The 288,358-nt window shown below is 41.6% G+C and overlaps 2 protein-coding genes and 1 non-coding gene across 18 annotated transcripts; 1 reads left to right on the top strand and 2 right to left on the bottom strand.

The window, feature by feature from the left end:
- The first annotated feature begins 56,371 nt into the window (after positions 1-56,371).
- Positions 56,372-199,127, top strand: ELF2 (E74 like ETS transcription factor 2). Of its 14 annotated transcripts, none has more exons than XM_024245933.3 (10): positions 56,372-56,504; positions 105,999-106,083; positions 107,641-107,878; positions 120,002-120,167; positions 170,956-171,069; positions 172,853-172,990; positions 177,117-177,203; positions 182,892-183,084; positions 184,286-184,636; positions 185,353-199,127. In XM_024245933.3, the coding sequence occupies exons 3-10, from the start codon at positions 107,807-107,809 to the stop codon at positions 185,975-185,977; spliced, it is 1,746 nt and encodes a 581-aa protein (XP_024101701.1). In that variant the 5' UTR covers positions 56,372-56,504; positions 105,999-106,083; positions 107,641-107,806; the 3' UTR covers positions 185,978-199,127. The 14 variants fall into 14 exon arrangements, with proteins under 14 accessions (XP_024101701.1, XP_024101700.1, XP_054409512.1 ...); XM_024245932.3 differs by having other exon boundaries at positions 172,817-172,990; XM_054553531.2 differs by lacking the exon at positions 56,372-56,504 and adding an exon at positions 64,419-65,542.
- On the bottom strand, positions 189,419-189,522 carry LOC112133234 (U6 spliceosomal RNA). Its single transcript, XR_002914914.1, has one exon. It is a non-coding gene; the product is annotated as a U6 spliceosomal RNA (small nuclear RNA).
- On the bottom strand, positions 197,288-229,546 carry NOCT (nocturnin). Of its 3 annotated transcripts, none has more exons than XM_002815154.6 (3): positions 228,676-229,546; positions 201,522-201,791; positions 197,288-200,258 (listed from the first exon to the last, which is right to left on the bottom strand). In XM_002815154.6, exons 1-3 carry the CDS (start codon positions 228,863-228,865, stop codon positions 199,423-199,425), a joined length of 1,296 nt encoding a protein of 431 aa, XP_002815200.1. In that variant the 5' UTR covers positions 228,866-229,546; the 3' UTR covers positions 197,288-199,422. The 3 variants fall into 3 exon arrangements, with proteins under 3 accessions (XP_002815200.1, XP_054409516.1, XP_054409517.1); XM_054553541.2 differs by lacking the exon at positions 228,676-229,546 and adding an exon at positions 228,472-228,637; XM_054553542.2 differs by lacking the exon at positions 228,676-229,546 and adding an exon at positions 212,722-212,773.
- Between the last annotated feature and the right edge of the window lie 58,812 nt (positions 229,547-288,358).

The following is a 288,358-nucleotide window of genomic DNA, read 5'->3' as shown; positions in this document are numbered from 1 at the left end:
TAATCCCAGCACTTTGCGAGGCCAAGGCAGGTGGATCATTAGGTCAGGAGTTCAAGACCAGCCTGATCAACATGGTGAAACCTCATCTCTACTAAAAATACAAAAAAATTAGCTGAGCGTGGTGGCAGGGGCCTGTAGTCCCAGTTACTTGGGAGGCTGAGGCAGGAGAATCACTTGAACCCAGGAGGCAGAGGTTGCAGTGAGCCGAGATCATGCCACTGCACTACAGCCTGGGTGAGAGCAAGATTCCGTCTCAAAAAAAAAAAAAAAAAAAAATTCAAACATATGCCCACATACTATTTATCTATATATGTGTAAAATGTAAACCAAGCTAACAGACTGTTTAATAAAATCTACCCTCTTTCCATGGAAAATATACCTTCAGAGCAATAAAACTGAAATGTATATAAAGCTGTGGGTTTTTTTTTTCTTTTTTGAGACGGAGTTTCGCTCTTGTTGCCCAGTGGAGTGCAATGGCACGATCTCAGTTCACTGCAACCTCTGCCTACTGGGTTCAAGCAATTCTGCCTCAGCCTCCCGAGTAGCTGGGATTACAGGCTAATTTTGTATTTTTAGTAGAGACGGGGTTTCTTCATGTTGGCCAGGCTGGTCTCGAAGCCCTGACCTCAAGTGATCTGCCTGCCTCGGCCTCCCAAAGTGCTGGGATTATAGGCGTGAGCCACTGTGCCTGGCCAAAATTGGCAAATTATTAGATGACTGAATTTAGTTATTATTGCACATTTGCCATCTAATTGTTATTGTCTGGGTAGTCTATTGATAAGTGATATAATGACAATAATAATTCATAAATTTGTATGTATTTATTTCATGAGGTTCATTTAAGCAAATCACCAATTATTTTTTATTATTTTATTTAGAGCCAGGGTCTTGCTCTGTCACCCAGGCTGGAGTGCAGTGGCACAATCACAGCTCACTGACTGTAGCCTCAAACTCCTGTGCTTAAGCAATCCTCCTGCCTCAGCTTCCTGAGAAGCAGAGACTACAGGCACATGCCAACATACCCAGGTAATTTTTTTTTTTTTTTTTTTGAGATGGAATCTCACTCTGTCACACAGGCTGGAGTGCAGTGGCATGATCTTGGCTCACTGCAACCTCCGCCTCCCGTGTTCAAGCGATTCTCCTGCCTCAGCATCTTGAGTAGCTGGGATTACAGGCACGTGCCACCACACCCGGCTAATTTTTTATATTTTTAGTAGAGACAGGGTTTCACCATATTGGCCAGGCTGGTCTCGAACTCCTGACCTCGTGATCTGCCAACCTCGGCCTCCCAAAGTGCTGGGATTACAGGCGTGAGCCACCATGCCCGGCCAATATTTTGTATTTTTTATAGAGATGGGGTCTCTCTGTGTTGCCTAGACTGGTCTTGAACTCCTGGCCTCAAGCGATCCTCCTGCCTTAGCCTTCCAAGGTGTTAGGATTACAGGCACGAGTCACTGTGCCCAGCCAATTATGTTGTTATAATCAAGATTTTAACAAAATTTGTATGTTAATGATAACCGTGATCTAAAAGATTCAAAACTAATGCTGGGCACAGTGGCTCATGCCTGTAATCCCAGCACTTTGGGAGGCTGAGGCGGGCGGATCACCTGAGGTCAGGAGATCGAGACCAGCCTGGCCAATATGGTGAAACTCCATCTCTACTAAAAATACAAAAATAAGCCAGGCATGGTGGCGGGCGCCTGTAATCCCAGCTACTCGGGAGGCTGAGGCATGAAAATCACTCGAACCCGGGAGGCAGAGGTTGCAGTGAGCCAAGATCGTGCCACTGCATTCTACCCTGGGTGACAGAGCAAGACCCTGTTTCTAAAAAAAAAGAAAAAAAAAAGATTCAAAATAAAATGTAACTGCATTCAAAGTACACAAAATTTTTAGTACATTTGAATCAACAATTATAAATTAAATATACAAATAAAACTTGAGGTTGAGTGCATTTGGGTACGGGCAATCTCACGCCTGTAATCATAGCACTTTGGGAGGATGAGGCGGGATGATCACTTGAGCCCAGGAATGATATAATAAAGACAATAATAATTCATATATTTTGTATATTTGTTTTCTGGTGTTCATTTGAGCAAATCATCAATTATTTATTATTATTATTGTTGTTGTTTTAGAGTCAGAGTCTTGATCTGTCACTCAGGCTGGAGTGCAGTGGCACAATCATAGCTCATTGCACCCTCAAACTCCAGGGCTCAAGCAATCCTCCTACCTCAGCCTCTAGAGTGCCAGAGACTATGGTCCATGCACCAGGCCCAGCTAATATTTTGCATTATTGTGTTCAATATCTATTTTCCCATATAAAAAATTGATGTCAGGCCAGGCATGGTGGCGTGCACCTATAGTCTCAGCTACTTGGTAGGCTGAAGATGGAGGATCACTTGAGGCCAGGAATTTGAGGCTGTATGCCTCAAATTTGAGTGCATTATGATTGCACTTGTGAATAGTCACTGCATTCCAGGCTGGGCAATATAGCAAGACCTCATCTCTAAAAAGATTTTTTTTTAATGTTGTCATGGTTAATATTGTATCTAAACCTATGCAATAGCTGCCTATGATGGTTAACACTGAGTGTCAACTTGATTGGATTGAAGGATGCAGAGTATTGCTTCTAGGTGTGTCTGTAAGGATGTTGCCAAAGGAGATTAACATTGAGTCAGTGGACTGGGAGAGGCAGACCTTCCCTCAATCTGGGTGGGCACCATCTAATCAGCTGCCAGCGCAGCTAGGATAAAGCAGGCAAAAGTTGGAAGGACTTGACTTGCTGAGTCTTCCGGACTTCATCTTTCTCCCATGCTGGATGCTTCCTGCCCTTGAACATCAGACTCCAAGTTCTTTAGCTTTTGGACTCTTGGACTTACACCAGTGGTTTTCCAGGGGCCTTTAGCCACAGACTGAAGGCTGCATTGTTGGCTTCCTTACTTTTGAGGTTTCGGGACTCTGACTGACTTCCTTGCTGCTCAGCTTGCAGGTGGCCTATTGTTGAGACTTCATCTTCTGATCATGAGTCAATGATAACTCTTTAATAAACTCCACTTCATATATACATCTATCCTATTAGTTCTGTGCCTGCAGAGAACCCTGACTAATACACCAGCTTCTAAGATGGCTTCCAATTGTCCTTGCCTCCTGGTTTTCATACCATTGTGTAGTCTACTGACACATTGAATCAGGGCTGTTCTGTATGACCAATAGAATATGGTGGAAAAGATGCTGCATGACCTCCAAATCAAGATAATAGAATTCATTGAAGCTTCTCTCTTAATCTGAGATTGCCTGCTCTGGGGGAAGCTGGCAAGCATGAAACGAGAACATTCAAGCAGCTCAAGAAGAGAGGCCCACACGGAGAGGAACTGAGGCTTCCTGCCAACAGCCAGCACCAACTTGCCAGATATGTCAGTGAGCCATTTTGGAAGTAGATTTTCCAGCCTCAGTCAAACTTTCGGATAACTATAGACTTAGTTGACATCTGAGACATCTAAAACCAGAATATTGCAGCCAAACAACTCCTGAATTTCTGATGATCAGAAATGGTGAGAGATGATAAATGATTATCGATGTTTTAAGACACTAAGTTACAGGATGATTTTGTCATGCAGCATTAGATAATGAACATAACTCACACATATTCATATATAAGAGTAAAATGAATTTTTTTCATTTCAAAATGTTTCTCAGCTGCCATTGCAACTACTGCAAATAAAACACCAATTCATGAATAGCTCCAGAGCCACACATTGAAACATGAGTAAAAGCAGGACAAATACATTTTTATTCTATTGTGAACCAATGCTTTTTTAGTGAAAGAATTTACTGCATTCATGCTGTTGAGAAAAAAAATCTGAAAGGTAAATTAATTTGTCTTTTCTTTTACTTAAGAACTTTTGTTACTCAAATCCTCCCCACAGTACAGAGCATCATCTCTCTCCAATGTCAGCAGCAGTACCCCATAAATCTGTCAGGATTCTTTTTTTTTTTTTTTTTTTGAGACGGAGTCTCGCTCTGTTGCTAGGCTAGAGTGCAGTGGCGTGATCTCGGCTCACTGCAGTCTCCACCTCCTGGGTTCAAGTGATTCTCCTGCCTCAGCCTCCCGAGTAGCTGGGACTACAGGTGTGCACCACCATGCCCAGCTAATTTTTGTATTTTTAGTAGAGACAGGGTTTCACCATGTTGGCCAGGATGGTCTCGATCTCCTGATGTCATGACCCACCTGCCTCGGCCTTCCAAAGTGCTGTGATAACAGGCATGAGCCACCGTACCCGGCCAATCTGTCAGCATGTAGAGGCAGTTGTGTTGTTTCAAGCACATGGCACAAGAGATGCAGAATGGGGACAGAATGGGCCCTGGGGCCTGAACACTGTTGGTCAGAAGAATGGATATTTAGGGCCCGGGTTCTAGTGCACTGAACACTGGATCCCAAGTGCCAGAGACACTCATGTGTTCTTTAACAAATACACGTGTCTTTGTGATATGTGTGGCTGTCTAAAGTGCAGGGCCCAGGGCAGAGGCCACCACTCACCTGGGCCTACAGCTGGTACTGCAAGTGGACTTATTGTCCAGGTTCTGAGAAAAAAGGAATAATAGAGTGAAGAAGATAAACAGGATTAGCTGTATTGAGGAAATCAATGTTTTTATATGCCCTGAGCAGCAATTATTAGCCTTGACACTGACTGTTGCATACCATTTGGGCAACAGAGAAATTTCCTTTCCCCTGACTCCATGTCTAATATTCCTGGCCTTTCTCCACCTCCTTCACTTACTGGTCCCTAAAGGAGCAGCAAAGGATTTGAATGGAGAGTTTGGGAGAAAGAGCTGAGCACGCTCAGGTTCTTCCTCCTTTTCTCTTTGAGTATTGCCTGTCTGCAGGGTACCCAATCTGCTCTGCTTTTCCATGTGGTTGTCCACTACTGCCTGCAATGAGGCAGGTAAGTTCGATTCACGGGTGAAATGACAGGTAGCGCACTTGGCTAACACACCTAATCGACATCGTTCGACTGCTTTTCATGGCAGTAGAGGTGATAGTTTTTGTTCTCCTGTTGCCTTACTCTTTCACATCTCTCTCAGTTGGTTCCACATATGGACATGAAACAGGGATATCATTCATTGGGCCCTCTAAATCCTAGCATGCAAGGTGGATGAGGTTCACGAGGGCATATGGTTTGAATATTGTGGCCACGTTTGGGCACAACCTTTAACTAATTCTTCATAACACAATTTAAACCATGGTTTCACTGGAGGCTCAGGGAGGGAGTGGAAAACAGAAAATAACTTGTAACTATGGCTCAAGTCCAGATATTCTCTGGGAGTCTCTGGCCAGGTTAGCTCTCTACCTGGCTCTTGCACCATTGTAATTAGTCTGAAGCAGCTTGCGCTGTCCCAGCAAACCTACTTTGCCATTGCAATCTCTAGCATCTCTGCTTCAGAATCTAGACCCTACCAACCAGCCAGACCATGCTGAGTGCCATGGAGAGGAGGAAGACCATTTCTCCTCTGAGCCACAGCTCACCTCTCCAAATCCTCAATTATTGTCCTGGAACTGACCTCTTTCCAAATTGAGTGACAGTGAGAACATATTTTTCTTTCAGAGAAAAATTCATTGCCATATATAAGTGTGAATTCTGGCCCTATAGTTGTTTTGTTTTTTGTTTGTCTGTTTTTTGTTTGTTTGTTTTTTTGTTTTGTTTCATTTTTTTGAGACGAGGTGTCGCTCTGTCACCCAGGCTGGAGGGCAGTAGCACAATCTCCGCTCACTGCAACCCCCGCCTCTCAGGTTCAAGTGATTCTCCTGCCTCAGTCTTCCGAGTAGCTGGGATTACAGGTACCCACCACCACACCTGGCTAATTTTTGTATTTTTAGTAGAGGCAGGGTTTCACCATGTTGGCCAGGCTGGTCTCGAACTCCTGGCCTCAGGTGATCTACCCATCTTGGCCTCCTAAAGTGATGGGATTACAGGCATGAGCCACCACACCCAGCCTCTGTGGTTCAGCTTACAATGCAGTGTGAAAGTACATTTTTCAAAAGTCTGGGCTATGTAGTGTTAAATAACATCATGGATGAAAAAACATTTGATAATCCACAGGGAACTGTATCAAGCCTCGTCCAGTTCCTTTCTTTCCCTTTCTTTCTGCTTGAAGGCTTTAGGCATAAATGTTTTCTTTTTTTTGTTTTTTTTTTGTTTTTTTTTGAGACGTAGTCTCGCTCTGTCACCCGGGCTGGAGTGCAGTGGCATGATCTCGGCTCACTGCAACCTCCACCACCTGGGTTCAAGCGATTCTCCTGCCTCAGCCTCCTGAGCAGCTGGGATTACAGGCACCCGCCACCACACCTGTCTAATTTTTGTATTTTTAGTAGAGGCAGGGTTTCACCATGTTGGTCAGGCTGGTCTTGAACTCACAACCTCAGGTGATCTGCCTGCCTGGGCATCCCAAAGTACTGAGATTACAGGCGTGAGTCACTGCACTTGGCCTTTTTTTATTTTTTATTTTTATTTTTTCAAAGACAGGATCTTACTCTCTCGCCCGGGCTGAAGTGCAGTGGTGCAATCATGGCTCATTGCAGCCTCAACCTCCTGAGTAGCTGAGACCACAGGCACATGCCACCACACCTGGCTAATTTTTCTTAAAAAGTGTGTTTTTTTTGCCAGGCACGGTGGCTCACGCCTGTAATCCCAGCACAAAATCCCAGCCAAGGCGGGCGGATCAAGAGGTCAGGAGACTGAGACCATCCTGGCTAACATGGTGAAACCCTGCCTCTACTAAAAATACAAAAAATTAGCCGGGTGTGGTGGCACGCACCTATAGTGCCAGCTACTCGGGAGGCTGAGGCAGAAGAATTGCTTGAACCGGGGAGGCAGAGGTTGCAGTGAGCCGAGATCATGCCACTGCACTCCAGCCTGGGCAACAGAGCGAGACTCCATCTCAAAAAAAAGAAAAAAAAAAAAACAAAACCAAAAACACAGTGTTTTTTTTTTTTGTAGAGACAGGGTCTCATTATATTGCTCAGGCTGGTCTCAAGCTCCTGATCTCAAGTGATCCTCCCACCTTAGCCTCCCAAAATGCTGAGATTACAGGTGTGAGCCAGCACCTACCCATAGATGGCTATCTTATTGTATACTCACATGGTGGAGAGCAGAGAAAGAGGATGCTTTCATGTGTCTTCCTCTAAGGGGACTAAGCCCACTCATTAGGGTTATGACCTAATTACTTCTCAAAGTTTCCATCTCCAAATACCATCACGTGAGGGATTAGGGTTTTAACATACAAATTTTGGGGAGACACAAACTTTCAGTCATTAGCAATCAGATATCCTTGACCAGATATTCCTAACCTCATTATTTACCAGGTGTGTAAGCAGGCCTATGGAAATCAGAAAATGAGACAGGAATGAAAGAGGTTTATTGGTAAATTTAGCCTGTGAGAGATAAAAGAGGTAGTAAGCAGGATGGGGCAGAGAGCCTTGGGCCATTGCAGATTTGACAAAGTCTCAGTCGGTTCAGCAGGGAGCTCCACAGCAAAGATTATTAGAAGCGGCCAGCTTTGGGCAGAAATGACCAGTTCTACTTACCCTTGCCATGCACAATTATTGTCTGGGGCTGCCCATGAAGAGCATGGCCTCAAATTGAAAGCTGAGGTGAATAAGCTCCTTGCAGCTGAACAACAAATTTTTCCTTGAAAGGAAAAGGCAAGCATTGAGCTTCAAAGGCTTCCAGAGCAGAGAAGTTCCAATTTACCAGCCACTTTTCTTTTTCTTTCTTTTTTTCTTTTCTTTTCTTTCCTTCCTTCCTTCCTCCCTCCCTCCCTTCCTTCTCTCTGTCTCCTTCTTTCCTTCCTTCCTTTCTTTCTTTTTCTTTCTTTCTCTCCCCTTCCTTCCTTCCTTCCCTCCCTCCCGCCTTCCTTCCTCTCTCTCTCTCTTTCTCTCTCTCTCTTTCTTTCTTTCTTGACACGGAGTTTCACTCTGTTGCATAGGCTGGAGTGCAGTGGCATTATCTTGGCCCGCTGCCATCCCCACCCCCCCACCCCAGGTTCAAGTGAGTCTCGTGCCTCAGCCTACCAAGTAGCTGAGATTCTCCATGTTGCCCAGGCTGGTCTTGAACTCCTGACTTCAAGTGATCTTCCTGCCTTGGCCTCCCAAGGCCTCCCAAGTGGCATGAGTTACTGCGCCGAACCCAGCATCATTCTTAAAATACACACCTAGGCCAAGCGCAGTGGCTCACACCTGTAATCCCAGCACTTTGGGAGGCCGAGGCAGGCAGATCACCCGAGCTCAGGAGTTTGAGACCAGCCTGGCCAACATGGCGAAACACTGTCTCTACTAAAAATACAAAAATTAGCCAGGCATGGTAGTAGGTGCCTATAGACCCAGCTACTCTGGAGGCTGAGGCACAAAAATCACTTGAACCTGGAAAGCGGAGATTGCAGTGAGCCCAGATATAGCCTGGGCGATAGAATGAAACTCCAACTCAGAACAAAAAAAAGATACACATCTAAGCTGTTGACATCATCTTCAAGGACCTGAGGATCACTCCCATCTCCCTCTTCAGCCTAAGTTCATTCCCTTCACTCAACTGTGATCTAACACAGTGGTCTTCCTTCTATTCCTAGAAAACGTTCCTTGTTTCTCCCTTTCACAGGGTTTTGTATATGCATTTGCCTCGGCCTGGGGACTTTTTCGAATCCATTCTATGTCTGAGAAATTCTGCATGACCCAGGTTGGTGTGTGTTTGCTTATTTAACATAGTCTAAATTTCCATCAATTAATGCAATTCTTCTTTTTAAAAATTAAGCAAAATAGCCGGGTGCAGTGGTTCATGCCTGTAATCTCAGCACTTTGGGAGGCCAAGGCAGGCAAATTATGAGGTCAGGAGTTCGAGACCAGCCTGGCCAACATAGTGAAACCTCGTCTCTACTAAAAATACAAAAAAATTAGCCAGGTGTGGTGGCGGGTGCCTGTAATCCCAGCTATTTGGGAGGCTGAGGCAAGGAGAATCGCTTGAACCTGGGGGGCAGAGGTTAAAGTGAGCTGAGATTGCACCACTGCACTCCAGCCGGGGTGACAGTATGAGACTCCATCTAAAAAAAAAAATTAAGCAAAATATAGGTCAAAGGGCAGAACTTTTATTAAAATAAAATTTTAGGCTGGGCGCGGTGGCTCACGCCTGTAATCCCAGCATTTTGGGAGGCTGAGGGCGGATCACGAGGTCAGGAGATCTAGACCATCCTGGCCAACATGGTGAAACCCCGTCTCCACTAAAATACAAAAAATTAGCCAGGTGTGGTGGCATGCACCTGTAATCCCAGCTACTTGGGAGGCCAAGGCAGGAGAATAGCTTGAACCCGGGAGGTGGAGGTTGCAGTAAGCCAAGATAGCTCCATTGCACTCCAGCCTGGCAACAGAGCGAGACTCTGTCTCAAAAAAATAAAAAATTAAAAAAATAAAAATTTAAAACATATACAAAGTATAAATAGACATCTAAAATACTGAAGGAAAATATTATCACACAAGTCACACGTAGAAAAAGTTGGAGACTGGGTGCATTGACTCACTCCTGTAATCCCAGTACTTTGGGAGGCTGAGGTGGGTGAATCACTTGAGGTCAGGGGTTCAAGACCAGCTTGGCCAACATGGTGAAACCCTGCCTCTACTAAAAATACAAAAATTAGCTGGGTGTGGTGGCGGGTGCCTGTAATCTCAGCTACTAGGGAGGCTGAGGCAGGAGAATTGCTTGAACCTGGGAGGCAGAAGATTCAGTGAGCCAAGATTGCGCCACTGCACTCCAGCCTGGATGAAAGAGCAAGATTCCATCTCGAAAAAAATAAAAAATAAAAATAGAAATTTACCTTCTGAGCCTGTTTCATGAAAGAGTTAAAAAAAAAAAAAATATGTCCTCACAGTTCTAGAGCCTGGAAGTCTGAGACCAGGATGGCAGCATGATGGTCAGGCTCTGGTGAGCGCTTCTTCCTGGCTTCCAGTTGGCTGCGTTCTCACTATGTTCACATAGCACAGAGTGAGAAAGAGAGAGATCTCTTTCTCTTCGAAGGCCATTCTTTTCAGATTAGGAACCTACTGTTATGACCTCATTTACCCTTAATTATCTCCTAAAAACCCTATTTCCAGATACAGTCCCATAAGGATTAAGGCTTCTCCATATGAATTTGGGAGGAGACCCAAGTCAGTTCATAGCAGGAACCATGAAAAAAATCATTAATACATAATATTCTGTAAAAAGAAAGCAGAATACAAATTGATAAAATTGGACTCTAATTTCTGGCAGTACAACTAACTGTATATCCTGAAAAACTTTTTACTATAAAACATCTAGAAAATATAATAAATGCGGTGGAGTTTTTTGGGTTTGTTTGTTTGCTTGTTTGTTTTTTGAGAGAAGGTCTTTCTCTGTCATCTAGGCTGGAGTACAGTGGCGTGAACACGGCTGACTGCCGCCTCAATCTACTGGGCTCAAGTGATCCTCTTTCCTCAACCTCCTGAGTAGCTGGGACCAGACATGTACCACCATGTACCACCATGCCTGGCTATTTTTTTTTTTTTTTTGTATTTTTAGTAGAGACGGGGTTTCACTGTGTTAGCCAGGATGGTCTCGATCTCCTGACCTCGTGATCCACCTGCCTCGGCCTCCCAAAGTGCTGGGATCACAGGCATGAGCCACTGCGCCTGGCCGATGCCTGGCTAATGTTTTTAAATTTTTTATAGAGATGGGGTTTTGCCATGTTGCCCAGGTGGTCCTGAACTCCTGGGCTCAAGCAATCCTCCCTCCTTGGCCTCCCAAAGTGTTGGGATTACAGATGTGCGCCACTGCATTCAGCCAAATGTTCTTTTAAATATGTAGCTGAACTTTTGCAAAAGAAAGAAATATCTGTAAGGGAAAGGAGGTGGCAAGAGAAAGAAGAGTGAGAGTATCAGTAATTGAAAATTGTTATTATTGGCTGGGTGCGGTGGCTCATGCCTGTAATCCCAGCATTTTGGGAGGCCAAGGCAGGCAAATCACCTGAGGTCAGGAGTTCAAGACTAGCCTGACCAACATGGAGAAACCCCGTCTCTACTTAGAAATACAAAATTAGGCCAGGCACGGTGGCTCATGCCGGTAATCCCAGCCCTTTGGGAGGCCGAGGCGGGCGGATCACGAGGTCAGGAGATAGAGACCATCTTGGCCAACATGGTGAAACCCCGCCTCTACTAAAAAAATACAAAAAATTACCTGGGTGTGGTGGCGCATGCCTGTAATCCCAGCTACTTGGGAGGCTGAGGCAGGGGAATCACTCGAACCCGGGAGGTGGAGGTTGTGGTGAGCCGAGATCACGCCATTGCACTCCAGCCTGGGCCACAAGAGTGAAACTCTGTCTCAAAAAAAAAAAAGAAAAAGAAAAAGAAAATTGTTATTATTAACAATTTGAATTGTAAATAATAATTGAAAAATTAAATGATGTGTATACAGGTGTTCTTTAAACTATTCTTTCACTTTGCTGTGGGCTTGAAAATTTTCAAATAAAAAAATCAAAGTAAAACAGCAACAAAAATGACAACAATGTAAACCTCAAATTCTGAACACAATATCACATAAGACAGGAGAGAGGATGAAGGGGTGGCCAAGTTAATGAATTTCAAGGCCCTATATTCTGCAAAAGCGGTAGTGATAACTACTTTTTGTAGACAGAAATAGAGAAGCTATACATATTTTCTTTTTAAAAATTTCATGCTTTCATCTGAGATATTTTCAGTTTCTAAGTGTGACTTCATAATTTTTAATGTCTTGTTAGTCCCAAAGACATTAGACATGCTTATACAAATATTTCTAAAAGTGGTAAAAAATATATTCAGAAAGATGTTTATCTCAGCATTGCTTATAGTAGCTTCACAAATTGTAAATGACCTAATTGAGGACTGGCTAAGTGAATTATGATACATATATTTAGAGTTATTCTATGAAATCATGAATAATGATATTCCTTCATATTTATTGACTTAGAAAAATTTCATGCTTATGATTGAGTAAAATAGGTTACAGAATGCATATATGAGCTCTTTATATAAAATCATTTTACTATATCTGTAATTATGACCACGGTTGTCTCTGGGTAATAATACTCCAGGTGATTTTTACTTTGTACTTTATACTTTTCTGTATTTAGATTGGTTTAAATGGGCATGTTTCATTAAAAAAAATTAAAGCTATGCTTAAATATAAATGCTAAAAAAATTCAAGGTTTTTTTGTTTTTTCTATTTCCCCCGGGCTCTATCCATTAGCAAAGACGTCTATGAAATCATTGCACCTGGAAGCGAAGGGCAAGCAAGGAAAGAGCAGACCATGGTTGTACTTTTTCCTCTTTTGTAAGCAGTTGAGCTCCTGCAGTCTGTAGTAGGACTTTAGTACATACGCAAAAAAAATCTATTGTTTTCTTCTTGTCTGGTAGTTTGGAAGATGTGGTCTATTCCTGCCTGACAAGGAGATACACAGAGAAAGGGGTCATCATTTTCCTGGTTGATTTGAGTAAAAAAAAGATTCCCTAGGGCTCAGCTACCACTAGGGATTAGAAAAGCAGCTGTGATCAAATAAGTACCCAAAGGCTATGGAACTTAATATCAAAGAATTCTTCTCAATCCCAGTACTCAAGATGACTTTTCCCTTCACATTTTTTCAACATTCCACCCAATTCATCTACCAGAATACTTTTTAGTTCCTTTCTCAGCAACTCATTTTCATTTTCTCTAAACTTTGCACTAGGGCACTGCTTCCATTAGGTTTTAGCAAACTATGTACGTGCACAGGTAAGCTTTTTCCTAGTTATGAAGCATGGGTACCTCCCAGGCTCAAAGACAAACCAAGGTTCTTAATGTTATGTAACCCACAGGCAAGGAAATGAATCTGAGAGTCTCTAAAGTATTTAATATTGAAATGTTTATCCTGACCCAAGTCACTTTAGCCAAGCCTCCTATTGGTAGAGTTATGAACATTTGTCCTTGGAGGTCCTCAAAATCCATTTTCAAAATAATCTAGATTTTTAAAATGTTAAAATCTTTGTTGAGAGTACAGGATAGCCACTCTCAAACACTGTTAAAGGGAGTATAAATTTGTATAATCTTTCTGAAAGACAACTTGATAAAAGGTATTGCTATGAAATGAATTGTGTCTCCCTACCACCCCTCACAAATTCATATGTTGAAGCTCTAACCCCACTGTGACTATATTTGGAGACAGGGCCTTTAAAGAGGTAAATAAGGTTAGATGAGGTCAGAAGGTGGGGCCCTAATCTGATGGGACTGGTGTCCTTGTAAGAAGAGGAAGAGAAACCTGAGCTCTGCTTCTTCCCATGCACCCAGAGGCAAGGCCGTATGAGGACACGCCAAGCAGGCAGACGTGTAAAAGCCAATAAGAGAGCCTTCACCAGAACCCGGCTTTTGGTTAGAGTGTGCTCTGAATGCAGGACCTTGGTCTGTGTTCACAGTAATGAAGTGGATCTCAGAGTGGCCAACAGCGGCCCATGAGGCAGCCGGACACCCACAGATCCAGGCTCTCTCTAACTCCTAACTATGAGGACTGTTTCTAATGTATTTGTTTCTTCATTTTTTCCATCCCCCAAATAGAAATATCTTGTCAAAAATGATTTTTAAAACAGTATATATGCACAATATAAACAAATAGAATAATGCAAAAGTATGTGAACTAAAAAGACTGTCTGCTCCTGTCTACTCTGTTTCAGTATTCTTACATAAAAATGATATATCCTGGCTGGGTGCAGTGGCTCATGCCTGTAATCCCAGAACTTTGGGAGGCCGAGGCGGGCGAATCACTTGAGGTCAGGAGTTCAAGACCATCCCAGCCAACATGGGGAAACCCCGTCTCTACTGAAAATGCAGAAATTAGCCGGGCGTGTTGGTGGGTGCCTATAATCCCAGCTACTCAGGAGGCTGAGGCAGGAGAATTACTTGAACCCGGGGCGTGGAGGTTGCAGTGAGCCGAGATCACGCCACTGCACTCCCGCCTGGGCAACAGAGTGAAACTCCATCTCAAAAAAAAAAAAAAAAAAAAAGATACAGCTTATCCATAGAGTGGAATAATATGGTTCTTCACTCATTAACATATATTAGATGTCTTTCAATGTCCAACGTGTACTGGGTGTCTAAAAAGTTGGGAAATCTGGGCTAAATTTATTTTATTTAAAAAATTGTGGTAAAATATTCATAACCTAAAGTTTGCCATTTTAGCCATTTTTGGGCAAACAGTTCATTAAGTACATTCATAATGTGCAATCATCACTACTAAGATAAACTTATTTTTAGACAGCAGGTAATTTACATTTTCAAATAATATTCTCAATATATTTTTTCAACCTCCAGATACCTTTTCAGGTAAAGGACCTCTACATTTAAAGCAATGGGTCCAAACGTCAATCGGAACAAACCAAAATAAGTATACTATTTTCCTTGTATTTCCAAGCCTTGTGGACACTGTAGTGCTCGAGGCAGTCAGGAGGTGGAGAGAAGTGAACAGGGTTTCTGTAGTCTTAGCTCAAATACATAATGAATATGAATATGTATACTGAATAATGAATAATGAATATGTAACTTTGGGCAAGTTAACCTCTCTGTGTTCTATTATTTCTTGATTCTTCTTTCACCCTACATTGTAGTGATCTCCAGAGAGCTTTACTCTTTTCTTTACCCTGGTAAACACAGTTTTATAAGTTGTTTAAACAGAGACTTGCCTATGTGATAGAATTTAACAGATGGCAAAGGAACTACCCATGCAAACCAACTTTTGTAATGACCTGCCATGTTGCATGGCATTCCAACTTGACATCACTCCTCTGCAGAACTGGCCTCATGAGTGTGCAACCTGTGTGGTTGCACATGTCCCCATGCTTAGAAAGGCCCTGTACTTGGTTTAGTGTTCTGCTATTGCCATGTACTTGGTTTAGTGTTCTGCTGTTGCCATCTTAAAATTCTGTCACCCAGCATGGAGTGCAGTGGCATGATCTCGGCTCACTGCAACCTCCGCCTCCCGGGTTCAAGTGATTCTCCTGCCTCCGCCTCCTGAGTAGCTGGGACTACAGGCGCATGCCACCACACCCAGCTAATCTTTTTTTTTGGTATTTTTAGTAGAGATGGAGTTTCACCATGTTAGCCAGGATGGTCTTGATCTCCTGACCTTATGATCCGCCCACCTCGGCCTCTCAAAGTGCTGAGATTACAGGCGTGAGCGACTGTGCCCTGCCAACATCTTAAAATTCTTAATAATTTTTGAGTTAGTACACAAGGGGCCCTGCATTTCTTTTTGCCTTAGGTGCCGTAAATTATGTAGCCAGTCTTTTGAGTGAAAGCATTATCTTCAGAAGGGTCTTTTTTTTTTTTTTTTTGAGAAAGAGTCTCGATTTGTCACTCAGGCTGGAGTGCAATGGTGTGATCTTGGCTCACTGCAACCTCCGCCTCCTGGGTTCAAGTGATTCTCCTGCCTCAGCCTCCCAAGTAGCTGGGATTACGGGCGCCTGCCACCACACCTGGCTAATTTTTTTGTATTTTTAGTAGAGACAGAGTTTCGCCATGTTGGCTGGGCTGGTCTGAAACTCCTGACCTCAGGTGATCCACCTGCCTTGGCCTTGCAAAGTGCTGGGATTACAGGCATGAGCCACCGCGCCTGGCCCAGAAGGGCCTTATTTTAAGAGCAAATAATTTACTGGAAAACATACCATATTAATAATATACCAGTTAACACATTTGCATTTTATCACATTATCAGCTCTCTGAAGGATTGAAGCATAGAACCTCTGATTTCTTTTTTTTTTTTTGAGATGGAGTCTTATGCCACCCAGGCTGGAGTGCAGCGGCACGATCTCCGGCTCACTGCAACCTCCGATCCCTGGGTTCAAGCGATTCTCCTGCCTCAGCCTCCCAAGTAGTTGGGATTTACAGGCATGTGCCACCACGCCTGGCTAATTTTTGTGTTTTTGGTAGAGATGGGGTGTCGCCATGTTGGCCAGGTTGGTCTGGAACTCCTGACTTCAGGTGATCCGCCCACCTTGGCCTCTCAAAGTACTGGGATTACAGGCGTGAGCCACCACGCCCCGCCAAACCTCTGATTTTTGATGTGGAAAAACATCTTGACTAGGTTCACAACATGAATACTACCTGCCTCCCAGGGTCTCTGAGAGTATGGGTGGGAGGAGGTAAATGAAGTGCACTGAACACCAGAGGACTTGACATATTTTTGTTCAATGTCAGTACAAATAAAATGGGTGAATAAATGAATAAATAGATAAATGTTAGGTGCCAAGGGGAAGAATGGAGGAAACACAAGACTCAGATTTATATGTGTGTGTGTGTGTATATATATATATATTCTAAAAGGTATAGGCATACAAATTTAGAGCTCCATCCTAAAGTGGAGACTAAATGCTTGCTTCCTATCTGAGCTACTTTGGCTTATGGTATGCACTTTAAGAAAAGCCATGCCCTAGGCTGGGCACGATGGCTCACACCTGTAATCCCAACAATTTGGGAGGCTGAGACGGGTAGATCACTTGAGGTCAGGAGTTTGAGACCAGCCTGTCCAACATGGTGAAACCCCATCTCTAATCAAAAAAAAAAAAAAAAAAAAATTAGCTGGGCGTGGTGGCACATGCATATAATCCCAGCTACTTGGGAGCCTGAGGCAGGAGAATTGCTTGAACCCGGGAGGCGGAGGTTGTGGTGAGTGAGATCATGCCATTGCACTCCGGCCTGGGCAACAGAGTGAAACTCTGTCTCAAAAAAAAAAAAAAAAAAAGAAAGAAAAAAGGAAAACCATCCCCACTCTCCTAGTCATAGCAAATGGGATTAAGGACTGAAGCACAGGCTGAAGGCAGTAGCATAAAGCATGATGAGGGCCAGCTGGCTTTGCAGCACTCTGGCAGGCCCTCTTGTCCAAGGATGATACTCTGCAATAAATGATGACAAGTCCACTCAAATAAAACATCTCGTTTGGGAAATATAAATATTAGATATACCAAAAAGAAGATGAATAGTTTTAGATAAGATTGCTATTATGAATAAAGATCTTGGTTCCTGTAGTACCTTTTGCACAATCTCATGAAATATAATGCAGCAGGATGAGGTGATTTCCAGAGCTACTTGCCTTTCTTGAAAACCCAAATCCTTATATATCCTTGCAATACACTCTGTCATTGATGGTAACCCATGTGTGTCTTCCTTCAATCTTAAACAAGCTAGCTAATTCAGAACATACTAATAATATTGCTGTAATAAAAAATTTTACAGCCAGGCAGGCGCGGTACCTCACGCCTGTAATCCCAGCACTTTGGAAAGCCAGAGGTGGGCAGATTGCTTGAGCTCATGAGTTCGAGACAAGTCTGGGCAACATGGTGAAACTCCATCTTGGCAAAAAATACAAAAACTAGCCGGGTGTGGTGGCGCACGCCTATAGTCCCAGCTACTTGGAGGGCTGAGGCAGAGGGATCACTTGATCCTGGGAGGTTGAGGCTGCAGTGAGCCATGATCATGCCACTGCACTTGAGCCTGGGTGACAGAGCAAGACACTGTCTCAAAAACCAACAACAACAAAAAACCAAAACAACAAAAAACAAATCTTATAGACCAGGTGAAAGCAACTCAAATGTGCATCAATGGATGAATGGATAAATAAAATGTGGTATATATATATACAATGGAATATTATTCAGCCTTCAAAAGGAAGAAAATTATGTTACATGTTACAACATGGATAAGTCTTGAGGACACTATGCTAGGTAAAATAAGCCAGTTACAAAAAGACAATTGGTGTATGATTCCACTTATATGAGGTATCTAGAGTAGTAAAATTCATAGAGGCAGAAAGTAGAGGGTGGCTGCCAGAGGCTGGGGGGGAGGAGGGAATGGGGTGTTACTGTTTAATGGGTATAGAGTTTCAGTTTCGTAAGTTAAATAAGTTCTGAATATCTGTTGTACAACAGTATGAACCTACTTAGCCCTACTGAACTGATTAACACTTAAAAGTGGTTAGGATGGTAAATTTTATATTATCTATTTTTTTTACCACAATTTAAAACATTTAAATTATTTATATTTATATTTATTTTATTTTATTTTTTGAGACTGGGTCTTGCTCTGTTCCCCAGGCTGGAGTGCAGTGATGGGATCACAGCTCACTGCAACCTTGATCTCTTGGGCTCAAACAATCCTTCCACCTCAGCCTCCCAAGTAGCTGGGACCACAAGTTTGAGCCACTGTGCCTGGCTAATTTAAAAAAAATTTTTTTGTAGAGACAGAGTCTCACTGTGTTGCCCAGGCTGGTCTTGAACTACTGGGCTCGAGTGATCTTCCTGCCTCAGCCTTCCAAAGTGCTGGATTTACAGGTGTGAGCCACTATGCCTGACTGCTTTCTTATGAAATTGTGGCTTTTACCAAAATATACACTTTAAGATTGCTAAAATGATGTTAACCATTATGTACTATACTTCTTACTTTCACAGTGGTAGAGCTCTCGACACTTTGGGAGGATGAAGCAGGAAGATTGCTTGAGGACAGGAGTTCAAGACAAGCCTGGGCAACATAGTGGGACCTTGTCTCTACCAAAAGAAAAAAAAAAAAATTAGCCAAGTATGGTGGTGCACCCCTGTAGTCCCAGCTACTTGGGAGGCTGAGGATGGAGGATTGCTTGAGCCCGGAAGGTGGAAGCAAAGCTGCAGTGAGCCCTGATCATGCTACTGTGTGACAAAGTGAGACTCTGTTAAAAAAAAAAAAAGAAAGCAAACTTATCTCTTAACCATGAGAATCCTATTGTGAAAACTGTCAGAATCAAAATGGAGTCACTTTTGTTAAAAGAAAGAAAGAAAGAAAGAAAGAAAAACAACAACCAAAAAAAAAAAACCCAAAAAACCAAACCCTGACAAATAGGGCTTAGGAAAGGCCGTGAAAGAAATGCTTCCTCATGAATAAATGCTGGATGACAGAAACTATTACAAAAGACTCTGCAAAAACCACAATCTTGCACAAAGGCCATCATGCAGATGTTCTGTGAGGACATCTGCTCAGCAACTGCCTGTCCAACCTTGGATTGACGTCACCCTTGTTATTGATCTTTGCAGCCAAGGATAATTATCTCAAAACAATTATGTAATCCTTCTCATGTTTTCTTTAAAAACCTTTGTCTTTCTTTATGTGATGGTTAATATTAGGTGTCAACTTGACTGGATTGAGAGATGCCTAGATGGCTGGTGAAGCATTATTTCTGAAGGGTGTTTTCAGAGGAGATTGACATGTGAGTCAGTGGACTGGGAGAGGGTGATGCACACCCACCCACCCTCAATGTGGGTGGGCACCATCCAATCTGCTGCCAGCGAGGCTAGAGCAAAGCAGGCGGGAGAAGGGATGTTCAGCTTGCTGAGCTCTCTCTCTCTCTCTCTCTCTCTCATTCTCCTTTTGCATGCCAGATACTTGCTTCCTTTCCTCCTGCCCTTGGACATCAGACTCCAGGATCTTCGCCTTTAGACTCTGGGACTTGCACCAGTGGTGTTGCAGGAGCTCTTGGGCCTTTGGCCTCAGGCTGAGAGCTGCACTCTTGGCTTCCCTGGTTTTGAGGCTTTCAGACTTGGACTGAGCCACACCACCAGCTTTTCTCTTTCCCCAGCTTACAGAGGGCTTGTTGTGGCCTATTGTGGGACTTTGCCTTTTAATTGTGTGAGCCAATTCTCCCTAATAAACTCCTGTTTTTACATACATATATCCTATTGGTTCTGCCCCTCTGGAGAACCCTAATACACTTTACTTTCCATGAATATGCATATTGTTTACTATGGCATGCATATTCCCACTGCAATGTCCTATTCCTGAATAAACATCATTTTCTTTTAGAGAGCCTCTCTCTGTTTGTTTATTTAGGTTGACATTATCTATAGGAATTACCACTTTTTGGGTATAAGACATAACCAAGACACCTTGGTTCCACTGTTGACAACATAGTTAAATTTGGTCAAGTGTCAAGGACACTCTACAAACTGAAACCTGTAAAGTGATGGCTAATTTACCTTCACTTCTCACAGTGCAGATTGTCAGTTCTGGGAGTCTGCTTTGTCCATTTGAGTTTGGGTCATGGAGGGCAGAAGTGAAGTCAAGGGCATGCTGAGGAAGGAACTCTGAGTGACCATTCACAGTGTGTCCTTGACAGCACTTCCGTTCTCTATTTTATGAATGTCACTGCTCCACATGCTTCTGAACTAGCATTTTTACCCCTTCCCACCCAGTTATAGTCCAATTAGAAAGAAATATGTTTTCCTCTGTTCCCCTCCACTACTGCAGCAAATAAAGAGAGGAGGCAACGGGATTGTCATCAAAAAGACATGATACAATTTTAAACAAGCATTCTCTTGTCAGAACAACTTTAAAAAATTTCAACATTGGTGTAACAAGATAGGTAGCATACCCTGTCTCAGGAGAAAGCAAGCAAACTTGGTTTTGTTGACCTATAAAAGACTGTTGACAGTCACTAAATCAGAAATATTAGGAATTTAAAAGATATTGGAAAAGGAAAATGAGACAAATCTTTTATTTATTTATTTATTTTTTGAAATGGAGTCTCATTCTGTCACCCAGGGTGGAGTGCAGTGGCGCGATCTTAGCTCACTGCAACCTCCGCCTCCTGAGTTCAAGCAATTCTCCTGCCTCAGCCTCCTGTGTAGCTGGGACTACAGGCACATGCTGCCGTGCCCAGCCAATTTTTTGTATTTTAGTAGAGACAGGGTTTCACCGTGTTGCCCAGGCTGGTCTCGAACTCCTGAGCTCAGGCAATCCGCCCACCTCAGCCTCCCAAAGTGCTAGGATTACAGGTGTGAGCCACCACGCCTAGCTGAGACAAATCTAATTTTCAGACATGCTGTTGTCAGGGTAATACAAATGAAGTCCTTTTGAATTCTACTAGGTTTGTTCCCAACACTTTAAAGCTCTTTCAGGCTACTTGAGAATAACTTGCCTAGGTGTGTACTGAAAAATTTAAACAGAAGAGGGCACCAAGTCAGAGAGCTTCAAACACCATGATCACCAGAGGGAGGGGAGAGGGAGACAGAAGATGGCATGAAGGGGAGGGAGAGGTAGAAAACTGAAGCAGAAGGATAGAGGGACAATTGGTGGATGGGAATTTATAATTAAACCCAATTGCAATTTGTAAAGGAAAACTGCAAGTCAGGAAGGAAGTGAATATTTGTGTGATTTCTCTTTCCATGCTGGAAAGCAACTGGGATTTGGAGCATAAGGTAGAATTTGTGAATGATGTTGCAAAGGAGGGGTGGACTTGAGAGGACTGAAAGAGGTAGACTGCACACTAATATAAGTGCCAAGTGTAAACAAAGGAAATAAGTAATTGAAAAGGTCCTTTCTGTGTTTCTTTTCTTTTCTTCATTTTCTTTTCTTTTTTTTTTTGAGATGGAGTCTTGCTGTGTCACCCAGGCTGGAGTGCAGTGGTGTTATCTCTGCTCAATACAACCTCCACCTCCCAGGTTCAAGCGATTCTCCTGCCTCAGCCTCCTGAGTAGCTGGGATTACAGGCGTGCACCACCACCTCCGGCTAATTTTTGTATTTTTAGTAGAGACGGGGTTTCACTGTGTTGGCCAGGCTGGTCTGGAACTCCTGACCTCAAGTGATCCACCTACCTTGGCCTCCCAAAGTGCTGGGATTACAGGCATGAGCCACTGTGCCCAGCTCTGTGTTTCATTTTCTAGAGAAATGGACAAAAAGGCTGGACTATGAAGAAGCAAATAGTTTTGGTCTTACTGACATTTCCTTCTATTTTAATTTTTTTAACATGAAAGTCTTTCAATAAATTTTATAAAATTCTATTCTAGAAGGAAAAATATCATAGTTTATGCTTTTTTTCTACATTGGAAAATTACTTTTCAAATATTGTAGGTAAATTATTGGCAGGAGGGTCAGGGAATTTAGTTTTTCCTGGTTAAATCAATAAAGTAAACTTCATAATATGATAGAACAAATTTTAGGGTCATACAGTTCAAAACAAATATTTCAATATCCCATTGTAAGAATAATTTCTTGATTTTTGCATCTGAGATTTTCCTTTTCCAGGAGAACTGCCCACACTGTTCCCCACTGCAGGACATTCGAACAACGGCTAAGCTCTTCCTGCTGTAAGAAAGCCTGTTCAGAGCAGCACTGTCCAGCAGAAATGGAGTGCCAACTCTGTGGGTAATTTTTAATGTTTTAGTAGTCACATTTTTAATTAATTTTATTTATTTATTTATTTATTTATTGAGATGGAGTCTCGCACTGTCACCCAGGCTGGAGTGCAACAGCACAATCTCGGCTCACTGCAACCTCCACCTCCCGGGTTCAAGTGATTCTCCTGCCTCAGCCTCCTGAGTAGCTGGGATTACAGGTGCCTGCCACCACGCCCAGTTAATTTTTTGTATTTTTAGTAGAGACGGCGTTTCATTGTGTTGGCCAGGCTGCTCTCTAACTCCTGACCTCGTGATCCGCCCGCCTCAGCCTCCCAAAGTGCTGGGATTACAGGCGTGAACCACTGCACCTGGCCTACATTTTTTAAAAAGTAAAAAGAAAGAGATGAAATTAATTTTTAAAGTATATTTTACTTTACTCAGTCATTCAAAATATTACCTGACATCAAGTCATCAATGAATAGTTGTTAATAATCTATTTTACCTTCTTTTTTTAGTACTCTTTGAAATATGGAGTATTTTACTCTTATAGCACATCTCAATTTGGACAAGCTACATTAAAAGTGCTCAAAAGCCACATATGGCTCAGTTGCTAGTGGACATCATACATCCAGAACATATTTTTTGGTCATGGAAAAATATGCAACCAATCAGTTAAGTGGCAAATTTAATAATGTGTCTAAGATGCACAGCCATCTAATTTAAATAAGCCCAGTTTTATGTTAACTTTTAAAATAATTTATTAACAGTTACTAAAATTACTGAATATCCTTTTCACTCCGAATGTTTACAGATTCCTTCCCCTGCCACCCGCCTTTGGATATAAGAATAAGAAAGGAAAGTTTCAATGTGAAAGTAATTTTATTTTCATTTTCAACAAAATCATTAAACTACTTTTGATATATGTATTTGGGGATCAGGGAAGTCATTGCACACTGTCTTTAATAATTGCAAAGACAATATTCAAAAGCACTAAGGGTAAAAATCTGAGAGGCTGGTGTCTGAGGAATAGCAGTTGGTTTATAGCCTAAAAACAGAAGTACAGGAAAAAAATTTTTAGTGATTTACATTACTTTTGTAAATATTGAAATTATATTTTATAGTGACAATGCTATTATGCACATTTCTCCATACAGATCAACATAATGTTGCAATTTTTCTTTTAACTGCTACACTTTCTCTATTCTAGTAACTTAGTAGCACAGCTTCAAAATGCATTTAAAATTATTTTTTCCTTTCTCTCTAGTCTCAAGATGTAACCTTGAAGCAAACTATGGAAATTTTTTTTCCTTAGTCTTAAAATACACAGCCATGAAGGCTGGGCGCAGTGGCTAATGCCTGCAATCCCAGCACTTTGGGAGGCCGAGTTGGGTGGATCACTTGAGGCCAGGACTTTGAGACCAGCTTGGCCAACATGATGAAACCCCGTCTCTACTAAAAATACAAAAATTAGCCAGATGTGGTGGTGCACGTCTGTAATCCCAGCTACTCCGGAGGCTGAGGCATGAGAATTGTTGAGCCTAGGAGGCCGAGGTTGCAGTAAGCTGAGATCGCGCCACTGCACTCCAGCCTGGGTGATAGAGCAAGACTCTATATCAAAAAAGACAGAAGAAAAAAGCCAGGCACAGTGGCTCATGCCTGTAATCCCAGAACTTTGGGAGGCTAAGGCAGGAGCATCATTCGAGGTCAGGAGTTCAAGACCAGCCTGGCCTACATAAAACCCTGTCTCTACTAAAAATACAAAAATCAGCCAGGCATGGTGGCGCAGTCCTGTAATCCCAGCTACTCAGCAGGCTGAGGCAGGAGAATCACTTGAACCCGGGAAGGGGAGGTTGTATTGAGTGGAGATCACAACACTGCATTCCAGCCTGGGTGACATAACAAGACTCTGTCTCAAAAAAAAAAAAAACAACTCTCTCTCTCTCTCTATATATATAGCCATTAAGTGTACTTTAAGTTCCATGTCTCTCCCTTTGCCAGCATACACTCCCTTGCACTGTGTACACTTATCTAACTGTATGCTTGTTAAGAAATTCCAGGGGCTAATTTTAAAATGAACCCAGCATGGAAGCCCAGCTGCAGAATTTGCTCCCACTTAAAGACTGCCTCAAAATGGGTAATCTACAGCCTGGCCACATGGAGATGGCACCAGCCCATGCTCCAGGTAGACCACAACTCAGGACAGCTGTTAGAACAAGACATACAGATCTGTATCCTGTGTTACTCTTGAATGTTTCCCATATAAAGGCTTGCCTTTTTAATCCCTTCCCTCAGCCTAACACTTGAAATGGTCATTTGGAGGCATCAGCCTTGCCATTTCTCATTTGCTAGCATTTGGATAATAAAGCTGCTTTCCTTTCACTACATCTTTTTTTTTTTTTTTTTTTTTTTGAGACTGAGTTTCACTCTTGTTGCCCTGGAGTGCAATGGCGTGATCTCGGCTCACCGCAACCTCCGCCTCCCAGGTTCAAGCAATTCTCCTGCCTCAGCCTCCCGAGTAGCTGGGATTACAGGCATGCACCACCATGCCTGGCTAATTTTTTTTTTGTATTTTGAGTAGAGATGGGGTTTCTCCATGTTGAGGCTGGTCTTGAACTCCTGACCTCAGGTGATCCGCCCACCTCGGCCTCCCAAAGTGCTGGGATTACAGGTGTGAGCCACCGCGCCTGGCCTCCTTTCACTACATCTTACTTATCATGTATTGACTTACAAGTGGTGAGCAACCAACTTGCATTTGGTTACATTCTTCTCTTCTTAAATAAATAAATACAAATGAGGCTACAATAGTCAGAGTTTTAAAATTTGGCACCAATAATCCAGTTAACCTTTTTTTTAATAAATCTAATTCTATTTTTAATTTTAACTACAATTTTATGCTTAGAATTGAATGAATGATTATTATTTTGTAAGATGGAGTCTCACTCTGTCACCCAGGCTGGAGTGCAGTGCACAATCTCAGCTCACTACAACCTCCGCCTCCTGGATTCCAGTGATTCTCCCACCTCAGCCTCCCGAGTAGCTGGGATTACAGGTGCCCACCACCACGCCCAGCTAATATTTGTGTTTTTAGTAGAGACAGGGTTTTGCCATGTTGGCCAGGCTGGTCTCAAACCCCTGACCTCAGGTGATCTGCCCTGATTACCTCGGCCGCCCACAGTGCTAGGATTACAGGTGTGAGCCAATGTGCCTGGCCAAATTGAATGAATTATATGTGAATAATGTAGTAGTCAACTTTATTTGAAAAACAACATATTTTCTGAGTTGTATAAACTTAATTTTCATAAAATTTTAATATTTTTGAATTGTATCTAATAAGTTTTGCCATCTCATGATGCTCTGTGCAGGTTACTATGATTTATGAGTCCATTGACCCTAAAATTCTAAATAAGAAATTACTCAACATGCTTCTTTCCATTCCCCTCCCTCCACCCTAATCCTTTAGTTTGGACAGCTACTTCTCTAATAGCAGGAATCTCTGGGTTAAATATGGTCCGGCACCCCTTCAGCTGGTTGCTCTGGCTTGAAATGAACTCATTGAACTTAGATCTAAAAACCAAAGGGGTCAATCTAGAAAGAAATAATTGACTGTACTGTTCATCTGCTTGCCTTTGCTGCCACCTTGACATGTCTCTTTTTTTTCAAGATGCTCTTTTGATAATGGCCATTTCATGGATTTGCTTTTTTTTTGGTCAATATTCATACTGACCAACAATTTTTTTAATTTGTTACTTCATAAAAATAAAGAAAGAACACGAAGGAATTTCCTTGATAAAAAGAAGGATTTCCTATTTTTCTTTTAGAAGTTTCTTTAGGCCGGATGCAGTGGCTCATGCTTGTAATCCCAGCGCTTTGCAAGGCTGAGGTGGGAAGATTGTCTGAGCCTGGGGGTTCCAGAGCAGCCTGGGCAACAGACCGAGACTCCATTTGAACAAAGCAAATTTAAAAAATAAATAAATAAATAAATAAAATAGAAGCTTCTTTGCCCTGTACTTCAATCTGCCTAAAATCTTGCATACAATAAAATAATGTGTTGTTAAAAAAGTCAAGTTAAAATGCCCATCATTGTAAAAGATAACAAGTCATTGTTTCCTTTTTTTGGGCCTGTCTTTTCTTCTTCTTTCTTTCCTTCACTTTTTTCCTTTGCTTTTCTAATCTCCATTTAATTTAAATGCCACTGGATTCAGTAATGTCCAAGCAGCCTCTGAAAAATTTGGGGCTCAAAAAGTCACCACACGTAAACTGTGGCAACTGTAACCTATCTATAAATTTTTGATTCTTCCCATTGAACTAGGATATCTGTAGACATTTAGAACCTTAATTGTATCCTCTACAAAACTCTCTCCAAGGTTGAATGGTCTAAGTGAGTCTGCAAAATGCATGCTATCCCTCTCCAGAAAGAAGTGGTCTACACTCTCAGTGTAGTTTTCCATTTTCCCCTTTTGGACATTCCTTTTGAAGTAATGCTTATTTTTTCTCCACCATTGTATATGTTGGTGCATTGAGAATATTCAGATTTATTGTTTATTTGTAGGTTGTAAGGAAGTAAGGAAATTCATCCATCCTGACCATGAATTGACATAACATAAAGATTCTGGAGCTGGGACAAGAATATGGGTGGTCACATAGTGGCTAGACAAGGAAGTTTTGAAACTGTATGTATGGGATAAAGCGTATGTCTATGAGTGTGGATGATGGCCGAGGGGGGCGTGCAGCCAAGGAACAAACTTTATTGAACATTTTTTTCTCTCTCTACATTTTTCTTTTCTTCTAGAAATAGCACTCCTGTTTTTGGTGAGAATTGATCCACTCTCACTCTATCCACAAGGTCCATGTGAGGATGTGGGTCTGAGGACCGTAACATCTCTTTTTAAACTTCAAGACTAGTCAAGTGTAGTAGCGAGAAGGAGGGAGAGAGGAGAACAAGAAGTTCGATCTATAACTGCCTCTGAACAATCAGTTGAGATATTAATAACTCACTACCTTTGGACCAGCCAAGGCTTAACATCTCTTATGTAGCAAGCTAGGTTGAGAGAAGAAACTGAAGCTATCAAGAGAAGCAGAGAACAATGCGGAGGGAGCATCCTGAAAATGAAAGGTTTTATTACAGTTGTCCTTTCCTGTCCCATGGTTTGGTTTGTTTTTTTTCTTTTTAGAGACATGGTCTCAACTCTGTCACCCAGGCTGGAGTACAGTGACATAATAACAGCTCACTGCAAGTTTGGTTCTTTTTTCTGTTCTTTTTGTCTTTCTTTTTTTTTTTTTTTTTTTTGAGATGGAGTCTTACTTTGTCGCCTAGGCTGGAGTGCAGTGGCACAATCTCGGCTCACTGCAACCTCCACCTCCCAAGTTCAAGTGATTCTCGTGCCTCAGCCTCCCGAGTAGCTGGGACTACAGGCGTGTGCCACCACGCCTGGCTAATTTTTTGTATTTTTAGTAGACATGGGGTTTCACCGTGTTAGCCAGGATGGTCTCAATCTCCTGACCTCATGATCTGCCCGCCTCGCCCTCCCAGTGTTGGGATTACAGGCATGAGCCACCGCATCCAGCCTGTTTGGTTCTTTAAAGTAAAAAAAATTCAATGACACTTGTTTTTTATTAATTAATTAATTATTATTATTATTATTATTCTTTAAGTTTTAGGGTACATGTGCACAATGTGCAGGTTAGTTACATATGTATACATGTGACATGCTAACCCACTGCACCCACTAACTCGTCCTGCACCCACTAACTCGTCCTCTAGCATTAGGTATATCTGCCAATGCTATCCCTCCCCCATGCCCCCACCCCTCAACAGTCCCCAGAGTGTGATGTTCCCCTTCCTGTGTCCATGTGTTCCCATTGTTCAATTCCCACCTACGAGTGAGAATATGCGGTGTTTGGTTTTTTGTCCTTGCGATAGTTTACTGAGAATGATGATTTCCAATTTCATCCATGTCCCTACAAAGGACATGAACTCATCATTTTTTATGGCTGCATAGTATTCCATGGTGTATATGTGCCACATTTTCTTAATCCAGTCTATCATTGTTGGACATTTGGGTTGGTTCCAAGTCTTTGCTATTGTGAATAGTGCTGCAATAAACATACGTGTGCATGTGTCTTTATAGCAGCATGATTTATAGTCCTTTGAGTATATACCCAGTAACGGGATGGCTGGGTCAAATGGTATTTCTAGTTCTAGATCTCTGAGGAATCGCCACACTGACTTCCACAATGGTTGAACTAGTTTATAGTCCCACCAACAGTGTAAAAGTGTTCCTGACACTTGTTAAAGGCAGACTTTATTCAGACCATCACCCTACATGTAGGGACTACTGCAATGCGATTTTTCAGTAGGGTACAGAGATTGAATTCAATTTCCAGTACAGCACGGGCAAGTAGAAATTTATAGCCAGGGAGAAGGGTGGGGGTCAGTGGGTTGAAAATTACTAAGAGGAAACATCAAGGGCAAGGTGGATTTTGGCTAAACTGACCTAACAGGATTCTTGCTGAAAACAGACCAGGGTAATCCGACATCTCCTGCAGGATGCTGAAAGATGAGGAACCCAATATGATATAGAAGTATCAGATATCCAGGGTGGGGGGTTCTTGCTAAACAGACTTAGCACAGTTCTTGCTAAAACTGCATTTCATAAGGAAGTACACAGATGAGCCTAGGAGAAGGTCCAGGAGTTTGAGGATTGGTCAAGTAAATAATCTTTGTCAGGTTATGTGAGCCAATAAATTTACAACTTTGACTAAGCTGGCTCAAGCTAATTTTTGTCACATGCCAGTAAGAATCCTGATAATTCAACGGGTAAAGTGAAAAATCTTATTACTTTTTTCTTTTTTTCCCCTAAAAGTGTAAGTGCCCAACAGGTTCTCCTTGCCTGCTGCCCAGATAGAGCCTATTTATTTATTTTGAAATGGAGTCTTGCCCTGTCACCCAGGCTGGAGTGCAATGGCATGATCTTGGCTCACTGCAATCTCTGCCTCCCAGGTTCAAACAATTCTCCTGCCTCAGCCTCCCGAGTAGCTGGGATTACAGGTGCCTGCCACCATGCCCAGCTAATTTTTTTTTTTTTTTTAGTAGAGACAGGGTTTCACCATGTTGACCAGGCTGGTCTCGAACTCTTGACCTCATGATCTGCCCAACTTGGCCTCCTAAAGTGCTGGGATTACAGGCATGAGCCACTGTGCCTGGCTGAGCCAATTTATTAAGACAGGGAAGTTTTAATAGAGAAAGAGTTTCATGTACGCAGAACCCACTAAACAGGAGACCAGAGTTTTATTACTCAGATCAGTTTCCTGCAAAATTTGGAGACTGAGTTTTTAAAGAATAATTTGGTGGGGAGGGGGTTAGGGAGTGGGAAGTGCTGATTGGTTGGGTTGGGGATGAAATCATAGGGGGTCAAAACGGGTTCTTGCTGTCTTCCATTCCTGGGTGGGATCACTGAACTGGTTGAGTCAGATTACTGGTCTGGGTGGCACCAGCTGGTGCATTAAATGATGCAGACTTTGAAAAATATCTCAAACACTAATCTTAGTTCTTTCAATAGTTAGGCAATCCTTAGGAGCAACTGGAGAGGTTAGGAATCTTGTAGCTTCTGGCTGCATGACTCCTAAACCATAATTTCTAATCTTGTGGCTAATTTGTTAGTCTTACAAAGGTGTTCTGGTCCCCAGACAAGATGGGGACTTGGTATGGGAAAGGGTTGTTAGCATCTTTGTTTCAAAGTTAAACTATAAACTAAATTCCTCCTGCAGTTAGCTCAGTCTATGCTCAGGAATGAACAAGGGCAGTCTGGAGTTCTTAAAGGAAAGATGGAGTTGGTTAGATCTCTTTCACTGTCATCGCTTTTTCACTGTTATAATTTTTACAAAGGTGATTTCAAAGGTGCAATCACAGTTCTATTACCTTCATCACTAATTAATTTTCAATATATACTCTTCACACAGGGATACTATTGTGAGTGATCTCTGCATTAGGGAGGCTAGGGATTAATTTACTTTATAATTTTATTTTTCATTGTTTATTTCTTTTTTATTAGAAATGGGTCTCTCCATGTTGCCCAGACTGGTCTTGAGCTCCTGGGCTCAAGCAATCCTCCTGCCTCAACCTCCCAAAGTGCTGGGATTATAGGCATGAGCCATTGCATCTGGCCTACTTTATGATTTTAAACGACATAGCTCGGCCGGGCGCAGTGGCTCACACCTGTAATCCCAGCACTTTGGGAGGCTGAGGCAGGTGGATCACCTGAGGTTGGGAGTTCAAGACCAGCCTGACCAACATGGAGAAACCCCATCTCTACTAAAAATACAAAATTAGCCGGGCATGGTGGTGCATGCCTGTAATCCCAGCTACTCGGGAGGCTGAGGCAGGAGAATTGCTTGAACCTGGGAGGCGGAGGATGCAGTGAGCCAAGATCACGCCATTGCACTCCAGCCTGGGCAACAAGAGTGAAACTCTGTCTCAAAAAAAAAAAAAAAAAAAAAAAAGAAGACATAGTTCATTCTCTTGCATTTAAAAACTTTTTCAAAATGGGCATGTGTATTAGTCCATTTTCATGTTGCTGATAAAGACATACCCGAGACTGGGCAATTTACAAAAGAAAGAGGTTTAATTGGACTTACAGTTCCACGTGACTGGGGAAGCCTCACAAACATGGTGGAAGGCAAGGAAGAGCAAGTCACATCTTACATAGATGGCAGCAGGCAAAGAGAGAGAGCTTGTGTAGGGGAATTCCTCTTTTTAAAACCATCAGATCTCGAGAAACTTATTCACTATCATGAGAACAGCATGAGAAAGACTTGCCCCCGTGATTCAATTACCTCCTACTGGGTCTCTCTCAGAACACGTGGGAATTCAGGATGAGATTTGGGTGGGGACACAGCCAAACCATATCACCATGTGTTACTTTTATAATGAGAAAAAAGACTAACCTTATTTTTTTAAAAAAAAATATCTTCAGATAAGAAAGGAAAAAATTTGTATTTTTGTTTGACAGCCTTAAATTGTAGATAGTATGAAAGGGAAATAAAATCTTGGCTCTTCCAAATTCACTATGCCAAAACGAACGTTAAGCTTGAGAACTTAGTTATGCAAAACAACAGCAGCAATAACAACGACAACAACAACAAAAAAACCTGCCTTCCTTTTTGTTCCCACCACAGATAGAAGGTCACATATGTCCCCAGGTGGACTCCCTCACCAATTGCTTACAAGGAAATTCCTTATGGGCCCCAAAATCTTTCAGAATACATATCTCCCCTACAAACTAACCCTAAAACAGAGCTCTGTTGAGTCTCACCCTGACAATGTAAATTAACAGCTTATCTTCATAGGTACAGGACAAAGACAAGACTAGAAATCATCCCGCTGCCTACCCTGAGACAAATGCATATTTGGCTTCTTCCTCTACTCTGTTTACTTTATGTTATGTAAAATGTAGATTTACTGAGCAGAGACAAATGCATAATTGACTGTTCCTCTACTCCCTCCTTTCACGTGTAAAACATGGATTCAGTGAGCACTATTCAAAGCCTTACAAGAATATGAAGAGTCACCTCATTGTCTTCCCTTTCCACTTTTTTTCCCTTCTTCCTCTCCTGCTCACTTTTTCTCCATTAAATACTGAAGTTCTCAAAACCCTCTTTGGAAAAAGCACAGGCCACGAACACTACTGAACTTGTGTTTCTTCTTCTCAGGAACATTCTCAACCCTGGCAAAATAAACCTCTAAATCAATTGAGATGTGTCTCAGACACTTTTTGGTTTACATTAGGATACAAGGGGCCTGTCATGGTGGCTCATGCCCATAATCTCAGCACTTTGGGAGGCTGAAGTAAGATGATTGCTTGAGCCTAGGAGTTTGAGACCAGCCTGGGCAACATAGTGAGACCTTGTTTCTACAAAAAATACAAAAATTAGCCAGGTGTGACAGCATGGACCTGTAGTCCCAGCTACTCAGGAGGCTGAAGTGGGAGGATCACTTGGGCCTGGGAGGTCAAGGCTGCAGTGTGCCATGATCGTACCACTGTACTCCAGCCTGGGGAACAGAGGGAGATCCTGTGTCCAAAAAAAAAAATTGTTAGAAAAGTCACTCAGGTATTAATGAATATACATTTTATTTCTTTATGATCTTGTAAAAGTTAAAATCAATGCAATTCAATATTTGGGTGGAGAAAGGCGATTTTACAATAAGTTTTTTAAATATAAAAAGAAGTCTTTTTTTTTTTTTTTGAGACAGAGTCTCACTCTGTCACCCAGGCTGGAGTTCAGTGGCACAATCTCGGCTCACTGCAAGCTCCGCCTCCTGGGTTCACGCCATTCTCCTGCCTCAGCCTCCCGAGTAGCTGGGACTGCAGATGCCCACCACCACACCCAGCTGATTTTTTGTATTTTTAGTAGAGACAGGGTTTCACCGTGTTAGCCAGGATGGTCTGGATCTCCTGACCTCGTGATTTGCCCACCTCAGCCTCCCAAAGTGCTGGGATTACAGGTGTGAGCCACCCTGCCTGGCCAAAAAGAAGTCTTTTAATTTAAAAGAGTATGGGCTGGGCGTGGTGGCTCACCCTGTAATCCTAGCACTTTGGGAGGCTGAGGCGGGTGGATCACTTGAGGTCAGGAGTCGGAGACCAGCCTGGCCAACATGGTGAAACATTGTCTCTACTAAAAATACAAAAATTAGCTGGGCATGGTGGCACGCATCTGTAATCCCAGCTACTCGGGAGGCTGAGGCAGAAGAATCGCTGGAACCTGGGAGGCGGAGGTTGCAGTGAGCCCAGATCGTGCCACTGCACTCCAGCCTGGGTGACAGAGCGAGACCGTGTCTCAAAAAAAAAAAAAAAAAAAGTATGTAAGCTTACATTCTGAGAAAAATAAAAAGATTAAAATAAAAAAAAAGCATAAGTAAGCAGCCCTGCATACATCCACAAAATAATAGAAAAGTATAATAGTGGGACTGCATTTGGGTATAATTCTGTAAGCCACAGGTTCCCAAGCCTCATAGGTTGGCTACTAATTTTTTTTCTTTTTTAGACGGGGTCTTGCTCTGTTACCAGGCTAGAGTGCAGTGGCATGACCATTGCTCACTGCAGCCTCGAATTCCAGGGCTCAAGCTATCCTCCTACCTCAGCCTCCTGAGTAGCTGGGACTACAGGTGTGAACCACCACACTCGACTACAAAATTTTTTTAACTTTTAAATAATGCAGCTGATCCTCTCTCAGGCAAGATACATTTGAAAGGAGGTTGCAGTGAGTAGCAATGATCTGGAGGCTCTTTTGAAGTGAGGTGGATTCTCCTGGCTCTCTCGTAGAGGATGGTGGGATTAGCTGAATGAGAGGACACACAAACCTCTAGCAGGGAACACCGGTCAGCTATTTGGACAAGTAGGTACCCAGATCCATCTGTAAGAGATTTACATTTGCTGTACCACCAAGAGTTCAAAACACAAATTGGAATCTTCCTTTTTCCAGTTTGCATCTTCTAATGAGCCTCAGCGTAGTTAAAATGCCCAGATTTCCCTGAAAAACATCTTGGACAAGGCTGGGCCAAGTTCCTTCCACCTTTCCGAGGAACCCCTGGCACTCGTCCTCCCTTTGCCACTCTCTGGCCTCAGTGTAAAGAGCAGGGTGGAAGGGGAAGCTCCTGGTCCTCTGAGCCAGGCATGCCAGGGAACAGGTGTTCACTTGGTGGCAGCCATGCTGGTGCCTACTGGCTTCTAATCTCCTGCATGCCCATTTCGTGTCCCTAGGGACCTGCAGCTCTTCCAGCCCCCACTGTCACCACCAGCCCAGTGCCAGGCTATCCACATGGCTTACAACAAATTTTTGAGTTACTCCTATGTACCAGACATTTGAGTCACTGCTGGACACAAAGTTGTAAAAAGTAATGCTGCTGTCCTCAGGAAAGTTGCAATAGAGGGGACACAATAGAGGCCTTCCTAATAATAATGACCAACCCTTATAGAGCATTTACTTTGTGATAGGAACTGATCTAAGTTCTTCTCAGTCAATCCTTTACAAGTATATGAAAAAGGAACTATTATTATCCCCATTTTATAGATGAGGACATAGGACAAGTAATAATAGCTAATATTTATAGAGCACCCATATAAGCCAGGACACTATTCTAAGTGCTTTTTAAATATTAACTTGGCCAGGCACAGTGGCTCACGCCTGTAATCCCAGCACTTTGGGAGGCTGAGGTGGGCGGATCACCTAAGATCAGGAGTTCGAGACCAGCCTGGCCAACATGGTGAAACCCTGTCTCTACCACAAATATAAAAAATTAGCTGGGCGTGGTGGTGGGTGCCTGTAATCCCAAGTACTCGGGAGGCTGAGGCCTCCCTCCTGGGCAACAAGAATGAAACTCCATCTCAAATAAATCACTAAATAAATAAATAAAATAAATATTAACTCATTTAGTTTTCATTAAAAACCTAGAAGGTAAGAATATTATTTTACAGATTAATTTAATCTTTACAACAAGCTTATTCGTTTGGCCTTATTGTTGTTCCTTTTTGTAAGCATAAATGGAGATAAAGAAAAAAATGTGATTAAATAACTTGGCCAAGGTTATGCAACTTTTTTTTTTTTTTTTTGAGACGGAGTCTTACTAGGTCGCCCAGCTGGGGTGCAGTGGCGCGATCTCGCTCACTGCAAGCTGTGTCTCCTGGGTTCATGCCATTCTCCTGCCTCAGCCTCCCGAGTAGCTGGGACTATAGGCGCCTGCCACCATGCCTGGCTAATTTTTTGCATTTTTAATAGAGACGGGGTTTCACCGTGTTGTCTAGGATGGTCTCTATCTCCTGACTTCATGATTTGCCCGCCTTGGCCTCCCAAAGTGCTGGGATTACAGGCGTGAGCCACCATGCCCGGCCAGTTATGCAACTTTTAAAAGGCCTGAAACCTAATACAATTTAAGGAGGCCCTCTTTAAAAAAAGAAAAAAAAGAAAAAGAGAAACTACAGTGTCATGGGTGAAGTAAGAACCAAAAGCTATAGTGAATCAAAGGAGGGCAAAAATCAAACTTAGTTTGGAGGGTGGGAGGTGTGTCAGAAAATCAGGAAAAGCTTCATGGTGGAGATAATATTTGAGATGAACCCTGAAGAATATGCAGCTCTGACAGAACAAGAGAGGGAATTTTGTGTAGAAGAAGTATCCTGAGCAAAGGCATATGGGAGGGAAAGTTCAGGCATGATCCGTTTGCAGCCATTTGTGACTGGTGGCCAGACTCCGCCAAGAAAAGTGGTGGGAAGTAAGCCTGGAAAGATAGACATGGGGCTATCGTACAGAGACCTTCAATGCCAGGATGAGGAGTTTGTACTCAGAGATTCTGAGTAGTAACATTATCACATCTATGCTTTAGGAAGATTAATCTGGAAAGCATATATAAAGCTAATTGGAATTGGACACAGAATTAAGCCTACCTGTTACAGGGCTAATGCAGTAATCTGTGAAAAATATAACAGAGCCTTGTTTGAGACACATTGGTTTGCAAAAAATGGAAACCAACTTGATGTAGCCTATGCTAAAAAGGGAAAGTAGCTGGGCGCGGTGGCTTACGCCTGTAATCCCAGCACTTTGGGAGGCCGAGGTAGGCCGATCACGAGGTCAAGAGATCGAGACCATCCTGGCCAACATGGTGAAACCCTGTCTCTACTAAAAATACAAAAAAAATTAGCTGGGCGTGGTGGCACACACCTGTAGTCCCAGCTACTCGAGAGGCTGAGGCAGGAGAATCGCTTGAACCCAGGAGGTGGAGGTTGCAGTGAGCCGAGATCGTGCCACTGCACTCCAGCCTGGGCAACAGAGTGAGACTACGTCTCAAAACAAAAACAAAAACAAAAAACCCCCATGAACATCAGGGTCTCTTACTTTTTTTTTTTTAAGACAGAGTCTTGTTCTTGTCACCCAGGCTGGAGTGCAGTGGCGTGATCATGGCTCACTGCAACCTCCACCTGCCAGGTTCAAGCAATTCTCCTACCTCGGGCTCCGGAGTAGCTGGGTTACAGGCGCCCACCATCATGCCCAGCTAATTTTGTATTTTTCGTAGAGACGGGGTTTCACCATGTTGGCCAGGCTGGTCTCAAACTCCTGAGCACAGGTGATCCACCCACCTCAGCCTCCCAAATTGCTGGGATTACAGGTGTGAGCCACCGTGCCCAGCCAGGGCCTCTTACTTAAACTAACTATATTAGACGACCTGGGATAGGCCCCAGCAACACGCTCACATGGTCATGTGTTGCTGTAAAATTGTAAAAGTAAGACATTTAACTACAGTTGGTTAAGATGTCTGTTTAGTCACTCATTCCTAGAGTTTGTACTAGCCACCCCTGGCTTTTTTCTTTTGGCAGAGGGTTGGAGGTTAGGAAAACTGCCTCTACAACACTTGGGGTTGGGAGTAATTTTGCAACAATTACATATTTTCTTTTCAGACATTTTAGATGAACAATTTCTAATCCTTAAGTGGAGCATTTAAATGTACATGTCAACTTGGATTTTCTTTAGGGTTACACATACAAGATGGTCTGTCCATTGTAAAACTGTTCAAGCCTTGCATCAATGGTGCAATAACAATTTGGGGATTCTAAGATACATTTTTTTTGAAGATTCAGAAGAGAAATTGATATACAAACGAGATGTAAAACATTTATTCAACAAGTTGATAAAGCTTGAATGTGCATTTTTTTTGTGCGTATGTACATGATATAGTTTGAATGGTTGTCCCCACCCAAATTTCCTGTTGAATTGTAATCCCCAGTGTTGGAGGTGGGGACTGGTGGGAGTTGGATCATGGGGGCGGATCCCTCATGAATGGCTTGGGCCATCTTCTTGGTGATACATGAGATCTCACTCTGAGTTCACACAAGATCTGGTTGTTTAAAAGCGTATGGCAATGCACTGCCCCCAACTCTCTCTCTTGATCCTGCTCCCACTATGTGAGATGCCAGCTCCCCATTTGCCTTCTGCCATGATTGTAAGCTTCCAGAAGCAGATGCCTGCATTATGCTTCCTACACAACCTGCAGAACTGTGAGCCAATTAAGTCTCTTTTCTTATAAATTACCCAGTCTCAGGTATTTCTTTTTTTTTTTTTTGAGACGGAGTTTTGCTCTTGTTGCCCAGGCTGGAGTGCAATGGCATGATCTCGGCTCACCGCAACCTCTGCCTCCTGGGTTCAAGTGATTCTCCTGCCTCAGCCTCCTGAGTAGCTGGAATTACAGGCATGCGCCACCACACCCAGCTAATTTTTTGTATTTTTAGTAAAGATGAGGTTTCTCCATGTTGGTCAGGCTGATCTCGAACTCCCGACCTCAGGTGATATGCCCACCTTGGCCTCCCAAAGTGCTGGGATCACAGGTATGAGCCACTGTGCCCGGCCTCAGCTATTTCTTTATAGCAATGCAAAACAGCTTAATACAGTACACATTTAGTTTTATTGTAACAAAGCAACTAGTGCATTTTTAAAGTTTAAAACTGAGCATTATCTTTCCTTTCTAGTGAAACAAAAAGAAAATTTAAAAATAAACAGGAACAAAATTAAAATAGAGAATGACAATTCCAAATAAGATCTTATAGGTTCTGGTGATTCTCACATTGAGTGGCAGGGCTCAAGTCACCATTAGGAGAGAATTAATTTAATTTAATTTATTTAGTTATTTGTTTTGAGATGGAGTTTCACTCTTGTTGCCCAGGCTGGAGTGCAATGGCGCAATCTCAGCTCACTGCAGCCTCTGCCTCCTGGGTTCAAGTGATTCTCCTGCCTCAGCCTCCTGAGTAGCTGGAATTACATGCATGTGCCACCATGCTCGGTTAATTTTGTATTTTTAGTAGAGACGGGGTTTCTCCATGTTGGTCAGGCCAGTCTCAAACTCCTGACCCCAGGTGATCTGCCTGCCTTGGCCTCCCAAAGTGCTGGGATTACAGGCGTGAGCCACCACACCTGGCCTAAGAATTTATTTTAAAAATGTCATCTTAAACTGCAAAGATGCCCGTTAAACATCACAATTAAACATCAATGTGCATTAAAAAAAAAAAAACTGCATAGAAATAGAGATGAGGTCTCGCTTTGTTGCCCAGGCTGGTCTCAAACTCCCGACCTCAAACAATCCTCCCACGTTGGCATCCCAAAATGTTGAGATTACAGGTGTGAGCCACTGTGCCCAGCCTGAATGTGCTTTTTAACTGCAAATTGAAAAGACATTTGAGGCCGGGCGCGGTGGCTCACGCCTGTAATCCTAGCACTTTGGGAGGCCGAGGCGGGCAGATCACGAGGTCAGGAGATTGAGACCATCTTGGCTAACATGGTGAAACCTCGTATCTACTAAAACACAAAAAATTAGCCGGGCGTGGTGGTGGGCACCTGTAGTCCCAGCTACTTGGGAGGCTGAGGCAGGAGAATGGCGTGAACCCGGGAGGCGGAGCTTGCAGTGAGCCAAGATGGTGCCACTGCACTCCAGCCTGGGCAACAGAGCGAGACTCTGTCTCAAAAAAAAAAAAAAAAAAAGACATTTGGGGACGTTTCAGGAAAACAAATAAGAACTAAAGACTCCTGATATGGATGGATGTGAAAGGTACCTTTTTGTCATTTTAAAATTTATTTACTAAATTTATGTATTCATTGTTTTGAATATATTTTATTATGTATAAATTTTTTATTTATATATGTATTTAGAGATAGAGTCTCGCTCTGTTGCTCAGGCTTCAGTGCAGTGGTGAGATTATAGATACACACCTGTAGTCCCAGCTTCTTGGGAGGCTGAGGCAGGAGAATCTCTTGAACCCAGGAGGCGGAGGTTGCAGTGAGCTGATATCACACCACCGCACTCCAGTCTGGGCGACAGAGTGAGACCCTGTTTAAAAAAAAAAAAAAAAAAAGAAAAGAAAAAAGAAAAAAGAAACTATCAGCTGGGTACAGTGGCTCATGCCTGTAATCTCAGCACTCTGGATGGCAAAGGCAGGAGGACTGCCTGAGTTCATGAGTTCGAGACCACTCTGGGCAACATGGCGAAACCCTGTCTCTACAAAAAATATGAAACTTAGCTGGGTGTGGCCGGGTGCAGTGGCTCACGCCTGTAATCCCAGCACTTTGGGAGGCCGAGGCGGGCGGATCACGAGGTCAGGAGATCGAGACTATCCTGGCTAACACGGTGAAACCCCGTCTCTACTAAAAATACAAAAAATTAGCCAGGCGTGGTGGCGGGTGCCTGTAGTCCCAGCTCCTTGGGAGGCTGAGGCAGGAGAATGGCGTGAACCCGAGAGGCGGAGCTTGCAGTGAGCCGAGATTGTGCCACTGCACTCCAGCCTGGGCGACAGAGCGAGACTCTGTCTCAAAAAAAAAAAAGAAACTTAGCTGGGTGTGTGGTGGTGCGTGCCTGTAGTCCTAGTTTCTTGGGAGGCTGAGGTGAGAGGATCACTTGAGCCCAGGAAGTTGAGGCTGAGGTGAGCCATGGCACCACTGCACTCCCGTCTGGGTACAGAGTGAGACTATATCTAAAAAAAAAAAAAAAAAAAAAAATCTGTTATTTTTGGTGATTTATTTCCCATTCTAAATAAATATTCTATTTGTACCTAATTTTGTATTCATAATTTTCTATTTATTTAAAAAACAGGGCCTCCCTCAAATTGTATTAAGTTTCAGGCCTTATAAGAGGTGGATTCCCTCCAGCCATTAGAATGATCTGGGTCCAGAAAGCTGCCAGGAACCTACACACTTCTCTCTGCTCTCTAATGTCTGAGTCTCCTTGTGGCAAAGCCACAGCAGAAGGGCTTTTCCTGCTTCTCAGTTTCCATACGGCAGACTGTGATTCTCTCACAACTACCAGCATACAAAATTCCAGAGACATTAAGAGACTGTAGATGGCCTGTTGGTCCCAGTTCCAAATTCCGGAAACAACAGGTATGATAGGCCCAGCTTAGATGAGGTACACCTTGCTGATTCAATCATTCAGCTATAGCCAAAGAGAGCAATGTCACATGGCAGAAGTATGGCTGCTGGGGCAGAGCCAGGGCCTGGTGGTCAGAGAATGAGGCTGGAGTGAAAGCATGTGAGAACAGAAGGAATTGGTAGGGAGCCTCACAACTGATGAGATTAGACTGGGGAGTAAAGCAAGAATGTTAAACAGGAGCAGAACCCTTTTATGGCCCAGTACGGGGGTAGAAGTGATAATCAAAGTGAGGGGCACAGTGGTAGCAGGTAAATCAGTTACTTGAAATTTGCTTTCTTGGGTTAATCCTTGGAGGCTTTGAGTTATATTTATTAAGTGAGGCTATATTCCCTTACAGCATTTCAAGCTCATTTGTTGCCTTTTAAGGTATTTTTAAAGAGATGTTTTACCTCTTTATAGTTGGTTAAGAAGATTTTTCAGACCTGGCATGGTGGTTTATGCCTGTATCCCAGCACTTTGGGACGCTGAGATGGGAGGATGGCTTGAGCTCACGAGTTTGAGACCACCCTGGGCAACATAGTGAGACCCCAACATCTCTATAAAAAATAAATAAATAAAATTTTATGAAGGAGATTTTTCATATGCTACCCTTATAATGCTATCCTTTCAGACTGATGTTAACTTTGTAAGTTCTAAAGCTTAAAAAAATTAAATGTTTGTTTCAGACTGATGTTAACTTTGTAAATTCTAAAGCTTAAAAAAAAAATGTTACCTGGTAGACTAAATGGCCTTAAGCCCTGGTAAATATACGTATGTTTATTGTAATCTGTCTTCTCTTTTTTCCCCACTAATCACATCTTTGAAATGTTTATCCTACAAAAATAAAAACAGCTAGAATACCTGGAATATACAAAAAAATCTTGCTTTTTTGTCTTACTTTTTCATCCTTTCATTCCATTCATTTCATCCCCAAAATCTGATTCTAGAAAACAGGATCACTGTAAAGATGTTGCAGTGGGAAGAGAATTCCACAAAGTCAGTCACTTACATCACAGTCCGTGATACTACTTCTTAATCTCATTTCAAGGTATCTAGACCATTTAGACCAAAACCTTCTGTGTCGTCTGAAAACTCTACACTCAAAAAGCTCAGTGCTGGCCGGGCGCAGTGGCTCGTGCCTGTAATCTCAGCACTTTCGGAGGCCAAGGTGTGTGGAGCACGAGGTCAAGAAATTGAGACCATCCTGGCCAACATGGTGAAACCTCTCTCTACTAAAAATACAAAAATTAGCTGGGCGTGGTGGCGCGTGCCTCTAGTCCCAGCTATTCGGGAGACTGAGGCAGGAGAATCACTTGAACCCGGGAGGCGGAGGTTGCAGTGAGCAGAGATCGTGCCACTGCACTCCAGCCTGGGGATAAAGCAAGACTCCCTCTCAAAAAGAAAAAAAAAAAAAAGCTCAGTGCTATTCAGTTGGTGGTGATAACCACATGTGCATCTTCTGTAAAATTTTTTCCGTTGCTGTTCTCAGCATACTGGCATTTGGGAGTTCAGTATATTAGGGCCTGAGAGGCACTAAATAGTTTATCTAATCTGGCTATTCGGGACTGATGTTATAGGCACACCCTAATATCTAGTTCCTGCCTAATTTAACAAGTATTACATTAATGATTGAAGGGCTCTTTGGGCTAATGAAAAAGAAAAAATATTAAAGACTGAAATTTTTAATAAACAATATAAAAACAATGAAATTTTCTATCACATAAATATTGGAAAAATATCAAAACTGGTTAATAGTAAATGTCAACTACCATATAAAAATACACAAGACATCCTGAGGAAAAACTGAAAAGCAAAATAATTCTGAACATACAGACACGGCTAGCTATAGTCAAAATTATAAAGTAGGCTGGGTGTGGTGTCTCATGCCTGTAATCCCAGCACTTTGGGAATCCGAGGCAGGCGGATACCTTGAGTCCAGGAGTTCAAGACCATTCTGGGTAACATAGTGAGACCCCTGTCTCCACAAAAAATAAAAAATCAGCCAGGGATGGTGGCATGCACCTGCAGTTCCAGCTACTTGGGAGGCTGAGGTGGGAGGATTACTTGAGCACAGAAGATCCAGACTGCAGTGAGCCATGATCGTACCACTGAACTCTAGCCTGGGTGGCAGACTGAGACTCTATCAACAAAACCAAACCAAACCACACCAAACCAAAAAACCCCCAAGTTATAAAGTGGATAACTGTCCACATTCAAGTCCACTGTTGGCTAATGAATTTTAGCTCTTTCCTATTGAGAGGTGACAGCGTGCTGGCAGTCCTCACAGCTCTTGCTCACTCTCGGCGCCTCCTCTGCCTGGGCTCCCACTTTGGCGGCACTGGAGGAGCCCTTCAGCCCGCTGCTGCACTGTGGGAGCCCCTTTCTGGGCTGGCCAAGGCCGGAGCCGGCTCCCTCAGCTTGCAGGGAGGTGTGGAGGGAGAGGCGGGGGCGGGAACTGGGGCTGCGCGCGGTGCTTGCGGGCCAGCGCGAGTTCTGGGTAGGCGTGGGCATGGGCTTCCCGCACTAGGGGCGGCCGGCGGGCCCCACTGGCCCCGGGCAGTGAGGGGCTTAGCACCTGGGCCAGCAGCTGCTGTGCTCAATTTCTCGCCGGGCCTTAGCTGCCTTCCCGCAGGGCAGGGCTCGGGACCTGCAGCCCGCCATGCCTGAGCCTCCCCCCGGCTCCGTGGGCTCCTGTGCGGCCCGAGCCTCCCTGATGAGCACCACCACCTGCTCCACTGTGCCCAGTCCCATCGACCACCCAAGGGCTGAGGAGTGCAGGCGCACGGCGGGGGACTGGCAGGCAGCTCCACCTGCAGCCCTGGTGCGGTACGGAATCCACTGGGTGAAGCCAGCTGGGTTCCTGAGTCTGGTGGGGAGGCGGAGAACCTTTATGTCTAGCTAAGGGATTGTAAATACACCAATCAGCACTCTGTATCTAGCTCAAGGTTTGTAAACACACCAATCAGCACCCTGTGTCTAGCTCAGGCTTTGTGAATGCACCAGTCCACACTCTGTATCTAGCTAATCTGGTGGGGACGGAGAACCTTTGTGTCTAGTCTCAGGGATTGTAAACGCACCAATCAGCGCCCTGTCAAAACAGACCACTTGGCTCTACCAATCAGCAGGATGTGGGTGGGGCCAGATAAGACAATAAAAGCAGGCTGCCTGAGCCAGCAGTGGCAACCCGCTGGAGTTCCCTTCCACGCTTTGGAAACTTTGTTCTTTCACTTTCTGCAGTAAATCTTGCTGCTGCTCACTCTTTGGGTCTACACTGCCTTTATGAGCTGTAACACTCACCGTGAAGATCTGCAGCTTCATTCCTGAGCCGGCGAGACCACGAACCTACCAGAGGGAAGAAACTCCAAACACCTGCAAACATCAGAAGGAACAAACTCCTGACACACAGCCTTTAAGAACTGTAACACTCACCATGAGGGTCCACGGCTTCATTCTTGAAGTCCGTGAGACCAAGAACCCACCAGTTCCGGACACACTATTTTCCTTAGCTTCCTAATTTTCCTTAGCTTCCTAATTTTCCTAATCTCTCCCTGCCTCACTAGATTCAAGCCTGCCTCTGTCAATCTGTACTTGGCTTCCTCTCGTCCCCTCAGCTTCACTAGTTTGCTTGCTTCCTGCCCTGACTTAGCGAGTTAATTAAAAAGAGTCTGTTATTGCTAAACCCTTTCCTCTAGGCTCAAGGGCATCACCTAAGACCTTCCTCTTCCCCACTTCTCACTTCAGTGATCTCAAAAAGGGAGCCTGTAAAAATAAGAAAAACTGGATTCAAATTCCATTTCTGCTCAGCTGTATTAGGCAGAGGTATTATCTATCCATAGGAGAGCACACTATAGGGAGAGGCTGGCCTGACACCCTGGGGATGATAATGAGGAGGAGGAGGAGGAGGAGGAAGAGGCTGGGCAGACTGTTAAGAACTTGGAGCTTGGGCCAGGTGAGGTGGCTCACGCCTGTAATCCCAGCACTTTGGGAGGCCGAGGCGGGTGGATCATGAGGTCAGGAGATCAAGACCATCCTGGCGAACACTGTGAAACCCCATCTCTACTAAAAATACAAAAAATTTAGCCAGGTGTGGTGGTGGGCACCTGTAGTCCCAGCTACTCGGGAGGCTGAGGCAGGAGAATGGCATGAATCCGGGGGGCGGAGCTTGCAGTGAGCAGAGATTGTGCCATTGCATTCCAGCCTGGGCAACAGAGCAAGACTCCGTCTCAAAAAAAAAAAAAAAAAAAGAACTTGGACCCTGGAGTCAGCTAGTTTCCCCTGCTAACTTACTAGCGATCCTGGGAAAAGTCAGTTTCTTTTTCTTTTCCTTTTTTTTTTGAGATGGTGTCTCACTCTTTCGCCCAGGCTGGAGGGCAGTGGTGCGATCTCGGCTCACTACAACCTCCTCCTCACAGGTTCAAGTGAACCTCCTGCCTCAGCATCATCAACGGCTGGGATTAAAGGCCCATGCTACCATACCCGGCTGATTTTTGTATTTTTAGTAAAGACAAGGTTTCACCATGTTGGCCAGGCTGGTCTTGAACTCCTGACCTCAAGTGATCTGCCTGCCTCAGCCTCCCAAAGTGCTAGGATTACAGGTGAGAGCCACCGTGCCCGGCCATGAGCCACCATGCCCAGCCAGGTCAGTTTCATAATCTAAAATATGATAATACTATAATATCTTCCTGACTGGGTGATTGTGAGGATTAAAAGAAAGTGCATGGCCGGGCGCGGTGGCTCACGCCTGTAATCCCAGCACTTTGGGAGGCCGAGGCGGGTGGATCATGAAGTCAGGAGATCGAGACCATCCTGGCTAACAAGGTGAAACCCCGTCTCTACTAAAAATACAAAAACTTAGCCGGGCGTGGTGGCGGGCGCCTGTAGTCCCAGCTACTCAGGAGGCTGAGGCAGGAGAATGGCGTGAACCTGGGAGGCAGAGCTTGCAGTCAGCCGAGATCGCACCACTGCACTCCAGCCTAGGTGACAGAGTGAGACTCTGTCTCAAAAAAAAAAAAAAAAAGAAAGTGCACCACTTGGCTCGGTGGCTCACGCCTGTAATCCTAGCACTTTGGGAGGCCGAGGCGGGAGGATCACCTGAGGTTGGGAGATGGAGACCAGCCTGACCAACATGAAGAAACCCTGTCTCTACTAAAAAATATAAAATTAGCTGGGCATGGTGGTGCATGTCTGTAATCCCAGCGACTCGGAAGGCTAAGACATCGCTTGAACCTGGGAGGCAGAGGTTGCAGTGAGCTGAGATCATGCCACTGCACTTCAGCCTAGCCAACAAGAGCAAAACTTTGTCTCAGGAAAAAAAAACAAAACCAAACCAAACAGTGCACCTACTAAGAAGATGCTAAATTTCAAAAGTATTTCATTGGTATTTAGGCCTCTGACCACATATAAGTATAGATATTATCAATTACTATACCTATTCATTTTTAATTTTTATTTTATTTTATTTATTTTTTTGAGACAGAGTTTTGTTCTTGTTGCCCAGGCTGGAGTGCAATAGCATGATCTCTCGGCTCACTGCAACCTCCACCTCCTGGGTTCAAGCGATTCTCCTGTCTCGCTCTCACGAGTAGCTGGCATTACAGGCATGCGACATCATGCCCACCCAGCTAATTTTTGTATTTTTAGTAAAGACGGGGTTTCACTATGTTAGTCAGGCTGGTCTCAAACTCCTGACCTCAGGTTATCCACCTGACTCGGCCTCCCAAAGTGCTGGGATTACAGGTGTGAGCTGCCACGCTCGACCTATACCTATTCATGAGCTCTTAGATATTAATTTTAACCATAAACCTATTTTCATTTCCCATTTTCCTTTCTATTATGGGAGTTTCCAGTCTTGTGTGTGGATTTACAGTATTTTTAAACTCTCATCTCCTCTCCTCTTCCCATTTATTCCATCCTTTTCTTTCTTTCTTTCCTGTTTTTGAGATGGAGTTTTGCTGTCATCCAGGCTGAAGTGCATGGTGCGATCTCTACTCACTGCAGCCTCCACCTCCTGGTTGAAGCAATTGTCCTGCCTCAGCCTTCCGAGTAGCTGGGATTACAGGCGTCCACCACCATGCCCGGCTAATTTTTGTATTTTTAGTAGAGACGAGGTTTCACCATGTTGGCCAGGCTCATCTTGAACTCCTGACCTCAGGTGATCCACCTTCCTCGGCCTCCCAAAGTACTGGAATTACAGGCATGAGCCACTGCGCCCGGCCCCTTTCCTTTCTTTCTTTTTTTCCTTTAGAGACAGGGTCTCACTCTGTCACCCAGACTGGAGTGCAGTGGCGTGATCTTGGCTCACGACAACCTCCCCTCCCAGGCTCAAGTGATTCTCCTGCCTCAGCCTCCCAAGTAGCTGGGATTACAGGTGTGCGCCACTACCGCCTGGCTAATTAAAAAAAAAAAAAAAAAAAAAAAATATATATATATATATATATATATATATTTTTTTTTTTAGATGGAGTCTCACTCTGTCTCCAGGCTGGAGTGCAGTGGCACGATCTCGGCTCACTGCAAACTCTGCCTCCTGGGTTCAAGTGATTCTTGTGCCTCAGCCTCCCAAGTAGCTGGGATTACAGGCGTCTGCACCACACCCAGCTAATTTTTTTAGTAGAGATGGGGTTTCACCATGTTGGCCAGAATGATCTCCATCTCCTGACCTCGTGATCTGCCTGCCTTGGTCTCCCAAAGTGCTGGGATTACAGGCGTGAGCCAATGTGCGTGGCCTAATTTTTGTATTTTTAGTAGAGACAGGGTTTCACCATGTTGGTCAGGCTGGTCTTGAACTCCTGACCTCAAATGATCCACCCACCTCAGCCTCCCAAAGTGTTGGGATTGCAGGTGTGAGCCACTGCGCCTGGCTTCCTTTTCTATTTTAATTAGAAAAATTTTTTTTGATACAGGGTCTTGCTCTGTTGCCCATGCTGGAATGCAGTAGCACAATCACGGCTCACTGCAGCCTCCACTTCCTGACTCAGGTGATTCTCTTTTCTCAGCCTTCCGAGTACCTGCAACTACAGGTGCATGCCACCACACTGGCTAATTTTTGTATTTTTTGTAGAGATGGGTTTCACTATGTTGCCCAGGCTGGTCTTGAACTCCTAGGCAAAGTGATCCGCCCACCTCAACCTTCCAAAGTACTGGGATTATAGGCGTGAGCCACCATGCCATGCCCAGCCTTCTATCCTCTACTTTCTGGTATTCACATTTAAAAATATTTGTTTATGGGAGGCCAGGTGAGGTGGCTCACACCTGTAATCCCAGCACTTTGGGAGGCTGAGGTGGGCGGATCACTTGAGGTCAGGAGTTTGAGACGAATCTGGCCAACATGGCAAAACCCCGCTTCTACTGAAAAAAAAAAAAAGCTGGGCATGGTGGCATGTGCCTGTAATCCCAGCTACTCAGGATGCTGAGGTGGGAGAATTGCTTGAATCTAAGAGGCAGAAGTTGCAGTGAGCTGAGATCACACCACTGCACTCTAGCCTGGGTGACAGAGCAAGACTGTCTGAATTGAAAAAAAAAAATTATTTATGGGGAGTTGTCTCACTATGTTGCCCAGACCGGAGAACACTTTAGCACTGGTCATTCACAGGTGTGATCCCACTACTGATCAGCATGGGAGTTTTGACCTGCTCTGTTTCTGACCTAGGTTGGTTCACTCCTCCTTAGGTAACCTGGTGGTCCCCTGCTCCTGGGAGGTCACCATATTGATGCTGAACTTAGTGCAGACACCTGATGGGCATAGCACACTACAGCCCAGAACTCCTGGGCATAAGCGATCCTACTGCCTCAGCCTCCTGAGAAGTTGAGACTACAGGTGGGCCTCCACTGCCTGGCTGGTATTCACATTTTAATCATGGTCCTTCTGTGACCCTTTTACCCTCCATATTGATTGGTTTCTTGTTCTGGCTTTAAATTTCTCTCTCTCTCTCTCTTTTGCTTAGTAGTCAGTGTCACCAGCAGATATGGAAAGTCTGCTCAAACTTAATGTGGCAGACAAGAAGGGAAACAAGGAGAGCAGGATACAGAAGCCACAGGCTGGAGTAGAGGGAATTAGTTGGCATCTACTAGTGAAGGGAATGTTTGGAGAGTGGGATATAAGGAACATGGTCGGAAGCACCCAAGCACTTTGGCAGTGGCTGGCATGTTAGGCAGAACATAAAGGCCAAACACACCTGGCATGGTGGCTCATGCCTGTACTCTGGGAGGCCAAGGTGGGAAGATCACTTGAGTCCAGGAGTTCAGGACCAGCCTGGGCAACATGGCAAAATCCTGTCTCTACAAAAAATACAAAAATTAGTTGGGCATGGTGGCAGGCGCCTGTGGTCCCAGCTACTTGGGAGGCTGAGGTGAGAGGATCACCTGAGGCCGGGAAGCTGAGGGTGCAGTGAACCGTGATTGCACCACTGCACTGCAGCCTGGGTGACAGACAGACCCTGTCTCAAGGAAAAAATAAATAAATAAATAAAAAGCCAAACAGGTGAGTCAGAATACAAGGTGACAGCAGCCCCCTATAAATTTGGGGGAATAGGACAACAGGCGAAACAGAGAGCAATGCTTTTCATTCTCTATGTTTGGACATGAACAGTTGGAACAGGACTGCCCTACATATGTCAAAAAAGCACTTTAGGCTGGGTGCCATGCTTCACACCTGTAATTCCAGCACTTTGGGAGGATGAGGCAGGAAGATCTTTTGAAGCCATGAGTTTGACTACCAGCCTGGGCAACATGGCAAGATCCTATCTCTAAAATAAATAAATAAATTCATACATACATACATACATACATACATACACATACAAATTAGCTGGGTATGATGACTTATAGTCTCAGCCACCCTGGAGGGTGAAGCCAGTGCACTCTAGCATGGGCAACAGAGAAAGGCCCTATCTAAAAAAAAAACAAAAGAAAAAAGAAAAGAAAACGAAAACAGTATTTTAATAATATGCTGTACTAGTGGTTAAGAGTACAGGCTCTGGAGATGGATTCAATATCCAACCCTGCCACCTACTGTATAACTTTGAACAAGTGACATAACCTCTCAGTTTCAGCATCAACTATGAAATGGTGATAATACTCATAAGATGAATAAACACAGAAAACCTAGCAGTATATGAATAGAGGTCAATATTATTGTGTTGTTGTCATTATTATTTACTTTTATTAAAATAATGCTACCTACAGTAGTTAGCTGACAAACAGGAAAAAACCCCAGAAAAGAAAGCAAATAAATAATGGGAAAGCCTTTTGGTTTTTCTTTTTTTTAGGGTGATCTGAAAGTGAATGGAAAGACACATTTCTATTAACTCATTTTAACTTAGAAGCATGGGAGAGTCAGGGTTAAATGCCTTTATTTATTTATTACTTTTTTTTTTTTTTTTTTCCAAGACCGAGTTTCTCTCTGTCGCCCAGGCTGGAGTACAATGGCATGATCTTGGCTCACTGCAACCTCTGCCTCCCGGGTTCAAGCAATTCTCTTGCCTCAGCTGCCTGAGTAACTGGGATTACAGGCACCCGCCACCATGCCTGGCTAATTTTTGTATTTTCAGTAGAGGCGGGGTTTCATCACGTTGGCCAGACTAGTCTCAAACTCTTAACCTCAGGTGATCTGCCTGCCTCCGCCTCCCAAAGTGCTGGGATTACAGGCGTGAGCCACTGCACCCAGCCAGTTAAATGCCTTTAAAAATTATGTGGCACAAATATGAAAGTTTGTTTCAAGTAGTTTCCCATGGAAGATATTTATATTTGTGCTTTAATTAGCTAATATAGCATTTATCCTGAATTTTATTAAGTAAACTATTTTATTCAGAAACTGTAAAGATGAATCTGGTTGGCCAGGCGCGGTGGCTCACGCCTGTAATCCCAGCACATTGGGAGGCCGAGGCAGGCAGATCATGAGGTCAGGAGTTCGAGACCAGCCTGGCCAACATAGTGAAACCCTGTCTCTACTAAAAATACAAAAATTATCCGGGCGTGGAGGCAGGCACCTTAATCCCAGCTACTCGGGAGGCTGAGGCAGGAGAACTGCTTGAACTCAGGAGGCAGAGGTTGCAGTTAGCCGAGATTGTGCCACTGCACTCCAGCCTGGGCGACAAGAGCAAAACTCTGTCTCAAAAAAAAAAAAAAGATTAACATGATCTTAAATCACTAATAATATGTCTTGATGTTCATTTAATTTTGACTTTTAAGCTTATAATAAAGATATGAAAGTGAAATCTGCTAACAAGAGTTGGTTTTAACATCAAAAACATTAAAAATTCTAACTAGAATAAAGTGTAATTCATCTTAAATATTTCAAATATTTTAACAAAGCAATAAAATATTCTTTAAAATTAATTAATTTGTAGACAGAATTAATAGAATTCTTCCAACTAAAGCACTATTTTAAAGAGAAGGTTGCTTGTAAAATATATCAAGAACTGAAATTATGAAATGGTTTTAAGTACTTATTTTACTAGAAAACATTGCAGGATGAAGTTATAGATGCAACTCATGAGGATTTAACTTCCTTCTATATTCAAAAGTTTATACTTTCTGCTTATTTATCTGATTGCATTTGATAGTACAAATTTCTATTTATTTTTTGGATGCTTCAAATTTCATCCTCAAAATTACTTCATTGGATTCTGGAAACTTAACCCATGCCCTCCAGATTATTTTGGGTTTGGTTATTCTAAGGCAGCCCTCTTATAACTTATTTAATATACAATGTTCAAAAGATTCTGATTTCTAAAAGGCAAAACAATACCTAAAACAAAAAGTGAGTTTGGGGGACTAGATTACTTTGCAGACCTATAGCATGGGAGAGGTATGAATAATCTTTGTATGGAGGGTTGGACATAGTGGTTCACAAATAAGATAGGTTAACAACAGAATATTGCTGTTGGATAGCTGTCCAGAACTTTTCTTTCTTTAAGGAGAGGCAAAGAAGAGATTTTCCTGGCTGTTCCTGTAAAATCTACCTAGTAGTTGTCAACCAGGGAATCTGCTGACCTGTGACGAGGCAATCTGTTTAAAGATTGGGTCAATCACTCAAAATTCACTACTGAGTGAATGCGCTAGTGGCTGCCAGCTTCCAACATGGCCCTCAATGATCCTCATCTCCTGGTATGAATGTCCTTGTGTAGTACTCTCCCACACTGAGTTACGATCAATTTGTGTGACCAAGAGAATACAACAAAGTGATGCTATGTGACTCCAGAAGTTAGGTCAGAAAAGGCAGCATAGCTTCTACTACATTCTCTTGGACTTGGAATGTCATAAGGGACAATTACCTCATTTAATCAAACATAACTCAGTACTTCCAAGGATTTGCCTGAGAACGTGAAGTTGAAAGGTTGGGAGAGGGAAATGACTTACTGGCCACTACTCAGAATTTTGTTTTCTCTTCTTTTCCTCATGTTGATTGTCACTGCCATCCCCATACTCAGCCCTAAAGTGTCCTCCTACCATTTAATATTCTGATATAATAGCAGGAAAATCTCTTCCTTTGGTTAGTCTATTATACTGAAGGCAGAATGGAATTTTATTTGTTTTATTTTATTTATTTTTGAGACAGGATCTCACTCTGTCACCCAGGCTGCAGTGGGGTGGTGCGAGCACAGCACGCTGCAACCTCAAACTCCTGGGCTCATGTGATCCTTCTGCCTCAGCCTCCCCAGTAGCTGGGACTACAGATCCATACCACCACACCTGGCTAACTTTATTTTATTTTCTTTGTAGAGATGGGGTCTCAAACTATGTGATCCTCCTGCCCATGCTGGTCTCGAACTTCTGGGCTCAAGTGATCCTCCCACTTTGGCCTCTCAAAGTGCTGGGATTACAGATGTAGCCACAGTACCCAGCCAAGGATGAAATAATTAAAAAAAAAAACCACTTTCCTATATACTGAAGAAAACAAAGGGAGAAATAACACAGAGAAAACTATAAAAGCATTATACCTAATACACATATAATCATATTTATATTTAGTATATAAATATATGTATATGTATATACAAGCACAGAAAAAGGTCTAGAAGCTTAAAGGCTAATTTTTCATTTATGGTTATCTGTGGAAAAGTAGAGGTAGGGGATGGCTGGGTAAGTGTGAAGGGTAAGTGAGGAGTGGGAAGGGAAATGGAGAGGGAAGGGGAACTTGGGTTTTAAAAAGTTTATTTTGAATAATTTGAAAATTGATGAGAATGTATTAATGAATCACTGTATAATTAAAAAATAAACTATAATAAAAATAAATAAAATATAAATAAAAATAATTTAAAAATAAACTATATAACATAAAAAACTATATAACATAAAAAACAAAAGCAAAAGCAATCCAGTTACAACACAGAGATTTCCTATTCCATGATCATTAGCTTGCTACTAGGACTACTGGCCACAGTAGACTTTTCCTTCTGACCCCTGTTCTCTAGAATGCTTTACTGTAAACCAGGGGTGTCCAATCTTTTGGCTTTCCAGGGCCACACTGGAAGAATTATTATCTTGGGCCACACATTAAATACACTAACACTAATGACAGCTGATGAGCTTAAAAAAAAAAAATCGCAAAAAAGTATTTTAAGAAATTTTAAGCCCAACAAATTTGTGTTGGGCTGCATTCAAAGCTGTCCAGGGCCGCATGCAGCCTGCAGGCCCTGGGATGGACAAGCTTGCTGTAAAATTTCTGGGTTCCTTACTCAGCTGGCCTCCATAAGGGATGTGTCTAAGAACCATAGCCAAAGAGCTGCCTGAGAGACATCAAGTTAGGCACCTTGCAGGCCAATATGAAGGAAGCAGATTGCTCTCTCTGCTGTTGTTTCAGTCAGCTATCACAACACTAATTCCAGGAACCAACTACTCCAAAACACTATTACTCCAAAACGCTGTTACTCCAAAACACGGCTTGAAACAACAATCCTTTATTCTTTGGGTTGCTGACCCCAAGCTGGGACTGGCTTCAGACCTGCTTCATACTTCTTCGACCAGCAAACTAGCCAGGTATGTTCTTCACATTGTGAAAAACAAGAGTGCCAGAGAGGGAAGGAGAAACATGAAATACCTCTTGAGGCCAGGCTCAGAACTGTCACACTGTCACTTCTGCCTATCTTCCTTTGGCCAAAAGCAAATGGACTGATCTAAGCCCAACATGAACAGGGTGGAGAAACATTCTATCTCTACTGAGAGGAACTACAAAGCTGTATTTCAAAGGGCAAGCATGCATGGAGTAGTGAAAAATTGGGAACAATAATGTTATCTGCTACTGTTATCCACCTGGGACTTTCCAGCTTACTGCCAACCGGCAGTGGGAGAGAATTTCTTCTCAACGTGGCTGACAACAGAAATTATATGACTTGGCAGGTGATATCTGTCCCTAACAATAGGAATCAGGCTTTTTCTTTGCCGGCTCCTTAGTATGCTATGTTATGTTATGTTATGAAGATGCAATATTATTGATTATTAATTAATTCCTTACAAATATCAAAGTGGGCAATGGTTCCCATAAGTGATAAGTTATTTTACAAGAAGTGAGATAAAAAGACTCCCTTAGAAAGGGTGCTGTTTGCAGAATCCTGTTTATTGTGTATTAAAGATTTGAATGTTACCAAAGTTTTACAAATTCTTTAATTCAAAAGGGTGTCAATAGTCCCATGATTGAGAACTCAGGAATCCAGAAAACTTTGTCAAGAGTTAAGAGGATCTTTGACTAACAATCATGGTCTCCAGGTTTCCTCTGTGTTCAAGAGTAAAAATTTCTTAAATAAGAATAGGAGCCCTCAGACTTTTTTTTGAGACGGAGTTTCACTCTCGTTGCCCAGGCTAGAGTGCAATGGTGCGATCTGGGCTCAATGCAACGTCCGCCTCTCGGGTTCAAGCGATTCTCCTGCCTCAGCCTCCCGAGTAGCTGGAATTACAGGCGCACACCACCACACCCGGCTAATTTTTTGTATTTTTAGTAGAGACGGGGTTTCACCGTGTTAGCCAGGATGGCCTTGAACTTCTGACCTCAGGTGATCAGGTGATCCGCCCGCCTCGGCCTTCCAGAGTGCTGGGATTACAGGCGTGAGCCACCGCTTCTGGCCTTTTTTTTTTTTTTTCTGAGAAGGAGTCTTGCTCTGTCGCCCAGGCTGGAGTGTAGTGTTGCGATCTCGGCTCACTGCAACCTCTACCTCCTGGGTTCAAGCGATTCTCCTGCCTCCCGAGTAGCTGGGACTACAGGCCTGTGCCACCACGCCCGGCTAATTTTTGTATTTTTAGTAGAGACGGGGTTTCACCATGTTAGGCAGGCTGGTCTCGAACTCCTGACCTCAGGCAATCCACCCTCCAGGGCCTCCCAAAGTGCTGGGATTACAGGCGTGAGCCACTGCGCCTGGCCCAGAGTTGCTTTTTAAGAAAGGAAGAGAAGACTCACCCCCAAGAAAATAGAGGCAACAACAGTATTAACAAAAGATCATTACATTCTTAGGCTCTTCAGGGATTTAAATCTGGAGCCTCCTGCAGCTTTCTGACATTTAAGCCTTACTCTAGGGTGATTTCCACGGTTCCCACGTCCCTTTCAAGAGAACAGCTATCACTTATATTCCTCAGTGTTTCTTCTTTGCTCCAGACTGGTTGTGAAGCCGTAAAAAGGGTAACGCTGGAGCCCAGAAATCAGCTGGTGAATACCGCGCCAGGTGCCAGGTCCATCGCGGCGAGGCTGCAGGAGCCCAGGAGGGGACCAAAATGAGCCCCGCGCGCACCGGACAGGCTGTGCTCTTTGTTAAAGAAACAAATACAGAAAACGCCGCGGCGGGGAATGGTGGTGGTGAAGGAATAGACTGAGGCGTTTGTATGCATTAACTGTGCCTAAGAAAGCCCATTAAAGAGACGCTCCTACACAGGGCAACCCACAGCACCGTGTCATTGGCTTTTGTGCACTTGAAGGCGCGTGAGAGTGCCCCGCTCGAAGGCTCCCCTTTGTGTGAAAGTGTGGAAACCAGAAGCGTGCAGCCACTGCTGGGTTTTCGTTTTCGAATTCGCAGGCACTTGGGCCAAAATACTCCCACACCAAAACACTCTCTCATTCTCGCACCAACAACACTCAGACTTGAGTTACTTCTCCGTTGCGGACAGCGCAAGGAGCGACAATAGCTAGATGCGGATGCCCGCAGCTCCCCGGGCAGCGCCAAGGGGCCGCCCGCCGCGCTCCGCAGCTGCGCGCTGGGCCCCGCCACCCGACCGCCAGCAAACGCCGGCACCAACCGCCGCGCGGCCGGGCTGTTGGGCGGGTGGTAATTTCTGGGAATGGGGCGGGGTTGCGGGTGTACTACGCCGAGCTTTTGCTAGCGGGGAGGAGGAGCTGGCGGCGCCGAGGGGCGCGAGGCTGGCGGGGCGGTGCGCCACGTGCGTCACCGGCCGGGGCGGGGCTGGCGTCGCGCTCCTGGCCGGCGTCGCGCTCCTGCCCGAACCCCCACCTTTCACTTAGCCAAGGCTGAGGAGTGGGGACTGGAAGGACCGGGCTCGGAGTTTTTGCAAAACCTCGCCCCCCCGTAACTGTCAGACTGCCCGACTGTGGGGCCGTCTCCGGAGAAGGGCGAGAGTCCTGAGTTGGGGATGCGGTGACGGCGGGGCCTGCGGGGGCCCTGAGTGGCGAGGGTGTGTGCGTGCGGTCCCGACCGGCTGGGGGAAGCCGGCGGGCGCTGCAGGTGCACGCGCGGCCCCGTAATCCTCACACGCCTGCCCCGTGCGGCAGAGCCCCCTGCACCAATCCGGGGCTGGAGTGGAGAGCGAGATCGGCGAGCCCTGGGCAGGGAGCCGGACAAGTGACGAGCGTCTTTACCTGGGAAGGCGGGTTTGGGAGAAGTTGGGCGAGGAGAGGAAGGCGGGATTCAAGACAGCAAAAGAGGCAGGTTCGGCGGGCTGGTGGGGACCCGAGGGCGGCGGGGCCCCGCGGGGTATAAATAGCCGGCCCGCGTTTGACAGGCGCTGCGGTGACTGGCGGTGCCGCCCCCGCCCCCCCGCCGCGTGGGGAGGGGAGGAGCACTCTGAGCTGGCTGGGAGGGGGAGGCGGACTCCAGTGTCCTGGTGGCGGCGGCAGGAGGCCGAGGGGGAGGAGCCGAGGCGGGGGGTGGAGGGAGCGGGCCGGGAGCGGGGCGGGGGCCACCATTCCTCCCCGCGCCGAGCTCTGTGTCGCCGCAGTCGCCTAGGCGGTTGGGGGTCGGAGGGACGGTGCGGGCGGGGGTCGCTGCGCGGGGCGGCGAGCCTCTGTTTTGTCTCCTCCTCTCCCTGTGGAGGGGCTCGGGCTGCTGGGGAGGCCCCGGCTCCCTCCGGACGCTCGGCCAACGGCGGCGGCGACGGCGGCTAGTCCGCGGCCCTGCTGAGAGGGAAAAGGACGCCGCGGTCTTCCCAGGCGTCGCGGAGAGCAGGTAAGAGCGCGGGCAGCCGAGGCTGGTGAGAGGGAGCGCGAAGGGCGCGGCGATAAAGCCTGGCTGTCCCGACTGCCGCCGCCTCCCTCCGCGCCCCCGCCCCGCGCTTGTGTTGTTTGCTTCGGGGTTTGCGGAGGGGTTTTCCGGCGGCTGCGGCGGTGACACTGGCCGGGGGCTGGGGGAAGGGGGCTGAGTGTCCCCAGGCAACGGTCGCGGAGCGGGACTTGGAGAAAGGGGAACGCGCGCTGCGCGCCTGCCCGCGGGGAGCGCGGGGCGCGGGGCAGGGCTGAGGGAAGAGGTTACAGACCCCGGCGGGGGGGATGGGCCGAGCGCAGCTTGTCTCGCCGTGTTTACATCTCTGCGCGAGTCACCTCTGCCGAGAAGCGGACTGAACTGACCCGCCTCATCCCGCGGGGAGGCCAGGGCGGGGGTCCGGCTCCGGAGGAAGCGCGTCTTGGGAGGGTTTGTGTAGGGCGGGAGTCTGCGGCCGGCGCCGGGGCTGGGCGGCGAGCTCGGGGCGGGACCTGGGAGGCTCCGGCCGCTCTGGGTGGCGGGCGGGCGGGGGGGGCGCTGGACACCAGTTTCCTTCCCTGTGGTGTCTTATCGCCGCCGCTTACCTTTGCTTCCCGGCGCTGCTAGCTTGCACGACAGGTTGTACTCAGCAGTTCTTTTATTCTCGCTCTCCACGCCGGCACCGTGCTGCCATCTCCCCCTATTCCCCGGGAGGTAGGGAGGCTTGGCTCGGATCGGAATCTGTTTCTTAAACAAAACAAAAACGGGCTTGTAACACGCACGTCCAGTGACCGCCTTCTGGATCCTCGCGAAGCTGGTCCTTAGGAACCGCGCGACGGGATGGTCTAGGGGCGCGGAAGGAGAACAGGGAGGGCTCTGCCAGGATTGTATGCTGACTCTACCCCAGGAGCTTTGTGATCAGGGCAGCCGAGCCCGCTCTCCTGCTCCATTTGGGCATTTTTATTCCATATCCATAAAGGACTGATAAAATATTCCGTAACACCAAGAATAATCCAGATCTCACAGTTTCTACTCTTTTCCCTTTGCCAGCATCCTGGATGGACTCTTTCTAGGAGCCAGATTCGCTGCAGAATAGCCTTTAAGTTCTTAGTACTTCATTAAATGAGGAAGAGGGGGATACGTCATTGTAAAACTGTTAAAAATTCCCCGCTTTCTTGTGTTCATGAACATTTACTTCAGCTTAATGGTTTAAATTGTAATCCGGTGATGAGAGAATAGTAATCGTGTGTTTGATAATCAGATTTGTTTTCCTTTTTATCTGTGATTCTCTATCCCGAAGTAAATTATGCACTTTCTTTGGTGCCAGAATCACGGAAGGATGTATGCTTTACTAAGAAAGGATTGGATATTTGTGTTTCAGAGTTTCTTCAAAAGGTAGAATGACTTATATACGACTGGAAACCATTAAATTACATTTAAGGGAATTTAGGAATAATAAAACTTTTTATAGAGCATTACAGTTTACAGAGTACATTCATGTAACTATTATTGAGACGATATCTAGTAGTTAAACACATGAAATAGAAAATTGGAATATCCTGGGCATTTGAAATTTGTATGTTTATGTCAGCCTATTTTTAAGTTTAGTGATTTAACTCATTGGATTTATCATTGCCTCTCATTTCAGACATAAATACTCATTTACAAAATAGTCAGCTTGAGTATGGTTGGAAAGAATTTGTAACTTTGGGATTTTTCTATCCTGAGTAAAACACATTGGTACCTGTGGCCTGTAGGGTCTGCTATTGTTAATGGCTTTACCTGCTCATGTTGTATACCATTTTTGGAGAGGTAACAGCTTCACTGTGATATAATTCACATACTAGTCAGTTCAGTTTAAAGTGTACAGTTTGGTGGGCTTATTAATTTTTTAAAAAATTACTCCATTTTGCAGGTGAACGATTCAGTGGTTTTTAGTACAATTGTCCATCGGTATCTGTTGGGGATTTGTTCTAGGGCCTTCCTCAGATACCAGAATCTATGGATGCTCAGGTCCCTAAAATAAAATGGCATAGTTGCTGGGTGCAGTGGCTTGTGCCTGTAATCCCAGTTATTCAGGAGGCTGAGGTGGGAGGATCTCTTGAGGCCAGAGTTTGGACACCAGCCTGGGTGACAGAGCAAAATCCTGTCTCTTAGGAAAAATGAATAAAAATGACATAGTATTTGCATATAAACTATGCATATCCTCTTGTATGCTTTAAATCATTTCCAGATTACTCATACTACCTAATACAATGTGGATGCTGTGTAAATAGTTGTCATACTGTGTATTGTTTAAGGAATAATGACCAGAAAAAAGTCTGTACATGTTCATTTACAGACATAATTTTTTTTTCAGTAGTTTCTGTACCTCATTGATTGAATCCATGGATTCAGAACTCATGGATATGGAGGGCCGACTGTATATTCAAAGTTGTGCAGCCATCACTATAATCAATTTTACAGCATTTTAATCATCCCCCAAAAGAGCCCCATATCCATTAACAGTCGCTTTTCATTTTCCCTCAGCACTCCCAGTCCTATGCAACCACTGATCGACTTTCTATCATTATAGATTAGACTGTTCTGGACATTTTATGTAAATGAAACCATAAATGTGGTCTTTTGTGACTGGCTTCTTTCGCTTAGTATAGTGCTTTCAAAGTATATCCATGTTGTAATATGTGTCAGTACTTCATTTCTTTTTTTTTTTAATTTAATCTATTTTCTTTCTTTCTTTCTTTTTTTTTTTTAAGGCGGAGTCTCGCTCTGTCACCTAGGCTGGAGTGCAGTGGTGCGATCTGGCTCACTGCAGCCTCTGCTGCCTGGTTCAAGCAATTCTCCTGCCACAGGCACGTGCTACAACACCTGGCTAATGTTGTTTTTTTTTGTTTGTTTGTATTTTTAGTAGAGATGGGGTTTCACCGTGTTAGCCAGGATGGTCTCGATCTGACCTCGTGATCCGCCCGCCTCTGCCTCCCAAAGTGCTGGGATTACTGGGGTGAGCCATCGTGCCTGGCTAATCTATTTTCTTTTTGATAGAGATGGGGTTTCACCATATTGCCCAGGGTAGTCTTGAACTCCTGTGCTCGAGCAGTCCTCTCTCTTTGGCCTCTCAAAGTGTTGGGATTTCAGGCGTGAGCCACTGCACCTGATCCTTTTTACTTAAAAAAATTTTTTATAGTCTTTTTTTTTTTTTGAGACGGAGTCTCGCTCTGTTGCCCAGGCTGGAGTGCAGTGGCACGATCTCAGCTCATTGCAACCTCCGCCTCTCGGGTTCAAGCGATTCTCTTGCCTCAGCCTCCCAAGTAGCTGGGACTACAGGTGTGTGCCACCGCGCCTGGCTAATTTTTTGTATTTTTAGTAGAGATGGGATTTCACTGTGTTAGCCAGGATGGTCTTGATCTCCTGACCTCATGATCCACCCGCCTCGGCCTCCCAAAGTGCTGGGATTACAGGTGTGGGCCACTGCACCCACCCTTGTGGTCATTTTTTTTTTATTGATGATTAATATTCTATTTATGGATATATTACATTTTATTTATCTGTGCATCAGTTGATGGATATTTAAGTTTCTTTTTTTGGGCTATTATGCTGCTATGAATATTCATGTTTTTGTGTAGATGTGTTGTCATTTCTTTAGGTATGTACACTTTTTAATAAATTAGCTTTTGACTTACCTGATACCAAAAAAATTATCCATTTTGAGTATATAATTCAATAATTTTTAGTAAATATATAGAATTGTGAAACTATCACCTTGAGCTAGTTTTCGAACATTTCCATTGCCTCCAAAATTCCCTCCAGCCTGTTTGCAGTTAACTCTTATTCCCACCCCCAGCCTCAGGCAATCACTGATTGGTTTTGTCTTAATCCATTTGCTTTTACTGGATATTTTGTATAAATGGAATTGTACAATATGTAGCCTTTTGTATCTGGCTGCTTTCACTTAGTATACTGTTTTTGGGATTCATTCATATTGTAGTGTTTATCAGTTTTTTGTCCCTTTTTACTTTGGAATAGTATTTCTTTGTATAGGTGCATGATAGTCCTCCCCGTTATCTGTGTGGGATACATTCCAAGACCCCCAGTGGATGCCTGAAATCTCAGGTAGTATTGAACCCTATATTATTTTTTTCTATATCTGTATACCTATGATAAAGTTTAACTTGTTAATCAGGCATAATAAGAGATTAAAAACAATACGATAGAATAGTTACAACAATATGCAATTCACAATTTCATAGATAGAAGATTTCTTACTGTAGATGTTAGCAAACTCAGCATAAAGATTTTTTTCTTATTAAATTGAGAACTTTCACTTTTTCACTTAAAAGAAATATTTTACAGCTTCTTTTTGGCATATCCAATTGTCATCCTTATTACTCTTGAGTGTTTGAGCCATTGTTAAGTAAAATAAGGGTTACTAGCACTACGATACTAGTTGATCTGATAGCTGAGATGGCCACTAAGTGACTAACAAGCAGGTAGTGTAGACAGCGTGAATATGGTGGATAAAGGGATGATTCATGTCCAAGGCAGAGGGGCATGTTATGAGGTTTCATCATGCTGCTCAGAATGGCACTCAATTTAAAACATAGATTGTTTATTTCTGAAATTTTCCATTTATCATTTTCAGACCATGTTTGACTGTGGGTAACTGAAACTAGAAAGTAAATGTAGGTAAGGGGAGATTACTGTAACACACTTTAGCTGTTGACCAGTATATATAGGTGTTTCGATTATTTCCAGTTTTTGACTCTTGAATAATACTCAAACATTTGAGTACAAGTCTTTATGTGAATATACGGTTTTGTTTCTCTTGGTTAGCTATCTAGGAGTAGAATTACAGCATCATACGTTTAGCTTTTTAGGACACTGCCAAACTGTTTCCCAAAGTGGCCATAATATCTTATATTGCTAACAGCAATGTTTGAGAGTTCCAGTTTTCTTCACATCTTTGCCAACACTTATTATTGTCTTTTTTTAAAAAAATTATAGCTGTTGTAATGGATATGAATTTGTTTGTCTTTGAGTCACTGTGTCGCCCAGGCTGGAGTGCAGTGGTGCAATCTCAGCTCACTGCAACCTCTCCCTCTTGGGTTCAAGCAATTCTCGTGCCTCAGCTTCCCGAGTAGCTGGGATTACAGCCGAGCACAACTACGCCCAGCTGATTTTTTGTATTTTTAGTGGAGACAGGGTTTCACCATGTTGCCCAGGCTGGTCTCGAATCCTGAGCTCAGGCAGTCCTCCTGCCTTGGCCTCCCAAAGTGCTAGGATTACAGGCGTGAGCCACCGTGCCCGGCCTGATTTTGTTAATTCGTTGTGTTTTTTTTCTTTTTTTCTCTGTGTACTGTTTAGTGGAGTCATTGTGATTTTAATTTTAATTTTCGTTATGACTCATAGTATTGAGCATCTTTTCATGTATCTTTTTTCTTAATCCATTTATTACTGAAGTTGCAATTTTTTTTGTGAAAAATCAGACCTTGGTGATGACCTTGAGCAGTAGGATATTAATAATTCCCACAAGCTTAGCATTCCAAAAATGGAACACTTGGCATAAATGGGCTGGCTGGAGTGCAGTGGTGCGACCAGAGCTCACTGTAGCCTTGACCTCCTGGGCTCGAGCAGTCCCCCTACCTCAGCCTCCTGAGTAATTGGGAATGGGGAATGCAGGTGCATACCACCATGCCCGGTTAATTTTTTATTTTTCTTTTTTGTAGAGATGGGGGTCTCACTGCATTGCCCAGGCTACTCTTGAACCCCTGGGCTCAAGTAATCCTCCTGCGTTGGCCTGCCAAAGTGCTGGGATTACAAGCATGAGCCCCCGTGTCTGACCCATCTTTTTTGATGACATCGCTATTCAGATCTTTTGCTCCTTTTAAAATTGGGTTGTTTGGGCTGGGTGCGGTGGCTCATGCCTGTAACCCCAGCACTTTGGGAGGCTGAGGTGGGTGGATCACCCGAGATCAGGAGTTCGAGACCAGCCTGGTCAGCATGGCAAAACCCTGTCTCTACTAAAAATACATAAATTAGCTGGAGGAGGTGGCGGCGCATGCCCATAATCTCAGCTACTCAGAAGGCTGAGGTAGGAGAACTGCATAAACCTGGGAGACGGAGGTTGCAGTGAGCTGAGATTGCAACACTGCACTGCAGCCTGGGCGACAGAGCAAGGCTCTGTCTCAAAAAAAAAAATATAATATAATAAAATTGGGTTGTTTGACTTATTGAGTTGTAAGAAGTTTTTTTTTAAAATATATTCTGGATGTAAGTTCTTTAATAGATATACGATTTGCCAATATTTCTTCACAGTCTGTTGCTGGTCTTTTCATTGCTTAAAAAATTGGTGGCTGGACGTGGTGGCTCACACCTGTAATCCCAGCACTTTGGGACACTGAGGTGGGCGGATCATGAGGTCAGGCATTCGAGACCAGCCTGGCCAACATGGTGAAACCCCATCTCTACTAAAAATTCAAAAATTACCCGGGTGTGGTGGTGTGCACCTGTAGCCCCAACTACTTAGGAGGCTGAGGCAGGAGAATCGCTTGAACCCGGGAGGTGGAGGTTGCAGTGAGCCGAGATCACACCACTGCACTCCAGCCTGGGCAACAGAGCGAGACTCTGTCTCAAAAAAAAAAAAAAAAAAGGCGATTGAGATCTTTTAAAGCGTAATTAGTTTAAATTTTGATGAAGTGTGGTTTCTAAATTTTTTCTTTTATACATCATACTTTTGTTGTCTTATGTAAGAACTCTGCCTAATCCAAGCTCTTGAGATTTTTCTGCTTTCTAGAAGTTTTATAGTTTTAGCTCTGACAGTTAGATTTTATCATCTATTTTGAATTAATTTCTGTGTATGGTGAGAAATAAGGTTCTAAATTCATCTTTTACATACAGATGGTTCTGTCAACCTAAATAAAAGACAGTCCCTCTGAAAGAAAACAATATTTATTCAGGAATGGGCATTATAATGGGAATATGCATACCATAGTAAACTATGTGCATATTCAGGGAGGTAAAGGAAGACACAATTTTTTTTTTTTTTTTTTGAGACGGAGTCTCGCTCTGTCACACAGGCTGGAGTGCAGTGGCGAGATCTCAGTTTATGGCAAGCTCTGCCTCCCGGGTTCACGCCATTCCCCTGCCTCAGCCTCCCGAGTAGCTGGGACTATAGGTGCCCGCCACCACGCCCGGCTAATTTTTTGTATTTTTAGTAGAGACAGGGTTTCAGCGTGTTAGCCAGGATGGTCTCGATCTCCTGACCTCGTGATCCACCCGCCTCGGCCTCCCAAAGTGCTGGGATTACAGGCATGAGCCACCGCGCCCAACCAAGACAGATTTTTAAAGGAAAAATGAGGAAGATTACATCATTGTTTTAAATCAGTTGTGTTTGGCTATAAAGATCAGTGACAAGAGTGGTGCCAGTCTGAGGTTGGACATGAAGTTACTGAGCAGATGTCCTTGCAGAAGTATTTTTTTGTGTAAGGTTGCAATTCCCTTTGTGCAGGGTTGTGGCATTTATGGATTTTTTTGTGATCTTTTTTTTTTTTTTTTTTGAGATGTAGTCTCGGTCTGTCGCCTAGGTTGGAGTGCAGTGGTGCGATCTCGGCTTGCTGCAACCTCTGCCTCCTGGGTTCAAGTGATTTTCCTGCCTCAACTTTCCACGTAGCTGGGACTACAGGCCTGCACCACCACGCCTGGCTAATTTTTTCGCCTGGCTAATTTTTGTATTTTTAGTAGGAATGGGGTTTAACCATTTTGGCCAGGTTGGTCTTGAACTCTTGACCTCAAGTGATCTGCCTGCCCTGGCCTCCCAAAGTGCTGGGATTACAAGTGTGATCTGCCTGTCTCGGCCTCCCAAAGTGCTGAGATTACTGGCGTGAGCCACCACGCCCGGGCAATGGCGTGGGTTATTTTTTTTTAATCAGGTATTCATGCATGAGAATCCTCCTTTCATGGCCTTCCCTGGCTCCATTTGTCAGGGCTTTTAATACAAATGACTCAATTTTAATTCTAACAACTTTCACTTTTCCCCCTTTTGATCAAAATCTTTCTTTGGACCCAGGCACAGTGGCTCATGCCTGTAATCCTGGTGCTTTGGGAGGCAGAGGCAGGAGGATTGCTTGAGCCCAGGAGTTTGAGACCCACCTGAGTAACATGGCGAGACCCTGTCTCTAAAAAAACAAATAAAACAAAACAAAAGGGATCTTTCTTTGGAAGCATCACTGATCAATCATCTTGTAGTTAGGTTTTAATTATCTTTAGCTGCCAGGATGGACCTGTCCTGGGTTGTTGGTATGGTTCCATGTTGGAGGGAGTGCTTGTCAAACTAGGAGTCAGTGTCAGGACCCTTTCAGTCACATTTGAGCAACAAGGGAAGTTTGGAGGGAGTGATTCTCAGGCTAAGTCTGCTGGGAATCCGTTATTAAGATCAGTTTTTGTCTGTTCCTTAAATGTAGGCTATCATCTCAGGGTTTAGGGCCAGCCCAGTATAATTCTGTTGGGTCAGTATAATTCTGTACTTCTACAGAAATGTAACAAATAACATGTACAAAGTTTAAAAAGGAAAATACAAAGTAAAATTAATACTAATATAATACCAGGTTACATAATGGTTTTGAGCCATGAAGCTAGACCTAAAGGCAGTCAGTTGAATAAACCAAGTGACCATGGAGAACTAGATGAGACCTGTGGTAACCATGTGATCTGTTTTCTTATTTTGCGTATGAGTCTTAACTTCCTCAAAGGAATTTATCCAGGTAAATCATGTAGTATTAGTAATAGCACAGACATTTCTTTGCTTAACTAATAGCTAATGCAGAGCAATGTTATCATTCGGTATTCTATAACTGGGTTGAATTAAAGCAGAGTGTGAATAATTTTTTTAGGGATGTTGCCAGAGTCACCCACTAGGTGGACTGAAGGATCTGTTAGGTCAAGTTCTGTCAAGTTACCAGCAGAAGCTACTGATTGTAAAATTTCAATTACAACATTATCTTGCCAAGTGAAAAAGCTACGCCTTAAGAGGGGTAAGAATCTCCCCTTGTTCAGTTATCTTGGGAAAAGCTGTCTACAGTGCGGAACCAGCGACTTCTCATCCTGATTTGCAGTTTGAATGTCTCTGGTTAAGGCATTGAGCAGTTTGGTGAACTTTTCTGTGTGGCTCAGACTTCGAGTACCAGACTTGTCCCTTAAAATTCATTGAGTTTCAGCTTATAGGGCTTCAGGAACAGAGCAATTTCTGTTTTAATAATTCTGTGGAAGAAAGTTGGATTGGAGGAACCTAGAAGAATTTAGGATCTAGGCCAGTTTGCAGGTAGATAATAAAAACTCAAATACAGTGTACAGGGCTACAGTCTAATAACAGATACAGTATAGCTTTTCTTTAGAAGCATAACTTTTTATAGTCATCCCAGTTTCTACCAGAGATAATCAGAATAAGACAAATCTGTTTATAAAATAGTTTTATTAGTTTTTTGTCTGATTATTTACATAAATGCAGCAAGAATAGCAGTTGACCACAAAGAAATTTCAGATTTATAAACCTTTCAAGACTAGGAAGCCAAACCAAGGGAGGCATTAGATTTCACCTACAGCCTTAAGGTTGCTGGGCTGGCCAAGAAGTGACAGATTATATTCTCTCACTGTAGGGATGGGAACACCTGAACCCAGACATTGTGTGCACATTCTTAAATATGATATTCCAGTCAAAGTCTTGGTAATATAACTAATGTTTCTAATTGTATCCTGTTATAAAGAGAGCAAATTTTTATGAACTTATGCTAAAAACCCTGTATTATCATAAAAATAAGACTCATGAATAGTTTCTGAATTTTACTTAACCAATATCTAATGCAGAGGGATCAAGTAGGGAGAAAAAGTAAATGCTTTCACTTTTGTTGAGATAAGTATTATCTTACCAAATTACTGTAAATGATTGATACTTTAAGAGAAAAAGTTTTCTTAAATCTGGAAAACTGAACATTTAAGTAAAGAACCAACAAGGTTTCAAATAAAAGTCATAAAAACATTGATTATTTAATCTCATATTTTATTTTATTTTTTTTTTTTGAGACAGAGTCTTGCACTCTCGCCCAGGCTGGAGTACAGTGGCGCCATCTCAGCTCACTGCAAGCTCTGCCTCCTGGGTTCATGCCATTCTCCTGCCTCAGCCTCCTGAGTAGCTGGGATTACAGGTGCCCACCACCACGCCCAGCTAATTTTTTGTATTTTTAGTAGAGATGGGGTTTCACCATGTTAGCCAGGATGGTCTCGATCTCCTGACCTTGTGATCCGCCTGCCTTGGCCTCCCCAAAGTACTGGGATTACAGGCGTGAGCCACCGTGCCTGGCCTAATCTCATGTTTTGTGTTGCTTGATCTTAATTAGTAGTTTTTCTAACTAATCAGTTTCTTCATTAGAATTCTGGAAAATTTTTAGTCCATTGAGCTTAAAGTTATTAGAAATGTATATTTAAGAGTACACGTCTTTTCCATGAATCTGATTGCAGATATTTTTATTTTTATTTATTTTTAAATTTTATTTATTTATTTTTTGAGACAGAGTTTGACTCTGTCACCCAGGCTGGAGTGCAGTGGCCTGATGTCGGCTCACTGCAACCTCCACTTCCCGGGTTCAAGTGATTCTTGTGTCTCAGCTTCCCAAGCAGCTGGTATTACAGGTGCACACCACTACCTTGGCTAATTTTTGTATTTTTAGTAGAGACTAAAGACTAAAATTAGTAAAGACCAGAGACTAAAGACTAAAATTTTTTATTTTTAGTAGCCATATTGGCCAGGCTGGTCTCGAACACCTGACCTCAGGTGATCTGCCCGTGTTGGCCTTCCAAAGTGCTGGGATTACAGGCGTGAGCCACCATGCCCAGCCTTGTTTTAGAGAAGAATCAAAACTGTAAATGATGAAGATTTAGAATAGCCATGGTTAAAAATCTGATGAAGTTCATTATAATCAGCAATTGACAAAGAAATTCAGTTATTACATGTGGCATGTAACATATACTAGAATTATGACTGATGACCTATTAGATTTCTAAGAGTTTTATATACTTTTAGAATATTCATATTAATATCATATCAATAAATCAATAAATGTAACTGAAAGAAGATCTAGAATCACTTATTTGTCAATGCTTTCCATATAATTCAGCATATCAAATAAGCCTGATTTAGTTCAGTGTCTCCATTTCAGAAATCTTTGAGAAGGTCGAGTGCCTTGTGGAACATCCTAAAGTTAGTTTGAAGTCAAGAAAGACTTATTTATTTTATTTTTTATTTTTTTGAGACGGAGTCTTGCTCTGTTGCCCAGGCTGGAGTGCAGTGGTGGGATCTCAGCTTACTGCAACCTCTGCCTCCGGGATTCAAGTGGTTCTCCTGCCTCAGCCTCCTGGGTAGCTAGGATTACAGGTGTGAGCCATTGCGCCTGGCCTAATTTTGTATTTTAAGTAGAGATGGGGCTTCTCCGTGTTGGTCAGGTTGGTCTCGAACTCTGACCTCAGGTGATCCATCCACCTCGGCCTCCCAGAGTGCTGGGATTACAGGCATGAGCCACTGCGCCAAGCCGTAAGACTTAATTTAGAACTTGATCCTGGGGAAGTTTACCAAAGATGTCAAAAGGTTTAAAACACCTGATCAAAACAGAATCATAGGTCACTGTGAAATAATAGTCATTAATTTAACCACAGTAATAATAAAAGATTTCAAAAGCAATACAGAAAGTTACATGGATGGGAAACAAACAAACAAAAAACCAAAACCCTTAACCCTTCTAAAGCACAGTTTTCCTAAATAACCAAAAACCCTAATAAAGACAGCATGAAATACAGGGATTATCTTCATAAGATGCAAAATCTTTGTTTCTTGGGCCAGTTAACAAAAGGGCAAAGAAAACTTCCTGCAGTGAGATTGCTTCTCCTAATAGGAAACCCATATAGATAATCTGGAAGTTGGACCTGATGAAAAATTACTTGACACAGGAAGAATGTGTATCTAAGGTTATGAGTGTACACCATATTATAGACAAATGTAAACAAGAAAACTAGTACCTTGAGCAGGAAATACATGGCTCTTAGTAAAATCATGGGAAATTCTGGGTTAAATGGAGCAATTCAGACACATCAGGAAAAGCCAATGCAGAATTGCTCTAAACTCTAAAGCTGCAGTTCAGAAGATGTTTAAAAATTTGAAGAAACAGATTTCTGAATTAAACATAAAAACCTCTTGCAGTTTTTACTAAGAACAGATCAAGACTTGAAGAAAAGCTTGTTCTAACACAGGGGACCAAAATTTTAGGTATTTGTTGTTGTTTTTGAGACAGGGTCTCATTCTGTCACCTAGGCTAGAGTGCAGTGGCACAGTCTTGGCTCACTGCAATCTCTACTTCCCAGGTTCAAGTGATTCTCCTGACTGAGCCTCCAGAGTAGCTGGGACTACAGGCGCGTGCCACCACGCCCACCTAATTTTTGTATTTTTTAGTAGAGATGGTGTTTCTCCATGTTGCCCAGGCTGGTCTCGAACTCCTGACCTCAGGTGATCCACCCGCCTCCGCCTCCCAAAGTGCTGGGACTACAGGCGTGAGCCACCGTGCCTGACCAAAGCTAAACTTTTAGGAAGACTTGTAACTAATTTTCTTTTATTTATAGCCAAGTTAATCGTATGAAAAATCTTCCTTCCTTCCTTCCTTCCTCCCTCCCTCCCTCCCTTCCTTCCTTCTTTTCTTCCTTCTCTCTCTCTTTCCCTCCGTCCCTCCCCCCGCTTTCTCTTTCTTTCTCTTTCTTTTCTTCTCCCTTTCTTTCTCTCTTTACTCTCTCCTTTCTTACTCTCTTCTTTTCTTTCTCTTTCTTTTTTTCTTTCCTTTTCTTTCTTTCTTTCTCTTCTTTACCTTTCTTTCTCTCTCCTTCCTTCCTTCTCTTTCTTTCTTTCTTTCTTTTCTCTCTCTCTCTCTCCCTCCCTCCCTCCCTCCCCCTCTCCTCTCTCTCTCCCCCCCTCCCCCTCCGTCCCCCTCCCTCCCCTCCCTCCCTCTTTCTCTCTCACCCCTCCCTCCCTTCCTTCTTTTTCTCTTGCCCTTGCCCTTTCCTTTCCTTTTCTTCTTTCTTTCTTTTCTTCTTTCCTTCCTTCCTTCCTTTCCTTTCCTTTCTTTCTTTTTCTCTCTTTCTTTTCTCTTTCTCACCCCTCCCTCCGTCTCTCCCTCCCTCCTTCCTTCCTACTTCCTTTTTTTTTTGATAGAGGGACTCATTCTGTCTCCACTGCGATCATGCCTCACTGTAGGCTCAACTTTGCGGGCTCAAGTGATCCTCCCACCTCAGCCTTCTGAGTAGCTGAGACTACAGGCACATGCCAGTCTGTCTGGCTAGTTTTTGTATTTTTTGTAGAGATGGGGTTTCACTGTGTTGAACAGGCTGATCTTGAATTCCTGGGCTCAAGTGGTCTGGCTGCTTCAGCCTCCCAAAGTGCTGGGATTACAGGCATGAGCCTCTGTGTCTGGTCCACACACAAAATTTCTTTAATAAATTCATCCTTCACAAACTTTCCACCGCTTAATCAGATCTTCCACAACATTCTTGGGCCTTTAGCTTTGTCCTATACTTTCTCTTTCTTAAATAACCTGTCCTTACACTTTAGGACACAGTTTACTTTCTTTTTTCCTTATCATTTTGAAAAGTTATTCTCCTTTTAACCCTCCTTGCCAAAATTACATCCTTATAACTTTCTTTATATTTCTCTCTCCGGCTTACTGAGTCCTTTTTATATTATTTCCTTCCTAAATATTACTTTTTGAAATAACCTTAAATAACCTCTGAATTTACACTTATTCTTTTTTCTCAAAGAATAATACATCCTTATGCTTTTCTCATAATTTTTCTCATCAGAGCCATATGATATTTTTTGTTACACTTCATATACAGAATTACATACATTAGTTAGAATTTCTAACTTAGTAATCTTGATTTTTAATGAAAACCTAGGAAGCAAGAAATTTTGAACTATCATATATCAGTATTTTATAGATGAGAATCATTTTATATATTTTTTTATTTTTTGAGTTAAGGTCTCTCACTATTGCCCAGCCTAGAGTGCAGTGGCATGATCATAGCATACTATAACTTGAACTCTGAGGTCAAGGGATCCTCCTATCTTAGCCCCTGGAGTAGCTGGGATTACCGGAGCATGCTGCCATGCCTGGGTAATTTAAAATTTTTTTTGTAGAGACAGAGTCTTGCCATGTTGGTCAGGCTGGTCTTGGACTCCTGGCCTTAAGTAATCCTCCTGTTTCAGCCTTTGAGAGTGCTGGGATTGCAGGTGTGAGCCACTATGCTTAGACTTTTAAATATTTTTTACAAACATTCTCCGTAACATAATTTTGTGTGTATTAATAGACTGAAATATATTCAGTCTTTCTATAAGATTTATCAAGGCAAGAACAAACGTATTTATGTTCAGCAATTGGTGTTTCAATATTTTTCCTTATTTGGAAATGATCTGGACATTTAATGAGTATTTATCACTTAATTTAACATAATTTTAATATTTCAAATTATGTGAAAAGTTCATTTATAAACATTTATCCCATTTGCATTTACATACTTTATTTATTTATTTATTTCCGAGATGGAGTCTTGCTCTGTCACCTAGGCTGGAATGCAGTGGCACCATCTTGGCTCACTGCAGCCTCCACTTCCCGGGTTCAAGCAGTTCTCCTTCCTCAACCTCTGGAGTAGCTGGGATTACAGGCACCCGTCACCACACCAGCTAATTTTTGTATGTTTAGTAGAGACGGGGTTTCACCATTTTGGCCAGGCTGGTCTTGAACTGGCTGGTCTTGAACTCCCGACCTTGTGATCTGCCCTCCTCGGCCTCCCAAAGTGCTGGGATTTCAGGCGTGAGCCACCGTGCCTGGCCCATAATTTGTTTTTTTTTTAATTTTAATTTTTTTTTTGAGACAGAGTTTTGCTCTTGTTGCCCAGGCTGGAGTGCAATGGTATGATCTCGGCTCACCACAGGATTACAGACATGCTCCACCATGCCCGGCTAATTTTGGTTTTGAGACGGAGTCCCGCTCTGTCGCCCCAGCTGGAGTGCAGTGGCGCGATCTCAGCTCACTGCAACCTCCGCCTCCCGGGTTCAGGTGATTCTCCTGCCTCAGCCTCTTGAGTAGCTGGGACTACAGGCGTCCGCTACCACGCCCAGCTAATTTATTGTATTTTTAGTAGAGTTGGGGTTTCACCATGTTAGCCAGGATGATCTCGATCTCCTGAGCTTGTGATCCACCCGTCTTGGCCTCCCAAAGTGCTGGGATTACACTGCGCCTGGCCTAATTTTGTATTTTTAGTAGAGACGGGGTTTCTCCATGTTGGTCAGGCTGGTCTTGAACTCCCGACCTCAGGTGATCCGCCTGCCTCAGCCTCCCAAAGTGCTGGATTTACAGGCGTAAGCCACCGCGCCCGGCCTACTCATAATTTTTTTTTTTTTTTTAACAGTTTTACGTAGACTATTTGTGAGAACTGAGATATTAGACAAAGCTAGTCGTCATTCAGGTTACTTTCCTGTTCGCCCTTTTCATAGCCTAAGAATATCAGATGTTAACCTAAGAAAGAACCTTAAAGTTAAATGTATGGAGATTTTGTTGATAACTCAGAAGATACAGCTGTTTTCATTAAATCAACACTATTAAATTAGTCTTATCAAAGAGCTTCACGAATAAAAGACTATTCTGTTTTTAGGCTGGTTTTATAGTTTTATAACGTGTGTCAGTCATGACACCCTAAAACATTTAGCAGAAACAAATTCTAACTAGTAAAACCAGGCAAAAATGTATGCTGACAGTTCTGAAGATGTTCCTATTTTTATTTCATCAACAAATTTAAAACCAGCTTATTTATCAAAGATTTACTTAAATTATGTAAATTAAAAAGGCATTTGAGTTAATTCCTATATATTTTAACAATTTATGTAAGCACTCACTTATCTAAACCAATCTGAATAGAATTCCTTAAGAAATTTCTGGCTGTATACACAATACGCAACATAATATACGTACATAGGTATAAACACTCCTAAACGTATCTAGGCACACGTGTGTGTATGCACACATGGAGACACACACAGAGAGATCTTACTGCATTCATTTTAGAATTTTATTTTTATTTTCTTTTATTTATTTATTTTGAGATGGAGTCTTACTCTGTCGCCCAAGCTGGAGTGCAGTGGCACTGTCTCAGCTCACTGCAACCTCCACCTCCTGGGTTCAAGACATTCTTCTGTCTCAACTTCTGGAGCAGCTGGGATTACAGGTGTGAGCCAATATGCCCGGCTAATTTTTGTATTTTTAGTAGAGTCAGGGTTTCAGCATGTTGACCAGGCTGGTCTCAAACTCCCGATCTCAAGTGATCCACCCGCCTCGGCCTCCCAAAGTGCTAGGATTACAGGTGTGAGCCACCACCCCTGGCCAATATGATAAAATATTTTAAATCTCCCGTATATTTTGTGAGGGAAAGACAGGGTCATTGTTTCTTCCACTGACCCTTTTTCAAGATCATTCCTGATAATTATGGTTTTATTGTCCTCTAAAAGTTGCTGCCGGGTTGAAATTTATGTTTTGAGTTGTTTTACCTTGTCTATAACTTTCTGTAATCTTCCTCATCACTACCATCAACTGATCTTTAGGTCATGAAGTCTTGTCATACAGGATTACATATTACTTGTACTATGGTCTCCATGAAATAGTTTCTATTATTATTCTCTTTTTACACATGAGTCTGAGATCTGGAGAAGATAAATAACTTGCTATGCAGAAAAGAGTTAACATAGTAGGTCTGAGATAGCTATTCTTAGAAAGGTCTGCTTGCAAGATTGGCCATTGGCTGGCATCTGAGAACTTGGCTCCCACAGTGTTCCCAGTAACTGACTACAGGCGCCCACCACCACACCCGGCTAATTTTTTGTATTTTTAGTAGAGACAGGGTTTCACTGTGTTAGCCAGGATGGTCTCAATCTCCTGACCTCGTGATCTGCCTGCCTTGGCCTCCCAAAGTGCTGGGATTACAGGCGTGAGCCACTGCGCCTGGCCTGCAGGCTATGCTATAGTATCTTCCACATCTATCATTGAGGCTAGCGCTCCGCCCCAACCCACTGCCTCTCAGCAAGCCGAACTCATTGCCTTAACTTGAGCCCTCACTCTTGCAAAGGGACTACGCATCAATATTTATACTGACTCTAAATACGCCTTCCATATCTTGCACCACCATGCTGTTATATGGGCAGAAAGAGGATTCCTCACCACACAAGGGTCCTCTTTCATTAATGCCATTTTAATAAAAACTCTTCTCAAGGCCTCTTTATTTCCAAAGGAAGCTGGAGTCATTCACTACAAAGGCCATCAAAAGGCATCAGATCTCATTGCTCAGGTCAAGGCTTACGCTGATAAGGTAGCTAAAAAAGCAGCCATCAAAAGTCATCAGATCCCATCATTCAGGACAATGCTTATGCTGATAAGATAGCTAAAAAAGCAGCCATCAAAAGGCATCAGATCCCATCATGCTTATGCTGATAAGGTAGCTAAAAAAGCAGCTAGAGTTCCAACGTCTATCCCTCAGGGCAGTTTTTCTGCTTCTCATCTGGCCACTCCCACCTACTCCTCCACTGAAACTTCCACCTATCAATCTCTTCCCACACAAGGCAAATGGTTCTTGGACCAAGGATCTCCTTCCAGCCTCACAGGCCCATTCTATTCTGTCATCATTTCATAACCTCTTCCATGTAGGTTACAAGCTGCTAGCCCATCTCTTAAAACGTCTCATTTCCTTTCCGTCATGGGAATTTATCCTCGAGGAAATCATTGCTCAGTGTTCCATCTGCTATTCTACTATTACTCAGGAATTTCTCAGGCCCCCTCCCTTCCCTACGCATCAAGCTCGGGGATTTGCCCCTGCCGAGGACTGGCAGATTGACTTTACTTACATGCCTCTTGGTCTAGGTAGACACTTTGGCTGGATGGATAGAGACCTTTCCCACAGGGTCTGAGAAAGCCACCATGGTCATTTCTTCCCTTCTGTCAGACATAATTCCTCGGTTTGGCCTTCCCACCTCTATACAGTCTATACAGTCCGATAACGGACAGGCCTTTATTAGTCAAATCACCCAAGCAGTTTCTCAGGCTCTTGGTATTCAGTGAAACTTTTGTACCCCTTATGGTCCTCAATCTTCAGGAAAGGTAAAACGGACTAATGGTTTTTTAAAAACACGCCTCACCAAGCTCAGCCTCCAACTTAAAAAAAAGGACTCTGTGAAGAACAGAGCCTAAAGACTTGCCAACCAAGCAAATAATTACGCTAAACCCCCTTGGACCCCCTTGGAAACTCTCTAATTAGATGTCCTGGGTCCTCCCAATTCTTAGTCCTTTAATACCTGTTTTTCTCCTTCTCTTATTCCGTTTAGTTTTTCAATTCATACAAAACTGTATCCAGGCCATCACCAATAGTTCTGTACAATAAATGTTTCCATCACCAATCATTCTATATGACTAATCTTCCTTTTAACAACTCCACAATATCGCCCCTTACCACAAAATCTTCCTTCAGCTTAATCTCTCCCACTCTAGGTTCCCACGTTGCCCCTAATCCCGCTTGAAGCAGCCCTGAGAAACATTGCCCATTATCTCTCCATACCACCTCCAAAAATTTTCGCTGCCCCAACACTTTACCACTATTTTGTTTTATGTTATTTTTCTTATTAATATAAGAAGGCAGAAATGTCAGGCCTCTTGAGTCCAAGCTAAGCCATCATATCTCCTGTGACCTGCACGTATACATCCAGATGGCCTGAAGTAACTGAAGAATCACAAAAGAAGTGAAAATGGCCTGTTTCTGCCTTAATCGATGACATTACCTTGTGAAATTCCTTCTTCTGGCTCAAAAGCTCCCCCACTGAGCACCTGGTGACCCCCACCCCTGCCCGCCAGAGAACTACCCCCTTTGACTGTAATTTTCCATTACCTACCCAAATCCTATAAAACGTTCCCACCCCTATCTCCCTTCTCTGACTCTCTTCGGACTCAGCCCGCCTGCACCCAGGTGAAGTAAACAGCCTTGTTGCTCACACAAAGCCTGTTTGGTGGTCTCTTCACACGGATGCGAGTTAAAGTTTTGACTTGTATTTCTATCCAGAGTATATTTAGAATCTTCTGATCCGTAGTCAAGACGCGTTATCCATTGCGCCACTGGCCCCGAGCTTATCCAGAGTATATTTAGATGATACTTTGCTGTTCAGTTTTCACCATCATAAAACAGATTGAACAAGTCGTTGTTGATTAGGTTATGCCTGGGAACCTGACTGGTCTAGTTCTTTGGTTGAAGATTTCTAGAAATGTCAAAACGTGCCTTATAAGGGAAGTGTCAAAATATCTCCAAAGGCCTGGGTACTATGGCTCATGCCTGTAATTCCAGCACTTTGGGAGGCTGAGATGGGAGGATTGCTTGAAGCCAGGAGTTTCAGACCTGCCTGGGCAACAAATGAGACCCTATCTCTGCAAAAAATGAAAAAACCTTAGTTGGGTATGGTGGCATGTGCCTATAGTCCTAGCTACTCAGGAGCCTGAGGCAGGAGGATTGCTTGAACCCAGGAGGTTGAGGCTGCAGTGAGCTGTAATGTGATGCCACTGCACTCCAGCCTGGTTGACAGAGTGAGACCCAGTATAAAAAAAAAAAAAATTATACAGAATTTTGATGATGTCACAAATTATCTAAGTTCATTTCTTACCTCCGTGTGTGTGTATGAGAGAGATTAATGATATTTTAGTCAATGATGGATCAGATACATAACAGTAGTCCTGTAAGATTATAATACCTTAGTTTTACTGTACCTTTTCTATATTTAGATATGTTTAGATACACAAATACTTTCCATTGTGTTAGAGTTGTCTATAGTATTCAGTATAGTAACATGCTGTACAGGTTTGGAGACTGGGAGCAATAAGCCATATTGTGTAGCCTAGGTGTGTAGGCAGGCTACACCATCTATGTCTGTGTAAGTACGCTCTATAAGGTTTGTACAATGACAAAATCCTAAGGTCCAAAATTGCCTAAGGACCTAAGGATGCCTTTCTCAGGATATATTTCTGCCATTAAGCAATGCATCCCTGTATGTGTATAGCACATAATATGAATATATATATAAGATTAAGGCTGGGTGCGGTGGCTCATGCCTGAAATCCCAGCACTTTGGGAGGCTGAAGAGGGTGGATCATTTGAGGTCAGGAGTTCGAGACCAGCCTGGCCAACATGGTGAAACCCCGTCTCTACTAAAAATACAAAAATTAGCCAGGCATGGTATGTGCCTGTAATCCCAGCTACTTGGGAAGCTGAGGCAGGAGAATTGCTTGAACACGTGAGGTGAAGGTGAGCTGAGATCGCACGTGAGCTGAGATCGCACCACTGCACTCCAGCCTGGGTGATGGAGTGAGACTCTGTCTTTAAGAACAACAACAAAAAAATATATATATATCTATGAATGAACATGTATGTTAATTGGATTACTCAGTGTCAAGGCCGTGAATAGTTAAGCTCTTATTAGTCATGGTATGAGACCATGTGTATACCACACAAGAATATATGTATAAGTTTGGCCGGGCATGTTGGCTCACGCCTGTAATCCCAGCACTTTGGGAGGCCGAGGCGGGTGGATCACGAGGTCAGGAGATTGAGACCATCCTGGCTAACACGGTGAAACCCAGTCTCTACTAAAAATACAAAAACAAAATTAGCCAGGTGTGGTGGCGGGCGCCTGTAGTCCCAGCTACTCGGGAGGCTGAGGCAGGAGAATGGCGTGAACCTGGGAGGCGGAGCTTGCAGTGAGCCGAGATCGCGCCACTGCACTCCAGCCTGAGCAACAGAGCGAGACTCCGTCCCCCGATGACCCCCCCACCAAAAAAAAAGAATATATGTATAAAATTAATAACATGTTAACTGGATAACTCAGTGTCAAGGCCATGAGTAAATAAGGATTTTGAGATATTGTTAGTTATGGTATGAGACTTTTGAAATGAAAAGTTATTTTTATGATTGGCAAGTTATATCACTTTCCAATTAGCCTCTTCAATCAATTTTTTCTTGTAAAACGAGCTGTAAGTTCTCTTCCAGATTGAAGAGCTTTCCTGCAACTTTTCTTATCCTGTTAATTTCTAGCGTCATTTTTAAACATCTGGATTAATTATTTATTCCTAAACTAACTCTCATGATATGAGTGCTTGTTGCCAAAATTATTTATCCTCAGTTCTGGCTTATGAGCCTAAATTGTTAAAAACTATATAGTCCTTACACTTGGTTTTCCTCAAAATGACCTCATTCTCATTTTCAAAAGCGAATTCTTTCTTTAAACAATTCATTAGTTTACCTTCTATCCTTGTAAAATGCTGTGTTAATGTTTGTCTTAACAAATAAGAATGACATCTAAATTTTTCATGAGTTGTAATTAGATTATATTGCTTTTATCTTTTTCATTATTATTATTTATTATTATTATTTGTAGAGATGCAGTCTCACTATGTTGTCCAGGTTAGTCTCGAACTCCTGGACTCAAGTGATCCTCTTGCCTTGGCCTCCCCGAAGTCTTGGCCCTACAGGTGTGATACACCATGCTGGCCTTTTTAATTATTGTTTTCCGAGATGGGGTCTTGCTGAATTGCTCAGGCTGAAGTACAAGGGCTGTTCTGAGGCATGATTCCACTACTGATCAGCATAAGAGTTTTGACCTGCTCAAGTTTCTGACCTGAGCTGGTTTACCTCTTCTTAGGTGACCTGGTGATCCCCCTCTCCTTGGAGGTCACCATACTGATGGTGAACTTTGTGTTGATAAATGATTGGCATAGTGAACTACAGCTTAGAACTCCTGGACTCAAGCAATCCTCCTGCCTCAGTATCTGTAGTAGCTGAGACTGCATGGGTGTGCCACCGCATCTGGTACTATATTCTCATCTGAAGCTTTAGCAGTGTAATACAGCTCTGATGCTGCCCCTATACCATGTGAACCAAGAAGTATCTGAGACAGGTCTCAATCAATTTAGAAAGTTTATTTTGCCAAGATGAAGGATGCACATCTGGGAAGTAGGTTTGTGCCTTTCTCCAAAGATGATTTTGAGAGCTTCAATATTTAAAGGGGAAAGAGGAAGAAATTTTTAAAAGGTGTGGGTAGACAAGAGACAAGCAGTTGTATTATTTTATCAGCCTTTCACTGAATACACAATTTACCTGTGAGAGGGGAGTAGAGGAATAGCCACTTAAGCCTTGTCTAGCTCAGCGAATCTGCATTTTTACATCAGAGGAAGACTCACATATGCATTGGTGTCAGGTTAGCAGAGGGATGATTTAGAGCTCTTTTGTCCTGCACTCATGAAGATAAGCTATCAAGATACATTATCAGGGTAAAATTCAACATAACTATTTTAGTGTAAAGATCTTGAGGCCCACAAGGAATTTCCTAGTAGGCAAATTGTGAGGGAAGTATGTAGCTTTTTTTTTTTTTTAATTGTTGTAGCTATCTTATTTAGGAATAAAATGGGAGGCAAGTTTGCCTGACACAGTTCCCAGCTTAGTTTTTCCTTTTGGCTTAGTGATTTGGGGGTCCTGAGATTTATTTTCCCTTTCACAACTAATATCTTAGGGTCTTGTATTATTAAAAAGATAATAACAGATCAAATGACATTCATTTAATGCTTATAGTGTGTCAGGTAGTTTATGTAAAGAATGAAAAGAACTAGATACATCTACTTCTCAGAGTTGTTTTATACTATCTTATGGATGAGAAAACTTAACTTAAAGGAGATTAAGTAACTGCCCACATCAGGTAATTACTCAGCATTAAAGCCAAAACATAAAAAATATTTATTGAGCACCTATTGTGTTCCGAAGATACAGTGGCCAATAGGCTTTTAACTCTTAAATCATACTAGCTCTTCAGTATTGTAAGACAAAGAAAATGACTGAGGCAAGTTTGAATTTAGAGGTTTATTTTGCCAAGGTTGAGGATGTGCCCAGGCAAAAGGAACACAAAAATCACAGCACAGCTTTGACATGTGCTTTTTCCAAAGGGGGTTTTGAGGGCTTCAACCTTTAAAGGGGAAAAAGGGGACAGTAGGGAAAGGGGAAAGAAAAAATAAAGAGGGAGAGTATGGTCACATTCTTGTGAGCTCACTAAATCCACATGTTGCATGTGAAAAGGAGTGGGTAGACTGAAAGTCAACTATGCATTCTTACTGGCACTCTATGAATCTGCATTTTACATAACATAAAGTAAACAGAGGAAGCAGTCAAGTATGCCTTTGTTTTGGGTGAGTGGAGGAATGACTTCTAGTCCTGTGTTTGTCTATACCTTTGAAGATAAGCTTTTAATTTATATTGTCAGTGTGAAATTAAATAGAATTCTGTTTTAGGGTAAAGGTCTTGGGCCCAGAAGGAATTTACTTGTGAGCAAATTGTGAAAGAGGCCCCCTGGTGAGGTATGTGGCCTTTTATCTTTGCAGCTATCTATTTAGGAACAAAGTGGGAGGCAGTTTTGCGTGACTCAGTTTCCAAGCTTTACTTTTCCCTCTGGGATAGTGAGTTTGGAGGTCCCAAGATTTTTTTCCATTTATTTATTTATTAATTATTTTTATTTTTTGAGACAGGGTCTCCCTCTGTTACTCAGGCTGGAGTACAGTGGCACAATCTCAGTTCACAGCAACCTCTGCTTCCCAGGCTCAAGCGATCCTCCCACCTCAGCCTCCTGAGTAGCTGGGACTACAGACGTGTGCCACCGTGTCTGACTAATTTTTGTATTTTTAGTAGAGATGGGGTCTCCCCATGTTGCCAACGCTGGCCTTGAATTCTTGGGGTCAAGTAACCTGCCTTCCTTGACCTCCTAAAGTGCTGGGATTACAGGTGTGAGCCGCTGTGCCTGGCCTTTTCTTTTCATTTTATTATTCTTTCATAGTATATAGAGTATTGTCAAAATAGTCTTTATGTAATAAAGGGGATAATTATGCCTATTTTACAGGGCTGTTGTAAGGATGGAAAGAATGCATAAAACTGCTTGTTTCAATAACTACAAAAATGTATGAGACTTTTGAGGCAGGAGAATGGCAGTGAGCAGAGATTGCGCCACTACACCCCAGCCTGGGCGACAGACCAAGACTCTGTCTCAAAAGAAAAAAAAAAAAAAAGTATGAGACTATTGTTATTGATGTTGTATTTATATTAATATTACAACTATATATATATAAAATTCGTGTCGAACTTGATAATTTCAAAAGGGAAACAAGACAACTAAAATGTGAATTAGAAGTACTTAAAGCATTGATTTCATTATTAAAAATATTTAATTTCATCAGTTAAATGACTAAGGGTAATGGAGCTTTTTCACTGATCTATAGGCAGGAACCAGCTGTGAATTAAACTATACATAAGTGTAAATTACAAGGCTCTGCCTGGTGGCTCACACCTGTAATCCCAGCACTTTGGCTGCCTGAGGCAGGAGAATTGCTTGGGCCCAGGAGTTCAAGACCAACCTGGGCAACATAGGGAGACCCCCATCTCTATAGAATAAAAAAAATTAGCTGGGCATGGTGGTGTATGCCTGTGGTCCCAGCTACTTGTGCTGAGGTGGGAGGATCACTTGAGCTTGGGAGGTTAAGGCTGCAGTGAGCCGTGATTGAGCCATTGCATTCCAGCCTGGGCAACAGAGTGAGATCCCATTTAAAAAAAAAATGGTGTAGACTACAAATTACAATTCTTCTCATTCAATGTCACGATAATACTGTTAATATTTGAATACAGATGTTTCCTTAATTCTAATTTTGTACATTGTCCTTTTTAAAGTCAAGTTTACTGAAGTTTAATTTACATGTAGTAAAATTCACTCATATTTTTGTGAGTGGCAAATGTATACTATTTTGCAGTTACCACCACAATGAAGATAATACAATATTTCTTTCACCCCAGAGAGTTTCCTTGTACCCTTTTGAGATTAAATCCTTCCAACTGATTTATTTTCTATTTCTATAATTATCTTTTTTTGAATGTCATATAAAATAGAGTCACCCTTTCTGTTTCTGATCTGTTAGGTGTTTCAGATATGATTGGTGCAATAGCAAGTAAGATAATTGACCCTCATGCTGATACAGCTTGCTCACAAATTAGGACTTGTATTAAGAAGCAGTTAAATCAGAAAAAAGGACAACCTGTTGGAAAATTATAAAAAGAGAATTTGTCAAAGGGTTAGTAAATAGTATTTAATTTTCATATTTTCATGACAAACTATTCAATTTTCATGACAAACTTTCAAGAACCAATTCATGTGATCAGTTTTCACATATTGGGTGGGAAATTAATAAAATCAGTACCCTTTTTAACCTCCTCTTTGGACCCTAGTTATATAAAATTAGGTAATTTATAATCCTTGATTCATGACACAAATAATAGCTCAAGCATGGCAGTTGCCTATTTTTAATAATATAACAAACACGTATGACTCCATCATTCCGCATGAGAACTAGAACCTTGACAAGAACTCACATCAGATTTACCCATGTGGGCCTTAATATAAAACAGAATTTGCATTGCCTATGTTTCTTTTTAATTAGTAGGAATCCCCCAATCCCCACCTTTTTGGGGGTGGGAGAGGCAAATAACTTTTGCCAGTCTCTTGATTTTCAGCCTTGTTTTGGTTTATATTGTTATAAACCAAACAATAAAATTTAAACAGTTTTGGTCTAGTCAAAACTAATTCTTTGCTTTTTGCTTTCAGTGTCTCATCTAATAATTTTTTCTTAATTGTGAGTTCATGAAGCTATTCTATATTTTCTTCTAATTTTTAGGAACATTTCATATATTTAGGTCTTTACTATATCTGTAATTTATTTTGTGATTGATGAGAGGCAGTAATTAAAAACTTTAAATCTTGTATGGCTGATCATTTGTATCAGCACAATTTATTAAATAGCTCTCTTTTTCTTTCTTTCTTTTTTTTTTTTTTTTTTGAGATGGAGTCTCGTTCTGTCGCCTAGGCTGGAGTGCAGTGGCGCGATCTCGGCTCACTGCAAGCTCGCCTCCCGGGTTCACGCCATTCTCCTGCCTCAGTCTCCTGAGTAGCTTGGACTACAGGCACCTGCCACCAAGCCTGGCTAATTTTTTTGTATTTTATTTAGTAGAGACAGGGTTTCACTGTTTTAGCGAGGATGGTCTCAATCTCCTGACCTCGTGATCCACTCGCCTCGGCCTCCCAAAGTGCTGGGATTACAGGCATGAGCCACCACACCCAGCCAGCTCTCTTTTTCATTGATTTTAATTTACCTCTTTCCTGTATTAAGTTTTCAATATGCATGGGTCTTTTTCTGGCCTCTGTATTGTGTTCCATTGGTATATTTGAGTATATCTACACCATTACCTTATTGCCTCGTTAGTATAGACTAGAGCAGCTCTTGAGGAGGGTCTTGGCTGACTTTTGCCCTTTGCTCATTCACTTTTTTTTTTTTTTTTTTTTTTTTTTTTTGAGACAGGGTCTCACTCTGTCACCCAGGGAGGACTGCACTGGTGTGATCACAGCTTACTGCAACCTCAATCTCCTGGGCTCAAGTGGTTCTCCTACCTCAGCCTCCACAGTTGGGACTACAGGTGTGCACCACCACGCCCAGCTAATTTTTTTTTTTTTTTGAGATGCAGTTTTGCTGTTGTTGCCCAGGCTGGAATACAATGGTGTGATCTCGGCTCACTGCAACCTCTGCCTCCCGGGTTCAAGCAATTCTCCTGCCTCAGCCTCCTGAGTAGCTGGGATTACAGGCACCTGCCACCACGCTGGGCTAATTTTCTGTATTTTTAGTAGAGACATTTTGTATTTTTATTAGTATTTTTAGGGTTTTTACCATGTTGGCCAGGCTGGTCTCGAATGCCTGACCTCAGGTGATCCACCTGCTTCGGCCTCCCAAAGTATTGGGATTACAGGTGTGAGCCACTGTGCCTGGCCACGCCCAACTAATTTTTATATTTTTTATAGAGACGGGGTTTCACCGTGTTGCCCAGGCTGGTCTCAAGCTCCTGGCCTGAAATGATCCACCCACCTCGGCCTTCGTAAGTGCTGTGACTAGAGGTGTGAGTTACTGTGCCTGACCCACGTACGTTTTTTACTATCTTTGTCAAGATTTTTGTAAAACCCTCTTGGGATTTTTAACTGGAAATACATTGAAATTTTTGATAGATCAATTTGGTGAGAATTGACATCCTTAAGATAGTGAGTATACCTACCTATGAACATGGTATTTGCCCATGTAGAATTTTTTTCAAGGAATTTTATGATTTTCTTTATAAAAATTATATACACCCTTTTGGTTAGATTTATTCTTAGGTTTGTAGTTTTTATGGTTATGGTAAATGATACTGTTTGGTTTTTTATTTTTATTTGTATTTTTTTGAGACGGAGTCTTGCTCTGTCGCTCAGGCTGGAGTGCAGTGGTGCGATCTTGGCTCACTGCAACCTCTGCCTCCTGGATTCAAGTGATTTGCCTGCCTCAGCCTCTCAAGTAGCTGGGACCACAAGCGCATGCCACCACGCCTAGCTATTTTTGTATTTTTAGTGGAGGTGGGGTTTCACCATGTTGGCCAGGCTGGTCTCAAACTCCTGACCTCACTTCCACCTGCCTCGGCATCCCAAAGTGATGGGATTACAGGCGTGAGCCACCATGCCCAGCGGTAAATGATATTCTTTTAAAAAATTATATTGTTGCTGGCCTATAGAAAAACAGCTGATTTTCATCTTTTGATTTATGTCCAGAGACTTAGCAAACCCTCTTATTTCTTCTAATATCTGAAGACTATTTTAAATTTCCTATGTAGATAGTATGTTTTACGTGATACATCATTTCTTCCTTTCCAATTCCTATGCCGTTTATTTGCTTTTCTTACTGAATTGGTTAGGATTGGCAGTACAAGTGTTGAATTAAGGTGGTAATTGTAGGTAAATGTGTTTGTTCTCAATACTGGGAGAAAGTTTAAAATATCTTGTTTTTGAGTCTTGGTTGAATTTTTTTCTTAAATTTTAAAAGGATGTTGAATTTTATGAAGACATTTGTACCGCATCTATCAAAATGATGTATTAGTTATCTATTGCTGCATAACAAATTACCTAAAACATTTTGTTGGTGAGGATATGGAGAACTGGGTATCTTCAAATGCTGCTGGTAGGAATGTGAAATGGTGTAGCCACTTTGGAAAAGCTTGTCATTTCCTCAAAATGTTAAACATACAGTTACTGTGTTCTAGCACTTCTTCTCCTGGCTATATATGCGAAAGAAATGAAAACATTCACACAGAACATATGTCTTGTACATGAATTTTCAGAATAGCATTCACAATGGTAAAAAAAATAGAAACATCTCAAATGTGCATCGGTGGATGAATAGAGAAATGTGATATGTCTATACAATAGGATATTACTCAGCAATAAAAAGAGATTAAATACTAACAGATGTTACATGTAAATGAAAGGAACCTTGAAAACTTTATTGTAAGTGAAAGAAGCCAGTCACAAAAGACCACATATTGGGCTGGGTATGATGGCTCAGGCCTGCAATCACAGCACTTTGGGAGGCCAAGGCAGGAGGAGCCCAGGTGTTCACTTGAGCCCAGGAGTTTGAGATCAGCCTGGGCAACATAATGAAGCCCTGTCTCTACAAAAAAAAAAAAAAAAAAAAAATTAGCCAGGTGTGACTACATGTGTCTGTAGTCCTAGCTACTTAGAGGCCCTGAGGTAGGAGGATCACTTGAGCCCAGGAGGTCAAGGCTGCAGTGAGCAGCCTTGTCTCCCCACCCCCAAAAAAATCACATATTATATAATTATATTCATATGAAATGTCTAGAACAGACAGCTCTCTGGAGATAGAAAGTATATTAATTTTTTTTTTTTTTTTAAGGTACAGGGTCTTGGCTGGGCACAGTGGCTCATGCCTGTATTCCGTGCATTTTGGGAGGCTGAGGCAGGCGGATCACCTGAAGCCAAGAGTTCACGACCAGCCTGATCAACATGGAGAAACCCTGTCTCTACTAAAAATACAAAATTAGCTGGGCCTGGTGGCGCATGCCTGTAATCCCAGCTACTCGGGAGGCTGAAAGCAGGAGAATCACTTGAACCTGGGAGGCAGAGGTTGCAGGGAGCTGAGATTGTGCCATTGTACTCCAGCCTGGGCAACAAGAGCGAAACTCTGTCTCAGGAAAAAAAAAAAAAAGAGAGAGAGGGTCTTGCTCTGTTATCCAGGCTGGAGTGCAGTGGTACAATCATAGTTAACTTGCAGCCTCAAACTCTTGGGCTCAAGTAACCTCCTACCTTAGCCTCCCAGGTAGCTAAGACTACAGTTGTGTGCCACCATGCCCAACTCATTAAAAAAAATTTTTTTTAGAGATGGGGATCTTGCTATGTTTCCCAGGCTGTCTCAAACTCCTGGGCTCTAGGGATCCTCCCACCTCAGCTTCCCAAAGCACCGGGATTACAGGTGTGAACACTATGCCTGGCCAGAAAGTAGATTAATGGTTGCCAGGGATTGGGGTTTGGGGAATGATGGGGAGTGACTGCTAATGGACATGTGAATTTTTTGTTGGGGGAAGGTGCCGCAAATATCCTAAAAGTAGATTGTGGTGATGATTGCCCAACTTTGTCAATATACTAAAAACCATTCAATTTTATACTTTAAGTGGGTGAACTGTATGGTATATGGGTTACATTGCAATAAAGCTGTGAAAAGAAAAAAGGTATTTGTGTATGTAGTTAGGTTAGACAGTGCCACATTCTCTTCTTAAAGTGTGTACCAGTTTGCATTCCCACCAACAATGTATAAACATTTCTGTTTCTTCACAGTTTTACCAACAGAATATGTTATCCTACGTTTAAATTTTCACCAGTCTGATAGATGAGAAATGGTATCTTATTTTTTTTAGAGACAAAATCTTGCTCTGTTGGTTTCCCAGGCTAGAGTGCAGTGGCACAATCTCCTCTCACTGTAACCTCTGCCTCCTGGGTTCAAAGGATTTTCCTGCCTCAGCCTCCCGAGTAGCTGGGACCACAGGAATGCACCACCATGCCTGGCTAATTTTTGTATTTTTAGTAGAGACGGGGTTTCACTATGTTGCCCAGGCTGGTCTCAAAACTCCTGACTTCAAGGGATCCACCCACCTCAGTCTCCCAAAGTGGTGGGGGTTACAGGCGTGAGTCTCCGTGCCGGCCTCCTATTTTGTTTTAATTTGTATTTCTGTGAGTGCATTTGAACTTTTTTTTAATATGTTTAAATCACCATTTTTATATCTTTTTTAAATTGTGTATTTTATCAGTTCTTCCCTTGTTTTTTTTGGTCTTTATTCTTCTATTTTATACTTTCTTTATATAATAGAGATGTTAGCCCTGTGTGATATAGTACCTATTTCTAACATTACAGATTGAGTTTTCGTTTGCTTTATATAAATAAAATCATATACATATGCTGTTTTGATGAGCGTATGATCTGTGCTCTAATAGTCTGAGCAGAATTTACTTCTGGGTGATACTTAGGTTTGCTATCATTTGGTACAGAGTTTTCCTTTGCCCTGATAATTCACTTAGTGTTCATTTTTCAGAGTCATTTCACTTTTTATTGCCATGTCAATTTCTACCCTGTCTCATCTGAGACCAAATGGTAGTTCCTTTCTGAAATATCTGTAGACTCCTAGAGGTAAACTTGGAAACTTGGGTATTCATTTTTTTCCTTTTCCTTTTTTTTTTGAGACGGAGTCTTGCTGTGTTGCTCAGACTGGAGTGCAGTGGTGTGATCTGGCTCACTACAACCTCTGCCTCCCATATTCAAGCAATCCTTCTGCCTCAGCTTCCCGAGTAGGTGGGACTGTGGGATTACAGGTGCGCGCCACCATGCCCAGCTAATTTTTGTATTTTTAGTAGAGATAGGGTTTTGCCAGGCTGGTCTCGAACTCCTGATCTCAGGTGATCTGCCCGCCTCAGCCTCCCAAAGTGCTGGGATTGCAGGCGTGAGTCACTGCACCCGGCGGTATTCATTTTTTAATGTTCCCGTTATACTTTGTAATTTCCTTGATAGCATTTGTGTTTTTGTAATTATTTCTATGTTTCCTCTACTGGATTCTAAGCTGTTCAAATGCTGCGTCCTGACTTATTTTTGTGTTCTAGCCTATCCCTATGTTTGGCATAAAGGGAAATGCTCAATAAATGTTATTCAAAGACTGATTAATAAGAACTAGGAAAACGGTAATGTATTTTTTTTGAGACAGGGTCTCACTTTTGTTGCCCAGGCTGGAGTGCAGTGGCATGATCATGGCTAACTGCAGCCTCAACCTCCTGGGCTTAGGTGATCCTCCCACCTCAGCTTCCTGAGTAGCTGGGACCACAGGCTCCACTCCTGGTTAATTTTTATATTTTTTGTAGAGAGGGGGTTTCATCATGTTGCCCAGGCTGGTCTCAAACTCCTGAGTTCAAGCCATCGTCTCACCTCAGCCTCCCAAAGTGCTGGGATTACAGGAGTGAGCCACGGCGCCTGGCCCCAGCTAATGTCATTGTAGGGGAAAAGTTGTCCTTGAGGGACAGGTAAAATTTGAATAACTAAAGAAGAGGGCATTCCTGGTGAGAGAAGACGACCAGCAAAGGGATAGGGATGGGAATAAGTGTGGTATGTGTAGTGAACAGTGAAGATACTTGTCTTATTAGAGCATGTTTATTTTTGCATTCATCCCATCCTCTGTATCTACTGTATGAAAGGAACTGGTTTAGGTTGTATTAACCACAGATTTTGAAAATCTAGATACACAGATTTTTAAAATCAAGTGCTTTGGGAGAGTAGTAGGAAAGATTAAGAAGGTAACGAGGAGTGGGATTTTAGAGAGTATTTAAAGAAAGGCATAGGTGTTGAGCTTGATATGGTTGATAGGAGGTGGCAAATGAATGATCTGCTGGAAGGTGTTACTTTCCTGATGTTTTGAGGGAGGCACACAATGTGGATTGGGGGAAGAGAATTATAGAAAGTATTGAGTCCTGAGTGGAAGAGGTTGTATAGGGGCTGACCCATATAGGACAGCTAGGAATTGGCCAAATGGGCAAGCAGGGGAAGGATGTTCAAGACAATAGAGATGACAGAATAGAGAACTACAAATAACTGGAATAATGTGTGTAGGGACTAAAAGAAGATGTAGCTGGACAAATGAACATGGGTTAAATTGGTGATTTCTAGACCTGAATATGTCCAAATGAACATTTCATGCTGAAAAATAGACCTAGACCCCTAGCTAGTGACTACTAAATCAGAATGCATGAGATTTCATTTTGCAGATGATGAGGAACTATTGAAGAATTTTGAAAGGGGCCGTGGTTTTTTTTTTTTTTTGAGACGGAGTTTTGCTCTTGTTGCCCAGGCTAGAATGCAATGGCTTGATCTTAGCTCACCACAACTTCTGCCTCCCGGGTTCAAGCGATTCTCCTGCCTTACCCTCCTGAGTAGCTGGGATTACAGGCATGCGCCACGATGCCTGGGTTATTTTGTATTTTTAGTAGAGACAGGGTTTCTCCATGTTGGTCAGGCTGGTCTCGAACTCCTGACCTCAGGTGATCCGCCCGCGTCAGCCTCCCAAAATGCTGGGATTACAGACGTGAGCCACTGTGCCCGGCAGGGGCCGATGTTATTATACCATCTTGGATCATCTTGGTATTGCAGTAGATGAACTGAAAGAGAAGGGAACATTAAAGGCGAAGAGGCAAATTCTTAGGCTAGTATAATTACCATGTAGAGAAATGATAATAAGGATCTAAATAAGGGCAGAGGGAATACGATTTTATAGGGGAATCAGAAGTGAGAGAGTGTGATGTATTGATGGATCAATGAGTCTTTTTATCCCCTTACTTTGGGGAGGTCACAGAGAAAATGAAGAGTTTAGGACATACTGGGTTTCTCCCACAGTTTTCTTCATCTCATTTAATGGCTATTCCAGGTGCCCAGACCAATATCTTTGGATTCATTCATTTTTTTCCCTATTTTTATTGTGGTATAATAGACATAACATAAAATTTATAATCTTAGTCATTTTCAGGTGTGTAGTCCAGTGGTATTAAGTATGTTCATAATGTTACCAAATCATCACACCATCTGTCTCCAGAAGGTTTTTCATTGTGTAAAACTGAAACTCTATACCCATTAAATAACTCCCCATTCTTCCCTGCCCCTAGCCCTGGCAACCACCATTATACTTTATATCTCTGATTTTTACCATTCTAAATCCCTCTTATAAATGGACCCATAACAGTATTTATCTTTTTGTGACAGACTTATTTAATTTAGCATAATATCATTAAGGTTTGTCCATGTTATAGCATATTGCAGAATTTCCTTCCTTTTAATGGCTGAATAATATTCCCCTGTATGGATATACCACAATTTGGTTATCCATTCATCTGTCAATGAAGAATTGGGTTGCTTTCATGTTTTAGCTATTGTAAATGATGCTACTATGAACAAATAGCTCCTAGAGACAGTTCTTTTGAGTATTTCTGCAGAAGTAGAATTGCTGGATCATATGATAATTCTGTTTTTTTTTTTTTGAGATGGAGTTTGCTCTTGTTTCCCAGGCTGGAGTGCAATGGCGCAATCTTGGCTCACTGGAACCTCTCCCTCCCCGGTTCAAGCGATTCTCCTGCCTCAGCCTCCCGAGTAGCTGGGATTACAGGCATGCGTGACCATGCCCGACTAATTTTGTGTTTTTAGTAGAGACGGGGTTTTTCCATGTTGGTCAGGCTGGTCTCGAACTCCCAACCTCAGATGATCCGCCCACCCCAGCCTCCTAAAGTGCTAGGATTACAGGTGTGAGCCACCATGCCCAGCTGGTAATTCTATTTTTAACTTGTTGAGGAACTGTCATACTGTTTTCCCTGGTGGATGTACAGTTTTACATTCCCACTAACAATGCGCAAAGGATTCAGTTTCTCCTTATACTTGTCAACACTTATTATTGTCTTTTTCTTTTTGATAGCAGCCATCCTAATGGATATGAGGTGATATTGTAGTTTTGATTTGCCTTTCCTTAATGATGCTTGGTGATGTTGAGCACCTTTTTTCTGTGAGTTTTTTTTTTACTATGATGATAGTGTCTTTTGATGCACAAAATTTGTTAATTGTAATGGAATCCAATTTGTCTATTTTTTTGTTGTTTTTGCCTGTGCCTTTAGTTTCACATCTGAGAAATTATTGCCAAATCCAGTGTTGTGAAGCTTTCCCCCTGTGTTTTCTTTTAGGAGTTTTATTGTTTTAGGTCTTAAATTTAGGTCCTTGATCTATTTTGAGTTAATTTTTGTATAATGGGGTTAGGTAAAGGCCCAACTTCATTTTTCTGTGTGTGTGTATATCCAGTTTTCCCAGCACCATTTGTTGAAAAGACTGTCCTTTGCCCATTGAACAGTTTTGGCATCCATGTCAAAAATCATTTTTTGATTTTTTTGAAGATTTATTTCTGAGCACTCTATTCTATCCCATTGGTCTTTATGCCTGTCATTATGCCAGTATCATACTGTCTTAATTACTATAGCTTTGTAAGAAGGTTTGAATCAAGAATTGTGAGTCCTTCAGCTTTGTTCTTTTTTTTTCTTTTTTTTATGACATGGAGTCTCACTCTGTTGCCCAGGCTTGAGTGCAGTGGCACGATCTTGGCTCACTGCAACTGCCGCCTCCTGGGTTCAATCAAATTCTCCTGCCTCAGCCTCCTGAGTAGCTGGGATTACAGGCGCCCACCACCACTGCTAATGTTTTTTTGTATTTTTAGTAGAGACAGGATTTCACAATATTGCTCAGGCTGATCTCGAACCCTTGACCTCAGGTGATCTGCCCACCTTGGCCTCCCAAAGTGCTGGGATTACAGGCATGAGCCACTGTGCCTGGCCTGTTCTTTTTTTTTCCCCCTGAGACTAATCTGGCTCTTTGGGATCCCTTGAGAGTCCATATGAATTATAGTATGGGTTTTGCATTTCTACAAAAAAAAGTAATTGGGATTTTGATAGGGACTGTATTGAACTGTGGACTATGTAGGGAAATATTGATATTTTAATAATCTTAATTGTTTTACTCATGAATATGGGATGTGCCTCCACTTGCTTATGTCTTCCTTAATTTTTTTAAGCAGTATTTTATAGTTTTCATTGTACAAGTCTTTCACATTTCTGGTTAATTCCTAAGTATATTATTCTTTTTGTTGCTATTGTAAGTGGAATTGTCTTGTAATTTCCTTTCAAATTGTTCCTTGTTCATGTATAGAAATGCAACTGATTTTTTTTATGTTGACTTTGTATCTTGCTACTTTGTTGAATTTATTTACTGGTTTTAATAGTTTTTTGCAGAATCTTTAGGGTTTTCTGCCTATAAAATCATATCACTTGCAGACATAATTTTATTTCTTCATTTTGTTAGGGTGACTTTTATTTCTTTCTCTTTTTTCTTTTCTTTTCTTTTTTTTGAGATGGAGTCTCACTCTGTCGCCCAGGCTGGAGTGCAGTGGCACGATCTCAGCTCACTGCAACCTCCGCCTCCCAGGTTCAAGTGATTCTCCTGCCTCAGCCTCTCGAGTAGCTGGGATTACAGGCTCCTGCCACCACGTCCAGATAATTTTTGTATTTTTAGTAGAGACGGGGTTTCACTATGTTGACCAGGCTGATCTCAAACTCCTGACCTCATGATCCACCCGCCTTGGCCTCCCAAAGTGCTGGGATTACAGGTATGAGCCACTGCACCTGGCCTAATTCTTTTTCTTATCTAATTCGTTTGGCTAGAACTCCTTAGTACTATGTTGAATGAAAGTGGTGAAAGTGAGGCCATGTGCGGTGGTGAAAGTGAGGCCAGGCGCGGTGGCTCATGCCTGTAATCCCTAAACTTTGGGAGGCCGAGGCAGGGAGACCACCTGAGGTCAGGAGTTTGAGACCAGCCTGGCCAACATGGTGAAACCCTGTGTCTACTAAAAATACGAACATTAGCCGAATGTGGTGGTGGGCGCCTGTAATCCCAGCTACTCGGGAGGCTGAGGCAGAAGAATCACTTTAACCCGGGAGGCGGAGGTTGCAGTAAGCCGAGATCGCGCCACTGCACTCCAGCCTGGGCGACAAGAGCGAAACTCCATCTCGGGAAACAAACAAACAGAAAGTGGTGAAAGTAGGCATCCTTGCTTATTCCTGATTTTAGATGAAAAACTTTCAGTTTTTCAAGATTGAATGTGGTTTTTTCACATAATGGCTTTTATTTTGTTGAGGTAGATTCCTTCTATTCTTAGTTTGTTGAGTGTTTTTTACCATGAAAGGGGTTGAATTTTGTCTAGTGCTTTTTCTACATCAATTGAGATGATCACGTGGTTTTTTTCTCTCATTCTGTTGATGTGGTATATTAATTACATTGATCCGTTCTTTTTTTTTTTTTGAAATGGAGTCTCACTCTGTCACCCAGGCTGGAATGCAGTGGCGTGATCTCGGCTCATTGCAACATCTGCCTCCTGGGTTCAAGCAATTCTCCTGCCTCAGCCTCCCGAGTAGCTGGGACTACAGGCATGTGCCACCATGCCTGGCTAATTTTTGTATTTTTAGTAGAGAGCGGGGTTTCACCATGTTGGCCAGGCTGGTCTCGAACTCCTGAACTCAGGTGATCCACCTACCTCTGCCTCCCAAAGTGCTGGGATTACAGGTGTGAGCCACCAAGCCCAGCCATTGATCCATTTTTATATGTCAAACCATCCTGACATTTCAGGAATAAATCCTGCTTGATCATGGTTATAATCTTTTGGTTGTTTAAGAATGTATTGTTTTGTGAATTTTTCAGTTTTACTTATGTTATTGATTTCTAACTTTATCCCATTATGATCAGAGAACATAGTTAATATATCTGTCTTTTAAAATTTATTGAGACTTAATCTGTGACCTGACATATAGTCTGTCATAGAAGATATCCCTTGTACCCTGAGTAGAATGTGTATTCTGTTGTTGTTAGAGTGTCTGTATATGTCTGTTATGTCTAATTGGTTTATGGTGTTATTTAAGACCTCTCTTTTCGTAGCTATTTTCTTTCCGGTGTTCTGTTCGTTATTGAAAGGAGGAGTATTGAAGTCTCCAACTATTGTTGTAGAACTGTCTATTTCTCTTTTCAATTCTGTTAGTTTTTGTTTCATATTTTGATTGTCATTAGGCATATAAATGTTTATAGTCATTATGTTTTGTTGCTTTATTGTACCTTTTATTAATATATAATGTCTTTTTTTCTTTAAACTTTTTTCATTTTAAGTCTATTTTGTTTAATATTGGTATAGCTACTCCTGCTGTCTTTTGCTTATTATTTGTGTGGAATATCTTTTTCCATTCTTTCATTTCCAATCTGTTTGTTTGTTTCTTTTTTTTTTTTTAACTTTTAAGTTCAGGGTACAAGTGCAAATTTGTTACATAGGTAAACTTGTGTCATGAGGGTTTGTTTTACAGATTATTTCATCACCCAGGTACTAAGCCTAGTACCCATTAGTTGTTTTTCCTGATTCTCTCTCTCCTCCTACCCTCCAACCACAGAATGCCCCCAGTGTGTGTTATTCCCCTCTATGTGTCCATGTGTTCTCATCATTTAGCTCCCACTCATAAATGAGAACATGTGGTATTTGGTTTTCTCTTCCTATGTTAGTTTTCTAAGTATAAAGGCCTTCAGATCCATCTGTGTTCCTGCAAAGGCCATGATCTCATTCTTTTTTATGGCTGGATAGTATTCCATGGTGTATATGTACCACGTTTTCTTTATCTAGCCTATCACTGATGGACATTTAGGTTGATTCCATGTCTTTGCCATTGTGAATAGTGGTGCAGTGAACATACATATGCATGTGTCTTTATAATAGAATGATTTCTATTCCTTTGGATATATACCCAGTAATGGGATTGCTTGGTTGAATGGTATTTCTGTCATTAGGTCTTTGACCTAATTGTCTTCCACAATGGCTGAAGTAATTTACACTCCCACCAACAGTGTATAAGCATTCCTTTTTTCTCCACAACCTCACCAGTATCTGTTATTTTGTGATTTTTTAACAGTAGCCATTCTGACTGGTGTTAGATCATATCTTATTGTGGTTTTGATTTGCATTTATTTAATGATCCACGATGTTGAACTTTTTTCATATGATTGTTGGCCACATGTATGTCTTTTTTTCAGAAGTGTCTGTTCAAGTCCTTTGCCCACTTTTTTTTTTTTTTTTTTTTGAGACAGTCTCGCTTTCCCAGGCTGGAGTACAGTGGCATGATCTGGACCTCAACCTCCATCTCCTGGGTTAAAGTGATTCCCATGCCTCAGGTACCCAAGTAGCTGGAACTACAGGCATGTGCCACCACAGCTGGCTAATTTTTATATTTTTAGTGGGGATGAGGTTTCTCCATATTGACCAGGATAATCTCGAACTCCTGGTCTTAAGTGATCCACCTGCCTTGGCCTCCCAATCCTGGTGCTTTGGGAGTGCCTGGCCTGACCACTTTTTTATCACTTTTTTTTTCTTTTATATTTGTTTAAGTTCCTTGTAGATGCTGGATATTAGATCTTTGTTGGATGCATAGTTTGAGGAATTTTTCTCCGTTCTGTAGGTTGTCTGTTTGTTGATAGTTTATTTTGCCATGCAGAAACTCTTTAGTTTAATTAGATCCTATTTGTCAATTTTTGCTTTTGTTGCAGTTGCTTTTGGTGTCTTTGTCATGAAATCCTTGCCCTTATGTATGTCCTGAATGGTAATGCCTATGTTGTCTTCCAGGTTTTTTTAGTTTTGGGTTTTACATTTAAGTCTTTTTCCTCACTTTGAAAGGATGGTTTTGTTGGATATAGGATCCTTTGTGGGCAGGTTTTTTCTTTTTCTTTTTTCTTTCTTTCTTTTTTATTCCTTTTTTTTTTTTTTTTTTTTTGAGATGGAGTCTCACTCTGTCACCCAGGCTGGAGTGCAGTGGCACAATCTCGGCTCACTGCAACCTCTGCCTCCTGGGTTCAAGCGACTCTTCTACCTCAGCCGCGCGAGTAGCTGGGACTACAGGCACGCATCACCAAGCCCAGTTAATTTTTTGTATTTTTGGTAGAGATGGGGTTTCATCATGTTGGCCAGACTGGTCTCGAGCTCCTGACCTCAGGTGATCTGCCCATCTTGGCCTCCCAAAGTGCTGGGATTACAGGTGTGAGCCACTGCGCTCGGCCGTATTTTTTATTCATTTTTTGAAAACAGGGTTTCGCTATGTTGCATAGGCTGGGCTTGAACTCCTGGGCTTAAGTAATTCTCTCAACTCAGCCTTCTGAGTAACTGGGACAGCAGGTGCCTGCTACCTCTATTGGCTGCAGTTCTTTTCTTTTAGCAATTTGAATATATTGGCCTACTGCCTTATGGCCTCTAAAGTTTCTGATGAGATATCTGCTGATAATCTTATTGTGTAACCCTTGCATGTGATAAATCTTTTCTTTCTTGCTGCTTTCAAGCATCTCTCTTTGTGTTCAGTTTTTGAAAATTTGATTATATCATGTGTTGGTGTGGGTCTCTTTGAATTTATCTTACTTGGAGTTCGTTGAGCTCCTTGGATGTTTTTATTAGGGTCTTTCATCAAATTTGGGACGTTTTCAGCTAATATTTCTTCAAATATTTTCTCTGCCTCTTTTTTTTTCTCCCTCTGAGACCCCCAAAATTCATATGTTGGTCAGCTTGATGGTATCCCAGAGATCCTTTAGGTCTTTCCAGTTTTTTTTCAATCTTTCTTTGTTTCTGTTCCTTACACTCAGTAACTTTTAGTGTCTGTCTTCAAGTTTACTGGTATCTCTTCTGCTTGCTCAAATCTGCCTTTGAATTTCTCTAGTGAATATTTCTTTTCAATTATACTTTTCAGCTCCAGAATTTCCCTTTGGTTTCTTTTCAGATTTTCTGTTTCTTTATTGGTGTTTTAATTTTGTACATATATTGTTTTATTGACTTTCCCCACATCTTTCCTTAGTTCTTGGAGCATATTTAAGATAGTTGTTTTAAAGTCTTTGTGTAGTAGATTAGCTATCAGATGTTTTTCAGGAACAGTTTCTATTGATTTATTTATTTTTTCCTTTGAATGGCCCATCCTTTCCTGGTTTTTTGTTTGCCTTATGAGTTTTTGGAGAAAACTGGACATTTGAATCTCATGTGTTACTCTGGAAATAGAGTCTTCTTCTTCCCCAGGATTTGCTGTTTTTTGTTATTGTTTTTGGTTTTTTATTGTCTTTGTTTCTTTAAAAAAATTTCAGTCACTTTTGGGGTACAAGTGATTATTGGTTACATGAATGAATGGTATAGTGAAATCTGAGATTTTAGTGCACCTGTCACCCAAGTAGTGTACATTGTGCCCAGTGTGTAGTCTTTTTATCCCTCACCCCCACTCCTACCCTCCCCGTTCTGAGTCTCCGTAGTCCATTATATCACTCTGTATGCCTTTGTGTACTCATAGCTTAGCTCCCACTTATAAGTGAGAACATACGGTATTTGGTTTTTCTTTCCTGAGTTATTTCACTTAGAATAATGGCCTCCAACTCTAGCCAAGCTGCTGCAAAATACATGATTTTGTTCTTTTTTATGCCTGAATAGTATTCCATGGTGCATATATACCACATTTTCTTTACTCATTGATCGACAGGCACACGATTAGTTACAAATCTTTGCAATTGTGAATTGTGCTGTAATAAACCTACATGTACAGATGTCTTTTTGATGTGATGACTTTTTTTCCTTTGGGTAGATACCTAGTAGTAGGATTGCTGGATCAAATGGTAGATCTACTTTTAGTTCTCTAAGAAATCTCTGGCCGGGCGTGGTGGCTCACGCCTGTAATCCCAGCACTTTGGGAGGCTGAGGCGGGTGGATCATGAGGTCAGGAGATCGAGACTATCCTGGCTAACATGGTGAAACCCCATCTCTACTAAAAATACAAAAAAATTAGCTGGGTGTGGTGGCACATGCCTGTAATCCCAGCTACTCGGAGGCTGAGACAGGAGAATCACTTGAACGTGGGAGGCGGAGGTTGCGGTGAGCCAAGATTGTGCCATTGCACTCCAGCCTGGGCAAGAAGAGTGAAACTCCATCTCAAAAAAAAAAAAAAAAAAAAAAAAAAGAAATCTCTGGCTGGGCGCGGTGGCTGACACCTGTAATCCCAGCACTTTGGGAGGCCGAGGCAGGTAAATCATGAGGTCAGGAGTTCAAGACCAGCCTGGTCAAGATGGTGAAACCCCGTCTCTACTAAAAATACAAAAAAAAAATTAGCTGGGCGCAGTGGCAGGTGCCTGTAATCCCAGCTACTTGGGAGGCTGAGGCAAGAGAATCGCTTGAACCCGGGGGAAGGAGGTTGCTGTGAGCCGAGATCGCGCCACTGCACTCCAGCCTGGGCGACAGAGCGAGACACTGTCTCAACAAAAAAAATCTCCGTACTGTTTTTCTTAGAGGTTGCACTAATTTACATTTCCACTAGCAGTGCATAAGTGTTCCCTTTTCACCAAGTCCATGCCAATATCTATTGTCTTTTGTCTTTTTAATAATGGCCATTCTTGCAGGAGTAAGATGGTGTGTCATTGTGGTTTTAATTTGCATTTCCCTAAATGACTAGTGATATTGAGCACTTTTTCATTTATGTGTTGGCCAGTTGTATATCTTCTTTTGAGAAATGTTTGTTTGTGTCATTTTCCCACTTTTTCATGAGATTTTTTTTTTCTTGCTGATTTGTTTGAGCTCCCTGTGGATTCTGGACATTGGTTGTTTGTTGGATGCACAGTTGGCAAATATTTTCTCCCATTCTGTGGGTTGTCTCTTTACTCTGATGATGATGCTGATTATTATTTTTTGCTGTACAGAAGCCTTTTAGTTTAATTAGGTCCCATTTATTTATTTTTGTTTTAGTTGCATTTGCTTTTGGGGTCTTAGTCATGAATTTTTTGTCTAGGCCAATGTCCAGAAGAGTTTTTTCTAGGTTATCCTCTAGGACTTTTATGGTTTTAGGTCTTAGATTTAAATCTTTGATCCATCTTGAGTTGATGTTTGTATAAGATGAGAGACAGGGATCCAGTTTCATTTTTCTACTTGTGGCTAGCCAGTTTTCTCAGCACCATTTATTAAATAGGGTGTCCTTTCCCCAATTTATGTTTTTCATGCTTTGTCGAAGAGAGTTGGTTGTGGATATTTGGTTTTATTTCTGGATTCTTTAATCTGTTCCATTGGCCAATGTGTCTATTTTTATATCAGTACCATGCTGTTTTGTTAACTATAGCATGGTATAATTTGAAGTCCAATAATGTGATGCCTTCAGATTTGTTGTTTTTGCTTAAGATTGCTTTGGCTATTCAGCCTCTTTTTTGGTTTCATATGAATTTTAGGATTTTCTTTCTCTAAATCTGTGAAAAAGGATGTTGCTGTTTTGATCAGATTTGTATTGAATCTGTAGATTGCTTTAGATGCGTATGGTCATTTTCATGATATTGATTCTTCCAATCCATGAGCATGGGATGTGTTTCCATTTGTTTGTGTTATCTATGGTTTCTTTCATCAGTGTTTGTAGTTCTTCTTTAGAGATCTTTCACCCCGTTGGTTAAGTATATTCCTAGGTATTTTATATATATTTTTGCAGCTGTTATAAAATGGATTGAGTTCTTAATTTGATTCTCAGCTTGGTCATTGTTGTCGTATAGCAGTGCTATTGGATTTGTGTTCATTGACTTTGTAACCTAAGATTTTACTAAATTCACTTATCAAATCTAGTAGTCTTTGGAGGAATCTTCAGCATTTTGTAGGTATACGATCATATCATCAGCAAACAGCGATAGTTTGACTTCCTGTTTTCCAATTTGGATGCCCTTTATTTCTTTCTCATGCCTGATTGCTCTGGCCAGGACTTAAAGTACTATGTTGAAAAGAAGTGATTAAAGTGAGCATCCTTGTCTTATTCCAGTTCTCAGGGGGAATGCTTGCAACTTTTTCCCATTCAGTATGCTTTGTCGTATATGACTTTTATTATTTTGAGATAATTCCCTTCTGTGCCTTGTCTTTTGGGTGTTTTTATCATAAAGGGATGCTTGATTTTATTGAATGTTTTTTCTGCATCTATTGAAACAATCATGTGGTTTTTGTTTTTAATTGTTTATGTGATATATCACATTTATTGACTTGCATATGTTAAACCGTCCCTGCATTCCTGGGATTAAACCCACTTGATCATGGTGTATTATCTTTGATGTGCCATTTGATTTGGTTAGCTAGTATTTTGTTGAGGATTTTTACATCTATGTTCATCAGGGATATTGGTCTGCAGTTTTCTTTCTTTTTGTTATATCCTTTCCTGGCTTTGGTATCGGGGTGATACTGACTTCACAGAATGAAGAAGAACAGGTTGCTTCCTTGATGTGGTGCTGTCCCCCTTCCCCTAGGAGTAGGAGTCCCTGAGAGCCAGACTACTGTAAGTACTGCTGCTCCTCTGGGTCTAGCTGCCCAGTGGGGTTGCCACATTCCAGGCTGATTCTGGGGAATGTCTGCAAGGGATCCAGTGATGTTATCTGTCCTCAAGTCTCCCAGCAATGTGTACCAGCACCAGCTCTCATAGGGGTAACAGGGGAATGACATACATTGTGAGATTCCTTGGTTGTAAATAGCCATAGTGCGTTGGCTTTCTTAAATGCTGGTTGTAGTATTAATAAACTGGTCATGTGGACAGACTCAGGACATCCTGGTTAGCCAGGGTACTGCAGACAGTGCTGATAGCTGAGGTCATGTATAAGTTTTCTCCTTCCTGGGTGCAATGTTATTTTACCTGTAGATGCTGTAATAAACTGTGTCTGTTGGCCTCCAGCCAGGAGGTGGTGCTTGGAAAAGAGTGCTAGCTGTGGTTGAAGTGGTGGGATATGTGCTTGTCTTATGTTACCCATGGGAGGTATTTTGGTTTATCAGATGATGGGTGAGGCCATAGGGCTCCCAAAAGTTTCTGTCTTTTGTGTTAACCTACCAGGGCAGGTGGAGGGGCAAAGCCAGGTCGGGGCTTGGTCAGGCAGGCCTGCTCTTTGGCTCTGCATGTGTGGGGTAAGCACAGACCCATGTTGGGCTTTTGGAGCCATTCCCTGGCCACTGGAGTAATGTTCCAGGAAAAAGCTTAGCTGCCTCTGCTTCACAGAAGAGTTCATGCAGGGAGTAGGGAGTAGCAGGTGGGAGTAAGTCTCATCCCCCTCCTACACACTTGGCAAGGCGGGTCTCTCACTCAGAGTGTTCACTAGCAGCAGCTAGCTAAATTCCAAGCTGTTTACATACAGGAACCTCATCTTTCAGGCCACGCCCCTTTTCATCCACTGGCAATGCCAGAGCACCCAACTTCTGTGTCTGTGGTTACAGCTCACTTCCCAGTCATCCGCCCAGTTCAGCCAAGGCAGTTCATCCCCACTTGAAATTATATTTTGAATTTCAAATTGGGAGCTTCTTTCAACCTGCAACCACTGCCTGAGTTGGTTGGCAGAACTTTGTGAACTCTCCTGTGACACAGAATCAGGAATAGCTTCCCTTGGTTTGCGTTGGAGACTGGGAATACGCACAAGGCTCTTCCCGCCCCTGGTCCTTCTTGTATATTCTCCGCTGCTCCCTATATTAGTTTTAGCACTGGGTGGGGTTAAGGCCTCCTCTGTGGGCCGGATTTCCAGTTTTCATAGTGGGGGTGTATACTCTGGAGGTAATCTCTCTCCCTCTCACACTCTGGGGACTTACAGTTTTTTACCTGGCTCATGGTGTAGACTGCAGCCTGCCCCTTCTTTCAAAGGATCTGTGGTTTCTTTCCATTTTTCCATTAAGTTCCTGCATTGCTTCTTTGAAAAAAGTTCACAGTTTGAGTCTTTACCCACTATTTTTTCTTTCCAAGTGGGAGAGGCATGCCAACACTACCTCCAATCTGCCATCTTGGGGAGAGTGGGAATTTTTTTTTTTTTAATTAAAATTTAAATTTTTGTAGGCTGATTTTGTGGCAAGGATCAGGCTAAGATGTATTTAAGGTCTTCTCAGGTCTTTTCTGAGCCTGGGCATGTGTGGTCACTTTCCACATTTTTTCATATATATAGTTTTTGAATGTTCTAGTCTTTATTTTATTTTATTTTTTATTTTGAAACAGAGTCTTGCTCTGTTGCCCGGGCTGGAGTGCAGTGGCTCGATCTTGGCTCACTGCAACCTCCGCCTCCCGGGCTCAAGCTCCTGCCTCAGCCTCCCGAGTAACTGGGATTACAGGCACCTACCACCACCCTGGGCTATTTTTTGTATTTTTAGTAGAGACGGGGTTTCACTATGTTGGCCAGACTGGCCTTGAACTCCTAACCTCAAGTGATCTTAGCCCACCTTGGCCTCCCAAAGTGCAGAGATTACAGATGTGAGCCACCGCGCCCAGCCAAATGTCCTGGTCTTTAATGTGTGGCTCTCAAAAGGGAAAAAAGAGTAAAATGGGGTTTGCTGGCCTTTTAAGTCCCCTAGAAGTGACTTCAGCCAGAGGGGGAGAGGCTTGCAACAGTGAAGGGAGGCATAACAATAATATCTACTCATTTCTTTGTGTGCTCCTCTGTGATCAGAAGCAATAATCAGTAATCAGAGCACAGATCTCTGATATTTGGAAAATAGTCCTTTTTGCTTACCATGGCCCTCACAAGTTGCATGCAGACTGTTCCAGGAGCACGTGCACAGCTGTATACCCTCGAGTTGGGGGATGGGTAGCTGATACTGTGCTGAGAGCTAGAATGACCGAAATTAACCACAGTTTATTGTCCAAGCCTTCCCTTGGAGGTTGTAAGCCTTTAGTATCTTCTAGAGTTCCAAAATAATTACATTAGATAGATTCTGCCAGTGCAATTGTTGTCTAGACAGGGATACAGATTCCTGGTGCATCCTACTCCATCATCTTCTGAGAATCCTCCAGCCTGGATTCATTCTTGACTTCTTTCTTTCTCTCATAGCAATCAATCCACATCAATTTTCCTTGCAAATGTCATCCTTTTATCTGCAAAATACATCTAAAGATTGACCACTTTTTTTTTTTTGAGACAAGGTCTCACTCTGTCACCCAAACTGGAGTGCAGTAGTGAGATCTTGGATCACTGCAGCTTCAACCTGCCCAGCGTCCTGAGTAGCTGGGACAACGGGGTGCGCCATCACACTTGGCTATGATCACTTTTCACTACCTCCAGAACTACCACTCTGGTCCCAGCCAGTATCACTTCTCATCTCATTATGAGTTGGTGCAAAAGTAGTTTGCATTACATTAAAAGTAATGGCAAAAGTGCAGTTACTTTTGCACAACATATATTATTGCAGCCTGCTAACTGACCCCTGTTTCTGCTGTTGTCCCCTTGTCTGTTCTCAACCCAGCATCTGAATGATCCTTATAATAATCAGATCATCTTTTTGTGTAAAACCTTTCTTCTCTCTGAAGTCAAAGTCCTTACAGGGGACCTACTTGGCTCCTTTCCCTTACCTTTCTGTCCTCTTCTTCAACTATTCTTTCTTCCTCTTGCTCAGTTCACTTCAGCTCTATTGGGTCCCCTTGCCGATCCTTTAACTAGTCAGGCATACATCCTCTTGAGGGTGTTGAATTTCTTTTGACTAGAAGGCTCTTCCGCCAGGCCTTGCCACAACTCACTTCTACTTTTAGGTTTTTACTCATATGTCACTTTTTTAGTGAGTCCTTATCTGACCACTCAATCTGAATTGGCAGCTCTCCCTGCCAAATAATCCCTATCTCTTTGGTTAATTTAACTCCTTAGCCTCCTTCACCATCTACATGTATAGTGTACTATTTTATTTTTTTCTCTCTCCTCTGCAGTGTAAGATCCATAAAAACAGGGACTTTGCCTTTATTCACTACTGGACCCAGGCACCTAAAATTGTGCTATCATATAATAGTGCTCATTTAGTATTTGTTGTGTGATTGAATTAATGAATGGGGTGCTTGGGTTATCCTGGCATCAGTGCTTAGTATTTATGTATACCTTATCTAATTTCAATGAAGTAGAGGCAATAAAACATCTAGTAGACAAATCTGGAAGAGAGAGTTGAGTGAAGCTGTAGGAGTAGATTTCATAGCTTAGAAAGAGTGTAAAGAATCTGAAGAGAAAAGGACTAGGGATGGGATCCTGGAAACACCCACCTGTAAGGGTTGACTGGAGAACAGCACTGTCCTAAGACTTCACCAACTGGGAACAAAAGACCTGTGCTTTGAAGGTCCTCATATGGCCTTCCTCCAGCAGCTACACCCCTACCCATAGAGTGAAGACTTTGGGGGGGCCAAGGTGACTAGACTAGTCTACCTGTTCTCTTTCTAGATCAGTCTTTGAATATTTGATCCTAGAATTTCCTGCCCATGTGTCCCGTCACAACTCTCTTCTCTGATTCTTTCCTCTCTTGACTGTACAACACATATGGGATCCCCTGTGTTTAAGGGATGGCCAAGGAGCAGCTGTTTGCAGTCACGTGACCAGAGCTTGGACCTGTAGGCTTTATATATGTGTGCATATGAAGTCCTTCGTAGTATAAAGTGGAGCTAAAAGTGGGAAGAGAAAAGGAGTTGGCTGCAGATAAGGGGAAGGGGTATGGACTTTCCTTCCTATGTCCCTACGTAACATGAAGGGAACCTGAGAACTCATAAATAGAACTTGGCCTTTCAGGTTATTGTTAGTCAAGATAGGAGGATGGAATAATTTAACAGCTTGATTTAGAACTTTTAAAAATATTTAGACACATGGTATGTAGGTTTCCATTTGTATTCTTGTCCCAGGCCCCTTGAAAAGGAGGGTTGAGCCTGCAAGGGGGAATTGAAAGGGAGTATCCAGAGAGGGAAAAGATAAATTCAGGGTAGAGTTTCAAGAAGGGAGTGATTAACAGTGTCAGATGCTTCAGAGGCATCAAGTCCTACGAAGACGGAAATGTATCCATTGGATTCTACAAGCAGAATTTAGTAAAAGTTTCGGTTGAGTGGGGATGGATGCCAAACTTTGATAGAAGGAGGAATACTTGAGAAATTAGGAAGCGGAGACAGAGTATAAAATATAAAAGATTTCTTATCTAGAAACTTACCTGAGAAAGGAAGGAACTGGAGCAGTAGCTGGAAGGGTATGCAGGATAATGGGAGAGGACTTTTCTTTTTTTCTTTTTTTTATTTTTTAGACAGGGTCTTGCTCTGTCACCCAGGCTTGAGTGCAGTGGCAGGATCACAGCTCACTGTGGCCTCAACCTCCTGGGCTCAAGCGATCCTCCCACCTCAGCCTACCAAGTAGCTGGGACTACAGGTTTGCACTACCAGGCCCAGCTAAGTTTTTTATTTTTTGTAGAGACAGGGGTTTCCCTATGTTGGCCAGGCTGGTGTGGAGCTCCTGGGCTCAAGTGGAGCTCCTGGGCTCAAGTGATCCTTCTGCCTCCCTCTCCCAAAGTGTTGGGATTACAGGCCTGAGCCACCTTCCCCAGCCAACTTTTCTACTTTTAAGATGAGAGGATCTTGCAAATGCTTATATGTTGAGGGAAAGAAGTCCAATGGTAGTAAGAGAAAGTTAAGGAAAAAGGGAATAATTGATGGAACAAGGCCTACGATCAAGTGCTTAAGTCAATACATTAGCCTTTGAAAGGAGGAGGACTATTTGAGGAGGCTTGGGAGTTAGAAGTTGGGCTTGGGATGTTTGGATGGGTGCTGATGCTAAGTTGGTGGGGTGAGATAGCAGGAACATGTCTAATAGTGACTCAGGAGGCTGAGGTGGCAGAATCACCTGAGGCCAGGAGTTCAAGATCAGACTGGGTAACATAGCAATAGCTTATATTTAAAAATAAAAGTAAAAAGTAAGAAATACTGACCTGAGCATGGTGGCATATGCCTATAGTCCGAGCTCCTCAGGAGGCTGAGGCAGAAGGATAGCTTGAGCCCAGGAATTTGAGGCTGCAGTGAGCTGTGATCTCACCACTGCAATCCAGCCTTGGTGACAAGAATGAGACCCCAACTCTAAAAAATTTTTTTTCCTTAAACATTGTTTTATAGTAGTTTTTGGGCTAGTCCTATTTTTCAAACTTGATTTTATACTCCTGGGGAGCAGGGGTTATACCTGTAGCCACTTAATAAGAACCTGTTATTAGAACTTGCCCAATGGAGAAAAAAAAAAGAACCTGTTTGAAATGCAGCCCATAATACGGAGCATAGGCTTCATACGTTGATTCTGTCCTCACTCAATAGTTGTTATGTGGTGGTGAGTTAAAATTTTAAGTTTGATAAAAACTTCTGATTTCTCAAAAACTTAGAAATAATTTATTATATTCCTTATGTGAATGTGTGACATATGGCTTTGGAAGTGATTTGTTTTATTAAGTATTTACTATCTCAATCACATCTGTTTGAGCATAGTGCTTTTTAATATAATTATATTAATATTATCTTTTTTCCCCTCCCGCTGGTAGTTCCAAAGAACTACTGGTTCAGATTTTAGCTCTTCCCAAGTTGTGAAAATAGTGAAGGATGCTTAGACTACTTAACATACAAACTGTAAGTAAAATTTATTTCTGCTATTATTATATATATTGGGAATAGTACCTTATATGGTGATAGTATGATGGGACTGTGGAATTTTATTAATTTTTCTTCTTAAGATACAAAGACTTTCTATTCCATTTTATGTTTATAAGATCAAAAGGGAGGCTAATAGTACTGATCAGTAAGATGAAATTTCTGCTTTTTTTCAGGTATTTCATTTTATTCTAGAAGTTTCTGGAAATTCTTTGTTATTTTATTTCCATATCTGTATATTGCCAGCAGGCAAACATAATACAAGGGCATAATATTAATGGAATGATTTATGGGAACTATATACTTTCCTTCAAATATGCTTGATTTTTCTGCATTCTTTTTGACATGAGAAAATTCTGTTAGTAATAAATCTCTGTACTTCCTCTGTATGAAAATTTTTGCATACATGAAATCAAAATAATTTTTTAGGAGTAATTTAATGCGTAAATCCAGATCATATAGGAAGGGGAAAAAATGTAAGAGGATAAAAAATTACTTGAAGCCATTTGCTATATTGCATCTTGAACTAATATCAAAACAATTGAGGAAAGTATGATAGAACTAATGTCAAAAAATTGAGGAAAGTATGATAAAATAATATCGAAGGCATTCCAAGTGGTAACTACTTTATTTTTAAACTACTTTATTTGAAAATATAAGCAATTCAAATAAATCTCTCTTACATACAGTTCCTGTATTCAAAGTGTGAATACAAAATGAGATTGCTGCCATAAGCAAAAGACAGTTCCGATTGTTCAAACAAACCAGATGAGGCAAAGAAGAAGAATGAAATATTTAAGAATCAATAATCTTTTGATTTGTTAAATAGGCAAATAGTTTTAAAAGTTTTCTCAGTCTGGCACATTTTATGTGTTAAATGAATAAGAGATCTTTAACATTTCTAGAAACTAACATTTCAGGAATAAAACAACATCTTTATAAAGGGAGAAAGTCATAACCTTTTTTTTTTTTTTTTTTTTTTTTTGAGATGGAATCTCACTCTGTCGCCAGGCTGGAGTGCAGTGGCGCGATCTGGGCTTACTGCAACCTCCACCTCCTGGGTTCAAGCGATTCTCCTGCCTCAGCCTCCCAAGTAGCTGGGACTACAGGCATGTTTCACCATGCCCAGCTAATTTTTGTATTTTTAGTAGAGGTGGGGTTTCACCATGTTGGCCAGGATGGTCTCGATCTCTTGACCTCGTGATCGCCTGCCTCAGCCTCCCAAAGTGCTGGAATATACAGGCATGAGCCACCGCACCTGGCACAGTTATAACATTTTATATCCTAGAATATGAATATCGTAATACTACCTATGTACAATTGCTTGTTAAGAACTTATTCAGTATGTTCATGAACTTGATTACTAACTCTTAAGAAGTAGAATGTTCATTACTGCCCTCTTTTGACACGGGGATGTAGAAGTCTATCTTTTTTTTCTTAGTTAAGTGTTAAAATTAGATTGCAAAATAAGTTATGCTTTAGTTATGTCCTTCCTGTAATTTTTAAAATAACTTTTCAAATTCTTCCTCTTTTTAGGCTTTCTGGTTAATCATCTTTAGAAGACTGGATTTCTGGATATCTACTCCACTCCATCTCTATTGACGTTTAAAACATGATAATGCAAACCTATAACACTGGCAACCATCAGTGAACCTTTAATTTCATTGATTAATAGCGTTTGAAGCTTCCTCAGGGAATAACAATGACATCAGCAGTGGTTGACAGTGGAGGTACTATTTTGGAGCTTTCCAGCAATGGAGTAGAAAATCAAGAGGTTAGGCATTCAATGAATTACATTTCTATTTTCTTCATAGAAATTTGTGCGTGAACTAATTTTGAAATTAATAGGAAACAGATATTTGAGAGTAGAAGTGTACAAAGCATGAAATTATACATGTACATGTCGTGTATCCTTATATAATTTAGGTAATAGAAGGTCAAGGAAGGTACTGCAGGGCTCACGTGAATTGTTGGGACATATGTATATTAGAATGAACTTGGAGGGAGGAAAGAAATGGAAAGAACACTAGTATTAGTTGAGAGTTAAATTTAAATCCCTTATAAAACCCATTGTCTTGGATTATACTGTAGGTATATACTATGCCCAAATACCTAAATTAGATTCATTCTCAGTTAGAATTTTGTGTGTGCTTTACTTATTATCTTTGTTTCTTAATTATTTTGTATCTAAATCGGTGTGGAGATCCATTGTATTTTAATCTCATATAAACACTTACAAATTTAAATAATTAGTAAGTCAGAAAATGAATTCAGGTTTTGAAATTTTATGCGTGTAGGATTTTGAATCATTAGCATATTTGGTTATTTTGTTATTGATAACATTGAAGAATTAGATGAGAATAAAAAAATAACAATAGTAGAAATACAGGGGCTTCTAGGTCCTGGCTTCTGTTCTCAGCATTCAGTAAAGAGTGAATATTGGGGCCAGTCGCGATGGCTCACGCCTGTAATCCCAGCACTTTGGGAGGCCGAGGTGGGCGGATCACCAGGTCAGGCATTTGAGACCATCCTGGCTAACATGGTGAAACCCTGCCTCTACTAAAAATACAAAAAATTAGCCAGGTGTGGTGGCGGGCGCCTGTAGTCCCAGCTACTCGGGAGGCTGAGGCAGGAGCATGGCGTGAACCCGGGAGGCCGAGCTTGCAGTGATCAGAGATTGTGCCACTGCACTCCAGCCTGTGCGACAGGGCGAGACTCCATCTCAAAAAAAAAAAAAAAAAAAAAGGAGAGAATATTGGAAGGGATCTAATTATAATTCAATAGCTGTCATAATAATGGACAATATTTGTTCAGAACTGAGGTGGGAAAATGGAGAGTTTTCTATATTTAAAAAAAAAATCTGTTTTCTCTATTTTCTGTGAAAGATGCTGCATTACTCGTGCTTCCTACCAGTATAACGGTATAATGGCATGTTTGAGAAACAAGTTAGGACATCAGTCTGTGTGTTCTATAGTCTGGATTCTTTTTTTTTGCCTCCTTGGTGTCTGCTCATTTTTCTAAGATCCGGATCAGCAATGGGCAAATGCACTGGGAATAGGATAAAGTGAAGGTCTTCTTTTTCTTTTCTCAGTGGACTCAAAAACTCTTAAGTGTTTCTTTTGTATTCAAATCCAAAACGGGTACAAAGTCCATTAAGAGAAGCCACAGCTGCAGAACATACTTTCTTCCCATCGTCAAAGTCTTATTTCTTCCCTTAAGATTCACTTTCTGTATGATCACCTCCAGGAATAACTCACCGAAGACATTAGGGATTGGGGAACTGCCATCCCCTCCTAGATTACCCAGACCAAATATTGCTTTTTCCTCAAATGCTTTCTCCTGCCATATAGTTTTGCTCTGTTTTAACCCTACGAGGGGAGCCACCAAAAACAGTAGGCAGAATATCTTTACCTTGTGTTGATTAAAAGGTATCATTAATATGGGGAAAATGAGGACAACAGTTTGTTTCTGGAATACTCCTTATATTTTTCTTCCTTTACATGGAACTTCAGTGTTTACGGCCAGGAGAACTTATTATCGTGGAAGAAAGAATCTCATAAGTGAAATGACTTTACCAAGTTATTATTGACTGGTGATTTATGTGGTAGTCTTATAGGGTGATAACATTTTATAAAGGAAATCAGAAGAAGACTATATCCTTTATGAGCATGTCAGGTAGTGTGGCCCCAGAGTAGGGCAAACTATTCTGGGGAGTTTTTTGTTTATGCTACGTAAGTGGCCACTTATTTTCATTCATTTTTTCCTTTGACTAATATTAATTCACCACTTAACTGTCTATCAAGTACTTTTCTAGGCACTGGGGATAAATATTTCAGAAATGTTATGAAAAATAATTCAGGACTAGAGCTGGATAGAGAAGTTGATAGGGAATACTTTAGGGCAGCCAAGGAAGGCTTCACCAAAGTGGTGACATTTTAGTTTAGAGCTAAATGAGGTGAGGGGTGGGGCAATAGAAATATCTAGGGGAAGAGAATTGCGGGAAGAGAGAAAAGCCACTAATACTGGAAACATGGTTTGATTTTACAAAGGGAGATTTGAGAATGGTGGTATTTGAAAGATAGATTTTTGTCTTAGGAGCAGCTTTTCAGAAATGTTTCATTCATATATATATATATAAAAAGTAGTATATGTATAATAGTATATATATTCTAAAATGTAGAATGGGATGAAAACTGACCTGTCAAGATTTTGTAATCAGAGTCCCAGAACCTGAAGAAAAAATAAATATTTAAAAAATGGTAGGTATCTGGAGTTTTATTATCACTATTTTTAGGCTTTCTTTGTAACGTTTCCCCTGATTATAAAAGTAATACATTTAATACAATTAGGATTATTCTGTTTCTGAAAATGATGTCCCAAAATAGTAAACTATAATGAGTATAGTTGCAAAAATTATTTTTCAAAATAGTAATAAATATATAAAATGTAGTCATATTTAAAAATTCAAACTACCAAATATGACTTAAATATATAGGGATAATTTAATACTAAGAGAAGTATTGGGCCTGGTGTGGTGGCTCATACCTGTAACCCCTACACTTTGGGAGGCCAAGGCAAGATGATCACTTGAGGACAGGAGTTCAAGACCAGCCTAAGCCACACAGGAGACCCCCATTTCTATATTGGGGAGACTAAGGCAGGTGGATTTCTTGAGCTCAGGACTTCAAGACCAGCCTGGGCACCATGGCAAAACCCTGTCTCAAAAAAAAAAAAAAAAACCAAAAACAAAAAACTAGCCAGGCATGGTGGCATGCACCTGTAGTCCCAGGTACTTGGGAGGCTGAAGTGGGAGGATTGCTTGAGCCTGGGAGGTAGAGGTTGCAGTGAGCCATAATGGTGCCACTGCACTCCAGCCTGGGTGACAAACAAACAAAAACAATGAAAACACAAAAAAGCAAAACCAAAAAACTAGCAGTCAAATCTAGCAGTGTATAAACGGTAGAATGCCATAACCAATTTTTTTTTTTTTAATCCCATGAAGGTAAGTTTAATGAATCAAGTAATTCACCATATCAACAGGAGTGAAAGAGAAAAATTAGGTGATAATATCAGCAGTTACAGAAAACCCATTTGCCAAAAATTAACACCTATTCGTTATACAAACTCTCTAAACTAGCAATAAAGGGCAATTTTCTCAGCCTGGTAAAGTGAATCTGTGAAAAACCCACAGCCAACATCATACTTAATGGTTGAGAGCAAGGCAAGGATGTCTGCCCTAACCACCTTTATTCAACATTGCACTGGCAACATTACTACAAGGCAGCAAGAAAAATAAAAGACTCACAGCTTTGACAAGTAGTAAAACTGTCTTTATTTCTAGATGATATAACTGTGTACCTAGAAATTCCTAAGAAATCCACACAACTATTAGAACTAATAAATTTAGAATAGCCAGAGGATATGAGGTGAGTGTATAAGAAGCAATTATTTATATATACTAGCAATATACAATTGGAAACTGAAGCAATACTATTCAATAGAGCATCAAAAAACAGCTGGGTGCACTGGCATGTGCATATAGTCTCAGCTACACTAAAGGCTGAGGTGAGGGGCTTACTTGAGCCCAGGAGTTCAGGTGCAGCTCAGGCAACATAGTGAACCCCCTATCTTAAAAAAAAAAAGAAGTAGGGAAAAGTTTAATGAAATATATAAAAGACTTCTGTACAGTGAACTATAAATACTGTTGAGACACATCAAAGACCTGAATAGAGAGATGTACCAAGTTTATGGATTGGAAGACATACTGTGGTTAAGAACAGAGTTGAAGGCCTTACACATCTGATTTAAAGACTTTCTATAAAGCTGCACTAATTGAGGCAGTGTGGTTATTGGTGTGCCAACAGACATGTAGATCAATGGAACGTTAAATACATATAAAAATGCTCAATATTATTAACTATCAGGGAAATGTAAATTAAAACCACAAGGCGATCCTACTAAACAAACAGAATGAGGAAAATTGATGAGAGTGATATCACATGTTGGAAAGGATAAGGAGCAGCTAAACCTCTCATACATTGCTTATAAGAATGTAGGCTGGGCGTGGTGGTGGCTCACGCCTGTAATCCCAGCACTTTCGGAAGCCGAGGAGGGCGGATCACGAGGTCAGGAGATTGAGACCATCCTGGCTATCGCAGTGAAACCCCATCTCTACTAAAAATACAAAAAATTAGCCGGGCATGGTGGCGGGCGCCTGTAGTCCCAGCTACTTGGGAGGCTGAGGCAGGAGTGGAGTGAACCCGGGAGGCGGAGCTTGCAGTGAGCAGAGATTGTGCCACTGTACTCCAGCCTGGGGACAGAGCAAGACTTCGTCTCTCCCTCTCCCCCACCCAAAAAAAAAAAAAAAAAAAAAAAATTACATATATATATATGTAAAGTAATATAACCACTTTGGAAAATTGAGTACTTTCAAAATTAAATGTACAATTGCCATATGATCTGATAATTTGACTCTTAGGTAAATATGGAATGGAACGGAAAGGAAGGGAAGAAAAGACCAGGATGTTCATAGGAGCATTACAGCCATATGAAGACAGGCAAATGGATAAGCAATTGACATATCTACAATAGAATTTTCAGCAATGAAGGGAGATGAAGTATTGATACATGCAGCAATATGTATAAATATCAGCAGTAAAGAAGTTGGACACAAAAGAGAACTGTTGATTTCAATGTAAAATTTGAGAAAAGGCAGATCTACAGGGATAGAAATCTGTAGGGATAGATCAGTGGTTGCCTAGGTCTGCGTGTATGTGTGTGTGTGCATGCACATGTGGTGGGGATTGACAGGTAAAGTAGGTATGAGGGAACTTTCTGGGGTGATGGAAATGTTCTATTTCTTGACTGTGATGGTAGTTACAGGGATGTTTACATTTGTGAAAATTCATAAGAAAAATAAAAAGATTTTCATCTGGTGAGGCAGATTCTTCCACAAGTTTTATATTTTGCAAATGGGTTCCTTTTTAAAGTTGTCAAATTACCTGTTACTGGCTTTATTTTATTTTGTTTTTTGGTTTTTGTACCAATTGTTATTTTTAAATGAAAAAAAGTATTTTGATATTTCTTCTTAGTTATCAGGATCATTGTAAAAAACAATAAACTCAGACATACTGAGAAAATGAAAATCCATCTTTTGTCTGCTCACCTCTCTTTCACCAGGTTGATAATTTGAGGTGTATTTTTTCCAGACTTTTAAATGTATATGCTAAATAAATATATAAATGGAATCAGACTACAGTACTATTCTATGGCTTATTTTCCTCCTCCTTCCACCCCCTCTTGTTTGTATCATGGATATTTTTCCATGCCAGTATATAGCTCTAACTGCCTTAATTGCTTAATTGATATTGAATAGTCTCTCATTGTATGGATGTTTGTTAGTATAGGTATATGTTTTCTATCTCTCTCTCTTTTTTTTTTTTTTTTTGGCATTATGAACATCTAGCTTAGGGGACTTGTCTTAAAACTGGGTTTGCATAGTAAGTGCACCATTATTTATTCTAGTGATGTATTTATTTGGAGTGGTTTCTGGGGTTAAACCATGAGAGGTAGGGGAGATGAGTCCCCCCTAAAGCCTGCCAAACAGCATTTTTCAGTTTTGGTAAGATTTTTTAAAGTAGCCTTACTCTACCTCGAAAGAGAAAATGTGGAACAAATTTATATACTTTTAACATAACATCCTGAATTTTATTATCTTTCTATATATTCCTAAAGTACATTGAGAAAAGGATTACAATACCACTGCTTTCAGCCATTTCATTGTACTTGTCTTTGGAAACTCCTGATACCTGGAGAGCAATGACTGAGTGCATATAAAAGCACTTTCTAGGTAAACACTGCAGCATTGCACTTGTCTTGCCTCTTTAAACTAAGAATCTCTCTCCTTAAATGGAAGTTTTTGAGATCACTGTTAATACTTAGAGTAGGGTTGCCAGATAAAATACAGGATGTCTAGTTAAATTTGAATTTCAGATAAACAACAAATGACTTTTTACTTTAAGTATGTCCCAAATATTGCATGGGACATTCTTACAGTTATTATTCAGTGTTTCTCTGAAATTCAAATTTAACTGGGTATCCTGTATTTTTTTTATTTGCACCCTAGCTTGTAGGGAATTAGACAGCTTGTGCCAAGATCCATGGTGACTTGAGCAAAGTAATGCTAAGTAAAATAACCTTGTACATGTGTTATTTTTTACTATTTTATTTTTAAGCAAAGACTCCTGGTTTCTTCTCTTCTATCCCCTTTCTCCCATAAAAATAGCTACTCTTCTACACAGTACAAGGCAATAATTATCTGAATAGCTGCATGCAGTGTCCTCTGGTCTGTATCATTTGGCAGAAAAAAGGCTCATGAAGTTACTTGCCTCCATAGATGAGCAAATGTTGAACTTATAAATACCTGTTAATATTAAAATTTGTTGACTTTATTATTCTTTGAGCCAAGCTACAAATATCTGTACTTAAATGCCACTTTAGTTTATATGAAGCGTGTGTTATTGAGGAGGATATAAAAATTGACTTCAATATAACTTTTGCTCTCAAATATCCTACTAGCCAGTCAAGGAGTTGTATATGTAAACACATAATTATAATATGGGACAATGAACAGTGGTAATATTAGGCAAACAACTTGTTCTATAAATACGTAGGATAGAAAAATTAATTCAGATTGGAGGATTATAGAAGATTCCCTGGAACTTGATGATAAGCCTTCAGTAGATGAAAAGGATTTGGACAGATGTGAAGGCTACAAAATAACATGAGCAAAAGTCTTGGAAATGTTCACATTTAGGAATTAGAAGCAATGCCACTAATAAGTTTATGTTAAGTAATGTAGGGAAATAAGATATAAAGGTGGTATGTTAGTTTCTTGGGGTTGCTGTAACAAAGTACTGTAAGCTAGGTTGCTTAAATAACAGAAATTTATTGTTACAGTTCTAGAGGTCAGAATTTAGGAATCAAGGTGTTGATAGAGTTTTTTTTTTTTTTTTTAATTGTTGTTTGTTTTTTTTGTTTTTGAGGGCTAGGAGGGAGAATCTCTTTAATGCCTCTTTCCTAGCTTCTGGTAGCCTCAGGCATTCCTTGGCTTGTAGATGGTGTTGTCCCTGTGTCTTTCCATGGTTTTCCTTCCCATTTGTGTGGAGTCCAAATTTCCCTTTTTTGTAAGGACATAGTCAAATTGGGTTAGGGCTCATCTTAATTATCTTGTCTTAACTTGATCATCTGCAAAGACCTTATTTCCAGATAAGGTTACATTCCCAGAAGCTAGGGGTTAAAACTTCATCTTTTTGGGAGACACAATTCAGCCCATGACAGGTGGGTTGGGGTTATATTTCAGAGTGTTAAAGCCATTGTTTAATATGTTAAACTTTCCTTTTGGACAAAAGGGGAGTCATTAATGCTTTTTATGCAAGGAAGTAACACAAACAGTTCTGATTGTGATGTGAAAAGGTGCCCTCTAAAGTTGAGGGCAAATAGTAGATTTGAAAACTGTTTCTATTGTTAAAATATAATATCAGCTATCACTAATTGAATAACTTACTCTGTGCTGTGTACTTATACTATGCTAAGAACTTTGTGCATATAAAGTCATGGGACTTTAAAGGATAGAAATATTATAATCTCTTTTTTAAATATGAAGAAACCAAGATTTAAAGAACACAGAATGGGGAAACAGGGACAGATGTAGATAATTTGTGCCATTTAGACATGTTAAGCTTGAAGTGTTGGCTGAGTATTCCTGTAGTGATGTTAAAGTTGGTAGTTTAAAATTTGGTTTTGGAATTCAGAAGATGAGTCAGAGTAGAGGACAAATACTTAGTCATTATCAGCATAGAGGTGCTATTTGAATAAGAATGGGTGGGCTTACTTGGGAAGGTAGTATAGGGCAAAAAAAAGGAGACACTGAAGATAGAACCTCACTAAGTTGGCTAGACTTGTGTCTATGGAGATGAAAGAAGAGTCAGAGGAGACGCTTGAAAGTAGAGTGGTAGGGCCGGGCTTGGTCGCTCATGCCTGTAATCCCAGCACTTTGGGAGGCTGAGGCGGGCAGATCACCTGAGGTCAGGAGTTTGAGACTAGCCTGACCACCATGAAGAAACTCTGTCTCTACTAAAAATACAAAATTAGCTGGGCATGGTGGCACATGCCTGTAATCCAGCTACTCGGGGGGCTGAGGCAGGAGAATCACTTGAACCTGGGAGGCAGAGGTTGCGGTGTGTCAAGATCGCGCCATTGCACTCCAGCTTGGGCAACAAGAGTGAAACTCCATTTCAAAAAAGAAAGTAGAGTGGTAGAGAAAGTTGGAAGAATGAATTTTTTAAATGAGGGTGATAATAAATGTATGAGTCTGCAGGGTGGTGGTAGAGATTGAAAACTGAAATTATAATTTGGTCGTTATTAACATTTTGAGGCTGGGTGTGGTGGCCCATGCTTGTAATGCCAGCGCTTTGGGAGGCTGAGGCAGGTGGATTGCTCGAGTCCAGGAGTTCAAGACCGGCCTGGGCAACATGGTGAAACCCTGTCTCTACCAAAAATCCAAAAATTAGCTGGGAGTGGTGGCACACGCCTGTAGTCCCAGCTACTCAGGAGGCTGAGGTGGGAGGATGGTTTGAGCCTGGGAGGCGGAGGTTGCGGTGAGCCATGATTGTGCCACTGCACTCCAACCTGGGCGACAGAGCTAGACCCTGTCTCAAAAAAAAAAAAAAAAAGCAAAAAAATATTTTTAGAGAATAGCTTCAGTGAAGTGGTGGAACATAGATTACAAGGTATATATAGATGAGTCAAGGAGTTAAGACTAATTTTTTGAGAAATGTATACAAGTATATGTCTCGATCGATCAGTTAAAGAGCTTCTTTAATTGGACTTGTTGCCTTTTAACTTCAGTTAAAGATCAGTTAAAAGTTCAGTTAAAAGAAATGAGAGTTTAATTTTTTTCTTTTTTTTTTTTAATTTTTGAGACTTGTTCTCAGTTGCCAGGCTGGAGTGCAAAGGCATGATTATGGCTCACTGCAGCCTTGACCTCCTGGGTTCAAGCAGTCCTCTTGCCTCAGCCTCCCAAGTAGCTAGGACTATAGGCAAGAGCCACAACGCCCGGCTGATAATTATTTTTTATTTTTTGTAGAGATAGGGTCTCCCTATGTTGCCCAGGCTGGTCTTGAACTCCTGGGCTCAAGCAGTCCTCCTGCCTTGGCCTCCCAAAGTTTTGGGATTATAGGTGTGAGCCACTGAACCTGGTCTGAATTTTTTTTTTTTTTTTTGAGACCGAGTCTCATTCTGTCAGCCAGGCCGGAATGCAGTGGCGTGATCCTGTCTCACTGCAACCTCTGCCTCCCGGGTTCAAGCAATTCTCATGCCTCAGCCTCCCAAGTAGCTGGGATTACAGGCACATGCAACCATGCCTGGCTAATTTTTGTATTTTTAGTAGAGACGGGGTTTTACCGTGTTGGCCAGGTTGGTCTCGAACACCTGACCTCAGGTGATCTGCCCACCTCAGCCTCCGAAAGTGCTGGGATTACAGGCATGAACCCTGAATTTTTTAATGCAAAATGATTTTAGCTTTTTTATGGTCAAAGAGAAGGAACCGTTGAAATATTAAAACCCGGCTGGGCGCTGTTTCCAGAGGTGCTATTGTTTTGACTTATGTATTATAATTTCTTTACTTTTCTTTATAGTTTTGCCACCTATGAAAATAGTCCTAAACAATATTTTACTTTGAAAAAAATAGTTTACCAAGCTAATTGAGTTAGGAAAGGGCAATATTATCATAGATAGATGAAGGCTTCCAGGAGAAGATAGCTGAATAGTCAGGTTCACTGAGTGTCATGAGCTTGTCTTCAGGTAGTCAGTGAGCAATGCCATGAGTTTTTAGAAATGTAAGGCACATCCTGCTCTGGTATCTGGCAGTGCTACGGTATGGTATGGGCTGGGTATTGCATATTTGTTCAGGAGGTATATGGTCACATGAAGAGCGCTGTTCTGTATCTTTTATTTTAAGCCCATGGTAATCTTCCTCCAAAGATCAAAGCAGAACACATCTGGGGGGTGAAATGTGTTCTTAGCTGATCGAGGCAGCAGGGCAGGTGGAGTGAGTAGGTACATGAAGGTAAACCAAATGTCAATAAAAATCTAGAACAGACTGATCTGGACATTCTGTCCTTAGGAACAATGTCAATGGTTATCTTAGTAATGACAGTTCATCATGCTGTCTCAGGAGTCACACTGCTATATTTTGGACTGGTTGCCCTTTAAATCTGGTGCATAGCTAGCATCCTGGAATCTCTCTTCACAGTCTTCCTGAAGATTCCCATTGTTTCTCTCCTATGTTGATCTCTTCTATCCTGTATTTGCAATAGTTCTCTTTTTTAAAAAATTTACTCTCTCTTATTGATGGGATACATTCTCCAGTATCTTCTTGAGAAAGGAAACATGAAAGGTAAATGTTTGAGATCTTTCATATCTGAGAAGATACCTTCATTCTACTTCTATAAGATGATTTGACTGGGTGAAGAATCCTAGATTGGAAATAATTTTTCTTCATAATTTTGAAGAAATTGCTCAACTGTCATCTTCCTTCTAGTATGACTGTTGAGAAGACTGAAGTCTGTGTCCTGATTCTTTGTAGTAACCTGTGTTTTCTTTCTAGAAGCTTGTAGAATCTTTCCTGTTCCCAATATTATGATATTTCACAGTGATATGCCTCAATGTATGTGTTCCTTAATTTTTTGTACTAGACACTTGGTGGGTCCTTTCAAATGGGTAGCTTATATCCTTCAGTCTTAGAAAATTTTATTGATTTACTTCTTTCTTGTTTTCTTTCCAAACCTTTTTTTTTCCTTTTTATTTCTTGTTTTTTCCTTATGATTTATTTTTTTGGAACTCTGTTATTCAGTTAGTGGACCTCCTGGACTGGTTGGTCATCTAATATTGCTATCTTTTCTCTCCTGTTTTCTATTGCTTTATCTTTTTTTCTCTGGTTCCTGGAGATTGCCTCAATTTTATCTTCCAAGCCTTTATTCATTTCAGCTATTGTATCTTTAATTTCCAAAAATTCTTTTACTAGTATTTTAAAATGTTCTTTACTGAATTGTGATCTGTTCTTACTTTATAATATTGTCTCTCTGTGTGGAATATGAGTATTTGGCTTTTTGTTCATGACTAAAAGTGATGGACTAAAAAGCTAGTTGGACACTCCATTTTGGGTAGAGTATGATGCTAGCAACTGTGCCTATTATGCCTCAAAGATGCTATTGTTGTTCCTTTCTGGAAGGTAACCTGTCTTCTGCCAAGGTGGAGGAGGTCTGGTTGCTTAGCATCATGAAGGAGAGAGAAGGTCTAGGAATCAAAAGTGCGTGTAATTGGTGTTGCTTTCTGTGGATTCTCCACTGTACAGTGTGTTGTTTCTCAGATTTTTTTTTTTTTTTTTGCTGCCAGACTGATTCGGCTTTGCTGGGTCTGCTAACTCACTCAATACTCATCCAGACACTTTCAGTCTTCCAGGATTTTGTTGTTCTTACCTCTTCTTGTTTGTTGCTCTCACCTTTTGTCCTTGTGGGTTTAGGTATAAAAGAGTCTTTTACTGTTGTTTTAGTCAGCTTTCATGATTAAGTGAAATTATATGCATGTTTTTAATCTGCCAACTTAATCCTAAAGCACAGGTTATTTAAAATGTTTAATCTATGTCTTACCTCTTGAGACTTGAAAGGATTATTAAAGTTAGCCCTTTTCATCTCTTGTTTTGGCTTTTATATTCATATTTATAATATTTGAAACTCATTATGTGGACTGCTCGAGACTGTATTAGTTCAAGGATTTATAAGTGAACCCAGAATTTGTAAATACAAAGGTTGATTGTTCTTTAAATTTGCTCTTATAGGAAAGTGAAAAGGTTTCTGAATATCCAGCAGTGATTGTGGAGCCAGTTCCAAGTGCCAGATTAGAGCAGGGCTATGCAGCCCAGGTTCTGGTTTATGATGATGAGACTTATATGATGCAAGATGTGGCAGAAGAACAAGAAGTTGAGACCGAGAATGTGGAAACAGGTAGACATCTCATAAAATGTTCATTATTTATAACTTTCTCATTTTGTAAGCTTCAACAATACTATTGCCAGATGAAAAATATACTGAAAAACCTTTTTAATGCTATTTAGTATAGCTTGGAAACCAGTGAAATATCTATGTTTAAGGGAATTTGTGTAGATATAAAAGTTCTACAGTATGATTCTGTGAGGTATAACAGTCTCATATCATGGACTATGTACAAAATTACAGCTTCACATAATGGTAAAGTTATTTTATTATTTTTTTTCTGAGAGTGTAAATCCTACCTGTTATTTATACAAGTCAATAGGCTAGTATTATGAGGACAGCTTTTTAAATAAAAAAAAAATATGGTATTCTATCATTCTCTAATTGATTATGAGTTTCTTTGAGTTAATATTGATGGAGCAATATGATTTCTTTTTGTTAATATCAGAAGCATCTTTGTAGTGTTCTATCAGTTTCCTCTTTGCTTTTTGTCTTTTTAGAGATCTTAGTATTTCAGTCTATTTCTGGTGAGATAGCTATATGGTTAATTGGAGATTAGTATCTATAATTCTTAGAGAAATCTTTTAGTTTTTGCCATTGATTATGAAGAAAATAAAGTATTTTATCAGAAGGATTGTAGTGGCTCTTACATAATAATAAACATGCAAATGTATCATCTTTAGCAGTTAATGGAGAAAAAGAATCATTATACCTGTTGTTTAATCCTAGTAAAAATACTTTACTATTTCGATACATTTTTGTAAATGTAGGAAACTTTCATGATTAAAATTTTGAGTATGTGATGTATTTTTGCTTATGAGGTCCAGTAGTACCCGTTAGGGCTACTAGCCTCTTCCAGCTTAAAACTGTTCTTCCTCTAATTTTATTTTTTTGTGGAGCTAAGGGATTGAAAGTTACCTTGCTTTTCAGAGCACTGATGATTGCAGTGCTAGCAAACCTCAGGTATAGTGGAAAATTCATTTATTAAAATAGGCAGCCAAGCTGGGTGTGGTGGTGTGCACCTGTACTCCCAGCTACTTGGGAGACTGAGGCAGGTGGCTCGCTCAAGGTCAGAAGCTCAAGTTCAGCCTGGGCAACATAGCAAGACCCCATTTCTAAACAAATAAACAAAAAACCAGGCATCCAAGGACTTCATATGGGCTTTGTGACTGTAGTCTGGAGTGGTATCTGATTTACAGTATATAGTGCATCTTTTTATGAGAGTTTGGAGAATTTTCCAGTTGGAAGCTAGAAGTATAGTGGCAGAGATGAATTTTCTTCTTGAGGAAAAGGATAGGTAGAACAGTTAAAAGTATTTTGTAGAATGATGTTTTAGATTATATATTGTAACTGATTTTATTACAAGAGCATAACTAAACAGAACACTAATAGCAGAAGAAAAAATTGTGGTAGCTTAAGTTGAATGGAAAAAAGTAGAACCTGTTTGCAATTTCTGGATGATGTTTTGGTCAAAAAATAAGGAAAACTATGATTTTGGTAGCAAATTGGAAACTTTAAAAAAGATAAAAACTATAGCACCAAATTTGCATAAGTTAGTAAATTAGGATGTTTATCACATTAAAATACCAGAGCAGATTGGTCGAATCTTATTATTGGTATAATTGACTGTAAATGTTTTATTAATTTAGATTAATTCAGGTAAAACCAATTCAGAATAGGAAGCTAATGTAATCTACTTAAGGGATTTTATTTTCTTAGTCTTCTTGAACTCTGAGGGTAATGATATCATTTGCTGGGCAGAGATATTAGTGATTGTGAAAAGGAGGATATGGGAAGTCTAGGTAAAATAACAGTTACTTTTGTGATTTGTTTTTTTTGTAAGTGGTTTTTGAATATTTGGTAATTTTAAAATTTACTTCAACACAAGAGGAAAATGTAAGCATATTACTTATATCATTCTAAAATGGTATAAAAGCACCTCAAAAAGTCATTGTACGTGTTCCATCCTGACTCATGGATTTTTTTTTTTTTTTTTTTTTGAGACAGAGTCTCACTCTGTCGCCAGGCTGGAGTGCAGTGGTGCAATCTCAGCTCACTGTAACCCCCGCCTCCCAGGTTCAAATGATTCTCCTGCCTCAGCCTCCCGAGTAGCTGGGACTACAGGCGCACACCACCACGCCCAGCTAATTTTTGTATTTTTTAGTAGAGATGGGGTTTCACCATGTTGGCCAGCATGGTCTCGATTTCTTGACTTCGTGATCTGCCCGCCTCGGCCTCCCAAAGTGCTAGGATTATAGGCACAAGCCACCGTGCCCAGCCTGGCTCATGGATTTTAATGTAACTTTATAAAGATTGTTAATATTCATAGATTAGTTTTCAAGTCAGCTAACCTGAGCTTAATATTGTTTCTATTAAGAATCAGGCCGAGCGTGGTGGCTCACACCTGTGATCCCAGCACTTTGGGAGGCTGAGGCGGGTGGATCACAAAGTCAGGAGATCGAGACCATCCTGGCTAACACGGCGAAACCCCATCTCTACTAAAAATACAAAAAATTAGCTGGGCGTGGTGGCATGCATCTGTAGTCCCAGATACTTGGGAGGCTGAGGCAGGAGACTCGCTTGAACCCAGGAGGTGGAGGTTGTGGTGAACCGAGATAGTGCTACTGCAGTCCAGCTTGGGGGACATAGTGAGACTCTGTTTCAAAGAAAACAAAACAAAACAAAACAAAAACTAAAAAAAGAATCAAATGCATTTTTAAGTGAGTTAAAATCTGAATAAGTTTTCATTCTTCTGACATCTAGGGCATATACAAATGAATAAAGGTTGGTATGCATATTTCCTTTTAGGTAGTGAATTAGGATTAGGTTCATTTCTTATAATATAAAATTGAAACTCAGATTACAGATACATGTAGGTTTTAAAGAAGAAGCTGACTGGGAAGAAAAGGAATGCTTATAAGATGGCAGATTTTATTTGGTGAATTGGGGGAATTGAGATCTGTATAGAATACTTCCCTGTGTATGTCTAGGAAAACTTCGTGGAATGCTCCTACATTATAATTTAGATTATGTCAGTCTAAAAAATGTTATATTTATTGGCTTGTTCTGACAGTTCTCTGCATGTTCTCATTGGAGTGTTTTTTCCCTTTTATTCCTAAGTACCCATATGTATGTGTCCATATCATAAACAGTGTTCTATTGTCATTTGTGTTTGCAGTACTAAAATCATATTATGATTTGCATGTAGCCATCTTTATTATTTTGTATATAAAAGAATTTCTCTTTTGTTAGTAGTAATTACGGGCTGTTTGTTTCTCCTTTTTGTAGATTAACAGTCTACGTTTCCCTCACAGAGCTTATGTGTAATACTAATGTTCTCTTAAATTGTATAGGAGAAACCAAATATATTTTGAAACTTTAAAAATAGGCATATTAATCTAAACATATAGTAAATTGCTTGTGATAACAATTGCAGATTAGTAATTATAAAGAGACTTTGAGGAAGAGTGATGAAATATAGGTGAAGGGTGGTCTTGACTCTGGCAGGTATAAAATATCTTCCCCGGTGGCTGCAGACTCCATCAGTTCTAGGGGCCTGCTGGATAGACTGGTATGGTGAATGAGGGGAGGGAAGGAGTTTTTTGGATTCCCTACAGGAGTTTGAAAGTACAGTTTTTATGTTCATTTTAAAAAATTATAAAAATTATATATAGTATAAATTTAAAAGGTTGTTACAAATTACCATTTAACAAGCACCACGTTTATGCCAATGAACTCAATAATAAATAAGTGTTGATAGAAATCTTTTAAGACCGGACTAGGCTGGGCATGGTGGTTCACACCTGTAATCCCAGCACTTTCGGAGGCCAAGGCGGGTGAATCATGAGGTCAGGAGTTCGAGATCAGCCTGACCAACATGGTGAAACCCCATCTCTACTAAAAATACAAAAAATTAGCCAGGCGTGGTGGCGCATGCCTGTAATCCCAGCCACTCAGGAGGCTGAGGCAGGAGAATCGCTTGAACCCGGTAGGTGGAGGTTGCAGTGAGACGAGATCGTCCCACTGCACTACAGCTTGGGCGACACAGCGAGACTGCATCTCAAAAAAAAAAAAAAAAAAAGACTGGACTAAGGGGACTGAGCTGTCTAGGATTTGCTTCTTCATTTTTCACCTTAACAAATACTTGTTACTATATTTATCCCTTTAACTTTCCAGTTTAGTTTGCGAGAGCAGGTTATGTCTGCATTTGTTATGTGCAAGGCACTGTTTTCAACATGTTTCTTTTCAGGAGCAATTTAGTTGTGGAGATAAAAAAATCTGTGTTATATTCAAAATACAAAGCAGTCAATAGTCAAATGAGCGTTATTTACAAATTCAAAGGAATTTTCTGAAGAGGAAAGTTCAATTTACAGGATTAGGGAATGTTTTAGAGAAAGTAAAGGACACATGATAGGATCTAGGTGGACAAATAGGAGGTAGATGAAATGCATTGTAAACTGAGGGAAATATAATTAATAAATTGGTAGACTATTGAAATTCAATACTTGTTCAGAAGATCTTGAGTAAGACATTGGCAGGAGATTTTATTAAGAGCTATGACTAGATTGTGAATTAAATCTCAAGAGTTAGTAATTAGGCACATAAGGAAGCAGAAAGATTTGGAAGATTTTAAGTAGGAAATACTAGGGGGCCAGTACCTTGGGAGGCAGAAGCAGAGGTGGGAGGATCTCTTGAGGCCAGGAATTCAAGACCAGCCTGGGCAACTTAGTGAGACTCCATCTCTTAAAAAAAAAATTTAAAAATTAGCTGGGTATGGTGGCGTGCACCTGTAGTCTTAGCTCCTTGAGAGTCTGAGGCCAGAGAATCCTTTGAGATTAGAGTTTGAGGTTACAGTGAGCTATGATCGTAGTACCACTGCGCTCCAGCGTGAGTGACAGAGTGAGCCATGTCTCTAAAAAGAAAGTACCATGCAATTAGTATTTCAGTTGGATATAGGATTAATTGTAGGGGGATAGATGAGACAGGAAGACTAGCTGTTGTAGTATGAGTTGAAGGATGGCTTGAGAAATATTAAAATGAGATAGTAGCAACAGGAACAGAAAGGGCTTGTATAAACCATATTACTATATATGATCTTACATGACGTATAAGGGGAGAGGCACAGTTAGGTAAAATATTCTGCTTTTTGACGCTTGGTCATGGTGATAGTAGCACATATGATTTGAGGAAGGCAAGATTGTTTGGTGAAGCAGATAAGTTTGGTAATAGTCATGATGATTTTGAGTTGAAGCAGAACGTTAAAGATGAATATTTCGGTATTTAAAGATGCATAAATGTGGCCGAGTGCAGTGGCTCATGCCTGTAATCCCAGCACTTTGGGATGCCAAGGCAGGCGAATCACTTAAGGTCAGAAGTTTGAGAGCAGCCTGTCCAACGTGGTGAAACCCCATCTCTACTAAAAATACAAAAATTAGCTGGGTGTGGTGGTGCACGCCTGTAATCCCAGCTACTCAGGAGGCTGAGGCAAGAGAATTGCCTGAACTGGGAGGTGGAGGTTGCAGTGAGCTGAGATCATGCCACTGCACTCCAGCCTGGGCAACAGAAACTCCATCTCAAAAACAAACAATCAGATAAACAAAAAAGATGCACAAATGTGTAGTCAAGGTCCCATCACAAAAGAGATGGCATGCTCAAATTAGGATAATTTAAGGAATGTTTTAATAAAGGGCTAGTTACAAACATGTAGGCAAATACAAGGTAACCCTAAGAGACAGGGCAGTACTGCAGACCTAGCAATAACTGCTGTTTCTGTCCTTTGGCTCATGGGCCAAGGAGAAGGAAGGGTGACCAGAATCCTGAAGAATGGAGCCCTGAACAGGGAGTCACCTTGGGAGATTCTGGAACCTTTGATCAAAGGACACAGCTAGCTGGAGGGCAATGCCTCTTCCCAATAATACCCTGCTAAGGTATGCCATTGACCAAACTCAGTCTGAAGCCATAGGAATCCCATTGATGAAGGCAGTCTCCAGGGACAGAGAGCAAGGTGAAGAAGGGTGGAGAATAAATCTGGAGGGGCAAATGGAAGATATCTAGTACAACTAAAGCTTAGTAAAGAAAGGTCAGGGAGAAACTGATTTGGGAATCATCCTCATTTAAAGCTGTGGAAATAAATTTCCAAGGGGAAACGTATTTCAGAGATTTTTCCCAAGGAAGAAGATATGTAAATTCTATATTTGTCTCTCTGTGATGGAGAACAAAGGACATAGAATTAAGGAATTAACCTTAGAGAATGTTTACATTTTAAAGAGTGGAGAAGAATCAAAGAGTAGTCAAATATGATAGAAAATCCTGGGTGACTATTTCTGAGTTTTTTTTTTTTGTTTTTTTTTGTTTTTGTTTTTGCCCTTTAAGTAGCTCTCTTTAGTAGGAAAGGGAAGAATATTGACTTGGGTTAGTTAGTTCTGATTTCAAATTTCCCCTTTATCACTTACTTGGCAGTATTTAACCTTTTCAGAGTGTTTCACTCTCAGAAAATAGGAATTCAGGGTTGTGAAGATTACATAAAATAAGTACATAAAGCACAGTGCTTGTGACATAGAGTTTCTTTAACTTCATTAGCACCTTCCCTGTGACTTCAAGTATGGGCAGGACTTTTATACACTAGAATGGAATATTTCTTTAACTTTGTTTATGTCTCTTGTTTTCTCCTTCCTTTTGCTTCCACTTTAAAAAAAAAAAAATGCTTTATACCTTCAGTTTATACTTTTTCCTTGTCATTCCTTCCTTGATTGTTGTGCTCTGGCATCTCCATTTATCATTCTACTGAAGCTCTTTATCAGATTTCAGTGGCCACTCTTCTGTCAAATTCAGTGACCCATAGAATCATCCAGAAGTAATCCTTCATAATCTGGCCGCCTTATCTGCTGAAACACTGTATTCTCCTAGTTATTTTCCTTGTTGACCTTTGCATGGATTGTACTATTTATGCTTCTGAGTGTTTGCTCAAAGACAATTTCCTCCTATCTATAATTTGCTCAGGTAGGTATTAGCCATCTTTTAAGGCCCAACTACATGAAGATTTCCACAATGATTGTGGTCTACATTAAACATTCCCTTACCTGATCTGTTATACCATCTGGATATAGGTACTTTCTTGTATTATTTTATTATTTTTATCTATTATTGCTTATATTATTTTTGTTGTATATACTCCTATTGTTTTCCCAGTGAGTGTATAAGCACTTTGAAGACGGAGACCATACTTTTTTCTTTTGTTAAATATACTGTTGAACATATAATAACTAGCTAGAAAATACAAATGGAAACAGATTGAGTTCTGAGTTAGTATTGCAGTATAATCAAGAACCATCTATGTAAAGTCATACTTAAGTCTCATTTTAAAAATCACAGTTGGTGTTCATCATTCTTGCTTACATTTAATAATTTGATTTTTTTTTTTTTTTTGAGGTGGAGTCTCACTCTGTCACCCAGGCTGGAGTGCAGTGGTGCGATCTTGGCTCACTGCAACCTCCGCCTCCCAGGTTCAAGTGATTCTCCTGCCTCAGTCTCCCAAGTAGCTGGGACTACAGGTGTGTGCCATTATGCCCAGCTAATTTTTGTATTTTTAGTAGAGACGGGGTTTCACCATGTTGGTTGGCCAGGATGGTCTTGATCTCTTGACCTCGTGATCTGCCTGCTTCGGCCTCCCAAAGAGCTGAGATTGCAGGCGTGAGCCACTGTGCCCGGCTCGCTCTCTTGCCTAGGCTGGAGTGCAGTGGCACTGCAACCTCTGCCTCTTGGGTTCAAGCAATTCTCGTGCTTCAGTCTCCTCAGTAGCTGGGATTACAGGCACTCGCCACACATATGTGGCTAATTTTTGTATTTTTGATAGAGACAGGGTTTCTCCTTGTTGTACAGGCTGATCTTGAATTCCTGGCCTCATGCAATCTGCCTGCCTCAGCCTCTCAAAGTGCTGGGATTACAGGCCTGATTTTTTTCTTAAAAGCAATACATGCTTAATAGAAAAAATTGGAAAGTATTGCAAAGAATAAGCAAACTGAAAATCATCACCCCTAATCTTACCAACAAGGAGACAATGATTGTTGCTTTTTAAAAAAAATTTCCTTTTAGTCTTTTTTAAAAAATGCATTTTAATCGTAAAATATTATATAATTACAAGCAGACTGATTAATCTTTGCTAATTTTAATAAACATTGGCTGTCAAGTGGTCTGGTTGGTAGCCTCCTACTTCTGTCTTCTGACCACTGGGGACAGAACTTTGCTCCTTAACCACGTATCAAGACATTAACATTTAGTCTTATTAGTTAATTATCAAGAAAACGTAAACCATTTTTAGTGATCAACAAAATTGTGTTTAAACATTAGTTGAAAAGATAGATAATGATGAGAATTTTTATATAATTCAATGAGAAAGCAGTGCTTTTTAAAAATAAAAATGAAAGTTTAGGTTTTTAAAATGCAGTTTAAAAAATAAAACCAGATTTCCTTCATGAAAAATAAGATAAGGAGCCAAATTTCTTTCTTGAAGAATCTCAGGACTAATTTGACTTCATGATGAGCTGTCATAACTTTTGTATTTGTTATACCATCAGAAATCCTCCCTGTGGCACAAAAGGACTCCTTTAATTAGAAAATATTGTTGCCACAGGGAGGTAGAAGATCGACATGAAAAACTGGGGATCTGAAAACGAGCCCCTATCCTAGGATTACCTGAAGGTGAAACAGATTGAGCCAGAAGGAAGACAATGCTGGTAGGTTGGTTTTTAATTTATTAAGAATGTTTATAATTTTATATTTCATTAAAATTATTTCATCTACCTTTACCATATTTTTATTTAAAGGGTGACAATGATTCCTCCTTAAGGAAGGAGAAGTAATACGATAATATTTTTCCTCCAAGATAGTTTGCTGAGTTATACCTTGCCATATTCTTAATATTTGTTTCTTTTTATAGATAAAGCTCTGGGGCTATTTCATGCCTCTACTTCCTTGGAAGCTACTATTGACTGAATGTCTTTAAGTCATTTTTTTTGTCATTTCTGTTGTTTTTGCTTCTAATCTACATCTTTCCCTAAATTTTTAATAAGTATTTTTCCCCCAATTATTTATTTTCTTGAGGTTAGCCTAGCCCTAAGTTTTCTAAAATGGTAAAATTTGAATCTTAAGTTCATTTAGCTTTTACTCTAGAATTGTTTGAATTGTAATTGTACTGTGATTTAGATCAGACAGTATTATTAGATAAAAAATTTTAATACTTTAATAACTATCAGCCAGGTGTAGTGGCTCAAGCCTGTAATCCCAGCACTTTGGGAGGCTGAGGTCAGGAGTTCAAGACCAGCCTGGCCAACTTGGCAAAACCCCATCTCTACTAAAAAATACAAGAAATTAGCCAGGCGTGGTGGTGGACGCCTGTAATCCCAGCAACGGGGGAGGCTGAGGCAAGAGAATCGCTTCAACCCAGGAGGTGGAGGTTGCAGTGAACTGAGATGGCGCCACTGCACTCCAGTCTGGAAAACAGACGGACTCCGTCTCAAAAAAACAAAACAAAACAAAACAAAAACAACAGCAACAAAAAACTATTTCATTTAGCCTGAGATGCTATCAATGGTAAGAAACATTATTTTTATACCACTAAAGGAAAAAATGCTGCCAAATATAAACTTTAAGAGACTATCAACTTTAAGATAGGTACTGATTTCAGAGGTGTCAAATGTGAAAAAATGTGTATCTTAGGATTAATGAAATATGATTTGCAATTATGAATCTTTCCTGAAACTCTCATTTACTGGGAATTAAACATTAAAATATGAGGCCTGTGAAAAATGGAGGTGAGTTGTGGTATAGAAATCCGTGTCAGTGCTGAGCATGCTCTCTAAATTTTTTTTGTGTGTGTGTGTGAGACTGAAGTCTCGCTCTGTTGCCAGGCTGGAGTGCAGTGGCGCGATCTCGGCTCACTGCAACCTCCTGGATTCAAGCGATTCTCCTGCCTCAGCCTCCTGAGTAGCTGAGATTACAGGCGCGCACCACCCCACCTGGCTAATTTTTGTATTTTTAGTAGAGATGGGGTTTCACCATGTTGGCCAGGATGGTCTCGATCTCCTGACCTCATGATCTGCCTGCTTTGGCCTCCCAAAGTGCTGGGATTACAGGCGTGAGCAACCATGCCCGGCCTCTAAATTCTTTAATGTCTTTTAAGAGAGGATATTTAAGTAAAAAAATCATATAACCATATTGTTTAAAATTATACAAAATAACCGTAAGGTATCAGATTATGGAGTATATAGAAAAAGAAAATCTATTTTAATGTGACATATTTACTTCAATAGAGTGTTATCCTAATTGAATATCACTTAATTAGTATAACTTTGAGATCTAAAAAGAAAATGAAATGAAGCTTCTGCTTTTTAAGCTGTCATTTAAAAACAGGATCCTTTAAGGGCCCGTTAAAATAGCACAATTTTTAGTGCACTTGAATGTATGTTTTACAGATTATTAATTATGTGAAGGAGAAAATAGTGGCCAAAAGCAAAGACCTACTCTGTCAATTAATAAAGCAGAAATGAAAAGGAATGATTTTATTTACTTTTAGGTTTTTTTTTTTTTTTTTTTTTTGAGACATGGTCTTTCTCTGTTGTCCAGGCTGGAGTGTAGTGGTGCAGTCTTGGCTCACTGCAACCTCTGCCTCCCGGGTTCAAGCGATTCTCCTGCCTCAGCCTCCTGAGTAGCTGGGATTATAGGTGCCCACCACCAGGCCTGGCTCATTTTTGTATTTTTAGTAGAGACGGGGTTTCACCATGTTGGCCAGGCTGATCTCAAACTCCTGACATCAAGTGACCCGATCTGTCCTCCTTGGTCTCCCAAGGTACTGGGATTACAGGCATGAGCCATTGCGCTTGGCCAATTTTTTTTTTTTTTGAGACAGGGTCTCTGTCACCAAGACTGGAGTGCAGTGGCACGATCTTGGCTCAGTGCAAACTCTGCCTCCCAGGTTCAAGTGATTCTCCTGCCTCAGCCTCCCTAGTAGTTGGGATTACAGGCACCCACCACCACGCCCTCCCAGAGTGCTGGGATTACAGGCGTGAGCCACTGCACTCAGCCAGTTTTATTTTATTTTGAGACAGGGTCTCTCTTTGTCACCCAGGCTGGAGTGCAGTGGTATGATCATGGCTCACTGGAGCCTTGACTGTCCCGGCTCTAGTGCTCCTCCCACCTTAGCCTCCCTAGTAGCCGGGACTACAGGCAAATGCCATGACACTCAGCTAACTTTTTTATTATTTGCAGAGATAAGATCTCAGTATGTTGCCCAGGCTGGTCTCATACTACTGGGCTCAAGCAATTCTCCCACCTTGGCCTCCCACAGTGCTGGGATTGTAGGCATGAGCTACCCTGCCTGGATGAAAAGGAATGATTTTAAATGATGTTTGTATACCAAGAAACATCTGTTTTATGTAAAAGGAAAGAAAAGTATATCTAGACGATAGATCATTAAAAGATATTTGTTTGATTTTGGAAACTAGTAGCCATTCATTCCTTTGTATTCAGAGAGACTCAGGCTGGAGTGCAGTGGTACAATTCCGGCTCCCTGAAACTTCCGCCTCCTGGTTCAAGTGATTCAGAGAGACTTTTTAAAGAAACACTAGTTAACTTTTAATTTTGCTATACAACAGTGTATCTAAATAATACAATTTTATTAATTCAGACTGAGGAGAAGGCTAACTGTGGATTATATAGAATTTTAAATGAGTAGCAAACAAGGTTACAAGTGTTGCCAAGTAGAGATAGTTTTTAAGATTTTCTTAGATGTACAGATAGGAATGCTTTAACACATATCTCTAGGCAAATCCATACATCCATTCAGCCATCTGTCAGTGCTTACTGAGGACCTGCAATGTCCCAGCCTCAGAGCTGAATATCTTGTGGTAAACAAGACCCTCTCTTTGCCCTCACCAGGCTTTCAGCTATGTGTAGAAGATGAAAAATTTATTAAACATGTTATTATGATAAAATGTGATAAGAATTATGATAGGATTAATTAAAAGTTTATGGGAGTAAACAGCAGGAGAATGCCTTCCTGAGGATGTGACATCTGAAGTAATTATTCAGGCAGAGAATAGCAAAGTTGAAAGTTTGGAGGAAGAAAAACAAGGCTTATTTGAGTTGCTGAAAGAGATTCAGTAGGGCTAGAGTATGAATTATGAGAAAGAAAGGGGATTAAAATGAGGTGTAAGAGGCAAAATAGAAAAAAATCTTATTGCTGAGGGCTTTTAAAGCTTTGTATCTGTTTCTTGGATCAGATAAGTCTAAAGGGCAGTGAGGAGCCTTTTAAAAGTTTTGAGCAGTTTTGAAAAATACAAATTTAGTTTTTTTCAAAATAGTAAGTGCTGTAAATGAAAAAAGGAATAGGACAGTCAAAGAATTACTTAAAGTCTGAACTCCTTGGTTTCTCATTCATAGCTCCCTGATATCTAGCTAACTGTTCTTTTTCACCTTCTACTAAGTTGTCTACCTCTCCAGATTTGGGGTATAGGTATGCTCATTGCCTACACTAAGCTAAAAGTAGTAGAGATTAAGATAGTTGCTCAGCCAGCCTTTCTTTTTGTAGTTAACAAGGTAGGTGCTTTGTACGGTGCTGTTTCAGGAGGAGGAATCATTGTCCCTTATCCATTGTCCATGCCCATTTGTGTAAACTTTTGGGTTTTTCCAGGACCTGGGCGAGACTCAAAACAGCGAGTCCTGATTGAATGCCATGCCTATTTGTTGAATTTGTTAGGTATTTATCAAGGCTGGTGGCCTTTAAGTCAATTGTGTAATAGGAATATTATTTTATATTGAGACCTTGTCTGTACAAAAAAAAAAAAAAGTCTGGTATGGTGGCATGGACCTGTAGTCGCAGCTACTCCTTGCAGTCCCAGGAGTTCAAGGTTGCATTGAGCTGTGATGGTGCCACTGCACCAGCCTGGGCAAACAAGCAAGACCCTGTCTCCAAAAAAAAAAAAAAAAAGTATATCACTTTGATCATTTGGACTAGACAGCGTAAGTTAATATATTTCTTTTGGTCTTGATGTCTTTGAGGACTAACTTATAAGTAAAAGTTATCTTGAAACTCTTTCTGTATTTTCAGCGCTGCATACAAACAACTGCTGTTTTTTATTTCCACTGGCATCATCAACAGTATTCTAGGCCTTAGGTGTCGTAGTAGATACCGTAAAGAGAATTATATATAGAAGAGCTATGATTTGAGCCTTTGCAACTAAATATATATCAAAGGGCTTTATAATGGATTTTTTTCTTTTTAAAAAATGTAATACACAATATTTAGAATATTCAAAAAAACTGAAAAATTCAACTAATAAGTATGTACTACTAAAATTAATAAAATATTGGCAGCAGTGTTAATTTAAATACATCTTATGTTCCCCAATTTAATTTTCCCCTTTCCTTCTTCCTTAAGATAATTACTATCCTGTTTATTAATGATATAATGGAATATTTACAATAGAAGTATGGAAGATTCCAGATATGTGTGTTTTTTAATTGCCAAAAAGAAGTGATCTTTTAGTTTAACAACAATTGTTTTGGAGTAGGTTGGCCTATTAATGACAAGTTCTCATTTTTATAGGGATTTAGATAAAGATTCAAATCATAGCTCCTAAGCAGTGCAGTTGTTTAAGATGGAATGAGAGGTTGTGAGTATCTTTACAACTGGAGATTTTAAAGCATGAACTAGAATGCCACTTAGGGATATTGTAAAGAGAATTCAAGTGTCAGGTAGGTATTCAAACTAGGTTTCTTTATAATTTTCAAGTCTGAGATGCTGTTTTTTAATAACTTCATTCTGTAAAAGCATGAAAAAATATGATTGTCTATGATACGGTTGTCAGTTCAGTCTCCCGATTAGAAAGGTGTTTCATGAAACAAAGATTATTTTTTTTTAGTACCCAGGTTTTATCTTTAGTTAGTTTTATTCCATGGCCATTCTCAAACATTTTGTCCCTGGATAGCTGCCTTACAGATGTCTGTCTTTGGTCACAACAGGAATTGGGCAAGAAAACGTGACGTAAGCCCATCATATTGTTTTGGGGGAAGGACCAGGACCCCAGAGCATGTGCTCTGCTATGGTCAGCAGCTTTATCTTATTTTGCCACTTAAAGAGTCTTAATCTTGTTATTGTGATTAGGTAGTTTTTTCTTCTTTTACACCAATAGCACAGACATAGCTTTGAGTGTAAATTTCTTAAGTTTTTCTGATTAGTTGATATGGCTAGTACTTAGAAGATGCTTACATCAAAAAATAGCATTCTTTTTCAACGCGATTTCTAATATACAATATTAATTATAACACAAAAATATGTTTTAATGTTTCTTTTTATTTTAGATTCTGGGTACATGTGCAGGTTTGTTACGAGAGTATACTGCATGATGCTGAGGTTTGGGCTTCTATTGATCCCATCACCCAGATAGTGAACACAGTACACGTGGGAAGTTTTAAAAACATCCTTGCTCCCTTCTCCCTCCCTCCTTTTGGAATCCCCAGTGACTGTTATTCCCGTCTTTATGTATTGTATGAACCCAAAATTTAGCTCCCACTTGTAAGTGTGATATTTGGGTTTTTGTCTGTGCGTTAGCCTCCGGCTGTTCCATGTTGCTACAAAGGACACGATTTCATTCCTTTTTATGGCTGCGAAAAATGGGTTTTTGATTAAATAAGTTTAGAAAATGCTGGGTAAAGGAAAATTAAACAGATTTATTTACAGGAAGACTTCTCAGATGTTTTGATATGCAAATGTGATTCTAAAGAAGAGGTATCTCTTTTAAGAGATTATCTCTTAAGACTAAATGTCTTATAGAACAGCCTTATACCTTTAAAGCAGGACCACCTGGCTTGTTAGTACTACTTTGGCACAGTCATAAATAGCCAAGGGACTAAAATTCTCATTTAATAAACTGTATTATATTTAGCCTTTTACCTCATTAAGTCTGCTACTTCTTAATGCTGCTTGTCTCATGGCATGGTAGTGCATTTTTCTCAACTAGGTTTTAATTTTTTAATTTTGTAAATCAGACAGTTAAATACTGTGGGTTAGGAGTACTGGCCAGACCCCAGTTGTCTTACATTAGTGACCAGAAATAATTGTTGGACCAAGAAACTAAAATGTTGTTAGCTTTACTTTTTGAAGTTATTGAAGCATCTTCCTGAAAAAAAAAAATAAAGTTAGATTTATACCAGCAGGTTATTTGTGGCAATGATGCTTGTTTACTATGCTCTCCTTAAGATATATGAGGGCTTTTTCAGGGAGATAACATAGTATCTTTGGCAGAAGATACTTTCCATGATGTTTTTCTTTAAATAAAGAAGAGTTGCTATGATGCCTCCTCATTCGATCATTGCATCAGAGTTACTCTAACAGTTCTAGACACGGGGCAGGAAGCACACTTACTTATTTGGGCCCAGGATCTTAAAATGTTCAGATGTGTGAGTTTGAAGGTTGTTCTGTTCCCCTCATTTGAGAGTCTTCTGTGACCTTCCTTAACAACCAGTTCTTCAATTCTTTTATCTTTTTTTCTATCCACGGACATTTACCTGTTTAATAAAGACAAGTCTGTTCTCAGAGCAGGGTATATTTTGTTGCCTTCCTATCCATTAACCACCTCCCCACAACCCTAGTCTGCTATTTTGAGTGTGCTTTTTAGTCATTCTATGGCATTTTTAGAAAGCACAGATTTTTTTTTTTTTTTAGAATATGAATGGATTTTAGGGTAATCTAGTCCACCTCTTCAAAAGAGCTAGTTAGCAATGGAGCAGGTCCAGAAACCCTGGTCTCCTGATTGCTAGGATGGGACTGTTTCTGTTCTAGAGTGCTGCTTTGGGGCCTGAGAGATTCTGTAGTTTTTGTTTTTCAATAAGCTTCCATAACATAGTTATTAATAAAATGTTCTGAATTTCCATTTTGCTACCAGAAATCAAAAGAGAATTGTGTCTCCCTTCTATCATTAATTTAATCTGTATAACCTTGAGGAAGCCACTTACTTTCTGTTGGTACGAGTTTCCTCATCTGCAAAATGAAGAATATAGCAATTATCTCTCACTGTTCTGAAAACTAATAATAAGGTATACCCAGTGTTAAGCATGGTGCCTGACATGAAGAAAGCTCAATACATTCTTCATACTGCTGCTAGTATAAGTTTTCTAAAATGTACTTTGATTGTCATTTTCTTTTTTAAAAAATTTAATGACAGCCTATCATCGACAAATTGATTGTCATTTTCTTTCATAAAGCCCTTGTATTAATTATCACTACATTCTGGATAAAATCAAATGCCTTAAAGATACACATTCTCACCTTTTCAGTTTTAGCTCTTACCATGCCTTTTTTTTTTTTTTTTCCTCTTCTCCTGGTTCTCTAGCTTCCACAACTTGGTAAGGTTTACACTTTGCCTAAAAACCCAGCCCCTCTGTTTTTATCTGTGATCAGACATTTCTCTAGGAAGGATTTCTTGATCTTTCCGGTATTTATCAGTTTTATCATGTGGTACTATCCCATACTTGTGAGAGTTGTTATATTTGGTATGTGTATCATATTACCTTTCCAGCATTCACACTTTTCTAAATCTAGAATACCCAAATGTTTACTACAAGAAGATTAAGGGACTTACTAATAGAAGTCTGTTTAGCTATTGAGAGGTACTTTTATTTGATTCCCCTAAAATGTGAAAATTCCCTGATTGCATGGTAAAGATGCCTCTCTGTCTCTTTTAACTATAGTTATTAGCTGTTGATTGTTATTACCCTTAGTGTTGTGTTTTAGTTTGATTTTTTTGTATTTTTAAAATTGGTTTATAATCGTACATATTTTGGGGTACGTATGATATTTTGATACATATATATAATGTGTAATGATAAAGTCAGAGTAATTGGGATATCCATCACCTCAAACATTTATTTTTTGTTTTAAAAAGAGGTTTTTAACACAAATATGTTTCAAGGAGGTGGTAGTAGTGGTGCAGAGGGTAGTTGTCTGTGAATGTCTATTTATAAAGAGGCCTATCACTCAGAGGGGGTCAACAGAACTTTTAATAGCTCTTACCTGTTAAATTTTGTAAGGTTTTCCCTTGTTTTTTTCCTTTTTTAAATTCAGTGGTCAGTTCTTAGATTGTAAGGTTTTTCAACCTTTTTGTGTCATGAACCTTTCTGGCCATAGGGTGAAGCCCATGAACTTTCTCTCGGAGCATTGTTTTAAAATATAAAGTAAAATATCTAGGATTAAAAAGGAACCATATATATTGAAATATAGTTATCAAGGCTGGGCATGGTGGCACACGCCTGTAATCCCAGCACTTTGGGAGGCCGAAGCAGGTGAAACACCTGAGGTCAGGAGTTTGCAACCAGCCTGAGTAACATGGTGAAACCCCTTCTCTGCTAAATACAAAAAAAAATAGCCAGGCATGGTGGTGGCGCATGCCTGTAATCTGAGCCGCTTGGGAGGCTGAGGCAGGAGAATCACTTGTACCTGGGAGGCGGAGGTTGCAGTGAGCCGAGATCACGCCATTGCTCCAGCCTGGGCAACAAGAGTGAAACTCTATCTCAAAAAAAAAAAAAAAAAAAAAAAAAAAATATATATATATATATATATATAGTTATCAAACTATTTTAAATTGTGATATGTATCAATGCATGTGTTTCTGTATTAATAAATAATGAGTTCTAGTGACAGATATAATTTACTGCTATAATTTCAAAGTAGTGACAACCATAAATTATATAGAGCGAGACCCTGTCTCAAAGAAAATAAACAACTGTAATATGATATGAAAATATCTGTGATTTATATTGGTCACGAAATCACAGATACTACTAAAACAACTGTGGTTTGTGCTTTTATTTAAAGAGCTAAATTTTAGTTAGAAGCTAAAAAACTATTGTTCCCAAGTCTCACCCATGTATTATTTTAACTGTCATCTACCTTTTTCATCATCCTTTCTTCCTCTATGTTCTGCCCTACTTCCATTCTCTTTTCTCTAATAATCCATACTAGGGATCTGAAAGCCAGTTTAAATATGTCACATTTTAAGTACAGTTTTATGATCCCTGCTGTATTCTTTTTTAAAGGAAAAAAAGCCTCTCAATTATGTAGTGGTAATTTTTCATATTCGTTAATGGAGTGAGAATATTTAATTTCTTTGGCTGAACATTTAATATATTTCTTTAAATGTTTATTAAATATTTTAATGACCTCTTTGTTGGTTTAAGATCCCTTCTATCTCCATGACAAAAATTTCCATGGCCAATGGTTCTTAAACTTAAGCATACATAAGAATTATCAGAAGGGCTTGTTAAAATACAGATTGTTGGACCCAGGATTTCTGATTCAGTGGATCTGTGGTAGAACTGGAGAATTTGCATTTCTAACAAGTCCCTAGGTGATAAGGCTGCTGTTGGCCAGGGATCGTTATTATTTTGAGGCAGGGTTTTACTCTGTTGCCCAAGCTGGAGTGCAGTGGTGCCATTATACCTCACTGCTACCTTGAACTCCTGGGATTAAGCAGTTCTCCCACCTCAGTCTCCCAAGTAGCTGGGACTACAGGTGTGAGCCACCACACCCAGCAATTTTTTTTATTATTTCTTTTTTGGTAGAGATGGAATCTCTGTATGTTGCCCAGGGTGGTCTCAAACTCCTGGTCTCAAGTGATCCTCCCACATTGGCCTCCCAAAGTGCTGAGATTACAGGTATGAGCCACAGTGCCTGGCCAGAATCATTTTTTGACAATCATTATCCCTAGAGTGTTGGAAATGATAGCACAGAAAGGGAGTTTCTGCCATTGTTAAAATTCAGTTAACTCTGTAGTTTCTTACTATATTATACCCATCATAAAAAATTGTTTTGGGGAGTAAAAGGATAGTAAAGTCCTTTCAGGTGTATGAAATAGTGTAACGCATCATTACTATTCATCATTAAGCATTCATTGAGCACCTAGTAAATGCAAGGCATTATTTTAAGGCACGGGGCTACAATGTAGACAAGAAAGGCAAAGTCTCTACATTTATGGTACTTAGAATCTAGTGGACAAAACACATAAGTTTGCACTACAGTAAAATTACTTTGTCACAAATCAAATTATATAACTTTTGAAATTGTTCTTTAAAGTAAATATATGGAATTAAGCTAAAATAATAAACTCATGAATTATTCTTTTCAAGCAGTTAAAGTAGTGGATAGTTTTTTTCCTCTCCCTTTCCATATGACAGTTATTAGGTACAATTGAGATAGTTAATTGGTAATCTTAACATTTATCATGTACACATTACCTATATTACTGCCATGGCTCTTAGAAAGTGAATAATTTGTTGTTGAATAAGACATGCTTTCTAGCCTCAAAGAAGCTTACTAAGTTGAGAAAAATGAGCATTCAAGCAAACAATAGTATTATAGAGTAGATAGGGTTGGGGAAAGGTGAGGGAAAGAATTGCTGAGTATGGTGGTGAATTCAAATGTTCCAGATTATATTATTGCTATTGTGGTAGGTCCCATTTAAATGTCATCATGAGAGTTGACAGTGAAGGCCTCTGGTTAGAGGCAGAGGAACAAGTCAAATGGAATTAAGTATTCCTAAATCTCATTATTTTTAATTTTTTATGTGTGTAACAATACCATAAAAAATCAGAAAGATTTTCCTGTCCTCATTGATGGAAAAATCAGGGAACAATGCTAAGAACTCAGCCTGTTTGCAGTAATTGGTTATGATTTGGGAGTGGGATTAGGAGGTGAAGTAGGACTAACTATGACTTTTTAAATTCTTTACATTCCTATATTTTTTCTTTCTTTTTTTTTTTTTTTTTTTTTTGAGACAGAGTCTCACTGTGTCTTCCAGGCTGGGGTGCAGTGGCACGATCTCAGCTCACGGCAACCTCGCCTTTCGGGCTCAAGTGATTCTCCTGCCTCAGCCTCCTGAGTAGCTGGGACTATAGGTGGGCACCACCACGCCTGGCTAATTTTTGTATTTTTAATAGAGACCGGGTTTCACCATGTTGACCAGGGTGGTCTCGAACTCCTGACCTCAAGTGATCTGCCCACCTCAGCCTCGCAAAATGCTGGGATTACAGGCATGAGCCACCGTGCCCAGCCAACGTTCCGTATAGTTTTTTCATTGAGTATATCGAGACAAATGTAGCTTTATAGCCTTTATTTTCATTAGAATAACAGTTTTTTTTGTTTGTTTTTGTTTTTGTTTTTAAATGAAAGAAGTCCTATGCTGTTTTCTCCTGGTTTAAAGTCAGTGTTTGGTCATAATTGGGTGTTTGATTTCTTTTCACTTTGTAAATAAGCCAAAATATATACACTACTTGAAGGGAATGAGCAATTACATTTTTTATTTAACTAAAATACTTTTCATATGTTTTATATTAAACTGGGTGGTGATAATATGCAATTGTTTTTCAGGACTTAAGAATATCTTTAAACAATTATTTGTTAGTGAGTAGAAAAACAAACTCTTTGTCTCACTATACTCTCAACAGTTAACACAGAAGACCTCTGGGACGTCTGATTACCATGAAGTGTGTGGGATTTCTCCCGACCAATAAACTAGTCAGTCAGTTCTGTAGTGGACACCAGCTGGGTGTCCTCTAATTCAGTTCAGTTCTGACACTGTCTACTTGGAGATAGCATCAGATCCTCTGAGAAACACATTTACTAGTTTATCATAAAGGATATTTAAAGGATACAGATGAAGAAATGCATAGGGCGTGAAGTACTGGGAAAGGGTCATGGAGGTCCCATGCCCTCGCTGGGCATGCCACACTCCAGGAACCTCCACATGTTCAGCTATCAGGAAAGTCTCTGAACTCATTCCTTTTGGGTTTTTATGGAAGCTTCATTAAGTAGGCATGATTGATTAAGTCATTGGCTATTGGTGGTTGACTTAACCTTTAGCCCTGTTTCCTGAGGCCCAGAGGTTGGGAGTGGGGCTGAAAGTCCCAACCCTATAATCCTGCCTTGGTCTTTCTGGTGACCAGCCCCCATCCTGAAGATACCTAGGGGCTGCCAGCCATTAGTCAATCTTTAGCACACAAAAGGACACTTATTACTTTGGAGATTCCGAGGATTTTAGGACTTGTATGCCAGGAAATGGGGAGCAAGACTAAATATATATATTTCACACATATTTCACAATATCACAGCTAGAACTTGGGAGATTTTCTTATCACTAGATGAACTTGCAAAAGATCACGAGAAAGTCTTACATCAAAAAGAAAAGATTAGCCTGGGCAATATGGCAAAACCCCATCTGTACAAAAAATACAAAAATTAGTCGGGCATAGTGGCAGGTGCCTGAAGTCCCAGCCACTTGGAGGCTGAGGTGGGCAGATTGCTTGCACTTGGTAGGTCAAGGCTGCAGTGAGCTGTGATCCTGACACTGCATTCTGACAGAGCGAGACCCTGTCTCGGGAAAAAAAAAAAAAAAAAGAAAAACATTTATGTCTCCGATCTAGTTAGCAAAAAGATACTTCTTTTTTTTGGAGACGGAGTCTTGCTCTGTCGCCCAGGCTGGAGTGCAGTGGCACGATCTCAGCTCACTGCAACCTCCGCCTCCTGGGTTCAAGCAATTCTGCTGCCTCAGCCTCCCGAGTAGCTGGGACTACAGGCGCCCGCCACCACGCCTGGCTAATTTTTGTATTTTTAGTAGAGATGGGGTTTCACCATCTTGGCCAGGCTGGGCTAAAACTCCTGACCTCAGGTGTTCGCCCGCCTCAGCCTTCCAAAGTGCTGGGAATTCTGGCGTGAGCCAGCATGCCCGGCCGATACTTCCTTTTTTTTTTTTTTTTTTGAGACGGAGTCTCCCTCTGTCGCCCAGGTTGGAGTGCAGTGGTGCTATCTCCGCTCACTGCAAGCTCCACCTCCCGGGTTCACGCCATTCTCCTGCCTCAGCCTCCCGAGTAGCTGGGACTACAGGCGCCCGCCACCACCCACCACGCCCGGCTAATTTTTTGTATTTTTTTTTTTTCGTAGAGACCGGGTTTCACTGTGTTAGCCAGGATGGTCTCGATGTCTTGACCTCGTGATCCACCCACCTCGGCCTCCCAAAGTGCTGGGATTGCAGGCGTGAGCCACTGCGCCCGGCCCCGATACTTCTTATATATGGTGGTTGACAAGTCTTTCAGGAAAATCTGAATTTTTTTCCCCATATCACCTTTTTTCTGATGTGTAATAGTTGGAAAATAAAGGCAGGATTTAGAATAATTACTGAGAATGAAAAACTTCTTTTGAAGAGGAAACCAAGAACTTGGTTCAAGAGGAGAAAGAAATTAAAAGGTGGTAATTTCTTTTTGAGACATTTACTTTCTTGAATAAACTTGACATCCCTTTTTTTTTTTCTATTTATCCTTTTCTCTAGGGACATTGGTCTATAGTTAGTATCTAGGTTTACAACATTAAGCTTTTTTCATTTTGTTTGGAAAAACAAGGCTGGCAGAATTACATTTGTTTTTAATTCCATTGCTGATATTACATACTTAGGAGGCTATCAGGTGCAAGTTATTTACTTGAGACAAGAAGCACCGATTATTTTGGCTAGGCTTCATCTGAAGGCCTATGTTCTGGGAAGGGAGGCCTCCATAAAAAAGGAAGAACCTTTAGTGACCTTTATCCTTGGGAATAAAAGTAAAGATCAGAAGCCAGTGCATTCAGTTTACCGTCTTAAAAAGGAGTCAAGTATTGTATAGGTCAGAGACCACTATTGTAAGATCATATAAATCCTATGTCTAATTTTGTTATCTTCCGTTTCTCCATAATAATTAGTACCAAGCACTTTACAAAAAGAATCCACATGTATTTATTTTGGAGGCCACAAGAAATGGGAAGGCTAATGAGAGACTCCTGTTAATTCTGCAGCTAGTCTTAAGGAAAACAGAACTCCAAAAAACAGAATAGCTGAAAGGAGAAGAAAGCAGACTGAATTCTTGTGCTTATCAAAGGAAGAACAAAAGAATAAGGAGTTGTCCTGGATCTGAGACCATTAAGTGGGGTTACCTGAGATGACCTGTGATGTGTGTGGCACTGTGGTTTTTTTTTATGTGAACTAGAGCAAGAAATTAGATATGGCCCCTCCTGTAAAGAAGCTCACTCATTTGTGGGGAAAATATATAAGGAAACAACTCTTTATAACATAAGATTTAATATTAGTGTTATAAGAGTAAAGGAGAGAGATCTTAGCTATTCTGATGGGAAGTTTACATTTTAGTTGAGTTTGGGAGGATACATAAAATTTCATTGGGAAGAAAAGAATTTTCTAGTTGAGAAGTCATTTATTTATACCTTTTCCTACCTTCTCCCAGTCCATTACCAAATCATGTTAATTTTGCCTCCAAAGTATATCTTGAGTCTTCCTATCTTCATTGCTACTAGGCTAGTTCACTCTGTAGTTTTTTTACATGAGCTATGTTGATGGCCTTTGGCCTTCTAATCAGCCTGTTTTCATTATTGCCTCCTCTTCCTACCCCCAGCAATCTATGCTCACCGTAGTAGCCAAAGTGATTTAAAATATAAATTTGTAAGTGGAATAGTGATACTCCCTCCCTAAAATCTTTCAGTGGATTCTAATTGCACTTAAGATAAAATTCAGAGTATTTTTAAATTGTTTTCACTTAATTTTTATTTTTATTTTTTGTATTTCAGTGGATGCAGTTAAAAAAATGTTTTTTTAAAGAGTTATGGTCTTGTTATGATGCCCAAGCTGGAGTACAGTGGTTATGCACAGGTGCAGTCCCACTACTCATCAGGACAGGAGTTTTGACTTGCTCTGTTTCCAGCCTGGTCTGGTTCACCTCTCCTTAGGTAACCTTGTGGTCCCTCACATTTATGCCGAACTTAGTGCAGATACCCAATTGACTTAGTGCACTATAGCCCAGAATTTCTGGACTCAGGTGATCCTCCTGCCTCCGCCTCCCAAGTAGTTGGGACCACAGGCATGTGCTGCTGCGCCTGGCAGGAGTTTTTAACATGGTCTTTAAGACAGTGAATAATTTGGCTTCTCACATTCATCTAGAAACAATAATAGCCACCCCCAAAAAAGACAAAAAAAAGACAGCTCTAACATTTAAAGTTTCTTTACTATGTTGCCAGGAATTGTTTTTAGGGTTTTACATATTAACATTACATATTTCACACTCTCCACCCTAGGCCGAATAACTTTTCCAAGGCTAGATAGCTGTTTAAGTGGTAGAAGCAAGGATTTAACCCAGAGCCCAAGCTCAAGCATTGTACTCTGATGAATTATATAATATCCCTTCCCCTCACAATACAAATTATTGTAATCACAGTGCTCCTTTCATCCTTCCATTAATCCAAACTCTTGACCTCCACAGGGTGTTCACGCATGCCATTTTCTGTCTGGAGTAGATTATTTTCTAGTTTTCAATGTCTAACTCCTGGTTGTCCTTTAGATTATAGTTTAAATGTCACTTTCTCACAGAGAAAGAGGCCTTGGCTGATATTCTTAAATCTCAATTAGGACTGTTCTGTTATTTTTTATCATAGCCCTCCATTATTTAATGTGTTTTGTTTGTAGCACCTACAACTTGTCATGCATTCAGTTCCCACCATTAGGTAGTAGATACCTTCCAAGAAGTTCGAATCACATAAAACCTGGCATTAATGTGAGGTTAATGAAATGGCCTGGGTCAGTCTGGGTATAGGAGGAAGAGGTGTGTGTATGAAATGAGTTCCAGAATTCAGACTAAGGTATCCAAAATCAGTCTAAGGTCCAGCTGTGGTTTGGTGCCACCTGGTGGTAGTTGTGTACTCCTGGGACTGCTTTTTGAGGATAGGATGGAAGATGGGAGCCAATTATCAGTTCATGTATTTAGGAAGTTTTACTTGACTATATTTATATTTGTGCTCGTTTGCTTAATGTTTCCACACTGTGCTCCATAAAGTCAGAGACTATATCCATTGTGTTTACTGGAATTGCTCAGGGCCAGGAACCCAGTAGTTTTCAATAAAATATAGTTTATTGAATGAGAACACATCATGAACCAGAAAGGATTGCCAAGAACTTTGTATTTTATTTAGACACTGCCCGTCAGTGTAGTTTACTGCTTGTCAGTGTAGTTTAACTAGAGTTTAGGCTATATAGACAGGTATGGTTGAGAGATAAGGCTAGACAGGTAAAGGTACAGTGGGACCAGATTGTGATGGCCCTTGAATAAAATAGTGAGGAACTGTGTGAAACATTATTTGGAAAAGATGAGAAGTGAAAAGAGGGACATTTATTTTAAACATCCAGAACATAGAAGACGTAGCTTTCAAAATACTAACTTTGGGATAGGTTAGGGAATAAACTAAACTTGACCAATTTAATAAAAGGCAACAAAGGAGAATAAAATGATGGAATAGAAATAATAAATCAAGATAGAAGTAAGTACAAAATATATCAGAAATTATATTAAAATTATCCCCTATTGTGATCACAAGACAAGAACCTGTGTTATTTATAATACATGCATAAAGCAAAATTAAATGAGTGGAAACAGCTAATATATAACAGATAAACCAAAATTAAGTTTTAAAAATATCGGCCGGGCATGGTGGCTCATGCCTGTAATCCTAGCACTTTGGGAGGCCGAGGCGGGTGGATCATGAGGTCAGGAGTTCAAGAGCAGCCTGGCCAAGATGGTGAAACCCCATTTCTACTAAAAATACAAAAAATTAGCCGGGCGCGGTGGCAGGCGCCTGTAGTCCCAGCTACTCAGGAGGCTGAGGAAGGAGAATCATTTGAACCCGGAGGGTGGAGGTTGCAGTGAGCCGAGATCGTGCCACTGCACTCCAGCCTGGGTGACAGAGTGAAACTCCGTCTCAAAAAAAAAAAAAAAAAAAAAAAAAGTTTTAAAGATAGAAAAATCTGTTTACCAGAAAAATACTAATCAAAGGGAGCTGGTATAATAAAATAGAATTTAGGGTGAACATTTTTAATTGGGACAGAGAGATACTCTTTATACTGCTAAAAGAAACAATCTAGAAAACAGAATCATCATAAACTTATATGCATCTAGCAACACAGCCTTGAAATACCACTTAAAACAAAAATTTTTAGGAAAACTAGACATGTCTACAAAATAGTGGGACATCTTTGTCAAAGTGGAAAAAAGCATATATGAAATTAAAAATGGTATCAAAGAATTCAACTACAAAGGGCTTAACAAACTTTGTAAATTGGAGATATATAGGACATTGTACCTAACCTAATAGAAACTTAAACATTTTTTAGTTATGTATAAGTCAGTTTTTAACCATGTACTATTCCACAGAGGAATGTTAACAATGTCTAGAAAATCAGTGTCATACAAAATACGTTATTTCAGCCAGGCATGGTGGCTCATGCCTGTAATCCTAGTGCTTTGGGAGGCTGAGGCAGGAGGATCACTTGAGGCCAGGAGTTTGAAGCCAGGCAGGACAATATAGTGAGACTCTGTCTCTGTAAAAAGTAAATTAGCTGGGCATGGTGGCACTCACCTATAGGCCACATTGTACTCCAGCCTGGGTGACAGCTAGACCTTCTCTCTAAAAAGAAAATCAAACAAAATATTTTGTCATGATGTAAGAATATTAGAAAACAATGAAAAAGACAAAATAATAATACTGGAAACTAAAAATTAGTGGATCAAAAAAGAAATGAAAATGTTAAAATACTTATAGCTAAATAACATTGAAAGCATTGCATATTTTTTTCTTTACTTTTATTTATTTATTTTTTTTTTGAGACAGAGTCTTGCTGCATCACCCAGGTTGGAGTGCAGTGGCGTGATCTTGGCTCATTGCAACCTCTGCCTTCTGGGTTCAAGCGATTCTACTGCCTCAGCCTCGCGAGTAGCTGGGATTACGGGCATATGCCACCACACCCGGCTAATTTTTGTATTTTAGTAGAGACGGGGTTTCACCCATATTTGCCAGGCTGGTCTTAAACTCCTGACCTCAAGTGATCTGCCCACCTTGGCCTCCCAAAGTGCCACCGCGTCTGGCCGAAAATATTGCACATTAAAACTTGGAATGCAGCTGGGTGTGGGTGCACACCTGTAATACTGGTTGGGAAGCTGAGCTGGGAGAACCACCTGAGCCCAGGAGTTCAAGGCTGCAGTGAGCCATGATTGTGCCACTGTACTCTCCAGCCTCTGTGACAGAGTGAGACCCTGTCTCAAACAAACAAACAAACAAAAAAACCAAAAAGTTGGAATTTCGCTTAAGCAGAACTCACTACGAAATATAATAGCTTGGAATGTATTTATTGGAAAATAAGAAAGATTGATATAATCAGCATATACCTAGATCTACATGTTAATATAGGACCAACAGAATAAATCCAAGTAAAGTAGAGGTAAGTTAAAAATAAAGATGAAAGTCAATATTAATAAATAGAAAATAAAACAGTACTAGATTATTAATAAAACCAGAAACTAATAAAATGGAAGAACCTCTGTAAAGACAGATTAAAGAAAAATGAGTACTCTGAAGAACAAAAATATGGCCAACGGAATAAGAAGTTTAAAAACCATGAAAGAATACTATGAAAAAACTGTTGCCAAGGAATTTAAAAACCTGTGAAAGGATAATGTTAAAATTTTATAGTTTAGGCCAAGCACTGTTGCTTACACCTGTAATCCTAGCACTTTGGGAGGCTGAGGTGGGCAGATTGCTTGAGTCCAGGAGTTCGAGACCAGCCTGCAACATGGTGAGACCTCCTAGCTACAAAGAATTAAAAAAAAAAAAAAAAAAAAAAAAAAGCTAGGTATGGTGGTGTACACCTGTAGTCTCAGCTACTCAGGAAGCTGAGGCAGGAGAATCGCTTAACTTGGGAGGTGGAGGTTGCAGTAAGCCGAGATCACACCACTACACTAGAGCCTAGGCAGAGTGAGACCCTGTCTCAAAAAACAAAACAAAACTGTAATTTATAAGTGACTCAAGAAGAAATAGAAAGCCCAGGCAAATTAATAACCATTCAATTTCTTTAATCTTACATATGCATCTTCCTCATATACACATTTAAATAAAGTCCATTATAACATGTGGAAAAAGTATTAAAAAAAAGTCCATCAGACCCAGATTTATTACTAAAATTTCAGAGGATACATAATACTTGTCATATATAAACTATCACAGAAGAATAGTAAAACAGGGAAAGCTTTCCAACTCATTTTATGAAGTTAGTATAACCTTAGCCTTGAAACTTATCCAATATAAAAACAGAATTTTTTTTTTTTTGGGTCAAACTTATATATGCTCATAGCTACAAATGTTGTTTTTTTGTATGTATGACAGAGTCTTGTTCTGTTGCCCAGGCTGGAGTGCAGTGGCGTGATCTCAGCTCACTGCAACCTCCACCTCCCGGGTTTAAGCGATTCTCCTGCCTCAGCCTCCCGAGTAGCTGGGATTACGGGCGTATGCCACCACACCTGGCTAATTTTTGTATTTTTAGTAGAGACGGGGTTTCACCGTTTCTACAGGCGTGCGCCACCATGCCCAGCTAATTTTTGTACTTCAGTAGAGATGGGGTTTCACCATGTTGGCCAGGCTGATCTTGAACTCCTGACCTCAAGTAATCCACCCGCCTTGGCCTCTCAAAGTGCTGGGATTACAGGCATGAGCCACTGTGCCTGGCCAATCATAGCTACAAATATTCTAAATAAAGAATAGCAAATGAAATCCATCATTGATTTAAAAATACTTAATGACTAAATTCGTAATAGGAAGGCAAAGATGGCTATATATTAAAAAGTTAATTATTGTAGTAGCCATGTGACTGAAGGAGAATACTCATGTAATCATCTCTATAGATTAAAAAAAAATTTGTTAAAATTTAAAATCTGCTGAGGATAAAATACTCTTAATCTGGATTGGAACCCGATAAAGAGTATATATTAAAAATCTATAGCAGGCTGGCACAGTGGCTTATGCCTGTAATCCCAGCGCTTTGGGAGGCCGAGGTGGGCAGATCAGTTGAGGTCAGGAGTTTGATACTAGCCTGGCCAACATGGCGAAACTCTGTCTCTATTGAAAATACAAAAATTAGCTGGGCATGGTGTTGCATACCTGTAATCCCAGCTACTTGTGAGGCTGAGGTGCGAGAATTGCTTGAATCTGGGAGGTGGAGGTTGCAGTGAGCTGAGATTGTGCCACTGCACTCCAGCCTGGGCAACAGAACAAGACTCTGTCTCAAAAAAAAAAACAAAAAACAATCTACAGCAAATATCATGCTTAATGGAGAAAGAAGATGCCAGCTATCAACTTTACTAACTAGAATTATTATTGGAGGTTCTAGCCAATGCAATGAGATGGGGAAAAAAAGGCATAAAGATCAGAAGAGAAGAAACAAAATTGTTATTATTTACAGATGACTTAATTAACACATAAAATTTAAGAGATGATCCAGATAAACTGTTAACATTGCTAAGAAGTTTCATCAGGTTTGCTGTATGCAAGAGCAATAATCAATAAGAAAATGAAACAAAAGATCCCATTGATAATAGTAAAAAAACAAAAACAAAACAAAACACCCTTTACTAGGGACCTAAGAATAACTCTAAGATACATAAAGATAAATAAAGAAATCTAAAATTAGATCCCTATTTCATATCCCCTCATTTTACTCATTTTTTAAAATGACATTAATTTTTTTACACAACAGTCTTATCTTCCTCAGAAATAAGCATCACATTTAAATTGATTAATGTATATTTTCTTAGTTTGTTGAGGTGGTATGTCCTGTTGTATATAATTAAAATTTATATAAATGGTGTTATGTATCTTACTCTGTTACCTACTTTTTAAAGTAAGCAGTGTTCCTAATATCCTTGCATGTGGCTTTGTATATATCTTATTTGTTGCTCAAACTGCTGCAGAGTGTACCCCTTTTAAACATCCACCTCATTTTACCTTTCTACTTACTCAGTAATAAATAACCTTCAGTCCCTACTTTTATCCTCGTGCTGCAAACCACTCCAAAATTCATTGACTTGAAACAAGAACCAGTTACTGTTTCTCTCAGACTTATGGGCTGGTTATGTGGCTCTGCTGTGATGGCTTTGGTCCTGTATCTGTGGTCATCTGTGGATCAGCTGGGAACTAACTGATCTAGGAGGGCCTTAGCTAGGACAACTCAGCCCTCCTTTTGTCTTTCCAGTTATCTTATTTCTTTTTCGTTTCTTAAGATGTTAGTTGCCGGGTGCGGTGGCTCACGCCTGTAATCCCAGCACTTTGGGAGGCCGAGGTGGTGGATCACCTGAGGTTGGGAGGTCGAGACCAGCCTGACCAACATGGAGAAACCCCGTCTCTACTAAAAATACAAAAAATTAGCCGGGCATGGTGGCACATGCCCGTAATCCCAGCTACTCAGGAGGCTGAGGCAGAAGAATCGCTCGAACCCGAGAGGTGGAGGTTGCAGTGAGCGGAGATCACGCCATTGCACTCCAGCCTGGGCAATGACTTAAACTCTGTCTCAAAAAAAAAAAAAAAGATGTTAGTCAAGAACTCCAGTATTATGTGAAAGTGATATTTTAAAAAGAGTAATAATATTAATGGCCATCCCTGTTTTCCTAATCTTGAAGGGAATGTATCTGAAGTTTCAACTTGAAATTGTTATAGGCTTTAGTATATAATGTATACCAAGTTAAGGAATTCTCTTCTATTCCTTTTGTTTTGTGTTAATTATGAGTCCTGTCAAGTGCTTTTTTGGCATTTGATAAGTCATTTTTCTCTTTTACTCTATTAATATGGTCAGTTGATGGATTTTCAGATGTTGAAGTCTTGTCGTTTGAGGATAAATGTTACTCATCATTTTGCTTTGCGTTGCTTTAAGTTAAGGAGTCTTGGAATCTATTCATAAGTGAAGTGGAACCATAATTTTCTTTTCCTGTCTTTATCTGCTTTTGGAATCAAGATTACACTAGGCTCATAAAATAATCCAGGTAGCTTTCACTTATTTTTCTCTTCTATCTTCTGCAAACAGCTTGCATAAGTTAAGAGTTAATTTTGAAATTTGCTAGAATTTGCATAAAAAATATTCAAGCCTGGGTGTGTGTTTGTTTGTTTTTTGTGGAGGGAAGGTTTTGTATTATGTTTTAATTTTTTTACTATTTACTGGCCGGGCGCGGTGGCTCACGCCTGTAATCCCAGCACTTTGGGAGGCCGAGGTGGGCGGATCACGAGGTCGGGAGATCGAAACCATCCTGGCTAACACGGTGAAACCCCGTCTCTACTACAAATACAAAAAATTAGCCGGGCATGGTGGCAGGCGCCTGTAGTCCCAGCTACTCGGGAGGCTGAGGCAGGAGGATGGCGTGAACCTCTCCTCAAAAAAAAAAAAAAAAAAAAAAAAATTTCTTTACTGTTTACTATTCTATTCAATTTTGTATGTGTATGCGTGTGCCTACTGGGAATTTTATATACTTCTAGTAGTTTATATGTTTCATTCAGATGTCAGCTTTAGTAGCATATAATTGTTCATAATACTATTTTTAAATTATTATTATTATATTATTATTATTATTTATTTTTTTTTTTTTGAGACGGAGTCTCTCTCTGTCGCCCAGGCTGGAGTGCAGTGGCGCGATCTGGGCTCACTGCAAGCTCCGCCTCCCAGGTTCACGCCATTCTTCTGCCTCAGCCTCCCGAGTAGCTGGGACTCCAAGCGCCCGCCGCCATGTCCGGCTAAGTTTTTGTATTTTTTAGTAGAGACGGGGTTTCACGATGTTAGCCAGGATGGTCTCGATCCAGGCAGGATGGGGTTTCATCACGTTGCCCAGGCTGGTCTCAAACTCCTGACCTCAGCTGATCCACCCGCCTCCGCCTCCCGAAGTGCTGGGATTAGAGGTGTGAGCCACCACGCCCGGCCCTGTGTTATGTTATGTTGTTATGTTTTGTGTTATGTTATGTTATGTTATGTTATGTTATGTTATGTTATGTTATGTCACCTCACGTCACGTCACTTCACGTCACTTCACGTCATTTCACTTCACGTCACCACGTCACGTCACTTCACGTCACGTCACGTCACTTCTTCACTTCTTCACTTCACTGCTTCACTTCACTGCTTCACTTCACTTCACAGATGGAGTGTCACTCTGTTGCCCAGGCTAGAGTACAGTGGCATGATCTCGGCTCACTGCAACCTCCGTTTCCCGGGTTCAAAAGATTCTCCTGCCTCTGCCTCCCAAATAGCTAGGATTAAGTCGCCTGCCACCATGCCCAGCTAATTTTTGTATTTTTAGTAGAGACAAGGTTTCACCATGTTTGCCAGGCTGGTCTTGAACTCCTGACCTCGGGTGATTCAACCGCCTCGCCCTCCCAAAGTGCTGGGATTACAGGGGTGAGCCACCACACCCGGCCTATTTTATTATTTTGAAATATCAATTGTATCTGTGGTTATTTCCCCCTTTTTGTTCCATGTTATTTATATATATATATATTTTTTCTATATATAAATAATATGTATATTCTATTTGCTTGACAACCTTTGCCAAAGTCTGTTTATTTTATTAATCTTTTCAATGTCATCTTCTGGTTTTGTGAATCTTCTGTATTTTTGAAAAGTATTATTTTCTGGCTAGGTACAGTGGCTCATGCCTGTAATCCCAACACTGTGGGAGGCCAAGGTGGGAGGATCGTTTGCATCCAGCAATTCGAGACCAGCCTGGGCAAGTGATCCTCCCACCTCTACAAAAAAATAAAAAATTATCCGGGTGCAATGGTACACACCTGGAGAGTCCCAGCTACTTAGGAGGCTGAAGTGAGAGGTTCACTTGAGCCCAGGAGGTTGAGGCTGCACTGAGTTGTGATAGCAGCGCTGCACTCAGCCTGGGCAACAGAGTGAGACCCTGTCTCAAAAAAAAATTACTATTTTCTATTTCATTTTTCCTGCTTTTTATTATTTATTCCTTCTAGTTTCTTTAGGTTTGCTATGTTGCTTTTTCCATCTGTGAATCAATTGCTGAGCTTGTTTATTTTTAAACCTTTTATTTCTTTACTAAGTACTGTTGTAATTAAATCACACAGTTTGATATGTTGCATTTTTTATTGTAATTCGTTTCTAGATATTTCTTAGTTTCTTTATGATTTCCTTTTTATTCCAAGGATTCTTTAACATATACTATAAGAAGGTCGGGCGCGGTGGCTCACGCCTGTAATCCCAATATTTTGGGAGGCCGAGCCAGGCGGATCACGAGGTCAGGAGATCGAGACCATCCTGGCTAGCACGGTGAAACCCTGTCTCTACTAAAAGTACAAAAAATTAGCGGGGCATGGTGGCGGGCACCTGTAGTCCCAGCTACTTGGGAGGCTGAGGCAGGAGAATGGCGTGAACCCGGAAGGTGGAGCTTGCAGTGAGCCGAGATTGCGCCACTGCACTCCAGCCTAGGCGACAGAGTGAGACTCCATCTCAAAACAAAACAAAACAAAAAAAAACATATACTATAAGGGAAAACATTAATTTCACTACATCAAAACTTGATATTTTTCCCAGCACTTTGGGAGGCCGAGGCAGGCGTATCACTTGAGGCTGAGAGTTTGAGACCAGCCTGGCCAACATGGCAAAACCCCAGCTCCACTAAAAATACAAAAATTAACTGGGTATGGTGGTATGTGCTTGTAATCCCAGCTACTCGGGTGGCTGAGGCACGAGAATCGTTTGAGCTGGGAGGCGGAGGTTGCAGTGAGCCAAGATGATACCACTATACTCCCGCCTGGATGACAGACCCAGACCCTGTCTCAAGAGTAAAAAAGTCAAACAGCAGGCTGGCAGAAGATACTTGCAACATAAATCTGAATTGTTATTTAGAATATATTAACATTCTATAGATCAATAAGACAAAAAATGCCTTTATAGAAAAATGGCCAAGGACATGAATAGTCTATTCACAGGGGAAATGTTAATGGCCAGTAAGTATTTGAAAAAATGTTTATCCTTAATACTTATATACACGCATATTAATACAACAATGAAAAATTTCTTGTTACTCAACACATGGCAGAAATTTAAAAAGTCAGCTTATATCTTGAATTGACAAGCATGTGAGAAAAATCGTAACTCTACCAAACCACTGGACTTGCATAGCCACTTTGGACAGAATTACATCAAATTAAAATTGTACTGATAAGCTGGGTGTGGTGGTGTGTGCCTATAGTCTTAGCTACTCAGGAGACAAATGGGAGGATATCTTGAGACCAGTAGTTCAAGACTACCTTGGGCAACATGGCTAGACCCTTGTCTCTAAAATTATTTTTAAAAATTAGCCAGGCATGGAATATGACTGTAGTCCTAGCTACTTAAGAGGCTGAGGTGGAAGGTCTCTTGAGTCCAGAAGTTCAAGGCTGCAGTGAATTATGGTCATGCCACTATTCTCTAGCCTCAGTGACAGAGTGAGACCCATACCAAAAAAGCAAAAAACAAAATACTTACTTTATGACCTAGAAACTCTGTCGGTATATGATGTGGAGAGACTCTAGCATACATGTTTAAGAAAATGTAATTTTTTTTTGCAGAAATATTTATAAAAGTGAGAATTGGAAACTATTTGCTAATGTGATGAATAACTTTATTAGATAATGTGATGAATAACTTAGATAATGTGATGAATAAAATGGGGTAAATGCATACACTGGAATACTTTGTAGCATTTAAAAAGAATAGCTATATTTACTTACACTGACATGGACAGAATGTAAATCTTGAATGATAAATACATTTTAGAATGGCATATATAGTTTAATGACATTTATATACCTAGAGCATGTAAAATAATACTGTATGTCATTCAGGGATACATACACAAACACATATGTATGTAAATATATACACATGTGAAGGTATAAAAAAATAGAATGGAAGAATATACACTAAACTCATGATAGCAGTTTCTCTGCAGAGATGGAATGGGGTCTGGGGGTCGTATTCAAAAATGCTGTCTTCATCTGTTATATGTTATTTCTTGGGGTAAAACAATCTTACAGCATAAATGAGTAGTTGTAGGTTCTGGTTGAGAAGGGGATATGACTATGTTACATTATTTTTAGCAATTTCCTGTATGGTTTAAATCCCCCTAAAAATATATAAGAGATGGGTTCTTAAACTAGGAACATAGATGACTAAGATTTCTAACCTGGTAAGATGATGGTTATTGATAGAATAAATAAATGAAATCTGTAGATAAAGGATCTTTAGGTATCGGTTATTCAAGTAGAGATGTTTATTATACAATTGTAAATTAGGACCTATATATTTTTTTAAAAAGTAAATCAGGACTTGATAATGCTGATTTTTGAATCAGTATAGAAATAGTATTGAAAGTCCTTGGCCAGGCACGGCGGCTCACACCTGTAATCCCAGCACTTTTGGGAGGCCGAGGTGGGCAGATCACCTGAGGTCAGGAGTTGGAGACCAGCTGACTAACATGGAGAAACCACGTCTCTACTAAAACTGCAAAATTAGCTGAGTGTGGTGGTGCATGCCTGTAATCCCAGCTACTCTGGAGGCTGAGGTAGGAGACTCGCTTGAACCTGGGAGGCGCAGGTTGCGGTGAGCCAAGATCACGCCATTGCACTCCAGCCTGGGCAACAAGAGCGAAACTCTGTTTCAGAAAAAAAAAAAAAAAAGAAAGAAAGAAAAAAAAAAGTCCTAGGTGGGGGTGGATAATACCATTTTGGAGAGAGTGGAGAATGAAGAGAGAAGGTGGCTAAGGATCATACTTTGGGCAAACAGTCACATTTAACGGTTGTGTAGAAGTGGGTGAAGACAACTGAAAAGAAATAGGAAGAAACAAAAGTCAGACAGTTTACTATCATGAAAATCAAACGAAGGGAAGGATTTCAATAAAGGGGTAGTCAACAATATTTGGAGAAGTAGTAAGATGGAGACTGAGAAGAGGTCACTGGATTTGGCAATTAAAAACTCAGTATTGACATTGGAAGAATTTTTCAGTGGGTAGAGTTCAGAAAGTATTGTAAGAAAGGAAGAAATTAGTTAATCTAAATATTCCTTTTGGAATTAAATGAGATTTGACTAGTATATTTTCAGTTAAAATTTTTATTGTAATTTTTTTTTTTTTTTTAGACAGTCTTGTTCTGCTCCTAGGCTGGAGTGCAGTGGTGTGATCTCAGCTCACTGCAACCTTCCTCTCCTGGGTTGAAATGATTCTCCTGCCTCAGTCTCCCGAGTAGGTGGGACTACAGGCATGCGCCACCACACCCAGCTAATTTTTGTATTTTTAGTAGAGACGGGGTGTCACCACGTTGGCCAGGATGGTCTCAAATTCCCAACCTCAGGTGATCCACCCACCTAGGCTCCCCAAAGTGCTGGGATTACAGGCGTGAGCCACCGTGACCAGCCTAAAATTTTTCATAAACATGCTAAACAAGAATTATATATGGGCCCTTGTAAAGTTTCACAAGAATTGCAAATTTTTTTCCCAGTGTATTCAAAGTACTACATATTCTTTGATGATAATAACTCAGACCCTTGAAATCAGTTGTCATAAATGTTGTTTAAACTATAGAGATCATTAACTATTTTAAGTTATGTACATTTGGGTGCTTAATAGATGCTATTTTAAAAAGTTGTTTGTGGCCTTGCGCGGTGGCTCACGCCTGTAATTCCAGCATTTTGGGAGGCTGAGGAGGGCGGATCACGAGGTCAGGAGATCGAGACCATCCTGGCTAACACGGTGAAACCCCTTCTCTACTAAAAATACAAAAAATTAGCCGGGCATGGAGGCGGGTGCCTGTAGTCCCAGCTACTCAGGAGGCTGAGGCAGGAGAATGGCGTGAACCTAGGAGGCGGAGCTTGCAGTGAGCCGAGATCACGCCACTGTACTCCAGCCTGGGCGACAGAGCGAGACTCTGTCTCAAAAAAAACAAAACAAAACAAAACAAAAAAAACAACAACAAAAAAACGTGTTTGTCTAACACCCAATAGAAGAGACTAGCTGCAGGGCTGGGCACAGCAGATCGTGCCTGTAATCCCAACACTTTGGGAGGCCAAGGACGGAGGATTGCTTGAGGCAAGGAGTTGACGACCAGCCTTGATAACATAGCGAGACCCTGTTTCTATAAATGAATGAATTAATGAATTAATTAATGACTAGCTGCAATACTTAGCTGACAGTCTTCTAAGAGTGGCTGCTAAGAATTGGATAGAATGGTTTGTCTAGTATAAATGATAAAGTGAAGAATCAACAAGTCTCAAGGAGAGCCTGGCCCAGGGATAAGTTAAAATGCAAAAAACATGAACCTAAGTCAGATCACACCTAAGCTAAGTATGTATCAAAAACAGTAAATACTGGACCCTTGTCAGAAGACTTTCATGGTTCATGCCTCAAAATGAATGCTATTGTACATATGACAGAAGGACTTACAATAAAATTACTTTTAGGAGTTATGATCCTCTGAGAATCTAAAATTAGCCATAGTCCTTTTCCTCTGAAAAAATAAGCATTTCGTTAACAAAAATTTGCCTCTTTGAACCCCTATTAAAAATTTACGCCTTATGAAGGCTTTTATAATTATAAATAATTTAACATCCTTGGGTGGTAATTATACCCACTGTATATACACCCTATTATTTAATTTCATATATAAGCAGTCTTGTGTATCGTATTGTCTCTAAGACTTTCACCCTTGGTGGGTGGGGAGTTCTGTATGAATTGAGAAGGCTTAATTTCTTCTTTTTGTTATATAATTTAGTGCTACGAGCTTAATAAGCACCTATAACAGAAACTTGCTTAAACTAAGTACTGGATGATAATTTGTTGAATAAGTGAATTAGTTTATGACTATGGGTTCGAAGATCTTCATTTTAATAATATTTTATACAACCTGACTATTAAATAAATCAGTAATATAAAAAGCTCAAATAGACATTTAAGCAGTAGTATAAAATATATGAAATAATTCATCTTTTTTCTTTGTACATGTGTAGACTGCACCTGTAACTATTGTCTATTTTCTGATGTTGACAGACCAAGCTTTACTTGGTACTCCTAAATTATATGATTCCAGCTTGTTGTCCTTCACAGACATATTTTTCTTACGGTTTTCTTGACCGTTTTTTCCCTAAACATGCTCAAGGTACCAACTTTGAATTTCATTGTTTAGTTGTATGAGAAAAACTTGGCAGCTTGGCCTCTTCCTATTCTCTCATTCACTTCTCAAAACTTTTTTCTTCCATTTTTCTCAACTTCCCATTGCTTTACCTTTGACATGAAAAAAAGTCAACCATTTTGCAGTTTATAATACTATAAATATAATAGTAGTAAAATGGATTTAACTTTTTTTATAACTTCTAAATTTTACAGAAGACTCTTTTGTATGAGTTTTGACCTTGAAGTAATAAGACACTTTGTAACCTTTGTTAAGTAACTTCTTGGGGCCTCAGTTTCCCAATGTGTAAAGTGAAGGAGTGGACTAACTCTGTGGTTCTCAAATAACTAGCTGGAGTGCAGTGGTGCGATCACAGCTCACTGCAACCCGAAACTCCTGGGCTCAAGAAAATGGCCTGCCTTAGACTTAAGTTGCTAGGTGCACAGGCGCACCACAATGCCCAGCTAAGGATGATGCTTACTTTAAATTGATTGGCAATAAAATATAAAAGCTACCATGTAGTTCATTTTGTCCCATACATGGCAGGTTTATCTAATTCAAGAAAGAGATCCTTATTTAAAGAGGAGTTTTACTTTGGAAATAGCATGTACGTTCTTTTTTGGGAGAGTGAGGATCATGGTGATAGAGGTAGGGTAAAAGGACCAAGAGAATAAATGAATATTAGGAGAAATGAGAAAAAATAGTCATGGGCTATGTAAATCCATTCTGATGCTGCACGAATGTTGGGCAAGCTTTTATAAAATGATATCGCATTAATGTTACCACTGAAAACATTTTTTTCTCTACACAGTTCAGTCAATTCGGATCATAAAAATTGTCACCTTGTTATTTTAAATTTGTAACTGCCAGATCTTTTTGTTTATTCAGCAAATACTTATTGAGCACTTACTCTGTAGGAGGCACTGTTCCTTTATGTAAGTTTTGTGTGCAAACAACTTTAGCATAACCCTTTGTTTCAAAAAATTTATGTATTATTAAATTCTGAAACCAGGGAAGCATTTTAATGAAGCGTTATTCGTCATTATATTGGTTTGATTTCTTGTGTTCAGTAAATTTATAGTCATTAAATTGGCGATTTATCTCCCTCGTCCATTGTATTTTAATATGTATTTGTAATTAGGTTAGTTTTCAGCAAGAATTACTTTTTTTTTAAGTAAATGACAATATAAATTTGTTTCCAAATGAGCCAAACACAAATGAAAGGGTACATGAATTTCATGATTAGCATATTGGGGGAGTCTAATCCAGAGGTTGGTGTGTTCTGTTTACTAAATACCCGTTTACTGTGCTCTCTGACACTTCTGTTAAGGGAAAAGGACGAAGTTGGCCTCAGAAAGTAGTTGGAAACTCCTTACTTTACAAGTAATGCTTTCAGAGTATGTTCTAGGTATGACTTTGTTGGTGTTCCTGTGTTAAAAATGCAGATGTTTGAAGTGAACTGGTTACATGTTGCATAAGGTTTGAAAAAGCCAAAAGAAGTTAAATAGCCACCTTTATTTACAGCTGCAGGAGTAGGTATTAGATTGCTTCCAGGAAGAAAATATGATTAATGGCTCTTTTCCAGAGGGGGGACAATTGCAGACTTTTCTTCCGCAGAGCGTGAAATGTGCCTCTTCCTGCCGAGGGGCTGTGTCCTCGCGCAGCTCCCGGAGCCGTTTCCCAGCCTCAGGTGTCTCTCGCCGCAGGCTGCGGCCGCTCTCCGGAGCGAGCGTCCGGGACTTCCTGTCTGGGCGCGGGGCGGAAGGATCGCGTTGCCAGCTGGGGCGGCCGCCACAGCCGCCGCCGCCGCCGCCGCCGCCGCCCCTGCCCCTGCCGTTAGGTGGTGGGGTTTCTCAGCCCGGCGGCGGGAGGCGGGCCGGCCTCGGCTTCCTGTTGGAGGACGCGCAAGGATCCGGGCGTCGGAGTGTGTGCGAGTGCGTGAGTGTGTGTCGGTCGCACGGCGTGTGTCTCCGGCCGCGGGTTCCGCCTCCTCCCCTGCCGCCGCTGCTCACGGTGTAAGTCAATGTGAAGCAGCAGCTCCAGCCCCGGGATAAACATGGCGACGTCTCTGCATGAGGGACCCACGAACCAGCTGGATCTGCTCATCCGGGCCGGTAAGGACAGGGGAACTTTTCTCCCGTGCATCGGTGCAGCAGGAGAGGGGGTGCACAGAAGGCGGGGTGACTCCCCTGTAGCAGTCTGTGCTGGGGGTACAGTGTCCACCTCACAGTCACTGGGGCGGTTGGGGGAAAGGGGGGAGTGAATGAAGTAATGGAGGCGACGAATCAGGAAGTGATCACCTTGGAGAGTAACCTGCCTCGAATCCGGCGCTGTCGCTTCAGGGTGGGTTCGGCGAGCAGCAGCAGCAGCTGCCGGGCGGAGCGCTGGCAGCGGGTGCTGGAGAACGGAGCCGCGGTTAAGTTGGGGACTCGGGGGCGGACGAGTTGTGCGCTTCACCCCAGTTGCTGAGGAACCAGGAAGTGAGTGAGGCTGTTGTCTCTCGGCTGCGCCTGCCACGCTGTCTGGCCGGAGAGGCCGCTGCTGCCCGCGGTCGGGGGCGGCGGGCTTCTCCGGCGAAAGCTCGCCACCCCCGCTCGGTTCTCCCTTCAGACTTCGTCCACAATTCCATGACTTCCGCATGGAACAGGCAGCCAGGGGCGATGTCCGGTTGGACCGATACCCGCCAAAAAAAAAAAATGCTCTGACCCTCCCTCCTCCGCACATTCCCACCTTATGCAGTCTCAGGAGTAACGGTCCTGGACAGGGTCACTTAATAATGTTGAGTAACCGGGATGATGTTTCAGGGGCCCGCCTCCCTTTGCTCATTTAACGGGTGGCTGCGAAGAAACTAGGTTTATGCCCCTTCCCTCGTGGGTTGTTTTTTTAGGGGGAGAATGGGAAGAACACGGAATATATTTGTACCCCTGACCTGGAGGGTTGCGGCGTCAGAGAAGAGCATTTATTTTTGTAAACAGTGGGTGAATGTTAAGGAGCGAGGCGGGAGGGAGGGAGTCATGGCCCTAGGGAAGTCTCAGCACGGAATTGCCCCCTTCCCCTCTCCACCCCCCCCCAACCTCCCACCACAGCGGAAGCGCCTCGGAAAGGACAGAACGGAGGGGATTGACAGGCCTCTGGTTCCAATCTGCTCTCTGAGGTGTTCCAAATTAGAACGTTGATTTCTGGGGGCGGGACTACGGGCCCGTGCTGGGCCAATGAAGATTGGGCGGGAGTGAAGCTGACAATGTACGCATGGAATTGGAGGGAAGAGGAGTGTAAACACGGAAGTGGCCGCAGGGGTGGGGGATGTGCGGCGCCACTGCTGCAGCGGAAGGGCACGGACTTAAGTTACATAGAAAAAGAAGCTTTGCTTAATAGCAGACAGCGCAGTGAGGGCCCTGGATCGATGTAGCACTGCTTGAATACTGTTTACTTACTGTAATAGTAAGCATACATGTTCCTCTTCCTGGTTCCTATTTCGTATTGCCATGGATGGGAAGTGGACGATGAGAAATAATCAGGGAGCAGTAATTCTGTAAAAGATCTTAACAGTCTTCCATCCATTGTTTTTAGGTAAGGGACTTGAAATTAGTAGTTTGCTTGGCAAAACTCTGTGACTCAATTCGATTGGGGGAAATCATGAACACACATGTATCTAAATTTAACGGAATCGCTCTAGGTTCAAACAAAGTCTGAAATAATATGTATGTATTGAATACCACACAGTGGCGACCAGTCTTTTATTCTATAAAATGTAAAAATGTGTATTTCAGGGGTTCCAAAGGAAAATACAGTTTACTGAGTAGTGATTAAAACACATCTGACAGTTGCTTTCTGGTCAGAACAAGAACTTAAGTTTAGTAAGAGAGCACAGTGAGAACTTGATTCCTTTGCGTATATTGTCCATTACTACAATATGAATTAAGGGATGGAATTTTTGGCTTTATATTATTGGTACTAACGATACGTGAAGTTGTTGGGTCAATGATATTTCTGTGAATATTGAATATGTACAGTTCAAGAGATGTTGTTTCCAGTGGCTGCAAACACTCGGAAAGAACCTTAGAATGCCTTTGCATCAAAACTTTGAAAAATACTGAAAAGGTAGGAGGGCTTCACTTTGCCATTGGAAACTATTTTTTCGTAAGCTTTTGGAATTACCAGTGAAACTGAATATGGCCTGTAGGTATTTTCCTTGGAGTGTATATGTGTATATATAAAAGACTGTCTTTGGTTTGAAAAGACAAAAGTTTTGTCTTCTTTTGATAAGGGGTTTTAAAAAGTTAAGTGCTGTTTTCCAGCTCTACTGCATTTCCGTACTATATACGAATCTTTATGATAATAATGTTCTGTAAAGAATATGTTTTACATACAGTTATTTTCAAGTTATGTCACCAATTATGTTCATGTAATCTGAAGCTCCCTTACAAGCCTTATTTTAGAAGGAAACTTGAGAGAAGTTTGCTCATTTACCCAAGGTTTATTCAGTGTGTTAAAGTTAGGGAGGAAAGATGGCCCAGAAGATTAGGAATCATGATTCTAAATTTTTATTGCTGCCAATTTTCAGTAGCATTGGTAGGATAATGTTTCTAAAGTTTGTATTTGTGTAATGGACAGAATACCTTTTTATCTCCTGAGGGAAGTCATCAAGTGTGACAGAGAATTCTTCCTCACAAAGATTTTACAGTCTGGAGAGACAGGTGAAAATCCATATAATGTATGAATGTAAAAAATAGCTCCAGTGGTTGCTATAATGGGTTGATGATTAGTGTAGAATGATATTTATACAACTTCTAGAGGAGATAACCTTTAGGTTAATATTTTCAGCATAACTTGTTTCTAAGCAAGTATATAACACTTAATATTATCACTGTTGCTACATGTTAAGGTACATGTTAAGCTCGAATATACTTTTGCTTTTCTTCCTTTAGAGGCGTTAAGTATCACGTATGCATTCCTTTAGCTATAAACATGCTGCCAGAGGAGTTTGAGTAAAGGATGAAATAAATAAGCTTATTTATTAAAACTCACTGTCATTTTACAAAGTATGTTTGTAGTAAAGACTCGACGTACTTTAAACTTTCATGGACAATATGATGTATGAGAACGAGCCTTGACCCTGAAGAGTTGAGGATCTATATCTAGCTGTCACTAAACTAGCTAGTGACCTAACGTCTTTAGGGCTTCATTTTCTCTAAGAAGACAGGGTTGACTAGATGATTCCTAATGACTTTTAAAGCTCTAAAATAAGTGGCTTGGAAATACTTAATGGAAAGGTAGGACTTCTCCTTGGGTTTTTTTTTTTTCTAATATTACACCATGTGAGTGAATATGTCTATGAGTTTGTTATGTAATTGGTAGGTTAACTTCTTTTATCCAGTCTTTGAAAATAAAAATGTGTGCCAAATTGGAACTTGAGGCTCTTCATATGTTTAAGTCTGTAATATAGTTTAATTAATAATTTAGGCTCATTTCTAGTGTATATAGCTTAATATAGGAAAAACAAATGTCTAGCATGGTAACTTTCCTAATATTTATGTTAAAGTATTGTGTATGAACAGTCTGGATTTTCTGGAAGATTTCTGCCTTATTCTCAAGTATACCTTCCTTGACTTTTTCCTTTATTTGTCTTGTCTTATTTTATTTTATTTTACATTTGCAAAATAAGGTAACCAGAAGTTTTGGTCAACAATGCAGTTATTAAATGAAGGTGAAATTTTTCTGGAAATTTAGCCTAAATATTTTCACTGACAAAAAACAAATCTATTTTATTAAAGTTCATTATGAAATTGAAAATCTCATTTCTGATTTACTATAAATTGGAATGTGTAGTCTCAATCTTGAAAAGATCAAATTGAAAAAAATTAGCAGTATGAAAAGAAGTTAAAAGCAGTATGTGAATAGATGCATTAAAATGAAACTCAAGGAATGACACTAGTTTTCTTTCTAAAAAGCTCATTTGAAAATGAATTTAAGAAATTACCCTTCACAATTCATTGCAGCATTGGTACTAAAATTCATGTAAAAACTGAGTTACATGGTCACATCAGTGTGTAAATAGCCCATCAGTGTGTAAATAGCCAATCAGAATCATTCAACATAAAACTATTTTAGAAACAAATTTGGTTGGTAGAGAAGGGCAGGCAGTAGAATGTTCTTGATAACTATTTAAAATAATTCCTCATGTTTGATAATTGTTTAAAATGATTCCTTGTGTCATCTATAGCAAAATGTTCAAAAGGATGCAAAGAAATGCTTAAGAAAAGCTTTTTAAAAACCATTTATCTGTGAGTAGACAAATATTGTTTTGCTTACAGAATCATAATTTTTCTTTTTTTTACATTTATTTTATTTTTTGAGATGGAGTCTCCCTCTGTCGCCCAGCCTGGAGTGCAGTGGCACAATCTTGGCTCACCTCTGCCTCCCAGGTTCAAGTGATTCTCCCACTTCAGCCTCCCAAGTAGCTGTGATTACAGGCATGAGCCACCACGCCTGGCTAATTTTTGTATTTTTAGTAGAAATGGGGTTTTACCACGTTGGCCAGGCTGGTCTTGAAATCCTGACCTCAAGTGATCTACCCGCCTTGGCCTCCCAAAGTGCTGAGATTATAGGCGTGAGCCACAGCTCCTAGGCTAGAATCATAATTTGTCATCTACACCCTGATGTTTATGTTTAGAAGCTAAAACTTATATAAGCATGGGGATAGAATTTGGTTGTTATTAATTACGTTGATGATTAATTACAGCTGCACTTCTCAAAAACCAAACTCTCTGACCTGGACTCTGGGAGTCCCAAGAGCCTTTCACAGGATCTGTAAAGACAAAACTGTTTTGAAAATAATACTAAGACATTATTTGCCTTGTCACTTTCAAAAGTGTACAGAGGAGTTAGGAGCTATGTATAGATGGGTTATTCCAACAGATTGAAAGAGGAAGGAGAATTCAGCTGCCTTCTATTAAATCAAGTATAATAAGATTTGCAAAAATGTAAAAAACAAAGCTACTTACTTTTTGTTTTTTTTAAAAGTTATTTTTGGCCAGGCATGGTGATTTATGCCTGTAATCCCAGCACTTTGGGAGGCCAAGGCAGGAGGATCTCTTGAGTCCGGGAGTTTGAGACCAGCCTGGACAACATAGTGAGACCCTTGTCTCTAAAAAAAAAAAAAAATCAAAAAATTAGCTGGGTGTGCTGGTGCGTGCCTGTGGTTTCATCTGCTTGGAGGCTGAGGTGGGAGAATCACACCCAGGAGCTCTAAGCTACAGTGAACCATGATCATGCCACTGCATTCCAACCTGAGCAACAGAGCGAGACCTTGTCTCAAAAAACAGTTATTTTTCATAAAAAATATTATTTATGGTTGCAGTAATGGGTGTATTATTTTAAATGAATTAATAATTTTGAAGTTTTCTTTGTAATTTCAAATATGATAAATACAGATAAAATCTCTTTGAGGTCTTCAGTATTTCGACTGTAAAAGTGTCCTCTGAAAAAAAGATTGGAGGATAGCTGAATTACAGTGTTGTTTAGGTCTGTACTGTATGGTAGCCACTAGCCGCATGTATCTGAGTACTTAAAATGTAGCTAAGAAACTCAATTTTTAATTTTAATTAATTTAAACTTAATTTCTGGCTGATCTCATCTTGCAGAGGGCAGTTCACTCTCCCCCTCCAAGAGTGTAAAAAAAAAAAAAAAAAAAGAATTGCCATTCTTTTTCCTTTTTATACTTTATAATGCAAGTATATTGATTAAAAGGTCAAGGGGGAAAAGGTGAAGATGGAGTATTCCAGACCTTTAATTACCTTTTCCCCCTTTTCATTGCATTAATTTGTATTCTTCATTTACCTATTACTGGTATAGCTTTGGGGCATTAGAGGATAAGTAGTGGTAAATCGGGTGCTGCAGTTGACTGAAGACCTTGTACTATTAGTTTATAGTGTTGCTTATAGGAGAATACCACTATCACCTAATGAAGTGTTTTCTAATTTTTTTTCACTGCTCTCAAACTAAATTGCTACTAAATTTTATTTTTGACTTGAGAACATTTTTATGAACTAGATCCATTGCCAGCATTCTCTTATGCAAAGCTGAGAGGTATGCCTCTTGTCAGACTTAATTACCAAGTTTGGTATTTTGTAACAGCTGTTGAGTGAGTCTGGAATAGTCTGCAGTACCATACAAACACCGGTTGATTAGAAAGATAGAAATGGAACAAGAAGATATTTACCAATATTAAATGAAGGTACAAGCAAATATTATTTTTGGTACTGTAATAAAAAGTAAAACAGTTCTTGAAATTTATTTCAAGAGGGATTGACCAGCAATAGCCACTACCAGTGGTAACTAGAAAATGATACCTGTCAGACTACTTTTAGCTCATTGTTTCTATTTTTAAAATGAGTTATTTATTTTTTCCTTCTATAAATTTCATAGATGTAGAAAGATACCAGTAAAGCAAGTTTTAAGTAAGATAAGGAATTCTGCTTTTCAGCTCTTGCCTGTAGCTTGCTTACTTTGATTGCGCAACACTGTTAAATTCATGCTTACTCTTAAGAAATGTGCAAAATTATAGTTGAAATTTTATTTGAATTATTGATCTGAACAAAATAGTATTTTTTTTTTGAATTACAGAAACAAGTAGGAGAAATATTTCTTAAATTTCTGTTGTCAAAAGTTACTTGACTTATGTAAACAAAAATAAAAAGATAGTGCTCACTTTTACAAAATGTGTTAAGTTTTGGAAACTGGCATTAGTACATTATTGTAAATTGATCTGAGAACAGCCTCTTAGATTTTTGTGTTTTGCATTATTTTAGTTAGTAAATAAAAATGACGAGATAAAATTAGTAAGCAGCAAAAAAGTAATCAGTGTTCCTCTTAACATGCTTGTAACTTACAAAGTAAGTTTATTTTACATTTTTATTTAGTTTTGAAATATCTTCCATTTAATGCTCTCTGAACTGTAGATTGAGCGTTATAAAATCCAAAACTGAGCACTGATGTGACACTCAAAGGAAATGCCCATTAAAGCATTTTGGATTTTTAGATTTGGGATATTCAACTGGAAATATATAGTGCAGATATATATTTTTTTAAATTCAAAATCTGAAACACTTCTGGTCCTAAGCATTTTGGATAAGGCATGCCCAACCTATATAAGCTTCATGAGGCCAGAGATCTGTTCACACTTGTGTCAGGTTTATAGCACAGGGTCTGGGCACATGGTAAATGTCAGCAACCATTTGTCAGTTGTACATAGAGTATTAGATCTTCTGGCTGATAACTTCATAGGTAATTTATGCGTATTTTATGTTGTCATCTTAAATTTAAAGTATGAATGAGTAAATTTTCTAAGTGTATGTATTTTACTCTGTAAATATAAAATATTTCTGAGATATATAATATGTTGAATTTTAGGGGGGAAGGGGAAGTTGAGGTCAGAAATATGTGCAAGAATTACACCTTGAAGAAGTAACTTCTATTGACATAACAATTTTAATAACACAAAATCATGGTTTTGAAAATGTGCCTCAAACTACGTAAGAATTCAGGGCATGTAATATGTAACTGTTAGGCAAATTTCATTTTGTTTATAACTTGAAACATTAAAAAAAACTGGTAAAATTCTCTTGCTGTATTATTATTGAATACTTGAAGCTCTGATTTTAATATGGTAAAGTTTTAGGGTGTGTCTTAATACAATTACATAAGGAATTAGTTTACCCAGGAGTTCATTAATAGCACCTAAGACAAGAGCTAAATTGCAACACAAGCAGACTTTAAAGAGAATGCTTGCTTTTATAAATTTTAAAAACTGGAGAATTTGCTTTTGAAGGTTTTTTTTTTTCTTAGTGTATGTGAGTATTGTAGGGAGGCACTTTGAAAACAATAATTGAGAATGATAATATGTCATACTTAATAATGCTAAGTTTTCTTAAAGTTGAGCTACACAGGCTGATTGAATCCTTTGCTTCAGTGAAGCTGCAGATAAGAGTAAGCAGGGTCACCTAAAGATAGATTTACTTAGAGGTTTGGCTGCCTCTCTGGAACCATTTAGCTTTGAACAGATTTCCATAAATGGAAAGAGCAACTGGAGAGACCCAGTACCTTGTGGATGATGTGCAACAGGTGGTAAAACAGTCATTGGATTTTTAAAATAAATGCTTTCCAAATGACTGTTGTTTAAGACTGAGGCTTTAGCATTTAGGGAACTTTGAGACGAACTGGATTTTTTTCCCCCAATTAAAAGTTTCCTGGAAACAATTTTAAAAGATTCATATCATTAGTGTATAGTGCTTATGAATTTGTAATATGACTTTATGAAATTTGTATCAACATTTACTTTTAGTTCCTTTAGGGGACATCTTAAAAAAAATCTGTCAAGTTAGAGACTCTTAAATATTCATGTTTCAGAACATCTTACTAAGTTAACTGTTCAATATTTTAAGTCAGTTAATATATTATTAAGATAATAAAATTTGTTCTTGAATTGCTGATTTTCTTGTAAGGTCAGTGGGTTGTCCTTAATTCAGTACATAAAAGAAATATCTGCCTGGCGTGATGGCTCATGCCTGTATTCCAGCACTTTGAGAGGCCGAGGCGGGTGTATCACCTGAGGTCAGGAGTTCGAAACCAGCCTGGCCAACATGGTGAAACCCAGTCTCTACTAAAAATACAAAAATTAACCGGGCCTGGCGGCATGTGCCTGTAATCCCAGCTACTCAGGAGGCTGAGGCAGAAGAATCACTTGAACCTGAGAGGTGGAGGTTGCAGTGAGCTAGATCATGCCACTGCACTCCAGCCTGGGCAACAGAGCGAGACTCCATCTCAAAAAAAAAAAAAAATCCGCATGTCTGCTCCATGAAAAGTCTATGTTGGGAACCATGGCATATGTAAAGATGGGTTAAGCTAGCCCCCCAGACCTCAAGAAGTTTATAATCTTACAGGAATGATAAGAAATTATCATATTCTTGCTCTATGAAAGGGGAAATTGAAGTTTGAGAGAGATTAAGTTGCTTACCTCAGGTAACAGAAATAAGTGGCAGAGACTGGAACCCAAGCTGTTGGACCTGAAAGCCCAAACCACTGACTGCTGTACACATTGTTTTACAAGTAACATAATCAGCAAAGCATAAAGGAAGTGCTAGAAGAGGAGAGATACAAAGGGTGGTAGAATTTGAAGCCTTCATGGGAAGAATAAACTAAGAAAAAGTCTTAGGTTAAAACCCACTGAGGCTCTGAAGAGAGCGAGGTTAATTATAAAGAAAGTTCCCAAGTACTCTGGCAGTAAATATAATGCATGTTGTTATCCATCTTTAGGCAGCCCTGCCTGGAGAGTACAGTTGTCCCTCAGTATACCTGGGCTATTGGTTCCAGGATGCCTCCTCCACCTGGCAGATACTGAAATCCTAGAATGCTTAATCAAGTCCCTTATACAAAATGCTGTAGTATTTACACTGTATTTTTAATTGTTGTATTTTTTTTATTGCCTCCCCCTCCCCTGCAATATTTTCTTTTCTTTTTGAGACAGTGTCTCACTCTGTCGCCCAGGCTGGAGTGCAATGGTGTGATCTTGGCTCACTGCAACCTCCGCCTCCCAGGTTCAAGTGATTTTCCTGCCTCAGCCTCCTGAGTAGCTGGGACTACAGGTGCCCACCACCATGCCCGGCTAATTTTTATGTTTTTGATAGAGAAGGAGTTTCACCATGTTGGCCAGGATGGTCTCGATCTCTTGACCTCGTGATCCGCACGCCTCAGCCTCTCAAAGTGCTGGGATTACAGGCGTGAGCCACCACGCCCGGCCCCCCTGCAATATTTTCAATCTGAGGTTGGTTGACTTTGCTGATGCAGAACCCTTGGACATGGAGGGCTTACTCAGTCATTCAAGAGGGTCTGTAAGAATTGAATTAATTGATTAAATTAGCGCAGCATGATTCTGTTAGGTGCCCTGGCTTTAATGGCAATACATCAAAATATATAGTTGCCTTCACAAGGTTGTTAATCTACAACCAGCCTCTCCCTGACCCTTCCTCCCTTCCCACAAGTTAGTATTGGCCTAAAATTGATGCAGGGTTCAAATTTCAAGGATCTTTCTTTGTTTTCCTTTCAGTAAGATTCAGAAACTTCTCAGTAATTTCTTTTGTTGTTGTTGTTTTGAGACAGAGTCTCACTCTGTCACCCAGGCTGGAGTGCAGTGGTGCGATCTTGGCTCACTGCAGCCTCTACCTCCTGGGTTCAAGTGATTCTCCAGCCTCAGCCTCTCGAGTAGCTGGGATTACAGGATGTGCCACCATGCTCAGCTAATTTTTGTATTTTTTGGTAGAGACAGGGTTTCACCATGTTGGTCAGGCTGGTCTTAAACTCCTGACCAAGGTCTATCCTCCTTGGCCTCCCAGAGTGCTGGGATTACAGGCGTGACCCACCATGCCTGGCCAACTTCTCAGTAATTTCTAATCAATGTCATTGGTTACTTTATAATCAACATTCATTTTATATCAGTATTCATTTTATAAAATGTAGATACTAGCTTTTTAAAAATTATTTCTGTAATTTATATAGATGAATAGATATCAATGGCTTAGAGTTACTCATGTTATTTTATATTTATTTATTTTTCATTTCTCTTTCAGGAGTGAATATGTTTATTTCTTAGTAATATGTTTTAGTCATGTGTTTAGTGTATTTTTAATTGAGTAGAACTTATTTTTCCTCCAGTGGAAGCATCAGTTCATAGCAGTAATGCGCACTGTACAGATAAGACAATTGAAGCTGCTGAAGCCCTGCTTCATATGGAATCTCCTACCTGCTTGAGGGATTCAAGAAGTCCTGGTATGTAAACTGTTCATTCTTATGTTAAACATGTCATACTACTTCATATGTCTAAAATAAAGTTTTGTTTTGTTTTTTTAATCCAGTGGAATTGTTGGGAATTCTCAAAGGTACATTACACGTGAATATATGACAGCAGTAATTGAACTTTATTTGTCAAGGCCTCCAAGTCTTAAATACTTAATTTTCATAACAAATGATACAGAAAATACCCACTATCGATAGACAAATATTTATTAAGTAGCTATTTATACTGTCATGTCTATTTCCTTAACTCTGGGCAAGTTATAAGCCTTCATAGTCCTTCAGAGTATGATAGATGGGAGCAGTTGCCTGTTAGGGCCACTTTCAATCCTTTATTCAATGATAAATAGGCAGTAACTCCAGAGAACCACACATGGTAGAGAGAGAAGGGAGCTTTTGCTATTTTTTTCCACACATCCTTCAGAGTGTGAGTTTTTATTTTTTTGTGGTCCCTCTTAGTCTTTAAGAACAACTTTGATAGTCATTTTGTCCAATTCTGATTTGTCCTAATTTTAATTTAATGCCCAAATGTTAATTTGACTTGATACAAAAAGACTGGCTCACCTTCTCATTGGGATTTACAGTAAGAGCAACCATACTTCTTAATTTGAATAGAATCCTGTGTATTACTCAGAGATATGAGAATAAATTTGCAGCATTTTCGGTCAATCTATTAATCTAAGATAGTATGTATTAACTGTATCTCTTAATTGAAATAGAAATGTCATATCTTGGTTATTTGTGCACATTAGAAGGAAGCCAGAACAACATTATTGTATGTACTAGAATACCAGATAACAATCTGTACCTACTGTTTTAGTGACTAAAACATCAGGACTGTTACATTAAATAAAAGTTTAACATTAAATAAAACTTTAAATGCCGGGCGCGGTGGCTCAGGCCTGTAATCCCAGCACTTTGGGAGGCCGAGATGGGCGGATCCACGAGGTCAGGAGATCGAGACCATCCTGGCTAACATGGTGAAACCCCGTCTCTACTAAAAATACAAAAAATTAGCCGGGCGAGGTGGCGGGCGCCTGTAGTCCCAGCTACTCGGGAGTCTGAGGCAGAAGAATGGCGTGAACCCCGGGGGGCAGAGCCTGCAGTGAGCCGAGATCATGTCACTGCACTCCAGCCTGGGTGACAGAGCGAGACTCCGTCTCAAAAAAAAAAAAAAAAAAAAACTTGAAATACTGAAAGGTAATATTTCTTGTCTGTAATGAGCAAGTTTTCCTTTTCATATTCTAAAATGAACTATAGGTGCTTATGTTTTACTGAGTACATATTTATAAATTTTCACATTTTGAGCCACATGCATATATTACCTGTTAAAAAATAATGATGGATATGTGGATGGAAAGTAATTATTAACTAACTCACTATTATACTATTATTTTCAAATGTTTTCACAACTGTTAGAATAATTTAGAATTTTTCTACAATGAGTTTGAAAATATAAGTGTGAAAGAGTGGAGTGACTACTCATGGTCCTTGCCTTACCCAGAGGATTAACATTTTTCCTTAAGTTGATTTTCTGTGCATTTATTTTCCTTATGTAGTTTAAATCATATTGAATATTCAGCAAATTAACTTCTTCAGTATTAAGCTCTTATCCTGCTTTGATTAATTCTTAACAAACCTCGCCTCTTCTAAATATTGAACTGTCCACATGAGAAACATTGATGGGGGTGGGAAATTTTAATTTTTCAACTTTTTTTTATAGTGGAAGTGTTTGTTCCTCCTTGTGTATCAACTCCAGAATTTATCCATGCTGCTATGAGGCCAGATGTCATTACAGAAACTGTAGTGGAGGTGTCAACTGAAGAGTCTGAACCCATGGATACCTCTCCTATTCCAACATCACCAGATAGCCATGAACCAATGAAAAAGAAAAAAGGTAGAGTATATTTATACATTTCTGAGAAGGCAGGTGAAAATTTTTCTCTTTTTCCTCATCAAGGGACATAGAAAGTAGTATATGCTGTAGATTTAAGATTGCTGTTAACCAGATATTCTCAAAGAATCAACATTGAGATTTTAAATTTAGTATTTTAACGTACTCATACTGTTTAAAGGAGTTAGTATGTAAGGCTTGAGGATAATTGCCTGACAATGATATTTAACAGGTGTTAGACACACAGAAGGCAGATCAGAGATTCCCTGCACCTTGTCTTACTCCATCTTCTTGTTGACCCTTTTATGGGTACTTGGTTACTTAAAACACACACACACACACACACACACACACACACAACATTTTATTCTTTATTTTACAAAGTCTTGTCTTCCCTTGCTTTCATGGATATTTTTTAAAAAGTCAGGCACCCTTTAGTCCCAGCTGCTCAGGAGGTGAGAGGATTGCGTGAGTCCAGGAGTTTGAGGCCAACCTGGGCAACATAGCAAGACCCTATCTCAAAAAACCTAAATAAACAGTGATATACATATATATATATAATATTCCTATATATATATGTATAGTCATACTAAATATATATATCATTTATATATCATACTATATACAATATTCATATTTATTATATATCATGCTATTTTTACCTTATACCTTCTGCTTTGAAACACTAAGATTGCTGATAGAGACTTCTGATTGACATAAACTCACCAGTAGGTAAAGAGCATTTCCACTTACTATTTGACTCCTGCTGAAATTTCTGCTCCCCTCATCCCAATAGCACATTTTCAACATCATGAGGAAATGGGCAGTAAGTGGGTCTTTTTCTGTTGAAATCAAAGGTAAAATTGGAAAGAAATGACATTCTAAGTAATTGGGTATTCATCTAATTCTCCTTTCTTCTCTAACTCTTCACATTTTAGAGTAAAATGCAAAAATAAAGGTGGGTTTGAAATAATGGTATTTTCTTCTCTTCATTAAATATAGTGTTTCAGATTGCCACAGTGTGTACCATTCTGTGGTCATTGTTGTAAGGGAGATGAGAATAAGACAGTGTCTTCCCACTTGCAATACATGTAGATTATATGCATCTCAAGAGAGGTATATATGAGAGAATTTAGGAGGAAGAGTTACTTCCTGATGTAAGCATTTCAAAACAAAAGGCATACATATAAATAGCCTTATTTACCCACTGCCTGCTATAGCACTTGGCTGGTTGCATCCAATGAGAGCTGTCACAAAATACTTAAGAAATGTTTGTTTAGATTTAATACCAGGCATGATGGCTCACGCCTGTAATCCCAGCACTTTGGGGGTCTGAGGTGGGTGGATCACTTGAGGTCAGGAGTTCAAGACCAGCCTGGTCAACATGATGAAACCCTGTCTCTACTAAAAATACAAAACTTAGCCAGCCATGGTGTTGCATGCCTGTAGTCCCAGCTATTCAGGAGGCTGAGGCAGGAGAATCGCTTGAACCCGAGAGGTGGAGGTTGTGGTGAGCCAAGATTGCACCAGCGCACTCCAGCCTGGGTGACAGAGTAAGACTCTGTCTCAAAAAAAAAAAAAAAAAAAAAAAACCACCTTTAAAAGAACATGAAAAACAGGGGCCATGTAGGGAGCCAGGATGTGGCTCCCATTATATGATATGATATAATCCAGGAAATACTTTGCCAATTTAATACAATTTTATTTATTTCTGTGAAAGCTCTTAGTGACCATTTAAAAATTACAAGGCTGGGTGTGGTAGCTCAGGCCTGTAATTCCAGCACTTTGGGAGGCTGAGGCAGGAGGATTGCTTGAGCTTAGGAGTTCAAGACCAGCCTGGGCAACATAGTGAGACCTCATCTCAAGGAATAAAAAAAAAATTAGCCAGGTGTGGTGGCACATGCCTGTAGTCCTAGCTACTCGGGAGGCTGAGGCAGGAGGACTGCTTAAGCCTGGGAGGCTACAATGAGCCATAATCGTGCCACTGCATTCCAGCCTGGGCGACAGAGTGAGACCCTGTCTCAAAGAAAAAAAAAATACATGTAACCATTCTGTCTATACTTAGTACCATAAGGGAGACAATGAAGAATAAGAGTATCATTATTTATATTTTTGTGGTTAAGTATATTTGGGATATACAAACTTAGATAGGTTCTTTTTTAATAGCAGTCCCTCTTTTTATTTTGAGAGCCTTTAATATACTAATGTGCATTGTGGATCTTGCTATCTTCCAAGAGAAGATAGCATATGGTGTTCTAAAAGTTAATATGACTATAGAACGCATTTTCCTACGGAGGAAAAATCAAGGAACATGACTTTGGACGTGTCGCTTTATGAGAAAATAAATTAAGCCTTTTTGCACTAACTTTTCTACTAAGTTGGGCTTTTGTGCTAGAATTTAGGAGATGATGAAGATGTTAGTTTTATTACTGTCTGATTCATATGTATAAATATTATTTAAATTGAGTAATTAAGCTGTATTCTAACAGAGACCAGTGAACTTTCTGTTTTACTTTTTGTTAAAACAGACTTCTGATTACAATTACCAGAATTCTAAAGTATATCTGCATTTTGAAATACAGATGTTAAGATGCTTTAATTAGCTCTTTATATAATTAATCTAATGCTTCCTAATGAAGAATAGAGTGACATCAGAAATCTCAGATATAGAACAGTCACCAAATCAGTAATAATATATTTGATCCTAAAATATGGCCGAGTGCTGTGGCTTGTGTCTGTAATCCCAGCACTTTGGGAGGCTGAGTTGGGCAGATTGCCTGAGCTCAGGAGTTCAAGACCAGCCTGGGCAACATGGTAAAACTCATCTCTACAAAAAAATAACAAAAATTAGCTGGGTGTGGTGGTGCACGCCTGTAGTCCCAGCTACTTAGGGGGCTGAGGTGGGAGGATTGCTTGAGCCCAGGCTGTAGGGAGCTGTGTTCACGTCACTGCACTTCAGTCTGGGTGACAGAGTGAGACTCCATCTCTTCAAAAAAAAAAAAAAAAGTGTATGTATTTATGTGTGTGTATATATATGTATTTGATTTTAAAATACAACATACTTAAGTATTCCCAATTTATTTCTTGAGTCTGCCTCTCACCTGCCAGTGTTCATCTGTGCTCAGGATTGAATATAACTAATTACAGGCTTAATCCTCTTTTGTGTAGAAAAGTATATAGCCCTTACTTTTTCTATTCATTGTGGATGCTAGTCTGTCTGAGAGAGCCTTATGGCAAAAATGAGGAGGAACAAAAGGGAAGGACACAAACCTTTATTAGACATATGAAATCACTTGGAAGTTTTTTTAGCCTTGTGATGTATCTGCATGTGGAAGTGGGGAAATTGAAACGCTTATGCTTACATTCTGGTGAATTAACTGATCCAGAGCAGTAGAGAGTGTTTGATATTTTTTACTTTTCCTCATTTGAGTTCAAAGGGCTTTGCAAATTATCAGATCTTCTGCAATAAGTTGCTAAAGCTGTTTCTCACCATCCTGTAGAACAGAAAACAAATTAAGTTTTTACTAGGATTTGTTTCTATTGCTACACTAATATAAAAGATTGGCAAGGCTGGGTACAGTGGCTCATGCCTGTAATCCCAGCACTTTGGGAGGCCGAGGCGGACGGATCACGAGGTCAGGAGATGGAGACCATCTGGCTAATACAGTGAAAGCCCGTCTCTACTAAAAATACAAAAAATTGGCTGGGTGTGGTAGTGGGTACCTGTAGTCCCAACTACTTGGGAGGCTGAGGCAGGAGAATTGCTTGAACCCGGGAGGCAGAGGTTGCAGTGAGCGGAGATCGTGCCACTGCACTCCAGCCTGGGCGACAGAGCAAGACTCTGTCTCAAAAAAAAAAAAAAAAAGATTGGCAAATCAAGGCTCTGAGCAATGTATATGGCAGTCGAGGCTCTGCCAATGTGTATGACAGAGATTACTACTAACTGCTGTAATCTAAAATACAAAAGTGTTTGTAATACTCCTTTTAGAAGCAGCTTTTCATACAGAGTATATTCATCTACAAATTAGTATCCATTTAAATGAATAATGTGTAATCAGAAAGTCTGCTAATCGTGCCTCTCATATTTTTCTTGTTTTCAACGTATGGTTTCAATATCTTATTTTTTCAGTTGGCCGTAAACCAAAGACCCAGCAATCACCAATTTCCAATGGGTCTCCTGAGTTAGGTATAAAGAAGAAACCAAGAGAAGGAAAAGGTAATTTGGGGAGGGTTGCTTTGGAAGTGAGATGATTTTTTTCCGGTTAGGTGACATTTTTGTATTTGTAAGAAAATTATTTCTAGTACATGCACATATGAGAATACTGTTGTTGGCAATAGTTCTTAATAAGGGATGTATCAGCATCACGTGGGGAGCTTTTTCAAAATATCTGTGCCCAGTTCCTACACCACAGAGATTCTGTAGCCATAGTTGTATCATGGGGGATATAGGGACTTTTGGAAAAAGTCCGAAGGATGTCTGATACATATCCTCCTTAAGAACCATTGACTTACGGGATAATAGCACCCATCCTCATATATAGCTACCCATAATTCAAAGGGGTTTACAACTAAGCCTTGTTTCTAATAATTTCTTTCTTTTCTTATTTTTGTGAGACAGTGTCTTGCTCTGTTGCCCAGGCTGGTGTGTGGTGGTGTGATCATGGCACATTGCAGCCTTGATCTCCTGGTCTTAAGTTATCTTCCCGCCTCAGCCTTCTGAGTTGCTGGGACCACAGGCACATGCCACCATGCCTGGCTAATTTCTTTTTTCTTTTTTTTAATTTTTTGTATAGATGAGGTCTCACTGTCACCCAGGCAGGTCTTACACTCCTAGGCTCAAGTGATCCTTCTGCCTCAGCCTCTGAAAGTGCTGGGACTATAGGCATGAGCCACCGCAACTAGCCTGATACATAACTTCTTAACTGTTTAGAAGAATTCAAGGCGAGCTAAATTTAATTTTCCAATCAATAAATGTCAGTCACATCAGTCACAATTCAGAACAAAACCATGTTTTTGCTTATTTATTGACTTATTTTTACAGACTGGAATGCAGTGGCATGACCATAGCTCACTGCAGCCTTGCGCTACTGTGCTTATAGCCTCCCAAGTAGCTGGGACTACATGCACACACCACCACACCCAGCTAATTTTTTTTTTTTTTAAGAAATGGGGTCTTGTGCTTTGTTGCCCAGGCAGGTCTCGAATTCCTAGCTTCAAGAGATCCTCCGGCCTCACACTCCCAGAGTGCTGAGATTATAAGCATGTGCCACTGCCCCTTGCCTATTTTTGCTTTAGAATTTGTGTATCCTGATTAAAAATGAAAACAGCACCAAACCTCCCCCATTGTGTGCTTTCCTAATTTGTTGAGTAAGATGATTTCAAGTATCATTTCTTTTTAAAATTATTTTTATTACTTTTTTATCTTTTTTTTTTTTTTTTTTAATTTTAAAATCTTTTGTAGAAACAGAGTGCCCCTGTTTTGCCCAGGCTTGTTCCAAACCCCTGGCCTCAAGCGATCCTCCCATCTTGGCCTCCCAAAGTGTTGGGATTATAGGCATGAGCCACTGCACCTGGCCTTTAATTTTCTTGTCAGTCAGATTCTGACAGATAAAGTATCGTTTCAGTAGTGGTTTTAGATGTGTTCTGTCTGCCAATCTGATAACCAAAAATTGATCACTTTCATGATAAGTATTTTCAGACCAATATTCAATAGTTGGATAAATTTTACATTAATATATTTAAATTTATTCTGTCCTTATCAGGTGGTTTGACTTAATAATTTTAAGTAATTAAAACAGAAATTAAGTCTAGTTTAAAAAAAAATTGTCTCCAGTAAGCCTACCAAGAAATTCGGTATTTCGTTAGGTCAAAAAAAAAAAAAAAAAAAAAGTGACATTGAACACTTACTCAGGAACTGGTGACCCAATTTGGGAGAGGCTTAGGATACTTTTCTTATTTCCTTGTTTGTCTTTGGTTGTTGTACACTTCTAACATCTTAGGTTTCTTCTTTTAATTTATATTGAAAACTTTAAAAGTTAACATAGTAAATATTAGAAAACTAAACTGTAAATATACAGTTATTACTGTTGTCTTTTTATATAATTCTTATCCTCAGTGGTATCACTTATACTCAAACATCTTTTGCTTAACACTGGAGAAAAACCGTGACCAGTTTTTACCAATTAAAATCACATCTCATTACAATTTCAGTCTGTATTAAATTCGAGGCAGTGTGTTGTAATTAATTAAAGCTATTACAGTGAAACCTGTATTCAAAATCCAGCCAATGTTTTTTCTGCTGTAAAATTGTGATAATTATGTTTGTCGTAGGCAAATTCCTTATTACCTGGTAAAGAAAGCTTCTCTTTCTGAATCCTGTTTTCCCTAAAACCAGAAATATAATATTTAATAATTTTTTTCTTTAGAGATAGGGTCTCACTCTTGTCACCCAGGCTGGAATACAGTGACAGGATCATAACTCATTGCAGCCTCAGCCTCCCAGGCTAAAGTATTCTTCTGCCTCAGCCTACCAAGTAGCTGGGACCACAGGCACATACCACCGTGTCTGGCTAATTTTAAAATTTTTTTAGAGACGGGTCCCCCTATGTTGCCTAGGCTATTCTCATACTCCTAGGCTCAAGTGATCCTTCAGCCTTGGCCTCCTTAGAATTGTTCATTTTAACTTGGGGATGGCAACATGGGTGCAGTGAGTGTTTAAAGATAATATGAGGGGTTTTGATGAGTTTAATTCAAAACATGGAAACATTCAGATGTTTGTACAGGGCATTGTCTATGTTATACAAACATTTCTTATGTACAGGGCATTGTCTATGTTATACAAACATTTCTTCCAGAGTAAAATCTTTGCTCACATTTACTACTATGTGAACAAAATAAAAATGCAAAAAAAAAAATTTTATGTAACTGAAGATGATACATGGTTTGTTTTAATAGTTTTTAGGTACTGATGCTGGTGTAATAGGGTCCTAGAGATACAAATGTAACATTGTAAAGTTAAAAGTCATTTTTTTTTGTTTTGTTTTGTTTTGTTTTTGAGGTGGAGTTTCGCTCTTGTTGCCCAGGCTGGAGTGCAATGGCGTGATCTCAGTTCACCGCAACCTCTGCCTCCCGGGTTCAAGCGATTCTCCTGCCTCAGTCTCGCGAGTAGCTGGGATTACAGACATGTGGCACCACGCCCGGCTAATTTTTATATTTTTAGTAGAGATGGGGTTTCTCCATGTCGGTCAGGTTGGTCTCAAACTCCCGACCTCAGGTGATCCGCCCGCCACGGCCTCCCAAAGTGCTGGGATTACACACGTGAGCCAACACGCCTGGCCGAAGGTCAGCTTTTTTAGGTCAGTAGATGCATAATGGGTTGAACTCTGCGTTATTAATGAATTTACTGGATTTCATGGAAAGCCACAATGAAAGTGAAATGCCAGAGACAAAACATCAGTATTTTGATTGAAGGTGTTGGGGTAGTGGTGGCTTGTTTTGGAAGCTTCCCACATAGCCTGTATCTTAGATCTGGATTTAAGGATAGTAAACGAATAGTGCATGGAATCCTACAGATGACCTATCTTTTTCGTCTCAGGACTCTTTTCTGTTCTTTTTTTTTTTTCTTTTTTTCTTGAGACGGAGTCTCCTTCTGTCGCTCAGGCAGTGCAGTGCAGTGCAGTGGCGTGATCTCTGCTCACTGCAACATCCGTCTCCAGGGTTCAAGTGATTCTCCCGCCTTTGCCTCGCGAGTAGCTGGGATTACAGGCACCCGCCATCATGCCTGGCTAATTTTCATATTTTTGTAGAGATAGGGTTTCACCATGTTGGCCAGGCTGGTCATGAACTCCTGACCTCAGGTGATCCACCCACCTTGGCCTCCCAAAATGCTGGGATTACAGGCGTGAGCCACCTCGCCCAGCCTTCTGTTCTTCTATTAATAAGAACCTTGGCACCTAGAGGTTATGAAGGGAATAAAATAAAAACAGTCTGAAAAGCCTCTTCTAATGACCGCTGCCCACTACTCTCTCCTCCATAATAAGGGAGAAAAAAGTGTGATACTTTCTTCCTTTTGGGATTAAGTTTTTTATTTTACTTGCCCAGATTCCTTTTTGTTCTTTTATGCACATCCTAGCCATCTTCCAAGACTTCACGATGGCCTCCCAGTCCACTTTATTTTCACTCCTGGAATCCCACAGACATATTTTCTAGATTATTTGGAATATAATTAATTATGCATTGCTTTGTGATAGACCTTATATTGTTTCAAATTGTTATTTATTTCTTGCATTGTTGTTTAACTTGTCATCTACTTTCTTTTCCCTTCTCAACTAAATTATAAATTCCTTGAGGCAGGGACCAGGTTTTAAATTCATCTCCTTAAGCATGGTATGCGATGAATAAGCATTTTATTCTGCAGAAATATCCTAATATTTCCTCATTTTAAAATTTTACTAGTAGTGTGATCCAGAGCTAATGTTACAGTTAACATTTGATGAATATTTGACTGATTTTAAGGAATTACCATATTTTTCCATTTTAGGACCTCAGATTTTAAGATATAAGTATATATAATGAAATCCTTTAAACATTATCTTCCGTCTATTGGGTGTAATCAGTAGAAAGTGATTAGAAATTTTTTTTTTTAAATCTGTTTTTAGAGGCAGTAATGTTCTTTTTTTTTCTTTTTTCCTGAGACACGGTTAAAAACTCTGTCACCCAGGCTGGAGCGCAGTGGTGCGATCTCGGCTCACTGTAACCTCAGCTTCCTGGGTTCAAGCAATTCTCGTGCCTCAGCCTCCCAAGTAACTGGGATTACAGGTGCGTGCCACCATGCCCAGCTAAATTTTATATTTTTAGTAGAGATGGGGTTTCACCATGTTGGCCAGGCTGGTCTCGAACTCCTGACCTCACGTGATACGCCCGCCTCCCAGCCTCCCAAAGTGCTGGGATTACAGGTGTGAGCCACCACACCCAGCCAACAGTAATGTTCTTTGCTATCAAGTCTTAATTGACTGGTAGTACAGAGGAAAATGTTAAGAAAATGCTTGAAGGGTTGAGGGTAGTTTGCACTTAATAATACATATACCTCAGAGTTCATGCCTGTAGGTGAATCAAAGAAAAGTAAGTTTCTTACAAAAAGACCCTAGGTCTGAGGCCTAAAAGTTTTACACATTTCATTGTATTTTGCTTGCCTATCCAATAAAATTACTAAGTACCTTTTGATGAATTTTGATCATGGAATTTAGGCTTATCATATGATAAAGAAAGGTGTAAATAAATTTATTCAGAGTTTAAATCTGTATAAACTAATAAGTTTGATTCTGTTTAATTCAGGTTAACTTTGCCTAAGCAATTATGCCTTTGCCTTTACTGAACTCAAAATCTAGGATAGGGTGATATGTAATAGTATAAAAGCCAGAACCTTTATTTTAGCATCATAACTGTAAGCATACATAGGGGATACCATTTTTTAAAAGTAGAAACAGACCGGACACAGTGGCTCACGCCTGTAATCCCAGCATTTTGGGAGGCTGAGGCAGGCGGATCACCTGAGGTCAGGAGTTCAAGACCAGCCTGGCCAACATGGTGAAACCCTGTCTCTACCAAAAATATAAAAATTAGCCGGGTGTGGTGGAATGTGCCTGTAATCCCAGCTACTTGGGAGGCCGAGGCAGGAGAATTGCTTGAACCTGGGAGGTGGAAGTTGCAGTGAGCCAAGATTGTGCCACTGCACTCCAGCCTGGGCGACAGAGCAAGACTCCGTCTCCCAAAAAAAAAAAAAAAAAAGTAGAAACAAGTATATTCAGGATTTTTATGTTACAATGAAGGACACTTTATTTGCTTTTAATTATGTATTTAATTATGTTAATGAATTTTTAATCAATGTCTGTCATTGTTTTTAAAGGAAACACAACCTATTTGTGGGAGTTCCTTTTAGATCTACTTCAAGATAAAAATACTTGTCCCAGGTATATTAAATGGACTCAGAGAGAAAAAGGCATATTCAAGCTGGTGGATTCAAAGGCTGTCTCTAAGCTTTGGGGAAAGCATAAGAACAAACCAGACATGAACTATGAAACCATGGGACGAGCTTTGAGGTAAAAACTCAAATGAGCTAGTATTCAAACAAAATTTATGTATTTCTTTATATTATCTATTAGCTGTTTAAAGAGAAGCTGAAAATCCTTTACAACTTTTAACTTTGGGGTATATTCTAGAGGAGCTTCTTAGATTTGGAAGTAGGTGGGGAGATAGGAGTTTGGTCTACGTGCTTATAATTTTACCATAATTGGAAAATTCATTTTTGCAGAAAATGTGCTTTTGTACTTAGGACTGTTTCTTAATAGAAATTATGAAGTTGTAGGCTTAAAAAAAAATTAAACCTAAACAAATTATGGTTCCTAAAGTTAGTTTTTTAGTTTTTAGGAGTTTGTTATAAATGGATTTATGTTGATAGGAAAATTTATCTTAAGTTTTATCAGTTTGGCGGGGCACGGTGGCTCACGCCTATAATGCCAGAACTTTGGGAGGCTGAGGCAGGTGGATCACTTGAGGTCAGGAGTTCGAGACCAGCCTGGCCAACATGGGGAAACCCTGTCTCTACTAAAAATACAAAAATTAGCCGGGCCTGGTGGTGCTCGCCTGTAATCCCAGCTATTCGGGAGGCTGAGGTAATAGAATTGCTTGAACCCAGGAAGCGGAGGTTGCAGTGAGCCAAGATGGTGCCATTGCACTCCAGCCTGGGCGACAGAGCGAGACTCTGTCTCAAAAAAAAAAAAAAAAAAAAAAAAAAAAAATTATCAGTTTGATAAACCCACAAAATTCTTTCATTGTTAAGTACATGGCTTCTTCTAATTAAGGGTGTTTTTAAGTGAACACATGGTTTATGTGACAGTATTCGCATATCTCTACTAAGTAAGTGTGGCTTAGGTAATTTTTCCAGTAATATCAGTTTGTTTTTATAACCTATGTAAATCACAAAATAATTTCTACCATTGTCAGTATAGTAAAATATTCAATGATAAGGTAAATTATTTCTTTTAAGAAAAAGAATGAACTTTCAGCCAGTTTATAGACCTTAAGTTTGTAGGACCTTGGCCCCAGGTTCCAACTTGATTCCTACTCTAAATTGTAACGTTTTGAGCAGTCTAGGCAGTAAGAGTTTGTTTTTTTCTCATCTGTTATTAGGGATAAGGGAATGTTTCTGTTAGTATCCACTGTACGTGGTCTTTTTGGTGGGGGTGGAGTGGGGTGGAGAAATAATATACTTGATTCATTTGGTACATTTTCCCCTTACAGATACTACTACCAAAGGGGAATTCTTGCAAAGGTTGAAGGACAGAGGCTTGTATATCAGTTCAAGGATATGCCCAAAAACATAGTGGTCATAGATGATGACAAAAGTGAAACCTGTAATGAAGATTTAGGAGGAACTACTGATGAAAAATCATTAGAACGAGTGTCACTGTCTGCAGAAAGTCTCCTGAAAGCAGCATCCTCTGTTCGCAGTGGAAAAAATTCATCCCCTGTAAACTGCTCCAGAGCAGAGAAGGGTGTAGCTAGAGTTGTGAATATCACTTCCCCTGGGCACGATGCTTCATCCAGGTCTCCTACTACCACTGCATCTGTGTCAGCGACAGCAGCTCCAAGGTAAGTGAAGCAAACCATTAGTTATAATGTATTGACTTTTTAAAAAGTCTCCGTGGTGAAAACAAAATGTCCTTTTGCTTAATATTAGTGTTCTAAGAACCCAGTGTTGTCAGGACTTTGAAAAGTGCTTGATGTTTTAATTATATTTTTTATTGTTGTTAAAGTAGATGTCTTGCTGGGTTCAGTGGCTCACGCCTATAATCATAGCCCTTTGGGAGTCTAAGACAGGAGGATTGCTTGAGGACAGGAGGTCAACACAAGCTTTGGCAACATAGTGAGACCTCCTCTCTATAAAATAAAAGTAAAAAATTGCTGAGCATGGTGGCACACACCTGTAGTCCTAACTACTCAGGAAGCTAAGGCAGGAGAGTCACTTGAGCTTAGGAGTTGGAGGTTGTAGTGAGCTAAGATTGCACCATTATACTCCAGCCTAGGTGACAGACTGAGACCTCATCTCCAAAAAAAAAAAAAAAAAGTAGATGTCTTAAATAACCTGAATTGGTTTTTATGGTTTTATAGATGGAGCTTAATGTAGGCTTTAGTTTTTAAAATATATCATGGTATGTTTGTGTCAAACATCAGGGATTGCCAGTACCTCTGTAAAATTTGGGAGCACTATTCTACACATTTTGGATTTGTATTAATCTTTTACTCAGGAGACCTATTTTCTCAGTTGGCATTAAATATAATCAGCTTTTTTCTTTCTAATGTACTAGGACAGTTCGTGTGGCAATGCAGGTACCTGTTGTAATGACATCATTGGGTCAGAAAATTTCAACTGTGGCAGTTCAGTCAGTTAATGCAGGTGCACCATTAATAACCAGCACTAGTCCAACAACAGCGACCTCTCCAAAGGTAGTCATTCAGACAATCCCTACTGTGATGCCAGCTTCTACTGAAAATGGAGACAAAATCACCATGCAGCCTGCCAAAATTATTACCATCCCAGCTACACAGCTTGCACAGTGTCAACTGCAGACAAAGTCAAATCTGACTGGATCAGGAAGCATTAACATTGTTGGAACCCCATTGGCTGTGAGAGCACTTACCCCTGTTTCAATAGCCCATGGTACACCTGTAATGAGACTATCAATGCCTCCTCAGCAGGCATCTGGCCAGACTACTTCTCGAGTTATCAGTGCAGTCATAAAGGGGCCAGAGGTTAAATCGGAAGCAGTGGCAAAAAAGCAAGAACATGATGTGAAAACTTTGCAGCTAGTAGAAGAAAAACCAGCAGATGGAAATAAGACAGTGACCCACGTAGTGGTTGTCAGTGCGCCTTCAGCTATTGCCCTTCCTGTAACTATGAAAACAGAAGGACTAGTGACATGTGAGAAATAAAATAGCAGCTCCACCATGGACTTCAGGCTGTTAGTGGCAGTACTGACATAAACATTTGCAAGGGAAGTCATCAAGAAAAGTCAAAGAAGACTTTAAAACATTTTTAATGCATATACGAAAACAATCAGACTTACTGGAAATAAATTACCTATCCCATGTTTCAGTGGGAAATGAACTACATATTGAGATGCTGACAGAAAACTGCCTCTTACAGTAGGAAACAACTGAACCCATCAATAAGAAAAAGGATTGAAAGGGACCAAGCAGCTCACTACGATATCAAGTTACACTAAGACTTGGAACACTAACATTCTGTAAGAGGTTATATAGTTTTCAGTGGGAGGGGTTGGGATGGGTAATCTCATTGTTACATATAGCAATTCTTGATGCATTTTATATGCATACCAGCAATTATTACTGTGTTCGCACAGTTCTCACTTAACTGGTGCTATGTGAAGACTCTGCTAATATAGGTATTTTAGAATGTGAATTGAAGAATGGATCCCAAAAACTTCAGAAAGAGGATAGCAAAAAAAGATCTAGTGCGATTTTATATATATATATATATATATATATACACACACATATATATATATCATATAGCTTAAGCTGATTTAAAACAAAGGCCTTAGACTAATTTTCGGTTTTCTTTCTTGAAATAAGCTAATGGCTTGTTTGTGTAAAGCTTTTTTATTAAAAGAAAAATTTTAAAAATCTTGTACCTAGCACAGTATTGTTATAGAATTTACATGTAACATTTTATATGGTAGTTTAAGTCTGTCAGTTTCTTAATTGTGGACAAATTAACAGTTGGCTCTGGCCTTTTGCTGTAACATGCCTGTGTCACTCACTTAGCCCTGGCATTTGTGCAGACATACCATTTTCAGTTCTGCTGTCACTTGGAAGTTCAGGCTCAGCATGAATTTTTGTCAGGTAGCTCTAATACCTGGAGTTTTCTTTCTTTCTTTCTTTCTTTTTTTTTTTTTTTTAGTTGAAGTTTATGAGGGAAATACCAGTGTTCAGATTTGAACTATAATAGTTTGTATATTCAACATTTGAAGTATATTCTATTTTGTTGTACTCTTGTTTCAAAGTGTATTCAAGTAGGTTTTCTGAAATATAGAAATGAAATTTATCTTCTGTTTTGGTCTCTGGTGATATTTTAAACAATATTTAAAAGCCAGTATAGAAGTGTTTTAGTTAAGAAGTGATAAAACATCTCTCTTCTCCTTCCCAACTACTGCATGAAGAAATTCTCCTTCTGTTTTGTTCCATTATATTAATATTTGGCAAATATCTGCATGTTGCCACTTTCTAACTATAATGATGAACTATAATGTTCTGCTTAACAAAATGAATTTAGTATTTTAGTTGGCTGCACTTAAAGAATTTATATTTGTAAAACACTTCAAACCATTTGTTTCACAATCAGACCTTTTGTGGATAAAAAGAACAATTACACTTCTAGCCCTTTCACAGATTAGGAAGTTAAGGTATCTGAAGGATTACATAAACTATGTCATTTCACTACTGTCTGTCACTCCATGTCTTAATGCTCTTTCTACTACAAAGATAAGTTATCTATTTTTACATGTTTTAGAAATGTAGATGAACTCATACATAATATTTTTTGTCTTTTAATTGATCACATACTACTTATGTCAGAGATTGTTCATAACAGTTCCCTTTGTAATCTTTTAAACTTTTCCATAAATATATTGATGATACTTTTATACAAAAGCTCAAAGAAAAACTCACTTGATTATTTTCCCATTTGGGAGTTACTCTCAAATTGTATCTCCTTTTAAAACATTTCCAAAATATTTCAGCTTTGAAAATCAATATTAAGTGCTTTGGCACTTAATTGTATTATCTTGTTTATTGCACTGTGACTTCATTTGTTTGTCATGTCTTCCATAATACTCATTTAGAGCAACGATTATATTTTATGCCATACCTACCCCTCTCCCCAAGTGCTGAGCATATTAGACACTCAGGTCAGACGTTTATTGATTTTGGGAACATTTGCTGAGAATATAAGTCACATGCTTAAATACTTTGCTTCTATGCTGGATTCTTAATCAGTTCTAACAGGGTTAAACCAGGGCTATCTAGCTACCTCTGCTACTCTACTGGAAATTTTTTTCTCTTTGAGAATAAGCACATCTAAAGTCTAGACTTGGAGCCAGATGCGGTGGCTCACGCCTGTAATCCCAGAACTTTGGGAGCCAAGGTGGGTGGATTGCTTGAGGCCAAGAGTTTGAGACCAGCCTGGCCAACATGGTGAAACCCCGTCTCTACTAAAAATACAAAAATTATCCGGGAGTGGTGGTGCATGTTTGTAATCCCAGCTCCTCAGGAGTCTGAGGCACAAGAATCTCTTGAATCTGGGAGGTGGAGGTTGCAGTGAGCCGAGATGATGCTACTGCACTCCCTCCAGCCTGGGTGACAGCAAGATTCTGTCTCAAAAAAAAAAAAAAAAAAGTCTAGACTTGGAAACATACATGTTGACAGTATATACTGATCAGAATGTTGCAGATTGAAATTAATGATGTGCCTCACCCGCATCCTTCCTGCCTTTTTAATGCTATGGCTTTTAATCTCAGCACTTCCAAACTATAAATCAACATAATTTATAGTTGCTTTTTTGTGTCCAGTGTATATTAGAGGGAAAAAAACCCACATAATCTTGGCTTGATGCTACTACATTTTCCAGCCTCACTAGATCTTTAAATTACGATCAGTAGTCTATCAATTTATTCTTTAGGCCACTTTCCAGCATCAATTCCAGCCTTCACCACCCTTCTCACCAGATAACCAGTATACCTCTATACAGAGAACATGAGCATGAGCTGTGAATTCCCTCCATTCCTGGACCCCTTGCTACAGATGATTTACTTACTCCAACATCCATCCTTACCACCTGTCTAAGGAAGGAGGTTCCCTTCCTCCTGTACTCAGCATCTCCCTTTCACACCTACTTGGTCTCCTTGCTCCAACAATTAATAGCCTATCTTTCTGTCCCTTCTTTTTCTTCAAATAGCCTGCAGTCTGAATTCTTGCTTAGAAACAGTTCTCCATGAGATCCCCAGTAACCCAATTGTCAAATTAAACGGACACTTTGGTTCAGTTAATCTCATGCCTACTTCTCAAAAGTTACTTGGTTTCCCATGTTTACTTCCTGCCTAACCAACTTGTTTTTTCTTTGTTCTTTCTGCCTATGGGCGTCTTTCTTCTTTTCCTCATAGAATTGTTGTCAGGATTAAATGAGTTAATATATTAAGGATTTGTAACTAGTGTCTGGCACATAGAAAACACTCTTATTAGACGTTTACTATTATTTCACTAACATAATTGTTAGATAATCTCACTCATGCCTATGGTTTTTACTACCAAATCTATTGTTAAAGCCTAGACTTTTATGCTGTCATTTTTTTTTTCTCTCTATTGGAATGCTTCACGAAATTTTATGTCATCCTTGTGCAGGGGCTGTGTTAATCTGTGTATCGTTCCAGTATTAGGATATGTGCTGCTGAAGCAGGCACTACTGTATTTTAGGTGGGTTTATCTAATTGCCACTGGCTGTTTCTTCCTGAGTATCCAATTGAGCTCTCTTCCCTCCAAAATCTGTTTCTCTTAGCCCAATAAATAATACCAGCAACCCATTACTCATACTAGAAGCAACCTGGGGGCCATCCTAGATACTTTACCGCCTCTAATCATTAACCAAATTTCTACTCATAGTACCTTCTAAATACCTTCTTTTCCATCCTCCCTGTCTTTGTCTCACCAAGTCTCCCTCTAATCCATTCTCCAGGCTACCAGTTGAGAGCTTTCTAAATGAAGCTTTCATCACTTATGAACCTTTGTGATTGCTTCAGATTCTTCAATGGCATCTCTTGCTAAAAAGATATGCCTAAGCACAGCAATTAAAGTCCTTTGATCTGGGCTCTGCCTATCTCCCCAAGCCTCATTCTCTTGCTACTACTCTTTTAGACTTTCCTGGGCTATAATATTTCATTTTTTCCCAAATATTCTAGGCATTCATACCTCATGAGCCATCCATTGATGGCTTCTTTCTGGACAACTCGTTCCTCCTTCACCTACATTGGAGTTCAGTTTTATTTACTGAGATATGAGGTGACAGACATCAAAATAAAAGTTTCTGAAATAGGTGTGAAAACCATTCAGGTTGGGGAGTGATCTGTGAGTGAGCTCAGAACTTAAAGAGTAGAAAGAGTAAAGTATATAAAGATAGGTTGGGGGAAAAGAAAAAGAATTAGCAACGAATGTCAAGGACTATTCATAGAGAATAAACAGGACAGATAAGGTAACATTTCAAGATATGGTGGCAACATCAAGTGCAGAAAGGCAAAGCAAATCAGGCTAAAGAAAAAGCCACTGAGATTACACTGACAATGAGAGGGCAGTTCCAGTGAGGTGTGGTGAAGCCAGAATGTAAGGGATGGGGCACTTGGTACATTACTTAGTGGCCTGTCTGACACCGCATACACTCAGGAGTGTACATTTCTGATCACATTAACAAGTCATGTCTAATTACTAAGACAAACTAAAGACAAAATTTTGGCCTTGGAGTTATTTATAAGGTCTCTTATGATCCTTTTGCTTTTAAGTCTCCTATCCTACTTTTATGAGGGTACTACAGAGCACTTTATTTTTGGCAGGCAAGAGTAACTCTTTAGTTCCTCAGCTATCAAAGCAGCTTTTCCTTTTATTGTAGCTTTTAACCATTCAAAGTACTGCAAGTCTTCAGTGGTTGTGATTCATCTAGTCTTCAGCCCCTTTGTTACAATCACTGTCCCCCATAATTAAAACATACTCTGTAGGAGCTCAGTACACTGTGATGCCAGCCCTAATGGTAGAATAAGATACTGCTCACCCTTTACAAGGGCACTGATTTGCCTCCTATCTGCGTCACACCTCCAAACCTTTGAAACACTCACGTGCAGCAGGGAGACTTATTTGAGCACCCATAACTATCTTTGTGAACACCGCAACTCAGTAGTAATGCTTTGGGTTCAAGACTAAAAAACAATACATCACAGCTTACAAAGTAAAACATAATTGCTTGGCCGTGTGTGTGGATCATGAGGTCAGGAGATCGAGACCATCCTGGCTAACACGGTGAAAGCCCATCTCTACTAAAAATACAAAAAATTAGCAGGGTGTGGTGGCGCACGACTATAATCCCAGCTACTCAGGAGGCTGAGGCAGGAGAATCACTTGAACCTGAGAGGCGGAGGTTGCAATGAGCTGAGATGGCATCACTGCACTCCAGCCTGGACAACAGAGCGAGACTCCGTCTCAAAAAAAAACACAAAAAACCGTAATTGCTTAATGCAAAATACTGCATATCAAAGATAAAACAAAGCTGTGAATTATAAATAGGCTGTAAACTAACAGCAGAGTTACTTTCCCCCAAGATAATTGTTCACATCCATTGCACTGTAGAATCTTTGTTTTTTGAGAGAGTCTCGCTGTCACCCAGGCTGGAGTGCACTGGCGCCATCTTGGCTCACTGCAACCTCTGCCTCCTGGGTTCAAATGATTCTCCTGCTTCAGCCTCCTGAGTAGGTGGGATTACAGGCACGCACAACTACACCTGGCTAATTTTTTATATTTTCAGTAGAGACGGGGTTTCACCATGTTGGCCAGGCTGGTCTCAAACTCCTGATCTCAGGTGATCCACCTGCCTCGGCTTCCCAAAGTGCTGGCATTATAGGCGCGAGCCATCACACCTGGCCTGCACTGTCTTGTCTTAACTTTGAGAAACTTGTCTATTTCAGGTAAGTGATACTGTCACTGCCCAAAAAGGAAAAATACTAATCTATATAATCTGCAATTCTGAATTGTAGGACATTAATTCACTTGAATCCAGTGGTTACTTTGCCTCACATTAGAAATAGCTGGGAAGCTTTTCATAAGCCTGTGTCTTAGCTCCTACTCCATACCAATTAAGTCAGTGTTTGGGAAAGGGAGCCAGACATCTTTATTTTTAAAATATCTCTAGGTGATTTCATTGTGCAGCAACATTTTAGAACCACTGCCTTATAGTTGCAATAAGGAAAGCGTTAACATTTAGGGTTCTGTGTTCCAAAAATGGAAAAAGGTAGTTTGAGATATAGTATTACAAATAGCTTTTTGAAAACCTACATACTGTGTATTTTATCGATTCTAAAGCCTTTTTCTTATATTTAACATGTCTTTAATTAGGATGACTCTGTAAGAGTCTTATGAAACAGTACACCAAGTTAATGTGCCTTGTCTCTTCAAAGAAATTACTCTGGAAAGCTATATGCTAATTCTAATAATGTTGCAATTCAAAATACTTTTAAATGGCTTTTTAGAGGAGAATCTAAATTTTACATATATTTAACAGAGACAGATTTCCTGTTGAAGATTTTAGTTTTAAAAAGAGCTGCGTCATTTGAAGTTAATGTGATGTGAATCAAGCTAGGTAATGTCATACTTGGTTCAAATGAAGATGTGGCTATGAGATTGACAGAAGTTTTCTTAAGAGCTTCATCAAACATATGGAAGCAGTTCCAAAAAGTTTCCCAAATGTTTTTGGGCAGTGGCAGCAGTAACTCAGAGTTCTAAAATTCAAATTCAAATCAGAATTTTAAGAAACCTCAGAGATTATTCCTTTATTACAAATGAAGAACCTAAGGTTCAGGAAAACTTTTGACTCATCAGTTGGTTCAGATAGTGGCCGAACTGCAAAGAACTCGCCCTCTGACTCCCAGTTGAGTTTTAGCCTGAACCCCCACTCACTCCCATCCAAAAACAAGTGGGGGTGGGGGTTGCAGGGAGGGAAACAAGTTTCTCACAAACTGAATTTTAAAATATTGCAGAATTTTGCTGGGTGTTCTCTGCAGGTTTACCAGTCTGTGGAAACCAGAATCAGATGTCAGACATGTTCCTTATGTCCAGTCTTCCACCATCTTCCCTTTTTTTTTTATTTCTGGGAGACAGTCTAGCTCTGTCACCCAGGCTGGAATGTAGTGGCATGATCTCTGCTCACTGCAACTTCTGCCTCCCAGGTTCAAGCAATACTCCCATCTCATCCCCCAGAATAGCTAGGATTAGGTGCTTGCCAACACGCCCAGCTAATTTTTGTGTTTTTAGTAGAGACAGGGTTTTGCCATATTGGCCAGGCTGGTCTCCAACTCCTGACCTCAGGTGATCCACCCACCTCGGCCTCCCAAAGTGCTGAGATTACAGGTGTGAGCCACCACACTGGGCCCATTTCCACTTGTATGGTTTCCATTCCTGTATGCAAGTTGTCTGGATCTTGAAGCATGAACCTGTTTAATGTGGCAAGATATTTAATCAGTATCCTGCTTTATTGCTACAAGAGTTTCAGATAGTTTACATATAAGAATAAATTGCTGGGGGTGGTGGCTCACGCCTGTAATCCCAGCACATTGGGAGGCCGAAGTGGGCAGATCACCTGAGTCAGGAGTTTGAGACCAGCCTGACCAACATGGAGAAACCCCGTCTCTACTAAAAATAGAAAAAATAGCCAGGCATGGTGCCGCATGCCTGTAATCCCAGCTACTCGGGAGGCTGAGGAGGGAGAATTGCTTGAACCTGGGAGGCGGAGGTTGTGGTGAGCCGGGATCACGCCATTGCACTCCAGCCTGGGCAACAAAAGCAAAACTCCGTCTCAAAAAAAAAAGAATAGGCCGGGCACGGTGGCTCAAGCCTGTAATCCCAGCACTTTGGGAGGCTGAGGCGGGCGGATCACGTGGTCAGGAGATCAAGACCATCCTGGCTAACACGGTGAAACCCCGTCTCTACTAAAAATACAAAAAAATTAGCCGGGCGTGGTGGCGGGCGCCTGTAGTCCCAGCTACTCGGGAGGCTGAGGCAGGAGAATGGCGTGAACCCGGGAGGCGGAGCTTGCAGTGAGCCAAGATCGCGCCACTGCACTCCAGCCTGGGCAACAGAGCGAGACTCCATCTCAAAAAAAAAAAAAAAGAATAAATGGAAGTCAACAAAAACAGGTACAAGAAATTTCAGTGAAAAGGAATTTCAAATAAATTACAAAAGAAAACTAATACAGAGAGTATATGCTGTAAAGTGTTACACAGTCATTAAAATCCAGCTATATATAAAAATATATAAAAATTGGCTTTGAATATATTGGCAGCCAATAAAGATAACCAGTTGAGATTCATACAGTCCAAGTTTACCAGATGCTTAGGAGACGCAAAGCTTTGCCTAGCATTGTCAAGAAAGGTTTTGCTGTCTGTGTGACTAATCTTACATGAATGTTTTCCCAGAATTGAGTTTTCCAAAGAAATATGGGAACAAGGGGCTGGAGTTGTGGGTATTCTGTCATTCAAAGGCAGATCTTTTACATTACAAATCAAAGTACAACTGACAACCTCTCAAAATTGAAGAACCTAAGCACTAGCCCACAACCTCACATCTGCCTAGAGGAACAACTGGGTAGAAAAGACCAACCAACCAATCTTTTGCCCTTCAGTCAGCCCTTCTGCCTATTTTGGGCTAAATTTCTATAAACACTTAGTTCTGCCCTTTCAAATTGAAGGGTTATTCTCTTTGGTGAAAAAATTAGGAGTAGGTTGTTATCACATGAAATACAGAGGGCCCTTCCCTTTTCTGTTTTGAAACTTAGCCATTATTCTTCTGTGACTTACAATATGTATTTTAAAATTTATATTATTTTACAGATCTCACAAATCTATGAGGTTGAGAGGGCAGATATACTGTATGGATGAGAAAACTTAGGCTCTAGAGATGGAGCGACTCATTCAGGGTCACACTGGTGACAGCTAAGTCTTTTCAGTTACAGCCTGTGCCCTTTGACATGTTGCTTTTTTCCTCTCCCCTTATTGTACATGCCCTAGTTCCAGGCCTTTGCCATTGTGGTGTTTGACCATGGCTCACAAATCTCTTGCTAATATCTATCCACTCCAGGTAAAAAGTCTGCCTGTCCTATATTTTTATACATATCATTTTAAAGAAAGAGTTGATTAGAGCTCCTTATGCATGCACATTCATTTCTTGGATGCCTTTCCTTTTTTAAAACTTGAAATCATGTTTTAGTTTTCTCTCTTTTTACAATTCTTGGGAATCTTTCAAGTCTAACACACATGATAAATAATGCATATATATGTAACCATATGCAACATTCCCTTCATTATAAATCTTGGCTGTTTTAAAAAATGGTTTGAATACAGAATATTTGCATCAATTTTTTCCTTTAATTTGAAATACTAAAGTAGCTGTTCTTATTGCTTCCTTTAAAAACTATGATTGAAGTACGCTAACAGTATCAAATGTTCTACTTTGGGCAAAACTAGACTTTACTGTATCAGAAAACTGGAAATCCAGGCCAGGTGTGGTGGCTCACGCCCGTAATCCCAGCTACTAGGGAGGCTGAGGCAGGAGAATCACTTGAACCTGGGAGGCGGAGGTCGCAGTGAGCCGAGATCGTACCTCTGCACTCCAGCCCAGGCAACACAGTGAGACTTCATCTTAAACAAAAAAACAAACCACTGGAAATCCATTATATTCCAGTATTCAGCCACCATATCTTGCTTCTAGTCTAACACTGTATGTATGATACTGCATGTGTATTTGACTTACATGTTTGACCATTTGACCATGTTTAACAAATCTCTTGCTACACTACAATGTCTATTCTCCCCGTTTGTGTTCACTCAAAGCCAAAGAAACGGTGGTGGGGAAGAAGCAAGCACTTTGGAGTCCAGACAGACCTGAGTTTGAATCCTGACTCAGCTACTATTTATTAGCTATCACTTTGCTCAAATTATTTGACCTTTTGAGCCCCCGTCTATAGTTTTAAGATCGTATGTAAAGCTCTTGGAGTCAAAGGAACGGAAATGTTAATTTCATCATATGTATACACCATAATGCCTTATTTAAATAAACAATCCAGTCAGTTATTATTACCACCATGTACTACGGTATCTGCTGAAATGTGGCACGAAGGAAACCAAAACTCATGCCATTCCTACTCCCTCTTCAAATTTGCAATTTACCTTCTGAGACTCAATGACAAAATAGTGTATGGGAAAATAGAAAAATAAAAACCAGAAACAATAGTATATAGGGTATAATAGGAAAAGCAGAATGAAAGGTACATATGGATGGAATAAGGGATCTATGCAAGGAACATGCAACTTAGGGTGGGGCACAGTGGCTCATGCCTGTAATCCCAGCACTTTGGGAGGTGGAGGTGTAGGAGGATCACTTAAGCCCAGGAGTTTGGGACCAGCCTGGGCAACGTGGTGAAACCCCATCTCTACAAAAAAAATAAAAAATTTTAGCTGGGCATGGTTTCACGTGCCTGTGGTCCCAGCAGCTCGGGAGGCTGAGGTGGGAGGATCACTGGAGCCCATGGGGTAGACTACAGTGAGCCATGATCACACCACTGCACTGCAGCCTGGGTGACAGAGCAACACCCTGTCTCAAAAGAAAAGAAAAAAGCAACCTATTAATAATATACTACTAAAAAATTACAAGGCTCACATATGACTTAAAAAAAATTTTCTTTTTCAGTTCCTGGTAATGCATCAGTGAAGGATTCAATCTCCCGCAGTGATAACTAGAAAGGATAACTCAGAGTTTCACTGGATTTTTTCCAGTCCCCTTAACTCATAGTAACATACCAATCGTATGTTGGTGTTTCCAAAACTGATTTTGTCCGGTGGCATGCCCATGCACCCATATGCCCACCCTCAACTCATACCCTGTTAATTTTGTTGGCAGACTACACTTGAAACTCAAACATTATTTTGGCCTTCATTCTTATCCAGATTTATTTACTTAAGGCTGCCATAGTTTCTCTTCCGGTTGAAGTATTTTGAGGTAGGTAAACAATGTACCTGCACTAATGAGTATTCTAATCAGTATTGTTCTCAACAACATATGACTAGCAATTAGTCATGCTAAAATCTGAACCAATTCTACATTTGGTAGATGTTCCCGTGCTTGTCATTCTTTCCAGTAGCCCCAAAATTGTGTGCATACTATGTTACTTCTGAAAACGTCATTTGTTTTAAAAGTGGTTCTATTACAGAATGAGTGATCCATTTCAGTGGACGTTGTTGCAGCTACCACATACATCGAGCGTAAGTGCCATCAACTTGCAGCTACAGATCTATGTTCGTTCACTTTTACAGTGAAGGCTCCGTGTGTGAATGGATATATGTGGGTCATTACGACAAAACAGTATTAAAGGAGAAAATCTATTCCCAGATTCTTTTTGGACTACAAAGACATTAAAAGCACTAGCTTTAAAAGACCATTTATTAATCTTATGTATTTACAACTCACAAATTAAAATATCTATTACTAATAAGTTATTTTGTTTGGAAGAGGCTTTACCTGTAATTTTTACTTTTATTTCTGATGGAAGAGAATTCCAGGTTTTTTTGAGATGGAGTTTCACTCTTGTTGCCCAGGCTAGAGCGCAATGGTGCGGTCTCGGTTCACTGCAACCTCCACCTCCCAGGTTCAAGCGATTCTCCTGTTTCAGCCTCCCAAGTAGCTGGGGATACAGACACCTGCCACCATGCCCAGCTAATTTTTGTAATTTTAGTAGAGACAAGGTTTCACCATGTTGGCCAGGCTGGTTTCGAACTCCTGACCACAGTTGATCCTTGGCCTCCCAAAGTGCTGGGATTACAAGCATGAGCCACCACACCCGACCCAGGTTATCTAACTTTTTACATCCTTCTTTCTAGATATTTTGAATCACAGTATCTGGCTATCTTAGGAAATTTCAATGAAAGCCCATTAACAGGCTTTCTAGAAAGTTTCCTATCTCTGAAACGAAGGTCCTACTGACTCTCTTGGCCACTGCCACATACAGCTTCTAAATAACCTATTGTGAATAGCACATTCCAATACGAATAATGATGACATCGGGTGACTAATATCAAACGCATACCAATATTATTCCAACAGTAAAATTTAAATATATAACAGCAATAATGAAAACTAATTGGAATCTCTTCAAGAAACACAATAAGGCCGGGCGCTGTGGCTCACACCTGTAATGCCAGCACTTTGGGAGGCCTAGGCGGGCGGATCACGAGGTCAGGAGATTGAGACCGAGACCATCCTGACTAACACGGTGAAATCCCGTCTCTACTAAAAATACAAAAAATTAGCTGGGCGTGGTGGCGGGCGCCTGTAGTCCCAGCTACTTGGGAGGCTGAGGCAGGAGAATGACGTGAACCCGGGAGACAGAGCTTGCAGTGAGCCAAGACTGCGCCACTGCACTCCAGCCTGGGCAACGGAGTGAGACTCCGTCTCAAAAAAAAAAAAAAAAGAAACACAGTAACGGAACATAGAGGCAGGACAAGGATTATTTTTGAAGAATGTACCAAAGAAATCTGACATTTAAATAACAAAAGCCCCTCCAGGCTAAATAGTTCCTTTGTACTCATTTTGTTGTAGCCCAAATGAAAATATTTTAAAGCTTTATGAAAATTACCATAAATTACTTTCTAACTTCTCCTGCATGGTTCTAAAATGTTCATAATGCTATAATTTACTTAATTTTATATGAAGATATAAAAAATAAATATTGCCATGCATACTGTTGACATTTTAAAAACCCACAAATAAATAACTTAAAATGCTGTTTAGAGAAATTGCTCCTACATACTATTATGGAAGATTCAAGCAACTCTGAGTTTTTATAGCATCCTCAAACTGAAAAAGCTTCAAAATAACCAAATTTATTATTATTTTAGAAACAGAGATGGGATCTCATGCCATGTTGCCCAGGCTGGACTCGAACTCCTGGGTTCAAGTGATTCTCCCACCTTGGCCTCCCAATGTGCTGGTATTACAGGCATGAGCAGCCACCACATCTGACCAAAACAAGCCAATTTAATGCCCTTAAATGATCAAAATGTAATATTAAGGAAAAGAAAACAATACAAGCCAAAATTGGAGTGCAAACGCCTTTTTCGCTATAGGTTTTAATTGAAAAGATCTGTGAACTAAAGGGAGTCTTTTCCAAGGGCATGCTGGAAACGAAGAAAATGAAATGATAGAAACTTCCCATGTTTCTGTCCTTCGTCTGGCATTGTCTTATCCTATTTGTTTCCTGAAAACATTCCCTGTTAAGACTTGTGATCCAAGGTCAGGAGATCAAGACCATCCTGGCTAACAGGGTGAAACCCTGTCTCTACTAAAAATACAAAAAATTAGCCGGGCGTGGTGGCGGGCGCCTGTAGTCCCAGCTGCTCTGGAGGCTGAGGCAGGAGAATGGCATGAACCCGGGAGGCGGAGCTTGCAGTGAGCCGAGATCAGGCTACTGTACTCCAGCCTGGGTGACAGAGCGAGACTGTCTTAAAAAAAAAAAAAAAAAAAAAAAAGGCTCTTGTGATTAAAAAGACAAAAGCAAGTATTTATGAAAGTCCATCAGGTTCCTCAGTAAAGCTGAAGTCACACACTAGAGACAGGTGGTCTGAAGGATAATTGAAGGAAGGTAACCTGTTGGGTCCAATCTGTTCTTCAGTGAGCAGATCGAGAGCTGACCTTACATTTAGAGCATGTTTAGAATACCAGATGTAATCCAGGGTGTGCCTGCACTCCCCTGAGGTCCGGATCTTCCAGGTAGTATATGGGGGTTCTGACTGCCCATCAGCACTCAGCAGCTTGTAGGCGCTGTTCAGGTTGAGGCTGGAGGAAGCAAAGTGTTTGTAGACCTCTTCTGTTGGCTCTGCATTGAAGTCCCCACACACAATAAGGGGAATCTTGGCTCCTTGGGTGATGTTTTGCAGGTTCTGAAGGAGGTCACAGCCTTGAGCTGATCGAAACCGCTCCCAGCCAGTGCGTGCTTTTAGATGGGTGACAGCGATGCAGAACTGTCGGCCTGACTCCTTGCACTCCAGGGTCTGTGCAATGGCCACCTGGTTGGTTTTCAATGTCATGGCTGTCAGCCTAATATTGGCACTGTTGACTAGCTTGAATCGGTTTTGAAGAAAAAATAAGGCACAACCATCTGGTCCATTGTTGTGTTCTACATCTAGACAAGGTGACCAGGGTTTGGGGAAAAATGTGCCTTGATAGCCTAGTCTACTGAGGAGTGGCTGGAAGGTGTCAAAATAGTGGTCCACCTCTTGGAGGCACAATATATCAGGCTGGTAGGCCAGGATTTCTTCTAGGATGAGACATTTCCTTTCTTCCCATTTGAGTGCTTCAACAGGGCATTGTACAAAGTTGTCTTTGCCTTCTCCAAGAGCTGAAAAGAAAAAGCTAGTCAGTTGTCAGCTCTTACAGAACCATGACTTCAAAGTACCCAGGAGGTTTGGCATCACTCAAGACCCTCAGAATGCTTCCTCTGCTTCAAATGCTTGGAGTGGCTCTCTGTCCAAACTGTATTACACCATCCAAACTAAATCACCTCTCACTATGTGGATGAAGCAAACAACAGATCTTTTGTTTCGAAACGATTTCATGTAACTATATTCCAGGATATTAAGATCTTACTTAAGGAAACTGCTTTGCAGTGCCAGGGATCTAAGCTATATCAAATGAAATAAATGCCAATTTTCTTTTTAAATTTTTTTGTTTTTTTTAAACACCAAATATTTAACACCAAGTATTAGTTTTAACCCTATTATGGACACTACTCAGAATGAATGGAACTTATTTTAAATGGGCAGCTTTTCCTACTTAGGGAAACAGAATCAAAGATTGGTAAGTCACGGAATCTCCCCTTATTTTCCAGGAAAAAAAAAATCAGGCCCTTGTTTTTCTTAAAATCTCAACTGCTTACATAAAAGGCAGTGCTACATAGAGTTGATTGACACATGTTTTTTAATTTGGCAGACCCAAGAAAGAAGTCCTTTCTACTGTAACAAAGCTGTAACAAAGTGTGTGTACATATATATATATATATGTTTTTTATTTTTTTTTTTTTTGAGACAGTGTCTCACTCTGTTGCCCAGGCTGGAGTGCAGTGGCTCAATCTCAGCTCACTGCAACCACCACTTTCCGGGTTCAAGCAATTCTCCTGCCTCAGCCTCCCGAGTAGCTGGGATTACAGGCATGCGCCACCACACCCGGCTAATTTTGTATTTTTAGTAGAAATGGGGTTTCTCTATGTTGGTCAGGCTGGTCTTGAACTCCTGACGGCAGGTGATCCACCCACCTTGGCCTCCCAAAGTGCTGGGATTACAGGCGTGAGCCACCACACCTGACCTGGCTTTTACAATTAAAGCAAGTAACTCATGGTTTATTCTTTACACCTTCCATGTTTGTAGACTATCCAAGAACAATTAAAGTCTGTCTTTTTTTTTTGTTTTTTCCTAAAAAAACAAAAGTGAAAACCAGATGATTCCCTGTCTTAACCTCTTCTAGGAGCTCTCCATGCTGCTGCAGTCACCTCCATCTGCCCACACCTCTTCTTTCCACATAAAACATCAGTGCACTGTGGATGTGCAGAAGCAGGAAGGCAGTCACAGCAAACTTGACTGCAAAGGCACAAAAGCATCCAGCATACCTTGGGCGAGGATGTTCCACTGCATAACCCTGATAGGTGGGTGGGTACTAGGGCAATCTGTCCTCAGATCCACAAAATCCCTCTGGAACCGGGGAGGTCGGGTGTGCAGGACGGCCCTGCATTCCTCAAGAAGCTCTTTAGGATCAATGGGCTCCAGATGTTCTGGGTCAGGTGACACCAAATACTCTGGGTGCTGGGAGGCAGCGCTGCTGTTCAGTGTCTTGGCGAGAGCACTATAGAGTCTGCTTGTACCGGTTCCCATGGAACACGCTACGGAAAAGGAAATCACAATTACACACTCGGCTCCTTTTCCTGACTTCTCGCCTAGCACAACTGTAAGACAAACATTTACTGTCCACCGAAACCAGGAGCTCAATTGTTGCCATATTCATGTATAAAGCCATTTCTTTTTTCTTTCTTTTTTTTTTTTTTTGAGACAGAGTTTCACTCTTGTTGCCCAGGCTGGAGTGCAATGGCGCAATCTTGGCTCACTGCAACCTCCACCCCCAGGTTCAAGCAATTCTCCTGGCCTCAGCTTCCCAAGTAGCTGGGATTACAGGCATGCACCTCTACCCCCTGGTAATTTTGTATTTTTAGTAGAGATGGGGTTTCCCCATGTTGGTCAGGCTAGTCTGGAACTCCCGACCTCAGGTGATCCACCCGCCTCGGCCTCCCAAAGTGCTGGGATTATAAGCATGAGCCACCACGCCCGGTGTATAAAGCCATTTCTACAGAGGCAGAATAAAGGAGTTTCCAGGTTCCAGCTTTCTACTAGGACAGTTAATTTAAGTACTACCATTAAAACTAGCCTCTGATTAACAATGAAAACTCATCCTTTTAAGGAAGAAATACTTTGATCTTGATGGCCTCTTCTAACCTAGGATTTGTCTTTGTAATTTATAAAACCAGTCTTAAAAAAAGAGCAAGGCTTAACAAAATCTACATTCCTTTTTCTATATATCTTAAGAACTTAAAGACTAGGCTGGGCATGGTGGCTCACACCTATAATCCCAGTACTTTGGGAGGCTGAGGCATGTGGATCACTTGAGGTCAGGAGTTTGAGACCAGCCTGGCCAACATAGAGAAACCCTGTCTCTACCAAAAATATAAAAAATTAGCAAGGTGTGGTGGTGTGTGCCTGTAATCCCAGCTACTCAGGAGGCTGAGGCAGGCGAATTGCTTGAACCAGGGAGATGGTGGTTGCAGTGAGCTGAGGCGACTCTATTGTGCTCCAGCCTGGGTGACACAGCGAGACTCAAAAAAAAAAAAAAAAAAAGATCTTGAAGACTAGTTTGTAAAAAGTGAAATGTTATTAAGTCCATGTTAATGTTAATCCTGGGTGAGAGATTAGGTAATAGCAGGCTGCTTGCTACGCTGGTCATCTCATCTATACAGATCCCTCTGTTGGGGAAAGTAATGGCTAGATTCTTTCCCATTTCTCTTAGATGTTAAGTGTAAATCAAGGCTTGGGCTTTCTGTAGTAGAACTCTGAACTTCATTGAGTGGTATAGTCTATAATCCTGTATCAATTGCTGGATTTCTTAAAATCCAGAAAAGGGGCTGAGGCCAGAAGGGCTTTAGAGTAAGCTGATTTTGTTCAGCTAACTTCCATCCAGGGCACTACCTTCTCATGAGTTGCCCACATTTCCTGGGATCCTAGAAAGACAAAGGACAAGGAAAAATGCAGGAAGCACCAGTTACTTTGTCCTACCAAGTTAATTTTTAGTGTTTTGCTTTTTATAATTCATTAAGGAGAACAGAGCATAATCTTCAACTAATTAGCATTATGTGGCAGTTCACTTAAAAGCAGTTGATTGCTCTTTTAGAGGTCAACTATGTTTTATTTTCATTATAGTATAAATTAGGGGCACATTTTACTGGGAGTAACATCCAAGATTCTGTGTATGATAAATGCTGGTACCAGGCAATCTGGATTTCCCTCTCTTGAGAGATACAAAGTTTTCTTTATAAAACATAAACATTTTATAAATGTAAATATCATATAAAGTTTTCTTTATAAAATTTGGCAGGCTTATCAATCACATCTCAAACTAGCAGTCAATCAAATTCACTGCGGCAGGTTACAAAGGAAATTCAATTATTTACCACCAAATGTCCTTGAACATTAAGGTCAATGAGGATGCAAGCATGCTTTTTTAGTTCCTTCCTGTCTACTCAAAGTAGTTTTTCCCTCCAGTAAGAAAGCTAGACTACAGCAAATGAACACATACTAATTTTCCCAACAAACATGGCAGGTGTGTGTGCATCTGCAAGCAAGTATGCTCTCCCACAAACACATACATATACAACTGTTTCCAAACTGATTTCAATAATTTCATTTTAACTGATGAATACATGAGTACATGGGTCCAAAGGAAGAAATTTTCTTCATGGCTGGCAGTACAAGTTTTGAAAGTCTTTCTTCTTGTATTTGTTTTTTTTTTACTTCCTGTAGGTTTTTTGGGGAAAACAAACAAAAAACAGCCCAAACATCCAAGTGTGGTCTCCTGATCAGCAATATCAGCATCACCTGGGATTGTGATCCCCAAACTGTGAGCTAACGTGTCCCAGGGAACCACAGCAAACTCACAGGGACACCATGGTATATTTTATATTTTAAATGTGAAATAAACAGTGACGTTTGACACCTATCAGGCTCTGGGCAGACTACTAGCTTGATGTAGAGCTCAGTTTCAAAAGGACTGCCCTACATTCCTTTTGATGACATTTCATCTTTGCCAAGCTGAGTTTTAGGGTGGTTATATGAAAAAACTACCATGCAAAAATGAATGTGCAGAAAGGATGATAATGTCCAATGGGAGTCAAACGTTTGAGGAGTATGTGAAATCAGAAAAGCAATCCTGAACCACACTTCCTTCTAAAAATTTACAAAAATCAATTTCACATGAAGAGAATAAAGAATAGAACAATATTAGACAGTGAAAGCATGCCAGAAACGTGCCCAGGAAGCAAATCAAACTGCATCCTATTGCAGAGTGAGCTAAATCTTTAAGAAAATGATACAAGGCTGGGCGCGGTGTCTCAAGCCTGTAATCCCAGCACTCTGGGAGGCCGAGGCGGGCGGATCTTGAGGTCAGAAGATCGAGACCATCTTGGCTAACACAGTGAAACCCGGTCTCTACTAAAAAATACAAAAAAAAAAATTAGCCAGGCGTGGTAGCGGGCGCCTGTAGTCCCAGCTGCTCCGGAGGCTGAGGCAGGAGAATGGCGTGAACCCGGGAGGCGGAGCTTGCAGTGAGCCGAGATAGTGCCACCGCACTCCAGCCTGGGCGACAGAGCGAGACTCCGTCTCAAAAAAAAAAAAGAAAATGATACAAGAGGCCGGACGCAGTGGCTCATGCCTGTAATCCCAGCACTTTGGGAGGCTGAGGCAGGTGGATCACCTGAGGTCAGGAGTTCGAGATCAGCCTGGCCAACGTAGCAAAACCCCGTCTCTACTAAAAAGGCAAAAATTAGCCAGGCATGGTGTTGGGCGCCTGTAATCCCAGCTACTCGCGAGGCTGAGGCAGGAGAATCACTTGAACCTGGGAGGAGGAGGTTGCAGGGAGCCGAGATGGTGCCATTCCATTCCAGCCTGGCAATAGAGCGATGCTCTGTCTCAAAGCAAAACAAAAAGATACAAGACATGAAAGAATAACCTAAATCAGAATTAGTAAACTCAGAAATGAGACACCAAAAAGAATTAGCAATAAAAATTAAAAAGAAATGAGAAAAAGATCAGAGTCAAACCTAAGGATTGCGTTTTTTTTTTAAAAGGGAGAAAGTGACAAATACTAAAAATGAGCAAAGACCCAAAATATGAGTAATAGCAGTTCTTATAGATGAAGATCAACGAAAGGGAACAAAAGAAATCAAGAAAACTTAAAAAAAAAAAGTAGATATTGAAAAAAACACATTGCAAACTTGAGAGTATCAACCCAGAATGACCAACACCAAGTGGTCTAGTAAAAAAAAATCAGATTATCATCAGACTTCAACTGCAATGTTTTATGTGAGAAGAAAATGAAGTAACATATTTAAAATACATAAAGTGTAAGCCAAGGATTTTATATCCAGCAAAACCGGAATATTGTCTCCATGAGCCCCTTATGAGGAATCTACTAGAGCAAGGATTGGCAGTCCTTAAGCTAAGAATGGCTTTTTTTTTTTGAAATGGAGTCTTCACTGTGTTGCCCAGGCTGGTCTCAAACTCCTGAGCTCAAGCAATCCTCCCATCTCAGCCATCTCAGTGCTGGGATTACAGGCATGAGCCACCACACCCAACAAGCTAAGAACGGCTTTTACATTTAAAAAATGTGTTAAGTACACACACACTCACAAATACATTAACAGGTCCATTTTTGGCCCACAGAGCCTAAATATTTACTATGTAGCCTTCTTCAAAAAAAATATTTGCCATACCTAGAACTGGAGAACAAGCTTCAGACCAAAATGACCAGAAACATTGGTATAAGAACTGGTGCAGAGCACTAAACACAGAGCTACTTAGCAAATCAATTCTAAAGACGACTTTCAGGGAGAATTCAATATGTAATGGCTATATGGCCCAACAATGAACATGAAGATGTAGTACACCAAAAAAGGAGGGGGCAAGATGAGAAAAGCATCTTCAATTAAAAAATTTTAAACTTTTTTCATAAGTTTCATAGTAGCAATCATAATTAGTAATTATGTCTAAGTGATCATAATTAGTAGTGGTGGTACTGGCACTGCAATTCTGAGACTGCTGTGTATATATGAGATATATATGGGATAGTCTATCATTCCCTGCTGTCTTTTAGGGGGATCTAGTTTTTGAGATGCATTTGATAGGCTATTCGCTACAATTCTCAAGGAAAACATTCTTCTTAAAGGCAGCTCATTTTGGACTAATAGCAGATTATCAAATCTGGTCATCTACCTTATTTGGCCTCAGAGCCTCTTGGTGGTTTTCAACAAATTCACCCTCAGAAGACAAAGCTTTTGAGATGCAGACCAAATTCTAAGGCCTCAAAAGAGCAATTCTAGTCCCAGTTCTATGACTATTTAGCTGTGCCACAACTCTCTAGACCTGCTTACCTAACTTTTTAAAATTTAATTATTTATTTATTTATTTGAGATGGGTCTCACTCTGTCGCCAGGCTGGAATGCAGTGGCGCCATCTCGGTTCACTGCAACCTCCACCTCCCAGGCTCAAGCGATTCTCCTGCCTCAGCCTCCCGAGTAGTTGGGACTACAGGTGTGTTCTACCACGCCCGGCTAATTTTTGTATTTTTAGTACAGACAGTTTCACCATGTTGGCCAGGCTGGTCACAAACTCCTGACCTCAAGTGATCCACCCACCTTGGCCTCCCAAAGTGCTGGGAATTATAGGCGTGAGCCACCACATCCAGCCTTTTTTTTTTTTCCCCCCGCAAAGGGCCTGTTTTTTGTAAGGGCCTCACTCTGTTACCCAGGCTGGAGTGCAGTGGTATGATCATAACCCATTGCAGCCTCAAACTCCTGGGCTCAAGCCATCTTCCCACCTCAGCCTCCCGAGTAGCTGAGACTACAGGTGCACATCACCATACCAGCCAAGATCTGCTTACTTCTCTTTAAAATGAGGGCTTACGTGGTCTTAATTTCTCCAAGATCAGGTGGAAAAGTCATCTGGGTTAGAACGGGGGAGACTTTTCAAATCTATGTTCCTATGTTCCTCATATAACAGCTCTACTGTTTGCAGTAGAGACACATATCTTCCTATTAATAAAACTTGGGCCAGGCGCGGTGGCTCACACCTGTAATCCTAGCACTTTCGGAGGCTGAGGCAGGAGGTTCCCTGGAGTCCAGGAGTTCGAGACCAGCCTGGGTAACATAGTGAGATCCTGTCTCTACAAAAATAAAAAAAAATAATTATTAAAAAAGCATGTTTCATTCAGAATTTCTATACTCATATTTGAAAAACAATGAATAATTCTTGTCAGGTGTGATAACACTACTCATGTATGGAATAATACACTGCAATTTGCCTTTCAAGTTTTATTGGCATAGCCCTTTTGCACTTGTTTCACTGTAGATGAGCTCATCTGAGAAAGATGCATTTTGAATGAGAGACTAGGTAGAGGGGAATCATTAGGAAGTGTTTACTACAGTCTTGTCTCTGCCCCCTTAGACCTTACAGGAAACCCAAAGATACTCCCCAAGGTGGACTGGTGCAACACTGACTGCCAGAGTATTTAACCACAACATGACATGGGACAAGCCCTCTAATACTAAAGTACCTGGGAAACATTAGTCTGTTGCATAATGAGCATGAAGTTAGGACAAAGAGATACAGATGGTCCTGAAAGGCATTTCTACTCATCCACCCTTGTTCTAGACAGCTTACTGAGGGACTCCCCTGTGCCAGGCTGTTCTGTGCTCCCTGCAATTTACTCACCTTCTTTGCACTTTACTCTCTTAAATAGTGGGAACATCACTGGCAACACTCTAATCTTCTTAATTTAATCCAATCCCATAGTCCTTGGGATAATCTCTCTGCTGGATGTTAATTTTACATTTTTATTTCTCTATTCTCTGAGTTTTGTTAAGTCACTGAGTTATGCCAATGTAGTTTTATTGAGTTATGCCAATAAAATATGTGCTGATATTTTCCCTAAAAAAATTGGCAAGTATTTGGGGAAAGATTAATACTCATGAATTCATGAGAGAAAAACTGGGTGCTAACTATGCAGAATCACTAGGGTGTAATAAGGGTTAAAACAATCAGGATGAATAAGAGTAACCAGAAAAGGACTTCGAAAAAATAGGATTTAGATATGAAGCTCTAATTTGTGACTATATCACTTGGTCCATCATGGGTAGCCACTCTCATCTTCTGCCCCACTCAAACCACAGACACATATGGCTGTTCATTCATTTTTTGTCAAATCTTTGAGTTGGAGCCAGGCACAGTGGCTCACACTTATAATTCCAGCTACTCAGGAGGCTGAGTCAGGAGGCTCACTTGAGGCCAGGAGTTTGAGGCCAGCCTGGGCAACATAGCAAGACTGTCTCTCTAGAGAAAAAAAAATAAATATCTCTCTAGAAAAAAAAAAAAAAAAAAGGTTTTAGTGCCTACTGCGTACCAGACACTACCCTGGAGATATATCACTGAGCAAAACAGATGAGTATCTGCCCTCATGGAGCTTCTGTTCTTTCTAGTGGGGAGAGACAAACAAGACCCTATATACAAACATATATATGTGTGTGTGTAGTCTGTCATATATGGAAAAGTGCTTTGGAGAAAAATAAAGGGAAAAGGTGGAATGGGGAATGCTTGTGGGCAGGGAGCTGTTATTGGATATGCAATGCTTAAGGAGGCCTCGCCAAAAGATGGAATTTGAGCAGAGACTGGGAGGTGGTAAGGAAATAGCCTCACTGGAGACCTGATAAAACATTCCAAGCAGAGGGAACAGCAAGTGCAAAATCCCTGAGGAACATGCGTGGCAAGCTTGATAAACAGACGGGATTATGGTGGTGTGAACAGTCTGAATAAAAGGAGATGAGGTCAGAGAAAAAGCAGTGAGAGGGAGCAGATTGGGTAGGGCCTTGCTGGTCTATCTAAAGACTTTGGCCTTTATCAGAGATGGGAAGCAGCTGGAGAATATTCTACTCAAGAGGAGAATCTGATTGACATTTTGAAAATATCACTGGCTGATATATTTAAACTACACTATACTACAGGGACATAAGGGCAGACAGGAGGAAACTCATTTGAGGAAATGTACAATAATCTAGGCAAGAGACAGCAGGGGTGAACTGGGGGGCAGCAGTGAAAGTGGTTGGATTCTCAATAAATCTAAAGTTGGATCCAACAAGTTTTGATAACTTGGATGTGATTTGTGACAAAGAGCAGTCAAAAAGGAACCTGGAGGCTGGGTGTGGTGGCTCATGCCTGTAATCAAAACACTTTGGGAGGCCAAGGCAGGAGGATCGCTTAGGGTCAGGAGTTCAAGACCAGCCTGGGCAACACTGGGAGCCCTGTCTCTACAATAAAACAAAACAGAACAAAAACAAATTAACCAGGTGTAGTGGCGTTCATTGGTAGTCCCAGCTATTCGGGAGGCTGAACTGGGTTGCTTGAGCCCAGGAGTTTGAGGCTGCAGTGAGCTGTGATCATGCCACTGCACTCCAGCCTGGGTGACACAGCAAGACCCTATCTATCTCTTAAAAAAAAAATGTCCACAGTTTCCAGCTGAGCGACCAGAAGGATGGAGGTGCCAACTACAGTGGTTAGGAAGACCTGACAGGGTTTACAGAAAATAGTTCAACATTAGATGACTGACATTCAGGAGAGAGTTACAAACTGGAAACAAACATTGGGAGATGTTAATGCACAGAAAAGACTGAATTGAGTTAGAGAGAAAGGAGATCAGAAGACTGAGATCTGGGAAATCTGCAAAAGTAACATGAAATGACATGGCCAGAGAAGTAGGAGAACATGAGCCGGGCACAGTGGCTCACGCCTGTAATCCCAGCACTCTGGGAGGCTGAGGTGGGCAGATCACTTGAGCCAAGGAGTTTGAGATCAGCCTAGGTAACATAATGAACATAAAAACACAAAAATTAGCTGGGTGTGGTGGCGCGTGCCTGTAGTCCCAGCTTCTTGTGGGGCTGAGGAGGGAGGATCACTTGAGCCCAGGTGTTTGAAGCTGCAGTGAACTGTGAGACACGCCACTGCACTCCAGCCTGGGTGACATAGCAAGACCCTGTCACCACTACCACAACAACAACAACAACACAGCAAACAAACCAGGGCTAGGGAATTAATAACAAAGTAAATGCTAGATAGACTTTACATATTATTGTTATACTTATAGCACAGTGCCAAGGCTTACTAAGAACCACTTAGGGACTATAATGTAGTAAGTCTATTTATTTAAATTTGTAAACTAAAGAAGACTGAAGATTGAGGGGCACCTTTCTCTTCTCCTCACTTTATTATGGTTTGAATGCATGTCCCCCAAAGTTCATGTATTAGAAACTTGATCCCCAAAGCAGCAGTGTTGGGAGTTGGGCAATGGGAGGTGTTTGGGTCATGAGGGCATGGCTCTCATCAACAGATTAATACCAATATGGTGGGGGGGGAGAGAGAGTGCTGTTCCAGGGGTGGGTTCCTTATAAAAGGGCGAGTTCAGCCCTCTCTTAACCTTCCACCTTTGGCCATGGCATGACACAGCAACAAGGCCCTTACCAGATGCCAGCCCTCTGACTGGACTTCCCAGCCTCCTGAACTTTAACTATATTTTCAGTTCTCATCACAATCCTAGGAAGCAGATACGCTTATTATGCCAATTTCAAATGTGCTATATAATCCTAGCATGTTGGGAGGCTGAGGTGGGCGGATCATTTAAATCCAGGAGTTTGAGAGTAGCCTGGGCAACACAGAGAGATCCATATCTAGATGTAATTAAAAAAAGAAAAAATTAGCTGGGCATGGTGGCATGTGCCTGTGGCTAGGGCAGGAGGATCACCTAAGCCTGGGAGGTTTAGGAAGTTGCAGTGAACCATGATTGCACCACTGCACTCCAGCTCTCAAAAAAACAAACAAAAAAACAAAATGAGAGAATAACTGAGTTAACAAGTCTCATTGTTTCTCACCTACTTTAAAAAACAACTTAACATTCCCCTTTTTTTTTGGAGACAGGGTCTCACTCCATTGCCCAGGCTGGAGCTGGAGCACAGTGGTGCCATCATAGCTCACTGCATCCTCTAACTTCTGGGCTCAGGCAATCCTCCTGCCTCAGCCTAAGCAGCTGGGATTACAGGTATATGCCACCACCCCGGCTAATTAAAAGAATTTTTTTTTTGGTAGAGACAGGGGTCTCACTTTGTTTCCAGGCTAGTCTTGAACTCCTGGCTTCAAGCAATCCTCTCAGCTCAGCCTCTCAAAGTGCTGGGATTACAGGCATCAGCCACCATACCCGGCCTAACATTCAACTTTTTTTTCTGAAATGGAGTCTCACTCTGTTGCCCAGGCTGGAGTGCAAAGGCGTGATTTCAGCTCACTGTAACCTCCGCCCCCTCCGGGTTCAAGCAATTCTCCTGCCTCAGCCTCCTGAGTAGCTGGGATTATGTCGCACACCACCACACCTGTCTAATTTTTATATGTTTAGTAGAGACAGGGTTTTACCATGTTGGCTAGGCTGGTCTTGAACTCCTGACCTCAAGTGATCCACCCACCTTGGCCTCCCAAAGTGCTGGGATTACAGGTGTGAGCCACCGTGCTTGGCCACACTTACTTTTTTTTTTGGAGACGGAGTCTCGCTTTGTTCCCCAGGCTGGAGTGCAGTGGCGCGACGTTGGCTCACTGCAGCCTCCGCCCCCCAGGGTCAAGCAATTCCCCTGCCTCAGCCTCCCAAGTAGCTGGGACTACAGGTGCACGCCACCACCCTCAGCTAATTCACATTCACTTTTTAATTTTCGAGTATCAACCATTAAAAAATATTCCTTTCATACATAAATACATGTTGATCTCCAGGATTTCAAACCATCTACTTAAGTTTTATGCCTTAATAGGAGTTGCTGTTCAGGACTTTAAAAAGATTTTCAAACATTCACAATAGCTCAATATTTGAAGCTTATTTCCTAAGGCTAGACAGCACAAATAATTCACCCATGTGGCAACTAAGATACTGAAAGGTACCAAATCTTGACAAAACCTCTGCTGAACTCTATTTGGCACTCAAATTGGCTTCAGGTCTAATTTTATGTGTTTGGAAATTTTAGATTTGATTCCACACATATTTGGCTTCTGCTCACAATTCATTTTTCACAAACACAGTAATTCTCATTTTTTTTTTAATTAAAAATTTTTTTAAAAAAATAGAGACGAGATCTCACTAAGTGTCCCAGGCTGGCTTCAAACTCCTGGCCTTCAGTGATCTTTCCACCTCAGCCTTCCTAGGTGTTGGGATTGGGCATGAGTCACAGCAATGGGCCAGCCATCACTCTCAATGCAACACACAAGTTACAGAATTCATATAGTTAACAGGCACATCAAAATAGCTTTATCTCTTCTGCCTAGTGTCCATTTAGCAACATCACCCCATCCCCTGCCACTGACTAATTCTATAAGCACATTTTTACATACATTTAGAACTGGATGTCTTAATTCCTTGTACCACTATTATTAAGCCCTCACTGCTATTTTATTGTATAAGAATATAACTCTTCTTACCTTTATAAACAGCCTTTGAAGAACTGCCAGAGAATCCAGATTATTTAGATTTCTGAAACACAGTAGCAGTATGTAAACTCCCATTTGGTAATACGTTTGCTTTCCTAAAAAACACAAGTGGGAGGCTGGTCGTGGTAGCTCATGCCTGTAATCCCAGCACTTTGGAAGGCCAAGGTGGGTGGATCACCTGAAGTCAGGAGTTCGAGATGAGCCTGAACAACATAGTGAAACCCTATCTCTACTAAAATACAAAAATTAGCCGGGCGTGGTGGCGGGCGCCTGTACTCCCAGCTACTTGGGAGGCTGAGGCAGGAGAATCGCTTGAACCTGGAAGGCAGAGGTTGCAGTGAGCTGAGATCACGCCACTGCACTCCAGCCTGGGCAACAAGAGCGAGACTCCCTCCAAAACAAAACAAAACCCACAAGTGGGCTAATCACAAATATATTTGAATATATATACACCCTTAATACTACCAATTACTACACACTTCTAAAGCAATCTAGGCAGATCACAATTCAAGTTCCTAAGAATGCTGACCATAAGGAAAACGGTTGGGCTGCAGTGAAACACCTTCACATCAATAATTAGAATGCTGGATGACAACCCCAACAGTCGAGACCCAAACTGACTGGGCCCACCATTCCAAGCACTCCTAATAGCACTAAGGAATCACTCAGGGCCGGCCGGGCATGGTGGCTCACACCTGTAATCCCAGCACTTTGGGAGGCCAAGACAGGTGGATCACGAGGTCAGGAGATCGAGGACCATCCTGGCCAACATGGTGAAACCCCGTCTCTATTAAAAATACAAAAAATTAGCCAGGCATGGTGGTGGGTGCCTGTAGTCCCAGCTACTCCGGAGGCTAAGGCAGGAGAATGGCGTGAACCCCAGAGACAGAGCTTGCCGTAAGCTGAGATCGCGCCACTGCACTCCAGCCTGGGCGACAGAGTGAGACTCCATCTCAAAAAAAAAAAAAGGGGGGTCACTCAGGGCCGACCACTCTCCACAGCTCCACACAGGGTTCCTTCCTCTAGCTGCCCACCAATTGCCTGTTCTAGGCTTTGCCCAAACCATTCAGCGTCTAATTACTTCTCTCACAGTTTGCGTTTAGTGTCTTGAAACGGTGGCCTGGCAAAAACCCTGATTAAAAACCAAGCAAAAGCCAGGATTATCTTGAGTATGCACCTGGGAAGCTATGGAAGCTGATCAACCTCCGCCCGAGGCAACCTTGAAGCACACACAACACACGAAAACTAAGCCATCAATGGTACAGGAAGGCATCCCTGAAAACAGCAATCCAATGCTGCCATCTACTGGCCATGCGTGTTGAACACCTCACAAAAACTAAGCTGATTTAGCAGCTGATTTTCATTAGCCTTCTTAGAGTAGGTTCCAGAATACCTGGCCATCTTCAATACAAACGAGAATTCACACAAGATAACCACCAACATAAAGCAGCCTGGATGTTGGATATACAATATATTTATTTAATATATATTGAAGGAATCGGTAAAGATTCATAGCAACCAGGCTTAGCTCTATGGATCAACCAATGGCTCTCCTTTTCTTATACCTGGCCCATTTTTCCTACTTAGGGTACCCTTGGATATTTGCAATACAATCTCTGTCCTTTACTCATGAGACTTTAAGCCTCCCAAGGGAAGGGACTGTTTCCCTTATTTACCATTTCCCCCAGGATCCAGCCCAGTGCTTTAAACAATGTTAATAAAAGACGGCAAGTGACAGCAAAGTACCAAGAAATTCTGTCAAACACTGATGGAGGCCTTTTATTGGTGGAGCATTTTATGGTATACCAAGCATTTTTACTTGCTGTAACCAGTTACCTGCTCAAGAACCCATTGGCCATTATTTACACCACATTATAGATAAGAACACTAAGGTTCAAAAGTGTAAATGAGGTCCTAAGCCACCATTAAACGTAACTCTAGGCCAGTAGATCAGCCTTGCCAACAACCCTGTCTCTACTAAAAATACAAAAAAATTAGCTGGGCGTGGTGGCAGCCCTGTAATCCCAGCTACTCAGGAGGCTGAGGCATGAGAATCGCTTGAACCTGGGAGGCAGAGGTTGCAGTGAGCCGAGATTGCACCACTGCACTCCAGCCTGGGTGACAGAGCAAGATTGTCTCAAAAAAAAAAAAAAAAGTAACTCTATCTTTCTAAATTTTTGTGAAACTAAATTTTTGATTTTCACCCATCAGCTAGAAAATCAAAACTCATGCAATGTGACATGTCCCCTGAAGGTCCACCTGGCAAATGAATGCAGCCACCTTCAAATTTTGCATGATGTGGGCTTATATGACATGAATTTCCAGATCCTAGAGACTGGATTCTAAGTGCCAATTTAGGCAGAAGGATCGCTTGAGCCCAGGAACTCGAGACCCGCCTGGGCAACGTAGTGAGACCCCATATCTTATATTAAATTTAAAATAAAAATAAAAATAAACTAAGTACCAAGTTAAGAAGATATTACTCTCTGGCAGGAGTCAAATATTTTAGTTAGTGACCGACAAGTCTCCAAGTCTGTTATTGAGTGCCACTGACTGAATATGCCAGGCCTGCCTCAAGTACTGAGCCTTACAGCTTATAAGCCTTATAGCTAAAGCCTCAGCTCTCTCCAGGAAGTTTGGCCTGCGGTTCCGCAGAGGCAAGAAAGTCTTAAAGCAAGGACTCAAGTTAGGCTGCCTGAATTCAAATCCTGGCTCCACTTTTTACTAGTAGGATCCTGAATAACTTATTTACCTCTCTGCTTCTTCATTATCTTCTTCACATAGATAAGTGTAACCTATTTTATTTGGTTACTGTGAGGATTAATTTAGTTAAACTAGAGGTACTTGGCACATCCTAAGTGATTAGCTAAATGTTAGCTATTCTGTTTCATTCTGTAAAACTCACTTTTTTCCTAGGCATAAAGAGAAGGCTATTATTCAGCTGGGCGTGGTGGCTCACGCCTGTAATCCCAGCACTTTGGGAGGCCCAGGTGGGTGGATCACTTGAGGTCAGGAGTTTGAGACCAGCCTGACCAACATGGTGAAACCACGTCTCTATTAAAAATACAAAAATTAGCTGGGCGTGGCGGTGGGTGCCTGTAATCTCAGCTACTCGGGAGGCTGAGACAGGAGAATTGCTTGAACCTGGGAGGAGGCTGCAGTGAGCCAAGATCACGCCACTGCACTCCAGCCTGGGCGAAAGAGCAAGACTCCATCTCAAAACAAAACAAAACAAAACAAAACAAAACAAAAAACAAAAAGAGAAGGCTATTATTAACATTCGAGATAATGTGCCAGACTGCTTCCATGTATTTTCATTATTCTGTCCCACATCTGGTGAAGTGGGTATCTGCACAGCTTTCTCTAGATTGAACAACTAGTAAGGGGGCTGGCCCTGGAGAAAGTTACCTGCACCTTGGACTGCTGCTCGTCAGCAGGGCAACTGCGACACTGCCTCAGGGCAACTGCGACACTGCCTCAGGGCAACTGTGATGCAGCTGTCCTGCCTAGCCCCGGGCGCACACAGCAGCCCATTCTTCAGGCCAGGAAGAAACAGAGGTCAAGTTCCACCTCCTCCATCTGTCGACGTCACTGTCATCACAGCACATACACACTGGCACAGCACACAGTGTACAAAGCAGTGTCACGACCCGCTTGGCATTACCAGAGATATCAAGTGAAGGTCAGAACTCTCAACCTAACGTGTCTAAAAATACAAGCACCTAGACTGAGCGTGACAATCCAAACAACCTCTCTTTGCCAGGTGGCAGTCACAGACCAGACAAGAAAGCTGAAGCGTCATCCAGACAAGACTGAGCCATACCTTCAGCCAGGACAGACTCATATGGAAAAGCTCTCTAAAGAGAAGGGAATCTCTCCATGATAAATGCTTAGTTTAACATGTTCGACTGGTGCTCAATTGTCTATGGGCTGACAAATCATTTCCACAAGCTGGGCTTTTCTAGCACAATCCTCTGAAACAAAAACGTGAGAAAGCAAAACCTAAAAATCTGGTGATCCCCTACCACTAACGTTTCTGGGACACTTGGAAAAATGACGCATTTTTACAGTTGTGAGTGGAAATATGAAACTATAAGGAGCCTTCTGCTGACTGTACAGAGTCCTCTCTAGATCAGGGATCTACCGACTGTGACCCATGAGCTAACTCTGGCAGCATCCTGTCTTTGTGCTACCTGCAAGCTAAGAAAGGCTTTTATATTTTTAAATGGTTGGGGGGGGGGAACCTTAAGAACAGTAATATTTCATGACATGTGAAAATGATATGAAATTCAAATTTTAATGTCCATAAATAGGCCAGGTGCGGTGGCTCAAGCCTGTAATCCCAGCACTTTGGGAGGCCGAGGTGGGCGGATCATGAGGTCAGGAGATCAAGACCATCCTGGCTAACATGGTGAAACCCCGTCTCTACTAAAAATACAAAAATTAGCCGGGCTTAGTGGCGGGCGCCTGTAGTCCCAGCTACTAGGGAGGCTGAGGCAGGAGAATGGCGTGAACTCGGGAGGCAGAGCTTGCAGTGAGCCAAGATTGCGCCACTGCACTCCAGCCTGGGCGACAGAGCCAGACTCAGTCTCAAAAAAAAAGTCCATAAATAAAGTTTACATATTGTCTATAGCTGCTTTCACACTACAACAGCAGAGTTGACTAGCTGCGACAGATATATGGCCCAGAAAGCCTAAAATATTTACTAGCTGGCTCTTTATGGAAAAAGTTTGCCAACCTCTGCTCTAGATTATATTAAAATGAGCCTTTAGCCAGGCATGGTGGCATGCGCCTGTGGTCCCAGCTACTTGGGAGGCTGAGGCAGAAGGACTGCGTGAGCCCGGGAGGTTGAGCCTGCAGTGAGCTGTCTCTGCGCCACCGCACTCCAGTCTGGGTGACAGAGGAAGACCCTGTCTCAAAAAAAAAAAAAAGAAAAAAAAAAAGGCCAGACATGGTGGCTCACACCTGTAATTCCAACACTTTGGGAGGCTGAGGCGAGCAGATCACCTGAGGTCAGGAATTCAAGACCAGCCTGGCCAACATGGCAAAAACCCCGTCTCTACTAAAAATACAAAAATTAGTCGGGTGTGGTGGTGGGCACCTGTAATGCCAGATACTTGGGAGGCTGAGGCCGGAGAATAACTTGAACCTAGCAGGTGGAGTTTGCAGTGAGCCGAGATCGTGCCACTGCACTCCAACCTGGGTGACAAGAGTGAAACTCTGTCTCAAAAAAAAAAAAAAGTATGAAAAATTTTAAAATAATGAGCCAAACATGGTGACACATGCCTATAGTCTCAGCTACTCAGGAGGCTGAGGCAGGAAGATCCCTTAAACCCAGGGGTTTGAGTTCAGCCTGGGCTATATAAAGAGACCCCCCATCCCTAAAAGAATTAGCCAGGGGCGGTGGCTCATGCCTGTAATCCCAGCACTTTGGGAGGCCGAGGCGTGTGGATTATATGAGGTCAGGAGTTCGAGACCAGCCTGACCAACATGGTGAAACCCCGTCTCTACTAAAAATACAAAATTAGCTGTGTGTGGTAGTGCATGCCTATAATCCCAGCTACTTGGGAGGCTAAGGCAGGAGAATCACTTGAACCAGGGAGGCAGGGGTTGCAGTCAGCAGAGATTGCGCCACTGCACTCCAGCCTGGGTGACAGAGCAAGACTCTATCTAAAAAAATAAATAAAAAATAAAATTGTATAGTCCATTTGGAAGGCAGCTATGCTCACCACTAGTCCATTTGTATATATATCATAAAACCAATAAAAGATGTTTAGTCACTTAAAAAGGAGGGGAAACAATTTTCATATACAAATTCCCAGAGCATTGCTTGAATAATTAAGGCATATATTAAAAAAAGAATATACTGCATATCATTGGGCAGGTTGGTTCTAGGCCAAGATAGCAAAGTAGAAAATACATTTACTTTCTGTCCTTCCTAAGATCTTGAAGAAACAAAGTACCTATATTTAAATTTTTTTTTTTTTTGAGACAGAGTCTTGCTCTGTTGCCTAGGCTGGAGTGCAACGGCGCCATCTCGGCTCACTGAAACCTCTGCCTCCCAGGTTCAAGCAATTCTCCTCCCTCAGCTTCCTGAGTCGCTGCTGGGATTACAGGCACCCGCCACCACGCGCGGCTAATTTTTGTATTTTTAGTGGAGACAGGGTTTCACTATGCTGGCCAGGCTGGTCTAGAACTCCCAACCTCAGGCAATCTGCCCGCCTTGGCCTCCCAAAGTGCTGGGATTACAGGCATGAGCCACCACGCCTGGCCTATTTGAAATTTTTTAAACAATGCATCAATAACATTGGAAAACAAGAAGGGATGCATGACATCAATGGAGCAAAAATTTGGAGGAATTCCAAGAAGACAGAAACAAGTTTGAATTAACAGAGAAACCAGAGTGAAGCAAAGGGCAGTACAAGTTACCAAAGGTAAACGTGGTTTTCCCAAGAGCACCTTGAAGAAACTCCAAGCTGAATCAACAAATAGAAAGGGCACGAGAAGCTGAGGGGGTAACTGTTAGGGCAATTCATTCAAGAATGAAAGTGAATGGTGGCACTAGTTACACGCGTCCCCTCTCTCACAGACAAAGCCGGGAAGGGTGGCTTTTTGTTGCTCCATAGAACCAAAGAATAGCCCAAAGAAAATGGGTGATAGCTTTAGAATGGCTTGCAAGGGTGAATGGACCTGAAAGAGAAGCAGACCCAGATCAGGAGCTAACTCTGAAACTCAAGGATGGTTTTAAAAAGCGGGGAAGGGGTTGGACTGAAGAACACAGAAGGAAACCCTCCTTTCTTTGGCAAAGGAGGTAGTTACCAGCCTGCTCCCCCTCATGCATTCAACAAGGAAGGCTGGCTGCCCACTCTCCAGATTACCTTCCCACTCAGAACATGCAAACTGGCTGGGCGCGGTGGCTCACACCTGTAATCCCAGTATTCTGGGATGCCAGGGTGGGCGGATCGCAGTTTGAGACCAGCCTGGCCAACATGGGGAAAACCTGTCTCTACTAAAAATACAGTAACTGTTGTATTATTGGGCCAAGCATGATGGCGCACGCCTGTGGTCCCAGCTACCTGGGAGGCTGAGGTGGGAGGAGTGCTTGAACCAGGTTGGTGGAGGCTGCAGTGAGCTGAGATCACGCCACAGCACTCCAGCCTGAGTGACAGAGCAAGACCCCGTCTCAAAAAACACACAAACAAATAAAACAACATGCAAAACTCCCTTCCTCTCCAGGAAAGAGGCCTAAAGGAGAAACAGGCACACACATCTCGATATATTTAAAGTACGAGAGACATTATAGACACAAAACAAGCTTCTATGAAAAAAGGAGCAATTAAACAACTAGAAATGTCTAGGAATTTAAAATGACTGCAGAACAAAAATTTTCAGAAAATCTCATGCAACAGAGAAGAGATAAAAACACTAAAATATGAATGGAGGCCTGGCTAGGTGCCTCATGCTTGTAATCCAGTACTTCGGGAGGCAGAGGCAAATGGACTGCTTGAGCCCAGGAATTTGAGACCAGTCTGAGCTGAGACCCCTGTCTCTACAAAAAAATAAAAGTAGGTAGGCATGGTGGAGCACACCTATAGTCCCAGCTACTTCAGAGGCTGAGGTAGGAGGATCACTTGAGCCCAGGAGTTGGAAGTTACAGTGAGCTATGATCCCACCAGTGCACTCCAGCCTGGGTGACAAAGTGGAGACTCTGTCTCTAAAATAATTAAAAAAAAAAAAAAAAAAAAAAAAAAGGATGAATAGACACGGAGGATAGATCCATATGGCCAGCAATCTAACAGGAGTTCAAGAACATGAGAACAAGAGACAATACAGTAGACAAAATAACCCGAGAAATGATACAAACTTTTAATGTGCTAAGGCATGTCTTTAGATTGGATGGGCGCATCAGATGCTGAGACATTCATCCTGATGGACCTTTTGAATGCCAAAGATAAGGAAATCTTGTAAGCCTTTACAGATAATTAATACTCACAATGGTCTTTAAAAGTTCAGAGGCAAGGCCGGGCATGGTACCTGTAATCCCAGCACTTTGAGAGGCCGAGGCGGGTGTATCACCTGAGGTCAGGAGTTCGAGACCAGCCTGACCAACATGGCAAAACCCCAATACAAAAAACTAGCAGGGCGTGGTGGCAGGGGCCTGTAATCCCCAGCTACTCGGGAAGCTGAGGCAGGAGAATCGCTTGAACCCGGGAGACGGAAGTTGCAGTGAGCTGACATCGCACCATTGTACTCCAGCTTGGGCAACAGAGCAAGACGACTCCATCTCAAAAAAATAAAATATTAAACTAATTCTAGAAATAAGTCTCAGTGAGTCTATTTGACCTACAAGATTTGAAAGATAAACATTTTCCTTCAGCAGACCTTCAATGATAGTTAGCATCCATAAAAGCAAAACACATAAGAGGAAATAGAAAAGTATCATATCCCAGGTATTATTAGAATCTGCAGTGTAACTTACTTTGCACCCTATACTAGACAAGATATTTGCAGTCACAAGCATATTTGCAGACCGGCAAACAGAGCTGTTTAAGTACTGGAACCTCAGAGTTGGAGGAAAGACAGAAAAGGGAAAGGAAGACAGCTGGAGAGGATGCATCAAGACCAAGGAATTTCCCAGATATCCTTCCAGAACAATTCTTATTGTCACTTTGGATGCATCATAACTTTTTTTTTTTTTTGAGATGGAGTCTTGCTGTGTTGCCCAGGCTGTAGTACAGTGGTACGATCTCAGCTAGCTGCAACCTCCACCTCCCTGGTTCGAGCAATTCTCCTGCCTCAGCCTCACGAGTAGCTGGGATTACAGGCACACACCACCAACACCCGGCTAATTTTTACATTTTTAGTAAAGATGGGGTTTTTGCCATGCTGCCCAGGCTGGTCTCGAACTCCTAACCTCAAGTGATCCCTCCCCCTCCTTGGCCTCCCAAAGTGCTGGGATTACAGGCGTGAGCCACTGTACCCAAGCAGCGTCATAACTTCTAAGCACTTACTTTCATGGACTTGCCAAGAGCTCAAGAGCAGCCAGGGGTTGGCCGGGCGCGGTGGCTCACGCCTGTAATCCCAGCACTTTGGGAGGCCGAGACAGGCGGATCACGAGTCAGGAGATCGAGACCATCCTGCCTAACACGGTGAAACCCCGTCTCTACTAAAAATACAAAAAATTAGCCGGGCGCGGTGGCGGGCGCCTGTAGTCCCAGCTACTCGGGAGGCTGAGGCAGGAGAATGGCGTGAACCCGGGAGGCGGAGCTTGCAGTGAGCCGAGATCGCGCCACTGCACTCCAGCCTGGGCGACAGAGCGAGACTCTGTCTCAAAAAAAAAACAAAAAACAAAAAACAAAAAAACAAAACAAACAAACAAAAAAGAGCAGCCAGGGCAACACAGTGAGACCCTGTCTCTACAATAAATAAAATAAATATTTTCCTTTCTGCACAACTCTCCACAATCCAACAGTGGTCTCTAACTTTTGGACAGGAGAATCACATCATTGAGACTTAGAATAGGCTTCTAAGCATTTAGTAAAACGAGCCTCCTCACAGGTGCCTGCCTGTGTTGTCAGTATGTGGCTGTTGTCTACCCGGGGCCTATGTCAGAATCAGCAGATGCTCAGGCCCCACGTGGAGATATTAAAATCCAGAAGATCTGAATGGGACCCATGCATTTTTTTTATATACTGGAAGGAGAAAAAAATTGTTATAGGGACATTCAAATTGGATGGTACCAATTTTGTTTAGCCTTCTTTCCCCTGGGCACTGTTGCTCACATCCCTGACACTGAATCCTTGCTAAGTATTAATATATGATTCAAGTGTTGCTTTGAGGCCACATAGAGACAGAGGACAGCTAAGGTTTTCACTTGACGTCTCACTCCCTCCGTGGGAAGGCTGATTTTCTCCCATTCTAAGAATAACAATAAATAAAAAGTATCTTAGCTGCTTTCCATGGAAGTCCAAACAGGTTTACTATGAGGCTAAACGCCCATGCACACTGTCCTTCAAATTTCTATTTACTGAAGTATAACCACCACTTAAGTGGCTATCAAAGCCCTATAAACTCTAATTAGTGGCCGGGCGTGGTGGCTCACGCCCGTAATCCCAACACTTTGGGAGGCCAAGGCGGGTGGATCACCTGAGGTCAGGAGTTCGAGATGAGCCTGATCAACATGGTGAAATCCTGTCTCTACTAAATACAAAAAAATTAGCTGGACATGGTGGTGCATGCCTGTAGTCCCAGCTACTTGGGAGGCTGAGGCAGGAGAATTGCTTGAACCCGGGAGGCACAGGTTGCAGTGAGCCAAGATTGCGCCATTGCACTCCAGCCTGGGCAACAAGAGCAAAACTCTGTCTGAAAAAAAACAAACAAACAAAAAACACTCTAATTAGTCACCAGTGCCTCCTGACAGCAAATACAGATGCTGTATCTCCCTTCCTAACTCCAAGAAGCCAGAACACAACTGCCTCACTTTTCTTTTAGTAAACATCATAGAAACCTCCTTATTTTACTCACTCTATAAGTTGTGCAACTACATGGATACACTCCCATTACAATGTCAGTCTCAAGTTTCCTCTCACTGAACTTTCATTGATATGCAAATTTATTCCCTTTTTTTTTTTTCTTTGAGAGTAGCTGGGATTACAGGCGCGTGCCATCACACCCGGCTCATTTTGTATTTTTAGCAGAGATGGGGTTTCTCCATGTTAGTCAGGCTGGTCTTGAACTCCCGACCTCAGGTGATCCACCCGCCTTGGCCTCCCAAAGTGCTGGGATTACAGGCGTGAGCCACTGTGCCCGGCCCTGGAATTTCTTCCCTTTCTTAAAAGCTGCTTTTGGCGGGGCGTGATGGCTCATGCCTGTAATCCCAGCACTTCTGGATGGCTGAGGTGGGAGGATTGCTTGAGCCCAGGATTTTGAGACCAGCCTGGGCAACATGGCAAAACCCGTCTCAACAAAATATACAATTTTTTAAAGCTGCTTTTGTTGGGGGTCAATGTTCTTTCTCAGGGGTCTCTTGAATTGCCTTAGGCCCCAAGCTCAAAGATCCTTTTTTTTTTTTTTTTTTTTTGAGACAGAGTATTGCTCTTACTCTGTTGCCCAGGCTGGAGTGCAATGGCACAATCTGGGCTCACTGATACCTCTGCCTCCCGGGTTCAAGTGATTCTCCTGCCTCAGTTTCCCAAGCAGCTGGGATGTACAGGTGTGCACCACCACACTTGGGTATTTTTTTAATGTAAGTAGAGACAGGGTTTCACCATGTTGCCCAGTCTGGTCTTGAATGCCTGAGTTCAAGTGATCCGCGCCTCGGCCTCCCAAAGTGCTGGGATTACAGGCATGAACCACTGTGCCCGGCCAGGCCAAAGGTCTTAAGGATCTTCCAGAATCCTCTCCAGAGCTTCTCAAGCTTTCCAGGGATAAGTACCTTTGGGGAAAGGAGGGGCAGAGCTCATAAATACTCCCTAATCTTTTCGGAAGAATCCCCTGGGGCACTTGTTCAATACGCACTCCACCAGCCTTCTCCACAGGAAACTGATCAAGCAGATGGGTAAAGGCCAGAAATCTGCATTTTAACAAGTGTCCCAAATGATTCCGCCTCTACCTCTTTTCCTAAGAAGCTGCCACAGCTCCTGCATGCGCCACCTTCTTCCAGGCATTGTGTGTGTGGTCTTCTCTGCCTGCCCCCACCACCCACAACCTGTCTCCTTCCAAAGCACCCTCCTTTTTCACCTATTCGAAGCAAAGCATTTCTTGACAAATTCAGCCACACTGATTTCTCTTTCTTCTCAACTCCCACTGCAATTAGTTATCTCGCCTTTTACATGTACTGTTCAATAAAGCTTGTGGATAAATTGCTATCATCTTATTCATTTGTTCTAGGTAAAGTCTAGTGTTGAGACAGCAAGCAAGGTTAAATGATTTACAAATGTTAAAAGTGTGTGGAATGTGAATCTGGAGCCATGGTTATTAATCCCAAAGAACCCCAGTTCACCATGTTTAAACTGTTGCCATTGAATGCTAACAGAAAAATCATACATTAGTCTTCCCACAAGGAAAGCAATTTATTCCATAGCAGCTTGATAATTACAAGCTTTCCCGTTTCTTCTCTCTCATAAGCAGTTTACTCAGATAGTTAAAGGACATATTAAATAAAGCTGCCTTCTCAAATGAGCTGGTGGCATTTGCCTTTAAAACTGTACCATGAAAAAAAGCAAATGTTCTAATGGTAGAGAACAGTAGTTCAGCCAACTCCTCATTCTCTGAGGAGGAGGGATGTGGAGGATAGCATTTATAAATCCACGGATGACTTCCAACTGTGTTTCATCCAGTACAGTAACTGTGGCAACTGCTACTTCTTATGGGGGCTGCTATCCTTGAGAAAAGAAAGCCAAACACTGAGATCATCCCCAAGGTCGCCTCTTAATTCTAACAACCTGGAATCTGATAACTCCAAAGGGACTGTACTTATCTTCCCAATAACTACCAATTGCCAAGGGGCATAAGTTATGCAGGAACTGATTAGCAAATGTGGACAGCTGTTGGGACTCACTACTCCCCACCATAAGGCTCAGGAGTGGAGAGGAGCTTTCGGCCCCTTCAATGTCTCTCTCACATATGGGTGCCAGATGTCCAAATTTGGGGGCATAGAAGAACAATCTGGAGTTATTCTTTTTGTCATTTCATTTGGTTATGTGGAATCCAGGACCCATCATGAATGACTCAGACTTAATAGGTCTACAGTAGGATCCAAGAATCTGCATTTTAAAAAAGCACTTCATAGGCTGGGCGCAGTGGCTCACGCCTGTAATCCCAGCACTTTGGGAGGCCAAAGCAGTGGATCACCAGAGCTGGGGAGTTCGAGACGAGCCTGGGCAACATGTTGAAATACTGTCTCTACTAAATACAAAAATTAGCCTGGCACAGTGGCGTGTGCCTGTAGTCACAGCTGCTCGGGAGGCTGAGACAGGAGAATTGCTTGATCCTGGGAGGTGGAGGTTGCAGTGAGCAGAGGTGGTGCCACTACACTCCATCCTGGGCAACAGTGCAAGAGACCTTGTCTCAAAAAAAATTAAAATTAAAATTAAAATTAAAAAGCACTTAGTGCTGGTTCTGAGGCTCTTTGGAAAACAGTGTCCATTTTTGCAAAGTGCCTCTTCTCTCACCCTCCCTCATCTGTGTCTCATGCCTTTCTGCATTTATTCCTGCTTTTTCCAAACAAAATGCTTTATAGTAATCTCTTCCAATCCTAACCATGCTTCAAGAGCCAGCTGAAATGCCACCCATTTCTAGAAGCCTAAAAGGGACTTCCTGCTTTCCTGCACCCTTGTGCCATTTCCAAGTCGAGAGAATAAAAGGTGTTTCATTTCATTAAACAGCCATTTCTTTGTGCAAATCTCATCTCTTACTGGGCAGTAAACTCCTTAGGGACTGACTAAAGCTCATGTTGTTTTTACCTCCCATAATAAAGCACCTATATTGTGTGAGACATTCTGTAAAGATCTGGAATGAGTGAACAAGCAATGAATGAATCAATGCATACATGTTTCTTCCAACAAGCTGCTGAAGCTAAAAATGCATGAACAGGAAAATTGTCTAGACTTTATAGTAACCGCCTACAAAAGTTTAAGTACCATAAAGTCCTTCAATTTCCTTATCTGTAAAACTAGGGGGTTTCAGGGGATTTCTTAAAAGAAGTTCATTAAACACTTTCTTGGGTCAAAAGCCCAACATTCCAATCTGACCTGATATTATTACTCAGGTAACAGTAATTACTCAGATAACACAGCGATCTCTGTTTTACACAAGCTAACAGTATTCCCATGAGGAGGTACCTACTAACCATGCCTCTGAGACGTTGAGGGAATTTATGATACAAGCTGGTACAGAAGACATCACCTGGTTTTCTTTTACTTTTCCTACCTCAAACCTCTAACAACGTTGTTCTTAAAATTTCCAGCAAGAAAAAAGTTATCAGGCAGTATACACATTCTGGCAGTTATTTCACAATGTACCACATTCCTACGAAATTGGGGGTGGGGGTGGGGAATCTAACTGTCAAGTTCACTCTAAGGAACAGTATAGTTCAGGGTCTCCAGCAACCAATTCAACATCCTAATTTTAAAATGACTAAGCTGGGCATGGTGGCTTCCACCTGCAAATCTCAACTACTCCAGAGTCTGAGGATAACTTGAGGCCAGGAGTTTGATACTAGATTGGGAAATACCTAAACATCCGCCAACAATGCGAATAGAGTTTAAAGTCTTGGCTTCAATCACATTCCAGATGACCATTTTTAAAAATATATATATATATTTTTTATTTTTACTAATTTTGTTTTGAGACAGAGTTTCGCTCTTGTCACCCAGGCTGGAGTGCAATGGTGCGATCTCGGCTCACTGCAACCTGCGCCTCCCAGACTCAAATGATTCTCCTGCCTTAGCCTCCGGTGTAGCTGGGATTACAGGCGAGTGCCACCACGCCCAAGCCCGTTGGCCAGGATGGTCACGAACTCCTGACCTCAGGTGATCTACCCGCCTCTGCCTCCCACAGTGCTGGATTACAGGCGTGAGCCACCGCGCCCGGCCTATTTTTAAAAATTTTATAGGCCGGGTGCGGTGGCTCACGCCTGTAATCCCAGCACTCTGGGAGGCCAAAGCGGGCGGTTCACCTGAGCTACGGAGTTCGAGGCCAGCCTGACCAACATGGAGAAACCCCATCTCTACTAAAAATACAAAAATTAGCCTGGCACGGTGGCGCATGCCTGTAATCTCAGCCTCTCGGGAGGCTGAGGCAGGAGAATCGCTTGAACCCAGGAGGCAGAGGTTGCGGTGAGCCGAGATCGCGCCATTGCACTCCGGCCTGGGCAATAAGAGCAAAACTCCGTCTCAAAAAAAAAAGTTATGTATTGCCTAGTTTTGAAAGAAAAAATTTATCAATTTTAAAAGTATAATTAATTTGTATGTAATTTGTGGCCATGGTAATGTGTGCCCAGGCAGAAACAGGTGGCAAAAAAGGAAAACTCAGGGTAGTTATTATGATGTATGAAAACAGCTCTTGATGAAACTAAGGCCTCACTTTTACAAGATCTTAGGTACACAGGACAAAAATGATGTTAACTATCAAGAGTGGAAGGCTCCAAAAAAAAAAAAAAAAAAAAAAATCCAAAGAAACGTAAAACGGCCAAGCGCGGTGGCTCATGCCTGTAATCCCAGCACTTTGGGAGGCTGAGGCGGGTGGATCACGAGGTCAGGAGTTCAAGACCAGCCTGGCCAAAATGGTGAAACCCCGTCTCTACTAAATATACAAAAGTTAGCTAGGCGTGGTGACGGGCGCCTGTAATCCTAGCTACTCGGGAGGCTGAGGCAGGAGAATCGCTTGAACCCGGGAGGCGGAGGTTGCGGTGAGCCGATATCGTGCCACTAGACTCCAGCCTGGGTGACAGAGTGAGACTCCATCTCAAAAAAAAAAAAAAACAACGTAAAATGAATCAATGTGTTATTATCACGACTTAAAAAAACAATATCTAGACCATGAAAACCATATGAGCAAATAAGTATCATTTAGATTTTTTTTTCCATAAAAATTTCCGTTAAGTCGTGCAATAAAAAGTGTAACCAACATAGTAACTCGCGGCCTCGGAAGGGGGAAATTTAACGGTCAAGAGCAAGAAATTCTGAAAGCACGGCCTCTAAGGGTCAAGCGGGAACCTGAATACAGTCTCCCAGTTCTTACCAGCTTTGATGTAAGCCCCAGGCAAGTCGGGGAACAGGGAAAGAGAAAAAGGGAACACAGAAGGTCGCTCCGGAAAGGACCCACTTTCAGGCCAGACTCCACGACCGGCAGCCCCGGGCTTCCCATTCATTCCGCGCTGTCTCCGGGTGGCGGCCGCGCGTTGGCGGCAGTGGCGTTCTCCGCCCGGAACTGGGGTGCACTCACCTGTTCGGGAACACGACCTCGCGGCGCCCGAGGCCGCCGAGGCCGCCGCGAGCAGCCGGGGGGATGCGGGCCTGGGAACAGCCGCCGGCGGGGACAACGGGCGGCGCAGCCCTGGGGCGGGCGGGCGGCGCAGGCCGGGCGCGTCCCTCTGCAGCAGGGCCGAGCAGAGCCGCCGCGGACTATGAAACATGCCGGGCGCCGCCGCCACCACCGCGGCCCCTCGAGCGCCCGAGGAGCGGAGCCCGGCTGGGACCGAGGGCAGCGAGTCGAGCCGACTGTCCGGGCAGTCTGGGCGGGTGCTCCCAGGCTCCTTCTCGCGCGGCGCAGGTCCTGGGGAAATCCCGGGCAGCAGAGCCGGGGAGCGAAGCGCAAGAGCGCTGCGTCGGCACCGTCTGCTGTGAGACCTGGCGAGACCTGCAGGGCGGCGGGCGAGCGCTGCGCGCTGACAAAGCGGGCGCTACCAAGCGGGAGCTGGAGGGGGATCCGCGGGACCCGGCCACTGCGCGGCCACGCCAGGCTCCCTCGACCCGGCGTAATCCTGTTTTAAAAGGAAGCCGGGCTTAGGCTGATTTATAGGGTAGAACCGTAGGCGGTCTAAAATAAGAAGTATCCGTTGAAGCTGTTCTGAAGAAAAAAGCGTCCCCTTCCACTGGCCAGCATGGAAGCGCCCACAGGCTGGGAATCCCGAGACAGTTCCAGGGCTGTGGCCCAGGGGACACGTGTCTGTCAGAGTGGCAGACGGCCTCCGTGTGTGCCTGCGCGGGTCTGTGTGGATACAGCAAAAGGCGTCCGCCTCCGACTCCCTCGGCGGGGTGTGATGCGTTAAACGATATTAAGCACAATAAAGCACCGCCTGTGTGCGATGCGACGATGATTAAAACAGCGTCCCTTTCCTCAAAAGTGTTATACTTAGGCAAAGGGAGCAGAAGGTGGCAAGGGCAGTCAGACCAGAAAGCTCTACAAGGTAGAATGAGATTATTGCCACAAGATGCCAAAGATTGGCGATAGAGATGACAACAGGCCCGGACTCTCTAGAAGGTTCATTAGAAGGATTGGCATTTGAGTTGGCCTATGACGTGGAGATCTAGAATTTACCCACGTGAAACTTTGGAGGGGGTGGTGGTGAGTTATAAATGAAAAAAGTAAATAAGGGTGTATTTGGGGAAACAACTCTTAGTCATGTAAGATGGAAGCTAAGGAGTAAGAGGACAGATGCGTGGATAGGTTGTAGTGTAGAAGGAAGGGGATTATAGTAGGCTTAATTCGGTACATAGCTGCGAGCCGTTGACGTTTTGTAAGCTGAGCAAATATATGGTCAGGGCTGTGCTTTAATTGGAAATCACATGTCTCTGGTTCATGAAAAGGCAGAAAGGAAATCAGCTGAGATAACAGATACTGTAGACCTGCACCAGGTTACTGTTACTGGAAAAGAAAGGATGGAAGAAACATCTCAGACAGGCTGGGCAGGAAATGATGACTAATCAGGAATAGAAATGGGATGAGGGGGAGGGAAAACCCAAGACTGGATTCTTCTCTGAATGATTCATGAGTTACAAATGTATTCTATTGGTTTTCTCATGATTTTGCTGATTCCCCTGTGTTGTGGAATTGCAAGCTTTTCATCACAAGAATATTCTAAATATTTTTCAGACCTAGGTTATATATCTAACACCTGTGGATAGAGGATGTGGACAGATCAGCTGGCACAAGTTGATTACAACTTCTGGCAGACAAGCTCCTTGGAAGTCATTAAAGCCTCAGTTTCAGTTTCCTTATCTATAAAACATAGAATCATACCTTAGTCATTAGGTGAAATAAAAAGTGATAATAAGCTCCTCTGGGCACACTGCCTATGGCGTAGCCCTGCTCCACAAGGAGCAGTACTTGTAAAAAATAATTTTTTTAAAAAGGTGATAATAAAATTAGCCTATGAAAAGTGTTTTGCAAATATAGCAAAATGTTGATTTTGAATCTAGATAGTGGGTATATATGGGTATAGGGACCATGGGAAAAATGTTCCCTTTGCCCTCTGAAGTTTGCTGAAAAATCAACTCACAAAAGGCAGATTAATGGGAGAAAAGGCATATGCATTTATTAACGTGTGCAAGGGGAGAATCACAGAGTGATTACACACCCCCAACGGGGTTCAGAAGCTTGTTTACCATCCTGGCAAACAGACTTGGGGAGAGGGGAGCAGAGGCATTCTGTTGAGGAGATGGCTAGGGAAAGTGAATGGATCAGGGCACAGGGATGAACTTGCACATTATCTTGTGAAAGGGTCTGTTCAGGTGGTTACATTTTTGGTCTTACAAGGAGGGGAAAAAAAAACAATTGTTCCTTTTGGTGGGTTTGGATCGTAGCCAGATAAAGGAACTTCAACTTCATCCTGTGCTTTGGGAGAGATGGTGTGGGGCAGTGAGGTCAGAGAGACCTTGAGGCTTCCATTCAACAGATCAAAGCCCCATATTTTGGGGTATCAGTTTCTGAGTACCGACACGAGTGTTCACTTACAATTATTTTCCCCCCATATATTTGGAGATTTTCATAATAAAATGTTGGGGAAAAGTGCTTTGAAAAATGAAAAAATAACTGTTCAAATATAAACTGTCACTATTTAAAGAGATTCAAAGAGCATGCTATCCTGAAAGTGCATCATATTATTTATTTTTATTTATTTACTTATTTGAGATGGAGTGTCTAGCTCTGTTGCCCAGGCTGGTGTGCAGTGGCATGATCTTGGCTCACTGCAACCTCCGCCTCCCGGGTTCCAGCCATTCTCCTGCCTCAGCCTCCGGAGTAGCTCTGACTACAGGCGTACACCACCACACCCGGCTGATTTTTGTATTTTTTAGTAGAGACAAGGTTTCATCATATTGGCGAGGCTGGTCTCAAACCCCTGACCTCAGGTGATCCCCTCGCCTCAGTCTCCCAAAGTGCTGGGATTACAGGCATAAGCCACCACGCTCGGCCTGAATCATATTTTTTATAATATATTAAACACTATTTAAGCAATCAGAAAGATAGAAATTAAAACTTATTCCCTTGAAAATTTATTCAGTAAACATTTGTTGAATATACATTATGTGCCAGGCTCTATATTAAAGCATACAAAATAAATTGAACAAAATCTATTGACAGTTTAGGGGGTAAGACATTGTATAAACAAAAATACTTGTAATTATCTGCTAATAAATACAGAATCACTATATGGACAAAGTATTGTGGGAACAGAGAAGAGGAAATGTTACTGGAAAGGGGTCCCAATCCAGACCCCAAAAGAGGGTTCTTGGATCTTGCACAAGAAAGAATTCAGGACGAGCCCATAAAGTGAAACCAAGTTTATTAGAGAAGTAAAGAAATAAAAGAATGGTTACTCCATAGGCAGAGCAGCACTGAGGGCTGCTGATGGCTTTTTCTTTGTTTTTTTTTTTAACTGAGATGAAGTCTCGCTCTGTCACCCAGGCTGGAGTGCAATGGCACGATCTCGGCTCACTGCAACCTCCACCTCCCAGGTTCAAGCGATTCTCCTGCTGAGCCCACAGAGTAGCTGGGATTACAGACGTGTGCCACCTCACTTAGCTAATTTTTTTATTTTTATTTTTAGTAGAGATGGGGTTTCGCCATGTAGGCCAGGCTGGTCTCAAACTCATGATCTCAGGTGATCCACCTGCCTCCCAAGTGCTGGGATTACAGGCGTGAGCCACTGCGCCCGGCCTTGTTGGCTATTTTTACGTCTATTTCTTGATTACATGCTAACTACGGAGAGGGTTATTCATGAATTTTCCAGGAAAGGGGCAAGGATTTCCCAGGACTGAGGATTTCTCTGCCTTTTAGACTATATAGGGTAACTTCTGGATGTTGCTGTGACATTTGTAAACTGTCATGGCACTGGTGGGAGTGTCTTTTATCACACTAATGCATTATAATTAGCGTACAATAAACAGTGAAAACAACTAGAGGTCACCTTCATCACTATCTTGGTTGTTGTGGGTTTTGGCTGGTTTCTTTTTTTTTTGAGACGGAGTCTTGCTCTGTCACCAGGCTGGAGTGCAATGGCACGGTCTCGGCTCACTGCAACCTCCGCCTCCCGGGTTCCAGCAATTCTCCTGCCTCAGTCTCCCGAGTACTTAGGACTACAGGCGCGTGCCAACACACCTGGCTAAATTTGTATTTTTTTTAGTAGAGACTGGGTTTCTCCATGTTGGCCAGGCTGGTCTTGAACTCCTGACCTCATGATCCATCTGCTGAGCCAATGCGCCCGGCTGGCTGGTTTCTTTATCACATCCTGTTTCATCGGCTGAGTCTTTATGATCTATATCTTGTAGCTGACCTCCTATCTCATCCTATGACTAGGAATCCCTAACCTCCTGGCAATGCAGCCCAGTAGATCTCAGCCTCTATTCAAAATAGAGTTGCTCTGGCTCCAACACCTCTGACAGAAATAACTAATGGCCTAGAGAAGTCAGGAGAGGCATTTTGAACAAAGTGACTACCAAGTGGAAAGGTATCACAGAGGATATCCACAGAGAAGAGAATACTAAGGCGAGGAAAGAAGGCGTGTTGCAGGAACAGCAAGTACTACAATCTGATAAGGGTTGAGTGCAGGATGTCCATAGGGAGTGGCCGCAGATGAGGTGGAAGCTGTGGGCAAGAACCCAAGGTGACGGGTTTGAGAGGAGTTTGGACTTTCATCCTAGAGACCCACTGAAAGGCTAAACAGACAGGTTGCATTTTTGAAGGATTATTGGATCATTCTGCTAGCAGTGTTGAAAATGGGTAAGGACAATGGAGATGAGGAAGAGTATATACAGGTTCAGAATCTCTGGAGATGGGGTAGGGTATGTAATGGTTGTTTGTTTATTATTTAATTTTTTGAGAGGTCTCACTTTGTAATCTAGGCTGGAGTGCAGTGGTGCGATGATAGCTCACTGTAACCTCAAACCCCTGGGCTCAAACGATTCTCCTGCCTCAGCCTCCCAAGCAGCTGGGACTACAGGCATGCACCATCATGCCCAAGTGATTTTTAAAATTTTGTGTAGAGATGGGGTCTTGCTGTGTTGCCCAGGCTGGTCTCAAACTCCTGGCCTCCAGCGATCATTCCGCCTTCACCTCCCAAAGCACTAGGATTACAGGTGTGAGCCACCACGCTGGGCTTGTATGTTTCCTTAAGAACATTACACAGGTGGTTCTGATGCACATCCCTCTTCCTCCCTCAATGCCACCTCCCAGATAAATAAACTGGGGGCAGGATGGTGGAAAGGAGATGGATTTAAGAACTGCGAAGGAGACAGAAACCATAGGGTTGAGTGACATTGAATCTCAGGGCTGAGGCAGGAGATAATGGAATCTAGTGATGACTTTGGTAACTGATGGATAATGGAACCAAATGGGGATAACAGGTGGAGATGCTACTCTCAGGGGAAGATAATGAGTTGATATGTGAACATATAATTGTGATGTGTTCATGGAACATACAGGTAGAGTCACTTTGTAAACAATTGAAACTATGGGCCCGGCATGGTAGCTTATGCCTGTAATCCCAGCACTTTGGGAGATGAGGCTCGAGGATTACTTGAGGCCTGGAGTTTGAGACTAGCGTAGGCAACATAGTGAGACCCTGTCTCAAAAAAAAAATTAGCCCAGTGTGGTGATGTGTGCCTGTAGCCCCAGCTACTCAGGAGGCTGAGGCAGGAAGATCCTTTAAGCCCAGGAGTTCCAGGCTGCAGTGAGCTACAATCATGCCATCGCACTCCAGCCTGGGTGACAGTGCCAGAACCGGTCTCAATAAATAAATAAATAAATAAATAAACAGACAGACAAATACATAAGTAAATAAGAATAAACCATTGCCCTAAAGTTCATAGCAGGGTCAGAGCCAAATTCTGTTGGGAATTCAGTAATTGAAGCCATGACTAATGAATTGACCCAGAAAAAGTTCTTTTAAGTGAAATAGAAAAAACCTTAGGGATAAAAATCCTATGAAACTTGTACCTTTAAGGAGTTGGCAGAAGGGAAAGAGACTTGAGACTTGGCCAGAGGAGAACAACGAGAGATTGGTGTCTTGAGAGTGCGAAAGGAAAATAAACTTGGGACCCCAGTTCACTCTGCCAAAAGAAAAAAATTAAGCTGAAAGCTAAGTCGTGCAAGAAACTGGCTTGCTTTTGTTCCTAGGCAGATAGCTACTGGTAAAAGATTAAATATCTCCACAGGTAGCTACTGTATATTCACCTTATTATTTATTTATTTATTTATTTATTTGAGACAGAGTCTTGCTCTGTCACCCAGGCTGGAGTGCAGTGGCACGATCTCGGCTCACCGCAACCTCCACCTCCCAGGTTCAAGTGATTCTCCTGCCTCAGCCTCCCGAGTAGCTGGGACTACAGGCATGTGCCACCATGCCTGGCTAATTTTTGTATTTTTAGTAGAGACGGGGTTTCTCCATGTTGGTCAGGCTGGTCTCGAACTCCTGACCTCAGGTGATCCACCTGCCTTGGCCTCCCAAAGTGCTGGGATTACAGGCATGAGCCACCACCCCCGGCCTCATCTTATGTAAAGTGCCCATTTACTGAGTGTGAGATGAATACATAATTGACCATTCCGCTCCCTGCTCCTTTTCTTTTGCAACGTGTAGATTACTGTACCCTCCCTTTGTCCCCTGCAGCCCACATTTCCCCTTTAAATATTGAAGCCTTCAAAATCATCTTTGGAGAAAGGCACAGGCCACCGACTGTTTCTTTGATTCTGTTTTTATTTCTTTTGGATGTCCTTAACCTTGGCAAAATAAACTAATTTGATTGATACCTGTCTCAGATACTTTTTGGTTTATAGGAGTAAGGAAACAGCTTCTAGAAGGGTGTAACAGTGATGAATTATCCCAAGAGGTCAAGATGGGGACTGAATCCCTCGGATTTTGTCATTTATTTATTTATTGAGACAGAATCCACTCTGTTGCCCAGGCTGGAGTGCAGAGGCCTGATCTCGGCTCACTGCAGCCTGTGCCTCCCAGGCTCAAGAATTCGCATGCCTCAGCCTCCCGAGTAGCTGAGAGTATAGGTGTGTGCCACCACACCCAGTTAATTTTTTTTTGTATTTTTAGTAGAGACAGGGTTTCACCATTTTGTCCAGGCTGGTCTCGAACTCCCAGCTTCAGGTGATCCATCCACCTTGGTATCCCAAAGTGCTGGGATTACAGGTATGAGCCACCATGCCTGGCTGCCTGGCTGGAAGGCCTTTTTTTTTTTTTTTTTTTTTTGTTGTTGTTGTTGTTGTTGAGACAGAGTTTCGCTCTTGTCGCCCAGGCTGGAGTGCAATGGCGCAATCTCGGCTCACCACAACCTCCGCCTCCCAGGTTCAAACAATTCTCCTGCCTCAGCCTCTGAGTAACTGGGATTACAGGGATGTGCCACCACGCCCAGCTAATTTTGTATTTTTAGTAGAGACAGGGTTTCTCCACGTTGGTCAGGCTGGTCTCGAGCTCCTGACTTCAGGTGATCCGCCTGCCTCAGCCTCCCAAAGTGCTGGGATTGCAGGCGTGAGCCACCACGCCCAGCCCTGAAGGCCATTTCAGCCTCAGTATGAATAGTTGCAGGTAGGGGCCCTGGTGGTGGAAATCAGACTGCATTGGTTAATGAGGTGGGAAGGAAGGACACCAATCAAAGAACAATGAGAGAAAGAACTAGGTATTTTTTTTCTCTTAAGATTGAAGCAACCTTATAATCGTCGGAAGGGTTTGTCCTGCCTGCTGCACAGACAAAACCAATTTACTGGATGGCATTGTAGTAGAGCTTTTACTTGACACAAAGCCATCCCATGAGGCTCAACTAAAGCTAATACTCAAATCAGTTTCCCTGAAGGCTCAGAGGTTCGGGTTTTTATGGACAATTTGTTGGGCGGGGCTAGGGAATGAGTGGTACTGACTGGTTGAGGATGAGATCATAGGGATGTGGAAAACAAGCCTCCTGCACTGAGTGCAGCTCTCATGGGGCCAAAGGATCAGTTGAGTCGTGAGTCATGAGTCCAGGTGGGGTCAGTCTGAAAAAAATCTTTAAAAACCAATCTTAGGTTCCACAATAGTGATGTTATCTATGGAAGTCACAAATCTTGTGATCTCTGGCCACATGATTCCTGGGCAGTAAGAGATTATAGAAACTACACCTACATTTTAGCAGAACTCAGGTCCCTCCAATAATCCTATTTTTGTGGACTTCACAACAGTAATCCTAGCATTTTGTGAGGCTGAGGTGGGTGGATCACCTGAGGTCAGGAGTTCAAGACCACCCTGGCCAATGTGGTGAAACCCTATCTCTACTAAAACTACAAAAATTAGCTGGGAGTGGTGGCACTCACCTGTAATCCCAGCTACTCAGGAGGCTGAGGCAGGAGAATCGCGTGAACTCAGGAGGTGGAGGCTGCAGTGAGCCGAGATTGTGCCACTGCACTCCAGCCTGGGCAACGGAGCAAGACTCTATCTCAAAAAAAAAAAAAAACAAAAACAACAAAGCCTTGCAAAGGCTGCTTTTGGTCCCTAAGCAAGGAGGGTGTTAGTTTTAGGGAGGGACTGTTACCATCCTTGCTTTCAAGTTAAATTATAAACTAAATTCTTCCCAAGGTTAGCTAGGCCTATGCACAGAAATGACCAAGGACAGCTTGGAGGTCTGAAGCAAGATGGACTCAGCTATGTCAGATTTCTCTTATTGTCATAATTTTGCAAAGGCAATTTCAACCTTAAAATATTTATAAGTTGAGAAGGAGCTAATAAACAGAAAAGGTATAGTTATTCTACTAATATTACAATTTTCAGCTTATTGCAGTGAGCTATTATCAGCTACTGCACTCCAGCCTGGGTGACTCAGTGAGATCTTGTCTCAAAAAAAAGGAGGAGGATGCGGGGGTGGGGGTGTAGGAAAAAATGAAAATTATAAACAGACACTATATGGATTGTTTTTTCTTCTCTTTTAATCTCAGCCCCTGGATTGTGATTTAATAGCTTTATTAACCATACAACTCACCCATTTAGAGTTTACAATTTAATAGTGCTTAATGTATTGGAAGAGTTCATAAGGACAGTTTTAAAACATTTTCATCACCCTAAAAAGAAACCCTATAGACATTAGGAGCCACTCTTTATTTCTCCCCAAACCCCCATGCCTGGGCACCCATAAATCTGCTTTTTGACTCTATAGACTTACCTTTTTTTTTTTTTTTTTTTTTTTGAGACGTGGTCTTGCTGTGTTACCAGGCTGGAGTGCAGTGGTGCGGTCTTGGCTCACTGCCACCTCCGCCTCCCTGGTTCAGGTGATTCACCCACTTCATATATTGTATGAATATACTATGTGTGTTTTTTTTTTTCAGACAGAGTCTTGCTCTGTCGCCAAGGCTGGAGTGCAGTGGTGCTATCTCAGCTCACTGCAAGCTCCAGCTCCCGGGTTCATGCCATTCTCCTGCCTCAGCCTCCCGAGTAGCTGGGACTACAGGTGCCCATCACCATGCCCGGCTAATGTTTTGTATTTTTAGTAGAGACAGGGTTTCACCATGTTAGCCAGGGTGGCCTCGATTTCCTGACCTGGTGATCCACCTGCCTCGGCCTCCCAAAGTGCTGGGATTACAGGCATGATCCACCCCGCCTGGCCACCATGTGGTCTTTATCCATTAATCAGTTGATGAACATCTGAATTATTTCTATTTTTTTGGCTATTATGAATAAAGCTGTCATAAACATTTGCATACAATTTTTTTTTCTTTTTTTTTTGAGACGGAGCCTCGCTGTGTCACCCAGGCTGGAGTGCAGTGGTGTGGTCTTGGCTCACTGCCACCTCTGCCTCCTGGTTCAAGTGATTCACCCACTTCAGCCTCCTGAGCAGCTGGGACTACAGGTGCCTGCCACTGTGCCTGACTAAGTTTTGCATTTTTCGTAGCGATGGGGTTTTACCATGTTGGCCAGGCTGGTCTCAAACTCCTGACCTCAGGTGATCCACCTGCCTCAGCTTCCCAAAGTGCTGGGATTAAAAGCGTAAGCCACCGTGCCTGTCCACATACAAATTTTTGTGTAGAAATATGTTTTAATTTCCCTTGGGTGTATACAGCAGTGGAATTGCTGGGTCATATAGGAACTTTTTGTTTGGCTTTCTGAGAAACTGTTTTCCAACACAGCTATACCATCTTGCATTCCTATCAACAGTGTAGGAGGGTTCCCATTTGTCCCCTGCTCACCAGCACTTGTTATTATCAGTCTATTTGTTTATGGTCATCTTAGTTAGTGGATGTGAAATGGTATCTCATTGTGCTTTTGATTTGCATTTTTCTAATGACTAGAAATGTCATCTTAAAAAAACGTTTCTTTTGGCCGGGCACAGTGGCTCACACCTGTAATCCCAGCACTTTGGGAGGCCGAGGTGGGCAGATTACGAGGTCAGCAGTTCAAGACCAGTGTGGGCAACATGGTGAAACCCCATCTCTACTAAAAATACAAAAATTAGCCGGGCATGGTGGTGGGCCCCTGTAATCCCAGCTACTCTGGAGGCTGAGGCAGGAGAATCGCTTGAACCTGGGAGGCGGAGGTTGCAGTGAGCTGAGACCACGCCATTGCACTCCAGCCTGGGCCACAGAGCGAGACTCTGTCTCAAAAAAAAGAAAAGTTTTTCTTTTGTAGAGGTGAGGTCTTCCTACATTGACAAAACTGGTCTTGAACTCCTGGCCTGAAGCAATCCTCCTGCCTTGGCCCCCCAAAGTGCTGGGATTACAGGCATGAGCCACCACGCCTGGCCTTTTTTTGTTCGTTTGCTTTTTTAAACTCAGCTCTTGTGATCATGTTTTTTGTTTGTTTGTTTTTTTCTTTGAGATGGAGTTTTGCTCGGTCACCCAGGCTGGAGTGCAGTGGCATGATCTTGGCTCACTGCAACCTTCACCTCCCAGGTTCAAGCAATTCTCCTGCCTCAGCCTCCTGAGTAGCTGGGATTACAGGCGTGTGCCACCATGCCCAGCTAATTTGTGTATTTTTAGTTCAGACGGGGTTTCACCATGTTTGCCAGGCTGATCCCAAACTCTTGACCTCAGGTGATCCACCCGCCTTGGCCTCCCAGAGTGCTGGGATTACAGGCATGAGCCACCGTGCCCCGGCAGCCGGTAATTATGTTTTTACATGCATTTGTCTTTTCTTTCCAGGTTAAAGAAATGTGTTCCTCATCCCAGCCCTTATCTACTAAGCTCCCTGTCATTAATTCTAAGACTCTTGTTTGTTTGTTTTCACATTTTAACATCTTGTAAATTAAAATGGTCTCTTAAATTCAACAAAATTTTAGAATTACATTCATCAAAGGTACAAATTATAGCTAGTCATTTTCTTTTCTTTTTTTTTTTTTTTTTGAGACGGAGTCTTGCTCTGTCGCCCAGGCTGGAGTGCAGTGGCGCAATCTCGGCTCACTGCAAGCTCTGCCTTCCCGGGTTCACGCCATTCTCCTGCCTCAGCCTCCTGAGTAGCTGGGACTACAGGCGCCTGCCACCACGCCCGGCTAATTTTTTGTATTTTTGGTGTAGACGGGGTTTCACCATGTTAGCCAAGATGGTCATGATCTCCTGACCTCATGATCCGCCCGCCTCGGCCTCCCAAAGTGCTGGGATTACAGGCATGAGCCACCGTGCCCGGCCTTATACCTAGTCATTTTCTAATTCTTTTTCAAGATCTGCTTTTCTTGACCTAATAATGACTAGGAAGTTTGTGATTTCCCTGCCCTATGCTGACCAGCCCAGGCTGTGTTAGTAACAGGCTCATCATAGAACCTATTCTATGACAGTTCTTTAACTTTCAGAACGTTCTCACAGGTTTTTAACCTAATGTCTAAATATTCTGTCCTCCAGTGTAGCAAGCGTGGTGGCCCCAGTCTTACTTTTTTGTTTGGTTTAAACATCATCAGGACTGGTGCAGTGGCTCATGCCTGTAATCCCAGCACTTTGGGAGGCTGAGGTGGGTGCATCACCTGAGGTCAGGAGTTTGAGACCAGCCTGACTAACATGGTGAAAACCCATCTCTACGAAAAATGAAAAAATTAGCCAGGAGTGGTGGCAGACACCTGTAATCCCAGCTACTGGGAGGCTGAGGCAGGAGAATCGCTTGATCCTGGGAGGCAGAGGTTGCAGTGAGCTGGGATCACGCCACTGCACTCCAGCCTGGGTGACAGAGACCCTGTCTCAAAAAAAATAAAAAAATAAATAAATTTAAAAAATCATCATTTTGTAAGAGACCATGCTGTTAGAAAATGAAGTTCCCTGTGTCTAAGATTTCAGATCCCTGTTCCCCTCCTTTTTGCTGTTCAGTCGCCTAGCAAACTGTGTTAGTGCTAGGGCAAACTAACCACCCTGATTTTTGTTGATATTAGAGAGTCAGGCTCTGACCTACTTGTCTATGTAAATAATAGTCAATGTATCATGTATCTCATTATAATCAAATGTTGATACACCTTGATGATACTATATATATATATATATATATATATATGTATGTATATCTGTAAAAAAGGAAATATGGGCTGGGTGGGGTGGCTCACGCCTGTAATCCCAGCACTTTGGGAGGCCGAGGCAGGCGGATCACCTGAGGTCGGGAGTTCAAGGCCAGCCTGACCAACATGGAGAAACCACGTCTCTACTAAAAATACAAAAATTAGCCGGGCATGGTGGTGCATGACTGTAATCCCAGCTACTTGGGAGGCTGAGGCAGGAGAATGGCTTGAACTCAGGAGGCAGAGGTTGCAGTGAGCCGAGATCACGCCATTGCACTCCAGCCTGGGCAACAAGAGCAAAACTTGATCAAGAGATCGAGATCGTCCTGGCCAACATGGTGAAATCCCGTCTCTACTAAAAATACAAAAATTACCTGGGCATGGTCACGTGTGCCTGTAGTCCCAGCTACTCGGGAGGCTGAGGCCGGAGAATCGCTTGAACCAGGAAGTCGGAGGTTGCAGTGAGCCAAGATTGCACCACTGCACTCCAGCCTGGTGACAGAGCGAGACTCTGTCTCAAAAAAAAGAAAAAGGAAATATGTTTTTCATGTATATCTCTAAATCTACTCATTTGCACACCCATCTATCAGATGTCTAGAACCAATTTGATAGTCCTCCATATTGTGTTCTTAAACTTTTCATTAGCTGGTAAAATAATTGTAGGGAGCAAACACTAAAATTGCTAGTAATTCTACTAAGGTTTTATTTAAAATTGAACCACAACCTTCAAGCAGACACCATAATAGGATCACATCAATGACATGAAGCTGCACAATTAAGAGGTTCACCCTTGAATGATCTAGCTCAGAGAACTTTGTCTGGAAGGTTAGCACCAAAGGAACTGCTAGGCTGTACATGTAGCCATGAGTTAAAACTGTGCGGCTTCAGGGCAACATAGAATTATTTACATTGGAATTGAGACCCTTTCTTGCAAATCAGCAAATATTCTTAAACCTGTATGAATGGACTGGAAAACTAAATTTTCTAGTAGTAATAATATTATTACATAGCAGCTCCATCCCAATGGGATCATTGGCCTTTTTCAAACCTTAAAAGCATCAGGGCTGAGCGCAGTGGCTCACTCCTGTAATCCCACCACTTTGGGAGGCTGAAGCAGGTGGATCACCTGAGGTCAGGAGTTCGAAACCAGCCTGACCAATTTGGTGAAATCCCGTCTCTACTAAAATTAACAAAAATTAGCTGGGCGTGGTGCCGTGTGCCTGTAGTCCCAACTACTCAGGAGGCTGAGGCAGGAGAAACACTTGAATCCGGGAAGCAGAGGTTGTAGTGAGCTGAGATCATGTCACTGGACTCCAGCCTGGTGACAGTGCAAGACTCTGTCTAAAAAAAAAACCAAAACAAAAACAAAAACAAAAAAAACGCATCAGGGCCAGGCACGGTGGCTCAGGCTTGTAATTCCAGCACTTTGGGAGGCTGAGGTGGGTGGATCACCTGAGGTCAGAAGTTTGATACCAGCCTGGCCAACATGGCAAAAACCCATTGGTAATAAAAATACAAAAATTAGCCGGGCATGGTGGCAGTTGCCTGTAATCCCAGCTACTCGAGAGGCTGAGGCAGAAAAATTGCTTGAACCCAGGAGGCGGAGGTTGCAGTGAGCCAAGATTGTGCTATTGTACTCCAGCTTGGGCCACAAGAGTGAAACTCCGTCTCAAAAAAAAAAAAAAAAAGAAAATAAATCAGAACATTTCTGTTTAAAATATGTTTTTTTTTTTAAATCAATTGGAAGGCTCTAAAATCGATACTAAGTCAGAAGTAAATACGGTTGAGGCTTAGAAGGCTGTAGGTTCCAAATACAGTAAACTCCGCAATTGATAATAAGGTCAGAAAATGATGAGGCCAGAGAGTACACTGGAGACACTGCAGGCCATGAGGGGCTTCTCAAGCTGGGTTAGTCCACAGGAACTGACACATTGTAAAATTTCTTTCAAGTTTCCTATTTCATCATAAAAATTAGTGCAACTTTTTTTTTATGTGGAGTCTTGCTCTGTCACCCAGGCTGGAGTGCAATGGTATAATCACCTAGGCTGGAGTGCAATGGCGCAATCTTGGCTCACTGCAACCTCCTTCTCCCGGGTTCAAGCGATTCTCCTGCCTCAGCCTCTGGAGTAGCTGGGATTACAGGCATGCACCACCACGCCTGGCTAATTTTTATATTTTTAGTAGAGATGGGGTTTCACCATGTTGGCCAGGCTGGTCTTGAACTCCTGACCTTAGGTGATCCACCTGCCTCGGCCTCCCAAAGCGCTGGGATTACAGGCATAAGCCACCGTGCACAGCCTCCTTTTTTTTTTTTTTTTTTTGAGACAGAGTCTTGTTCTGTTGCCCAGGCTGGAGTGCAGCGGCGCGATCTTGGCTCACCACAACCTCCGCCTCCCGGGTTCAAGCGAGTCTCCTGCCTCAGCCTCCTGTGTAGCTGGGATTACAGGCACCCGCCACCTTGCCTGGCTAATTTTTGTATTTTTAGTAGAGGAGAGGTTTCACCATATTGGCTAGGCTGGTCTTGAACTTGTGACCTCAAATGATCCACCCACCTCAGCCTCCCAAAGTGCTGGGATTACAGGCATGAGCCACTGTGCCCGGCCAAATTGGTGCGATTTTGGCCTTCTATGTCATGACATATCTATGTTCATTTTTAATAAAATTATTTTATTCCCAATTCTTGGAGTAAAATGTGTATTTATTGTGTAGCTTCAAAGCATCTCCTGCCATATTGTTTTGTTTTTTTCTTTTTTAAGACAAAGGGTCTTGCTTTTTCACTCAGGCTGGAGTTTGGTGGCATGATCATGGCTCATTGCAGCTTTGAGCCCCTGGGTTCAAGTGATTCTCCTACCTCAGCCTTCTGAGCCACTAGGACTATGGGCACATGCCGCCACACCTGGCTAATTTTATTATTATTTTTGTTATTTTTTGTAAAGATGGGGATCTCCCTATGTTGCCCAGCCTGGTTTCCAACTCCTGGCCTCCAGTGATCCTCTCACCTTGGCTCCCCAAAGAGCTGGGATTACAGACATGAGCCACCGTGCCCGGCCAATTAAAAAAAAAAAATCTCACCCCATCTCCCTGCCGCTCCATCTCCACCTCATCCTCAAGGCTCAAGCGATGATCTTGCCTCAGGCTCTGGAGTAGCTGGGATCACAGGCGTGCACCACTACTGTCGGGCTAATTTTTGTATTTTTAGTAGAGATGAGGTTTCACCATGTTGGCTAGGCTGGCCTTGAACTCCTGACCTCAAATGATTCACCCACCTTGGCCTCCCAAAGTGCTAGGATTACAGGCGTGAGCCACTGTGTCCGTCCCAAAGGTGCTTCACTTCTTAACAGATCTTGCTGAATGGCCTTAACAGTGAATTACATCCAAAACTTCATCTGGTGATTCCCAAAGTTTGCCTAGCTCCAGTACAGATTCTTCTGATAGCCGTTTGAACCATCGAAGTCACCTCTATGGAGCCATGTGGGGACTAGTCCGTTAGGGGTCTAAAGTGGTCCTGGGAAGTTGTAAGGGAGGAGGAGCTGGGCTTCCTGTGAATTCTGCAGGGCCGGCTGGGATTATTGCCATGATGCTTGACTGAACTACTGTTCAGCCTGGGCTCTTGACCACCAAGTTCAAGATGACCTGCCCTCTCAGATGTCCGAAAGTTTCTTAGTGATCATGGAGTGTCAGTTCCCTGTTGTGGGCAAAAAGCTCTGAAAGTTTTACTTTAGGAAGCCAGGAGGAAACCTTGTGATGCAACTTTCCCAAAGGGGGAAATGCATAAGTGGGTTCCATGAGTAGGAGGCCACAGCATCTTCTACAAAGGACTCACAGTTTTCTTTTTTTTTTTTTGAGATGGAGTCTCGCTTAGTCGCCCAGGCTGGAATGCAGTGGCGTCATCTCAGCTCACTGCAACCTCCACCTCCTGAGTTCACGCCATTCTCCTGCCTCAGCCTCCCAAGTAGCTGGGACTACAGGCGCCCGCCACCACGCCCGGCTAATTTTTTTGTATTTTTAGTACAGACGGGGTTTCACTGTGTTAGCCAGGATGGTCTTGATCTTCTGACCTCATGATCTGCCCATCTTGGCCTCCCAAAGTGCTGGGATTACAGGCGTGAGCCACCACACCCGGCCTGGACTCACAGTTTTCAAGAGCGCCACTAGGTCTTCTTCCAGCTGGCGACACCTGCAAAGACGACACGACCTGAACTGGTTTGGCGCTTTGTGAAGCTCTGCTAGCCACTGCTTTCTCTGTAAGGTAGGCTCTCAGCCCTTCAGCCTTCTTAGGAGTGTTTTGCTGTCCCCTGAAGAGCTCCATCCTCCCGTCTTCAACAGTTATCTCCAAAGGGAAGCAACAATGATTCCCAAAACCGGGAGCACCTGAACATCACTGGGGATATCATCCAAGACGGAGGTCCCTGGTTCATCTCATTGAGGTGCGAGAGGTTTGCGGTAGAACCCAGGAACCTGAATTTAACAGGCAGCCTCCATGATCATGGCCCAGTGCTGCAGGCTTCACACTCCAAGGATTACTGTCACGAAGACGCCACTTATCTGCTCACAGACGTCCTTGGGAGCTAATGTACAGGCTGAAATGGAGTGAACCTAACAGGACTAGCTAAGCAGCACATAGAATATTAAATGTCTGTCTTTCTACTATCACACTTTTAACGAATGCTTCTTCAGGAGCCTCTTAAAATAATACCAGATCTGGCCTGACACGGTGGCTCACACCTAAAATCCCAGCACTTTGGGAGGCCGAGGCAGGCAGATCACCTGAGGTCAGGAGTTTGAGACCAGCCTGACCAACATGGTGAAACCCCATCTCCACTAAAACTACAAAAATTAGCTGGGTGTGGTGGCGCATGCCTTTAATCCCAGCTACTTGGGAAACTGAGGCAGAAGAATCGCTTGAACCAGGGAGGCAGAGGTTGCAGTGAGCTGAGATTGCCACTGCACTCCAGCCTGGGTGGGTAACAGAGTGAAACTCTGTCTCAAAACAAACAAACAAGGCCGGGCGCAGTGGCTCAGCCTGTAATCCCAGCACTTTGGGAAGCCGAGACGGACGGATCACGAGGTCAGGAGATCAAGACGATCCTGGCTAACACGGTGAAACCCCGTCTCCACTAAAAACACAAAAAAATTAGCCGGGCGTGGTGGCGGGCGCTTGTAGTCCTAGCTACTCCAGAGGCTGAGGCAGGAGAATGGCGTGAACCTGGGAGGCGGAGCTTGCAGTGAGCCGAGATCGCGCCACTGCACTCCGGCCTGGGCGACAGAGCGAGACTCTGTCTCAAAAAACAAACAAACAAACAAACAAAACCAAAATACAGATCTAGTAAATTGGCAACAAAAGGCTGCCAATTTGTTATGCTGTAAGCCAGTTTATTTGAACCACACATCTACTCCAGTATCCTCTATTTCAATTTCAGGTATGCTTTCCCCATTTACAAACATTAATTTAAAAAACCTTAAGGCTGGGTGCAGTGACTCATGCCTGTAATCCTAGCACTTTGGGAGGCCAAGGCGGTTAGATCGCTTGAGCCCAGGTGTTTGAGACCAGTCTGGACAACATGGTGAAACCCCATTTCTTTTTCTTTTTTTTTTGAGGCTGAGTCTCGCTCTGTTGCCCAGGCTGGAGTGCAGTGGCGCAATCTCCGCTCACTGCAAGCTCCGCCTCCCGGGTTCACGCCATTCTCCTGCCTCAGACTCCCCAGTAGCTGGGACTACAGGCGCCCGCCACGACGCCCAGCTAATTTTTTGTATTTTTAGTAGAGACGGGGTTTCACCATGTTAGCCAGGATGGTCTCGATCTCCTGACCTTGTGATCCGCCTGCCTCGGCCTCCCAAAGTGCTGGGATTACAGGCGTGAGCCACTGCGCCCGGTGGTGAAACCCCATTTCTACAAAAAAGATAAAAAAACAATAATTAGCTGGGCGTAGTGGCACGCACGTGTAGTCCCAGGTACTCAGGAGGTTGAGGTGGATCACCTGAGTCTTGGAGGTCGAGGCTAAAGTGAGCCATAAGTGGCACCACTGTACTCCAGCCTGGGCAACAGAGTGAGTGTCTCAAAAACAAACGAAACAAAACAACGACAATCCCAAAAAACCTTCAGGCAAGAATTTCTGTTTGAAGTGACAACCCCGAGTCACCACAATGCTGCCTTTCCAAGATTAAGGCTCAGATTCTAGTTAAAGTCTTTGTTTAGGGGATCCTCAACATTAGTAAGGCAGTATCTTAACTAGAGAGGTGATCATGGACTGCCCAATCAGATCAATTAAGTAGAAGCCCTAACAGGGAGCAAGGGAAGGGCTGGAGAGCGGAAAGTTTTATTTCTATATACTTTGAAAATGACAACCGGTCACGAGGGGAAAGCCTAATTACCAAAGCCAAATTTTCAAGAGTTGTGTCTGCAATCCAGGAAGACCCTTGATTCCTGATCATTTCTTTTTTTTTTTTTTTTTTTTTTTTTGAGATGGAGTCTCATTCTGTCACCCAGGATGGAGTGCAGTGACACGATCTCGGCTCACTGCAACCTCTGCCTCCCGGGTTCAAAGGATTCTCCTACTTTGCCTCCCAAGTAGCTGGGATTACAGGTGCCTGCCATCACGCCCGGCTAATTTTTTGTGTTTTTAGTGGAGAAGGGGTTTCACTGTGTTAGCCAGGATGGTCTCGATCTCCTGACCTCGTGATCCACCCGCCTTGGTCTCCCAAAGTGCTGGGATTACAGGCGTGAGCCACCATGCCTGGCCAGATTCCTGATCATTTCAAGTTGCCAAATGAGCAGCCTTAAACTGACATACCTTGCAATTCAGTGATCTCAAAATTTGCCTCCATTCGTAAGTGCACAGTTCTGAGTTTTCACAAATATATGTACTTATGCAATCACCACAACAATACAGATGAGAACATTTCCATCATCATAAAAAGTTCTCTCCAGGCATGGTGGCTCACACCTGTAATCCCAGCACTTTCGCAGGCTGAGGTGGGAGGATCACTTGAGGTCAGGAGTTTGAGACAAGCCTGTCCAACATGGCGAAACCCCACCTCTACTAAAAATATAAAAATTAGCTGGGGATGATGGTGCATGCCTGTAATCCCAGCTACTTGGGAGGCTGAGGCAGGAGAATCACTTGAATCTAGGAGGCGGAGGTTGCAGTGAGCCACTGTACTCCATTCTGGGCGACAGAGCAAGACCCTGTCCAAAATATATATATATATATATAGAAAAAGAAAACAACTTACCAAATTGTTTTTCAAGTGGTTGTCAACCAGGAAGACAGAGAGTCTCATTCTGAGAAGGCAAGCTAAAGGTTTGTTTTTTAAGTAAAATTATTTTCTCTTATTATTTTAAAAAATTGATCTAAATAATAGATGAGTACAGTCTCACTTTAAGACATTTAATCATTCAAACAAGAGAGAAAAAAGCATCCTCACTTCCAGCACCCCACCTCCTGGGTAACTTACAGCTTCCTTGGAAGGAGCTTGCCTAGAGCAACTGGGGAGAAGCTACCGCTGGCTGTAGTGCCTGGGTCAACAGAATAGAAGGGAGAGCAGGAGGGGACTGCACGGGAGCCAGCTGGGCGTGTCACAGTTCCTGTTGGTGTGCTGGCTATGAAAGGATTTATTTTCGGCATTTGGGAATAATTATGTTTAAAGAAGGTTATTTAAAAACAGATATTCTTTCCCCCAGAGTGTACAGTGTTTGATACACACAGGTGGATTCTTGCTTCTCATGTGCATTTTTCTAGACTCCATTCAAACCATGTCTCTTTGAGTACAACTCAAAAGAGGTTTATGCTTTACATCTCTATATTCCAGTTACATCTTCCTGAGGATACAGCCTACGTAGAAGTTCAGCAAATATCTGGTCTTTTCCACACCTGGGAAGATGTGGGTATAGGCCACTATGTGTTTTCCTTTCAAAATGGTAAATTCATCTCGATTTTATCTGTTTTGGGGGTAGGACAGAGACACTCTTCTAGCACATTGACTATTTGTCTTTTTCTTTAAGAATGAACCTTAGATTATAAATTCTAGGATTGCAAGGTACTGGTTTTTCCACAAGATGGTATGTATTGGGGAGCTCAGTTTTATGGACAATTATGCTGATTTGGGGTGGAGGGTATAGGGATCATTCCACAAACACTCATGTTACTCACTTAGCATATTCCAGGCACAGTGCTAGATGCTGGGGATGCAATACACAAGACAGACAAAGGTGTCTGCATGGAACTTACATTCTAATTGAGGGAGGAGAGACAGAAAATAATCCAAAAAAATAAAAATAAACATGATAGATATAGAGTGTGGTCAGTGCTCTAAATAAGGAAGTAAATAAGACAATGTGATAGACAGTGAGTGATGTTTGCATTGGAACTGGAGGGTGAGAATGAGCCTACCTTTAGGAAGAGCTGGAGCTGGGAAAGCATTTGGTGACATTGAAGGACAGAAAGGGGAGTCAGTGTGGCAGGAGCCAGGTCACAGCTGTCATAGGAGTTTGGATTTCACTCTAAAAGCAACGGAAAGCCATTGGAGGGTAAGCAACACAGGAATGACTACACCTGATTTATGTTTTTAAATATAAAGCAAATCAAGAAACATAAAATATGAAACATAAAACATTTGGCATGTGGGTGGAGAATGGGTTGTAAGGGGAGGTGGTCAGAATGGAATTGGACTGTGCTATCTCCTCAGCGACCTCTTACCTGAAGACCATGGGTACCAGGCAAATAGCAGGAGCAGAAGACTCCACCTCCAACCCCCTTTCCATACCCCTAAGAATCCTTTCTTCCTGGGTCCCAGCACTGTAAGGAAGGTTCTGTGTATATGTAAAGAGAGCAGAGGTTCCACAAGAGAACTTGGGCATCAGAGCCCCCAAAGCAAGGGCAAGGTCTTCTCTTAGGTCCTTTTCCAGACTTTTCCACAATTCGACTGTGGTTCCCTAGACTTATTGGAAGGTCCTAGTTGCATATGATGACTCAATGATCTGGCCACAGGACCTGTGTCACCAAGCCAGTTAGTCAGGCTCTAACAGGAGCTGGGGAAATATTAGTAGGTGTTAATGAAAATGACAGTCAATAATGAAATGTGAGCAAATTACTGAATAACGTTACCAAAAAACATCAGCAAGTGACAGGAAGAGGACCTCTAAGCCTTTTGAACTAGAACCGAAGCATAAAAGGAACTTTAAAAGCCATCAATCCCAGCACTTCAGGAGGCTGAGGTGGGCAGATCACCTGAGGCCGGGAGTTCGATACCAGCCTGACCAGCGTGGAGAAACCCTGTCTCTACTAAAAATACAAAATTAACCAGGTGTGGTGGTGCATGACTGTAATCCCAGATACTTGGGAGCTGAGGCAGGAGAATCGCTTGAATCCAGGAGACGGAGGTTGCAGTAAGCTGACATCGCATCATTGCACTCCAGCCTGGGCAACAAAGAGTGAAACTCCGTCTCAAAAAAAAAAAAAAAAAAGCCATCATCCCAGAAGATTTGATAAATTATTTTGTCTCAAACATAGTTTGATATATAAATGAACTTACATATAGTATCATTATTCCTGGAAGTAAATTTGTGGCATATAAGCAAAGTACTTAAGATGAGGATATCATTTATTTATGTTTCTCTAATGTACCCTTTACTTATTAAGTTTATTGATGATATGATTTACTACTTTATACATCTCAAAATAAAACAAGGATAGATTTAAATTTTTAAGAAACTCACATTTCTTAGTGTATGGAACATGACAGTGGAATATTAGCCATGCTTTCTTTAATCTCACTTTTTTTCTTTTAAGGAGAGTAGACTGAGAGTCAATTCTTCTGTCATAAACTAATGAAGTCAAAGTTCTTGTCTGTATGCAAAAATATCTATATCTAAATCTGTCTTCCCCAACTGGGTTAAAAACACTATGGTAAAATATATATAACATAAAATTTACCTTTTTAACAACTTTTAAGTGTACAGTTCAGTGGCATTAAATATATTCACATTGTCATGCAATCGTCATCACCCATCCATCCCCAACTAGGTTTTTATTTTATTCTTTTATATCAAGGATATAAGAATACTTTTCAGTAAAATTAGAAAACATGAGGGCTGGGCTTGGTGGCTCGTGCCTGTAATCCTAGCAATTTGGGAGGCCACGGCAGGAGGATCACTTCAGCCCAGGAGTTCAAGACCAGCCTGGGCAACATAGTGAGGCCTTGTCTCTACAAAAACAACAACAAAAAATTAGAAAAACATGAAACTACTTAAGCTGCCATGGTTTTTGGAAAAGGTATTAAAGCTGGATCTTATTTTCCAGTAAGAGGGTTTCTTTAAGAGGGTTTCTTTTTTTTTTTTTTTGAGATGAAGTCTCACTCTGTTGCCCAGGCTAGAGTGCAGTGGCATCATCTCAGCTCAATGCAACCTCCGCCTCCCAGGTTCAAGCGATTCTCCTGCCTCAGCCTGCTGAGTAGCTGGGACTACAGATGCGCACCACCATGCCTGGCTAATTTTTGTGTTTTTAGTAGAGATAGAGTTTCACTATATTGGCCAGGCTGGTCTTGAACTCCTGACCTCATGATCCGCCTGCCTCAGCCTCCCAAAGTGTTGGAATTACAGGCGTGAGCCACCGCACCTGGCCAAGAGGGCTTCTTAAATCAACCCTCTATAGCAGTGATCCCCAACCTGTTTGGCACGAGGGACTGGTTTAATGGAAGACAATTTTTCCATGGACGGGGAGGGGGAATGGTTTGGGGATGAAACTGTTCCAACTCAGATCATCAGGCATTAGATTCTCATAAGGAGTATGCAACCTAGATCCCTTGCACGTGCAGTTCACAATAGGGTTTGTGCTCCTATGAGAATCTAATGCTGCCACTGATCTGAGAGCAGGCAGAGATCAGGCGGTAATGCTTAGTCGCCCATGCTCACCTCCTGCTGTGCCATCTGGTTCCTAACAGGCCACAGACTGTATGGGTTTGCAGCCTCGGGGTTGGGGACATCTGCTCTAGAGTGCATAATGAAACCTTCTGCTTCTAGGTAGTGCTTGAAGAGAAAACACAAATGACAAGACAAAAGAAAACTAAAGAAACCCATAAACACATCAATCTCATAAGTAATCAAAGAAAAGCAAAACAACAACTACGGTACTACCAAAAAAACCTGATTATTTTTCACAAATTATTTTGGCGAGGAGGGGAAAAAAAAGCAGTGTTTGCAAGGTGATGATAGGGTAATATATTTTTGTGGAATGCAGTTTGATCATATGTATCAGAATTTCTCCTTCTCCTCCTCCTCCTCCTCCTTCTTCCTCCTCCTCCTCTTCTTCCTTTTCTTCTTCTCCTTCATCTCCTCCTCCTCCCCTTCTTCCCCTTCTTCTTTTCTTCTTCTTCTTTTTCCTACATAATATATCTATGGATCAGAATTTTCAATGAATGTACCAGTAATCCTTCTCTTAGGAAATAATTCTAAAGAGTTAGCTACACATCTGTAGCTAAATGAACAAGGATATTCACCCACAGTGTTGTTTATATAAAAGACTAGAAACAATTTAGCCTTTTGACAATCAACATCAGATAGGGTTAAGTAAATTATAATATATTCACACAATGGAATATTTTGTGATCATCCTAAATGATGGTGTAGATCTACACTGACATAGATTTGTCGAATGAAAGGGATGGTTACAGATAAGCGTGTATAATATTATCCTATTTATATAAAATACATATCCATATATACATTCATGTATTTGTGTGGGTGGATAGACGGATGTCTGAAAGGTTCTTCACTAGAATGTTAACATCTTTGATTGGTTAGATTTACTTCCGTTTCTGGGAAATATTCTATATTATATGTTTTTTTTTACTATGGATATATTCTATTTTTTACTGTCATGAAAACAATAAAGATCTTTTCCATCTGGGAACAAAAATTAAATAGATCAGCATATTTAAAAATGAGTAGAATAAATAGAGAATACAAAGCACAACTCCACACACATACATTTTACAACTTAGATGAAATGACCGTTTCTCAAAAACACAACGATCACAATTCAGATAATTTGAATACTCCTGTAATTATTATTTTGTTTTTGTTTTTAAATTTTATTTATTTATTTATTTATTTATTTATTTATTTATTTATTTATTTTTTGAGATGGAGTCTCGCTGTGTCACCCAGGCTGGAGTGAAGTGGCGCGATCTCGGCTCACTGCAACCTCCACCTCCAGGGTTCAAGCAATTCTCTGCCTCAGCCTCCTGAGTAGCTGGGATTACAGGCACTGGCCACTACATCTGGCTAATTTTTGTATTTTTAGTAGAGATGGAGTTTCACTATCTTGGCCAGGCTGGTCTTGAACTCCTGACCTCGTGATCCTCCTGCCTCGGCCTCCCAAAGTGCTGGGATTACAGGCGTGAGCCACTGCTCCCAGCCCAGAATCATAATTTGAGATGGAGTTTCGCTCTTTGGCCCAGGCTGGAGTGAATTGGCGCGATCTCGGCTCATTGCAACCTCTGCTCCCTGGGCTCAAGTGATTCTCCTACCTCAGCCTCCTGAGTAGCTGAGATTATAGGTGCCTGCCACCATGTCCGGCTAATTTTTTGTATTTTTAGTAGAGATGGGGTTTCGCCATGTTGGCCAGGCTGGTCTTAATCTCCTGAACTCAGGTAATCCACCCACCTTGGCCTCCCAAAGTGCTAGGATTACAGGCGTGAGCCACTGCGCATGGCCCTTTAATTATTAGATCAACTGAGACATAATGTTAAAACCAAAATTAAATAAAACATTTCTTATAAAGAAATTTTTTTTTTTTTTTTTGAGACGGAGTTTCGCTCTGTTGCCCAGGCTGGAGTGCAGTGGCGCGATCGCGGCTCACTGCAAGCTCAGCCTCCTGGGTTCACACCATTCTCCTGCCTCAGCCTCCCGAGTAGCTGGGACTATAGGCGCCTGCCAAGACGCCCGGCTAATTTTTTTTGTATTTTTAGTAGAGACGGGGTTTCACCGTGTTAGCCAGGATGCTCTCGATCTCCCGACCTCGTGATCCGCCCGTCTCGGCCTCCCAAAGTGCTGGGATTACAGGCGTGAGCCACTGCGCCTGGCCTCTTATAAAGAAATTTCTAAGTCTGGATAACTTCACTGGGAAATTCTACCAAACATTTAAAGAAGTAACACCAATTTTATGTAATTTCTGTCAGAAAATAGAAGAGGAAACACTTCTCACACCTCACACCAAAATCAAAGACAATACCTGAAAGAAAACCACAGACCAACATCCCGTATGAATATAGATGCAAAATTTCTTAAAAAAATATTAGCAAATTGAATTAGACAATTTACGAAAATAATTACATGACATGACCAAATGAGATTTATTCCAGAGATGCAAGGCTAGTTCAATATTTCAAATTAATCAAATATAATCTATTATGTTAACATCCTAAAGAAGAAAAATCACATAATTTTTTTTTTTTGAGGTGGAGTCTCACTCTGTTGCTCAGCCTGGAGTGCAGTGGTGCGATCTAGGCTCACTGCAACCTCCACCTCCTGGGTTCAAGCGATTCTCCTGCCTCAGCCTCCTGAGTAGCTGGGATTACAGGCATGTACCACCAGGCCTGGCTAATGTTTGTATTTTTAGTAGAGACAGGGTTTCACTATGTTGGTAAGGCTGGTCTCGAACTCCTTACCTCGTGATCCACCCACCTCAGCCTCCCAAAGTGCTGGGATTACAGGCATGAGCCACTGCGCCCGGCCAATCACATAAATAAATAAATCTATCTATCTATCTATCTATATATTTTTTTCTTTTTTTTTTTGAGACAGGGTCACACTCTGTCACCCAGGCTGGAGTGCAGTGGCATGATCTTGGCTTACTGCAATCTCTGCCTCCCGGGTTCAGGTGATTCTCCTGCCTCAGCCTCTCAAGTAGCTGGGACTATAGGCACATGGCACCATGCCTGGCTAATATTTGTATTTTTAGTAGAGACGGAGTTTCGCCATGTTGGCCAGGCTGGGCTCGAACTCCTGACCTCAAGTGATCAGCCCACCTTGGCCTCCCAAAGTGTAGGGATTACAGGCGTGAGCCACTGCATCTGGCCACATAAGTATATTGATGGAGAAAGAACATTTGACAAAATCTAGCACCCATTTGTGATAAAAATGCTCAGAAAAATAGGAATAGAGAAGGACTTCTTCAATTTGATAAAGAATATTTACAAAAAGACTACAGCTGGCTGGGCATGGTGGCTCACACCTATAACCTTAGCACTTGGGAGGCCGAGATGGGCAGATCATCTGAGCTCAGGAGTTCAAGACCAGCCTGGCCAACTTGGTGAAACCCCGCCTTGACTAAAAATACAAGAATTAGCCGGGCGTGGTGGTGCATGCCTGTAGTCCCAGCTACTTGGGAGGTTGAGGCAGGAGAATTGCTTGAACCCTGGAGGCAGAGGTTGCAGTGAGCTGAGATTGTGCTATTGCCCTCCAGCCTGAGTGACAGGGTGAGACTCTCTCAAAAAAACACAAAAAACAAAAAACTACAGCCAACATATTTAATGGTGAAAACTGAATGCTTTACACCTTTAGTTTGCTGGGGTTGCTACAACGAAGTACCACAGTTGGCTTAAGCAACAGAAATTTATTTTCTCACAGTTCTGGAGGCTGGAAGGCCAAGATCGAGGTATCAGCAGGGTTGGTGTCCTCTGAGGCCTCTATCCTTGACTTGCAGATGGCTGCCTTCTCCCTGTGTCTTCACTTGGTCTTCCCTTTATGAGTTTGTGTTCTAGTTTCTTCTTTTATTTATTTTTATTTTTTATTTTTTATTTTTTTGAGACGGAGTCTCGCTCTGTCCCCAGGCTGGAGTGCAGTGGTGGGATCTCGGCTCACTGCAAGCTCCACCTCCTGGGTTCACACCATGCTCCTGCCTCAGAGGCCTCCTGAGTAGCTGGGACTACAGGCGCCCACCACCACGCCCAGCTAATTTTTTGTATTTGTAGTAGAGACGAGGTTTCACCATGTTAGCCAGGATGGTCTAATCCCTTCTTATAAGGACTCCAGCCATATTAAATTAGGGCCCACCTTAGTGACCTTATCTTAATTTGATTACCTTTTAAAGACCCCATGTATTAGTCTGTTTTCACACATGTATTAGTCTGTTTTCACACTGTTATAAAGAAATATCTGAGACTGGGTAATTTATAAAGAAAAGAGTTTTTTGTTGTTGTTGTTTTTTCTCTTTTAAAAAAGCCAGTCAAATTTAATAGTGGAGGGGATTGTATACCAACTTTAGTGACACTAATGTAGAAAAGAGGTTTAATTGGCTCATGGTTCTGTAGGCTGTACAGGAAGCATGGCAGCTTCTGCTTCTGGGGAGGCCTCAGTAGGCTTCCAATCATGGTGGAAGGCAAAGCAGGAGCAGGCATCTTACATGGCCTGAGCAGGAGGGAGACAGACAGGAGTGAGGTGCCACACACTTTTAAACAACCAGATCTCACGACAATTCACTCACTCACTCACTATCATGAGAATGATAGCACCGAGGGGATGGTGCTCACCCATTCATGAGAACTCCACCCACATGATCCAATCATTTCCCACCAGGCCCCACTGCCAACAATGGGGATTACAATTCGACATGAGATTTGGTGGGGACACAGATTCAAATCATATCACCCTATCTCCAGATACAGTCATATTTGGAGGTAAAGCCAATTAGAGCTTCAACATTTGAATTTGAGCAGAGGGGTAGGAGGGAAACATTTTAGCCCTCTAAGATCAGGAATGAAGCGAAGATACCCACTCTCACTCACTCTTGATTCAGTTATAATTTTGGAAGTTCTAGCCAAGGCAATAAGGCAAGTAAAGGAAATAAAAGGCAAACAGATGCAAAGGAGGAAATAAAACTGTTCCTATTTGCAGATAATATGATATTCTTGGTAGAAAATCCCAAGGAATCTACAAAAAGAAATCCTAGAGCTAATAAGTGAGCTCAGCAAGGTCACAAGATACAAAATAAACATACAAAATCAATTGGATTTCTGTATACCAGCAATGAACATGTAGATGCTGGAATTAAAAATATAATACCAGGCTGGGCATGGAAATCCCAGCACTTTGGGAGGCCGAGGTAGGCAGCCATGAGCTCAGGAGTTTGATACCAAAATTAGCTGGATGTGGTGGCACACTCCTGTAGACCCAGCTAGTAGGGGGAGTGGGGGAAGAAGCTGAGATAGGAGGATTGTTTGAGCCCAGATGGCTGAGGCTGCAGTGAGCTGTGATCATGCCATTGCACTCCAGCCTGGGTGACAATACAAACTTTTTAAAAAAATTTTTTTAATTTTTTGACAGAGTCTCGCTCTGTCGCCCAGGCTGGAGGGCAGTGGCACGATCGCGGCTCACTGCAACCTCTGCCTCCCGGGTTCAACTGATTCTTCTGCCTCAGCCTCCTGAGTAGCTGGGACTACAGGCACACACCACCACGCCCAGCTAATTTTTGTATTTTTAGTAGAGACGGGGTTTCACCATGTTGGCCAGGCTGGTCTCGATCTCCTGACCTTGTGATCCGCCTGCCTTGGCCTCTCAAAGTGCTGGGATTATAGGCGTGAACCACTGCGCCCGGCCAACAATACCATTTATAGTCACTAAAAACAGAAAAGGCTGGGCACGGTGTTTCACGCCTGTAATCCCAGCATTTTGGGAGGCCAAGGCGGGAGGATTGCTTGAGGTCAGGAGTTCAAGACCAGCCTGGCCAACAAGGCAAAACCCTGTCTTTACTAAAAAAAACAAAAATTAGCCAGGCGTGGCGGCTCACGCCTATAATTCCAGCTACTCAGGAGGCTGAGGCAGGAGAATCCCTTGAACCCAGGAGGCAGGGGTTGCAGTGAGCTGAGACTGTGCCACTGCACTCCAGCACGGGTGATGGAGTGAGACTCTGTCTCAAACAAACAAACAACCCAGAAAAAAATAAAAATAAAAAAAACAAACTGTAAATCTAACAAAACATGTACAAGACTTGTATGCTGAAAACCACACGATGCTAAAGAAAGAAATCAAAGCAGATCTAAATAAATGGAAAGGCATACAGCATTCGTGGTTTGAAAGACTCAGCATAACAAAAATGATAATTCTTCCCAAATTGATATGTAGGCTTAATGCAATTTCTATAAAAATTCCAACAATTCCTTGTAGATACAGAAAAGTTTATTTAAAAATGTATCAGGAAAGGCAAAAGAACTAGAATAGCTAAAACATTTTTGCAAAAGAAGAATAAAGTAGGATAAATCAATGTACCCTATTTCAAAGCTTAAATAACTATAGTAATCACAACTGTGTGGTATTAGCAGAAGGATAGAAAATAGATTAGATTAACAGAACAAAATAAAGAACTCAAAAATAGACCAATGTTAATATGCCCAACCGATTAAAAAAATTTTTTTTTTTAATAGAGATAGGGTCTTGTGGCTGGGCGCGGTGGCTCACACCTGTAATCTCAGTACTTTGGGAGGCTGAGGTGGTTGGATGACCTGAGGTCAGGAGTTCGAGACCAACCTGGCCAACAGGTGAAACCCCCGTCTCCACTAAAAATACAAAAATTATCTGGGCAAGGTGGCGGGCGCCTGTAGTCCCAGTTACTCGGGAGGCTGAGGCAAGAGAATGGCGTGAACCCGGGAGGCGGAGCTTGCAGTGAGCCAAGATCGCGCCACTGCACTCCAGCCTGGGCGACAGAGAAACTCCGTCTTGAAAAAAAAAAAAAAAGAGATAGGGTTTCGCTATGTTGCCCAGGCTGGTCTTGAACTACTGGGTTCAAGAGATCCTCCTGCTTTGGCCTCCTAAAGTTCTGGGATCACAGGCATGAGCCAACTGATTTTTGACAAAGATACAAAAGCAACTCAATGGAGGATAGGTAGCATTTTCAACAAAGGGTGCTAGAGCAAGTGGACATGCATTGACCAAAAAAAGTACCATGACATAATGACCTAATTCTTTTTTTTTTTTTGAGACAAGGTCTTGGTCTGCTACCCAGGCCAGAGTGCAATAGCACCATCATAGCTCACTGCAGCCTCATACTCCTGGGCTCAAGAGATCCTCCCACCTCAGCCTCCCAAGTAACTGGAACTACAGGTGTGTGCCACAATGCCTGGCTAATCTTGGGTAATTAAAAAAATTTTTTTTTGTAGTTACGAGGTCTCACTATGTTGCCCAGGCTCTAATTCTTTTTTTTTTTTTTGAGATGGAGTTTCACTCTTGTTGCCCAGGCTGGAGTGCAATGGCACAATCTTGGCTCACTGCAACCTCTGCCTCCTGGGTTCAAGTGATTCTCCTGCCTCAGCCTCCTGAGTAGCTGGGATTACAGGCATGTGCCACCATGCCTGGCTAGTTTTGTATTTTTAGTAGAGACGAGGTTTTTCCATGTCGGTCAGGCTGGTCTTGAACTCCCAATCTCAGATGATCCACCCACCTTGGCCTCCTGAAGTGCTGAGATTACAGGCATGGGCCACTGCTCCCGGCCCAGGCTATAATTCTTATAATTTATATAAAAATAAACTCAAAATGGATTACAGACTTAAATATCAAATGTAAAACTGTAATACTTTTAGAAAAAATAAGAGAAAATCTTCAGGATCTAGGACTAGGCAAGGAATTCTTAGATTTGACAGTAAAAGCACATTTTTGGGAGGAAAGTTGATAAATTGGACTTGGTCTAAATTAAAACTATTGTTCTGCAAATGACATAAGAGGATAAAAAGACAAGCTCAGAGTGGGAGAAAATATTTGCAAACCATATATTCTACAAAGGACTAGCATCTAGACTATAAAAAGAACTCTGAAAACTCAATACTAAAAAGAACAATTCACTTAAAACACGGAGCTGGGCACAGTGGCTCCTGCTTGTAATCCTAGCAGTTGGGAGGCCGACACAGGAGGATTGCTTGAGGCCAGGAGTTCTAGAGCAGCCTGAGCAACAAAGCAAGACTCTGTCTCTATGAAAAGAAAAAAGTTAGCCAGGCGTGGTGGTGCTCACCTGTAGTCCTAGCTACTTGGGGAGGGTATGCTTCTTGAGCCCAGGCGGTCAAGGCTGCAGTGAGCCATGATCACACCACAGTACTCCAGCCTGAGCAACAGAGCAAGACTCTGTCTCAAAAAAAAAAAAGAAAAAAAAAAAAAAAAGAACATGGGCAAAAGATGTGAAGAGACATTTTACCAAAAAAGATGTACAGGTGGAAAATAAGCACATGAAAAGATGCTCAACAGCATTAACTATTAGTGAAATGCAAATTAAAATCACAACGAGATCTCACTATATACCTATCAGAATGGCTAAAATTAATATTGGCAACAACAAATGTTAGCAAGGTTGGGGACAAACTGGATCCACTCATTCATTGTTGGTGAAATTTAAAATGTTACAGCCACTTTAGAAAACAGTTTGTCAGTTTTCTAAAAAACTAAATATGCAACTATGTTACAACTCAGTAATTGTACTGCTGGGTATTGATCCTAGAAATGAAGACTTATGTACAAAAATCTGTACATAAATATTTATAGCAGTTTTATTAGTAAATAGCTAAAAACTTGAAACAACCCAGATGAACTCTAATGGTCATCATTTACCCTTTGGAGTTCATCTGGGTTGTTTCAAGTTGATACATTCATACTATGGGATTCTACTTAGCAATAGAAAGAACTATTGTACACAAAGCCACCTGGATTTATCACCAGAAAATTAAATTCTAAAAGGTTATATATTGTATGACTCCATTTATATAACATCTTATGCTGATAAAATTATAGAAATGGACAGATGAATGATTGTGAAGGAAATCAAAATATTTCTCCCCCAAATATTGAGGATTATTACATTAAAGGCATTGAAAGTGCCAGGGAACACTCTGCCTCAGCCTCTTTTGCCTGATGGTGAGACATATATCCTTCCTTACTGGAGACAGCACTTGTGTATTGGCACAGAGAAGGGGCCAGCAGACACCAGAGGAATCTGGGAAAGACTTTACTATCTTCTCACATTTTTCCACCTTTTAAACCCCTAGAACTCCATCTTGGGCAACAGAGCAGGACGTCGTCTCTACAAAAAAATTTTTAAAAAAATGAGAAGGGTGTGGTGGCACGTGCCTCTAGTCCTAACTACTCTGGAGGCTGAGGTGGGAGGATTGCTTGAGGCCAGGAGGTTGAGACTGCAGTGAGCTATGTTGGTGCCAATGCATCCAAACTGGGCAACAGAGAGAAACCCTGTCATAAATAGATAAAATGAATAACTGACTAGAACTGCTCTCTCCCTTGTCTTGTCACTATGTAAGATTTATGGTTCTTTGTTAAAATGCTACTTAAGCAGGGTCCCTAAGCCACTGCCTTGAGAGAGAAATGCTTTATTATTATTTTTTTTTCGAGACAGAGTTTCACTCTTGTCCCCCAGGCTGGAGTACAGTCGTGTGATCTTGGCTTACTGCAACCTCCGCCTTCTGGGTTCAAGCGATTCTCCTGCCTCGGCCTCCCCAGTAGCTGGGACTACAGGTGCCCACCACCACACCTGGCTAATTTTTGTATTTTTAGTAGAGGCGGGGTTTTACCATATTGGCCAGGCTGGTCTCGAACTCCTGACTTCATGTGATCCACCCATCTCAGCCTCCCAAAGTGCTGGGATTACACGTATGAGCCACTGCACCCGGCCCAGAGAGAGAAATACTTTTGAACAGAGGCCTTTCCCTCATGATTGGTAGATACAGCACACATTGAACTTCTGCTTTTCTGTTCTTTTATTTTTTGTTTTCTTTTGAGATGGAGTTTCACTCTTGTTACCCAGGCTGGAGTGCAAATGGCGTGATCTCGGCTCACTGCAACCTCTGCCTCCCGGGTTCAAGTGATTCTCTCACCTTAGCCTCCTGAGTAGCTGGGATTACAGGCATGTGCAACCATGCCCAGCTAATTTTTGTATTTTCAGTAGAGACAGGGTTTCACCATGTTGGCCAGGCTGGTCTGGAACTCCTGACCTCAGGTGATCCACTCGCCTCAGCTTCCTAAAGTGCTGGGATTACAGGCGTGAGCCACCGCGCTCCTCCTTCTGTTCTTTTTTTTTTTTTTTTGAGACAAGGCCTCATTCCGATGATTGATCAGGCTGGAGTGCAGTGGCACGATTTCAGCTCACTACAGTCTTGACCTCCCCAGGCTCAGGTGATTCTCAGCCCCCCAGGTAGCTGGGACTACAGGTGCACACCACCCTGCCCAACTAAGTTTTGTATTTTTAGTAGAGATGGGGCTTTGCCATATTAGCCAGCCTGGTGTGGAATTCCTAGGCTCAAGCAATCTGCCTGCCTCTGGCCTCCCAACATGCTGGGATTACAGGTGCGAGCCACCATGCCCGGCCTATTTTTCTTCTGTTAATCTGATTTTTATTTTTAGGAGAGTGTCTCAACTATGAACCTATAAAGGGAAAGAAAAGAAATTATATTTTCTTATCTACAATTGCTAGGGGTTAAGGAGGGGGAGAAGGTGGGAGGGAAGTAGACGATGCTAGAAAGGACCACCGTTAGGGATCCTTGTGGTGATGGAGCTGTTCTGTGTCTTGACTGTTCATTGTCAATATTCTGGTTGTGATATTGTAGTATCATTCTACAAGATGTTACCATTGGGGAAAGTGTGCAAAGGGTATAGGAAATCTCTTTGTAGCATTTCTTGCAACTCCATATAAATCAATAATAATGTCAAAGGAGAAAGTTCAATTAAAAAAGACAAAATCTGCTTGCTTTGTTCTCTGGCTCCCTTTCTTGGTGTCTGACTTGGCCTGTTAGAGGGACCTGTTTCTTTTTCTGAGCCCCAGGAACTGTGTCAGTTTACCAGAAAATGTCTCTGGCAACTTTTCTCAATATGTCAAAGGGGCCTGCCCTTTGCCAGGCTGGATGGGAAATAGCACAAACATTTCCTTAGCAGATTTCCGTGATATTAAATGGCTAAAGTTGGCAACAGGGACATTCATCAATTACATCATGATTTCCCATGGGAGTGTCTATGAGAAGAAAATTAGAATTTAGAACTCTCAGTCATGTTCTCCAAAGACTGGGAGGAAGCAAGTGGGGAAGAGGTCAGTAAACAACTCTAAGTGGATTGGCAGCATTTTGCAATCCTACTGTGACTTCATCCTCTCCTGCTCCTGCCCCTACTGGCAGATACATTTGAATTCAGATGGTGGCCGCTAAGAGATCCTTCTTTTAAATTCACTTTTGGTTTGTTCTCTGTAATCCTTGTCATTTTTTTCTATCAGTCCTTGAGTTTTTGAAGTTAACAAATATGTGTATATTTGTTAACTAAAAAATATATATATTTATTATATATGCTGAACTGTCACTTTCACTTGGATGGCATGTAAATTCTCAATTAATATATTTATGTATCACTTGAGCCTGAGGAGGTCAAATACATATATGTAATTACATATATATAATATAACTGTTAACTTTAAAAATCCAAAAGTGAGACAACAAAAAAAATCTACATTTTTTTTTTTTTTTGAGACGGAATCTCACACTGTTGCCCGGGCTGGAATGCAGTGGCATGATCTCAGCTCACTGCAACCTCTGCCTCCCAGGTTCAAGCGAGTCTCCTGCCTCAGCCTCCCAAGTAGCTGGGATTACAGGCGCCTGCCACCATGGCTGGCTAATTTTTTATTTTTTATTTTTAGTAGAGACGTGGTTTCACTATGTTGGCCAGGCTGATCTCGAATGCCTGACCTCATGATCCACCTGCCTCGGCCTCCCAAAGTGCTGGGATTACAGGCGTGAGCCACTGCACCTGACAAAATCCACGTTATATATGCTGAACTGTCACTTTCACTTGGATGGCATGTAAATTCTCAATTAACATATTTATGTATTAAAGGCCAGGGATAGTGGCTCATGCCTGTAATCCTAGCACTTTGGGAGGCCAAGGAAGGAGGATCACTTGAGCCCAGGAATTCAAGGGTGCAGTGAACCATGATCATTCCACTGCACTCCAGCCTGGGCAACAGAGCAAGACTCTGTTTTGAAAATTTCTATCTCTATCTATATATCTCTCTCTATCTATCTTTCTATCTATCTGGCTATCATCTATCTATGTATGTAATAAATAAATAAAAATTTTAAATGGAAAAAATTAATATATTAATTGCATTCTCTAGGATGGTAGAATATGAGTTTTAAAGTAAATTTCAGCCAGGCGTGGTGGCTCACGCCTGTAATCTCAGCACTTTGGGAGGCCGAGGCAGGTGGATCATGAGGTCAGGAGTTCAAGACCATCCTGGCCAACATGGTGAAACCCCGTCTCTACTAAAAATGCAAAAATTAGCCAGCTGTGGTGGCACCCGCCTGTGATCCCAGCTACTTAGGAGGCTGAGGCAGGAGAATCGCTTGAACCTGGAAGGCGGAGGTTGCAGTGAGCCGAGATCATGCCACTGCACTCCAGCCTAGATGACAGAGCAAGACTCTATCTCAAAAAACAAACAAACAAAAAAAATTAAGTTTCTAGCTTAGGGAAATGTTAACAAACTGTCTTAGAGTTTTAAATGATCTCTTTGATGAGAAAGAGTGTCTATGGCCAAATTTTTTCTACTGATTTGCTTATGTTACTTATTCTGATATCATGTACATCATAGAATTTTAGCACCAAAATCAACCTCTATTAGTTGGTGTTAGTTTACAAATAAGGAAAGTGAGTTCTAGAGTGATGAATTTAGTTTACAAATAAGGAAGGTGAGTCCTAGAGTGATTAATGTGCTCAAAAATGCACAGAGAAAACATCAGGATTAGAATCCAGATCAATCGAACCTAGTCCAGTGCTCTTTCTACCTTGGCATGTTGCTGTGGGAAGAACACATGGACAGTAGTCCAGGTTCATACCTCTGTAAATGGGGAGATAGCCTAGCCTAGCGTTTAAGATCACACACTCTGAAATCACCTGGCTGCACCTCCAGGATATGTGACTTGCAACAAATTATTAAGTCCTCAATGCCTGTTTCCTCTTTGTAAACTGGGGATAATAATAATAATTTCTTCATCTAAAAAATTGGGGGCCAGGCATGGTGCCTCATACCTGTAATCCCAGATACTTGAGAGGCTGAGGCAGGAGGATCGCTTGAACCCAGAAGGTGGAGGCTGCAGGGAGCTATGAATATGCCTGGGCATATTCCTGATGACTCTGTCAAGATTTGCAAGTCATGAAGTGACCTTGGCTGGGATTTTCAGTGCCAGTGCATAGGCCATTTCCAGAAAACCTTGCTCTTAAGTATAGCTGTTGAATGAATGGGTGCAAGAGGAGGTTCTCTTCTCCTCTGAGCCAAGATAAAGCCTTGACCTTGCTATTCCTCTATTACTATAGGCACTGACATTCTGTTGTTTTCTCTGAATTTAGCAATGGTCCAAACTTCAGACTGAGTTCTGTTCCCCTTCATATTTTATTTTTGTTATTTTTATTTTTAATCTTTTCAGAGACAGGGTCTTGCTGTCACCCAGGCTGGAGTGCAGTGGCACCATTGTTACCAGAAAGGGGTCCCGATCCAGACACCAAGAGAGAGTTCGTGGATCTCATGCAAGAAATAACTCAAGGCAAGTCTGCAGTGCAAAGAAAAAGCAAGTTTACTAAGAAAGTAAAGTGGTGAGAGAACAGCTACTCTATAGGCAGAGTAGGGCATTCCCTAAAGTAAGGGGAAGAACATGTCCACCTCAGGTAAAATACTCATATATATATATGTGATAAAAAAAGATCATGGGGAGACATGCTCTGATATGAGGCTTTGTGATAAAGGATTAATTTTCTTAATTACTATATTTTGCAAGAATCAGTATTATTGTCTTTAAAGCAAAATTCGGGCCAGGCACTGTAGCTCACGCCTGTAATCCCAGCACTTTGAGAGGCTGAGGCAGGTGGATCACGAGGTCAAGAGATCGAGATGAGCCTGACCAACATGGTGAAACCGGTCTCTACTAAAAATACAAAAAATTAGCCGGGCGTGGTGGTGCCTGCCTGTAATCCCAGCTACTCGGGAGGCTGAGGCAGGAAAATCACTTGAACCTAGGAGCGGAACTTGCAGTGAGCTGAGATCACGCCACTGCACTCCAGCCTGGGCGACAGAATGAGACTCCGTCTCAAAAAAAAAAAAAATTAAAATAAAATAAAATAAATAAATAAAGCAAAATTCGGAATGCCTTTGTTCTGAAGATATCAAGATATCAGGACACTCTCAGGTCTGGGTCTATTTAGTAAACGTTATCAATCTGTTCCCTTAACTGTAAATACCTAGAGGCTAGGAATGCCTAACTTTCTGGGAATGCAGCCCAGCAAGTCCCAGCCTCATTTTCCTAGTCCTCACTCAAGATGGAGTTGCTCTGGTTTGAACCCCTCTGACACCATCATAGCAAACCTGAACTCCTGGGCTCAAGCAATCCTGCCTCAGCCTCCTGAGTAGCTGGGAATACAGGCTCATGAGACCACACCCAGCTAACTTGTTAAAATTTTCTTTCATAGAGATGGGGTCTCACTATGATGCCCCGGCTTCTGTTTCACTTTAATGCACACAGACCTGGGGTCACTGGAAGACTCATTTGGTAGGCTGTACTGGGGATTATTTAGATGAGCCACCAAGAAGGCTTCTGGAAAATAATTTGTCTCAAGATTAAAGGGCGTCAAGGCACCCAAGCATAATCCAAGCCTTTGCTTCAGGATTGGATGGGGAGTTCTTTTTTTTCTTTTTGCCAACCCCAGTCTTGAGCTCTAGGAAGCAGGGACTGGAGTAAAAACTGAAAGAACTATTTGATTAAAGTCTCTGGGATTGGAACCCAGATATCATATCTGACAACACAAAGGTGGCTTTTAAATGCACAGAGGCATCAGCAGCTCATTGCTGCAGGGAGCCGCACCCCAGAGGGAGGAAATGTGAGATGTCTTAGAGAGCTGAGAGGGCTCAGGTTTGTCCATGGGAGGCATACGCTGGGACTCCTAGAACCCTGGATGGGTGGGGGTCTGGAATTGCGTTTGAAGGACCCACAGCAGCAGATGGGGTAGATTCAAAGGAATACACTAATCCCATTTCTACCCCCAGGTTAGTATGATGTGCTTTTAGAATACCCCTTATCTCTAGAGACGTAATTTATGAGCTCTTAATCTGATGGAGGATACATTAGACAGATGTTAATTAAACAATCTCACAAATATGTTACTTCAAGCTGTTATAAATCCCATGAAGGAGAAATACAGGGTGTCCTGCTGGTATATAGAGGGGAATCTGATCTGGCCCGGGGTGTGTGTGAGAGAGAATAATAAAGAAAGGGCTTCCTGGGGATGTGATGTTTACACTGGGGAGGGGAGGATGCAAAGGTCCTGAAGTGGATGTGACCAGGTCAAATAAATGACAAACTGAGGTGGGGGGAAGCAGAACTCATGAGATATTTCTTCTCTGATTTGCATTTTTAAATGGAGAGTTGCATTTGTGAAAGCAGAAGTTAGTGCTCGAAGGGTCTGTCTTGCACAGTTGGTCAGCTCTGTTTTTCAACACATGTGGAGTGGGAGGGGCGCAGTATCCAATAACTAGGACTCTAATTATGCTTCAGTCACCAACCACGTGTAGGATTTTAAGCAGATTTCTTTTTCTTTTTCTCTTTGAGACGGAGTCTCGCTCTGTTGCTCCGGCTGGAGTGCAGTGGCACAATCTTGGCTCACTGCAACCTCTGCCTCCCGGGTTCAAGTGATTCTCCGGCCTCAGGCTCCCAAGTAGCTGGGATTATAGGTGCCCACCACCACGCCGCGCTAATTTTTTGTATTTTTAGTAGAGACAGGCTTTCACCATGTTGGCCAGGCTGGTTTTGAACTCCTGACCTCAAGTGATCTGCCTGCCTCGGCCTCCCAATGTGCTGGGATTACAGGTGTGAGCCACTGTGCCCAGCTGAGATTTTATTTTTATTTTATTTATTTTTTTGAGACAGAGTTTTGCTTTTGTTGCCCAGGCTGGAGTGCAATGACGCGATCTCAGCTCACTGCAACCTCTGCCTCCTGGGTTCAAGCAATTCTCCTGCCTCAGTCTCCCGAGTAGCTGGGATTACAGGCCTGCGCCACCACACCCAGCTAATTTTGTATTTTTAGTAGAGACAGGGTTTCACCATGTTGGTCAGGCTGGTCTCGAACTCCTGACCTCATATAATCCACACGCCTCGGCCTCCCAAAGTGCTGGGATTACAGGCATAAGCCACCCTGCCCTGCCCAGCTGAGATTTTATAACCTCCATTTTTCTACCTGTAGAAAAGGGCAGAGTATTGGGTGGAGTCTTCCAGATGATCTCTACCATTCCTTCCAATGCTTAAAAAAAATCTAAGAGTAGATTTTGAAGAGTCCTCTGTTATTTCATTGTTAGAGAATGTGTTCGTTAACTTTTTAACTCCTCACAAGTGCCCAATCTTTCCTGTTCACTTTCAGAGTAGGCCTTAGGAGAATAGAGTTTATTTTGCTATTATGTGAGGTCTTATTATTTTATTTGACACATACTGTCTTTCATTTACTCAACACCTGGGCCAGGTGCTGAATAGTCAAAGGAGAAAAGGATCTGTTGGTGCTTCCCTCCCTCCTAGTCCACTGTCAACTTAGAAGACACACATGGAATTGGATTATTGCAGTAGAAAGGAATAAATGCTTTGCTAAAGATATATAGACAGTGTTAAGAGAGAATATAGGAAGGCCACATAATCCATATATGAGTAGTATAATGGGTTACACTTGGAAATATAAAAAAGCGGGCAGGAGGCCTCAATCCCAGCACTTTGGGAGACCGAGGTGGGCAGATCATCTGAGGTCAGGAGTTCAAGACCAGCCTGGCCAACATGGTGAAACTCCATCTCTACTAAAAATACAAAAATCAGCTGGAGGTGGCGGTGGGCACCTGTAATCCCAGCTACTCAGGAGCCTGAGGCAGGAGAATGGCTTGAACCTGGGAGGCAGAGGTTGCAGTGAGCCAAGATCGTGCCTCTGCACTCTAGCCTGGGTGACAGAGTGAGATATCGTCTCAAAAAAAAAAAAAAAAAAAAGTAAGCAGGTAAAACATGGTAGAAACATGGTAGATACTTAATAAATGGATGTGATTGAGTGAATAAATTGTTGGCCAAAAAAAAAAAAAAAAAAGGCAAATTCTGTAAAATATTTGAAGAGATTTATTCTGAGCTAAAAGGTGAGGACCATGACCTGTGACACAGTCCCAGGAGGTCATGAGAACATGTGCCCAGAGTGGTTGGGTTACAGTGTAATTCTATACATTTTAGGGAGACAGATGTTACAGCCAAAGACATAAATCAATACATGTCAGGTTTACATTGGTTCAGCCCAGAAAGGTGAGACATCTTGGGGCAGGCGGGGGTGAGGTAGGGGTGGGGGGCTGGGCGTGGCTTCAGGTCATAGGTGGATTCAAAGATTTCCTGATTGACAATTGGTTGAAAGAGTTAAGTTTTGCCTAAAGAGTTGAAAAAGATTTCCTGATTGACAATTGGTTGAAAGAGTTAAGTTTTGCCTAAAGAGTTGAAATCAACAGAGATAAATGTTTGGAATTAAGATAAGAGAGGTTGTGGAAGCCAAGGTTCTTTTTTTTTTTGATAGAGACAGAGTCTCACTAAGTTGCCTAAGCTGGTTTCGAACCCCTGGGCTCAAGTGATCCTCCCGCCTCAGCCTCCCAAAGTGCTGGGATTACAGGTGTGAACCACCATGTGGCCAACATTCTTGTTATGCAGATGAAGCCTCCAGGTAGCAGGCTGCAGAGAGAATAGATGGTAAATGTCGCTCATCATACCTTAAAAAGTGCCAGACTCTTAGATGAATCTCTCTTGGATCAGAGGAAGACCTGGAAAGGGAAGGGAATTCTCTACCGAATATACATTTTCCCCACAAGACAGGACTATGCAGGACTATTTCAAAATATGTCAAAGAAATATATTTTGGGGCAAAATACTTTGATTTCTCTCAGGGCCTAGTATCTGTCATACAATGCTATACGAGAGGCACATTGGAATTTGGTATCTTATTGCTACAGAGTCTGTTTATCAATGGCAGAGTTTTAACACTTTTTATTTATTTCCAACTTTTATTTTAGGTTCAGGGGGTACATATGCAGATTATATGAGTGAATTGCGTCAGTCTTTAGATCTCTTCTGTTTTTTTGTTTTTTTTTTTTCTTTTGAGACAGAGTCTCACTCTGTCGCCAAGCTGGAGTGCAGTGGCACAATCTTGGCTCACTGCAACCTCCACCTCCTGGGTTCAAGTGATTCTCCTGCCTCAGCCTCCTGAGTAGCTGGGACTACAGGCGTGTGCCACCACGCCCAGCTACTTTTTGTACTTTTAATAGAGACGGGGTTTCATCATGTTGGCCAGGATGGTCTGGATCTCTTGACCTCGTGATCCACCTGCCTCGGCCTCCCAAAGTGCTGGGATTACAGGCGTGAGCCACCACACCCAGCCTAAAATCTCTGTTTTAATGTTAATGCTGGTCAGTTGTGCCTGAATTCCAAAGGTAGGAGAGTATAATGAGGTATGTCCGCTTCCCTCTTCCCACCATAGCCTGAATTAGTTTTTCAGCTTTCTGTAGAATCCCTTTGGCTGAGAGGAAGGGGTCCATTCAGCCAGCTGGGGGGCTTAGAATTTTATTTTTGGTTTACAAAATGAATCATATTGCTGTTATTCTAACTTTGAATTGCTAGATGGCTGATGCCAAGACCCTTATTATTGTTCTTTCATGTCATAGAAGAAGAACATTAATAATGGTTGCAATTGTTATGATTCTAAGAACAACAAGGCACTGTATACATTCACATGGGTAATGTTTACTTGCACTACATTTTTTTCTGTTAACTTTTTATTAGGTGTTTGTGTCTACCATTAATCTTTCCTCCCAGAGACTAGAAAGACTGCCCTTAGCCATTTTCATCTTATTGTATTAAATCTTAGAAAGGAATGAGTTCCTTGTATATAACAAGAGAGAGATAGGAGACTAAAACCTGGGGTAGAGAAATTCAATAAAAGTTTCCTCCCGGAGGATGGGAACCCTAGAGGGAGGTGATATGAATCTGCGAAATGATGCAGTCATTACTGAGCTAAGGAGATAGCAAGGTTGAAGGTTTGGAGTTTTTCTGTCTCTCTTTAATTTGCACTGAACACTTGCTATAGTAACAAATGGGATTGGAAGCCCTAAGTGCAAATCATCAACCTCAGAAGAAAAATGTTACTTTTATGCTGTCCATTAAAACATTTACCTGCTCCATATGCTCCAGCACTTACCCGAGAAAGAGGAATTTGCCCAATGAAAATTGAGAGCACATTTCTGAAAAATTGTCTTCCATAAATCTTGCAAATTACTGTGCTCAAATATGCTAGGTTGTAGCCAGACTGACCTCTGGGGAGTGATTATCAGGGAAATAACCATGAACAGCAATAAGATCGTGCACCGATCTGACTAGCAACACCAGGATGTGACCTTTTCGTGCAGGACGCATTCATGTGGGCCCGCCTGAATTGCCAGGAGCACTGTAATTAATGGGGCACCAGAGAACAGCTTATTCTCTACCAGCTGCTAATTAGTCCTCCTGGAGACACATATCCCGAATCACATCCAGGGTGTCATGTTCCAACTACTGCTTGCTGAGCTGAATTAGATAAGTTTGTGGGGGGCCATGAGGACTAAAATCTCAGTATCACACGGCTGCAGTCCTTTCATTTTCTCCCAAAGTGGCCCCACCTAAGGGGAACTATGGTGATTGGGAAATACCTACAATTTCTACTTCCTTTTTGGAAGGATTCATGATTTCATTTGCAATCTCATGAGTATCAAATATACTAAATGTTTTAAACTCACAGATTGCTTTGCTTCCTTTTTGCCTGTATGATGTTTTGATCAGTTGGCATGGCATGGAGAACAGTAACTACCACCCATAGGCAGGAGAGGTGGAAACCTACCTGTGGGGCTGCCATGCAGGGCTGTGCAAGTTGTGCCCTGCTCAAGGATGCAAGCTGACGGGAAAATGGGGCCTGAAATCCAGCTCACTGTTGCCCAGCATGTGTCTTTGTGCACATCAGAACCCAGCCAGTCTGACTGTAGAATTCTCAACTACATACCATATGGACTTTAAAACTAATAGCTGACTGAGCTTTCATATCCTGGAAGCCAGCTTTATCATCTACCAGCTCGCAGTCACTGAAGCCTTAGGAAGTGAAGGTTGAAGCAAACTTTTTAAAACCAAAAATTGATGTACATATTAGGATATTGTCTGTGATTGGTTTTTGCTGAAGAAAGAATCATTCACCCCAGTACACCATTCAATATGAAGGTCGATCAGTAATAGATGTGGTTATTTATTCACAATCTCAGCATTACAGTTAACTTTTGGTTAAAGGCATAGAGTTTGACTGCTAGTTGGCAAATTATAAAAGTCAGTACTATAAGCAAACATATTGGTAGACCAGAAATGGAGGCCAGGTGTGGTGGCTCACGCCTGTAATCCCAGTACTTTGGCAGGCTGAGGTGGGGGAATTGTTTGAGGCCAGGAGTTTGAGATCAGCCTGGGCAACATAGCAAGACCCTGTCTCTACAAAGATTAAAAAAAATATATATATAGACATGGTAGCACATAACTGTAGTCTCTGCTACTTGAGAAGTTGAGGCAGGATAATCTCTTGAGACCAGGAGCTTGGGGCTGCAATGAGCTATGATCGTGCCACTGCACCTCAGCCTGGGTGACAAAGCAAGACCCTGTTTCTAAAAGAAAAAAAAAAAAGAAGCGTTGATGTATCTTTCAGGGAAACCGTGAAGGTCTGGTTCACCTGGTTAAAGGTTGTGTGGTAACTGATGCTTAACATCATTATACACAATTCTGCTGAATCAGTCTTCTCAAACTAATGCTGTGCCCTTGGAAACATTGTTGGCTTTAGAAGCAAAGCCATGGCCTCAGCTTTTTCCAGCTGAGGAAACATCAGCATATCAACTTTATTATTTTTTTTGAGACAAGGTCTTGTTCTGCGGTCTTGCTCTGTGGCACCATCATAGCTTACTACAGCTTCCAACTCTTGGGCTCAAGCGATCCTCCTGCCTCAGGTTCCCAAGTATCTGGGATTACAGGCACACACCACCATGCCAGGCCAATTTTTAATTTTTTTGTAGATATGGGGTCTTGCTATATCGCCCAGGCTCATCTTGAAGTCCTAGCCTCAAGCGATTCTCCTGCCTTGGCCTCCCCAACAACATATCAACTTCCAACCTTCAATTTTCTCATCTATAAAATGCCTTCTTCTCATGATTTTTAGAATTAAATAAAATAGGTAAAGCATCTAGCAAAGAGCCTGGAACATCATAGGTTCCCAGCAAATGTTAGTCCCCTCACCCCCAATCTTAAAAATCTTCAATTATTTAGGTTCCTAGGACTGCCATGACAAAATCCCACACATTGGGTGGCTTCAAACAACAGAGTTATTCTCTTACAGTTCTAGAGGCTAGAAGCCCAAAATCAAGGTGTTGGCAAAGCCATACTTCCTCCGAAGCCACTCGGGGAGAATATTTCCCTGCCTCTTTCACCTCTTCCAGCCTCAGGTGATGCTTGGCTTGTGGCAGTAAACCACCTTCACACCTCAGCTTTCCCTTTGTGTGTGTGTATTCACCTGGTGTTCTTCTCCCTGAGTGTCTCTCTGTCCAAGTTACTCTCTTCTTATAATGACACCAGTTAGGTCAGGCGCAGTGGCTCACACCTGTAATCCCAGCACTTTGGGAGGCTGAGGTGGGTGGATCACAAGGTCAGGAGTTCAAGACCAGCCTGGCCAAGATAGTGAAATCCCGTCTCTACCAAAACTACAAAAATTAGCCAGGAGAAGTGGAAGGTGCTTGTAGTCCCAGCTACTCAGGAGGCTGAGGCAGGAGAATCGCTTGAACCCGGGTGGTGGCAGAGGTTGTAGTGAGCTGAGATCGCGCCACTGAACTCCAGCCTGGGCAACAGAGTGAGACTTCGTCTCAAAAAAAAAAAAAAAAAAAAAAAAGACACCAGTTATATTGGATTAAAGCCCATCTTAATGGTCTCATGTTAACTTGATTACATCTGCAAAGATCTAATTTCCAAATAAGATCACATTCACAGGGTGTCAATATATTTTTTGGGGTGTCAAACATATTTTTCTGGGGACGCTAGTCAAACCCTTAACGTTTCCCATTGTCTGTAGGAAAACAATAATTAATGGTTGTATAGTGACTTTAGAGTTTACAGAGGGCTTTTATTATCTCTGCCCAGGGAGACAGGGCTTTATATTTTTTTTGTAAAGTGGGGGAATTACCATTGAAACTAGTTGGTGTTTTTTTTTTTTTTGTTTTGTTTTTTAATAGGAACTGAAGATACCAATTTAGGTTTGGTGCAAAATTCTCTTGTTTTGGAAAAAAATCACCAGAAGATACCATTTTTTTTTCCACTTAAGATTTTACCACAATTACTTTTTCATGTTGCAACATAGTTTTCATAATTTTCAGTCAGTAGATGATCTAGTCAGTGTGCCACTATTTATTTCCTGGTTGTTGAATAGTCAGAAATCCCTGATGAGGAATGTCTTGATTGAATCAATAATTCAACTGATGTATAACTATAGAATACCCAACTGGTCTTCCCAAATTGACATGGCGTTTTTGTGTACTGGAAACAAAGTAGGTTCTAGAGTCAGATAGACTGGGAGTCACGTCTCAGTACCAGGTCTTTCCAGCTGTGTCAATTTGGCATATTAAAAAAAGAGTTGTAGGCTGGGCACGGTGGCTCATGCCTGTAATCCCAGCACGTTGGGAGGCTGAGGTGGGCAGATCACAAGATCAGGAGTTCGAGACCAGCCTGGCCAATATGGTGAAACCCCACCTCTACTAAAAATACAAAAATTAGCTGGGCATGGTGGTGGGCGCCTGTAGTCCCAGCTACTCAGGAGGCCAAGACAGGAGAATTGCTTGAACCTGGGAGGCAGAGGTTGCAGTCAGCCAAGATCGTGCCATTGCACTCCAGCCTGGGTGACACAGCGAGACTCCATCTCAAAAAAAAAAAAAAAAAAGAGTTGTAGAACAATATATAAAATAAGCATATGTTTATAGTCACATGAAAAACTGTATTTATATCTGCTCAGGAAAGGATCTGGAAGGATCCTTAACACATAAACTATTAAGCTGAGTAAGAATTCATCTGGAAACTGATGCGGGGGAGAGAAGGACATTCATATTTTATTACAGGTACATTTGTATTAAAATTTTCTTTCAACAAGTGTGTACTTTTTCTAGTTTTTAAAGAAGCAATTTAGGTTAGGTGCGGTGGCTCACGCCTGTAATCCCAGCACTTCGGGAGGCTGAGGCAGGTGGATCATTTGAGATCAGGAGTTTGAGACGAGCTGGCAAACGTGTTGAAACCCTGTCTCTACTAAAAATACAAAAATTAGCCTGGCATGGTGGCACATGCCTGTAGTCCCAGCTACTCGGGAGGCTGAGGCAGGAGAATTGTTTGAACCCAGGAGGTGGAGGTTGCAGTGAGCCAAGACTGTGCCACTGTGTTACAGCCTGGGCAACAGAGCAAGACTCTGTCTCAAAAAAAAAAGAACCAATTTGAAACAAATCAAAAGCTTCTGCAATTATATAGGCGGTAGGGAGAAGAAAGGCACCTATTTTATTTTATTTTATATATTTTATTTTACTTTGAGATGGAGTCTCGCTCTGTTGCCCAGGCTGGAGTGCAGTGGTGAGATCTCAGCTCACTGCAACCTCTGCCTCCTGGGTTCGAGTGATTCTCCTGCCTCAGCCTCCCAAGTAGCTGGGATTACAGGTGCCTGCCACCATGCCTGGCTAATTTTTGTACTTTTAGTAGAGATGGGTTTTCACCATGTTGGCCAGGATGGTCTTGAACTCCTGACCTCAAATGATCCTCCAGACTCGGCCTCCCAGTGTGTTAGGATTACAGGCGTGAGCCACCACTCCTGGCCAGCACCCATTTTAAAGGCAGATACTTTGAAAGTTGGGAATTTAGACAATTTACCTATACCATTTTCTCTCTATCATTTGCTAATTGGAAAAGATACTTATAGAGAAAAGATTATTTGAAAAGAGAAGTAAAAATGAGGAACTTTTGTTCTTATTGTCTCTGGTTATAATTTTTTTGGAAACCCATTAATATTCAGATAGCGGAGACTCGTTCTTCGTCTTCCTTTTTAGGGAAAGAAAACAGCAGAAGAAACTTTGAAAAGATGCACATTTTAATTAGAATTGCTGAAAAAATATTTGAGATTTTTGCTGTTGTAGTTAATGTTTTTAACAGGCCTTACTTTTCAGCTGAAACCTGATTTTGCATTGCAAGCAAATGTTCTCATTTTTTTAGATGAAAGTTGCTTTTAGTAATGATTCCTCAATTATTTTCTTTCTTTTTTTTCTCAATGATTGTTTTCTACAGTTTGGTTTTGAACTTATTTCAAAATCTCTCAACTGCTTTCACAGGCTCTGTAAAAAAAATTACAAAAAGTAAAAAAACTCTCAACACGTTCTGTTTTTTCAGAGAATGCATAGCTCAGGATCACATATCCTGTCTTAACTTTAATGTCTGCTTTTGAAAAAAGAGTGTATGTTGGCTTTCAAAGATGCAGATTCTTCCATTTTACTTATCACCGTTGTAACAAATACTTATTAAAGAACTAGCTTCCTACCAGCAAAGGTGTTAAAAGAGACAAATAAAATAAAAAACAGAAAAACAAAAGAAAAACTAGGAAGTTAGCAATATACCTGGGAAATGAAATAACTTAAAACAAATGTAATTCCCTATTTCATTTACTTCAACACCTGTTTATTTTATTAAAAAAACTCTTTAAAAACAACTTTATTTTTTATATTTAAATAATTTCAACTTTTATTTTAGATTCAGGGGGTACACGTGCAGTTTATTACCTGGGTATGTTGTGTGATGCTGAGGTTTGGGGTAGGACTGATCCTGTCACTTAGGTACTGAGCATAGTACCCAATAGTTATTCAACCCTTGCCCCCACCTCCCTCCTCCATCCAGTAGTTCCCAATGTCTATGGTTGCCGTCTTTATGTCCACTAGTGCCCATTGTTTAGCTCCCACTTGTGAGAACATGTGGTTTAATATCATTTTAATATTATTGTTCATTTAATTTCCAATTGGCTTATAGAGGGTCTGGGTGTGGTGGCTCACGCCTATAATCTCAGCACTTCAGGAGGCTGAGGCAGGAGGATCACTGAGGCTAGGAGTTCAAGACCAATTGGCTTATAGAAAAGGTCTTTATGAGAGACTATTCTTTTTTTATTTATATTTCTTGAAAGGTTACAAAAAGTTTTCACAAATAACTAGGCCTGAAAAAATGGTTTGTTTAATAAATTATGTATTAATACAAATTATTAGGATATATTTTCAGCAAACATAGGAAGTTTCATAATCAGTTACTGACAGATTGAAACATATCAGTTCATGTTATTTGAATACTTGACAGAAAAAAACCTGATGTGATCCTGATGAGTTAAAACAAGAACTAAGTTCAGGTTGAAAGGTCATTGGGACTATTTCAAAACAATTCCTACGTCACTAGTAAGAATACAAAGATGGTTTAGATGACCTTATGTACATATACGGTCATACATTAATTTGTGTAATGGTTCTTGTGGCTGCCAGTTCTCGTTATTCTTTAACACCTTCTTCACCATCAGCATTATTTGAAAATAACTTATTAATCACACAACTCTACATGGTAGTACACATGGAAGATAAAAAGATGACTCCATACTCATGAACACAAATTGTGGCTGCTGTTAAAACATTTGACGTTGTGCCTTCTGTGAATGAGGTTAGCATAAACTTGGCATCTTTCTGCTTATAGATAGAAATATGAGACCCTGATAATTCTCTATTGCTTCAGTGGACTGAGGACTGATTGGCTGTAACAAATTTTGTGACTCTTGCTAAGCAAGCCCAGAACCTGGCACATTGAGAGTCACTTAAGAAATGCGTTCTGCGTGCTCGCTTCGGCAGCACATATACTAAGAAATGCGTTCTGCATTACAAGATAACCTACAACTGAATGCAAATGAAAAGCATCAAGGAAACAAGAGTCTCAAAAAAAGTAAATTTAATGCCGGAGCCATATGCTACAATACTAATTTGAGTACTTATTTTCTAGAAAGAAACAAAACAAAAACATATTATTCTGTGTTACTTACATGGCTTTGGATATTGAAAAAGCAGAATAATTAGATTTTCATTTTTAAATCTTCTTAAATAATGCAGAATAAAAATGTCATTTCGTTTTTGCTTTTTAGAAGATGGTTCATACTGAAAAATATCATTTCTTTCGTATCAGAAATTCGAGACACATTGAAAAATTGAGAAATATAACTTTTGGAGAAACAATAAAACTTGAACATTAGGAAATCCAATAATGCAATTCACATATTAATAAATTGAAAGAGCTCAAATGATGATCTCATTAGATGTTGAAAAAGCACTCAATAGAATTCAACGTACATTCTTTATTTGAAAATAAACTATTAACAAGCTTTGATAAGGGCAGAACCCACTGTAGATATAATGATGAAACATCAGAAGATTTCTATTGAAGATGGGAGCGGGACAGGAATTCCATCATCATCATGTTAGGGATTTTTGTTTCATATTGTTTTCAGAAGCACATTCCAAATGAATTAGAAATTCAAATATTCTGTAATCCCAGTACTTTGGGAGGCTGAGATGGGCGGATCACCTGAGGTCAGGGGTTCAAGACCAGACTGGCCAATGTGTTGAAACCCCATCTTTACTAAAAATACAAAAAAATTTGCCAGGTGTGGCAGCGGACACCTGTAATCCCAGCTACTTGGGAGGCTGAGGCAGGAGAATCACTTGAACCCGGGGGGCGGAGGTTGCAGTGAGCTGAGGTCATGCCACCACACTCTAGCCTGGGTGACAGAACGAGACTCTGCCTCCAAAAAACAACAACAAAAAAAATTCAAATGTTAAAAACTTTCCATGAAGGCACTAGAAGGTAGTATAGGAGAAGTGTCTTTCTTTGTTTGTTTGTTTTTTTTTGTTTTGTTTTGTTTGTTTGTTTGTTTTTTGAGACGGAGTTTCACTCTTGTTGGCCAGGCTAGAGTGCAATGGTGTGATCTTGGCTCACCGCAACCTCCGCCTCCCAGGTTCAAGCAATTCTCCTTCCTCAGCCTCCTGAGTAGCTGAGCTGGGATTACAGGCACGCACCACCATGCCTGGCTAATTTTGTATTTTTGGTAGAGCCGGGTTTCTCCATGTTGGTCAGGCTGGTCTCGAACTCCCGACCTCAGGTGATCCACCCGCCTCTGCCTCCCAAAGTGCTGGGATTACAGGCGTGAGCCATCGTGCCTGGCCTGTTTTTTTTTTCTTTTTTAAACGAACTTGGGGGGTAAAGATGGCCTTTCAAAAAAGTCTGAAACCACAAAAACCATAAAGAAAAGATGGACAGATCTGTCCTCATAACTATTTTAAAAACTTCCATTTAATGAATGATGCCTAATTAAACCTACGTGTCAAATAGCAGAGAGAGGAAGTGTTTTCACAGAACCATATGAGAACCATAATATTTAAAGGGCTTCTTCAAATTACAAGAAAAAGTAAGTCAAAAGAAAAGGGCAAACTTAAGGCAATTTACAGAAAAAGAAATATAAATGGCTGAGAAACATCTGAAAATTATTTAGTCTCACACTAGGGAAATACGAATAAATACAATAATAATATGCTACCTTCATTCTCCAAAATAAAGTAAAAATAGAATCTCACATTCAGCTGATGGAAGTGTTCGTTGTAACCCTTTGTGGAGAGCACTTTGGGAATATCTCTCAAAACAGTAATGCTCAGGCTGGATGTGGTTGCTCATGCCTGTAATGTCAGTGCTTTGGGAGGCCATGGTGGAAGGATTGCTTGAGACCAGGAGTTCAAGGCCAGCCTGGGGAACATAGCAAGACCTCGTCTCTACAAAAAATAGAAAAAATTAGCCTGGTATGGTAGTGTATGCCTATTCAGGTCCCAGTTATTCAGGAGGCTGAGGTGGGAGGATCGCTTGAGCTTGGGAAGTCAAGGCTGCAGTGAGCTGTGTTACTGTACTCCAGCCTGGGTGACAGAGTAAGATGCTGTTTAAATAAAATAAAAGTAAAAATAAAAATAAAAATAAAATACAACAGTAATGCTCACATGCATTGATTCAGCAACATATGTATAATGCACATGGATATTTATTACAGCATAGTTGGCATTAAAGAAAATCTGAAAATAGCTGAACTGGGAAAACTAAAAACAGCTACCAAACACTTATGGTACAGTGATAACTCTACATCTGCAAAGGAGAGTCAGGCAGTGCTGGATGTATTGACACAGAAGATGTTTCTGACTTAATATTAAGCAAGTTTCAGAACAATATGTTTAATACAATCCAACATACGTAATAAAAACATAAAAGATTCATAGCACCTATATGTGTAAATAGATACAGATATATAGAAAAAGTTTGGAAGGGTCCACTGTGAACAGCTAATCATTGCTTCCCATAAAAAGTATGATGTGCTTATGAGCGTGACATGTTTTCAGAAAAAAAAAAGTATGTTGTGGTGAGTCTCAACCCTATCGGGCCTGAGGAGAGATGAACCAAGATTTTGACTTTTGTACCCTGTATACCTCTGTACTGTTAGAATTTTTAGACAATAAATGTACATTTGTTGTATAAAAAATTAATTATAAAAAGAGAGAAATGTAATTCATATAATGTATAGAGCATTGTTGTTTTTCTTTTTTCTTTTTTTTTTTGAGATGGAGTCTCACTCTGTCGCCCAGGCTGGAGTGCAGTGGCGTGATCTCAGCTCACTGTAAGCTCTGCCTCCTGGGTTCACGCCATTCTCCTGCCTCAGCCTCCCGAGTAGCTGGGACTACAGGTGCCCGCCACCACACCCGGCTAATTTTTTGTATTTTTAGTAGAGACGGGGTTTCACTGTGTTAGCCAGGATGGTCTCGATCTCCTGACCTGGTGATCCGCCCGCCTCGGCTTCCCAAAGTGCTGGGATTACAGGCGTGAGCCACTACGCCCGGCCGAGCATTGTCGTTTTTCATAAGCAGACATTAGAATGCAGCCAATGTATATGAAATGATTTAACATTTTTATCCATCAGGCTAAAAAAAAATAGTTTTTTCATCATAGGTGGGATAATTATTTTTTCATTGATAAAATATTTACTTTCATTAATGTCAGTTAACTTCATTTGCTGTTTCTCTCCTTGGAAAAGTTGCCTGCTGGGCCTTCAACCCTGGCTCCTGAGAAAGGAATCTGAGTATAGGCAGAATTCAACTAAATGCAAGCTTCTCTTATCAGAAACTTAGTGTTAAAAGAAAAACTTGTAGAGATATTGCTAGCTGGTTGAAGTCTGTTGTAGAGTATGATGGGTTATTATGAAATTTCAAACACCAGAGGTAGATTTCTCCCTCCCATCCCATCATTTCCTCTCTCCTGATGTGATTCTGATGAGTAAAAGCAAGAACTAAGTTCAGGTTGAAAGGTCATTAGGAATATTTAGACAATTCCTACGTCACTAGTGAGGACCCTTTCCCTTCCCTCCCCTCCCCTCCCCTCCTCTCCCCTCCCCGTCACTTCCTTCTTGTGACGGTTAATTTTATGTGTCAACTTGACTGGGCTAGGGCATGCTCATATAGCTGGTTAATGTTATTTCTGCATATTTCTGTGATGGTGCTTCTGGAAGAGAGTGGAATTTGAATCAGGAAACACAGTAAAAAAGATCACCGTCATCAGTGTGGGTGGGCATCATCCAATCTGTTGAGAACCCAAATAGAAAAAAAAGGTGGAGGAAGGGCTAATTTGCACTCTGCTTGAGCTGGGACACCTGTCTTCTCCTGCCCTCAGACATCAGTGCTCCTGGTTGTTGGGCCTTTGGGTCTGGACTGGAACTATACCTCTGGCTTTCCTGGGCCTCCAGCTTGTAGATTGTAGATCACGGGACTTTTCAGCCTCTATAATCATGTAGCTTATCCCTCATAATAAATCTCTTTCTATGTATCTGTGTACAGTTGATCTTTGAGCAACAAAGGTTTGAACTGATGGATCCACTTATAAGTGGATTTTCTTCTGCCTCTGCACCCCTGGAATAGCAAGACCAATCCCTCTTCTTCCTCCTCAGCCTACTCAACATGAAGATGAGGATGAAGACCTTTTTATTCTTTTCTTTTCTTTTTTTTTTGAGACAGAGTCTCACTCTGTCACCCAGGCTGGAGTGCAGTGGTGCAATCTTGGCTCACTGCAACCTCCACCTCCTGGGTTCAAGCGATTCTCCTGCCTCAGCCTCCTGAGTAGCTGGGATTACAGGCACCCACCACCACGCATGACTAATTTTTTGTATTTTTAGTAGAGACAGGGTTTCACCATCTTGGCCAGGCTTGGTCTTGAACTCCTGACCTCGTGATCTACCTGCCTTGGCCTCCCAAAGTGCTGGGATTACAGGCATGAGCCACCGCGCTTGGCCGAGGATGAAGACCTTTATGATGATCCAGTTCCGCTTAATGAATAGTAAATATATTTTATCTTCCTCATTTTTTTTTTTTTTTTTGAGATGGAGTCTTGCTCTGTCGCCCAGGCTGGTGTGCAGTGGTGCCATCTCAGCTCACTGCAAGCTCCACCTCCCGGGCTACAACACTCTCCTGCCCCAGCTTCCCGAGTAGCTGGGACTGCAGGCATCCGCCACCTTGCCCGGCTAATTTTTTGTATTTTTAGTAGAGACGAGGTTTCACCGTGTTAGCCAGGATGGTCTCGATCTCCTGACCTCATGATCTGCCCGCCTTGGCCTCCCAAAGTGCTGGGATTACAGGTGTGAGCCATGGCACCCGGCCTCCTCATGATTTTTAAAATAATATTTTCTTTTCTCTAGCTATCTTTATTGTAAGAATTCAGTAAATAATACATGTAACATACAAAATATGTGTTAATTGATGGTTTATGTTATCAGTAAGGCTTCTGGTCACCAGTAGACTATTCGTAGTTAAATTTTTGGAGAGTCAAAAGTTATATGTGGATTTTCGACTGTGGAGGGGTCGATAACTCTAGCCCCCGCTTTTTTCAAGGGTCAATTGTATATCCTATTGGTCTGTTTCTTTGGAGAATCCTGACTAATATACTTCCTTTCTCTCTTTTTAATATTTTTGGTCTTGGGCTCCTTGAAGAAAAAAAGGCAGGGAAATTAAAGTGATGAAACTGAGATCCACCTGTGCAAGGTCAGAGGTCAGTCTCACAGTGTACTTGCATTTCCTTGAATTTCTATTACCCTTAGGTGCACTGTAATAACCTCAACCAGTCTGGAGGCAGTCAGCCAGGAGGTAAAGGGAAGAAGCTGGGACAAGGTACTGGGAAAGCACCCGGCTAAAGGAAGAGCCCAGTGGGGGTGTCCAGATGATCAAAGTATAAGATTCAGAATGGGGAGGCACAGTGGAGCTGGCACATTGCAATAGAAGACCAAGAAAACTGATATCTGGCAACAGAGGAGTTGCAGAGCTATGATCCTAAGTGGTCCAGACAGCTTTGATAATAGCCTCACTGAAAAGCTAACAGTTTAGGGGTGCCGTGGAAGATAGGGCCATCTGATGTTGGCAGATATCAAAACCTCAACTGAACAGATTTGGTTTTAGGACAGAATAATGAGAGTCTCTATGGGGAAATGGAGGAAGGGCCTCATCTCCATGCCTACACCTTCCAGGCGGAGTAGGCACTGGGGAAAATTGAAACAGATGCATGGATGTCCAGAACTTTTATTGAGCATACCAGAACTGGGCAGCAAAAATTAATCCCCACCCACCATCTGTAACCTGAGCTTATCCATATGTAGCCTGCTTTGGACAAGACTGGTAAAGCTTACTCTTGCGAGGGACCGGGGTCATGGTTGAGAAAGGTTGGGAGGGGCATACCTGTTGTCTGGGGTCTCCTCCAAAGCAGAGACCAAGCATGTTTTGTTGCCAGACGTCCCACGCCTATGTCCATTGCCCGGAAATATTCTTTTCTGAGAACATTTAAAAATAGCCATGTTGAATGATTTTTCCAGAAGATGTGTTAGTTCATCAGCATGAAAGAATTCAGAAACAAGAGGAGGAGGGGATCTGCCTCTTCTGATTGAACAGAACACTTTCCAGTTTATACCATACTTTGTACCATAAGAGTTAAATCCTTTCTTTCTTAAGGCAGGTAGTTCACTGCTTCTAATGTCAAGCTACTTGTTACCTCTTGTGTTTCTTTGTAGGTTACAAGTTCCCAATAACAGAGAGACAGGCCATCATCTTGTGTTCCTCAGAATGTTTTGTTCTATAACACTGGAACATTAATCTTTTTCCTAACTCAAGCTTTATAACACCTCTCTCAGTATGGCTGTTCCCCTGGCACCCTATTTCCCATACATATAGGATTCTGGGAGTAAGGTTATTACTCTTAGCAGAATCCATTTATAATCACACAGTGCTGGCAGGGATGCTGAAATATTGTTAGAACAATATTGAGGTATAAATCTCGCTCCCTCCATTGTCAAGTCTTCAGAACAAGTCAATCATTTGCTATAGCTTAACTACCCATTGATGACTTTTGGTATTGATCATAGGCCAGTTAGTTGGTTTTGGCTAACTCAGCATTTTTAGTACTGTATGTGACTTTGGTTGCCATCACATTGCCTCCTAGGGGAGGAGATGTTCTGGAATCTGAAGATACAAGACGTTTATTATAACTGTCTCTTATCTTTGCTTTGGCTGTATTTGAAAAAACTTGTTTGTTTTGTTTCACATGACATCATCTTAACCTAGGGCTTGCAAAATGTTGCTTTTTTTTCTTTCCTTCTGGTTGTCATTTATTTCTCAGGTGTTCCTGCATAAAACCCTAAGCACCAATAACAACAAACCCTCTTGATAGTTCTAATTTTACACACATTTCTAAAGCATTGAGCTTCAGCCTTTGCTCTGACAGTTACTGGTTTTGAGATCCTGGGATCCCTTCTTAAGGAATCCTTGTCTCAATCAACAGGGGAAAAGAGTTCTAGCAGAAGATCCTTGACTGGGCAAAATTTTTCTGCTTTCATATGGGATGCTTCTGATTTACCCAGGTTTCTTTTTTTTTTTTTGAGACAGAGTCTTGTTCTGTCACCCAGGCTGGAGTTCAGTGGCATGGTCATGGCTCATTGCAGCCTCAGCCTCCCAGGTTCAAGCGATTCTCCCACCTCAGCCCCTCAGAGTAGTTGAGAATAGAGGCATATGCCACCACACCCAGCTCATTTTTAAAATTTTTTGTAGAGATGGGTTCTCAGTATGTTGCCCAGGCCAGTCTTAAACTCCTGGCCTCAAGTGAAACTCTTGTTTTGGCCTCCCAAAGTGCTGAGGTACAGGTGTGAGCCACCGTGCCTGGCCCAATTTACCTAGACTTAAGAGAGAGAGACATGTTTGGTTTTTTTTACCATGAAAGTGTAGGAGGCACAGGGCAGCCTGAATATGGGCTGAGTCAACATGCTCCACGGCCAAATCTGCTTTCTTGAGAAGAGCAGATGGCTCTGGCACACACCTACTTCCTTTTCAGCTTTGAAAATCACAAGAAATGCTGAGTCAAGTTAGGGTGAAGGCTGCACTGGCTGAATGAAATTCAGAGTTACACTGGGTGAGAAGCCAGCTTCAAAAACGAATGAACAAATGAACAGTAAGATTCATCAAAGAGCCTGTAAAAGAATAGGTCAGAAACAGAAACATTCAGATTAACTGGATCTAGTTAACATACATCTTGCAATTCCACTCCTCACTATACACCCATGAGCAATGAAAACCTAGATCCACACAAAACTATGGATGCCTATGGCAGCATTATTCATAATAGCTCAAAAGTGGAAATAACTAGAATGACTAATGAATGGAATAGTGAAATGTGGTATGTCCATACACTGGAATATTATTATTCAGCCATGAAAGGAATGAAGTACTGATATATAACACGGAAAACCTTGAAAACCTCCTGCTAAGTGTAAGAAGTCAGGCACAAAAGACTGCATACTATATGATTCCATTTATATGAAATACCCAGGAAAGACCATAGAGACAGAGAATAGATCAGTGGCTGCTTAGGACTGGAGGGTTAGGGGAGAATGGGCGAAGACTGGTAATGGGTATGAGGTTTCTTTTATGAAAATGTTCTAAAATTAAATTATGGTGACATTTGTATAACTACATGAATATACTAAAAAGCAATGAATTCTATACTCTAAATGTGTAATTGTGTGGCATAGAAATTACATCTCAATACATTTGTTTTTATTTTTAAAGAAAGAAACAGCACGTTTGAAAGGGACCGGTGAAGACATAGCATTGGTGATGGACATTTTGCTCTACCCACTCTCTTCCTGGTGTGGCAATGAGGAAGCCGCACCTCCAACCCCATTTCCTTTCTGGCAATGTTTCCTACCCACCACCCTCAAACCGATCTTCCTAAAGTCCTGTGTTTCTTGCATCAGAACTATTACTCACAAATATTCATTCCCACTGCCTCAAGGATTATTGGTCTCAAACCCACCTTTCCAGCCTGTTTTCCTCCCTGAATCCTCTGTTCCCAGTGGCCTGTCCCCTTACCTTCTGCCAAGCGCTCCATGCATTCCTCTTTGCTCACACCATTCACCCAGCTTGGAATATTACCCTCCTATCCTTCACTTTTTCTATCCTTCAAAAGTAAACTAGTACAAAGCCCACCCTTTTCCACTTTTCACTATATGCATATATGTGTGTGTGTATATATATATACACACACACATACATATGTATATATATTCCCCATGTGGATGTAAGGGTCACACGTTTTCTTTTGTGTATATTCTTTTCCCCCTCCCATTACTTGCATGCATTTATTTTGGGGGTACAGTAAGATCTGGGAATACCTATTGTTCTGGGACCCTATTCTGGGGCTTGGTTAGGGACGAGTGGAGCTCCCCAACTCACCACACAATCAAATGATAACTTCCACAACATGAAAGAGCTAGGGATGATTAGAAATTACAGTTTTAAAAAATATTATTTTCCTATTGTTAAAAGAAATATATTTGAGTACAGAACATTGAGAAATAGAGGAGAGTATGAAGAAGAAAATTAAAGTTGCCCTTAAATTTCCCACCCAATGATAGCCAACATTACCATTTTCTTTTTTTTCTTTTCTTTTGAGATGGAGTCTTGCTCTGTCGCCCAGACTGGAGTGACCTTGGCTCACCACAACGTCCATCTCCTGGGTTCAAGCGATTCTCCTGCCTCAGCCTCCCGAGTAACTGGGATCACAGGCGTGCGCCACCATGCCCGGCTAATTTTTATATTTTTATTTTTTTATTATTATTATTTTTTAATGTATTTATTGATCATTCTTGGGTGTTTCTCGGAGAGGGGGATATGGCAGGGTCATAGGATAATAGTGGAGAAAAGGTCAGCAAATAAACACATGAACAAAGGTCTCTGGTTTTCCTAGGCAGAGGTCCCTGTGGCCTTCCGTAGTGTTTGTGTCCCTGGGTACTTGAGATTAGGGAGTGGTGATGACTCTTAACGAGCATGCTGCTTTCAAGCATCTGTTTAACAAAGCACATCTTGCACCGCCCTTAATCCATTTAACCCTGAGTTGACACAGCACATGTTTCAGACAGCACCGGGCTGGGGGCAAGGCCATAGATCAACAGCATCCCAAGGCAGAAGAATTTCTCCTCCCAGACGGGGCGGCTGGGCAGAGGCGCTCCTCACTTCCCAGAGGGGGCGGCTGGGCAGAGGGGCTCCTCACATCCCAGACGATGGACGGCCAGGCAGAGACGCTCCTCACTTCCTAGACGGGGTGGCGGCAGAGCAGAGGCTGTAATCTTAGCACTTTGGGAGGCCAAGGCAGGCGGCTGGGAGGTGGAGGTTGTAGCGAGCCGAGATCAGGCCACGGCACTCCAGCCTGGGCAACATTGAGCATTGAGTGAGCGAGACTCCCTCTGCAATCCCAGCACCTCGGGAGGCCGAGGCGGGCAGATCACTGGAGGCCAGGAGCTGGAGACAAGCGCGGTGAACACGGTGAAACCCGGTCTCCACCAAAAATACAAAAACCAGTCAGGTGTGGCGGCGCGCGCCTGCAATCCCAGGCACTCGGCAGGCTGAGGCAGGGGAATCACAGGAGCCCCA

Source organism: Pongo abelii, chromosome 3, assembly GCF_028885655.2.
Source record: "Pongo abelii isolate AG06213 chromosome 3, NHGRI_mPonAbe1-v2.0_pri, whole genome shotgun sequence".
Classification (NCBI taxonomy): domain Eukaryota; kingdom Metazoa; phylum Chordata; class Mammalia; order Primates; family Hominidae; genus Pongo; species Pongo abelii.
The sequence above is the reverse complement of the archived record's forward strand: the minus strand, read 5'-3'. Positions and strand labels throughout refer to the sequence as shown.

Excerpts from the sequence above, each read along its gene's own strand:
- ELF2 (XM_024245932.3), top strand. The coding sequence starts at position 107,807 with ATGACATCAGCAGTGGTTGACAGTGGAGGTACTATTTTGGAGCTTTCC. Across the intron at positions 120,168-170,955 it reads GACCGAGAATGTGGAAACAG|TGGAAGCATCAGTTCATAGC; the intron begins GTAGACATCTCA and ends TTTTTCCTCCAG. Across the intron at positions 184,637-185,352 it reads TCAGCGACAGCAGCTCCAAG|GACAGTTCGTGTGGCAATGC; the intron begins GTAAGTGAAGCA and ends CTAATGTACTAG.
- NOCT (XM_002815154.6), bottom strand. The coding sequence starts at position 228,865 with ATGTTTCATAGTCCGCGGCGGCTCTGCTCGGCCCTGCTGCAGAGGGAC. Across the intron at positions 201,792-228,675 it reads GAGGTCGTGTTCCCGAACAG|CGTGTTCCATGGGAACCGGT; the intron begins GTGAGTGCACCC and ends CCTTTTCCGTAG. Across the intron at positions 200,259-201,521 it reads GTGGAACATCCTCGCCCAAG|CTCTTGGAGAAGGCAAAGAC; the intron begins GTATGCTGGATG and ends TTTTCTTTTCAG.